The sequence below is a fragment of the Microtus oregoni genome, unplaced genomic scaffold (assembly GCF_018167655.1).
Source record: "Microtus oregoni isolate MIOR12 unplaced genomic scaffold, Mior012 000020F_ref0000438, whole genome shotgun sequence".
Taxonomy (NCBI): Eukaryota; Metazoa; Chordata; class Mammalia; order Rodentia; family Cricetidae; genus Microtus; species Microtus oregoni.
The window spans coordinates 21,462,306-21,739,217 of NW_024543079.1; the positions used below are offsets into that span (position 1 = coordinate 21,462,306).

Consider the following 276,912-nt stretch of genomic DNA (forward strand, 5'->3'; position numbering starts at 1 on the left):
TATCTCGCTTCCTTTCGCACTGATCAGTCTTGGGCTGCGCTCTAGTTTCCATTTCCTTGTTTCTCTCATTTTGATGCTACTGTACCAGGCAGAACTATGAAAAAGCATCATAGGATATTTTACAATTTAAAAAAAAACTGCTTTGCATAAGCAATTTTAAAAATGTTCAAGAATTATTTTTGATTATTCGTATGTGTGTATATGTCTGTGTGTGGGTTTGTGCATGAGGGCTAGAACCTGTGGAGGCCAGAGGCGTCAGATTCTCTGGAACTGGAGTTACAAACCTCCATAATTTGTTTGATGTGGGTGTCGGGAGTCGAACTCTGCTCTTTTGGAAGAGCAGTATGGATTCTTTGCTGCTGAGCCATTTCTCAGGCCGACAAGTCACTTTAAATAGTTGCAGAGGCTAGCAAGAATTTGCTGAACCTTGCCTCTACTCACTCAGTGTATCAACACTTACTAGTGTCGTGTTCTAGCATTTTTTGCGCACTTACAATGTGCTAAGGCAAGGAACTAAAGAATTGTCTTATTTAACAACCATTTGAGCCTTCTGTGCTGGCTGGCTGTGTCAGGCTGGTGACTCCAGTGGGGAAAGGATTCTCCAAACAAAAAAAAAAAAAACAGATTCAGGTCAGGCAGCAGACAAGAAAGGAAAAGCTGAAAGGGGCTGCTTTTGTGAGAGTGTATTTGTGTTTGCGTTTGCGTGAGGACGGTTACAGCCTGACCTTGAAACAAGGCTTGTTTGCGTGTTGCGGGAAGTGTAACAGCTCCACCCATCCTGTGGTCCTACTGTACCATTTTTGTAACACTTAACAGATAAAGTCAGGTTGCCAAAGGGTTAAATTGCTTGCTTGTTCGTACATTTCACTTCAAGTAAGGATCGTTTAATCCTCTGTTCTCAAACCAACATGATATTTTTATCCCTTGTTTTCTGGTGGCTTCAAATATTTTCTCTCAGCATATGAAAGAAGAAGTATGAAAGAGGAGGTATTTGTGTCCATTTGTTCAAGCTTGGAAGTCTCTCTTCCCCGAATCCCCTCTTGGCCTGACAAATCACACTCAATCCCAAAAGCTCACCTCAAGAGGCCTCTGTGTTTCTCTGCTACCTGTCAGGCAGTAAATCTTGCCCCTTCCTCAGTGATTCAATGACTTGATTTAAATGCTAGCGTGGAACTTAGGTAGTTAACCCATGTTTAATTTAAGGGTAGTAAAAAAATAAAAATCCTAGAATATTATATCTATGAAGAAATTTCTCATTTTAATTGGAAATAGCCCTGCTAGATAGTTTGGTTCCCCTGGGATGCGCTATGCTTTTGTAAGAACACAAATTTGCAGGCAAGCTGCTTGCTATATTGAACCCAGGAGAGGCCATCACAGACAGTTTTGTGTTTTGAAATGTAAAGAAAATTAAGGCTGTATAAAATGATAAGCATTGAAATTTCTTGGTCTGGCAATGAGGCTGGGACCTGTAATCATATCACTGAAGAGGTTGAAGAGGCAGGAGGCCAGCCTGAGTCAGACCCTATTGCAAAAAACCAAGGAAAGATAGGGAAACTTCTGCTAGTCTACAATAGGAGGAACAGGTGTAAGACCAGTTCCAGGGGTTTTTGAGACCCAGCTAAAATCCTTCCCTTCTTGTAATTTGGTTGATAAATGTAGTTTGTATGAGATTTCCCCCATAGTCTCAGGTATTTGAATGCTTGGTCTCCGGTTGGTGACAACTTTTGGAGAGGCTTTCGAGGTATGTGTTTGGAATCTCTGCTCAGGTCTCACTGTTCCCATTCCAGATCCTGCACCTCAGAAAGCCCGCCAAGGGTCAGCTCCTCCCCAGGAACTGCTCAAGACCACGCCTATAAGGTAGTTAAGACCTGTTGTGGGCCCTACCCTGTGATTCCTCTCTTGCCTTTCTGGGAGTCACCCATTAGTGCTCTGCTTTGCTTGGCTCTATTTATTAGATCTGGTCTTATTAATTCGGTCTAATGTGTCTTATTGCATAGACAGAAACCAAATAAACAGAAATTCAATACTTATCAGTATGACCTTTTTGACATAAGTGTGTTACTGGAAATGGACTTTGAGAGTTTCAAAAGTTAGGCACCATTCCCAGTTTTCTCTCTCTTCTTCGTACTTGCAACTGAAGGTGGGAGCTCTCTGCTTTTTGTGGCAGCTGCAACCATGCCTGCTGGCTGCCATGCTTCCCAACCTTGAAGGTGATGGACTCTTCTCCCTCTGGAACTGTAAGCACAAATAAACCCTTCTATTAAGCTGCCTCGGTCACAGTGTTTTATCACAGCAATAGAAAAGTAATTAATACAATATGTTTGTCTGTTGATTATATACATGAGCCTCCACTTCCAAAAAGCGCTTTTACATTAAGCTACTTTGTGCTAAGCCCCTGTCTATTGTAAAGCCGTGTCCTAACAAACCAGTTGCCAATTTAGGGAACTAAAAAACCCATTCTCTTACGTAGTGAAATAATCATTTTATTTACATAGAAGAGGTAGAAGAACTGAACATTTGGGGGCTGGAGCAATGCCCTCTAATTCAAGATAAACTTTATTGGCACAGCAGAGTGGCCATGTGAACAGTTCTCCCACAACACTGTATAGCCCAGGCAGACCTCAGACTTGAAATCCTCTTGTATTAGCCTCCAATTGCTAGGATTACATGCATGTTCTACTTCAACTGGCATCAAACTCCTGCTTTTATTAAGGAGGTCAAGCATAATGGCTTAAGACCTAATAGCCTCATTTAATTAGCTCATTAAAGGACCTGTCTTCAAATACATTCACATTTCGAGGTGCTAGAGGTTCTGACATTGGTAAATGTATTTTCTCCTCCTCCTCCTCTTCCTCCTTCTCCTCTTCCTCCTTTTTTATTTGTTGAGATAGAACTTATTTATAAAGCTCAGATTGTATTTGAACTTGAAATCCTGGGTGTTGGGATTGAAGGCCTCACCATGCAAGTCTTCATTTTCAATTTTTATTTTCTTTTACGGTTGATATTTCATTCTTCTTTTTCTTTTGTTCTTCCTTCCTTTCTTTCTATTTATTTATTTATTTATTTTTACTCTTGGAGACAGGATTTCTCTTTGTAGCCCTGGCTATCCTGGAACTCACTCTGTAGACCAGGCTGGCCTTGAACTCAAAGAGATACACCTGGCTCTGCCTCCTGAGGCTTTGGATTAAAGGTATGCATCATCGCACGCCTTTAATCCCAGCACTCGGGAGGCAGAGGCAGGCGGATCTCTGTGAGTTCGAGGCCAGCCTGGTCTACAAGAGCTAGTGCCAGGACAGGCTCCAAAGCTACAGAGAAACCCTGTCTCGAAAAACTAAAAAAAAAAAAAAAAAAAAAAAAAAAAAAAAAAAAAAAAGGTATGCATCATCATACCTGGCTCATATTTCATCTTTATGAACTATATATTTCAGGGAAAAAAATCTTTGTCTCCTTGGTCTTCTAGTAGGAAACAGTTCCAAATGCCACTGCCTTCTTTCTGGTAGCATTGGGAACTTATGAACAGTGACTCAGTTCACGTGCAAAATGAGATTTGTTAGGAAGCGTCATAACTTTGGGGTCAGAGACACTCAGGTTCTAGCCTTGGCATCTCATTTGTTTAGCCACGATAGGTGGCTGGAAACTTTCCACTGTAGCATCTGTCTTCCTTCCCCCCAACTTGCATCTCTTCCTCACTCCCACCTTGTTGGGTATAAAGTGCTAGTGCCCCCACCACTTTTTGCCAATTCAAATATTGCTCGTTCTTCCCTTTCTCCCAGCAAAGAAGCCCAGCCTGACTTCTGCACACCTCATCTTCCACATGAATTCAGCTCATCAGGATGTGGCACCCTGTTTTAAATTGTTTCCAATTTCATTCTTTTCATCACTCTCTTTCTCCTGCTGCCCCCAATCCCAGAGGCTTCTCTCTCTGTCTCCCTTCCCCTCACCTCCCCAATAAACATCCCATGTGAGTTCTGTTTAAGAAACTTTTCCTCTAATGTATGAGAATAAAGGTATGATTCGTTGCAAGGACAGATGATTCTGAAGTTTGCATTTGCCACCTGTGAGGCCAGGCTCCAGGGTGGGTCTTCTTATGGTGAAGTAAATCCCAACCAGACAAGAACAAGACCACTACTACAATTTTTGAGCCAAATTTAAAGCAAGCTTTATTAAATACTGGCCAGAATGATGGGCACTGACCAGATCCATACCCAGGATCCCCATAGTATGGCACCAAATTATATAAGTTAGAGATTTATAAAGGCAAAACCTACACGGCTATGTACATACAATAAACACTGGGGGAAAAACGAGTACAAAGAGGCCTAAAGGTTAAAGACATTGAAAAGTTGTATTTTAGAACATAAAGCTAGAAAAGGGAGCTACTAGCTTCTGTTTCTGGAACCCATCTAAAGCTTGTCTTTCAGATTTCTAGGGTTTTGACATATTCAGGCTCCATTTTAAATGTTCCTCACCACCTAAAATAATATGTAGTCATTATTGTTGGGTGAGTTACTTTGCCCATGGCTCACATTTCTCCTTAATTGTGCTAAGTACTTTAGGAATTACAGAGCTTTGCACCCCTCCCTGTCTGTTTCTTTAATTGTGTTTGCTCTCCTTTACTTACCAAACTGCACATTGTTTTCCTATCTTTCTACTCTCTCAGTATAAGCATAGATAGCAAAGTAAGTGGTAACTGAGTCACAGCCTGAATGCTTTGCTGACTTGGAATTTCCTCCACCCGATAACTTAATCCGTCACTTTTTGATTCAGGTTTGCTCAAGTTTTTAGGACACGGACAAAATGAAGTCAAGTTCTATAGTGGTATATTATTTGTGTTTTAATAAATAAAGCGTTCCTGAAGATCGGAGAGCAAAACAGCCATACTAGTCAGTCATACAGGCCAGGGAGTGGTACACACCTTTAATCCCAAGACTAGGGAGACAGAGATCTCTGTGAGTTCAAGGCCACCCTGGACTACACACAAGATTGGATCTGTCTGAAAGAGAAATAGAGCTCACACAAAGCACTAGGGAAGTGGAGACAGGAGTAATATGGCTGAGTGGAGAGAGGGATATAAAGGGGAAGAGACAGAAATTCAGTGGAGTGTGGAGTTTGTTCGTGAAGACAGGCTCTCGCCCTTTTGGTCTGAAGATTTGGTAGAGGTAAAAGGTCTCTCTAATGGTTGGTTGTTTTGCTTTTCTGATCTTCAGATTGAACCCTAATATCTGTCTCTGGGTTTTTATTATTCATGCTGCCATATTCCCACAAACTGGTTCCACAGGTCAAGTTTATCACTCAGGGCTCTACTTCTCAGTACAGTGCGCTGTATGCAGCCTCTTCCTCATTGCTGTGACAAAATCCTAATAACAACTTACAAGAGAAAGGATTTATTTTATTTATAGTTAGAGGCATCATAGTCCATCACAGTAGAGAAGGCGTTCTGTTGGGGTATCACTGCCATCTGGGCAGGGCAGGAAGTAGAGAGAGATGAATGCCCTCGCCCAATGGGCTTTCACCTCCCCTCCTCTTTATTCCAGCTGGGCCCTCAGCTTTTTGGCATGGTGCTGTCCACATGTAAGAGGAGTCTTCTCTCCTTAGCTAAACCACTCAGGAATCAGCCTCACAGGCCATCCAGGAGGTAAATCTTCTAGTCGATTTTAAACCTAGTCAGCGTGAGAGTGAAGATTAACCACTATAATCTCCAAGTGTACTTCGAAGACAAAAGTAAAAAGGATGTTGGTGAGCAAGCATTCAGAACATGTTTGTTTATGTACAATTCTAGCCTCATTGACCTTTACAATGCAGCTCAGAAACACAAGAACAGAAGTGTAATATAGAAATGTAGATAATTAAAAGACGCATTTTAAAGCTCCAGTAAGGATACGCTGATAGTATAATCAGAAATATTATTCAGTTCTAAGGCTCCACCGTTAAAGCTCACATTTTTTGGTTTTTCAAGACAGGATTTCTTTGTGTAGACATGGCTATCCTGGAACTGGATTTGTAGATCAGGTTGGCCTTGAACTCACAGAGATCTGCCTGCCTCTGGTTCCTGAGTGCTGGGATCAAAGGAGTATGCCACCATCATCCAGCTTCTGCTCACATCTTAAGTCAACTAAAACCATATCACATCCCCAGCCACAAAAAAACATAACAATGAGAAGTGTAGTCTAAAGTTTGTGAGAAAGATTCTTTTGTGGAATAACCAGGCATTTGTAACCAAGCAGACTGCATTTTTGTGGTCACCTTAAAGCGTTTTTGCCAGCCAATCTCTAAATGTTTCTGACAGTGAGATTACTGTTTGCAAAACACTTGCATTCCTTAGCTGCTTTGAGATCTGAGGCTATATATAGAAATAGGTACCTGCTATTACTGACACATTTAGTAAGTTTGGCTACATGTACTAGGTTTCAGGGAGAAAGATACGATAAAAACACAGACCTAAATCCATACTTGGTATTACATAGATTTCTATGACAAATCTTATGTTTGAGTCTAAACTATAACCTACGTGATTAGAGCCTGCTACAACATGATTTGCTGGTAAAGCAGGTGCAAGATGTCCTACATCCAGTACAATGAAAGGAGCCTACTCCATTTCCTTCTGTAATATGACATTTGAGGAAATTCTGGCAGATTTCCATTTAAGGCCACAGGTTGTATTGTCTCTTAAAGGAAGACAGGCTGTTGACAGAAGTCACACATTCCTAAGAGTGAACAGTGTAATTCCCTCTGTGGTACAAATGGAAGAGGCTCAATGGAAAAGACCCCAGTTAATGGATAATAAAGTGTAAAGCACTCTGAGAAGTGTCAAAGGTAACACCTCAACCCTACAAGCTGATAAGCCAGCCCTGACTTTTATTTAGTGACATGAGTGACAGTTATCTGCCTTTCACTAGAACATCTAATCCACTTGTCACGGTGTGACTTTAAATGGAGACCTGATTTCTGGTCAGAGTTGGCAGGCTTCGAATACAAATGTGACTGCCCTGGCTGAAATTTCTTATTGGAAGAAAAAGAGATTGTGGAGACTCACGGCACCAACACCAGTTTGTCTATAAAGATATTCCCTGAAGAGATTCTTGTTCCTGATTGAAATTATGTTTTGCCAATTAAACAATTGATTACTAAAGGGCTTACAAACCCCACTACTCCCTCCTTGGCCCCTGAGTAGAAGCAGAACTGTAGGTATCTTCTCCTTACTTCCAACTTGTTTACCCAGACCAGTTTTGGAAACTGAAAAATCAAGGTGACTGAAAGATATCTAGACCTGCCTAGCTCTAAAAGGAACAAATGGAAGATTGAGGGTCCAGTGTCACCATAAGGAGCTTATGTTCCACGTGAATACACATGAACACAATTAAAAGTAAATAACGTTAAGCAGTTTGTGAAGGGAGAGACCTTAAACATTTAGATAAACAGAGCTTAGTATATGAGTTCAAAAGAGAGAAAGAAGAAAGGCCTAACATGAGTGCTGATGAAGTGAGGCAAGACTCGGTAGAGGGAGTGGAACAAGAAACAGGCCTTCCTGGTGGGATAAATGAGACTTCCATTAAAATGATGTATCATTAACCCCAAGAAACAATGTTCTCTCTCCCAACTTCCCCTGCCTACTCCGCCCTTTCCTTTTCTCTCCTCTCCTCGGCTCCTTGTCCATGTTTTGTTGGTCACTTAATTCATTCTGTCCTACAATATAGGAACCTTGTTATGAGCTTGTCTAGCCTCATCCTAAGTCATAAACACCTCAACAAAGTCTTCTTTGTTTTGTTTTGAAATAGGGTCTTACTCTGGAACCCAAGCTGGCCTAAAATTCACAACCATCTTTCTACATCAGCCTTCCAAGTGTTAAGATTACACCTGAATAATTGTGTCATCTTGGAAAATTTCCTCTGTTTTCTCTTTTGTTGTTTTGTTTAAATGTTTTATTTTAATTGTGTGTGGGGGGTGTATGTACCCAAATACATACAAGGTGTCCAAGGAGGCTAGAGGCACTGAATCCTGCTGGAGCTGGATTCACAACTGCTTAAGAGGTTACTGGGACTAAACTTGGGTCCTCTGGAATACCAGGACATGTCTCAAGTGCTGAGTTATCTCTCTAGGCTGTTTAATTTTGTGGTTATGGTAGGTTCTCACTGTATATCTCTAGCTGGCCTGGAGCTTGCTATGTTCACCAGGCTGACCTCAAATTCACAGAACTCTGCCTGCCTCTGGTTTTTGAGCGCTGCAATTTTAAAGGTTGCACCACCATGCCTGAGTCCTGTTTCTTCTTTGCTATGTCCAGTTATGGTTCTTTTATTATTATAACATTGATTTACTGATTGCTTGCTTGATTGATTTTTTTGTGGGGACAGAATTTCTCTGTATAACTGCTATTCTAGAACTCACTCTGTAGACCAGGTCGGCATCAAACTCAAAGATTCGCCTGCCTCTGCTTCCTGAGTTCTGGGGTTAAAGGCGTGTGTCACTACCGCCTGGCCATGATTGATCCTTCCTTCCTTCCTTCCTTCCTTCCCCTTCTTTCCTTCCTTCCTTCCTTTCCTTCTTTCCTTCTTTCTTCCTTTCCTTCTTTCTTTCTTTCTTTCTTTCTTCCTTTCTTTTTAATTAACTTTAGGGTCTAGAGAGATGGTTTAGCAGTTAAGAGTACTAGCTGCTCCTCCAGAGGACATGGGATTTGCTCCCTGGGCTCCACATACAGGCTAACAGCTGTATCTCTAGCTTCAGGGAATCCAATGCCCCTTTTTGGCTTCTATGGGCATTGCATGTATGTAGTGCACAGGCAAACATGCAGGCAAAACACCCATATTCATAAATTAAAAACAAATAAATCTAAAAACAACAATAATAAAACCAACTTATGGAGGTCCAGTTACTTAGGTACAGTTACACACATTAAAATGTGCTTTAGCTGCTAGGCCTCGTGGACTCCAAAAGACAAGCATAGTCTTGGGGCGAGAAGAATTTTACCCATGAACTGCTGGGCCTTTCTAGGCCTGGCAGACTCTGGAAGACAAGCACAGCACAAGCACAAGACAAGCACAAGAATTTCACCCATGCTGGGCAGTGGTGGCGCACGCCTTTAATCTCAGCACTCAGGAGGCAGAGACAGGAGGATCTCTGTGAATTCAAGGTCAGCCTGGTCTACAGAGCAAGTTCCTGGACAGGCTCCAAAGCTACAGAGAAACCCTGTCTTGAAAAACCAAACCAAACTAAACAAAAACAAAGCAAAAAAGAATTTCACTTGGTGAGTGAGTTCAGGGTAGTGGAATGGGGGGGGGAGGGGAGAGAGAGAGAGAGAGAGAGAGAGAGAGAGAGAGGGAATTATTTGTGTGCTGGAAGAGAGGCAGATCTGAAGAGGGGAGGTGAGGGTAGTGAGGTGGTGAGGAATGGGCTGGGATAGATGTCCTGCTTGCCACCCAGGGTCATGGTGATGTCTAAATATTGTGGTTTATTTGGGGATTAAGTCCATTAAACCTAGGTTTGCTCTGGCAGGCAAAAACTGGCTTACTGGATCTGAGGGTAACGGAATAAATCAACTCACGTGTGTTACCGCTACCCACAAGTGCTATACAGATCTACTGGACTATCCACGGGAAGTGTAAGCATATACTCCACCTGGAGTGGCCTGTTTTTGCAGAGCTACGGGCACACTTGTCCTTTGGATAAGTCACTGTCAGTTCTGTAAAAATCTTGGGAAATCATGGCATTTCTCCCTTCTATAGTCTCCCAGCAGTGTATAAACCTGACTTTTCCTGTAGGGCCACCGGATACCTCCCCCACACCATGAAGTCACAGTGTGAAAAGGATTCAGCCAAAATCTACATAAAAATAGTCCCCTACAAACTTTTGATTCACAGTGGTCACTGATAAAAAAGGACCTCATACAGAAGGTAGTACTCTCTACCTGATCTAACTGATCTAAGTCTGCTCTAACTGATTGTGGGCTCCTTGCCAAGGGTCATGACTTGGTCCAAGACTCTGATGAAGCTGGGGAATTGTGTTGATGTTCATGGCTCCTGTTACCACCAAGGGCCCTGTGGATGCCCAGAGTCTGGGCCACTACCTGTGACCAAGTTGATGCCCAAGGGATGTGCCTTACTGATCCAGGATCCCTGTGCCCAGACTGCTGCCAGGGACCATATTTGGGTCTGCGGCCCACCCGCAGTCACAGTCTGTGTTGCTATCGAGGCTTCTGTTGCCACCAAAGGCAGTGAAGATAGGGCTGCAGAGAGCTGGGCCTGCCCCTCCCTGGCTGCAGCACTAGAGAGAACTGGCTCTGCCACTCACTAATTGCACAGCTCTGGAGAGAGAGCTCTGAACCTCCCCTGGGGCAGCATACTAGAGTTGCCCCTGTCAGCAGGCCTTGAATACACTAGAGTGTGAGAGCTAGCCCCGGTCTGTCACAAGGTGGCATAGGAGTGGGAAGATACCCTCTAGCTCCTTGCCATCTACTGCAGGCAGCAAAAGCTGGTCCCGCATGAGAGAGCTGCTCCTGCCCCTTACCAGCTGCAGCACTTGGGAGAGTGGGCCCTGCACCTAGTTCAGGCAGCATAATAGAGCAGACCCCATCGACAGTAAGGAATCTGGCCCCACCCTTCATCCGCCATATGATGGATTGGGGGCATGACCTTCCCCCTCCCTCACTCCTTGCAGCCTGTGGCAGGTGGGACAGCTGACTCTGAGGTCATGAGAGTGGCAGAATTGGCACTGCCATCCTCTGGCAGCAGCTCTTGGGAGATCCAGGCCGGGTACCTTACCTGGGCCACACAAGAGAACTCACCCTGTTGGTGGGGGGAGGGTGCTGGTGAGAGCAGGAGGACTGGCCCCGCCCCTCTTCATCTGCCATGCGGTGGTATGGGTGAGAGAAAAAAAGAGCAGATTTACCAGGAACATTACAAATTCCATTTGTTTATAGTTAGGAAGGGCAGGAAAGTCATTACACCTGCGGAGGTTGATAACTCTATCTGGCATATCAAATTTTTGCTTTTGTCTCCACAGGAGAAGAAAAGTTATGGATACCATCAAAACTGATAAAGATTCAATTTGAAAAAGAGAGATCTCTTAATTAGAAGACATGATAGTTCATCAAGCAGCTTAGCCATTTAATCTAAACTAACCTATAAAACTAGCAAATGCTTTTCATTTGATCAGATATAATTTGCCAAAAGGAAATCTCTCCAAAGTTAGGGTTGGGGCAGGATTTTGTTTTTGTCCTTTCAGGATAATAAAGGTATCCAGCTAAGGAATCTGAAGGTCACTAGACATCTGAAGAAAAAGGACAAATCATCCAGAAAAAGAGTAAATTGGTCTATTGATATATCACATTTTAACCAGGATAAAATTTCATAAATCTTCCCAAATGTTTGTTTCTCCTGTTCTCTACAGATATATAATGAAAATGGTCTATTTTTTATGGTCCCAGTCCAGTTAAAAATTAAAGCTGACTTTGGAATTAGAGTGTGGTTCTCTCCTTCTCTAAACCCAAGTATGCTTGTTAAAGTAAATCCCTATAAATCCAAAATCTCTATCTCATGTGAAAAGAGCCACTGATAAGAGACAGAAGAAAAAGCAAAATTAAGAGTCTATTTCATTGCCACTAATCTCATAATCCTTTGGTTTTATTTTGACTCTTTAACAGCTTTTCTTAAGGTATAAATATTATCTCAAAATTTATAAGATTTGCCGGGCGGTGGTGGCGCACGCCTTTAATCCCAGCACTCGGGAGGCAGAGGCAGGTGGATCTCTGGGAGTTCGAGGCCAGCCTGGTCTACAAGAGCTAGTTCCGGGACAGGCACCAAAGCTACAGAGAAACCCTGTCTCGAAAAACCAAAAAAAAAAAAAATTATAAGATTTATATATATACACACACACATATATTTTAAACTTTTTGTAGTGATATTAATGGTCATATAGAGTACTAAATAATTCTAGAAAAAGGCTTCATCTAGCTCCCTGTACATGATTTTGGGTTTGAGTTTCTAGCAGGTAGCTAGGAATTAAGTTTTTATACTCTGGATGTATATACATAACAAATATTGATCCTTTAACCTCTTTGAGGTCTGCTGCATATGACACTTAAAATGTTTAAGTTTTCTGCAGTGAACCAAGACCATGCCTAACAGCAACTTCTGAAGTCTCCAAAAGGAGAACGGGGCCCCACAACAGCAATTCCACCAGGGCTATGATAATGCCCCTAAGCTGACAAACATCACCTAAAGATCAGCTTTGTACTACAAACTGCTCGGAACAATTTCAAGGTGGCTAGCTGAGATGATCCAGCCTTACACACTACTGTAGCCAGGACTAGAGACAAGCCCTTATTTTCCCATTGCACAGAGACTAGACAACAAATGATACAACTACCTCTCCCAGGACTTAACAATTAACCCAAATTTTTATTTTCAGGATCCTCTAAAGTTGCTGTTGCCCCCAGACAGCAGGAAGTAAATTTAAGAACACAACACCCACATTCCCAAGAGGTGGGATGAGTGGTTTTGGTCTTCCATTGTGTTATGGATATTTGTAATTGTTTATGGGGGTGGGTTACAAGTAGTTATTGGTATTTGTCAGTAAAAAAACTGAACAAAGGAATTTAGATTTAGGGTTGTTGTTTTGAAAAGACAAATGTGGGATATAAATATGATAGTATTTAAAGGTAGATTATTGAGTCTACTCTGAAAAGAAAAAGAGAGGATGTAGAAATAAGATAAAAAGGTAGATTGTTGAATCTACATTTAAACCCAAAGAGCAACTACTAGTGTTAAATATTTAAATACTGATATGAATTTTTATATATTGATACAAATTTAAGGTTACTTTGTTAGAACATACTGTACACACGTTATTAATCTTGTTCAAGGTATTGTACCTATATAGCTCATTTAAAAATGTAATACAAATTTCTAGTCATTGAAAATTATTATTAACAAGTCTTTAGGATAATAAGGAAATGCAGGCTAGTAATTAGTTACCTATAATAATCAAATTTTTAGTCATATTGATATCTTTTGAAAGTCAAACATATTTTAGACAAGTCATCTTCAAACACTTCAGAGATGTGCAGAATATGGCACTTAAGATGTTTTAATAACATGGGTATTTTTTATGACAATGGGAAATGTCTGCTCCTGGTAGCATCAATTTACATTGGAGAAGATGATGGACATTAAAGACATGCCATACAGAGTTTCCTTTCTTTGTGGTAAAAGTAAGTCACTAGGCAAGAAAAGGCTCTTGCTTTGACTGCTAACAGTATGCTGTCCAAATTGGACAAGCAGGACACAAAGAAAGTGACTGCCAAACTTTGCCAAGATAAGATAGGACAGCCCTTCAGAATATCCTGCTTCACAGAAAAGTCAGTCAGATATGCTAGGTCTGTAGGCTGAAGATGGATGCCCCAACATTGCAGAGGAAACTTGGGTGACTGTCCAGGCAGTCAGCTATTTCTGTCATTTTTTTTGCACTTTTTTGGAAGTCTCTTGCTTGTACTTCCTGCTTACTCAGGCAAAATTATTTCCTTCTTGGGTGTCTGATGGAGTTGAAGACTTTATAGATATAGTTTTTCTTGTTACCAGATTCAGAAAAGAAATTCACTAAAAAGGTATATAAAGAATATATAAAGTTGAGAGACATTAAAAGATAATTTTGGCAATGCAAGTTATAATGGAAAGTGAATTAGGTACAATCCTTTGGACTCATCAAGATAGGTTAGATAATGAAGTATTTTCTCTGAATTTATCTAATGCAAATGGACTAGACATTGTTGATATATTTATTGCCTGTATATATCATATATAGTTATTGTACTTATTGTATATAGGTTTTTTATATTAGTGATAATCTTTTTTATTTTAGACAAAAAAGGGGGAAAGGTGGTGATATTTTCTTTGTTCTCTAACAAATGAAGCTTGTCTGGAGATCAGCGTGCAGAGTTAGTCACTAGTTAACCATAGAGGCCAGGCAGTAGTAGCTCATACCTTTAATCCCAGCACCTGAGAGGAGAAAACAGGAAGTAATATAGCTGGGCGGAGAGAGGAAGTGAAAAGGCAGGGTGGAGACAGGAGTTTGGCCTCTTTTCAGCTGAGAAGTTGGTGAGGTAAGAGGTGGCTGTGGTTTGCTCCTTTGTCTCTCTGATCTTTCAGCATTTACCCTGGTATCTGACTCCGGGTTTTTATTATTAACACCAATTAGAATTCACACTACAGTGGGCCACTTGCTAGCCCACAGCTGAGCCATACCTCAGTAACAGTGTTTCTACTAGCCCTACAGCCACCCATCTGGTCATGACACAATTACTAGCCACAGGGGTCAGTAGAGTTCATCAGGGCCAATGCTGGACAGCACAGTGGAGGTATGACTTACCATGTTCTTATGCCAGATTTCACAGGTATGATCTCCATACCAAACCTGTTCATTTTAGGATTTTACTTTCTAAGGGAGAAAGGTACAGAGTATTTCGTCTTTACAGATTCAGTGGATAAACACTCAGTGAGCATCTGCTCTATGCAAAGCTTTGGTGAGGGGGCACAAGGTTTACAAATATACAGCATCTCTGCCTGATGGGACTCATTGCAGAGCTGAAGACCTAGCAGGAAACTATTAGAGATCCTGAGGTGACTAAGTAGGTTGATGCAACTTTAGCTGAAGCATGAAGTAGAAAATTGGAAGTATGGCCTATGACAATTACAGAGCGAAAAAAGAAAGGCAATGCAACAGCAATCCTGTCATGTTATTCATCTGCTGCTTAAGTGACTGATTATAAATCATCCTTTCGGTGATGCTGAGCGTGCATGAAGTCTGGATCTATTACCAAGGCTATACCGTCATCACATATCAGATTTGGACCCATGAAGTCTCTTGGCTCAGTTTGTTATGTCTTTAAGATAATACTGAGGAGGAAGTGGAAAAGAAGGATGGGTGAGAAAAAAAATTATATTTTAAGAGTCAACAGTAGTCAGTTTTGCTTAGTAATATGATGATATCAACTAGAAGCCCAAAACTTATTAAGAATTTAAGGTCATTGGTCATTTCTGCTGTTTCTCAAAACCGATGTACACCATCCTGCAAATCTCTATACTTTTCGGAAATTAAATCCTCCACGGTGAACTAGTGTGTTTCTTTGTCCCAGTGTGGGTTCCTTAAATAGAGTCATTCAAGAAACTTGAATACGAGCTAAAGCACGGGACTGAGCACTTGTGTTATGCAAAAGCAAGCTATTATCTGGCTTGCGCCGCACAAAGCAGGAGCGCCTCGCACTCCAGAGTTTCGAGGAACACAATGGGAGAATGCCTGAAATTAATTAGTGTTCTCAGCATGCAACAAAGATAAGATCCAGAAGCTTTTCTTGCAGTGAGTGGCACGAACATGTTCATATCTTCCTATCGTGGGATCAGTTGTTGATGGAGGGCTGGCTTAGAAATCTTTACCTTTTACAGAGTGCGCATTGGTTAACGCGGGCCGGGGATCGCGACTGACAATGAATAATCAAGAATCCTTTATACACAGCTGATCTCACTGCCAAAGGCAAATCAAATCACCCCAAACTAAAAATAATAATAACCAATGCATAAATAAATCATATCCTTTCCGTTTAGTATAAAGTGTGAGCTTTACATTGATGGGGCAATTCAGTCTTACTTATTTCCTCCCCAGCAGCAGGGGCAGACTAGAATTCAACTTCCTGATGCTGCACGGGGGTGAGGGGTGGGCAGAGCCATATCTCAGGACCCAGATTGCATGGTCTGACTTTAAACCTGCTGCTGTGAATCCTCTAACAAGCTCCTCACCTTTGTCCATAGCACTATTACAAGGTTACGGGACTCTTAACAGGTGGGGCCTAGATGGAAGAAATCAGAACTCTGCCTTTGAAGAGGATGTGGGATGCTTGCCCCTTCCTTGTCCTCCCTATTGCTTCCTGGCCACCATAAGGTGACAGCCTTCTCCACTATGTGTTTCTACCACAATGTACAGCCACAGGCCCAAAGCAACAGGACCAAGGCCCTGTGTTGGAAATTCTGAAACCATGAGCCAAAATAAACCCCTCTTCTTCGTAAGCTAGTTATCCCAGGAGTTTGCTATAGTAATGGGAAACTGATGAACACATGGAGGCAGCCGAGGATGCAGTCAATAGCCAAAGCTGTGAGCAAGTCATCAGACAATTTCAGCCCCATGGCCTTTAAGATTTTCAGCTGAGGCCCCAGGCATCACAGCCTTCAGTCTTCATGGCACCCTTTAAGTTCCCAGTTCCCTGTTTCCCTGTCCACATGAGTCTGATATATATATTTGTTTTGAGTAACTAAGTTGGTAATTTATTTTTTTCAGCAGTTGATAACAGAAACAATGCTCATGTAATTGTGACTGGAAGTACGGAACATTTTCAGCATTCTAGAAAGTTCCTTTGGGCCCCTCTCAATCAATTCCCCTGCAAGCTCTTTCCTTTTCTTTTACTAGCACAGTTTAATTTTGCTGATTCCGGAGATGACAGATTCTTTGAACAAAATATATTTTATTAGACATCTCCAAAGAGTATGAAGGCAACTGTTCCGTGCAAAGTGCTCTGAGACAGAGACAACATCCAACAATCCATGACATGGAGCAGAGGCAACATCCAAAGCAGAGGCTTCTGATGGGGATGTGACCCATGAGGGCAAAATAGAAACCTAACATCAACCTTTGGCATCCAGAGTGTGCATGTATGTGTATACACACACCCCTTACACATACACATCCTAAACACACACACACACACCTTACACACATGCACATGCATATATACACACCCTACATACCCACACACATACATACACACCTACACATGTGAAAATGCACATGCCACAGACATACACATGCCAAGAAAGGAGAGGAGGAGGGCAAGAAAGGATTTACTGAAAAAAATCAATCAGAAACACTGGAAACGAGCAATGTGATAAATAAAACATTCAGTTGAAAGCTTCACTGGCAGAATGGACTAAGGGGAGGGAAGAGTGTCCAAGGTTGAAGACAGAGTGGAAGAACTGACACATTAGTTAAGGACACTAATACATTTTTCAAAAGTGTAAACAGGACATGCAAGATCTTTGAGATATCATGAAAAGACCAAATCCACAATTATGGCCATAGAAGGAGGAGAAGGCCCCCATACCAAAAGCACAGAAAACATAAACTGAACTGAAACATACAACTGAAGCAGAAAGTTTCCCAAACCTAGGGCTAGAGGGGTCCATCCAGACAAAAAAGGCACATAGAACACCAAGTAGATCGGACCGGAAAAGAAACCTTCAGATGATTGTGAAAATGCTAAGTATGCAAAACTAGCAAATGCATTAAAAGCTGCTGGGAAGGAGAACCAACTCATGATTGAAGGTGGAACAGGAAGACTCACCAGAAAATTCCTACAGTAGATAAACCCTTTCAGCAAAGTGGAAGGAGTCTCTGATGTGGGCTTCCCCTCTGTATGCTGTGAATACCCATTGGTTAATAAAGAAACTATTTTGGCCTACTGGCAGGGCATAACAAAACAAAGCAGGAGTTCCAAGCAGAGATAAAGAAGAAAGTAGGCAGGATTAGGGAGAAGCCACATAGCTGCCAGAAGCTGCATAGAACTTTGCCTAGACCACAACCTCATGGTGATGCACAGAATAATAGAAATGGGTTCATTTAAGATGTAAGAGTTAGCCAGGAATATGCCTAAGCTAATAGGCCAAGCAGTGTTTTAATTAATGCATTTCTGTGTGGTTATTTCATGTCTGGGCAGCCAGGAAATGAATGAGCAGCCTCCGCCTACATGTCTAGGAAGAAATTAGGGAAATGATCCCATTTGTGATTGTCACACACACAAAAGCTGCCTTAAAATAGCCTAAGTAGGGATGTGAAAGAGCTCTGCACTGAAACTTTGAAACAACTCAAGAGGGAAGCCAAAGAAAATACTCAAAGAAGATGCAAAGACTTCACATTGTGAAAATGGCTGTCTTACCAAAAGCAATCTGCAGACTCAGTGCAATCCACCTCAAAATTTGAATTCCACCCTTACAGAAACAGACAAAATAAATCTTTTTTAAAGATTTTTTTAATCACATGTATTTTTGGGGATGGAGTCATGTGCATGTGTACCTTTGGAGTCCATAAGAGGGTGTCAGATCCCCTGGAACTGGAGTTATAGACAACTGTGAGCTGTATGGATTAGGAACTGAACTTGGGTCCTCTGCAAGAGCAGTATACACTTTCCACCACTGAATCTTCTCTGGCTCCAAGTTTTTTTCAATACAGGGTTTCTCTATACAACCCTGGCTGTGCTGGAACTCACTCTGCAGATGATGTTGGCCTCAAACTCAGAGATCAATCTTCCTCTGCCTCCCTCGTGTTGGGATTAAAGGTGAGTACCACCACCACCTGGCTCCAAAATAATTTTAAAAGACACTTGGTATCACAATAAACCTCAGAGAGGAAAAGTAATCCTGAGGGGATTGGGGAAATCTGGAGGTTTCATCAAACATAATTTCAAGGTATATTACAGAGCCATGGCAACAAAACAACCAAACAAACTTGGTAATGGTGTGCACACCCACACCCACACACACCCCAAACAGACACATAAATTAACGGAACAGAATAGAAAACACAGATAAAACCTTGCGCAGCTATAGCAGTAGATTTTTTTTTAACTAAAAAGTACTCAGTGGAAAAAAGACCCTCTTTAACAAATGTGTTGGGAAAATTGGGTATCTATATGTTAAAAGACTGAGGCTAGATACCTATCTCTCACGCTACACAAAAATCAACTTCACAAGTATTAAAGATCTTAATGCAACATCTGAAACTCTGAAACTGCTAGAAGAAAAAGAAAGGAAAACACTTCAAGTTACAGGCAAAGGAAAGGACTTTCTGAATAAAATACTAATTGCTCAGGAAATATTGCTAGCACCTGACAAATGGGACTCAATGAAATTAAAAGGCTTTGCAGCAAGGGAAAGGGTTAATGGAGTGAAGAGGAAGTCTACTGACTGGGAGAAAATGGTTAGCAGATACACATATGACAGGGGATTCATATCTAGACTACACAAAACAAACTGAAACATCAAGAAAATAATCTAACTAAAAGATAGACTGTGTAGCTGAACACAGAATTCCTAAAAGAGGAGATACAAATGGCTAGCAAATAGTGTCCCCAGCCATCCGGGAAGTGCAAATGAAAACTGCACTTTTAGATTCTAATTCTCCCTAGTCAGACTGAAAAGTCAACTAAACAGTCAAGAAAACAGAGGACAATAAATGCTGGTATAGATGTGCGGGGAGGGAAGTCATGAATTTAGAAAAAAACCCTTAGAATGGAAGGATAAAGGACCATAACTCTTGGTTTAATAGCACCTCTCCTTAATCCAATGCTAGGAACCCCACTGGCTATTAAAAGGCACCCAAGGAGTTAGTGTTTCCCTTTTTCTTCCCAGAGAAACAGTTTTGCCAGAAACTGGAGAAAGGCTTTCATGGAAGAGAAGACAGAAGAACAGATTACTGCTCAATCTTCATGGCCTGTGGAAAGAACCATTGACTAAAACCCACAAGGACAGTATTGGCCGCATTGAACAGACTTGGGATCCTTGAAGAGCCTCTCAGCCTGGGAGGACTATAAAACCCAGATCTGGAGTGAACTGGAATGATGCTTCTACATTTTGAGGTGTTTTGTGTGATCTCAGGGTCTGTTTTGGCAGCTTTTCTAGCTCCCAGCTTGGACTGAGGGCAGGCCTGCTTTTCATCCTGCCCGGCTCCCACACCGCTAGCTTTACACCCAAAATAACAACACACAAATTGTATTCTTTTAAACACTGCTTGTCCCATTAGTTCTAGCCTCTTATCGGCTAATTCTCACATCTTGACTAACTCATTTCTAATAATCTGTGTAGCATCACGAGGTGGTGGCTTATCGGGAAAGATTCAGCATGTCTTACCTGGCGGCTGGCTCCATGGCGTCTGACCTACTTACTATGCTTCCTTTCTCCCAGCATTCTGTTCTGTCTATTCCACCTATCTAAATCCTGCCCTATCAAAAAGCCAAGAGTTTCTATATTAACCAATGAGAGTAACACATAGACAGATGACCCTCCTCCATCAGACTGTCATCAACACTTCAATTTCATAAAGAGACAGGCCACCCGCTTGCGGTATGAGAAACTTCTAATCACTTACTGGAAAACATGACTTGCTAGTTATGCACATCCCCTGGCTCACAGATACACAAGATGACTCAGCTCCCAGGTGGCTTCTTGCTGAACTGCTGAGATTCAGCCCAAAGGCTATGTCCTTATCTAAGCTTGATAATAACTATTCACAGGCAGTCTAGGCAGTCTGTTAAGTATCTTCAGATGCTGGATAATGTGCCTAGTTCTGGGATTCCAGTGTGCGTTCATGTGGTCCTGAACCAGTACATTTAACCATTACATGGCTCAGCCTCTCTGGGGATGCTCCTCTTTCAATGCCGAGCACAAGGGCTGGTATAGCAAACTATCAGTGGTCCAGCAAAATTCCTTCCTCTTTTTCAAGATGGAGACGGTTTCCCAACATATTTTAAGTGAGTTATTTCTACGTAACAGAATGTGAGAAGGAATTCTCCTTTCTTGGACTTCTACTTTGACTGCCTGTGGCTCCGGTTCGACCACACAAACCAGTATGGCACCCTGATGATGGTGGAAGAGCAAAACGGAAAGAAGAACGACTTCTGAGTTCTGGAGTCTATCTAAACCAACTGAACAGAGCCACCTGCTCACCCTGGCTAATCTGTGATTAAAGAACTCACTCCAGCATTCCCTGAGTCACTACATTTGACTGCCCATTTGTTCTAGCAGTTGAAAGATCAACTAAACAATTCATAGTCAGATGATGTATTCTTTTTTTCCCCCTGGTAAGACAGACAAGTCCATGAGGACAGAGACCAAACCAAATCCATCTTTCTGTTTCTGGCCTGGAGTAGAATCTGACACACAAGTCCTTCTTGATGAATACACTTATGAAATGAGTGGTTGAATAAATGCTTACTATACTATTACAGGAATGCCAACAAGACGTGTATGTGGATTAAGACTAGACGTAGGCATATCTAAAATGGAAGGATTGGTCCTCAGTCAGATTCCAGACCACATGTGGAACTGGCAGCATTCTTGTGGGACTGGAGGGAGGCATACTGTCAGATTTTGGTTGATTTTGTAAGGTAGTAGTGTGTAGACTTGCCAGTGCTAGCAAGGCCTGCCAGCAGAACCCCACGAGTGCCATTTAGTGACCACGGTGGTGATTAAATGCAGCATGCTGCACAGTGCCTCCCTAGCTCTGTTTCCAACATATTCTCCTGGTTGAGTAGCTTTGAATTTGGGAAGGCAAGAGATGGCAGAGGTACTGTCCGTCAGTATCATCTGCTGCCATCTTTGAGCTGCCAGGATGACAGCTGGGGAAGAGTAGGATCAAGTTGACTGGCAGGATGCTTTAATCTAATGAGTTTGTGCACAATAATAGTATAATAAATAAGGCTCTAGAGGAACTTGGTTATCACTTGCATTCCAAAAGTGAGATATGGCCTTACCCGAAGCTCACAGAGCCATCTGTCATCAAATATTAGTCTTTGTGTCAATGGCTGGCCTGGCCTGAGGAAATGGAAAACATCAGCGGAGGGAGGTACATGATGACACCGTGTCTTTCAAAAAGACTTAAAGGGAACTACCTCAAGGAGCCAGAGATTTTCAGATGATTTTGAAGTAAATATCTACAACTACTCCCTAAAGCAGTTGGACTTGAAATCTTAGCTGCTGAATGCCAATGAGCCTTTCCACTGGACAGGTTCTGCCTGTCAGTTAAGTTATTGAGTAATATCGTTCTTATCTGCCTGGATTTGGGGCTGGAATTATTGCAATCATTTTTAATGTGTTTTTTGCCAGCTTTATCCAACTGATCCAATAAAATCTAACTGTCACCAGAACACTTTGCTAAGGATGCAGCCATTGGCGACAGGGATATCGAAAGTGGACATAAGCTTGTGAATTAAATAAAAGCTGCTGGGATTTTCAATTGCTTGGTTTTTGTCCTTTTTTTTGTTGTTGTTTGGGGAAAGAGAAAGAAAGAGAATTAGAACCTAAATGAAATCTTGTCAACCAAAAACACAACTAAATGCTGAGCCTAGCAAATCCCACAGTAATGGAGAAAGTCAGAGAGGAAAGGGTGGTACACTGATCACTTTAAAAGAATTGGAAAGTAGAATAACAATTTATTAAAATGAAAAAAATTCAAGAATAACCAAGATCTAGTGGCAGCAAATACAGGTAACTGTCTGGGCTTAAAGTCTCCATCCAAGACTTACCTTCTTAGGATGTATGCCTTGACAAAGTGTGGGTAGTTATAGGAATGGGTTTCAAAGGACAAAAACTTGTGTCTACAAATGTCACCCAATGTGTGGGGTTTGAACCCATGACCTTGAGATTAAGAGTCTCTTGCTTTACTGACTGAGACAGTCATTCTGGTGAGACCTCATGGGTGTAGCTTCTCATGTTACTAGGTGATAACTGTTAAAGTCACTTTTAGGAAGGGAAGTAGGAAGAAAGAAGCACATGGAAGTGAAGCAGGAGATTGTAGATAATGTACAGAAGCTGTGAATTCATGGTTTAGATCACGTTTTCACAACATGTTTTTTGTATTTTTACTTACTAGGCATATAATAAAAGAAATTGCTAAGTCTGTTTAATAAATACTGTATGTGATAATCGCATAGGGAGTGACTCTATTAGTAGATGTGGCCTTGTTGGAGTAGGTGTGGCCTTGTTGGAGGAAATGTGCCACTGTGGGGGCAGGCTTTGAGGTTTCATATATGCTTAAGTTATAAATACTCTAGAAAGTAAAGTGTTCATCTATGGATTTGCTGCTCTTTGGATCCTATCCAAGTTAAAAGAAAAAAAAAAACAGCAACAACTCCATAGATGAACAGTTAGATTTTATATCAGTTTGATAAACAATACAAACAGACATGAGATTTTCTATCTATGTCCATGAACTTGGTTTTCTGATTTTAGCTTTGAATTTTCTTTTTTCTTATTTAAGTAAGTTCTCTTCCCTCTTCTCTTCCCATCTCCTCTCTTTTCCTGTCTACTTCCCTCCGCATCCACTCCTCCTCCATCTCCATTCAGAAAGGGACAGGCCTCCCATGGGCTTACACAAAGCATGGCACGTCAAGTTAAGGCAGGACCCAGATCCTCCTCTTAAATCAAGGTGGGGCCAGGTAATCCAGCACATGGGGAAGGTACAAAAGCCAGCTAAGCACCAGGGAAAGGTCCTGCTCACCCTGTTAGAAGCTTTACTAAGAGATGAAGCTACACAATTGTCACACACATGCAGAGGGTCTAGGTTGGTCCCATGCAGGATGCTGACTGTTGGTTCAGCATCCATGAGCTCCTGCAAGCTAAGGTCAGTTGTCTGTGAGTTCCCCCATCATGACTCCCCTGGCTGGTGTAATCCCTCCTCCCTTTTCTTCCACATGACTCTCAGCTCAGTGTAGTGTTTGTCTTTGGATCTCTGCCTCTGCTTCCATCAGTTACTGGGTATAGTATATCTTATGCTTTCAGTAGATGGCCAGTTCAGGTACCCTCTCAACCATTGCTAGGAGTCTTAGTTGGGGTCATTCTTGTGGGTTCCTAGGGGTTTCCCTGGCACCAAGTTTCTCTTGAATCCCCAAATGCCCCCCATCAAGACTTCTTTGTTATTACTCCCCACTATCCTGCCTCCAACCTACCTCCCACACCAAGCTCACCCAACCCATTCCCTGTAGTTCCCACCCCCCAATCCCTGCCCCCAGTTTACCCAGGAGATCTTTTCTATTTCCCCCTCCCAGGTAAATCCATGCATCCTTCTTTGGGCCCTCCTGATTATCTAGCCTCTCCAGGGCTGTGAATTGTAGGTTGGTTATCCTATCTTTTACTCCCAATAACCACTAATGAGTGAGTACATACCATGTTTGTCTTTCTGGGTCTAGGTTACCTCATTCAGAATGATTTTAGCTCCAAATTTTCTTAATTGCATCTACTCTTCAAGTGTACTGGGATTTTGACACCTGATTAATAAATCAGCTTTTTTTTTTTATTTCAGTTCCTTCTGGTGTTCAGCGTCACCTGCACCCATGTCAGCATTCAGCAACTTGGGAAACAAATTTTCAAGACTTGGATACAAAATCCTTGATGAATGATCTTCATCGGAGGCTCTGGGAGCAGCTGAGGTGGGCAGGACACCTCAGGCCAGGACTCTTCATAGTAATGTAGTGTGAAAAAAAATTAAAACTCGACTCATAAATCAAATTGTTATACGATCCAGCAATCCTACTTCTGGATATGACCACCCTCTAGAGTGAAAAAAAATCAGGAACATCAAAGAGATATTTGGGCATTTACAGGCATAACATCAGTCTTCACAAGCCAGAGTGCAGAAGGAACTTGGCTGTTCATCCACAGACAAATGGCCACATAAAATGTGGTCTACATAAGGGGCAGAAGCTCTTCAGTCTCAGAAAGGAAGGAGAGTCTGCTTCACCATGAATGAAATGTGACAACATTGTTCAGGGTGAAACGGGCCACAAAAAGGGACAGGTACTGGATAACTGTCAGATATCCAGTGTGTGTGTGTGTGTGTGTGTGTGTGTGTGTGTGTGTGTGTGGTGGGGGGGACTCAATGAGACAAAACATTAAAGTATGGTTGCCAAGAGGTGAACAGAGTTACAGCTTAACCCTGGCGTCGGTTCTGCAAGGTGAATGTGCTTAAACCCAACACCATACTTTGTAATGCTTAAAACGGTAAAGTTTAGGGATTTTATCAAAGTTTTTTCTTTTTGTCTTTTTGAAACAGGACCCAGGTTGGCCTCAAACTTACTATGTACCCAAAGACTCCTTTGAGTGCCTGATGATGACACTGCCCCTCCACCTTCCATGTGCTGGGATGACAGGCATGTATCACCATGCCTGATTAAAGTCATGTTGAGGATTAAATCAGGGCTTCTTGCCTGCCAGGCAAATACTCTACCAACCAAGCTACACCCTCAGCCTTTACCATAATTTTTTTTACCATAATTTTAAAAAGAGGAAAGGATGATTTCATTGTTGTGCTTGTATAGAAAGACAAACATGGGATACATAAATCAGTTAGTGAATTGATTCCCCAGATTCCTTCACAAGTAAGATCTGTCTCCTTTCAGTCATTTCTGATTCTGAGTGGCTGATGTCAATGTCCCACAGTGTTACCCACAGTGCATGAAGTCAGGTGTCCTTCCATTGTGTCATACATAATTTACTAATTGTATAAACCCTTCAGCGATGTGTTTCTAATTAATTAATTATTTTGGTGTGTATGATGTATACGTGTGTAGGGGCTGTGCAGTCCTGTGCACAGAAGCAGAGGCTATTAAAGGATGTCAGGTGTCTTACTCCTTCACTCTCTGCCTTATTCCCTTGAGACAGCATATCTTGGCTTGAACTTGGAGCTATGCCGAAGGCCAGCAAGTCTAGCAATCCTCCCGTCTCCACTCCGCATAGCCCCGGGGCTAAAAGTGCGTGTTAGCACACCTGACTCTATGTGTGTGCTGGGATCTAAGCTCAGGTCCTCCTGATTGTGTAGCAAGTGTGCTTACCGACTAACCCGGCTCCCACGCTCCAGCAACGAGGCTTACTAATTCCTCCAGCAATGAGCAATCATTATGTTCTTGTTGAAGGCATTAATGTCCCCATTTCTCCTATTTCAAACAACACTAACTAAATTGTTTCTTTTTCTTATCAAACTTTCTTTTTATTCATTCTTTGTGTCTTTTACATCATGCATCTGAATCCCATTCATCTCCCTGTCCCTTTGTATCCACCCTCTGCCCTTGAACAACCCAGCCCTCCCCACCAAAAATAAAATAAAATAAAGTTTAAGAGATAAAAGGGGGGGAAAAAAGGAAAAATCTCATCATGGAAGCTGTAGTGTGACATAGTGAGCCACGCTGTAAACCCTTTTATCCGTATAGCTTCACTTGCAAGTGTTCATTGCAATGAGTTTTGGTCCAGTTCAAAGCCTCTGGTTTCTGCTACTATCCATGCTGGACCCTCATTGGGACTCCTCTTTGATATCCTGTTGTTGCCCTGTGTCATGGAGGTCATGAAGCTTAGGGTCTTCAGGACCTGTCCCTTTATGTGCTCCAGCAGATCATACATGTGGTGGGCCATTTCATAATCCTGGTTTGGGCCTGGGTAGTTTCAGGGTTGGTCAGGGCCAGCTCTACTGTGTCACCCAGGTGAGGTGCAGAGTATGGCAGCTGGCAAAGGGGACAGTCAGCTCCCTCACCATCTGGAGCTGGTAGGGGCAAAGGGGGAGGGCATCTTTCCCTCACTCCCACACCACACGAGGGAGGCAGTACCAGCTATGCCCCTCTCATGCCTTCAGGGCTGGCTCACCTGTGCCCTTGTCTACAGGGTCAGCTCTACTATACTGCCAGGCAAGGCACAGGGTCCATTCTCCTGAGTGCTGCAGCTGGTGATGGATTGGGTCAGGCCCCTCACCCGTTGCAGGTGTTGATGGGAGGAGAGCATCTTTCCCTCACCCATGCCATCACAAGGCAGATAAGGACATGACCTGCTCTCCAATTCTTACGCCTTCAGGATCAGTTTGCCTAGGTCCATGTAAACAAGATCAGCTCTAGTTGCTGTCCAGGTGGGGTGTAGGATCCTCTTTCTTGAGTGCTTCAGCCTCGGCAGCAGAGGTCACCCAGATCAGTACAGCCCTGAAAGCAGCATGGGCCTTGGACACCAATATGGTTTCAGGTTTTCCACATTTCTTAGTAAGTATACTCTTGACAGTGTAGGAGTCCCCCTTTCCTGAACTCCTTCTTAGTACTTCCTATGATCTGTCCCCCAAACTTTACAGTCTGCTGGGTATGACTCAGCATCTTATTGTGTGTTTCTTTTGTAGTATACAGCATTATGAATTTGGTTTCCTTATTATGTCTACTGATTGTACTTTCTAGAAATTTCTCCTTCTGACTCTTTGAATTTTCCATGGAGTTGTATATTTCTCATTGATTTTGCAGATTTTGGCACACAGGTATCTTACAAATGTCAGTGTTTCAACAATGGATTGTGACCTCACACTGCAGCAACTTTGCCACCCAGATGTTTTAAAGTCCTATTTATTGACACTTTCCTTTCCCTTCAGGAGTTTGTGTCTTTCTGTTAATAAATTCTCTTTCTCCAAAGTCATGATAGTTGCCTTTTTTCTTTAAAAATTTCACGTTTTCTTTTCCACATTTAACAATACTTGCCAACTCCTCCCCACTTCCCTTGTTTTCTTTTTGCACCCAAGCTGTTTTCTCTTGGCTGCCCGTCATAGGGTTTCTGTGATAAAACACCATGGCCAGAAGAAAGTTGCCGAGGAAGGAGTTCATCTGGTTTACTCTTCCACATCACAGATCATCATCAAAGGAAGTCAGGACAAGAACTGAAGGCAGGGACGTGGAGGCAGGAGCTGAAGCAGAGACCATGAAGTAATGCTGCTTACTGGCTTACTTTCCATGGTAAGACTTGTTCCACGGTCTTTAAAAAAAAAAAAAAGTCAAATACTTAGAAAGTTGTCTCTCTAAAACATTCAAAGTCTCTTTAAAATGCCCAGGTATCTCTGAAAATCCAAATCCTCTTTAAAAGTTCAAAGTCTCTCAACTGTGGGCTCCTTTAAAATGAAAAATAACTTAGAAACTTTCTTATTCCAGGAGGGAATAACCGGGGCACAGCCACACTCAAGCAAAAGCAAATCCGAACAGTGTGAAGCTCAGTTCAGACGTCTGCGACACTCCCAGTCCTTTCCGAACAGTGTGAAGCTCAGTTCAGACGTCTGGGACACACCCAGTCCTTTCCGAACAGTGTGAAGCTCAGTTCAGACGTCTGGGACACACCCAGTCCTTTCCGAACAGTGTGAAGCTCAGTTCAGACGTCTGCGACACTCCCAGTCCTTTCCGAACAGTGTGAAGCTCAGTTCAGACGTCTGGGACACTCCCAGTCCTTTCCGAACAGTGTGAAGCTCAGTTCAGACGTCTGTGACACTCCCAGTCCTTTCCGAACAGTGTGAAGCTCAGTTCAGACGTCTGGGACACTCCCAGTCCTTTCCGAACAGTGTGAAGCTCAGTTCAGACGTCTGCGACACTCCCAGTCCTTTCCGAACAGTGTGAAGCTCAGTTCAGACGTCTGGGACACACCCAGTCCTTTCCGAACAGTGTGAAGCTCAGTTCAGACGTCTGGGACACACCCAGTCCTTTCCGAACAGTGTGAAGCTCAGTTCAGACGTCTGCGACACTCCCAGTCCTTTCCGAACAGTGTGAAGCTCAGTTCAGACGTCTGCGACACTCCCAGTCCTTTCCGAACAGTGTGAAGCTCAGTTCAGACGTCTGGGACACACCCAGTCCTTTCCGAACAGTGTGAAGCTCAGTTCAGACGTCTGGGACACACCCAGTCCTTTCCGAACAGTGTGAAGCTCAGTTCAGACGTCTGCGACACTCCCAGTCCTTTCCGAACAGTGTGAAGCTCAGTTCAGACGTCTGGGACACTCCCAGTCCTTTCCGAACAGTGTGAAGCTCAGTTCAGACGTCTGCTACACTCCCAGTCCTTTCCGAACAGTGTGAAGCTCAGTTCAGACGTCTGCGACACTCCCAGTCCTTTCCGAACAGTGTGAAGCTCAGTTCAGACGTCTGCGACACTCCCAGTCCTTTCCGAACAGTGTGAAGCTCAGTTCAGACGTCTGGGACACACCCAGTCCTTTCCGAACAGTGTGAAGCTCAGTTCAGACGTCTGGGACACACCCAGTCCTTTCCGAACAGTGTGAAGCTCAGTTCAGACGTCTGGGACACTCCCAGTCCTTTCCGAACAGTGTGAAGCTCAGTTCAGACGTCTGGGACACACCCAGTCCTTTCCGAACAGTGTGAAGCTCAGTTCAGACGTCTGGGACACTCCCAGTCCTTTCCGAACAGTGTGAAGCTCAGTTCAGACGTCTGGGACACACCCAGTCCTTGGTGCAGCGACGGCTGTGATGGTTCTGCTTCTCCAGCTTTGCCGTCTACAGCGCACACAGCTTATCTCATTAGTTCAAGCCAGCTCGACGCCACACCTGCTGCTGTGCTTACTACCTTGTCTCATCTCCAAAACGCTGGGGTTGCCTGCTCCATCTGGGCTGCACTGTCACCACCAGCCTCTTCTGGGTTCTCTGCAGGAACTCTGACCTTGCCACATGGTGCCCAAGGCTCAACCTCTCTCCATCCCGGGGCTTCTACTGCACCTTCACCAGTGGCCTCCCCTGACCCCGTGTCAAAGCTCAGCTGCTCTCCATGCCTGATTCATGCCTTTAAACCAGTACCACCTGGGAGTCTAATACACGACTTTGGCTGCCAGCACAAGGTGCAGCTTTGGCTCTCTCTGGACTACAGATTCTGTGTGTTGACCCTGAGGAAATACTTCCCAAAGACTGTGCCATCATCAACAATAATGGTCTCTTCTTAATCAAAGATGATTCTTCTGGCTGAGTTTAGCAGCATCCATTGCAAAGGTTTCACTTTTTTCTGGTCTCGTGTAAATCAGCAGATTATCCAACCCTTACTACCTAGAACTACATATTCTTAATGCAAAATACCACACAAATGGTCTTTGCTTGCCTCCAAAACATCGTAAGTCAGGCCACTACCATCTGCATCACTCTGAACATTCTTATCTTCCAAGCCCCCACATAATAACCCATTAAACCCTGAGTACTCAATGGCTTTTCTAGCTCCAAGTTCCAAAATACTTCCACAATCCTCCCCAAACCAAGGTCAGGCCTGTCACAGCAATATCCCACAGATCGGGTACCAATTTCTGTCTCAGAGTGATAAAACACCATGACCAAAAGGGAGAAAAGGGTTTAATTCATCTTACAGCTTCTAGTCCATCATCCAGGGGAGTCAGGGCAGGAATGTGGAGGCAGGGATGGAATCAGAAGTAATGGAGAAACGTTGCTTGGTTAAAAGATTGAGTTTGGCCCTATTCCCCTCCTCAATTTAACTTCTCAGTTGCTCTACCAATGACACAATATAAAGACCTTGCCATATGCTAGCATGTGAAGAACTCTATGAATTTCTGTTTTATACATTATTCCCTATGGCTTTCTCATAAATTTTTCTTTCCTTCTTTCCTTCCTTTCTTCGTTCCTTTCTCCCTCCCTCCTCCTTCTTTTTTGTTTTTCAAGACAGCATTTCTCCGTGTAGCTCTGGCTGTCCTGGAACTCACTCTGTAGACCAGACTGGCCTCGAACTCACAGAGATCTACCTGCCTCTGCCTCCCTGAGTGCTGGGATTAAAGGTGTATGCCACCATCACCCAGCTAAATTTTCTTATGCCATCCAGGACCATGGGAAAAGAGGCAGCATCCCATATGCCACCTCCGTGGGATCCTATCCATCCTATCCACAGTGGGATGTGCCCTTCCAAATCAATGTCAATAAAGAAAATGCCCCACAAACTTGCTTACAGGCAATCTGATGAAGGCGTTTTCTCAATTGAGATTCATTCCTCTTCCAAGATCACTCTAGCTTGTGACAGGTGACAAAAACCTAGCCAGTACACACAAAGACCACTTTTGTTTCTAAAATGAGAGGCTTGATGATTTGGTCCCCTTTTGACTCAAAAAACTTGAGAAGGTAACTTCTAGAAAGCTTTTCCAGCCCTAAAGCAGTCCAACTCTTTCCATTGTGTATGTTAGGCCACAATGTACTTTTTGCTTATTTGTTGGATTGTCTTAGGCCTTTTCTGATGTTATCACAGAATACCTGACGTGAGGTAACAAGTAGAACAGAAATTCTTAGTTCTGAAGGTGCCAACATTTGGCAAGGTCTTCATGCTTTATCAAATGCAGGGCAACTAAGCAGTGAGTCAGAGAGGGGAGAGGAGCCAAACTTAATCCTTTAACTGAGAACTCATTTCCAAGAAAATGTCATTCATTAATCTATGACATACCCTCTTACAGGTCCCACTTCTTAAATTTATTTCAGTGACATCAAATCTCAACACAAGTTTTAGAGAGAACATGTGAACTATTGCACTTTCCCATGATAGCAAAAAGAAGAAAAAACAATGTTGGAACATGAAACTAAAGTATTCTGAATAATAATATACTATATTAGTTAGGGTCTCTGGAGGAACAGAACTGATAGAACACACACACACACACACACACACACACACACACACACACGGGACTTATTAGCATGGCTTGCGGGCTGTGGTCCAACTAGTCCAACAAAGGCTGTCAACCAACTGAAGGTTCAAGAATCCAGTAGTTATTCAGTCCACGAGGCTGGATGACTCGGCCGGAATCCCAAAGAAGCAGATTCTAATGCCAGTGAAGGAGTGAACTTGTTAGTGAGAGCAAGCAGGAACAGAAAGAGCTTCCTTCTTCCATGTCCTTTAGAGGCTGCCTCAGGTGTGGTCCATTTTAACCATGTATCTTCCCACCTCAAAAGATTTGGATTAAAAGTGGGTCAACCCACTTCAAATTACTTAATTAAAAACCCACACAGGTGTTACCAGCTGCTTGAAGTTTTAGTTAATTCTAGATGTCGTCAAAAGGGCAACCAAGAACCACCACCAGATAATTTAATTTTAAAAATTATATGCACACTTATATGTATATATGTTCATATATATATATATATATATATATATATATATATATATATCCCCACCTAGCCAGGAATTCCCTATGTAGACCAGGGCAGCCTTGAACACATTCATATAAACAAATTATAAATCATGCAGTCTTCTGTGGCTTCCTTTCATTTAGCGTGGTATTTTTAAGGTTTACCCATGTAGCACACATCAGTTTCCACTCCTTTTTATTCCACTATGTGGATCGATCTCACTGTTAATCACTTACCAGGTGATGGGCATTTATTTCCACATTATACTTGCTATGAATAACATTTCTATGGACATTTAAAACACACTTTGGAGTAGATATAATTTCTCTTGGAGTGGAATGGACAGACGGCAGGGCAAGTCTGTGGTTAACCCTTTGAGGGCTTACCGTATTCTATCCAATCCTTCCAGCAGCCTGTGTGATTTCTTCACATCTGTATCCACACTTGGATTGTCTCTTTAGAGCCCAGCCCAGTGGTATCTCTTTGCGGTTTTGACTTGCATTGTCAAAGACTAAAAGCTTTTTATTGTGCTTACTGGCCATCTGTATCTTTGGAGAGATGTCTAGTCAAATGCTATGTCCATTTGAGACAGGGTCTGTCTTAGTTACTGTTCTACTGCTATGTCAAAACATCATGATCAAAGCAACTTATAAAAAAAAGCATTTAGTTTCGGGCTCATGGTTCCAGAGGACAGTAGAGTCTATGACCATCATGACTGGAAGCATGGACGCCAGCAAGCAGGCAGGCAGGCAGGCAGGGTGCTACAGGAGCTGAAAGCATGGACGCCAGCAGGCAGGCAGGCAGGCAGGCAGGGTGCTACAGGAGCTGAAAGCTTACATGTTGAGACAACAACCATGAAACAGAGAGATGTGCCGTTACACTGGCTCCCCACAGAACTCCCTGGGGCCAGGGATGAACGCCCCTGAGCCTCTCTCACTAGGCCAGTGCTGTACGACAGAACTACTCCCCAGCCCTTGTTCACATTTCTATCATGCAACCTCACTTGAATAGTTTCAGTTTTCCCCTTTAACAACTAGCAAACTTAGATGGATATTTTTATGTTGGGAATTACACATAAACACACAGCGACAGTTTGTTTAAAGACTTTATTTCCGGCAAGTAACAGCTTACGTGTCATAAAAATCATCGAAGTCATCAGACACGTTATGGTCTCTAGGACGAAGAGCAGCTTCGATGTCAGAGTTGCTGTCATCAGACTCCCCCCAGAAGGCTGGAAGAGAGCAAGACATGGCTCATTAGCACTTTGTGCTCAAATAGAGGGTTTTCAAAACAGCAAGGCAACCGCCCAGTTGAAGGACTGGCCTGCCAAAGGTCTAAAGTACTGTGTCACCTGTACAAATTTACATATTTCATGCTATGCTCTTCACATTGTTACCGAGAAATCCTTGAAGAATCCTTCTTTTATCTTTCATTAAGTCCAACGCTTTATTATAGGATAGACATCTTCTGTGCCACAATTAGTGAGAGATAGTGGGACTGGAAAGCAGGTGAAGAGAGTACATCCGGGTTAAATGCTAGTAGCTGGTAGGGACAGGGGGAACTGGGTATGGAGAAGCCAGTTAGGGCTACTGCAAAAGTCCTACCAGGCATGGGAAATACATACTCATGGGCCCTGCCTTGGGGGCAGGGAAAGAGAGGCAAAACACTCTGTAGGTAGAAGGCACCAATTCAGACAATCAATCCCAAATAAACTGTACTACCACTGCGGCCCATGGCACCTTCACGGTCCTTTCACTGAAGGCCTTGTTCATGGGCACATGTGTGCACCCTCCCTGGGCTCACAGGACATGTCACAGTCCTCACACAAGGACACAAGAAGACAAAGACATAACATAACTATTTTGGTTAAGATGAGAAATGACAATTGGTGTCCGTTTATTTCTTACCATTTGACTTTATAGTGGTCACGGGGTCCCTTTTGCTTTCATGCCTATAAAATAAGAAAGTGAACATTGACAGCTGTCTAATAGTTTCACAGGGAGCTGCTTGGGAAGAAGCGGTGGTGTTTATGGTAAGGAGAGAAATTTTATATTTCCTTCCCAGGCTCTAAAAGCATAAAAGTGTCAAGGATCGGGGTGGCCAGAGGCACTTGCTGGGGGGCCCTCCTGCTGAAGGGAGACACAGCAGTAGTCGGCAGAGGATGATTTCCGCTCAATAGTCCTCTGCAAACACTGTGTACAAAGTGTCAGCACTCTGGAGAAAACGCCAAGTGGAATACCTGAAGAGAATTTCAAGGAAGGTGAGATACCTCAGTCAAAGCAGCAACAACAGTTTAAGAAAGGCAGTCACAGCAGACACACTGAGAAACAGCAGCTGTTTAGCTTTCTAGATATCCACTGATAGACATACCTGCGGCTATGGCCTTTGGTACCTACTGGCCTCCTCTGGTGAATGCAGGAGGGCAGGATAGCGACTCTTTGGAGTGGGATTTCTCAGTGTGCCTTTCCAGGGCTGTATGCAACTTTATGAACTTAAAGAGCCCTTCTGGGAGCATCACTTATGCTCTGTATTGTACCTAAATTCTCCAAGTGTCATGCTGAGGGACATTAGGGAAGAAATACACTTTTTCTATACAAGGTATCACATTTCCCTCTCATGGCCAGGACCCTGTTCACCCTGATAGAAGAACTTTTCAAATTCATCCCCCACTTGGACAAGTCTTGACAACCTGCAGTTTACACATATGCCTTGTAATACATGCATCAGCAAAGCAGGCTCTACTAAGGGTCCATCCTCTATGCTCTACAGTACCTTACAGCACTCCTTTGCACTTGGTACCCACTGCTGACCAGGATCCAGCAGTAGAGCCCATGGTCATTCTTCATAAAGAAAACATCAGAAAGGAACCAACAGACAGTCAATAGTCATGGTAGCACCCAATGCTACCATGGGGGTAGGCATCAACAAAGTGAGCCTCAAAAGTCCTTGTATGTAAGTATGCACACACACAATGAACCCATGTGCATTGTGAAATGATTTACCTACTTCCATTACCTAGGAGCTAGGTAGCTGGGTTAGTGCAGGGAGGCAGAGGTAGATTATAAAAGCTCTGGGAAACTGGTAGTCTTCAGACAGCTGTGGTCTGGATAACGAGAGGCATAGGAAGAGGGTCAAGTCTATTGCTGGATGGAATTGAGAGGACAAACAGCTTGGTGACAGAGAGGGCTGAGAGTTGCAGGGTCTCCAGATGGCAAGGTGCTTCTAGCTGAGAAAGAGGACACTGCAGCTCGGACTAAGGAACTAGATGTGGCAGCTGAATATCTTGATGCAAGAATCAAACCATAAAGGCAGCCATGACCAGACCAGGTTGCTACAGCTTCAGTGACTACTATGGGTTCCAGAAACGTGTCCAGCATACATCTGGTAGCTCTACTTGTCCTCCTCCAAAACAATTTGTTGTCAAGCTCAGCAACCTTTAAGTGTGGTCTCCACTCCAACAGGATAGTCCTTTCTCCCACTGCAGAAAGTGGTAATCCCAACTTTCTGATTCTCCCAATGTCCCTTACCAAACATAGTTAATAACTATGCCCTGCCAACTTGACTTCCTGGTAATTCCCAAGGCCCTTACCAATTCCTTATGTACTTTCACCACACTGGCAAGCTAACCAGAAACTTCTGCCTGAATGTTTGCAATGGCTTCACTGATGACACCACATCTAATTTCTTCTCCTATTATCCAACTTCTACTTGGCAACAAGAGTGAGATGCTCGACACATAAATCTTATATTTTCTGATGAAAAACTCTTTAATGTCTTCCCCACTGTTTTTGGCATAAAGCCTAAATGCTGAATGGTACTTCCCAAGGTGGCTCCCAAACGATGCTGAGCTTCCTGACTGTATCCCCATTCCCTTTCCACTGCAGTCCTCATCAAACTGCTGTTTTCCACCCATTCACTCTGCTAACCCATAGCTACTCCTTACCCCATAGGCTGCTCGTGGATTAGCCGGTGCTTAGCAAATAGCAGGTGCTTAGGGTGGAATGAATAAATGACCTTTTTAAGCACTGGGTCCTACTGAAAGGCTCATGATCAATGTTCAATGACACAAAATGTGATCTACATGTTTATAATTAACACGTGACTCCAGTATCAGGTTGAGTTTCTTTGTCTTCTCAGCAAAAGGAAAAATATCCAGGGGAAAAAAGAGGAAAGAAAAGAAAAGAAAAAAAAAACTCATACAATGCTGCAAATGTGGCCTTGGCCAAGTGACTATCCTCCATGCCGAGTGACTATCCTCCATGCAAGTGAGAGTTTGTAATCACCCAGCTCATTAGAAGCAAGTGAACTGAGCCAGCAGCAAGGTCAGGTCCCACTGCGTGGAGGTGACTCACTGAGCACGCCAGGGACCCTCTTGCTTTGTGCAAGGTAGTTTAGGCATATCATCTCTCCATGAGGTCACTCGAACTTCCCTTTTCTGTTTGCTCTGGGTTAAGCTGCGTAGTTTTGAATCATTTAAACCACTGGGAGCAGGAAACAATATCAGTAAAATACGAATTAATTGTACAGTGGCTTTTAATTATTAGACTACTTACAAGAAACCTATTTAAGAACTACATATGCCACAGTTCATCGCTGAGAAAGGTAGAGGATGCTCTCAAGTATTCTCCATTCTACCCTGGTATCTTAGGAACAATATTTTTTTTTCTCTCGGTAGGAACCCACCTCTAAAAATCAATGTGATACTTTTTATTACGTACAATTCCTAGGGTCAACATTTCTTTCAAGGGTCTCACTAAGCATGTAAAGAAAGGCACAGGGAGTAGCTGGGCGGTGGTGGAGCACGCCTTTAATACCAGCACTCGGGAGGCAGAGGCAGGCGGATCTCTGTGAGTTCGAAGCCAGCCTGGTCTACAAGAGCTAGTTCCAGGACAGGAACCAAAAAAAAAAAAAAAAAAAACAACAACAACAACAAAAAAAACTACGGAGAAACCCTGTCTCGAAAAATCAAAACAAAACAAAACAAAAAAACAAAGAAAGAAAGGCACAGGGGAATGACTGTCTATGGAATCCTGGACAGAGTCAACTAGTTTAGTTATGGAGAGAAAAGTAGACGTGAACTCCCCCTTTCAGAGTAAGAAACTGGGTTTTACTTTCCAGGCCACACACTTGGGCCATCAGTCCATCAAAAGTGCTTATAAATGAATACGGTTGTACCTCAATGAAACTTCATGTAGAGAGAATGGCACTTGAATCTCATGTACTTTCACACGTCTTGAAATAGAACTTTACTTTGGGCCCTTTTAAATAACCAATTAGAAGTATAAAAACTAGCCGGGTGGTGGTGGTGCACACAAGCTACTTCCAGGACAGGCTCCAAAGCTACAGAGAAACCTGTCTCAAAAAACAAAACAAAACAAAGCAAAACAAACAAAAAAGAAGTATAAAGACTGTTGGACACAGTGGTTAATCCCAACACTTGGGAGGCAGAGGTAGGCAGATCTCTGTGAGTTCAAGACCAGCCTGGTCTTGGGAACTAGTCCAAAAGGAATAATGCAGACCACAGTTTTGCTGTTATTTAAAGATGCAATGCTGAGGATTCTGAGACATTCCTAGCATTATTGCAACGTACACGCAGACTGTCTCATTAAGGGAAGGTGTAAGTTGGCAACACGAAAGCAGGAAAGGAGGTAGAAGCAACATACTGTAAGGATTCACATGGGCAAGACCTCACCTAGCTCTTCATATTAGCTCCTGAATTTCATAAACACTCAAAACTGTAAGATGCTAAAAACGTAGAAGGCTGGAAAATTCCGAAGCTAAGAAGCATGCGCTCTAAAGATGACAGGGAGAAACCAGGGCAATAAAAGCCTAAGAGCACATAGCAACACAAAGACCAGGCCAGAGAGTACGTCCTGGGAAAATGGGATTCCTGCAGGATTCCTCCTAGATTACATATGACCTGGATCAGACATCATTGGTCAGCCCAGAAAGAAATGTTTGCACAGACAGCCTGTCTCCCCAAATAGTCTGTCCGCTTGAGGCAGACAGTTTCAGGAAACAGACTATGAACACACATAGCCCCCAACACTGCAATGTTCTCCTCATTTCCAAGCCCCTAACTTGTATAAAGGTTGCAGCCTCCCTGCTCCCAGACCCTTCAGTTCCCCTTGCTGTGTGTGCTAATAAACACAGTCTGTTGAAAGTCAGACTCTGGTCTCTTTCTTCCTTCTGCCTCTTTCTGATGCTTCAGAAATCTAACACCAGGGGCCGCAAAGACTGGGGTGTGGGAATAAGGCGGTGAGTTCAAGAGCCTATAGGCAAGTCTGTGGTGCGTCTTCTCGATTAGTGACTAACGTGGGAGGACAGAAGCTCATGGTTGCTTAAGAAAGCAGGGCAAGCCATGGAAAGCCACTCACTAAGCTGCATTCCTCCATGGTCTCTGCTTCAGTCCTGTTCCTGCTGTGAGATTCAGCCTTGATTTCCTCAAGACTGCGGGCAACCAGATAAACCCTTTCTTCCCTAAGTTGCTTTTGGTCACGGTAATTATCAAAGCAAACTAGGACTCTCACTAGATTGGAACTCTTGATACAGCCGGCCTACTAAAATGAATGACTACATTCTGTAGTTACCAGTGGCCACTTCCATGCAGACCTTCAATGAGAAGGAACACAGGAGACAAGGAGAAATATAAAATGTACAACGTGAGGAGAAGAAGAACACAAGGGAAGGTGATGCCGTCAAGGCCTGTACTCAAGGAGATGAAACATTTAAAGACAAGCCTATGCTAAAATGGAATAAAGAGAGTGGTAACCCCAGGGAAACCCCGATCTTGCTAAGCTTCCAACCTGTAAAAAGAAATGAAAGGAACACTAAGGCAGCAATGGGAAACGCCAACAACAGAAAGCTGGGGTAAAGGAAAACTGAAAGAGGGGACAAGTTCCAGCCCCAGCAAGCCAGACTTGGTAGTTTCGGCCTCGGGCCTCTGACTTACAATCAAGGACACAAGACAGGGGTTGTGGAATCTCCCTTCACAGTTAAGGAAAGCCACTGAGGCCAGGTGTGTATTAGGGGTGTCCTTGAGTGGAGGCCGAGAAAGGTCACTGTGTCAAGCTGTGAAGGTGAAGCCTGGAATGTGTTAGAGACCCCTAAGACGTAGATGCCAGATTTGTGGGATACCTGCCAACAAGAGCTACAGACTGGGTGTGGGACCAGCCCAAGAGAGAGGAATATGTCACAGTCAACAAGCTGAAAGGAGTTGGGGATCTGAAGACAGCTTTTACATGACACATAGAGATGCAGAATCTGGCCTTTGCCCTGCTGGTTTTTATTCTCCAGCATTTCCTCACTATGCTCCCTTGACTTCCCTTTGGGAATGTAATATACATTCTGTACCAATGTATGTTAGAATACGTGATCTGCTTTTTGATTTTGATTTATCGGAGTTATAGTAAAGAGACTGCCATGAGTCCCAGAAGAGACTTTGGGCTTTTAAACAGTGCTGAGACTGTAATACACTATTCTGTATTTAGAATGAATGCATTTTTTTTTTTTGCATTATATGGCTAAAAGCCTAAGGGCACCAGAGAGTAGAAGGTGGTGGCTTGAATAAGAATGGCTCCCACAGGCTCATAGATTTGAATGCTTAGTTACCCACCAGGGAGTGGAATTGTTTGAAAGGATTAGAAGGATGGGGGTGTGGCTCTGTTGGAGTTGGTGTGGCCTTGTTGGAAAAAAAATGTGTGCCCTGGGGGTGGACTTTGAGGTTTCAAAAGCCCATGCCAGGCCCAGGCTCCTCTCTTGTACTTGGCTTTCAGATAGGGAGGGAGCTCTCAGCTGCTTCTCCAGCACCATGCCTGCTTGACAACATATTCTCTGCCATGATCATAATGAACTAACCCTCTGAAACTGTAAGCAAGGCCCCAATTAAATGCTTTCTTTCATAACATTTGCCTTGGTCACTGGCCTCTTCACAGAAACAGAACAGTAACTAAGACAGTGGCTCCATTACAAACAGTGAGACTGATTGAAAAATACCAAACCAAACACAATCACTGAGGGGCTGGAGAGAAGAGTCATCGGTTAAAAGCACTTGCTCTTGCAGTGGGGTGGGCTCTTGGCATCTGCATGGCACTCACAAACATGTAAATTCCACTTCTAGAGGACCCGACACCCTCTTCTAACCTCTGAAGGCACCAGGCACATATATGGTGCATATACATATATGAAATATACAAAAAACATAATAAACACATCTAAAAAGAAAATCTGATTTAACAAAAGCCAAGCCCAAATGAAGTCACTGGTGAATTTTAACATACTTTCAAAGAAGAATTAATACCAATGCTTCTTAAACTATTCCATAAAACAGGAGGAAGCACTTCCAAACTCTAAGATGATACCAAAACCAATAAAGCTATAACAACAAAAGGAAATGATAGACCAGTCTCCTTGAATGCAGGCACAAAAATTTACAACAAAATTCTTGTGAACTAAAATCAATAAGACAGCAAAAGAAATGCAAAAACAAACATTTGCCCTAATAAAGCTCAATAAATATTATTTATAAAACATTAAATTTAACATATCAATAAATAGAATCAAAAGAACAAATCACAAGGTCATCTTGGTAGATACAGAAAAGGTTTTGGACAAAACTCCAATGTCCTTTCATGACAAAAGTACCACAGCCCAGGAACAGAAGGAATGCATCTCAACACAATAAAGGCTGTTTCAGGGCCTTGACATGCACAAGAGTCTACACATTCCCATCTAGGTCAAGATGAAGACCAGTCTTCTATCAGCAAACCGAAAGGCAGTCAGGAAGGAGCCCATGAAGACTTTCTTGAGCATGCTCACCTAGTTCCTGTTTCTCAAGACGGAATGCAGATGGCACTGGGACAGTCTGGGAAGAGGACCTCACTTGAAGTGAGCTAAGATTTCCCTTTGAAAATGTGTATACCTCTCCTATACATACCACTTGCAGATAACTGTATAGAATATTAACCTCTGCTCCCCACAGTATGCCCCCCACACATAGAATAAGAAGACATTAAAAAACTAACCTATGAGAAGATGTAAGATGTAGTATCTGTCTGTGAACTACAAAAATTTCTGTGGGCTTGAAATCCGTATTAAAAATTTTCAAATAGCATGTTTAATTGGATTTTTCTTCAAAATAAACATACTTCTGGAAAAATGTAGGGCAAAAAGCAATCCAGAAAGAAAGGAAAATAAGTACAAATGGCCAGATCAACAAATCTCCGCGAATACCAATTTTAAGTTTTAAAAGGCCACCGTCTGAGGCTGTTTAAATTTGACAAAGCCTGAGCGCCCCCTGATGGCTAGTTGGAGCTCCTACAGCATATGCTGTAATTTTAGCAGCCCTGGGGTCAACTTGTTTACTTTTTTCCTTCAAATAACCAAAGTGATTATTCTTAAGCAAAAGTGCTGTGTGCAAGAAAAACAAAGTGTATGGGTTTACGACAGCAAATGTGGACTGTTTAAGAAGCTTCTAATTTAGTAAAATTGAAGGTCAAAGCAAATTTCCTAAGCTCGAGATGAGGTGCGCACTTTTATAAGGGTACATAAAGAACTGCCAGGGAATTTTTGCTTTTAATTCAGTGGATAACTAGTGTCTAAGAGTCTTTAAACCATTCCAGGGAAAATAACACAAATGATCAGATGAGAAAGGAAAGCTGCAGCCACCATTTGAGCGTCAGGTGCAGGCTGGCGCCCTCCGCTGGCCGCTCCCATCGCTGCAGGGCTGGCAAGGAATGCCACCCACGGTGGCCCAGCTAAGGGGTGTGGGTGGCCGGGTGACTTTTTGTACCTTTCCCCCAGGCAATTGTGTTGCAAGTACACACTCTTTTTCTTTTGGCAAAAATCTTATCTTGATTCAACCCGAAGGCTGGAGTTACAAGGGAACCGGTAAGCCTAAATTACAAGGGAGCTGTGCTGATACAGTCTCCATTGAATAATGGATCCTGGAGAGTGAAGCCGCCTCCTGGGGAAGGTAAAGAGAGACAATGTTTGCAGAGGAGAGGAAGCTCCGGCATGCACCCCGGAACAAAAGGGAACAAGTGGTCTTTACTCGGAGAACAGCTTCCTATTAGGACTCACTCCTTCGGACATCATGCCTTTCATCCCCACTCAACCACAAAATGATTTTACTGAAGCAAATACAATGGTAGAAAAAGATTTACACTGAAAGAATCTTTAATAATAAACTGTTGCCGATCGGCCTACTTGCCCGTGATTTATAATACAATAAACATCGGATTCTATTACGGCTCATGCACTGAAGCCTCTGCTCTGAAGAACGGAATATGAAAGCACGGGGACCCCGCCATCATCACAATGAAATGAGCATGTATAAATGTGCTAAGAGTATCTCTTTGCATCTTTTATAGCTTGTGTGTATTAATCTGTAACGCTTATTAAGAAAGTCATTGCTATGCAAAGCAACACCCAATCCCTTTCTCTGGCTTTTCAACAGAGTGCACTGTTTAGCCAATAGGAGGGACCCTCTGGCCCTCATTCCGCATTCATCACAGGCAACATTTGCACAATGTATCTCTCAAAGGCGGCTGAAAAGAAGGCCTTAATACTCATGTAAACAACTGCAAACCAATTACTTAATGAATCAGGCCCACACATAATGAGGTGCAGACAAAGAGCTATAAATGCATTTTTGGGCCCAAGCCCCTGCTTTAAAGTAAAATCCCTCAGCTGTAGTTTGGGCTTAACTAGCACATCATAATTATTGTCTCTAGGACATCAGAGGAAGCCATTTTTTTTAAGGTCCAACAGAGTCCTTTTTTTTTTTTTTGAGGTTGCTCATCAGCTCACTGACAAAACAGAGCAAAGAAGAATTTTTAAAAGTGCTACAGCGCGCAGCACTGTTATGTTTATTCTCAAGTACTGGGTTTCGAGACCACTTGTAAAAGCAATAAAGCACAAGGAGTGACTGCAGTAAGTGGGATCCTTAAATGTAAAGCCTCTAAGAAATTTCAGCGAAGTCAGGCACAAACAGCAGAACCTGAGCTCTCCAAAGCCCAGGGTGGGGTATTAACAATAACAGCCCCAGCACAAGAACCAAACTGTGCCCAACAGCACACCAAGCTGTACACACTCACCGTCGAAGCCTTTCATGCTCGATTACTATCAAGTGTCTAGAACCAAGGGTTCCTGGAAAACCTTTTAGTGGGTTTATTTTTCTTAAAGGGGGAGGGGGTGATGAGATTACTATAACTTAGGAAATTAGCTTCATGCAGAAATATCATAACAAGAGGCTTCTTGCTTTAATTTGTAGGGAAATCAAGTTTAATTTTAGTCTTTGAAATGTGCCCAAGTGTGAAGGACCAGGTTGAGGAAATGTCCTACATAATCCTATTGCTTTCTAAGTGTGATTAAGAACTTTCCACAGAACTTGTTTTATGTCTTTAAAATATAATGGAAACAAATATTCCTAACACTCTTAAAAACTGAAAGGATAAATTTTTAAGCCAAATAGTAACATTAAGCCTGGGAACTACCTATAGAATTTATTGACCTTTTAAAATTCTCTTAAAAGACTGAGAACTTGAATTTACAGTGTAACCCTAACGGTATCGTATTCAACACTCTGCCAAACTCAGTTAACTCCTGTTTTCCCCAAAATGTGAACAAAAACCAGGATTAAAGGAAAAGTCCTGATAAATAAGGAAGCACCTTGGATACTCATCAAATTTCTAAAAGCAAGAATTTTAGAAAGTTAACCCATCCAAAGAGTCCAGATCCTAAGATACTGAAATGTTTTTGTAAAACACAAATGAACAGATTTTTTTCCATTTTCATTTCCCTTTAGTATGACATTTCTGGATCAAATCATTTTGTTATGTGGACATTACACACAGCAGTAGAAATGTAAAGGTCACGTTTTAACATTTTAGCAGGGTCAAGTAGTAAATTCAAAGGTAACGCAATCATCTAAAGGACACTTTTTTAATGAGCATGCTATTACAAAGGAAACTTGCTAGGCTGCTTGAAATAGTATTTAGCCAAAGGTAAAAGAGTAGGCACTGCATTAGGCAGGTGCTCAGATTCACATTAGAAAGGCTTCCTAAGAGACTGGAAGTCACTGCACGATTCATATTGGAGGCGGATGGCAAATTCAGCACACAACTCACTTATCAGAACTTATAAGGAGTGTTACATTCTAGCGAATGCAAAAGCATCAATTCTGCTCTTTAAAGGGAACAGGCCGTAACGCATTAGAAAAGGAATGAGTAATGTGGCCCAAAGACTTGTTAAGAGAAAAAGAAAGCACACACAAAAACTAACATACAGCAATTGCCTGTTGGTCTATCAGTTCCCCAGAAAGAAGAACATGCCACTTTATTTCTTTTAAGGCCTGATGTTTTCTCCCTGCCCTTTTCCTGACAACCTCCTTTGTGTGGTCTCTAAGCAGTCCTACTGCGAGCAGCTGTAGACGCTAATTTGTGGTTCACTGAGGTGTCAATTGAGTCTTAAACCAAGGAAACAACAGCTGCAAAACAATACTTGGCTCTGGTGCAAATATTTTCAGAGGTAGACTAAAGTTTCAACTGTTATTTTAGATAAACAAAAAACCCAAACCATAACCCTCCATCAAGTCATACAACAAAATAACAAGCAGCCAGCGCTGAATTCACTGCGTAGTGACATTTCTCATCTTGTTACTGCTATTCAGAAAGGCTTTCACGATTTTACCTTGACAAAGGACTTCCTTCACTAGATGAAAAACTAGCTTCCGACGCGATTTTGTGGGCTGTCTTTGTCTTGAATGTGCTGCTGCCAATATCCAAACCTGTGACAAGCACAAACAAGGAGAGTGAGAGCTAGCCACCAAACAGCCACGAAACAAGCGCAGATACAGCCCCATGATGATTTTGGAAAATCAAGAGGAAAATTCTGTTTAAATCACAGAAGGTTTTATGCAGGAAAAATACTCACAGATCACTGCAAAAAATAAGAATTTTCTTTGTAATAGAAAAAAAAGGTAAAATAAAATAAAAAACAAAACAAAACAAAAAACCCAAAACTACCCAAAGAGTTCTGCTTTTACTTCAATTTTTCATTCTATTTTGTGGTATGGGGGCTGAACCCAGGGCCTCCTCAAATGTGGTTGGCAATCATGTGACCTAGGGCTAAGTCCTCAGCAAGTTCTGCTTGAAATGGCCAACATAGGAACATGGGTTGAATAACTCCCTTGGTTAGGACTTAGGCAGGGATGGCTCACCAAGACAAGCACTGGGAACCAGGTCTCAGACACAAGTGAAACTCCTGGATGACAAGCATCCACACTGCCTACTCCGAAGCCCCTTTGCTAAAACCTGTTTCCCATCCCACAAAGAATAAATTTCTGCTAAAAGCCACCAAGGCCACTCTTTCAGCTTGTGCTGAGGACATGGATATACAACATACTTTCTTCCCTGGGGATGGAGACCGGAGTCCTCACTGTCCTCAGCCTTGGATATTTCTGCAGCAATCTGGTTTCGATGGGCAGTCACCCCAGATCCCAGACTGCGGAACGGCTTGCCTGCATGCCGTCTCTGTAGCAGAGTAGCTCTGCCAGCACCCGGTCCACGTTCAACTCAACAGGGCCTCTACTTTCATATAGGACAGGGCTTTGGGCTATGAAAAGTGGGGTCCAAAACTTAAATGGTTTTCCTCTATAACAGATCTGGAGACAGAGACCTAAACCATCTAACTCGGAAAGTAACTGAAACACCACTGCTCCTTCAGGAATGAGCGGTGAGGATGAGAGTCCTATCCACACCGCCTTTAACTGCTGGGAAGGTTCCCTTTGCCTCACAGATGGTCTCTGCAGCCCATAGGACCTGCGGACAGCAGAAGTGAGAAGACAGTGCACAGCCAGTGGAGAGTGGATGCAAAGCTCCATCATTCCGAGGGCAGTCAACAGCACGAGAAGCTCGTGCCCAATACTACCATCAGGCCACGGGGAATACAGTGTCACTGTGAGATGGCCCGAGGAAACTGACCTGCCTGTACTTAGCTGTACAACCTGTGATGTGTCATTTCATGCATGAAAAGTTTAACAGGCTATGATCAAAATACACTGTCTATGAACTGTTCAAATAGTATCATTTGAAACAAGTTATTAATATATTTAATAGTAGTATAATTTTTATAGACAGCCAAAAGATGACAATTTATGCCAAATAGCCATCTTTTGCACCTCCCAATTAGGTATCAAAATACATTTGCCAAATCATTGCAGCACCCCATTCCCAGTCATGTGGATTGCTAAGCAGTTATGCTTGGAGCAAGGCATGGCTCTCTTGGGACATTATTTATAAAATGAGGGGGCTGGACAAACACCTTCAAGACCAGTCTTGATTCAGATTGTATGACTCAAATGTGAACAGAAAGATGACAGGCATTAAAATCTTTCCAACGCAATAAGGATCTCCTTTAGGAAAGAGGTCCTGCTTTATACCCCAAGAGACTTTGATTTTTGTATTTTCAGAGTTAAATCATAGCCACCAAAAGCTCTGCCCAGGAGGGGTCTTTAACCTAAGGTGGTTCAATGAATCCTTAAAGCAACCAAAATAAATATACAACCACTAATATTACCTAGCCATGTATTCTCCAAACATACACAGTTCTGATGCATCATAAGCAACTGTCTTGAAAAGGTGTCTGAGGAAGAAATGCTCAACACAACCTGAAATCTGAATATAGTTCAAGAATTGTATGACATTAATAAATCACTGTACAACTCTGATCACAGAAACCTAAAGCCACTCTGAGCTGGGAAGATGGCTCAGTGGTTATGAGCACTGGTTGACCTGGGGTTTAATTCCCAGAACTCTCATGGTGGTCGGTCCACAGTCAACTGTAACCATGGTCCTAAAGAATCCAACACGCTCTTCTGATATGCATGGGCATCAGGGATGTATATGATACACATTCATACATGCAGGCAAAACACTCATGCACATAAAATAAAATATACATAAAATAAAATAAAAATAAGCTACTCATACACTTTCTCCTGTATTATGTATCTTTTATAAAGGATGCTAAATTGAGTAATACCTAAAAATAAGATATAAGATGAAAATCACTAAAATAATAAATGTAAAATGGGAAAATATAAGAAAATTAAAATACAAACGAAATCCTATGCTAAAGGAACTATATTTAAGCCTACGCTTTACCTTACTGGGGTTTACAGACCTTTCCTTAGGAGAACTTCCCTTCCCACAGAGTGAACGCGCAGCACAAAGCTGCTCATCTGATGATTCAGAGAGGAAGAGATGTGGGGAAGAGAAGACGGGGCATCTTCTGTGATAGCTGGTGAAAAGACACCACTGTGAGACACCAAGTAGAACTGCAGAGTCTGTAAGAGCTATTACCATGCTGGGCCAGCCCCATGTACCCAGAAGGCAGGGACTTTCCAAATGTTTATTTGCCAGGGATGACGAAGTTCTTGCTCACTCAGTCTTAGTAACACTCCTCACAAAGCAAACTCTAAAACCACACTTCTCTCAGCATAGGATAGTTGCTGTCCTGAGCCCAAAACAGGATTCAAGTGTTGAATTTGTCCTTACTTACTTGAAAATTGATTTTCAAATCTCTCTTCAGTTTGATTCAAATTATCCTGAAGGGTAGACTTCTTCAGTAACTGGTAGGCTTTTGTCTCTATAGATGAAGAAAATGAAGAAAAGCACAGAAATATTACCACTGTTCATAACTGTTACTTAAATTCCTCTTATGTGGCTAACACTGATGCATGGTCTCCCTATGGAGCCCAAGTGATGGCATAAAAGGTGTGTGCCACAAATAAAAATTGTGTTGAACCTAAATTTTAAGATTCGGGTTGAATTTTAAGAGTTTATTTGAGGCCGCGAATTGCACTCAGCTTTTTTGGTGGACTGTGGATAGATTCACTAGCACATGAATAGCTGCTCTCCATCCCAAGCCCTGCAGATGTATCCTGGGAAGGCAAGTAACTCCAGAGCACTCCAGGCCCTGGTTTTCAGGCTCTTATGCTAGAGAGAGTAGCTCTGAGAGAGAGAGGAGGGAGAATACAAAGATCTCAGGAGGGGCAGAGGCAATAGGATGGGTTCAGTAAAAAATCTGATCACAAGGGCTAAGGAGAAGGAGCCTGCCTGCAGAAAGCAAGGCCAGGTGCACAGAGGGATCAGCAAAGCTGCAGCCAAAGGTACAAGTGAGAAGGTAGGGAAAGCCCTCCTGAAAAGGCACGGACCTCAACATGATCCGGAGGGGTTGTGTCAGCTGTGCTATGTTAAGTGGTTGTGGATCAGCTTCGTCTTTGCAGGCAAGTGTACTTTTTGCAAGAGGTTCTCAAAGAATGCAGATCCCCGAAGCCAACTCACAGTGTAAAAAGGCCAAACAATGCATGTGAGTTTTTGGCAACATGGGCCCAGGCTCCTCTGTAAGGAAAAAAAAGAGCAAGGAATCGTGCAGTTGAAGTTGCAGTGGGCTGCTGCCTTGCAATGCAGTTACAAAGCCAAAGGAGAAGTGAATAAAGGAGACAAAGTAACATGCAGAAATAAAAGCTGGCCTACTATAAACAAAGGACTAAGGGATAAAGAATCGGCTGCAAGTATGGCATAAATCCGAAAATCTGAGGACTAGGTGGCTGTTGAGGGCTTGATGCACACTGTAGCTTGTGCCTGGGAACTCCAGGGAAACACTTATCTCATTTGTAACATCAACCACTCGGAAAATATGGAGTAATAAAAATTATTAGATGAAACCAACCTTTTAAAAGAAGTCAATTCTTTTCATACATAGAAACAAATGTATATACATCTTCAAGTTTTTGGTTCTGAATCCTGCAGTCAAGCACCATTATATATTCAATTCTATGTCAAACTTAAGCTTAAAAGTAGAAAATGTTGCAGTTTAAAACATACAATAAAGCAAGAGGTCTACATCCTGTGTAGTAGTATCCAGTCCCCGAGATATGAAAATCTATCCTGTTTTTTAATTCCAGGCTGACGACACAAGATAAATATATTTTTCCTCTACTTTGTTGCATCAGCTGGAACCCAATCATTCATCTCCCTGCAAAGTGCTGAGGCGATTTTTTTCTTTTTGGTATTCATTTTTGGTCTAGAAAATAGAAGCAGCTATAGAGAAAAAAAGGTGAAAACATGCTGAATAAAGGGGCTAGGAGAGAGATGATGCTGAGGAGAGGTGAAAGAAAAAGCCCCAACTTCTTATCTTTTATTCTCTTTTATATGCAAATGTACACCTGCTAAAATACTCCTAAATCTACAAATAAAAAGAAAATATCTGATGAACAAGTGCTTTTAACAGCCCATTACAAGATACCATGTGTCTCACCAGTCTCTAAGGGGCGTATGGAGGCAAGGATCTGCCCAGTGCTTGTGCAGAAATCCTTAATGAAAAAAAAAAAAAGAGCTGGCCTGGAAAGGAATAACAAAGGGAAATACAAACAATACTATCACCGCTGCAAGGGAACCAGACCTTGAACTCACAAAGAACTGGGGCATTTAACTCAGGGCATATAAGTACTGTTCCTATATGAAGTGGGTAGAAATTCTAAAATTAAAATTGAAAAACGCTTTCTGTATAAAGAATGTTAAGGTTCTATTTATTACTTTTCATGGATTTCTAGACATTAAAAATGTTTTTTCCATTTATATTAGATGCATTGCCGATGAAATCAAACTCAGTTGCTTTTGCAAAATAAAATAAAAAGCAAAAAATATATTTCTAAAATAAATTCAAAAGACATATATTATCATTTTAAGTCCGTAAATCAGCTATCTAGTAATCTGCTCAAATAAAAAAAAATTTAAATACGAGTGCTTTTACAATTATGAAAATACAAAAATTCTTGTATATTTAAGACTTCAGAGAAAAAGGCCAAAAGTCTACGAATGTGGGCAGCACTGGCCCAGGGGAATCCTCACATCTGGACTTCCGGTGCTAAACTCGTCCGCCTGGAGACCTAGATCAGCAAATCCACTGTGACGTCTATCTGCTTTCTCCACGAGTGCTGCTGATACACAAGGAACACTCCTAATTCACAGGGGGCCTGGGGCAGTGTCAGAAAATAGATTTACATTCTAGTTTTAATGTCTGTGAAGCAACTCAACAATTAAACCTGAAAATAAATGCCAGGTTTGTCACTGACCTTTCATGGCTGCTCCCAAGCTGAACTGAAATAGCTCTGAGGGTACTATATCCGCTTCTCTGTGTCCTTCAGTTCCACATCCACAGGTCCAAAAACCAAACATGGATTAAAAAGATTTTGGAAAAAAATATATTAGTATTGGGTATGTACGGACTTTTTTCTTGATTTCACGTCCTGAATGACGCACTATTATGTAGCATTTACATCATATTAAGTGCTAAAAGTATCTAGAGATGATTTAAAGTACATGGAAGGATATATGTAGACTATATGAAGACACCAAACAGCTTTATGTATACTGAACGACAACTGTACTTCCTACAAACTTAACCACCACACTGCTTGCTGCTTATCACTGTATAGTAACAGGAAGCAAATTTTCAGTTCTCAAACTCAGGGAACCTTTAACTTTTAAAAGATTGAGGGATTTCTGTGAAAAGCTGGGTTTTAACAGTATATTCCAGTGCTTTTCATTTTTCCTAGTGCCGGTGAGTGAACTCACGGGCTCATGAAAGTTAAGCAGGTGCTCTACCACTAAGCTGCACTCTAGGCCCTAAACAGTTCTGGAAAAATTACTTTTAGCAATTGATACTAAATAATTTATACATTGGAAGGGATCAGAAATATTGGCATTATCTTTGCTACTTACAGAATGGCCAGGAATAATTGGTATGAGGTGACCCAAATGCTAGAAATGTAAAATATGAAGAATGGCCTTCTTAAACCCTACAGTGGATTGAATATCGCACTGACTTCCCCAGCCCAAATTCAAATCCACTTAAACCTCAGAATGTGATCCTTTTGGTAACAGATTATTGCAGACACGTTAGCTAAGGAGAGCAAGATGACATCTCCCTGCATTTCCACTGGGCCCTAAGCCAATGGCTGGCATCTACTTGCTAAAAGGAATAGACACACAAACACAGAAAAGGAAATAAGAAAGCAGAGGCAAACACTGAAAGGAAACCACCACAAACCAGAACCACAGGGGCTGGGAAGAATTCTTCCCTGGTGCCCCACCCTGGTGGTACCTTGGTTTTTTGCATCTTGAACTGTTCTATTATCTCAGGTTTGTGGCATTGTTTTGTTGCTGAGGGAAGCTTTCGTTAGCACCAATGTTCCCCCTGTTGCAGCCTGCTGAGGACCTGGGACTACAGGTGAAGGTCACTGCGCCTGGTAAGGTTATGGCACCTGTCACAGCAGCTCGAGGAAAATGAGGCTGTATCTGAGTCCTGATTTCATGAAAATGTCTAAATTCTGACCTCTTCTCTTGATCTGAATTGCCTATGTAAAATATAGGTCTTTTGACAATCTACTGTAGAGTCTCTCCCACTGCTTAATTCTCAACCTGGAGACTGACTTGGATGTGTCATAAAATGCTTGCACCTGGGATCTACATTGAGTTCTGCTGTAGCACAGCGCAGGAAGCCCACATGGAATTTTACTGCATATTCACTGGGGGACTCTCTTCTCAATTACGAGTTCATGTCTTTAAACGCTGACACACTAATCAACAGCACTTCTCAGAAAGGTCTTTTTTTTTTTTCTTTCACATCTATGTTGAACACGTCTGTCCCCCCAGCTGCAAGCAGCAGGTAATAGGCTCAATGGCAGAGGCTCTGTCAGGCTGCCTTCTGCCTAGAGACAGAGGTGCTAACTATCATGGACAACACTACAGCAAACCATGCCCTGCTTTCACATTCATTGAAGTTCCGTGACCCAGGCACAGCAGATAACTTGTCTCTACTAATTCTTCTGAGTAAAGCACTTCTGAGACAAGGGAAGAAAAAAAGCATTCTTGGTGAACTTGCAGTCCTGGAGGTTATATGCCATTACACTTGGGTGGCCCAAACTTGTCACTGCATTCTTTTCTCCTGGGGTAAATCCAGTCACCAGTGACAACCTGGCCATTGTATGTGTCCAGCTCCTGTTCAGCCTGGTATAAAACAGAAGCTATAATGTTTGGAGGGCAGTGTCCAGAACTCCAAGCAGCACCCTGCACGTTGATCTGACCTGTAAAGCTTCTCCGCGGATGCTTCCATGTGACGCCGAGAGTATTTCAGCTGGCCAGAGAATATTGAGGAGGAATGGCACAGGGAAGCGACACTTTTAACACAGTTTGACCAACAGAATTGGTGTTAAAAGAATGAGGGGCTGAATGGACATTCTTAGAGGCTTAATCCTCTTGAGATGAAAGCTGACAGCCCTTTTCACATGCAGCTTAAGGAGATGAGTTTTGCCAGGATGGGCACGTGGGGTGGGAAAAGTGGCAGTGGAGTGAGTGATTGAAGAGATAGTGTTCTGGCCTGAATCAACAAGCATTTAAGGAAACTCCTTAATTTCCCATTTTTATTCATTTGTGTGACAAATTAAGGGCCCACTGTGTGGTACATACTATGTAAGGGGCTGGTTTTCATGATTTAATGTAAGTTGTATCATTTGCTTAAACTAAAGCTTGATACTGAAAGGGACATTAGTGTGAATACAAATTAAAATGCCATCACTGAGGATGTGAGTACTTCAGAGGGACATGTTCTCTCATAATCTTACTAAGCATCACTTTCCTCCTGGCTTGAGTATTTCCAGGGAAATTGACCAGAATATCCTGCATCCTTCATCTAGACGAAGATGGTCGAGCTGTGCTCAGGCCCGTCACACTTTAGAAAAGGAAAGTCTGGCCTTGGAAAATCTTTGCAAGTTGCTCACTTCTCTAGGTGTAGTCAAAGAGAAATTCTGCTCCCCAGAATTTCTTTGGTAAACCCATCTTTTGCTATGATGTACACTGAGTTCAAACTGACCCAGATGCCTGAAAGGAGCCGTCTTTCTGCTGTTATAACAAAAGAGACAAGATGGAGGAATGAAAACATCGAACCCTCAAGTTTGACTTGGATTCCACATCCACTGAGCTAACCCTTATGCTTCTGTTTGACGTCAGGATGAGCTACTCAAATTGAGTCCTGCAGGACTAGTGTGAATATTAGAAATGACTGAGGCTTCGAGGCCAGCCGGGTCTACAAGAGCTAGTTCCAGGACAGGCTCCAAAGCTACAGAGAAACCCTGTCTCGAAAAAACAAACAAACAAACAAAAAACCAAACCAAAACAACAACAACAAAATGACTGAGGCTTACTGAGGGCAGAGGCATTCTTTTCTGACCTTAATATCCCGAGATTCAGTCTAAGTAACAGGCTAATACATTAAACATGTAAATGGTATATTACTTATCATATAAAGAAAAAGATATGTTCATAGATGTGACATTCATATGTTTTATCTGGATTCTCTATTAAGGATACTAGACAAATCAAAAGGGGTAGAGTGTGTTAACAACAGACTAGTCTGTAGAAATACTTGGTCTTGTTGACTGGGGAATGAGTGCTATTATGAGGGACATTCTATTTAAATCTTGGTGAAGAAAACTTACTTTTTCTATGATGACTAACAGATCAGATGTCTTTAGAGGAATAATAAATTAAGAATGAACTTCTCTGTTAAGAAGACTTAACGTTTGGGATGGCATAAGTAAGAAGGGGAAATAAAGACATTAGAATGTTGGCATATTATAGTCGACTTTATTTGGGCCACCAACTCACAAATAACAACACAGAGACTTATTAATTATAAAAGCTTGGCCTTACCTTAGGCTTGTTTTTAACTACCTCTTATAACTTAAATTAACCCATTTCTGTTAATTTATGCACTGCCCATCCTGCTTCCTCTATGTCTCCTTGCATCTCCAGCTGGCAACTCCCCTGAGTGCCTAGATTCTTCCTCCTACTTCTTCTCTCTGCCGGGAAGTCCTACCTAGACCTCTGCCTAGCTTTTGGCTGTTTAGCTTCTTATTACACCAATCATAGCAATACACCGTCACACAGTGGACAAATATCCCACAACAATACATTAATTCCCTTAGTGTACAGGGAGAATCACAGTCTTGTATGAAGGAATGACAGGATCTATAACAAGAATTCCTTCTACAGGGCCTGCTGTGGTTCAGGTTCTCAGCCCATTTACGATATGAAAGCTAGAAAGCCTGTTACTGATCCGTACTTTAGCTATGTTCAGTAAATGATCGACTTTGCACAGAGCAGCTCCTTAAATACACAGAAAAAGAGAGGGAGCAGGTGTGTCCTTCTTATGTTAATGTCTCAGGACTCTTATTCTGAGAACAGTGTAATCTCAGAGTTCTCCACCCAGCCTGGAACCTGCCCTAGACTTCACCTTGCCCTCTTGCTTTCCTATTTCCTTCTAAAATGAATGCAAAGCGAATAGAAGAGCTTTTCCAGACACCAAAGTTACTACTATTACCTTCTGGTTAGCCTGAGGGACAGTTTTATAAGTAGTTTTCAATTCTAACACCCCAATATAATTTTATTTGAGTAGCCCCAAGTCTCATTAGAAAGCAATTTCATCCATTAGGAAGGTCCCACAAAATGGCGCACAGAAAAACAATTGAGGATAATTTTACTCTACTAAAAAAGCTGATATCCCAACTGAATCTCTATTTTAAGACAAGGTCCCAGGGGCAGGAGAGATGGCTCAGCAGTGAAGAGCATTGGCTGCTCTTCCGGAGGTCCTGAGTTCAATTCCCAGCACCCACATGGTGGCTCATAACCATCTACAATGGGATCTGATGCCATCTTCTGGCCTGCAGGTGTACACACAGAGCACTCATACGTAAAGTTAAATAAAATTAAAAAAGAAAAAGAAAAGGTCCCATGTATGTGTTCCATAGTTGTTTCACCAAAAAAAAAAAAAAGTTAATTTAATTTTCTTGGCCATTAAGGACTTCATCCAGCCTGGTCTACACAGCAAATTCTAGGATATCCAGGGCTACACAGAAAAACCCTGTTTCAAAAAACAAAACAAACAACAAAACAAAACAAAACAAAAAAAAAACAGCAACAAAAACCAGGATTTCATTTTCAACTACACAACACAGTTGTGAAATGGCAGCTCACAGATTCAGTTTCCTTCTGAGTCTTTATCATGGTATGCACATTATGTATGCTACAGAAAGCTAAAGATATCGTACGGTTGGCCTCAAACTATGTTATTCATTGAAATATTTTCTGCACAGAGTGCATTTTGGGTAATGTTGCATTGTTCATCAATACTTATGAGACAGTACATTAGGGAAGGCCTGCTGCATGGCCATCAAATACCTTGCAGTCCATTCATCTGTGAGCATCGAGTCACTAAGGGCTTCTAGGCACACAGAACCAGACACCCCCAGCCTGATCAGTAAGATCCCAGGAGCCAGTCTGCAATTCACCTGTAAGGGTTTCACTTGTGGAACTCACTGGAATTTCCAAAAGTATCCAGAAATTCTTCAGGATTCTTTTCCTGATGAGTTAAAAATATCTTTCTGGAGTCAAATCATTGGCTGTGCTCTCAAGTGGAGTTGTCCTGAAAGAGCTAACTCAGCAGTACTGCTGGGAAGTACTATCCCCGATGAGCCACAGCTACACCATATTCAGGCTGGTCTTGGACCTCAGTCACGTCATAACTCAGGGAGGTTGAGCAGTGACAGCCTGACTCACTGGAGCCAGCCAGCCACCATGCAGGCCCACCTAGGGACTTCTTTTTCTGAGGCATTGCATTCTCACCCCTATGATTATTTTGTTTGCTTGTTTTACTCTTTGAGCTTGTTTTGTAAGAATCCTTTTAACTAAGTGCTAGGAACTGATTTGTAAGTGTTAGGGGGTGTGATATCCTGCAAAAAAAACCTTATTGTTACTAACATTTGGACTATTACTGTGGACCACAGACAGCAGGTCTCGAGTGTCTAATATCCAGTATTGTTATACAGAGAAGCCCTGTCTCAAGCACGAACATCCTAAGAGGCTGCAGGGGGACGCTGAGAAGGACAAGCTTATGGGTGGAGAGGACAAAGCAGCAATGCTCTAGGAAAAATAACTTTACAAAGTTTTCCAGGACTTCAACACTATTATTTATCTATTTATTTATTTTGAGACAGGGCTTCTCTGTGTATCCCTGGCTGTCCTAGAACTCACTCCTTAGACCAGGCTGGCCTTCAGTATACAGAGCTGCCTGCCTCTGCCTCCCGAGTACTGGGATTAAAGGCGTGTACCACCACCACCTAGCCTGAAACTTGCTCTTTATACCAGACTGGCCTTGAACTGGAAGATCTGCTTGCCTCTGCCTCTGTCAGATACAGCTCTCCTGTGCTGTAATACAGTTAATACTTCAGTACACTAGGGCATGGTATTCTCTGTCAACTACTGACAGATGGAGGGTGGGCTGTTAAAGTTATAACTTATTTTAAATAAGTTTACAGATGGCCCTTTGTGATCACAGGTTTATAGTCCTAACTGAAATACATCCAGAGGTCATTAAATACTTCTGCAGTCAAAGGTATCAATAAATATATACCAAATAAAAAGATAACCAAAGGACTTCATGGACATCTACAGCTTATGAATCATCTATACTTTTAGTAACATCACCAACAAAAATAAACAAACAAAACCCAGAGGGAACCCTATTAGCATTTTCTCAAAATGACAAATAAAAGCACAATGAACATCAATTGGGAAAAAATATTTAAACTAAGGAAAATCTTTGTATTCGGGAGTAAAATGTTACACATACATAATAATTGCTCTGCTATAAACTCCATTTTCAAAACAAGAGTTTATAACTGAAACTTGAGTTTAAAAATTAATCATCATGCCGTGATCTATCTTACTATAGGAGCAAGCCATTCACTTTTGCTTGTAAATGAATACAAAACTACCTCATGCGCAGATGAATGCCTCAGTACCTCAGCAATGGTGTGTTTATTTGTATAAATATTTAAAGTCAGACCTTTGAATTCATAATGAAGCAACACAGCACTTTACAAAATAAGGATCTAGTGAATTTAGATGTATAACAAATAAGGTTCTGTTCAGAATACTAATTGCTGCTTGCTGATATTTTAAGCCTAAAATATGTAATGATACAATTCAGATTCCACCTATAAACACACCTAATACATGTGCAGAAGTCTTAATAGGTCTTGATAGACGAAGCATGATTATTGAGACTTTTGAATTGCCAGACAGGCTTTTGTACCTGAGGTATGAGCAAATTTCTACCTAGCACATTTTTTTAGAACATTAGTTTTAAGCAGTTTTCAGTCTGATTACTACAGGAAAGAAAAAACAAAATCAGAAACATCTACAGCTTGTCATCTAGTAACTGGGCACTCTGGCCATCGGATACCTCTCAAATGGCTACAGGGGCTGAAAAGCTGCATGATGGAGGATATTTACAGACTGAATGTTTAAAATCAAGATGAAGGGCTCAGTGGATAGGGGCTATGCTAACAAGCCTGCATGCAGTAGCTAGTATATTCTCTCTCCTCACGGAGTCCCTGGACCCACCAATGACTGACCCTGGAAGCTCTGATGATGCAAAGACTGCATTCTGGGCCTGAAACTGTTAGGCTCTGGCAACTTTACCTGTGGCTGGGGTTGCAGCTATGCTTTCTTCCTTGCTCTCATCTCCACAGACACTCGAAACTTCTAAAAGTAAAAACATAATAAAAATGTGTTTCAAATTTATGGAACAGATTTGTTCTTCAGTGCTAGCGGTGGAACTAGGGCCTCACACATGATAGGCAAACTCTCAGTACCACTGAGCTACACTCCCGGCCCCATAGGTGTTTTAAGATTTATTTTATGTACAAGAATGTTTCACCTTTGTGTATAAATGTATGTTGTGTCTCGTGCCTGCTGGAGGCCGGAAGAGAGCTGGAGTTAACAGACAGTTGTGAACTGTCTTATGGATGCTGGGAACCAAACCTGAGTTCTCCCAAAGAGCAGCCAGTGCTCTTAATCCCCCCTACAACCCCTGTATGTGGAGTATTAATAACCATTTTCTTTTTCACTGTCTCTTCATTTACAATTCTTGTCTATTTATTTGTCTAAAGGGCACATAAGTGATTGGATTAAGATTTTTTTTTTTTAACTTGTGAGCATTTTATTTCACTAGAAGCTTAACAGAACAACACTTAGGGATCCCACTCCTGCCTGACTGAGAACGTGCATATTAATTGGAAGGTACCATAGAACAAAGACAGACCATGCACTTAAAACCTGAGCTAGGCTTTAGCTAGTCGTCTTTTATAGTAATACCCCAGAAAGAGGATGCTGCATTGACTTGGAATGCCTTTTTGCTGTGGACACTGTTTAACAATGGTTACCTTGTTCCCTTGTAAGAACACTGTTGAGCCGCAGAGCGGGCTTTGCTTCCTTTATTCCATTACTGTCATTCAGAATAGAAGGCATGCTGCAAGATGATTCATTGCTGTGAATAGCTGACCTATGGTCACATTCTTCTGTAAGGACTTTTTTCAATAATGCTGTGGCCTACAGTGTTTCAAAGAAAGCACACACACACAAAATCAAAACAAACTGGAACCCCATTCTCTTTGCTCTCAAAGACTCAGATTTAAAATATAATTTTAGGTTAATCTTTACTTCGAATTTAGATTGTTTCCTGACATTAAAATGTCCTCGAGATCAAAATAGCAGAGAAGGGGAAAGGGGAGAAAGAGAACCTGCATGAAGTTAAGAAGTTGGGTGGGTAGGGAGGTGGAAAGAATCTTGGAAGAGTTCAGGAAAGGAAAAAACATGATCAAAATGTTTTAAATTAAAAGTAACATCTGCTTATTTTCCAGTACAATTTAATTCTATACAACAGTTTCATCACAACAATATGTTCTTGAAGACTGAACCTTGTGCACACAAACGTTCTCCTTAAGAAGTAGGCATGTGAGATGAGGTCACCTCTGTTTATCTGAGCTAGTCTGTTTTCCCTTTGGTATACGTAAGAGCAGACCCTCAGACCTCCTTTCTGTTTTCTAGACTTGTAAGAGAGAGTTGGTTTAGGACTGGAGATGTCTCAGCAGTTGAAAAGCACTTGCTGTTCTTGCAGGGGACTTGGGTTTGGTTCCCCGCACCCATATCAGACAGCCTGTAACTTCAGTTCCTGGGGATCTGATGCCCTATTTGGACCACTGCAGGTATGTGATGCTCATATAGACAAACACGCACACATACCTAAAACATGAATTAAAGGAAAGAAATGCACCAAGCAAACAGATAACCAACTTGTTTGAGTCTTAATCTTTAGCCAAGGATAAAAGTCTACACTTGCCTTTGAGTCTCCTGAGCAGCTGGGGAAATTCACCTGTGACCCTGCATATCTTTTTCAAAGTATACTAACTAGCCTATCTATATAAGGAAACTGATTTTTAATCATAGCCTACCTGAGAAGCAAGGTGAAGAAAACTGGCAATGAATGGATCTGAGCTAACTAAGTGTTTTAATTTCCAGGTAAGCGCTTTGCTCCTAAGACACAACTTTGCTAACAACAATAGTTCGGTATCTAGCAGACAACCTCCATCCCACTGTCCCACTGACAGAGTATACACTCTATTAGGAAGTGGTGATTTGCTCCATCCTGGTTATACTGCTGGTGACCTGTTGACTGATGATTATAGAAAATACGGGGCAGCATCCAATCTGTAAGAAATGGATCCAAGACACCACAAGCCAATAGGACAAAGGCCCTCAGGTTCTATGCAGTTCAGTGTCTGAGTAACAAGCAATTGTTCAGTGAACAAAAAAGAAATTACAATCTTTCATGATTAGCATGAAGAAGGAAAAGATGCTCCATGTGAGAGCCACTGAAGCGGAGCATGGGAGACCCAGCCCTGAGCATTCAGCTCAGCTAATCCTTCAAGACCACAGCCTTTGGCTCTAACGCTGCCGCTGCAGCAAAGCTCTTTCTTTCTGACTTCCTTAGGGTTTATCTCCTGGAGCCAGGGCTTAAGACAGAAACTAGAGAAACTGGTCTGGGGGTGTTGTGTTAAGCAGCTGTAATTGTTGGCCAAAGACCCAGCTATTAAGTTAGTCTCAGAGTAGGACCTTGTGCTGCAGTGCTAGTTATTAGGTTCTTTGCCTCTATTGGTATAAACTGTGCCTAGATTTTACTTTAGTTCTGACCAGTCTATGTAGAGGAACTACTCAGGACTTCTGCTTCAGTAGACTGGGGTATGGAAATAGAGCTCTGCCCCTAAAGCTAGGCCCAGAATGGCTCCCATCATCAGCTGTCATTCTGACAGCCCAGCAGCCTACGTACACCTCTTTACTATGGATGCTCCTTAGATCTGAAAGGAAGAAAGAAAGCCTCCTTGAACTGCATCCTCACACTGCCCAAGAGGCTTTCTGGACCCACCCTGGTCTATCTGCCTGTGTCCAGAAATCCTAAAGCATCATAAAGTATGAATAAAAAGAAACCTCACCTTTAGAAACTTTACAGTGAAATCCATAACTTGTTATGTTCTCAGGTTTAAAATAATCCATACATTCTAATAGAACTTAGAATGTGTATTTCTAAATTATAATATGATGGAGGAAGGTCATTGGCTAATAAAGGAACTGCCCTGGCCCATTTTATTGGTTAGAGGATAGGTGGGAGGAGAAAGCAGAACAGGACGCTGGGAGGAAGAGGAAGTGAGGTCAGAGACTCCACAGCTCTGCTCTGTTCTGCTTTCTCCTCCCACCTATCCTCTAACCAATAAAATGGGCCAGGGCAGTTCCTTTATTAGCCAATGACCTTCCTCCATCAATAATATGTGATATAATTGATAATAATTTTTAACCTCTTAAGAGTACTGTCTTAAACCTGTCAGTAGAGAAATTCCTAGGAATCCGCAAGGATGACCCCAGCTAAGACCCTAAGCAATAATGGAGAGAATGCTTGAACTGGCCTTGCCCTGTAATCAGATTGATGACTATCTTAAATGTCATCATAGAACCTTCTTCCAACAACTGATGGAAGCAGATGCAGAGAGCCACAGCAGAGCACTGGGCTGAGCTCCCAAAGTCCAGTCGAAGAGAAGGACGAGTGATAATGAGCAAAGAGGTCAAGATCATGATGGAGATACCCACTGAAACAATTCACCTGAGCTCGCCGATTCTGGCATAACAGTGGGGGGAACAAGCATAGGACCAAAGTAGGACCTCTGAATGTAGGTGACAGTTTTGTGTCTGGGGTAGACTAGGGGGCCCTGGCAGAGGAACCAGGATTTATCCCTATTGCATGTACTGGCTTTTTGGGACCCATTTTCTTTGGAGGAATACCTTGCTTAACCTTGATAAAGTGGGGGAGGTCCTTGGTCCTGCCTCAGAGTAATGCCCTAAACTTTGCTGAATTTCCATGGGAAGCCTTACTCTCTCTCTGAGGAATGGATGGTGGTGGGAGATTGGAGGGAAGGTGGAGAGAGTGCGAGGAGGAGAGGAAGTGGGAACTGGAATTGGTATGTAAAAATGAGAAAAGATGATTTTTAATTAATTAGTTAATTAATTAAAAAATACCGTCTTAGAGAGAAGCCTCAGCAGTATGGTGCATGGGCTTGTGGTGGGCTATGGTGACAGCAGTAGCCTCCAGAAATTATCTGACCACAGTCTCAGCTCCACTTGCACCTGGAGGACCGATCACCAAAGCCTCTGCCCTGATTACACCCCAAAAAAAGCCTTCAAGGGAGCCACAGTCCCCAACTACATCAATGGAAGAAAAGGAACCCCCCTGAAACACAATTAGAAGAGATGGGTAGACAACAGGGTAAGAATACACTCAACAACATAAAGAGCAATACAGCACCATCAGAAACTAATGGTTCTACAACAGCAAGTCCTGAACATCTCAATGCAGATGAAACAGAAGAAAATGACCTTAAAAAAATTCATGAAGAAGATTGAGGTCCTTAAAGAAGGGAGGAAAATTTCCCTTAAAGAAGTAGAAGAAAAGATAAACAAAAAATTGGAAGAAACCAACAAAGCCCTTAAGGAAAACCAAGAAAAAGCAATAAAACAGGTGAATGGTTTAAGAATTGAAAACTAAAATAGAAGCAATAAACACACACACACACACACACACACACACACACACACACACACAAACTGAAGGAAATCTGGAAATGACAAATCTGGGAAAATGATCAGGAACTATAGATGCAAGCTTAAACAACAGAATACAAGAAATAAAACACAGAAACTCAGGCATTGAAGAGACAACAGAAGAAATAGATTCACTGGTCAAAGAAAATGTTAAATCTAACTTTTAACACAAAATATTCAGGAAATCTGGGACACCATAAAAAAAACCAAATCTAAGAAAAATAGGAATTGAAAAAGGAGAAGTCCAGCTCAAATGCACAGAAAATATATTCAACAAAATCATAGAAGAAAACGTTCCTAACCTAAAGAAGGACATGCCTATGAAAATACAAAAAGCTGGGCCCTGTTTAGGTACTGAGGAGTTCCATCTGGACGGGTGAGTGTGTGCGATCCAGGGGCGGATTGACCCGGAAGAGACCACAAACCCCCCCTCCCCCAGCTCCTTCTGCAGGGCTGTCTTTCTTACATCCGACCCCCCCCCCCCAAGCCTGCGTTTTCTGCTAGGTCCTTTACTCAGGAACAGTTTTCTGCTCCTACACTAAGGCTACCCACCCAGAGAGGTGAGTGCCTGCCTACTGGGCAGGCCTCAAGGACCCCCCCCCCCCCCCCCCCCCCCCCCCCCCCCCCCCCCCCCCCCCCCCCCCCCCCCCCGCCAAAGGGAGCATGCGCACCTTCAGTTTTTGTGGCAGGGTGTCCTGTGTTCTACTCGTCCCCGCCCTGCCCCCCAAGTTCTCTCTTTTGTCCGCGGGTCATTGGACTACCAGGCGTCTATGTTTCGGTGCTGAGAAGTTCCATCTGGACTGGACGGTTCCTGCTTCTACACTGAAGAGTTACAACCAGAGAGTCAGTCACAGCAAAGACTGGACCAAGACACCAGGCCTCTCCTGGCTCCATTTGAAGGAAGAGATGGGAAGGCGCCAAGGCAAGAATTCCTCCAACAACCTGAAAGGCAACATGACATCACCAGAATCCAGAGATCCCGAAATAAGAAGAATTGTACACCCTACTCTAGAAGAATTAGAAGAAATCGACTCAAAAGTGAATTATATGAAAATAATATAAGACCTTAAACAGGAGGTGAAAAACTGCCACAAACAATTAGAGATCGCCGGGCGGTGGTGGCGCACGCCTTTAATCCCAGCACTCGGGAGGCAGAGGCAGGCGGATCTCTGTGAGTTCGAGACCAGCCTGGTCTACAAGAGCTAGTTCCAGGACAGGCTCCAAAACCACAGAGAAACCCTGTCTCGAAAAACCAAAAAAAAACAAAAACAAAAACAAAAAAAAAAAAAAACAATTAGAGATCACAAACAAAAAGGTAGAGGAAATGAATAAAGCGCTCAAAGATACCAAAGAAAACCAAGAGAAACAAGAAAAAGCAATCAAACAGGTAAGGGAAGTGGTTCAAGACATGAAGAATGAAATGGAAGTAATGAAGAAAACACAAACCGAGGGAAGGATGGAGATGGAAAATCTGGGTAAACGAACAGGAAATACAGAGACAAGTACTACCAACAGATTACAAGACATAGAAGAAAGAATTTCAGACACTGAAGATACCATAGAGAAAATAAACACACTGATCAAAGAAAACAGCAAAGCCAACAAATTCTTATCACAAAACATTCAGGAAATCTGGGACACAATAAAAAGACCAAACCTAAGAATAATTGGGATAGAAGAAGGAGAAGAAGTACAGCTCAATGGTCCAGAAAATATATTTAATAAAATTATAGAAGAAAACTTTCCCAACCTAAAGAAGGATATTCCTTTGAAGGTTCAAGAAGCATACAGAACACCGAATAGACTGGACCAAAAAAAAAAAATCTCCTCGCCATATAATAATCAAAACACAAAACATACAGAATAAAGAAAGAATATTAAGAGCTGCAAAGGAAAAAGGCCAAGTTACTTATAAAGGTAAACCTATCAGACTTACACCTGATTTCTCTATGGAAACAATGAAAGCCAGAAGGTCCTGGATAGATGTACTGCAGAAACTAAGAGACCATGGATGCAAGCCCAGACTACTATACCCAGCCAAGCTTTCATTCACTATAAATGGAGAAAACAAAATTTTCCAGGATAAAAACAAATTTAAACAATACGTAGCCACAAATCCAGCCTTACAGAAAGTAATAGAAGGAAAATCACAAACCAAGGAGTCCAACAATAACCACAATAACTCAAACATCTAGAGACCCTTCTCTAGCACAACTCAAAGAAAGGAAACACACAAACTCTACTACTAAAAAAGTGACCGGAATTAACAACCACTGGTCATTAATATCACTTAATGTCAATGGGCTCAACTCACCTATAAAAAGGCACAGGCTAAGAGATTGGATACGAAAACAGGATCCAACATTCTGCTGTTTACAAGAAACACACCCCAACCACAAAGACAGGCACCTACTCAGAGTAAAGGGATGGGAAAAGGTTTATCAAGCAAATGGACCTAAGAAACAAGCAGGTGTGGCCATACTAATTTCTAACAAAGTTGACTTCAAACTCAAATCAATCAGAAGAGATGGAGAGGGACATTTTATACTCATAACAGGAACAATTCATCAGGATGAAGTCTCAATCCTGAATATCTATGCCCCTAATATAAAAGCACCTACGTACGTAAAAGAAACATTACTAAAACTCAAGGCTGCCATCAAACCTCACACACTAATAGTAGGAGACTTCAACACTCCTCTCTCACCAATGGACTGGTCAATCAGACAGAAACCTAACAGAGAAATAAGAGAATTAATGGAGGTAATGAATCAAATGGACTTAACAGACATCTATAGAACATTCCACCCAAATAGGAAAGAATATATGTTCTTCTCTGCAGCTCATGGAACCTTCTCGAAAATTGACCACATACTGGGTAACAAAGCAAACTTCCACAGTTACTAAAAAATATTCGTAACCTCCTGTGTCTTATCAGATCACCATGGATTCAACAACAATGCTACCCCCAGAAAGCCTACAAACTCATGGAAACTGAACAGTCAACTACTGAACCACACCTGGATCAAGGAAGAAATAAAGAAAGAAATTAAAGTCTTCCTCGAATTCAATGAAAATAAAGAAACAACCTACTCAAACTTATGGGACACTATGAAAGCAGTCCTGAGAGGAAAGTTCATAGCACTAAGTGCCCACTTAAAGAAAATAGAAAAAGCACACATTGGAGACTTAACAGCCCACCTAAAAGCTCTAGAAAAAAAAGAAGCAGACTCACCTAGGAGGAATAGAAGACTGGAAATAATCAAACTGAGGGCTGAAATCAACAAAAAAGAAACACAGAAAACAATACAAAGAATCAATGAAACAAAAAGCTGGTTCCTGGGGAAAATCAACAAGATTGATAAACCCCTATCCAAATTAATCAAATGGCAGAGAGAGAATATGCAAATTAATAGGATCAGAAATGAAAAGGGGGACATAACCACAGACACAGAGGAAATTCAGAGAATCATTAGATCTTACTACAAAAGCCTGTATGCCACAAAACTGGAAAATGTAAAAGAAATGGACACTTTTTTAGATAAATACCATATACCAAAGTTAAACCAGGACCAGATGAACGACCTAAATAGACCTGTTAGCCGAAAAGAATTAGAAGCTGTTATCAAAAACCTCCCCTACCAAAAAAAGCCCAGGACCAGATGGTTTCAATGCGGGATTCTACCAGAACTTCCAAGAAGACCTAATACCTATACTCCTTAATGTATTTTACAATATAGAAACAGAAGAGTCATTGCCAAATTCCTTTTATGTAGCTACAGTCACTCTGATACCAAAACCGCACAAAGACTCAACCAAGAAAGAGAATTACAGGCCAATCTCACTCATGAATATCAACGCAAAAATCCTCAACAAAATACTGGCAAACCGTATCCAAGAACACATTAGGAAAATTATCCATTATGATCAAGTAGGCTTCATCCCAGAGATGCAGGGCTGGTTCAACATATGAAAATCTATCAATGTAATCCACCATATAAATAAACTGAAAGAAAAAACCTATGATCATTTCATTAGATGCTGAAAAAGCATTTGACAAAATCCAACATCCCTTTATGATAAAAGTTTTGGAGAGATTAGGGATACAAGGGTCATACCTAAATATAATAAAAGCAATATACAGCAAGCCGACAGCTAACATCAAATTAAATGGAGAGAAACTCAAAGCCATCCCACTAAACTCAGGAACATGACAAGGCTGTCCACTCTCGCCATACCTCTTCAATATAGTACTTGAAGTTCTAGCAATAGCAATAAGACAACATAATGGGATCAAGGGGATTCAAATTGGAAAGGAAGAAGTTAAACTTTCGTTATTTGCAGATGATATGATAGTATACATAAGCGACCCCCAAAACTCCACCAAAGAACTTTTACAGCTGATAAACACCTTTAGTAATGTGGCAGGATACAAGATCAACTCCAAAAAATCAGTCGCCCTCTTATACACAAAGGATATGGAAGCAGAGAGGGAAATCAGAGAAGCTTCACCTTTCACGATAACCACAAACAGCATAAAATATCTTGGGGTAACTCTAACCAAGGAAGTAAAAGATCTATTTGACAAGAACTTTAAGGCATTGAAGAAAGAAATTGAAGAGGATACCAGAAAATGGAAGGACCTCCCCTGCTCTTGGATTGGGAGGATCAACATAGTAAAAATGGCAATTCTACCAAAGGCAATTTATAGATTCAATGCAATCCCCATCAGGGTCCCATCAAAATTCTTCACAGATCTTGAGAGGACAATAATCAACTTTATATGGAAAAACAAAAAACCCAGGATAGCCAAAACAATCCTATACAATAAAGGATCTTCTGGAGGCATTACCATCCCTGACTTCAAACTCTATTACAGAGCTACAGTAATGAAAACAGTGTGGTACTGGCATAAAAACAGAGAAGTCGAACAATGGAATCGTATAGAAGACCCGGATTTTAACCCACAAACCTATGAACACCTCATTTTCGATAAAGGAGCTAAAAGTATACAATGGGAGAAAGAAAGAATCTTTAACAAATGGTGCTGGCACAACTGGATGTCAACCTGTAGAAGAATGAAAATAGACCCATATCTATCACCATGCACAAAACTCACGTCCAAATGGATTAAAGACCTCACTATCAGTCAGAACACACTGAACCTGATAGAAGAGAAAGTGGGAAGTACCCTACAACAGATGGGCACAGGCGATCACTTCCTAGGTATAACCCCAGCAGCACAGACATTAAGGGCAACATTGAATAAATGGGACCTACTAAAACTGAGAAGCTTCTGTAAAGCAAAGGACACTGTTACTAAGACAAAAAGGCAACCTACTGACTGGGAGAAGATCTTCACCAACCCTGCAACAGACAAAGGTCTGATCTCCAAAATATACAAAGAACTCAAGAAACTAGACTTTAAAATGCTCATTAACCCAGTTAAAAAATGGGGCACTGAACTGAACAGAGAATTCTCAACAGAAGAAGTTCAAATGGCTAAAAGACACTTAAGGTCATGCTCAACCTCCTTAGCAATCAGGGAAATGCAAATCAAAACTACTTTGAGATATCATCTTACACCTGTCAGAATGGCTAAAATCAAAAACACCAATGATAGCCTTTGCTGGAGAGGCTGTGGAGGAAGGGGTACACTCATCCATTGCTGGTGGGAATGCAATCTTGTGCAACCACTTTGGAAATCAGTGTTTCGGTTTCTCAGGAAATTCGGGATCAACCTACCCCTGGACCCAGCCATACCACTCTTGGGAATATACCCAAGAGATGCCCGATCATATGACAAAAGCATTTGTTCAACTATGTTCATAGCAGTATTATTTGTAATAGCCAGAACCTGGAAGCAACCTAGATGTCCTTCAATGGAAGAATGGATGAAGAAAGTGTGGAATATATACACAGTAGAGTACTACGCTGCAGTAAAAAACAATGACTTCTCGAATTTTGCATGCAAATGGATGGAAATAGAAACCACTATCCCGAGTGAGGTAACCCAGACCCAAAAAGATGAACATGGAATGTATTCACTCATAATTGGTTTCTAGCCATAAATAAGGGCCACGGAGTCTACAATTGGTGAACCTAAAGAAGCTAAATAAGAAGGTGAACCCAAGGAAAAACATATAGTTATCCTCTTGCCTATGAACCTTCATCTGGTCATGGATGGAGATAGAGACAGAGACCCACACTGGAGCATTGGACTGAGCTCCCAAGGTTCCAATGAGGAGCGGAAGGAGGGAGAAGATGAGCAAGGAAGTCAGGATCACAAGGGGTGCACCCACCCACTGAGACAGTGGGGCTGATCTATTGGGAGCTCACCAAGGCCAGCTGGACTATGACTGAAAAAGCATGGGATAAAACCGGACTCTCTGAACATGGCGAACAATGAGGGATGATGAGAAGCCAAGGACAATTGCACGGGGTTTTGATTCTACTTCATGTTCGGGCTTTGTGGGAGCCTAGCCAGTTTGGATGTTCACCTTCCTAGACATGGACGGTGGGGGGAGGACCTTGGACTTTCCACAGGGCAGGGAACCCTGACTGTTTGTTGGACTGGAGAGGGAGGGGGAGAGGAGTGGGGGGAGGGGGAGAAGAGTGGGAGGAAGGGGAGGGAAATGGGAGGCTGGGAGGAGGGGGAAAAAAAAAGAAAATACAAAAAGCTTACAGAACACCAAACAGACTGGACAAAAAAAAGTCCCCTTGTCACATAATAATCAAAACACTAAACATACAGAATAAAGAATATTAGGAACTGCAAAGGAAAAAGGCCAGGGAACATATAAAGGCAGACCTATCAGAATTACACCCGACTTCTCAATGGAAACAATGAAAGCCAGAAGGTCTTGGTCAGGTAAGAGACCAAAGATGCCAGCCCAGACTACTACATCCAAGCAAAGCTTTCAATCAACATAGATGGAGAAAGAAAGATATTCCATGACAAAACCATATTTAATCAGTACCTATCCACAAATCCAGCCCTACAGAAAGTACTAGAAGGAAAACTCGAACCCAAGGAGAGAAGCGCACACGCAATACCACCACCAACAAAAACAAACAGGTCATTAATATCCCTTAAGCTCAATGGATTCAAATCACCTATAAAAAGACACGGGCTAACAGGCTGGACTCAAAAACAAAATCCATCTTTCTGCTGCCTACAAGAAAGAACTCAAATAAGTATTTTATTTAGCCATTATTTTTAACTCTATGACCCTTCCAGAATAAGATCTGGTAATGCAGAGCAAAAACCTGAAAAAATATATGTATACATACACACACACATACATACATTTGACCTGATCTTACTAAACATAGGAGTTTGTTCTAAGAAATATGATATTTGAAAACTGTTGACATGAGGTATGACCTTTAGTATTTAAAGTGTTTACAAATAGAACTGGGAGGATAACTGAGCGGTAGACTACATGCTTAGCACACAAGAATCTGGTTTCAGTCCACAGTAATACATACACGCACGCATACACGCACGCACGCGCGCGCGCACACACACAAACACACACATTGCACTGTCAGTGTTTGAACCTTTTTTTCCTGCTTGCCACAAAATGAATTTTCTTTAATAACATCCCATATTTTTGTGTTTCATTTTGAATGACTTTAATAGTCCCTGTCCATTATATACAGTCCCCTGTCTCTATACACAGCCCCCTGTCCTTATACACAATCCCCTGTCCCTATACACAATCCCTGTCCCTATACACAATCCCCTGTCCCTATACACAATCCCTGTCCTTATACACAATCCCCTGTCCTTACACAATCCCTGTCCCTATACACAATCCCCTGTCCCTATACACAATCCCTGTCCTTATAAACAATCCCCTGTCCCTATACACAATCCCTGTCCCTATCCCAATCCCCTGTCCCTATACACAATCCCTGTCCCTATCCCAATCCCCTGTCCCTATACACAATCCCTGTCCCTATCCCAATCCCCTGTCCCTATACACAATCCCTGTCCCTATCCCAATCCCCTGTCCCTATACACAATCCCTGTTCCTATCCCAATCCCCTGTCACTATACACAATCCCCTGTCCCTATACACAATCCCTGTTCCTATCCCAATCCCCTGTCACTATACACAATCCCCTGTTCCTATCCCAATCCCCTGTCACTATACACAATTCTCTGTCCCTATACACAATCCCTGTCCACTATACACACGCCCTTGCCCACTTTACACAGTCCCCTGTCTTCTTTTAGTTGCCTGTTGAACATTTAAATTTATTCTTTTTCCCCCGCTAAGAAAGATTCATAAAATATCTATATAATTCAGGTTTTCTGTTCAACATTTCAGTTTTATTTTATTTTTCTGTTTGTTTCTTCAAAGAAATCACACCCAACTCTAAAGAATCTAAACATTTTATGGGCACCATGAATCCAGAAAGAAAGGAAGTGGAAAGCACCTGGGGAGTTAAGCTCTCTTCTATACGCAAGCAGTGCCAGAGGCGTAATGGCAGCGATGACAGTTCCCAGAATTAACTACCACTTCCTCAAAATCCTTCCTCTTGGTCACAGAGAAATAATTTTTAGAAGAGAAACACATACACCAGTACCAGTTACTTGTGAGTTAAAGCAAGGAAAAGAATTTTATTCACTCATCATTTAAAAGACGAAGAGATTAATCACAAGAGCCAGGAAATAAATATGTAGGAGATACCAGAAAACAATCCATCATTTAGGGGACATTTCTTCTGGTAAATAAAATATGTGAGGGGCAGGACCAGACCAATTCTGAGTGAGCTGCTCCTTTGTGTCACAGTCTGCCCGTGTTGAAACAGACATCACTTGGGAGAAAAGAAGTATTAAGCCACTTTGTATTTTAATGACATTCCCAACTCATTTCCCCCACATAAAGTCATTACAAATTTCTCTGAATTAAAAGCATGCAGCTCAATTATGTAATTGCCTATCAGGTTATGAGGGTGCTGACAGATCTTCCCTGGTCTCCAGGGGCAGTGAGTTTCTATGGCTTTGGTCATGTGTTTACTCAAGAGAAGGGATTGACTAGAGCTGACAGCACAGGGGCCCACAGGTAAACATCATTTACATGTGGCTATTTAATTAGCCTTTTCCCCAAGAGATCAAAGTAAATACTTCTGGGCTTCATTAGACTTTAAATTTCCAATGGAGTGTTCTTAAATTTTCAAAATCACTTACTTTTAAGATTTTCTCTAAAGAGAGATATTTAACCCACTGTATCTACTAAATATCTATCCTGTTTCAATACACAGAAATAACCCTAATACTCTGTTTAGCTAATCACGGGAGGATGATGAAGGCTCGGGATGTAAAGATAAACATGTGTTTAACATGAACAAGACTCTGGGCTCAATATCCAGCAGCACATACACTTGCAAGCACATGAACACACACGCACGCATGCACAAATCATCTTCAGAAATTACACATGCATTTTGTATTGAAGTTTACGGGCATGTTGTCATTTTGGTACTAATACTATTCTTTGGATTTGTGAGTTTCTTTGGCCACACCTACATGTTTGAGAAACTGCTTGTTTACTCCACTTTTTAAGTAAAAGCCATCTTAGCCCTGCCCAAAGGCCTGCAGTCGTGTTCCAAACTCCAGGAGATATGCAACCCTCTTCTGGCCTTCATAAGCACCTACATTTACTTCCACATACATGCAATTAAAAATAAAATAAGTCTTGAAAAAAAGACTGGTTCTACTGCCTCATATGTGCTGGTTTCTAACAGCTCTTCCCTGTCACCCCAAACATTTCCTTGGTCTCACTTAGTCAAAAAGCCAATTTCTAACGGGTCACATCTTACATGTCCCTGTACTTCCATCAAAAGCTTTCCCTCACTGCTCCTCCAGGTAGCTGGCCTCCCTTTCTGGTATCCAGTCATCAGCAAGAGAGGGCCATAAGTCACTTATTTCTTTCCTTCCAATGGACCTGTGCACAATAATGCCGCAAAAATGTATCTGTTGGCTTCGCCTTAATGACTTCACAATATTTTAAGTAGGACACACAGACAGAAAACCGGTATGTCACAGATGTTTCTAAACTCTGACGATGTTGTAGTGGATATATTTAAAATATCTCTGGGAATCAACAGTAAGTCAGAGTTAGATCCTTTCACAGATATGTAAAAGGTCTAAGATCAGAAAGTCAAAAATATTATCTGCCAATCATGAAACCTCACCACTGTTATCATTTTTTTCAAACATGTTTATTATTCAGAATATACTATTTCTCCAAACAAACAGCTTGCATAATCTTGGAACTTATTTAAATGAAAGTTACTACTAACCCTAGTCCTTGGTTGTAACTAAGAAAATAACCTCACCACGTACCTCTTCTTTAAGAGAATTATCATGTTCCTTCATACATTGTCCTTGTGTCTTCAGTAAGTGCCAATTTAGTATTTGTTCAGATCTGTAAGACAGAAATAGGAGACACACTATATATATAGAGAGAGAGACAGAGATCTGGAAATATATGTAGAAATGGGTAAATTAAAAAATTCCCATATTTTTAAAGGCCTTATAGCCAAGTTACTAACTAGAACAATGTTTATCAAGAAAAGTCTGAAACCTAACATATTTGAGACAATAAAACTGTATTCAAAGTCCCCTGTGACATGTGCTATGTGTGTCTGTCTTTGAGTGCATGTGCCTGTATGTGTGTATGTATCTTATGTCTGGTTGTGCTCACTTGCGTGGACACATGTGGAGGCCAGAGGTCATTGGGCGTCTTCTATTACTCTAAACGTTAATTTTTGAGACAGGGTCTCTTAATGAATCTGAAACTTGCTGTTCCAGATAGACAACTCTCGGTGAGTCCCCAGGATCCACATATCTCTTTATCTGACCGCATTAAGTTATCTTTCCCAGATCTTCACCAACCCCACATCAGACAGAGATCTGATCTCCAAAATATACAAAGAACTCAAGAAATTGGGTCAACAAAAGAACAAATAATCCAATAAAAAAAATGGAGTACAGACCTAAACAGAGAACTCTCAACAGAGGAATCTAAAATGGCTGAAAGACACTTAAGGAAATACTCAACATCCTTAGTCATCAGAGAGATGTAAATCAAAACAATTCCATCTTACACCCGCAAGAGTGGCCAAGATCAAAAACACTGATGACAACTTATGCTGGAGAGGTTGTTGGGTAAAGGGAACACTCCTACATTGCTGGTGGGAGTGCAAGTTGATACAGCCCCTTTGGATATCAGTATGATGATTTCTCAGAAAATTAGGAAACAACCTTCCTCAAGACCCAGCAATATCACTTTTGGGTATATACCCAAAGGACATGTGCTCAACTATATTCATAGCAGCATTATTTGTCAGAGCCAGAACCTGAAAACAACATAAATGCCCCTCAACCAAAGAATGGATAAGAAAAAATGTAGTACATTTACACAATGGAGTACTACACAGCAGAAAAAAATAATGACATCTTGAAATTTGCAAGCAAATCGATGGAGCTAGAAAACATCATGTTGAGTGAGGTAACCCAGACCCAGAAAGACAATTATCATATGTACTCACTCATAAGTGGTTTTTAAACACAAAGCAAAGAAAACCAGCCTACAAATCACAATCCCGGAGAACCTAGACAACAATGAGGACCCTAAGAGAGACATACATGGATCTAATCTACATGGGAATAGAAAAAGACAAGATCTCCTGAATAAACTGGGAGCATGGGGACCATGGGAGAAAGTTGTAGGGGTGGGGAGAGAAGGAAACAGAGAAAAATGTATAGCTCAATAAAATCAATATAAAAAAGTTATCTTTACCAAGTCCTTCTTTTTTTTAATATTTATTTATTTATTATGTATACAATATTCTATCTGTGTGTATATCTGCAGGCCAGAAGAGGGCACCAGACCTCATTACAGATGGTTGTGAGCCACCATGTGGTTGCCGGGAATTGAACTCAGGACCTTTGGACGAGCAGGCAATGCTCTTAACCACTGAGCCATCTCTCCAGCCCCCAAGTCCTTCTTTTTTAAAAATTTATTTTGTTATGATGTTTTTGCTAATAAGCATTCTCAAGTTTGACTGCATATAGAAACAGCCAGGAAGCTTTGCAAAATTTAGATATCTAATGCCACTCCTGCTGAATCTCACAAAATGGTCTATACTGTGACCTAGACTCACTGCATTATTCTAAAGCACAACCATGTACCCTGGAAGCATGAGATATGCCTGTAAGTGACATAAATCACATCTCTATCTCAATAACAGCTTTTTGTGCTATTCTTATTATACAATGAAAATAATTCAGGTACTATTACAGAAGAGTTAAGAAGGAAGTGTGAGCTGCACCAGCACCAGCTGTATTTGCTATACTAAAAGGTGGCTCCTCAAAGGGAGGCTCCCTTCCAGTCTGGTTGCAAGAAACTCATCAGCTGAACCAAAACATCAAGCAGCAACAGAAACTAAGATGTCCCCAACAGTCGCTGAGGGTTATTGAAGGATTCAGCCTGTCCTGAAGGGGCTCCCACAGCTGACACTGGAGACCATGTGGATGTCCGTGGTCCATGCTGTCATCAGAAACTATGTGTAAGTCCATGATCCATGTTCCTGTTGACTGTGAAAGGAAAGGAAGCTACTGCATGGTAGTGATGATTGCAGACTTACAGCTGAGAAGGAGATGCATATGGGCTTTTGTGACCAGCTCTACTCCCACACACCCTCCAAAAAAGTAACTGACTAAACAGAAAGCCATCAGACTCTTAAAAATTGTGATGAGGCTGCTGCAGGGTAGCTCCCCACAACTGATAGCTTCTGGTGGGGGTGCAGGTGGGGGAAAGGACTCAGTTTCTTTAAGGGGCTGGCCCTGGGCCATGCTCCAGTGGTATATAGGCAACACAAATTAGACTTTCTTCTTTCTTCCTTCCTTTCTCCCTTCTTTCTTTTCTTTCTTTCTTTCTTTCCTTCTTTCCTTTTTCCTTCCTTCCTTCCTTCCTTCCTTCCCTTTCCTTTTTCTTTCGTGTGTGTGTGTGTGTGTGTGTGTGTGTGTGTGTGTGTGTTCGGGGTGTTCCAAGGACTGGGAGGACTGAGAAGTGAGTGTGTTTGGGGTTCACGATGTGAAATTCTCAAATAATCAGTAAAAATGTTATAAAACTTTTAGAGAGAGAACTGTACAGAACAAAGTACTCGACAACGTTCACATGCTCTTAAATGGCATCTGTGTCTATGTGGGCACACACCTGAGTGCAGACACGGATTATTTTCAGCCATTTTGCTTTTCCTTTTCTGGTTATCTGTGTCAGAAGCTCGGTGGCACTGTATTTCCTCTGATCACCTTTGTGTCATTGGCCCCTAAACCACAGGGTGCATAGGCTGGGCAGTGGCTGTCATAACTGGAGGTGTCTTTCCATCTCTATGTACAGGAAAGGCTGTCAACAAGCTTTCTGCTGGCATTCCTTAGATCCTAGCACCTGTAAGCCTGTGTCACTGCTTGTCCCTTTTCTAGACACCTACTAGGTTTCACTGTAGTCTATGGCCTATGGTTTGGACCCGACTTCCACATGGAACACTGTGTGGTTCTGACTCAGGGTTTTCTTATCTGGTTGGGGTACTGTGCAAGCTAAGATGCAAAATAGTCTCCTAGTCTCCTCAGACCAGCTCTGGCTTCCCAGAGTGGGATTTTTTAATTTTTTCTCATTTTCTCTAACTCATTTTCATATTCTCCCCCTCTGCTTCCTTCCCTACCCTCTCTATAGCCCTCCCTTACTCTCCAGTATCCTGTTATGTACCCAGGTTGGCCTGAACTCACATCAAATTTCCCGTGTCAGTCTCCAGGTCCTGGGATTACAGGTTAGTGTTACCATGTCCAATTTATTTAAAATTTTTCATGATAAAATGTAGAAGAAAAAAAATCTAGGTTCAATTTAGAATCTTTGTTGTTAATTTGTTTTGTTCTGAGAGAGTCTCATCATTTCACCCTGACTAGCTTAGGATACACTCTGTAGACCAGGCTGGTCTCCAACTCACAGATATCCACCTGCTTCTACCTCCTGAGTGCTGGGATTACAGGTGTGCACGAACACACCTGGCCCGGAATCTTCTGTAACATGTCTTCCCTGACCAAACCCAAGTTTTCCTAAATTGGAATAAGATGGGGTGAATTCTTAGAACCATTTTAAAATTCCTAAGAATGATTCCAAGACTTCCCACTCATGCGACAGAAAGCACCTTTGGCAATGTGGTTCCTACCACAACTCAATGGTATCCTGTTTTTTACTCTATGAAATGAAGTAACCTTTATGTCTATTTCTTTCTAGATTTTCCTACTGAAAAATGCACTGATTTGTTATTGACAAATTTTAGGCCATTCATGAAGTAAATCTGTTTTAACAAGTAAGTCAACTGTTTCTAGCTGAAAGTAAGTTTAATTAGAGTGAGCTTCCCTTACAATTATGTCAATTAAACTGTGAAAGAATGCTTACTCCAAGGACTAAACCATATGATTTTCGGTAGAAGCAGAGCCCAAGGGTGAGGCGTTGGTTACTATAACTCCAGTCAGTAGCAGCTTCCCTGAGGCCAAGCTAGTTAAAATTCTTGTATTTACTTATTAATTATTTAATAAAGTGTTTATTTGCTACAAAAAGACAAAGCAAATTAATTAACCGGGTTGTGCAGGGCCAAATGGCAAGGCGAGAATGGTTAGAGCATCTGAGACTTGACTTCTGAAAAGCTAAACTGACCATCAAGCTTTCCCGCTGACTTGTTTCAGAACACCTGGGGCCAGGAGCTGTCCAGCCACAGCTGTCCTCGAATGTAGTCTTTCCCATGTCTCCATAGGAAAACAGAGTATGAAAATTTGCAAAGTGGTACAAAAAAATTGGAAAGAATTTTATTTACTTTATATTGTGAAAATGTATAACCTCAACACCATGGAGAACAAAGAAAGTGTGATGTCATATAATTTGCATACATCTCTAATTACAATCCAAACAAATATGTCAGCTTTTCCTTAACTACAACTGACTTATTATAGATTGACAATTTGATCACTGTTTTAAATGCAGACACAGTAATAACTATCCTGAGTTTTATTGTGAATCTAAGTAGATAAAAAAAGAAAATTTTGCATTCTTTACAAGTCACATAAAGCTCACTGCCTGAGCTGAAAAGAATAATTATATTTGAAAGTAGATAGAGAGAATTAATTGCACCTGGAAAAAATACAACGGATGATGGAAGTCTTACTACATTTTCATATATGACAAAACTACTTAAAATGTTTTGTTGCAAAAAAGCAAATTTAAATAATTCAATATCCAAATGATGTGAATCGTATCAATTCATAATTGTCTAAAATAAGAACTTGGTTCTTACTTAGTAACAGTAAGTTTTGCACATGAAGCTCTTTGGCATAACATAAATTAATCCTTGGCTTAACAGAAACCAATAATGATGAAAGTAGTGGTTTTATTAGTTTCTTTTTCTCCTTTTTAACTTGCTTGATTTTGTAGTAGGATTGCACATCTTTACATTATCCTCTGGAGTATGTTCTAGGGCAGGATTAGAAAGACATGTCTAAGGGCCATGTTTTGCTGAGCAAGGCCGCGCTGCACTCATACCAACTTCATCCATTCAATGGGCTTGAAGAATTTTGTAACCTGCTAAGCCCTTCTGCTGTCCCCCCTTATAATTCTATGAGACGTGAGTCATTAACTGTTAGACAGCAGAAGTAAACCATTCTCTCCAAATCTGCACTTCTGGAATGGCTCATCAAACTGGCCTGCGGACTGTTTGGACCCTGGGAAGATGGCAGAAGAGGTACTTCGTTCTGGGAGGTGCCCTGCTAGAACTCCTGGGTACTAAGGGTGCAGCAAGCTTGGTACAAGGAAGACAGAGGGGAGCATGGTGATTCAAATTCATCAGAAAGAGTTTGTGTTTTAAAATCTGACTGCTTGTCTCCCACAGGCCACAACACTTCACTTTTCCCCAAGGTTAGAGAGTGAATCAGTGCTAATCAGTGTTTTATAAGCAGCATCTCTGGTGACAACATATACAGCAACTCCAACCATAACAGAGCATAATGTTCATGGCAGGCATTTCTGACTTCATCTGGTTTTAAAAATAATCACAGTGAAGAAAAGTCTTGAAGACTCTTAATTTTATAATTTGTGTGGGTTAAAAGGATAACATCTTATGAGGACTGGTGTATCTATAACTGTAGCTTGAAGGTCATATGAAATGAAATCTTTTATAATGGAAATCGTAGTGTAATCAGTGTAGACCAATTTTATCACTGAGAGCAACAATTAATAAATGGAACCTCCTAAAACTGAGAAGCTTCTGTAGAGCTTTTTCAAAAGAAGTTCCCAGTCCTATTGGTGCTACTGGTCCTGAGACCACATTTCAAGAACCAGCTTTAGACTAAGGGGTCTCTATCTAGAGTGAACTTGGAAATCTGGGAACTCAACTAGTGCTTAGACCTGCTGAGGTCCTTCCTGTCGGTTGGTAGCTATAATAGATAAGTCCTGAGCTGCTCACCTGACTGTACATCAGTCAAAGGTTACACCTCCCTCCCCTGCTCACCAAAGTAAACATTTGTATATTTATGGTAAAACCTGTCTCAGAAACATTGCTACAAGAAGACGCTGAATGTAAGAAGTTCACTAATAATAAAAAACAAATCATTTATAGACAAATAGACGAGGATGTCTGCAAGCATGGGCAGTGCGCACCAGTTTCATCACGTGTCAGTCTTTTCAGTTTGAAGCCCTGGAACACGATGGATGCCTCACCACAGCAGCCATTTCATGCCAGACACCCCATGTCCTGTTCTGCATTGTTGCTGCCCAGCTTCAAGTCTGGGAAGGTGTGAAGGACAGCTGTTCTGTAAACTTCAAGGTCTTCCTTCAGAATGTCACTGTGATTACAGAGCCTATAAAATAAAACAGGTACTGCCCGAGATGTTTATTTAAGCACAGACTGCCTGTTTCTAGAGGCTCTGGTGGTTCACGGTGGTTTATTGAAATATATCTGTAATATAATCTGGACATAAAAATGCAGCAACTACACTGTCTCTCCACGAAGATGTAAAATGTGGCAACCTGAAAAACTTGTGTATTTGTAGCAGTTTTACTTCCAAAGTAACTTTTAACTCTTTGATGACTTTAATGATGCTCAAATACACAGCTGGGCAATGTCATTCCACAGCCTATATTACCAATGGGAATACTAATAATCCTAACAGCAGAAAAGGCTAATTTTATATTGTCAAATCATTACAAAGTTAGATCTCTACAGCCTATGAAATTTATTTAAATTGTCCCTGCTAAGGAACTGCAATTTTCTGGCTGAAGTGTGAGTTACATCTTCTACTCCTAATGCAGAAAATGACTATTATTTTCCATTCAGCTCCCACTGCAGCAATGTTTCTTTCATTCTAATAAGAACTGGAAGGCATGGAAGAGTTATGGTAGCTTCTTTACTCATTGGGGGAATTTAACAATTTGGCCATTGTTTTAGATTAGCTCTGTCACTGTACCAAGAAAGCTCCAATAGTGCTGAGTAGTTATTGCCTCAAAAAATGTGTATTGGTGGGAAGTACGATTCTGAACTAATATGAGAGAAAATATTAAAGCCAAAACAGTATTTTTGCTTAGAAGTAGCTAATTACATTGTGAGTTGGGACTATTCAGCACACATACACAGAAAAGAAAATGAGAATTATTTATACAACTACTTATTAAGCTTGTTGGTAATTAATGTACTTAGGCATGTTACTGAATTGATGTGGTGGCTGGATGCCTGATAGCTCAGAGATAAAGAAGATGTGGGCTGGGTGCTAGTGGGGGAGGAACAGGGCAGACACCGTCCACCCCTATTCTGAAGCAGGTCTTTACAGTATAGAAAATATAAATGAGCCGCTGGATTCACGCCCCCTCTTGACTGTCATCTGTGATATTAGTGCTCCAGCTACAGCCAAGTTCCAAGCTTTTAGCCTGGGTTTCTTGATTACTCTGTCAGGTCCTTCACCTCTGAGGTCTGTTGCCCTAACCCTTCCAGATCTCCCAGTCCAGTCTGACTCAGGAAAACTTCTTATTGCCCAGACAGAATCTGGACCCTGGCTCTTCTTGGAAGGCTTCATCAAGTAGCCACTTCATTCCAGAATACCTGCCCTATTCTTCTGGAAGAGAAGGGTCCCCCAGAAGTAACCAGTTTCAGAGCAGTAAGGGGAAGCAGAGTCAATGGTGAGTGTTACCAGGCAGATGAGCGGACTATCAGGAGGTAAGATAAAGATCCCTGGGGACAACTGGGAAGAAAACAATGTTGATTCAGGCTGTTCTGAACATATAAATTAAGGGATACTTTTTTAATCATAGAAAAGAAAAAGGTACTATGTTTTTTATTTCAGTACTACAAGTTGGGAATTACTTAGTAGTGAAAGTACTAAATTCCGATATGAAGGGGTATAAAAACAAAGCCCTTCTTCATCTCTACCTGGTGACTTCTTCATGTTTATGAGTGCTATCTTTTGGAAGACTTCAGTTTTGTATTTCAGTTGCTGTGAGCTATGCTTGGTCTGGTAGTTTTATTTTCCATGGGGAAGAGCAGGTTGAAATGGTCATAAAGGGTGTCGAACTCAACTACATAATGTTACTTGTTTAAAGTTTTAAATATTTTCTGTATTTTAAATAAGATAAAATAATCATAAAACATTGTATTTGTTCACATATACAATAAAATTTTAGAGAAGTGCAGCCTACGCCAGCCAGAACAGACAGGTGCCTAACCCACTGTCATCAGAGAGGCTTCGTTCAGCAACTGATGGGAGTGGATGCAGAGACCCATAGTCAAACATTAGGCAGAGCTCAGGGAACCCTGAGGGAAAAGGGAAGGATTGTAGGAGTCAGAGGGTTGAGGACACGAGAACATGGCCCACAGAATCAATTAAGCTGGGTTCACTGGGACTCACACAGACTGAAGTGATAATCATAGAGCCTGCATGAGTCTATACTAGGTTCTCTGAATATATGTTATGGCTGTATAGCTTGATGTTCTTGTGGGACTTTTTACAGAGGGAGATGGGGATGTAGCCTGCTTTTGGGACCCTTTTCCTCTCACTGTATTACCTTGTACAACCTTGATATGAGGGTTTATGGCAAGTCTTATTTATGTGTTTGGTTGGTATCTCTGGGAGGCCTGCTTTTTTCTGAAGGGAAATGGAGGAGGAGTGGATCTTGGGGGAGGGGGAACTGGGAGGAGAGGAGGAAGGGAAAACTGCTGTCAGGATATAAAGTATGTGAAAAGAATAAACTTTTAGAGAGGTGTCTCACAGCCAGTGTCCTACTGCTATGAAGGGACACCATAAAAAAGGCCACTCTTATAAAAAGAAAGCATTTAATTGGGAGGTTGGTTACAGTTTCAGAGGCCTAGTCTATTACCATGGCAGGCAGCTGGACAGCAGGCAGTGGTACTGGGAAAGTAGCTTGAGAGCCACATTCCAACCCCAAAGCATATTCTCTCTCTCTCTCTCTCTCTCTCTCTCTCTCTCTGTCTCTCTCTCTCTCTCTCACACACACACACACACACACACACACACACACACGGGGGGGGGGGGATGAGAGGGGGAAGGGAGAAGAGGAGAGAATAAAACCTCAAATCCCACCTCCAGTGAAACACCTCCTCTAATGAGCCCACAAGTACCATACCTTCTAATACTTCTCCCAGGTGACTAAACATTCAAATACATGAGCCTATGGGGGCCATTCTTAGTCATATCACTACAGGAAGGAAAGTCAACTTCCAAATGCACAACAACAAAAGTTATCATTCAAAGAGGCGATTGCAAGGGATGAGTGAGTTATTTAGGAACAACCTGCATCCACAGAGGTAAGGAAGGAAAAAGGCAACTGACCTTCCCATTTCAGGGTCTGGTGAAAATTTCCATCACAGTTTGGCCCTATCCTTCTTTCTGGTTCATGTTCTAGGGGCCCGGGTCTCCCTTCCTCCAATCCTGGTTTTGCTCCCTCTACCTGCCATAGCTATCACAACCACTGACAGGCGGTTCTGAGGAAAGGGGGCGCTCTGCTCTGGAGCTGGGGAGGACGGTTCCTATAGCAGTTTGAATGGGAAATGTCCCCTTCCGGTGCTGCTACCCTGGGATCTAGCTAAGGGACACAGGCCACTAAGGGTGGGCCTAAAGGTTAAAATCTGGCCTTCCTTTTGGTTCTTTCTCCTTCCATGACATGAGGCCTTCAGCCATATGTTCCTTCAGCTACAGACTCCGCCATGACGGACTAAAATTATGAACTAAAATAAGTGTTTCCTCCCTGAGGCTGTCTCTGAGAGAGGGACAGACCAGCGAGCAGCAGTGTTCTCCACAGAAGCACGGAAAGGGATGGAAAGCTAGCACGTTCTCTCTAAGAACTCTAGGCAGCCTTTCTCACTTTTTTGCACTAAATTTCATTCAGTCTCTCAGAGGCAAGAAGACCAAAAGCCTGCTGAGAAGCTTTGGTCTGTGTGTTTACATTGTCAGTTTTTGCTCTTAAATAAGTAAATAAATAAGTTTAAAATAAACTTGCTGGCTAAACCCAAACACTAGAAGTTCCTTTTTAAATAGAAATCAAAGATGCGTTCTTTTCTGGATATTCTGTTCTCAACTAGTGTATATGTACGAATACATAAAAGCAAGACGAGCAGACAGTCTTCCTTTATCATTACTTCACTCCTAAAACATAATCTTTTGCCTTGGTGTCACTGTCTCACAAACTCTCAAAGTTAACAACAACAACAAAAAAAAATTAAAACTAACTTAATTTTGGGTTTTCCCTGGAACCTCAAAAGGCTCTGGGCCTGACCAAGTCTCTTGGAATACTCAAACACTCTGCTTTTATCAAGGTTCAATGCAGCACGGCACTGTTTTTACTCCCGAATACTCTTAAGCTCTCCAACATCCTTTAACTTCATGTGTTCAGTTCTAGACCAGCCTAGAACTAGATTGTTTCTGCCTCAGTTTCCCTAGTGCTGGGATGGTAGGCAAGCAGCACCATGCCTCACAGCGCTCTTACTTAGAAACAACTCTGTATGCTCTCCTTCTGTTTCCTTTCCATGTTACATGGAAACTGTGGCGAGTGCCCAAGCCTTTTAAATCAGCGCTTCTCAATCAGTGGGTCTCGACCCCTATGGGGGTCAAAAGACCCTTTCACAGAGTCATCTTTAGACCACTGAAAAATACAGATGTTTACATTACAATTCATAATGGTAGCAAAATTACAGCCATGAAGTAGCAACAAAAATAATTGTATGGCTGGGGGTCACACAACACGAACTGTATTAAAGGGTTGCAGCATTAGCATGTTTGAGAACCACTGTTTTAAATTATATTTTCTATCCTGAACATTATACTATCAACAACCCATACAATTCTTTTTGATTTCAGTGGCCAGAACATGGTCTCCTATGGGCACAATTACATGTTTGGTGAATAAATGACCAATTGTTTTATGATGGAGAAATAGTGGCATTGGTGATGAGGTAGCCATTAAAATACCCCAAGTTTATTTCCATTCCCACCAAGTATCTTATCTGTTCCATTTATTGAATCCAGGTAAGTCATAACTCTTTCTTCCCCATTATTCTTATGACCTAGCTTCCTTTGTAGCCTTCTGTATTCAGAATCACTGCAGGTCAATGCAGAGCCACTGCGATGTTGGTGAGAAGACAATTTCACCTACTGCTTATAGGGCAACCTAATCTAGGAGCGCCTTTAAATACAGGGCAATAGAAACTAGGAGTGCCTTTAAACACCATGCCATCAAGTTCTGTCTCTTTTTTCTTACATTTCTGTCCCAAAGACATTTCATTACAACTCACAATATTTAAGATCATGAAAGTCCTTGGGTTTAAATACTTGTATTAATTTCATCCATATAGCAAACACACAAGGCACCCATCTGCTGTAACATGTAACTAATGAGCCAAAGCAAGTCTGAGTCACTAATCACTCTGTGTGGCACAGTATCCATCATCCAAAGCCTTTGGCACCTTCACTAGTCAGAGAACGGTCTAGTGACCTCCCACCCACAGGTAGACAAGTGCTACCTCCATAAGGATGCAAATTAAGATTTAAACAGTGGAACAATTGCCCAACGCTAATCCTTTTACAGAGGTGTAAATGGCCTTTGAGAACTGAATTCCAAGCTGCTGGCTTTTGTAAAGGAGTCTCACAGACACATTCTACCAGAGTGGTGTTCAGCTGCCAGCTCTGAGGCCTCCTCATAAAATACTTAAATAAAGCCAATGCAACTTGTTTGTTTTGATATCAAATTTCCTGGCCATAACAAGAATGCAAATAAAACCACAGTAAGAATTAGTGCCCTGGGAAAATAAACTGGTTGTGACTATCTCAAGTCTGACTGACACCTGATGCCGGGAACTGCTGTAGATGAAGCAACTGTGAAATTTGTAAACGGGGTTTTGTTTGCTACATAAAACGATTGTAGAAAGACAAACACACACATAGTTAAACAGTATTTTTCTTTGACGGGCTGTCTTACAAAACCTATGTTTTGGTGGCTACCTCGGTCCCCATTGTACAGCCCCCTGGGTGGTCCCTTCCAGGGGGCCACTTGAAGGGAGCACAATGCCCAGAAGGAGAGAAGGAGGGGCCAGCAACACAAAGGCCAACAGAGCAGGGCGGTCTGTGGCAGACTGAAGAGCAGGGGTCAGCAAACAGCGCTGCTTCCCTTTACCCAGGAAACAAGGGTTCCTTCTCTTTACCTGGAAGCACTGTGATTAAGCTGACAGCTGGAATTATGGGCTACCTTTTGTAGGGTGCCGTCCGACTGTGCTAAGGTCCCCTTCATTGTCACAGAAACTGCACAAGCAACACTCTTGCCTTTACCCGCCTTTGGCCTCCCAACAGACCTCATCATTCTGTTCCATTTCCATCCTTAGAACTAGGCCCCTCCTGTCACCACATTTTTTAAAAAAGTTTCTTAATGAGGAGCTGGAAGGCCTGGGAGAATTTATAATAGATGTTTCCCTCCACCCCTGAGCAGAGATAACCAGCCTGGACCTGTCACTGTTTCTAGTAGCCAAGAATCATTAGTGACAGCTGTAGATGTCTTTTAAGAAGCAGATAAGTGTTTGCAGTCCATTTTCTCTTTGGTAACTACGGATGCCATACTTAATATATAGGCTGATTGAAATCCTCCCAGTTGCAGATGGGTTGAAGATCATAAAAAACATGTATTCTTACTTTCCTGAATTTCTTTAAATCCTCACTGACCCATTGGAGAGGGGTTTAATTAAAAGGGTGTTAGTTGAGTTCTCCATCAGAATAGCACACATGGTCCTCCAAATGGATCTCCAGGGCATACAGAGGCTAAGCTTACCTTGCTTTACCATCTGATGAAAAACAGAGTATCCAGGGTAAATGTTTCATAATCATACAACTCCATACCTTTCCTAAATTTAACAGAATTGGACTCTGTATTTTGGAAAAGTCTTAAAACACTATAGGCAATATTTCTCTTAAGTAGTTATTAGATACTATTTTAAGTGGGTCCATAAGCTCCAGAACAGTTGCTCTCAACCTTCCTAAATGTTGCGACCCTTTAATACATTTCTCATGTTGTGGTTATCCCCAACTATAAAATTATTTTCACTGCTACTGAATAACTGTAATTTTCCTGCTATTATGAATTATAATATAAATATCTGTTTAATGATAATCTTAGATGACCCCTGTGAAAGAGTCATTCTACCCCCAAAAAATCATGACACACAGGTTGGGAACTGCTGCTCTAGAAGGTCCTTGAGGGAAAAAGACAACTGATATAGTCAGGGTAGAATCATTTTTGCTAGGACCTAAAAGTGGCAAAGAGCAAAACAACAACGGACTGCTGTGTTGTTACAGTTGTGTCTGGAAACACATACATACCTGTGTACATACGTATATAGAAGGATATATATTATATATATGTATATAAGGAGGTTTATGTGTGTGTATATGTATGTATGTATGCATGTATGTATAAGGAAGGAGACGGGACTCAGAGCAGACGTGAAGGTTATGGCCTCTGAATGAGAAAGGGAAATTGCAGGTAGGTTTGCTGAGGTCTCAGGCAGCATTCACAACTCAAAATTAAGATGGGCATACTGGTACATGTCCACAATCCTGGCATTTCAGAGGTTGAGGCAGGAGGACAGTGAGTTCAATGCCAGACTGGGTTATAAAGTGAGACTATCTCAAACAAAACAAAATGAAGAAACAAAAACAAAACCCACCAGTCTTGGAAATATGTCACTTTTCCAGGAATAAATGATTCTCCATGTAGGCCAATTAACTCTGAGAAATGAGAATGGGGTCCAGCACAGAGTTTTATCTTCCACTGGGGAAGTAGTGAAAAAGTCTGCTGGTGGCATGGGGAGAGAAGAGTTGCCCTTCTCCCCCACACCCATCAATGTCTGGGGCAGGTGGGAGAGCTGGTCCTGTGGTCACAGAGTGGGAGAGCTATCTCTGACCCACCAGCTGCAACACTTGGTCCTGCAGCTCACCAGGACAGCACAACAGAGCCAACCATGTTAGCACAGGTGTGGGCGAGCCAGCCCTGAAGTTGTAAGCATGGGAGAGTTGTCCCCCATCTCACAACTGGTGGACCGACCAACCCTACAGCTGCGCAGGCCTAGACCCAAGGATATGACTTGGTCTGCCCCAACATCCACCCTATCTATGTTCTGCTAGAGCATGTGTTTGGGAACTGACCTGTAGACCCAAAGTTGCAGGACCTCTACAACACAGGGCAACAACAGCAGGATATCCCGAAGGAGTCCTAGCAAGGGTCCAGCATCAATAGGTATTAGAAACCAGAGGCCTCTAAACCAAACCAATGACTCTTTGCAATTAACACTTGCAAGTAAAGATAAATGAACAAAGGGGTTCATGGCATGACTCACTGAGTCACACTGCAGTTTCTATGACAAAATTTTTAAGTTTTTCCATTTTTTTCTATTGTTTTCTCCCCCCCCCCCCTTACTCTTAAATTTTGTCTTATTTTGGGGGTGTGTAGGAGCAGAGAGTGAATGCGAAGGGACAAGGAAATGAATGAGATGAAAATATATGTAAAAAGACACAAAATAAATTAAAAAAAAAGGAAAGTGCGACGAGTCTCTCCCATAGCTCTGACTGGGTTCTAGGTCAGACAAGGACGTGAGAGGGAAATTACCTTCCAAAGTACTATATGCCTGGCCATTTCCATTTGCCTCCTACTGTTGAGTATGGCAGGAGCAGAGCAAGCCTGCTGAAAGTCTGTGCTGGGTCACAGCTGAACCCTTCTATGCGGCAGCACTGTATTAAACTGAAGGAGCTGAATCAATCTATGATGCAGATACTCATTCTCCTAAGAAGCTGCTGAAAGGAGCTGTCAACAAAAAGATGAGATAAGGAACAAGTGGGAAAAGCCCACCTCGTTATGAATAAACAAATGGATGAATTGTAAAAAGCAGCAGGCCAGAGGCTGTAAGAAGACAACAAAAGCTACTTGCTTTCCTAGGTTGAGTTCCTTTACCAGATGAACACACTTCTCTTGTCAGTGAGTTCAGGGAATATGAGCACAGCCCAAATGTTTTCATTTTTCAAAATGGCAGATAGCAATTTCAAGTGTGCTCTCAGCTGAAGATGGGATGGTGTTCCTGAAGCCACCTAGACCAGTATATGCCCAACACACCAATCAGGCCATCAAGGCTCCAGACTGGAAGGAGATTCGATTGTCTAGGAAAGCAATAGTTTTCAACCACTGAGGTGCAGAACACTTGAATTCACAGAAATTTTTGCAAAATACACTGAATACAAAAATTAGGGAAACATTTGCTAGCAGGCAATAAATGTATTATAATATGAAAATCAAACCACTGGCACATATGCCCACAATTTCTTTAAAAAAAAATCTATCAATGTTCACAAAACCATCTATTTCCACATGCTATTCCTTTTCATTTTTCCATTTATTTTGTTATCTTCTAGTAAGCAACTACAGCAGGTACCAAACTTTTAGTAAAAATATTTTTCAGGTGACTGAAGTGGGAAGCCTATCATAGACCAGGCAAGTACTCTTCCACCACTGTTGTGGGTCCCTATCCTCATGACCCCCAGGACATCACAATGCTGTTCTCACCTTGCAATCAGAGCAGTAGGGCTTACCCACAAGAGATTCTCACAAGATTGGGTCTATTATGATTCCCTTATAGAAGAGCAGAGAAGTCATTAAATACTCACCTGAGATTATAGCCACTCCCTCCCTCCTGCCCCAGATGCAAGAGGCCCATGGAGATGCTGGGGTATAAAGGACACAGGTTTACTGAAAGAGGGTACTTCACTTATGGAGCGTGTGACATTTTTACCCAGGTCTCTTTACAATGACACAGCTTTTCGGGGATCACTTATATTCTTGTAACTAAGCCCAATAAACTTATTGGTTCATGAAGCTGGACGTGGATGGAATAATTTCTTTAGTCTATGTTGGTGCCTTTCCTGGGGTTCACATCCCCTCAGGAAGTCATGGCAAGAACAACCAACCAATGATTCCACTTAAGGTGATTTTGACAAAAGCACCCAAATTACAAAGATTCATTTCCCTTAAAATTTAAGACTTTATTTAAGATTCACCACAAAGAAGGAAGCAAGTTCAAATCTAGCACTGTTCTTACCATATTCAATCATTCCGACTGTGACAGCCAGGCTGACTGATTTACCTTTGCGGAAGGAAAGGAAAACTCTAGACAGCCTATGAAAGTCAAGAACAGGAATTCTGAACTGCTCTTCATATTTCCCCGCAGGTGAGGGCAATGCTCAATCCCTACTAGGATTAAAGATAGTACGACTCAGTATAAAAGAGAGGACATAATAGGACCCACTCTTCACTCTGTTTCCCACCCATGTGGCCCATCTGCAAACCTCTGCCTCTCAGTGAAGGGAAGCGCTCCCATTCTGGTCATCGAGTTTGGATATTCTTTTTCAAATACCTTTTTAAAACTTTAATATTTTCCATGCTCATGATTCTTCTTTTAAAAAACAGATTGGATATTATAATCACAACATTTCTTCCTTCCCCTTTTCCATCCAAAGATTTCTACATACCTCTCCCTGCACTCTTTCAAATTTATGGTCTCATTTTTTATTGTTATTGCCTGTGTGCATGTGTGTGCGCAAGTGTGCATGTACGTGTATGTATGTATATATAAATATTCCTAAACGCACACTGCTTAGTTGGTATGTTACTTTTAAAGACGTCTCCCACCAATAGTTTCAAAGACTTTTCTTCAAAGGTGATAAATTAAAAAGAGAATAAAAGGGAAGGTGGACCATGAGGAACTGAAGAAGAATGACAAGGGAAAGGAGAAGTGAAGTGTGTAATGAAGAGGGACAAAGTGCTACAACTTGCCATTCAGCCACTAGGAACAGAACTCAGGCTCTAATAAGCTACTACTGCCCCTCCAAATTCTCTGACGTTCAGACAAGGTGGAAATAGGCCACATTTGTGGGCCTCCACAGACAGGTCATCTTCCAAACGCTTCAGAGATTTAAAGAATATGGCATTTAAGATGTTTTAATAACATAGGTTCTATTTTTTATGACAATGAGACATGTCTGCTCCTAGCAGCACCAGCCTACTTCAGAGATGATGTTGTCAAAGAATCTCCACATTTGAGCCTATTTTCACTTTGTCTTAAAGTCAGAGAGTTTGAGCTTGCTCAAAATTGTTGACAACAACCAGGGTTACACATCCTGACCTAGGGTATGGTTACTTGGTTCTTTTGACATTAAGATGGTCTATACAGTTGGATCCACTCCACCCTGAGCAATGGTCAGGATACTTAAGCATACTTCTGCTCCTTTTTATTAAAATAGGAGGTTTGGCCTTGGGAGTGGCTTTCAGTATACTTGGTCTGCTGTGGGCTCACTGCCTAAACAATAGAATGCTAACGACTTGATGTCTCAAAGTATCGAAGCAAATAACTGTTCTAGTTGTCCTTTGTACCATGTTAAAGCAGTCTTTTGTCCCCCCCCCCCACTGTATTGGGGTATAAAAGTGTATGAAAATTAAACGCAGGGGGATTTCAGTATTCACTAGAACTCCCTCCCGGTACTATCCTATGTTTTCTGCTTTATTATTTTCACTTGCATCTTCGTACTCTTTACTTATTTTCTGATCCCCATACTCCTACCCTGGTAAGTGGTATTTTTGCCAAAGCTAGTCTCTGACACCTGTCTATCTAAAGTATATCTCTGTTTTATCTTGGAAAAGATACCTAATATGACTACAAGTTCAATTGTAATAGGTGACTAATTACTAACTTGCATTTCCTTATTATCTTAAAGAGTTGGTGTAATGGTAAAAATAAAACAGCACCATTCCCCTGATTGGCAGCAGTGGGCAGCAGGCCATGAGGAGCAGCAGGTCCCAAGCAGGGAGCCGCATGGCGGGTGAGAGACCCTGACAGGTCAGCCGGTCCCATAAGGAGCTAGAGATGGATAGGCATGCCATGAGAAGCTGTGGTGGGTGAGAGACAGAGACAGATTGGCACACCATGCAGAGAAAGTGGGTATTTATTAAGTGGGTTTTGGAAGGAAAGGGAAGGGTAAGAGAGGGAGAGAGGAAGAGGGAGAGAAACAGAGAGAGAGAGAGAGAGAGAGAGAGAGAGAGAGAGAGAGGTGGGGGGAAGGAGAGGAGAAGCTACCTCTTTGGGAGAAAGATAGAAAGGAAGGAGCTCACAGGCTGGAAGCCAAAGGAAGATTCCCTTGCCTCAGCAGATGGGAGGAGGGAGTGGGTGGTGCTTGTCTCTTAAAGAGACAGGACAAACTATTACACTTGGTAATAACTTTCAAGGGTTAGAAATTTGTTCTGGTGTCTGTCTCTGGCAGGGCTACATGGCTTCTTTATGACTCCACCTCCTTTCTCCCAGCATTCTGTTTTCCCCACCTAGCTCTGTTTCCTATAGCTCTGCTATAAGCCTAAAGCAGTTCCTTTATTAACCAATGATATTCACAGTATACAGAGGGGAAGCCCACATCAGTTCCTCTCTAACCTTATAATGAAATGCTGACATTGGGTCTCTATCAAATTCCTTTGTGTGGATCTGAATAACTCAATAATCCGTTTTATTAAGTTTTTCTAAGGCCTTTATCTTGGCAGTCAAACCAAACAACTTTTTAAGAGATAAACCAAGAATTATCAAAATGATAACAAAAATTATCAAAATGATAATTAGCAGTACATCATTCCTACTTGATTATCCCTTCAATTAGTTATTCCATTTTTAAATCATGTATTACATAATCATGCAGAGCCCTAACTTTCTCTCTCATAGTTGTGTTTCCCATTGTTTAACGTGGGAAAAAAACACTCCCTTGTAACTAATTCCTCCCTTAAGAATTCCCAGTTTTCAAGCTGGGCAGTGATGGTGCATGCTTTTAGTCCCAGCACTCAGAAGCAGAGGCAGGTGGATCTCTGTGAGTTCGAGGCCAGCCTGGTCTACAAGAACTAAGTCCAGGACTGCCTCAATGACTACAATGAAACCCTGTCTCGGGCTAGAGAGATTGCCCAGTGGTTAAGAGCATTGCCTGCTCTTCCAAAGGCCCTGAGTTCAATTCCCAGCAACTACATGGTGGCTCACAACCATCTGTAATGAGGTTTGGTGCCCTCTTCTGGCCTGCAGGCATACACACAGAATAGTTTTCATGCAGAAATGTTCATCAGTTTATATTTCTTTCCTTCCCACCTCTACACATGCATGATCAATAATACCACAGGGGCAAGACCAATCCTAGTATATATACATCAGGGGCTCAAAACTTCCTGCTCAATTGATAAACTACCTTCTCACTTACAGGTTCATAACTGCTACATACAAAACTCAGTAGCTTTTATTGTACCTCCCGATTTTATAAGTTAGGAGCCGGGTAGAGCTTGGTTGAATGAACTTCTGCATCATATTACACAGTCACTTGTAGAAAGAAGATCTGTTAACCAAATCCCAGAAGGCTTCCCCAAAGGGTCTGGCACTTTGGTGGGGACAGCAGGCAGGGGAATGCTCAGCTGGTAATACAGAGCATCCACACATCATTCCTTTAACACAGTAGCCTCAGAAGGCAGATTTCAAATAGGATGGCTCCTGGCTCCAAGGCTGATTGTTCTGGCAAATAAGGTAGAAAGGTGCACAGCCTGTTATAACTTAGTTGCCTGCTCTAACACAGTTGCTATAAGCCATGTAGCAGTTATTCCATCACGCTCTATTTGTCTGAAGCAGGCATAGCCAACCCAGACTCAAAGAAACAATGAAGAATCTGTAGCTAGCTTTAACTGTCACACAATCCCGTAGATCACAGTACAGAGCTTTGGGCTTAGCAAATGATGGGAATTTTGGTTAGATCAAAGTGGGATCTTAAGTGAACTGGAGTTTCAAATATGATAGTGTAACTAGAGGAGAGAATAATTTAATTTTAATACATCATCACAGAAAGTATAATTTTAAATGGTCTATCTTCCTCTTCTCCTCACCTCTCTTTTCTCTTTTGTTATTGCTGTTATTTATTGAGACATGATTGCACTTAGTAGCCTAGGCAGCCCTCCATCTCCTTTTTATACTAGGCTGGCTCGGTCTTCCTGCTTCAGCCTCTCAAGTGCTGACAAGGTAGGGCTACCATATGCATCTCATCAATATAATTTCAAAAAAAAAAAAGTTAAGAGTCAAACTCAATATAGAAGGTCTGTGGGCTGAGTGTAACTTATCCTATCCCTGAGCTTCTTTCTATACATTTCTATGCTTAAATCCATGTTAAAATCTTTTTTAAAAAATATTTATTTATTATGTATTTAATATTCTGTCTGTGTGTATGCTGCAGGCCAGAAGAGGGCACCAAACCCCATTACAGATGGTTGTGAGCCACCATGTGGATGCTGGGAATTGAACTCAGGACCTTTGGAAGAGCAGGCAATGCTCTTAACCTCTGAGCCATCTCTCCAGCCCCCTATGTTAAAATCTTTGTGACAAACTCCAACTCAGCTTTAAAAAATGTCTGTGGTGAGCTTATTAACAGAAAAGGAGAAAATTTTAAAAAGAATTGGAGGAGAGGGTCAGTGAGATGGCCTGAGCTCAATCCTTGGATCACATGATCGAAGAGAGAACTGAGGCCTGAAAGTTGTCCTCTGACCTCTACAGGTATGCAGTGGCACTGGTACACACCTGCAGACGCATGCATGTGTGCGTGCGCGTGCATACACACACACACACACACACACACACAGAGAGAGAGAGAGAGAGAGAGAGAGAGAGAGAGAATATAAAATATCCCATGTTTTTAAAAAGAAAATAACTAAAGGGGTGTAGCTCAGCGGCAGTTTGCCTAAAATGCAATATGTCCAGGTTTTGATTCCTAGCATTATAGAAATAAGTAGAAAGAAAGAAAACAATCACTGACCAGATGAGATGTCAAGACAAAGGTCTTTTTTTTTTCTTTCTTCCTCAAGCACAGGAGTTTGGAATCAACATGGGCAAAATAGAGAAGATAGGGAGAAAAAGCATGAGAACTTGAAGATTATGTCAAAAGAAATCCAAAATTGGCATGTAAGGAGAAAGAAGGAAAAAGAGAACTGGCTATCCAAGTATTATGGAAATACCACCAAGGATACAGCATTCACACTGTGGAGATATCAGGAGAATAAACGAGTAAAGGAATAGAGAAAATATTTAAAGCAACAATGGCTTTGGCTTCCAAAATAACAAGTATATCCCAACCCAAAATCTGAAAGTCAGAGAATACCAAGATAAATACCCAAAATTTCTGCGCCTAGGAATGTGCACATTCTTAATGAAATCAGAATGCAGTTTTAACTGGTAGAATCTTAGAGATAAAGATTCTATGACAGCTTGAAACCTAAACCTACCTCTAACAGTAGCTGACTGACTCAGTGAGCAGTCAAGAAGTGTGCAAAGCAGACAGCAACAGCAGTTAGACGTAACTGAAACATGAGGACCACTATACCCACTACCACCATAATCCAGTCGTCTCAAACTCAGAGCACATTCTAAGAATATCACACACCTTGCCAAATTTAAAATAATTAATTAATATGATTAAGAAGTATGATTTTTAGAACAAGTATGGAATACCATAGACTTGGTAGGTAAAATAACTCAATTGTGTTTCTTATGGTTTTGGGGATGGAAGACCAAGATCAGGGTGACCAATTCAGTTTCAGAGAAGGCCTGCAGGTGGCCCACCTTCTATCTGTATCTTCAAGTGTGGAGGAAAATTCTGGTATTCTTTATAATTTATTACCTCAGGTCACTTTTGATACCTTCCTTCTCACAGGCCTTATCCCATAAACAATCACATTAGTAGTCAGAGTTTTGACACAGGAATTGGTGTAGGCAGATGGGCAGACAAGTACTTATTTAGTTCACTATACTAGACTAGCAGAGAATGGGGAACAAATATCAGGACACAAAATTCAGCAATGACAGTTCTTCATTACAGATATTACAAATATCAAATGGCGATTAAAAGAACAATATGAACAAGCATATGTCTACCCATATGATAATTAGATAAAATTGACAGATTACTTGAAGGACAGGATCTATCACATACAAGGAGAAATAGATCATTTACAGAGACCTACAGCTATTGCATAAGCTGAATCAGTGTTTAACCTTCATTGGTGAATTCTAGTGACAGTCAGAGAATGAGCGCTACACCAAGTCTCTGTAATCTCTTCTCTGCGAAACAAAACAAAACAAACAAACAAAAATAAGCCATAGGCCAAGAGAAGACACAGTAACCCTTTTCATAAAGAACTGGTTATCAACACCAAATGGTCATCCTGGAAAATATACATACAAGTAACATTATATAGACTAAGCAGGGTGTATTTAGGAGTGTGTATGTGTGCGTGTGCACATGCACACACACACGTAACAAAAAAAGAAGTTATGAATTTGAAAGAGAGCAAGGGGAGAGGCACATGGGAGATTCAGGAAAGGAAGAAGGGAATAATGTAATTACAGCCTCAAAAAGTAAAATAAATATTTAAGTATGGACAGATGCTTCTACTCACATAATCCTTGCAGAGATGCAAACTCACTTCCAATTCTTGTATCCACCTTCTACTGCTGCATAGCAAATCACAACTCTGGCACCTAACACAAATTTATCATCTCAGTTTCTATGGATCAGGATCTTGATACAGGTGAACGGGCCCTTTGCTCCAGTCTCACCAGCCTGGAATCTGCCAGACCCACAATCTCACCTAAGGTCCAATTCCATGAATTCCTTTTCTTGTCTCTGGAGAACTGAAATCTTCAGTCCCTGAAGGGTATAAAAACTATTCCTTGCCACAAGATGGCATTTTGCTTCTTAGACTTTTTTTTAAATTTATTTTATTTATTATACTGTCTGTCTACATGTTTGCCTGAATGCCAGAAGAGGGCACCAGATCTCATTACAGATGGTTGTAAGGCACCATGTGGTTGCTGGAAGTTGAACTCATGACCTCTGGAAGAGCAGTCAATGTTTTTAACCTCTGAGCCATCTCTCCAGCCCCGGCATTTTGCTTCTTATAGTCTATCTTATCTGCTCAGAATCCCTCTGACCTAAGTATGGTCCCAATCTCTTTTAAAGCCTCATCTGATTAGGTTAGGCCCACCTGGATAATCTTGATTAGCTCAAAGTCAATTAACTCAGGGCCTTCATAATATCTCCAGAATCCTTTATCTTCCATATAGTATAGAATAGTCAGCAAAATGAAATTGGATGTTCAGTAGGGGGCAGGAATCTTGGATCCAACTTAGAATCTTCCTACCATGTGGAAAATTAATCCTGAAGAGGTCAATGCTGTTACATTAATCCTTGCAAAGTAGGCCACTCCTCACATTGCCCGTCTCTTAAAATTATGTTCAATACTTCCACATGACACAAAAAATGAACTCCGAATGCATTATTCAAGGTCCTTCTCCACTGGAAACCTTAACTCCCAGAATCCCTCCTCAGTGAGTAAGGGCTGGGACTCATTCATACCTCAGTGTCCTTTGTATCAGCGTGCCTGCTTCCTTCAGACCTATTTTGCTCTTTCCCTCCTAACTTAAAGGCTATGAAGAAGCTGCACTGAGCCTCCAAGACCTTTCCTGACTCTTTGAACCCACGTTGAGTTTTTCTTCATCTGAATTTCTCCTGAAATACTAAAGTAGACTTATGATCATATGCTTCCCATCCTATGTGTGCTTCCCATCCTATGTGTGCTTCCCATCCTATGTGTGCATCCCATCCTATGTGTGCATCCCATCCTATGTGTGCATCCCATCCTATGTGTGCTTCCCATCCTATGTGTGCTTCCCATCCTATGTGTGCATCCCTTCGCAATACAACTTTGAGAGCCCCACAACTCTTTATCCAATGGAAAGGCAGCAAACATGATGCAAGAAGATATCTGCACAGCACTCCTACAGGGCTGAGGGCAACTCTGTGGCAGAGTATTTGTCTAGCATGAGGAGGCCAGGATTCTAGCCCAAAACCACAGAACAAAGCCAAGGCAAGCACTAGGGAAATAGAGCTTGCCTTCATGCTGTCTTGAGGCCCTGTCACCACTAGTGACAGGCCATACTGACCTTCCAAATGATGAGAGACATGAGGCCAAGTCACTCCTGTGGCCCCCAAGTGACAATGTCACATGGAAAATAACAAAAGTAGTGCTTCAAATCATGAGGCTGGATATCAACTTGTATTTCAATGTATTTATTCTTTAAAATAAGGAGATTCAAAAATCACCCTTTTTAGTAACAATTTATGGCTTTATTGTAGTATATAGTTTGTTTTTTAAAAAATTTATTTACTCTGTGTGCATGTGTGTGTTTATACACATAAGCATACAGAGTGGATGTAGCAGTAAGAGGATAACTTTGTGGACTTGATTCTCTCCTTCCATTTTTATGTGGATTTCAAGGATTGAACTTTGATTGTCAGACTTGTGCAGCAAGCACCTTTAAATGCTGAGCTATCTGTCCAGTCCTTGGCATGTTTTCTTATAAGAAGAATTTATTATACTTATGATAGAGAAATTGTATAAACTGGCTTTCAATATCTGAAAGCATTTATGGGAGTGGGTCTGGAAACTGACTCAAACACTTAGCAGAGAGAGAGAGAGAGAGAGAGAGAGAGAGAGAGAGAGAACAAGAGAGAATTTTGTGTTTGTTTGTTTATTATTTATTTGTGAGAAAAGGCTTCACTATGCAATTCCTAGTGGCCTCCATTTCACTATGTAGAACAGGACGGTCTCTAACTTAGAGATCCACCTGCTTCTATCTCCAGAGCGCTGGATTTACAGGTGTACAACACCATACCCAGCAAGATTTTATTTTTCTACTTATGTATATATGTGTGTCTGTGTGTGGGTTTGTACCTTCGGAGACCAGAAGAGGGTATTGGATGCTCTGGAGCTGGAGTTATGGGTGGTTGAGAGCTGCCCAAACCAGGGGCTAGAGACTGAACTCAGGTCCTCTGCAAGAGCAGTATGTGCTCTTAATTACTGAGCCATCTCTCCAAACTCTTGATTACCAAGTCAAGTATCATTAACAGGTAACTGTACAAATGATCTGTGGTATATCCATATACAGAAATACTATTCAACCATAAAAAGAAATGAATTTTGATAGATGATAGAATATGGATGAACCATGTGCTTAAACTGAAATTAGTTAGACATAAAAGGGGTATGCATTACTCCACTTTCAAGAATTATTTAGAGTATGAATTTTAACTATACATTAAATATAATTAGTGTCAATGAATTGTGTATTTTACAATGGTAAATTTCATACTATGTATTTATTATATGATTTAAAATTAATGGTGCAATATACTCAAATCCTAAACTGAATACTCTAAATAGGAGACTTGAATAGCATGTGAACTGTATCTCAATAAAGCTGTATATATATCAGCACACTAAGCTCAGTGGGAAAGGGTGCTTGCTTGCAGCCAAACCTGATGACCTGAGCTCATCCCCAGAACCTACACGACAGAAGGAGAGAACTGACTCTGAGTTGTCTTTTGGCCACCACATTTGCACCATGCACATATGCAAGCCCTCGCCAGGTGCACACTGAATAAACAAATAATTGTAATAAAAACAAACCCTCCTTCAACCTCATTTCTAGAGAGTGCTTTCATCGTAGAAAATCAACAAGCTCAAATTTAACAGCACAGACAGAAAATAACCATTGCTGACTAACTTCTTCATTTTGAGGAGGGGAGGTTATTAGTATGAATATTGAAAAATTACTAAATGCCCATATTTTCTAATGAGTAGTAGAAAATTCAAAAGTATTTAGATTTAGGGTTATAGGAAAAAGTCATTCATGCGGGAGATTTTACCTCAGAAAACCACCAAGTCTTAGGGAAATACAGTGGTCCTTAGCCTATAGAGGTACCACCTTGTTCGGCATATTGTCATAAAAATAAGCCTACTATCTTAGCTGGGTTTCTATTGCTGAGACCAAATACCATGACCAAGGAGCACGTTGAGAAGGAAAGGTCTTATTTGGCTTATATTTCTGCATTGCTGTTCATCACTGAAGGAAGTCAGGACAGGAACTCAAACAGGACAGGATCCCAGAGGCAGGAGCTGATGCAGAGGCCATGGAGGGGAGCTATTTACTGGCTTGCTCAACCTACCTTCTTATAGAACCCAGAACCATTATCCCAGGGATTGCACCACCCACCAGGGGATGGACCCTCCCCCAAGTATCACTAAATGAAAAAAAATGCCTTCCAGCTGGGTATCACTGAGACATTTCCTCTGGTGACTCTAGCTTGTGTCAAATTGATAGAACTAGCCAGCGCATCTATAAGCACAAAGCAGACCCATTCCATCCGTAGTCATAGTTTCTGATGTGCTTCTGGATGATGGATACCTGCAGCTCTTGGGTGAGTGAAGAATGACAACAGAAACCCCTGGGCTTCCCTCAGAGGCATCCAGTTTCTATGACAGTGATCAGCCACTCTTGTGCGCAGGCATGCACTCTGCACCTGTGCACCCGTGCAGACCACCCGCTTTGACAGTCACTGCCCCTCCCTGCTGGAATGAAAGGCTGTCAGCATTTTGGTGCAATTGAAGGGTTTGGAGGGGGTGGGTCAGGAGTTAGGTGTGCAAGTTCTGTATGTGTGCGTGTGTGTGTATACACACACACACGCACACTACCCAAAAGGTTTATGTGATACTATTGTGCTCCTGGTCTTAGTGTAATCATTTATAAAAGATAAGGCCTACCTTAAACTTTTACTTAGGCTTCTTCTCCTAAAAGGATCTGATGTTATTAGCATAATTTAATTGGTTGGTTTGTTTAATCAAAGAATTTGTTTTCAAGACCTTGTAAGTTTTTTTTCTCTCTTTTTCTTTTTTAATGGTTTTTCAAGACAGGGTTTCTCTGTGTAGCTTTGGAGCCTGTCCTGGAACTTTCTCTTTTTTTTAAAAATTTATTTATTTATTAAAGATTTCTGTCTCTTCCCCGCCACCGCCTCCCATTTCCCTCCCCCTCCCCCAATTAAGCCCCCCCCCCCAGCCCAAAGAGCAATCAGGGTTCCCTGACCTGTGGGAAGTCCAAGGAACCCCCACCTCTATCCAGGTCTAGTAAGTTGAGCATCCAAACTGCCTAGGCTCCCACAAAGCCAGTACGTGCAGTAGGATCAGAAACCCATTGCCATTGTTCTTGAGTTCTCAGTAGTCCTCATTGTCCGCTATGTTCAGAGAGTCCGGTTTTATCCCAGGCTTTTTCAGACCCAGGCCAGCTGGCCTTGGTGAGTTCCCAATAGAACATCCCCATGGTCTCAGTGTGTGGGTGCACCCCTTGCGGTCCTGAGTTCCTTGCTCGTGCTCTCTCTCCTTCTGCTCCTGATTTGGACCTTGAGATTTATGTCCGGTGCTCCAATGTGGGTCTCTGTCTCTGTCTCCTTTCATCGCCTGATGAAGGTTAATATTCAGGAGGATGCCTATATGTTTTTCTTTGGGTCCTTATTTAGCTTCTCTAGGATCACTAATTATAGGCTCAATGTCCTTTGTTTATGGCTAGAAACCAAATATGAGTGAGTACATCCCATGCTCCTCTTTTTGGGTCTGGCTTACCTCACTCAGGATAGTGTTTTCTATCTGGAACTCTCTTTGTAGATCAGGCTGGACTCGAACTCACAGTGATCTGTTTGCTTCTGCTTCCTGAGTGTTGGGATTAAAAGCATGCGCCAGCACCACCTGGCTCCCTAGTAAGTTTTCTATTCAGGGGGCATAGAAAAACTTCTATTTGGCCCAAAATTTCCAATCAATTGTAAAAACACATACCTTAACTTTTATGGAGGACATTAGTAAGTGCTCAAAATGTACCATGCTAATGCTCTACTGAGCACCAGGGGTTCCAATGTTCTCAAATTTACACCCAGAAAAGGAAGTCTGGCTTAGCAGCAAAGAAGTATTAGCTCTTTTAATGGCGTGAAGGAAACAAGTGACACCATGGAAAGCAACACAAGGATTAAGTGTGTACTCATTAGATACAAAGTTCTGAGTTCCCGAAGTAGAACTCCTAGTAAGTTTAAATATTTCTCTCTTCCGTGGGAGAAAAATATTAAAACCATTTTTTTTAAAGAATAATGGTAGGGGGCTGGAAAAAAAATGGGTAAGGGTTGCATTGAGTGACTTGTAAATTTACCAGGGATTGCCTGGGAAAATTATAAACTGCCAATCACCATAGTTCAATGACACTCAGACTTTCAAAAACTACCTTAAAATTTATAAAAAGGAAAGGAAGAAGAAAGCAAGTGAGAGTTTACTTATAAGTCAAGGCAGCTGACACAATCACTGCTGGGTGCTCAGTAACATTTTCCAAGTGGAAGAGACTCTAAACACCATGAACTAAACAGAATGTGAAAAAGAATGGCTTACTGTCTTGGTGAGTCTGGGGAGGACTCCCCTTTTGAATCAGGAGGGCTTTCAGTCTGCAAAATGTAACCAGTGAAGAGCGGATCTCTTTGCTGCTCGGTGTAGACTGATCGTGAGGCCTGCCTTCTATCTTCACCCTCCAGCTTGGCTCCTGAATTTAGCAGTGACTCCAGAGTGTCCAAAATCAGATCATCTTCACTTACAGAAACAGTGAGATCGCTGCTGCTGCATGAACTTCCCTCCTGCTCTTCCTGCAGTTTCAGAAAGGCCTTTTGTGACTTTGGGTCCTCATGAGCAAGATCATCTGCAAGAGGGAAAACGAATGCATTGCTGGTTGCAAAGTTCTGAGAATGCAAATAACACAGAACAGAATTTCATTCCTTAAGAAAATGTACAGAAGCCTCCTGGTGTGGTGATATATGTCTGTAATTTCAGCAGAGGCAAGAGGATCTCTATGAGTTCAGGGTCCACTTGGTCTAGACAGAGAATTCCAGGCCTATAAGAGCTACACAGTGAGATTGTTTCAAAAATAAAACAGAAACAAAACAAAAGCAACAAACATGTAGAAGCACAGGTCTAGGAGACAGCTCAGAGAAGTGCTTGCCTCAGAGGCATGAAGCCATGAGTTCACCCTGGATGCACATACAGATGCAGGCTGGAGCGGAGCGCTTATAATCTCAATGCTGGGGAGGCAGAGACAGGGCATTCTTGTGGTCCACTGGCTGGTCAGTCTAGACAAACTGGTGAAATCTAGGCCAATGAGCAGCCTTCAAAGGAAGTAGGTAGCCTTTCTAAAGTTGACAGCCAGGATAGTCCTTTGGCCTCCCTCCATATGCACACACATGTATATCCTCCACAAGATAAATATGCTCATATGCACATATACAAATGCATTAAAATACAGCAGCAAATCACAATTACAGTGTTGAAATCTTTCAAAATTGTGTTTCTTTTTTTAAAAATGTATAAACTTAGTGGTGCTAAGGCTCAAACAAACTCAGGGCCTCCTATATTGTAAGTACATATCTACCATTGAACTGAACATCCTCAACCCTCAAAAATATTTTAAGCATATGCCTTTAAAAATTCATATTTTGAACCATTTCTTTGAACATATTTAAGAAATCATTAGAATGGAACTCATTGACAAAGTCATTTCTTTGTTTTTAGACAAAGAGATAAAATTATAGATCATAACCCGAAAAGGGAGGCACTAAGAAAACTCAGCAAACAGTCTCTCATCTCACCTGAGAAACCATCCCAAGCAGAATGCTTCTCTCCAGCCCACTTATTTGCAGATGCACGGTGTTCTGAAACTGATAGCGTGGGGCCCAGCGGGCTAGCTCTTTCTTCCCCGACTTCAATATGTTCTTGTGTCAGTATTTCTCCATTTGATCCCTCTGATCTGCTAGAACTGTCACACTTTAAATCAGTGGTTCTGTTCTCTGGACTTAATCTTTCCTGTACCGAGGCATGGAGCTCAGCAGACTTCTTGCCTTCAGATAAATTACCCTTGCTGGGACGTGTGCTGCTCCCTATCTCCAAGCAATGAGTTTGTTCTTTCTCAGACAATACACAGCTTGTGACTGGCGTTTTCTCACCAATCTGAAGAGATGTCGTTCCATCTATTTTGTCAGACTTATTTAAGCACTGTGTGTCACTATTAGTTTGTACTACACAGCTGTCTGTCACACAGCTGCTCTGGGCTGTCTGTTGGTGTGAATGTGGGTCAGGAATTGAAAAGTTCTTTGTGGGTTGCTTAGATTTCTGCTCTGTACTGAAACTGTCCATGCTTGAGATGGCTGACATCTGGCGGCCCATAAAGATTGTTGCTGGTTGATACAATCCTCTTGACATGGCTGTCCCTGAGTTAACTCCTGCCTGTACTGCACCCTGCAAAAAGAGATGTGAGTTAAACACATTGCATATGAACAATGAAGCAGAAAGAAAAGGAGGTAAAGGAAGCATAACTATGGAATTCAACACCTACCACCAACAAAACACGTCTTCCCACTTAATGAGTTGGCAAACTCTACTACAGTCCAGATTATTATTGTAATAATAATGTCACTGTACAAAGTAACTATTGCCAAAAAACTATAGAACTCATTTCTAAAAATGAAATGCATGTATTTAATCCAGCTGAAGTACATGGCTCAAATAAAACAAAATTAGTACATTTTAGGTTATGTGTCTTTTACCCCAGTGACATTCCCTGGAAAGTGCTGAGTTATAAAAGCCCTCCACCCAGAGCTCATTTAGTATTGCTATAAAGGAACCTGACCAAAGACCAAAGAGGGGGGAAAAAAACAAGGAAATATATAGGGCAGACAATGAACAATGAACGGATTCAACTCTATTTCTACTGCTTTATATAAAATAAAAACTTCCCGAACATCTTTAAGGAACTTTTAAATAATTTAAATTTACTAGCATGTTTATAGGAAATCTGAGCCTGTCCTTTGAAGGGTAGAGAAAAGGAGAGAAGACAGAAAGAAGCAAAGCTGAGCAGAGAACCCTAACCAGCTTGTACAGGGGTGCTGGTGCCAAGCAGAACTAAAAGTAACAAGCGTGAAGCCTTCTAGAAGCTAAGTGCTTTTCTTCCCAGAGGACCAGAGCACGGCCACAGTCAAGAGTGCTCACTTCCCAGAGCCTTACACTGTGGATGGGGAAATGCAAAATGTATCTACACCCTTCCTCTGCAGAAGGAAATACCAACATCCAAATTGCAGGACAAGAAATGTCAGAAACAACAGAATCCAGGCCGTATTTCTCTTCAAACATTGTCTCTTCTAATCCTGGAATAACAGAACAAAAACCACAACCCACCCCCAACTCTGAGGTCAACAAATCAAGGACACCATAGAAAGGCAAGGAGATAGAGTACTAAGCAGTCTCTGCCCTGCAACAGCTGACAACCCAGCAAAGCTCTTCAGCTCTCTGGGAGTTAATCAGCCTTCTAGGCATGGATTTGGCTTTTAAAAAATGCTGGAGGTAGGTGGCCCCAAAGATTGCTCCAGAAATGGGGAGGGGCTAATGTATATATATGTACATGCTTGTGCATGTAGTATGCATGGAGGCCAGAAGTCAATGTCAGCTCTCTTCCTCTGCTTCTTATTTTTTGAGACAAGGTCTGTCTGAACCTGGAGCTGTCTGGCCAGCAAACCCCAGGAAGCTTCACTGTCTTTGCTTCATTAGTGTTGAGATTACACATGTGTATCACTGTGATGGCTTTTTTTACATTAGATGCCAGAGAGCTGAACTCATGCCCTGATGTTTGCCACCACCTCGTGTTACTACACAGATTATTAGAAATGGGTTAATCAAGATGTGAGAATTAGCCAGTAAGAGGCTATAGCTAATGGGCCAAGCAGTGTGTGAATGAATACAATTTGTGTGTTGTTATTTCGGGTGTTAAGCTAACCATGTGGGAACCGGGCGGGACAAAAAGTAGGCCTGCCCGCAGCTCCTTACTACAAATGGTGCCCAGACGTGGATAACTGCATACACAGAAAACCTGAGAAAGCTTGGGAAAGAATAGAGTAAAGCATGTTTCCTTGGTAGCAGCAATTTCTCGGGTCTGCTCTGCTTGCTAGAGGCAAGCAAGCACTCTCATCTAAGAGAGGCTTCCTGACTCAGCTTTAGCTGCAAAACCCTGCAGCTGTTTTAAGAGGTCCTGCCACGAAACATTTAAACAGTGTTGATGAAAAGCTGAACGCATGCTTTTCGGTTTTCAGCCGTAGCAGGAAAAAAGCTGTGCCGTTTTAAAATGCCGGTTTTCTGGGCCGTCCTGCCAGGGCAAACTCTCACTTTTTCAGGCAGGAAGTCTGACTAAGTGTGGTCTGTAAGCAGAATGCTGCAGCTTGCTTGCTGGCAAGGACCTTGAAACGCCATAGAGTTGTGGTGATAAACAAGGCTATAGTTGGTACCTCCATCATGAGGTCGGAAAGCTAAGGAATGGGCTGGATCCAGCCGTCAAAGCCACAGCTTTAATCCTCTCCATAAAGACTCATGTGGTCAGAAAAAGAGAGATATACAGCAAAGAGAGATTCAAAGTCGAAGAAAACCTCTAAATGGTTTACAGTGTGTTAAAAATATATGTAGGCTAAATGTTAAAGTTCTTAAAGTAAAAAAAAAGAGAGAGTAGTTTGGTGTGGTGGCACACACCTTTAATCCCAACACTTGGGAGGCAGAGGTAGATTGACCTCTGTTACTTCAAGGTGTGGCAGGACACACCTTTAATCCCAATGCCTGGGAGGCAGAGACAGACAGATCTCTTAGAGTTCAAAGACAGCTTGGTCTACAGAGTTATTCCAGGACAAAGATATTCAGAGAACCTGTCTCAAAAAATAAAAGTAAAAATAAACAAAATAGAGGTTAAAATAAAGCCGCACAATGACGGAAAATACACAGAGAATCTTGATACTGTATGCTATTATGCTCTCTTTGAATTGTTTGAATGCTGAGGAAGGAGCAACAGCTGCTAAAAGATATTTGTTTATAAACACTGCTGAACTAATCCAAGGTAGATATTTTGAAAATACCTTGACTTTAAAATTTGGATCTAATGCTTTGGAAAAGTTCTTCTTTTGTTTTCACAAAGGATGAGACCCTGTGGATTGCTTCTATCCCAATATGGTATGATAGACCACGCCCTCCTGAAAGGTTGCTGTGAACACCCTCAAAAAAATTACTTCACTCAACTGCTGACTCAGATGAATCTAGCACACAGGTTATACCATGAAAGACCTAAATAACAACATCCCCATTCAGCACGAAGCAGTTTGGAGAGAAAAAAACTGCGCCCATATTCCCAAATATTGTTTATAAATGTTCTTTTACATTTAAAGGGGGAAATGATATAGATATGAATAATTTACATTGGTATAAATTTTACTCTATTGATATAAATTTAAGGTCAATATTGTTATATGTATATGTATTTCTGATCTTGACTAAGGTATTGTGATTGTGTAGTTCATTTAAAAATGTAATGTATAATTAGGAAATATAGGTTGATAATGCATAATCATCAATAATAGTAAAGCTTGTAGTCATGTTAGATTTTCTAGATATATAGAGATATATTTCAGTTAGATAGACATTCTTCAGATCTTTCAAAGACTGCACAATATGGCATTTAATGTTTTAATGACTTAGGGCTTTTCATGACAATGAGACACGTCTGCTCCTGGCAGCACCAATCTACTTCAAGAGGAAGATGGGCATCGGAGAGGCTGTTTATGGAGTTGGTTAGCCATTTGGGCAAGAAACTGCTCTTGCCTGGACTGATGTATAAACTGGACACAAAGAATCCACAGAGAGAGGACTGCTGAACTTGCCTAAGGGTGAGATGGTCTTTCGGGGTTCCTGATTCATGAAAGAGTCTGCGAGACATTCTGCAGGACACAGCAGAAAGTGACTGAACTGTCTTTGAAATTTCCTGCTTCATGGAAGAGTCTTCTGGATACTGTGGGCCTGTAGGCCTAAGATGGATGCCCCAACGGTACAGAGGAACTTTGGCTGACTGTCCAGGCAGCGAGATGTCTCTGTCATTTCTAGAGTTTGGAAGTTGTTTATTTTTTGTTTAATTAGGCAATATTATATCCTTTTGGAGTCTTTGATGGAGTTGAAGGATAGACAGATAGTTATAGTTGTTTTCCTTTGTTATGATAAAAGATAAAAAAGATATAAATATTGTAAATGTAATTCTTACTTGATAACTGTTTTGTTATATGTAATTTTGCTATGTTAAAGTTAAAGCCTTCTTTTTTGTTTAAACAGAAAAAGGGGAATGATGTAGGAGGGTCTTGTGTTTTGTGTTGATTTCATTGGATAATAAAGAAACTGGCTTGGCCATTTTATAGGCCAGCCCTTAGGTGGGTGGAGTAGACAGAACAGAATGCTGGGAGGAAGAAGGCAGTGGGAGAGATGCAATGAAGCTCCAACCCAAGATGGATGTAGGCTAGAATCTTCCCGGTAAGCCATCTCCTCGTGGTGCTACACAGATTATTAGAAATGGGTTAATCAAGATGTCAGAGTTAGCCAATAAGAGGCTAGAACTAATGGGCCAGGCAGTGTTTAAAAGAATACAATTTGTGTGTTGTTATTTCGGGTATAAGCTAGCCGTGCGGGAGCTGGGCGGGATGAAAACCAGGCCTGCTTGCTCATCACTACACAGACTGGCTACTAACCCAGCAAACAGAGGACACAGCAGTTCTCATGATCTCTCTCTTTTTTGTTCTAAGCAAAAACCAAAGCCACAAAGCAAAGGGCCAGGTATAGATCTCAGATGGAAAAGTCATAGGGCAAAGACCAAATGAAGTGCATCTGAGTTACTCCCCCAGTAGTTCTCAGATCTCTCGGATTGACTAAAAGAAAGCAAACGATCCCTACTGAACAAAACTCAGAGAAGCAAATGCCAGGAACAAGTTAAGATGCTCATCAGACAAACAAGGGAAAGCAGCACATCATGGGATCTTACAGTCATGCTTCAGACCCACAGGAAGTGGACACAATGCCCTGTTAACAGAGGTTTGCTTCTGGCAAGGAGAAGCAACAGCTCATGACAGGAAGTAGTTCAGTGCTCTCTGATTCTGCCAGGTGTGACCAGAGTTCCCAGACTACTGAATTCTGAGTTCTCTGAAAAGTTGAGCATCCAAACTGCCTAGGCTCCCACAAAGCCAGAACATGCAGTAGGATCAAAAACCCACTGCGATTGTTCTTGAGTTCTCAGTATTCCTCATTGTCCGCTATGTTCAGCTAGTCCGGATTTATCCCATGCTTTTTCAGACCTAGGCCAGCTGGCCTTGGTGAGTTCCCGATAGAACATCCCCATTGTTGTGGGAGCCTAGGCAGTTTGGATGCTCACCTTACGAGACCTGGATAGAGGTGGGTGGTCCTTGGGCTTCCCACAGGTCAGGGAACCCTGATTGCTCTTTGAGCAGATGAGGGAGGGGGACTTGATCGGGGGAGGGGGAGGGAAATGGGAAGCGGTTGCGGGGAGGAGGCAGAAATCCTTAATAAATAAATAAATTAAAAAAAAAACAAAACTTTAAAAAAAACTGTAAAAAAAAGTTGAGCAATATACTTACGAATGAGAACATTAGGTTTTAGGGGCCTGTAGCTAGTCAGGAGTTATGATCAGATGGCCCTAACTACACATAAAAAAATGAAGTGGGACATCACTCACTAAAATCCCATACAGGCAACTCTAGAGGATCCATCAAGATTCAAGAAGTTCAGGGCTGGAGAGATGGCTCAGCGGTTAAGAGCATTGTCTGCTCTTCCAAAGGTCCTGAGTTCAATTCCCAGCAACCACATGGTGGCTCACAACCATCTGTAAAGAAGTCTGGTGCCCTCTTCTGGCCTGCAGATATGCACACAGACAGAATATTGTATACATAATAAATAAATATTTTTTTTTTAAAAAAAAGATTCACGAAGTTCCTAAGTCTTCAGTTTGGTTTCTTCACTGGCTAGTTGTCACTGCTTGTTTATCTGAAGTGATGTGTGGAAGTGCATGTATGCAAACTTACAGAAAAGTTGCAAGAATCACAGAAAAAAGTAGCTTAACACTCTTTAGCAAGATGGATCAAGTGTTTGCATTTTTCCCATTTCTTTGCCATTCTTCTCTGTTCTATACATGTGCCTGCAATACATTTACTTATATATGTAGACTAGTTCTGTATGTTTCCTAAGCTCAGGGCACTACATTCTTTGTCCCAGTGGTGAGCTTCATTACTATAATCAGAAAATTTAATGAGGATATAATTTTGTTCTCTATTCTGTAGTTCACAGTTTTTGTCAATTGCCCAAATAATGTCCCTTATAGCTAGTTACCTTTGTTCTAGGTTTAAGATTCAATTTAGGTTTGTGTTTCCTGAGTCTCCCTAATCTGCAGCAGACGGTTAGGCATTCTTTCTCATTCTTGACCTTGGCAGTTTTTAAGAACACAGGTTATCTGCCTGCACATGTTGTCTCTCAATGCATTTGACTGATGTTTCCTTAAGATTGCACTCATATTATTCATTTACGGTAGTATAATCACAAAAGAGTGTTTCTACTTTGTAAGGAGTATGAAGAATGAGAGAAAGAAGAGAGACAGAGACAGAGAGAAAGGTTGATTGATGCCTAATTTTCTTCTAGTAAACAAAGTAATTAGAAAATAAACCCAACAGAAAAAAAAAAGACCACCACACAAGTGTAGTAGCATTTCACTTGTATTTTAATAAATAAAACTTGTCTGAGGATCAGAAAAGTAATTATTGGCCAGCCTTTTAGACCAGGCAGCAATACAAACACCTTTAATCCCAGCAGATACACTAGTTTGCCAGGTGATAGTGGTACACACCTTTAATCCCAGAACTAAAGAGGATTATAAGACGGGAGAAGACAGCTCTTGGGTACAGTCTCATTCTGAGATTCCTGGAGGCAGGATTGTCATTTTCGAACTGAGGTGGAGCTAAGAGCCAATGGCTGGCTGCTTTACTTTTCGGATCTTCAAGCTGAACCCCAATTTCTCTCTCTGAGTTTTTATTAATCATATTTCACACAAATTCATGTATAGATCATTTATAACCAAGAAAAATTGGGAGCAACCTATATATACAAAGTCAGGACTTTGCTTGGCAGCTTTTTCATTTGTTATCACTAGATTCTAAGATACATATTTCTTTTCTTTTAAAAATAATCTTCAAAACAGGAAAAACTGTAAGTTCTGAGTCTTCTCAGAGCAGTTTCTGAGTCAGGGAGAACTCCCAGTTCTTCATTATTGTTGGTACTGCATCAGAATAAGGGCTTCAAAGGCTTATAAGAGGCAGACATACTGTCAAAAGAAGGCACATGTGTTCAGTATTTAAGAATCTGATAGAAAGACTAGCTTGTCTGTGCCCTTCTACTGCTGTGTAGCTGTGACCTGGCAGTAGATCCCTCCTCTCAGGTTTCTGCTTTGTTCTTCCTTTTCCTGCACCATCCACCTTCCACTTCTTAAAATTTCGGGGAACTAAGGAGAGTGAGAGCGAAGCAAATGAACACGGCTGAACACACTTACTGGTGATCAGAAGTCTCACTAACAGCTATTTTTACTGAGGGAGAGAAAGGAACCTGTGTACAGATATCAACAAGTTTAGAACTGACAGACATAGGAACTAGTTTCAAAGTAGATAAGTCTTGGTCCTTACTCTACTTTAAACAATGCTACATTCATATTTTAAAAACTGATAGGAACATTTTAATTTTTTTAAGTGATTTTTTTTCCCCTACAGCCAGGGGATGAGAAGCAGAAAGCTGAAGGAGAAAGGAAAAGGAGCTGTCAGAGCAAGCATTCAGTTATATGAAGAATGGCTTTGCTAGTGATGTATTATTTTACTGAGTATTAGCAGGGTTGAGATTTGCAGAGGACCCTAAAATGACAAAGAAAAAAAAAAGCAGCAATGTATGTTTTCCTCTGGCACTCCCCTTGTGCCATGTCATGGGTGAAAGAAACCATTTCCTATAAAATGTATGTGTCTTTGCTAAACCAGCTCCCGCTTCTCTTGTCCTCCTCATTCGCTGTTTCACCTTCCCCTCACTCCACTCCTGTATCTATGTGCATGAGTTTTCCACTTGTAAGAGCCTCTGCACCATAATATGCTTTCCCATCATCCCACCATAGACGGTGAACAAAGGAAGAGAACTGTCTAGCACAAAGTTCCCATCAAAGGTGTTTGGACTATGGGAAAAAGGTTCCTTCATGACTTGCCCTTTCCCACCATTTTTTTTAAGCAAATTATTTTATATGGTTACCTAAAAGTAGGTTGATAGACAATATATTAAGACTCTTGACCAAAATAAAGTTTAAAAGCAAAACTATGGTTTTTGTTTTGTTTATTTGTTTTTTAAGACTCCGCACAACGAGTCTGTCTTTTAGGATCTGGATCCAGACTCAAGCGCTCAACAGTGTGGGGTCCGGGAAAGACAGAGAATTTCATTGAGCACTTCTTTCTTAATTTGCAAAGTAGACATTAAACACACTGGATTTTGTAAGGCTGCTGTGGACTCACACAAATACACACCCACACAAATCCCTAGAATGAGAGTGATGGAGGAAGGTCATTGGCTAATAAAGGAACTGCCCTGGCCCATTTTATTGGTTAGGACATAGGTAGGTGGAGTAAACAGAACAGAACGCTGGGAGGAAGAGGAAGTGAGGTCAGACTCCACAGCTCTCCTCTCAGGAGCAGACGCCTCAGCAGAGACGCCATGCCCTGCTCCCTGGCAGACACACGCGATGAAGGTCCGACCCAGGATGGACATAGGCTAGAATCTTCCTGGTAAGCGCACCTTGGGGTGCCATACACAGATGATTAGAAATGGGCTAAATTAATATGTGAGAATTAGCCTAGAAGATAATGAGCCAAGCAGTGATTAAAAGAATACAGTGTCCGTGTAATTATTTCGGGGCATAAGCTAGCCGGGCAGGCGGCTGGGGTGTTGGGGACGCAGCCCCGCCGCTGCCCTTATTACTTCATGAGAGCAGAAATATAGCAAGACCAAAGCCAATGTTAGTTACTAGTAGACTGGTTTTCCATTAGATACTTAAAAGGCACACCTAAAGGAAGCAGGATGCCAACCGTGCAGGCTCCATCTGGACTGTTACTGCAGATAGGGCACATCTCTCTTAAAAGAGAAGAGCTCTCAGAGCTTTCTCCTCTGCTCTGAGCAGTCTATTAGCACCCTTTTGGTCTGAAAGCTGAGATAGAACATTTCCTACACAGCCCTGAAAAATGGGTCTGTGCATCTAGTCTGCAGAAGGCTTTGAACTTGCTTAAATAACTCAATCCTCTTGAGAAACTACTATAATCCAGTATAGTTTCTAATTGTTTTCTGAATTACCAGCATAGAAATTAAAAAGCTATAGGATCTGGGGATGTGGCACAGTGGTACAGAGCTTACATTTGTAAGGGCTTGTATTCAGTCCTCGGCACTGAAAAACCTATTAATGAAGACACCGAGCTGAAAATAGAATGTTTTACCTTTCATGGCTCAGAGTAGAATTGACGTCATTGTAGATGTGAACGTGAGAAGGGAAGGTCACCATACCCGCAAAGGCAACTGCTCAGAGCCTCATTCTGGGAAGAGTCTGTTTCCATTTGAGCAGTGACTCAAGGAAGCTACTGGTGAGAGCAGCACCATAAACTGGTAAGGTCAGAAACTGGCCTTTCTACATATCTGTTGACAGTAACCTTCTCTGCTTATTTCCCACGGCAGCTGGAAGAGGACAGGACCAAATTCCTGGGCCCTCATTATCCTGGTGTACACCTCGCATTTTCCGACCGCACCTGTTCCTCTTCATCTGTGACCTTCTGTTGACGGCCACAGAGCAGTCAGAAGTGGGGACAGACACACAGTTCAGTGGCTAAGCTGGAGGATAAATACCTCCCTTCCTTTCCCCTAGGGTAGGACACTTCTGGGATACATTTTGTCTAGTCTTCTGAGAGTGCCCAGTGGGCTGAGTGCCAGGTGCTCACAGCGATAACCCATTCAGTCACATACTCACTGGCTGCTTTCCCGTCTCTGAACTTCCCATCCTCCTTGACTGTGCTTCTGGGACTACCTCTTAAGTAAGTACCTGCATTAATCCTTGGCTTGGGATTTGTTTCCAAAGGATTCCCAAGTCATTTGCTCTTTCAATAGGGGCACTTGAGCTTTAGAATTCAGTTTCCTTCCTATGAGGGGTCTGTTCCTTAACCTCCTGGAGATGACCCTGGCCCTGCAGAGGCTGTCCTGGTTTTATGGATACTGCTCAGAGGCTGAGAACAGCTGTCGCCCCCGCTCCTTGAGCAAGGAAAAACCATCCTCCCCATCAAACACTGGGATGCTGCCTCTCCTACAGTGGGGCTGCTCCAAGCAGCAAGTAGGTCACCTCTGCTGACCTTCCTCAAGTCAATGGTTAAAGCTGTTTCAAAGCTTTTTCCTGACCAGCAGACTCACAGTGACTCTGGTGTCGCCTATGCAGGCTTTCTCCATTTAAACTCTTTCTACTGTACAATCAAGCTAACTGGAACAGATGTACCCATTACTGAAACATGAAGAACTCTAACAATCTGCTACATCCCTAAAACCACCTTTTTATGATCTAGCCTTACTGCTTTGATCTAGACTCTCTCCTCCATCAGTGATTTCTTCTGCAATGGTTACCCCGATTCTCATTTCTCCAGGTTCACCCTGGCCAGCTTCACTCCTGTGATATAATCCCAGTAAGCACAGATATGCACACAAGCACACATTATTCTAAGAAAAGCTCAGTTCTTGAGCACAGAGCCTTGTTATGGGTAACTGAATCTCACGATACATCTGTCCAAATTCATTTTATGGTGTGTCCCACAATCTCTTTAGATTTCAGCCTCACTGTGCAATGACCTTCTGGGCTTCCCTGCTCCTACTCCTTTACTGGTGGTGCTATGACTACCAACAGTGTCCACACTGTGCCAAAGACCATCCATCGTCCTACTCATCCTGTAGTGCCTGCCAAGCACCATTTCCTCCATTAACCACAGGCACCACAGAGGAAACAGCCTCATCTTTCTCCTGCAGCTCAAGTTCATCCCCGTAACTAACTTATTACACACTACCTTGTGTCTCAGAAAGAACAGTTTTGTGAGAATATCTCGAGAGCAAGAATTAAGACATTCTTGGAGAGGCCTACTGTGGTTTCTCAACAGAACAGTTACTCAGTGACTATACTATGCACTAGAAAGTTCCAGACACCAGTAACTGGGCATGGAGAGAAATTCCTATGACTATCTAAAGAAGAGGAGCTTGGATTTCAATAAAAGTACAACATAATTCATAAGATAAGGACTTGTTCAGAAATTAGCATTTAATGATTAACTAAGCCATGATTTTGCTGCAGTGTGTTTACCTTTTAACTGATTAGACATCAAGAGAAAATTAGAAAAGGCAAGATACAAGTTCCTCAAAATGTTGCCTAATTGATTTTTATTACAGTCAACAGTCAAAGCTTTTGAGGAAAGCTTTCAGTACAAAGAAAATGCCCTGTTCTAATTATCAAATGGAGACTCCATAACTATAGGCAAGGTAAGGAGTCAGTAGTGCAGACAGGGGGTTAAAACTCTCCATTTTACTTAAGTGTCATTGATACAGCCACACTAAGAATGTGTCTATCAGGAATAGCAAAGAAAGAACAAACTGGAATATGTCTATCAAGAACAGCAGAGAAAGAACGAACCGGTTTGTAGATTCAAAGTATGTCAATTATTTCCCGGCCAAACGTCCAACAGAAATGTCAGTCTGGTCTGGAAGTCTATCACATCACACCACATTGCCCCACATCTAATGGTGTAGAAATCACTTATCATTAAAGGCCTTTTAATATAGGTCAAGGTTGCTGGGGCTTGGTGTTTTGTATCTTACTGTTTAAAGAATACTCTAAATTCTAGCTTTTTAACTTTTTAATCTATGGAAAAAGAAAACTAAAACTTCTATAAACTCAGATTAATGCCTGCTAGTGCAAGGAAGAAAGGAAAACTAAAACCTTCCTCCTACCATAAAAACAAAATAGTGTGGCCTCTGTTTCTTTTCTGATAAGAGTCTTAAATACCAAACAGTTAACTGCATAATAACATTTACTGGCAGCCAGGCAACCTGCTTAGCAGATATATAAAGCAGGTAAAAGGAGAAAAAGTTAATTTCTTGGCTGAATGATTCCATCGGTAGCTATAGGGCAAACCTGAAAGTCTTTTAGTAAAGTAGCAGTTGATTCTTCTATCAATCTGTAGCACACATACTCTTCCAAGGAAAGCATTAAATATGAAAATCATATCCCGTTATCATCTGTTTCCAGCTTTCAGCCCAGTAAGCTTTTCTTAATGAATGCTGCAGCCTAAGGAACAAGCACACTGGTGGCTTCTCTGAATAATGGAGTGATGCTACCATTTTTGCTTATTACAATATCGACTGGCTGAGGGGGTTTCACACATAGTCACAAGTGACTACTCTTGCCAGCATGCTCCAAGTTATTACAAGATGTTTTTAGACATTTCATCTAAAAGAGCTTTACTGCTTTTAGTGAAGAAAACATCTATGGTCTTGAGCAGAATCATTTATATGGAGATAGGCAGAAGGATTAGAAGCCTGTATTACGGCAGATACATAGCAGAATTTATTTAAGTATTCCTTGCCAGTCTTTTTGTCTATTGCTTAGATATGCAATCTTTTCTTCCCACTTTGTCTGTGAAAAGGTTCAAATGTAAAAATTATACATACAAAGGAAAGAATCAAAGCACCATACTTAGTTTATTTTCATTTAAAATATTTCTCAATCCCATAAGAAGCAGCTACAAAACACTAATGATAAAAATACAGTTTTACCTTTTGCAACCTCTTCAGTTTTCTATAAAATCTTAAGTCCAAGTGACTACCCTTTTGGCAAATTTAATTAAATTAGACATTAAAACAGTGTCATAGAAGCAAAATTCTTTAGATAATCATGGTTCCATCAAAAAATCCTTATAGTAAGATAATTTTATTTAAAACTCTCAACATATGAACACTTTAAAAATTGTCTAAATTTTATGTCTAAAAACCATCAAATCCATCGCCTTACTGTGCTACCTTTTCTCTGGCTTCACCTTCCGTCCCCAGGCTGTCTTTCAGCAGGAGGTGCATCTTCTTCACCTCGGCCTCATGTTCAGTCTAAACATAAACAAAGTTTGACTTTATGGGAGATACTATCACCATTACGAGTAATAGCCACCTATAGCTTGCCATCTTTGCAACAAAAAAGGAACAATGGAGCAGAAAGAAGCTGACGTTGCTGAGAAATTCAGCTTATCTTAGAAAAAAGGCAATTTCACAAATAATATATCAAAAGTTGAACTCTATGAAATGCTACATAATTTTATAGTAAAACAAGGCTTAGTAGATTTTTAGTTTTCTACCTTTTTATGGAAAACCTTAATCCTCAATACACAGCAATAGCATATTTTCTTTAAACTATTATGAAAACCCAGTTACTTGATTCTAAAAGTTAGATGTTAGATATCTATTTTCAATGCCTAAAAAGGAAGACAGAAAGAAAGAAAGAGAAAGAAAAAACATAAGTCCTATGGGTTTGTTGTTTTATTACATATTTTATCTTATATCACTAGGATCCTCAGAGTCACAAACTTCAGTACATTCTTTACTAGGGTATCAACTTGAATCAGTTTTATTCTCTAAAAATAAGAGTATACTGTAGGCAGTCATCAGTACTATCAAAATCAAGTTTGCTTGGGCATCAGTAACTGCATCAAGAGGCCTGCACTGTTGCCTCACTATAACTATATATATGAAACTATATGAAAAAAGGAAATGATTCAGTTCCAAAATGTATTCCTCTAAAATGCACAGCATGAAAGTACTTTGATTCAGTATATTCTTACTCAAAGCCTTAAAAAGCCACTGACTGCAGTTCATCACAGATAAGTATCAGGATGTTTCTGAATTAAGCAATTATACACACAATTAGAAACATACCTCAGAGATAATGAATTAAAGGCTGTTTCCTTAGCTCCCATTCTGAACAAAAAATAGGTCTGAAATTTGTTTTGACAGACAAAAAAATGCATCAGCGACAATAACCCAAACTGAACAACTTTAACATTTTTAAAGATATTATACATGCCCACCTTTTTAATAATGCTATTTCTTCTAACAGGTGCTATTATTAACATGACAAGGGGTAATAAGGATCAAGGAACTATGTAGCTAAAGTTTATATAAGACCAGTGCAAATGATACAATAAGATGATAAAGTAAACAAAGATAGTGGAATAGGCAGCTATCAAAACGCAGTTCCCACGCTTCTGCTCTGCGTCTACACGTTTGAATTCTGACTGACTCGATTCCTAAGCCCAAACGCTTTCAAACCGCAAACTTGTCAGATACTAGGAGAAGTACCTTTAAAGGACGAGAGTCAGATTACAATAGACATAAAATAAAAACACATAAAACTGCTCCTGCTGTGACTATAATTTTTTTGTTATGATCAGTGAGTATTGGACCAGTCTGGTTATTAGGGATCATTTCAGAGCCACCTCCCAAACAGAGCGCTTTCTCACAGAAGTACAAGGGTTTTATTCAATTAATTATGTTGAAGCAAAGAGCAAATGATAACTGTATAAAGTTTCAAGGAAACAGTAGAAATGCATTCTCAAGAGCCTGACCTAGACTGTTCTCAACACACTGAAGTTTACTGAACAATAAGGTACTCTTTCTAAAGTATGGATCAAAAAATTGTTGAATAAATTTTGAAAGCAGAGTGATGCTACCATAAATTAATAACAAATACAAACTAAATCTTTGTACCCTTTAGAAGAATAACCACCTAGAATATTCTGTTCTTTTTCTTTGCCCTTTCTGGACATTTAGTAACTACCATATCTATCTTCTGAATGCTAGAAATTTTCCAGCTGCAGGACTATTAGCTCCCTAGTGCCACCTTCTCTCCAGTTGCAATTAAACAAAAGCAAAGGATTCTACTACTTTTATAAGTTTATTTAGGATGGATACACACCAACATATCCCAACACTCAGTGAGGAGGCAGAGGCAGGAAAATGGTGAATTCATGTGTACCTGAGCCACACAAGAAATGTCTTGAAAAGGTTTTTTTAAGTTTGGTTCTAAAATAGCATACAGATTAATTTTCCTAACTGTTCTTGAAAAAAAAAGAAAGAAAGACAAGAAAAAAAGAAAAAAAAAGTCTAGTTCGACAGAGGACATGTCCTTGTTTGCATCTTCATTCTCTTGTCTCATCCCTAATCTTCTCTCTGATCAGGCTCAGGGCTTGGAACAGATCCTTTCTCTCTAGTGTATACTCCAGTCTTCCCTTCCTTTCTGACACACAAACTTTTCGTGGTTAGATTTGTTGATTTAGGGGGCAGGGCAACTCATGTCCCAGTAGCATCACCTAATCCAGAATCCCCAGGACGACCCTCTTGTCATTTTCCCCAACCTAGAAAACCCGTTTTTATAAACTAACAGCACTGAGTTAACCTATGTGATAACACCTTCTGTCAGCAACAGTTCTGCTTCATGGCACTGGTGATGCTGTCCACCTAAATTTAAGAGAACCTCTCCACTCACTTCCTCATATGCAAAAGCAATTGATTCAGCTAAATTACTAGGCACCGTTAACAATAAACTGGGCCGTGGGAAGAGGAGACAAGCAGTCCTACAGGTCTCTGGGCTCTCCCCGCACTCACAACACATTTCCCCTCCTACTGCATTCCTCTGCTTTCTCACTGTCACTCCCTTTTCCCTCCCCCACACTGTCATTTGCCTGACAATGTCCCCACTACCCTTCTTCCCTACTACTTTCTTTCCCTCCCTGGTTTCTGAAATCGCACAGCTGATTCTCAGTTACAGACCAGGGAAAGAGCTTACACTAAACAGATATTTACGGTCAGCAGCCCCACTTCCACAGGTTATAACTGAAGATGGGCACAGTGACAAACTGTTTAATTTGATTCTCAGGTGAATCTTTGGTTTTCTCTCCCCCTATTTTTTCCAATACCTGTGTTTCCTCTTAGAGAGTGGAGTCTCACTAGAAGACACAAGAGAACGTGCATTTATTCAACTAGCACTTATAGTAACAAGGTATATATAAGATATAACTAAACCCATATTAGTTCTCACATAAGTGGCTACAATCCATTAAGACAACCAGACCCCAAATATGGAAGAACTGACTTTCAATCAGGTCTCAATGCTTACTGAGTGCTTATTGGAATCACAGTCTGGGTGGGACACAGAGCACTGACATCCTAAGACAGGAACCCACAGTGAAATAAGAACAACCAATACATAAACAGAATTATCATGAGGGAAGGACAGAGGCAATTACGACACAGACTTAAGACAGGGCAAAGTGACAAAGGCAGGTATGAGATAATGTGGGGCATTCAAGGAAATGCTGTTTGTTCAGCAGGTTAAAGGACTGTGGGTATATGTGATCATGAGAGAAAGGGTGCACATGTCCAGCAGATAAAGAAGTATCTTTATCTACAGTGAAGTAGAAAAACAGTGGGAAGATATAGGGATGGGAGAGGTAGAGGAAGGAAGACAGGGAGAGAGACTATGTGTATGTAAGTATGAGGGGTGCATCATAGGACTGAGGTGGGGATAGTGAGCAGGTACAGACCAACACCTGGGCTCTGACCTGAGATACCTGGGCTACCACCTCATAATTGAGTAAGGCTTGCCCTTCCTGAATTCTTACATTCTGGTGCCATGCCTAATACAGTGTGGTAGGCTGCACATATATTAGTAAATAAATACTCTATATGTGTCTTAAGGGACTTTTTTTGTGCTCCAAAGTTCCAGTACCCGAGTACCTGTGTCTAGGGCCTCTCAAAGCCCAGGGAGGTTTCTCTGTCTGTAGGAGTACATGACTAATTCTCCAGCCCCATGTTTACCCTTACCCATCCATTCTCAGCCCACACTGCTCCAGAGCCACTGCAGAAAATCATAAGCTGAGCCATGAGGTCAGTTCATTCTTTTTTAGCTTTCAAGCTATTCTAAAGGATTTTAGCATTATATATACAAAGAAGGAGAAACTGACCAAATGTAACTCGAGAAAAACCTCCATCTCTCAAAAACTGTTTCACGTTGTTCTCCTTCCTGGAATTCTACGAACTTTAAAGTTCATGTGTATTAACTATGCTCTATCCAGGACAAAGTCTGCAACATTTGGAGGTGTAGGTGATGTGTTCTGAACATCTTTAAGTAATTTACCCAAGGTCCTCAGCAAGGAGGTAAAGGAGGGATCAAAGTGGAAAAGCATTAAGAGGGAACAGATGACTCCATCATAACTAAGGCCACCACTAGACACTGGCATAAAAGACCAACATCTCCTAGGACAAACCTTTGCTTACAGCTAAACTAATGGTCACAAACTGGGTTTCTGGCATTAGTGCTGGGTTCTGCGGACATGTGCTCAGAGCACCATGTAGGCATGCACTAGAAGGGACTAAGGTGCCAGAATAAAAGGAAGCCTTGAACAGCAGTCACTATACCACAGAGCCAGGAACATGAAAGGCAACTTCCAGGGAGCACTCATCAGTGTAGCCCAGACCAAAAAAGACACAAAACAGGAAAAAAAAAAAAAAAAAAAAAAAACTCAAAGAGGGAATCGACTTCTAAAAGGAACCTTACTGGTGCTTAAATTCACACAATAACAAATAACCCTGTTCAGACAACTGAAAGTGGCTGCTACTGATCTGGGAAAGCTTTTCAAAACACATTGTAGAAAACAAGATGCTACCTTCAGTTTCTGAAGCTTCTCTGAATTTGTGGTCAAGTGTTCAACATAAGTCTGGACACACTCGAACTTCTTTAAATATCCTTGGTTTCGGAGATGAGCCCTCCTTTCAGATTCACAGACTTCCTTCAGGTATTTCTTTAGTTTTGCACATTTCAGCTTAGCTCTTAAGGAAAAAAAAGTAGATCTTTAATAATATAACTCAAATTTAACAAACTTAAGAATAATTTTCTTTAACAAAAGTGTCAATAAGACAATAAAAATCTAAGAAATTTTACTCAAAGCATTGATGCCCAGGGAATAGAATGCATATGAAAGTTCAGAGAAAGAAAATTATTATGGTATCACATTGGTCACGACACACTTCTCCTGAGAAATGCACAGTGCCATTGGACAACACAGGAAAGACTCGTTCTGTTGGGACAGGTCTCACCATACAGCCTAGGATGGGCTGGAACTTGAGGTCCTCTTCCTTGGCCTCCCCCGTGTGAATATTACAGGTGTGTGGCACAATGCCCAGCTATGTGAATCTTTTGTTTTGTTTTGTTTTTTGGAGACAGGGTTTCTCTTTGTAGCCCTGGCTATCCTGGAACTTACTCTATAAGGCTAGCCTCGCTGCCTGCCCTGCCTTCTGAGTTCCAGAATTAAAGGCAAGCACCACCACACCCAGCTCTGGATTTATTTCTTAATCTGGAATCTGGTTTCAAGAGCACTGTCTCTTTAGTCATATTCAAATGCAGACTTAGCCCAGTTTCTATATGATGGCAATTTTTAAATTAATCACTCATACAAAAGCAGAATCAAACTATAAACTATAGTCCATAAAATTAAGAGAATTTAAAATACAAAAACTGTCATTTAAATAATGTAAAAACGTATTAGACATTACAACATGTTAGTGAGATATTTCTAGCAAAATTAAACTCTGAGAAATCTTTTGGAGACTCTTATCCAAATTGTAAAACTAAAAGACATAGTAGACAGCTAAGTACACAAACTTCTCTTCTCATAGACCGATATGCTAATCTTCTTCCCACTTCACAATGAACTGAACCACAAATGAGCACCTTATGGGGAGCATTTGTATTATTGGTCCAGTAAGATATTTTATATTCTTTCATCTACATATATTTTATTTTATATTCTTTCATCTACCTTCCCAGTACAAATTTTTGAAGATCCTAGAAATTTCAAAAATTAATCAAGGGCTGGAGAGGTGGCTCAGAGGTTAAGAGCACTGGCTGCTCTTCCAGAGGTCCTGAGTTCAATTCCCAGCAACCACATGGTGGCTCACAACCATCTGTACTGACATCTGGTGCCCTCCTCTGGCATGTGGGCAGAGGCAGAATGTTGTATACATAATAAATAAATAAATCTTTAAAAAAAAAATTAATCAACAATGTATCTTAAGCCTCTAATTCTAGGTCAACAAGATTTCTGAAATCCCTGCCCCCCTCCCATTTGGGGAGCAGTGGTGGGGAGTGTTTATGTATGAATGTGTGTTCTTTGCAAGTCAGAGGACAACCTCGGGTGTCATTCCTCACCTTTTATCTCGTTTGAGACAGGGTCTCTTGTTCACCACCACATATAGCAGATTAGCTGGCTCACAAATTCCTAGGGAGCTTGGTCTCTGCCTACCATCTTGATATGGGATTTCAGACAGCACCACCAAGTCAGGCTTTATGTGGACTCTGAACTTCAGTCCTCAGGCTGCCCAGCCAGGACTTTCGCACTGAGCCCTCTCCCCAGACCAGAAGGTTATCATACTAACAACACATGCTTTAACTGTGATTGGCTGTCTTCATCTGTCCTTCTGAATAAAACAATCTACCACTGTTTTTCCTGCCTGTACCCGCATGTCTGACACAAATGACGGTAATGGAGGGTGACTCAACACACTCATATCTAGAGACTTAATAAAGCTGCTTAGCAGCCATGGCTTCTCCACTCAAACTCTAGTCCTCATTCTTGCTATTAGCCTTCAAAACTGGTCATGTAAGCCATCTAGCCACCCAAGCAAACCCACATCTATTCAGTAGTGCAAGTATGAAAACTGTCTAGCAGAAAAACATGCAGGTAATTACCACATGCTGAAGACCATGAGGAAAAGGAAGGGACTTTTCAGAGTAACCTGCCCTAGCTAAACCTGCAAGGAGGCCCTCACAGGGGCAGCAAGTTTTCAGGTAAGGCCTGAAAGATGGAAAAAAGCTAGAACATGATTTAACCACTACAGGAAATAAATATGTTTAAATAAGAACAAAAAAGACTATACTGCCTTATTTTAAAACATTTAAGCAAGCTGGGCAGTGGTGGCACATGCCTTTAATCACAGCACTCGGGAGGCAGAGACAGATGGATCTCTGTGAGTTCGAGGCCAGCCTGGTCTATAATAGCTAGTTCTAGGACAGGTTCCAAAGCTACAGAGCAACCCTGTCTCGATAAACAAAAAAAAAAAAAAAAAATTAAGTAAAATCATATTGCTAACACAAAAAACTAAATACTGAAAACAAAATGTTTATAATAGCTATATAAAATCATAGTATTTACTGCAAATTATTATGCATTGAAAATAAAATAATGACAAAAACATTCCAACTATAAGAACTATGATATAATAGTAGGGATTCTTTTTTCCTTTTTCTTTTCTTTTTTTTTTTGGAAACAGGGTATGTAGTCATAGATGGCTTGGAATTTACTATGTAGACCAGGCTGGCCTCAAACTCACAGAGACACAGAGATCTGCCCGCTTCTGCCTCTAGAGTGCCAATACTAAAAGTGTGTGCAAACACAAGTATAGGGATTAAATTTTGACTAACAGCTGCAAACGAGCTGGACACTCATCACTGTCACCTCTTACCTGAACTTATCAGACTTATTGTATTCATAAAGCTTGTCTTCCAGGTCGAATCTCTTCTTTTCACTGTAATACAACAACAACAACAGAATAAGTCACTGTATTGTATAAGCTGTTTTTACTGTATTCAGACCATGACAACCTTTAAAATCACGCCTTTGTGAGACTGTTCCATCAATCTATTTGAAAAAAGAGAAAATGTCTTGAGTGGCTGAAACAAAGACCTATCACCAAGGAAGCAGAAGAAACAAGGGGAACACCAACGTGAAGCAAAAACTCAAGAGTCTCAACATCAGTGGAGCTCTGTTGTGCATGCCTGTAAAGCCAGCACTTGAGAGGCTGTGGCAAGAGGATCAGGACATTGAAGTCAGCCTGGGCTATATAGTGAAAACCTAGCTGAAAAACAAAAATTGACAAGGATTCTCAAAGTAAGAGAAAATGTTTGAGGCCAGCTTGTCTCAGAAAGCAAACAAAGAAAAAAGAATGAACTCAGAATAAATGTTGAAAGGACATCGTATATTTATTTCCACATTAGAAATACGTGTTGACTTAAGGTCATGCTCAACTTCCTTAGCAATCAGGGAAATGCAAATCAAGACAACTTTAAGATACCATCTTACATCTGTCAGAATGGCTAAAATAAAAAACACCAATGATAGCCTTTGCTGGAGAGGTTGTGGAGAAAGAGGTACACTCATCCATTGCTGGTGGGAATGCAAACTTGTGCAACCACTTTGGAAAGCAGTATGGCGGTTTCTCAGGAAATTCGGGATCAACTTATCCCTGGACCCAGCAATACCACTCTTGGGAATATACCCAAGAGAGGCCTTATCATACAACAAAAGTATATGCTCTACGATGTTCATAGCAGCATTGTTTGTGATAGCCAGAACCTGGAAACAACCTAGATGCCCTTCAATGGAAGAATGGATGAAGAAAGTATGGAATATATACATATTAGAGTACTACTCAGCAATAAAAAACAAGGACTTCTTGAATTTTGCATGCAAATGGATGGAAATAGAAAACACTATTCTGAGTGAGGTAAGCCAGACCCAAAAAGAGGAACATGGGATGTACTCACTCATATTTGGTTTCTAGCCATAAACCAGGGACATTGAGCCTATAATTAGTGATCCTAGAGAAGCTAAATAAGGAGATCCCAAAGAAAAACATATAGGCATCCTCCTGAATATTAACCTTCAGCAAGTGATGAAAGGAGACAGAGACAGAGACCCACATTGGAGCACAGGACTGAAATCTCAAGGTCCAAATCAGGAGCAGGAGGAGAGAGAGCATGAGCAAGGAACTCAGGACCGCAAGGGGTGCACCCACACACTGAGACAATGGGGATGTTCTACTGGGAACTCACCAAGACCAGCTGGCCTGGGTCTGGAAAAGCCTGGGATAAAACCGGACTCTCTGAACATAGCGGACAATGAGGACTACTGAGAACTCAAGAACAATGGCAATGGGTTTCTGATCCTACTGCACGCACTGTCTTTGTGGGAGCCTAGGCAGTTTGGATGCTCAATTTACTAGACCTGGATGGAGGTGGGGGTTCCTTGGACTTCCCACAGGACAGGGAACCCTGATTGCTTTTCGGGTGGGGGGGGGGACTTAATTGGGGGAGGGGGAGGGGGAGGGAAATGGGAGGCGGTGGCGGGGAAGAGACAGAAATCTTTAATAAATAAATAAATTAAAAAAAAAGAAATACGTGTTGAGATCATGATTATTAAATCTTCAAGGGTTCTATAACCAATTCGGTGCTTAACTCAGGAAAAATGAATGACTAGATGGTACAGGGAATTTGCACTTAAATAGATCTTAGAATGCTATGCCTCCATGGTATTACAGCCACGAAAGACTAAAGTCTGGTCATGAGGAATCATCAAAAGGACCCAGAAAACTTAAATTGTCAGGACCATGACCAACAGGGACGGACCAAAAATTTCCCTCCAAGTAGACAGAAGAGATATGGCATACAAAATGCAAACCACATTTCCCAATGAAACTCTAGACCAGTAAAGACCAGAAGGAAAGAGGGACACTGCTGGGACAACTGGTGTCTGGCGTGAGTGTGTGGACTGGCACCGCAAGGCTGGCCGGTAGCTGTGAGAGCTCTACCGTGGCTGTCTAAAAGGGCATTCTTATTTTTTTTAAGTACATCGAAGATTTTAGTGATGATAAGCTATCACACTTGCAGTTTCAAATATTGCAGTGAAGAGCATTGATCTGAATAGCCATATGGAAAGAGAAAATGAAAATACAGTATCGGGACTTCAGGAGAATCTGGGTGAGGAAAATACTGGAGTTCTTTGTCCCGTGTTTGCAACTTTGCTGTAAGCCTGACTTGATTTTAAAATGAATCTGTGGTATCTAGTGAAGGGGGCCACCATTTCTCCAAAACTCCATCACCTCCCAAACTGCAAGTTCTTTTTAATAATGATGAAAGATCTTTGGTCTCAGTTCCCTCTTTGGGGGATGCAGACACCTGCCAATCACACTTCCTCTCTTCAAACACTCCACATCTTAGCAACCACAGTCAGATACATTGTGGCTCTCTATTCCATGCAAAATGGTGCTGATCTCGTCAGCTCCTGTCTTCTAACTCCTCCTCCATGCTGCTGCATCTCTAAATGGTGGTCCTTTGTGCGAGTTTTAAACATAAGGCTTAAACATTTAATATTTACCTCAGTGAAAGTCAAAGGGAAGGCTTATTGGTTGGATCACTATGTGAAGCCTACAAAGCAAATCTCTGTTTCAGACTCTGAAATGCCCAAACCTGAGATGCTTACACAGCCCACGCTTCAGTCACTTGTGCCTCTCATCTGGGCTTTCACAGCTGGCTGTTCTTACAAGGCTGGATATTCTGCATTTTAAGGCACTTGTTCTGTCTGTGCCTCAATACTACAATTTTCCATCACCCTCAGCTCTACTCAACTAATGCCTCAGTGTCAATTTCTGGACCATTATGATATGTTACCCTGAATCAATATCACCATTGAAAATAACTGGGGCTGGTTAATGGTCCTTTCAAAGGATGTTTTTATATACAATAATTGTTAAGCATCAGTCCCACTTATATGTTTCTACCACACTTGTGGGCACTATACACACTGCAACATGTCACTCCATTAGACTCTTTTAGATTCAATTATTGACTTTCACGACAATGCAGAGAAAGCACTACATACACACAGAAAACATTCAAGCTATATAATTACACCTATGTGTGAATACAGAGAAGATGACAGGGGTTCAAAACAGGGCAGTTTCAAAGGGAGAGCCCAGCTATCAGCTCAGCTAACCTTTCAATGGCTGCCTCTAAAAGGGGTGAGAAAGGCTGAGCTGTTTGTTGTTGCCGTTAATCTCCCGCTTCTCTAAAGTTTCCACATTGATAAAGCATTTCCGACTGCTATCCAAATAGCAGCATTCAAGAGGACCGCAGACTTTCAGGAGACAGCGCTCCCTATGCTGAGACTGGCTTTTAGCTTAAAATGTTATTACATTTATTTGTATGTATGTGTGTGCGTGTGTGTGTATGTGCATGCGTGCGCATGTGTGTGCTCACACACATCCATGTGTGGCAGTCAGAGGACAACTTTCATGAATCATTTCTCTCCTCCCACCCTGTAGTGGGATCAAACTCAGGGCATTGAGTTTGGCAGCAGGCACCTTCACCTGTGGATCTATTTCACCAGCACAGCTTTAATATTTTAAAAGCCTACTAACCTAGTTTTAAAAAAAAGAAAGAAAAAGAAGAGAAAGAAAGAAAATGAATTCTTATTCTACATATATTAATCTAGTTCCCTCATTCTGCTGAAGAACCAAAGTTCAAAAAGGCCAGTGACCCTTTGTCAGGGTCTCAGGACTTGCCATGGCTAGAACTCATGCTCCTGTGCTCTTACTGTAGTGTTCTCTCTAAAGTTATTTGCTTCTCTATCTTGTGTGCAGTATGCATTAATTAGAATTACTTACAGATTCTTAAAATGAAAAATGATCACACACAGGAACAGATTTATACTGACTTAAAAATAAGACAAATCTTCAAATGCAGGACCACGAACAGGCCATAAAATGTGATTCCAATTTCTTATATAACGTCAACAACCTTACCTTGCTTAATAATTAAAGCAAGAAGCACTAGGCATAAAGTGGATAACCACTACACAGTTATTGTGCCATAAGGACCATAAACAGCCAGGTGTTTCGAGCACAGGAGGCAAAAATAACTCACCACTGACTTAGCTCAAAAAGAATGTCATTTAAATCAGTCACATTTTAGGACCAGATCTTTAGCTATGAAACACAATAAGTTAAAGCCCAAGGTAACTAGACAACTCTTCAACTACAGCAACGAGCTAAAGGCACAGAAACAAAGTCTTGTTTTTTAATTATCTGGTATATGAGGACATTTAATATCATCTTCGATGACTAGAAAAGTTTCGTTATTTAATGGCAACACAAGGCCACTGAGTTCCACATAAGGCATTCATAACACCTGGACACTAGCTAACTAACTCTTGGATTCCACTCATAAACTCAAATATTTTACCAAACTCCTCTTTCACCAAATGTACTACACTGTAAGCCAAAGGGTCTGCTAGGTGTCATTTCCTCCCTCCCAGAATACTCAATGTAGGCCAAAGAAAAAAAGGAAAGATGTCACCTGTGTTCCCCAAGAAAGCAGTAAACAAGCTGAAGGTACAAACATTACGAAGTGTTTGGAAAAGAAAGGCTCTGCAGGGAATGATAGATATGATAGATAGATGGATTATATATATGTGTGTATATATATATATATACACACACATACACACACATACATACATACATACATATATAATACATAGATATTTTTTTTAACACGGGATCTCCCTGGATAACCTGGAACTCATTATGTAGTCTAGGCTGGCCTCGAACCTGTGATCCTTCTGTTTCTGCCTCTTTAGCATACACTACCATCAGCACACCCATAACTGATTAATTTTTTTAAAGTGGGAGATTACGAGATCCCTAGGTAGGTGAGCAGGAGTGCATCTGAAAGAAAGCAGGATGTAGAAAGAAGAAAAAACATGGAAAGGACAGCTAAGGCCTGTGGTAAATAGTTCACAAACAACTGACAAAAATTAAGTCTAGCATGAGATGCAGTTCCTTTGAAAAATCACTTACTTTACCTCACCTGCAATTATCGTTATCATCTTAGAATTGTTATAGCTCTCCTGTTCCATCTGAATGATTCTGTAACTTTAACACTCATTAAATGTTTTATTTATCGAGAGATCCAAAAATCTATTTCCTTTCTTGTCAACTAATGAGATTTCTAAGTCCAATTAATTTGGCAGCTAAATAAGCGTTCCGACAACTTATCTTTCATGTGGTTATTTATCGTCAATTGCTTTACAATTTTCTCTCTTTATGCATTCTTAGATCTAGCTCTTTCCAATGGTTCTCATCTTTCATGCCTTAATTAAAGGCAATACCAACCCTCGAAGCTGAGCTCGTTGAAAATTTCACCCCTTCACTAAAAATTTAGGCAGCCCCAGACACCTCCAAATGACTCCTGCATTTTAACAGGACGTGGGTTTTAAATATACACTTACACGCACACCACCCCACTCCAGCCTGCGCTCCTGGACCGGTCATCATTGATGCAGTGTCAGTGTCAAGCTAGGATGACAATTTGAAGAGAGAGTGAGGAGGAGGCGTGTAGAAGAAGACTAGAGAAATTCACACGACTTGATGGGGACTGGCAGGCAAAAGAACTCCCACTCTGACTTCTGGCCGCATCCCACAGGCTGAGGGACACGGCTTTAGTTGCCATGGGAGATTCTAGTCTCTCTCTCTCTCTGTGTGCCTAACTCAAACAAGGGGTCATTGGTGTTGAACTTTGTGCTCCGGACCCAATCCGGAGCTAGTGGAGGGTCGCAGGAGGGTTCCGGGCCTGGCGAACCTTTGGCGGGAATGGGAAGGAACGCCAGACAGGGTACCCGAAGATCTCAATGGCGTAGCTGACTCCCCGACCCGTCCCGCGACCGTACCTTTCCCGCAGCGCCTGCTGGAGCTGGCCCACCCTTTCGTAGTAGCTGGGGCTCGCCAAGGGCGCGGACGCGGCGGGGACCTGGCGCCCACCACCGCCACCGCGCCCTCGCGGCATCGCCACGGGGCAGCGCGAAGGCCTCCGTTGCCAAAGGAGACCGCCCCGACATGCAACGCGGGTAAACACGGAGCCAGGCCGCCTGAAGAGGGCGGGGCGGAGGCGGGGCGCCGAGGAGGCGGGGCAAGATGCCGTGCGAGGCGGGGCGGAGGCTGAGAGCCTGGCAAGGCGGCGAACCCTAGTGGTACCGGCTGCTTGGGGACCAGAACCCCAGAGAGTTGTGTCACCTCTCTACTACAACTGGGTTGCTCTTCCCTGCTCCTGCTATAGAATCCGTTCCGACTGTGTTCATTTTATCAGATGCAGTATCTTGTTTCCCACTCCTTTCCCTGCCTCTTTTCTTCTTAGAATTCGCAGGGAGATACTGTAACAAGGTTATTTTGCTACCAGCACTTAAAAAGCAAAGCAAAAAGCCAGAAGAAGAAAAAAAATTAAGGACTCCCAATACTCAACAGATGTATACAGTCCCGTGCTGTCCTAGGAACGTGATGGCTCCATTTGCCATTAACTTTTACAGGAGAGAAAGATTTGGTTTCTAACTAGTTACTTGTGAATCAATTTACTTCTACAGACAATTCTTCAAGGTGTGGAGCCAGACTGCCTCCAATAAATCCTCTCTCCCACTGTTCAGCTGTGGGGGAATCCAAGGCACCCCAGAGTGTATTAGGCAGGCCGTGACAGCAAGATTGATTTAACCTTGGATCATTTCAAATGAATTAGGGGTTCTAAGGACCCAGAACATAGGATCAGTTTTTATCATTGCCTCCATCAACATGGCAAAAGGCTTCTTGAAGAAAGACAACTCTATTCTAAAAAAACTCATTTAAAAAGGGAAAATAAAAATAAAAATGTATAAGCACATGTATGGAATCACTGTGTGGTTCCTTATTCTACACTTTTTTAGCTTTCTTTTCTCAAGCCAGCAGTTTTATATGCAAAGCGCCACTTTAACCAAAGCATCTTTAACAGTGAGTCAGGACACCATGGCCGTTGCACAGAATCTGAATGGGGGTGGGGCTGTGTATTAAAGTTGGCAGCAGTAAACTATTCCTAAATGTACAAAGACCAAAACTCAGTTGAAAATTAAGACATCATGTATCCCAGGTGTTTCTGGAAGTATTTGTCCGTGTTTCACACATTGGCATAACACGCTCACTGTGCACTGCGCATGTCTGTCACGCTGACTTCAAATCCTAAACTGGTCATTCGGACAAGCAAGGAAGTCCTCAAAGGTCAACAATATAAGGTTATGACTTTACTTAGCCTTTCTTCCATGTACTGTCTGCCTAAATGTTGAAAGGTACAAATTAAACTCGACTGGGCAATATATCCATAAAATTCCAGCACTCCGTGGATGAGGCAGGAGGATCTCTAAATCCAGACAGGCCTTACAGACTCTGCCTTTATTAAAAAAAAAATGTGGGCCAGGGAGGTACCTTAGCAAGCAAAAGATGCTTGTTTTGCAGGTATGACAACCTGAATTTGATTTGCTTCCCCAAAGTTGTCCTCTGACCTCCACTGGTACACTCTAGCACACATGCATGCACATTGACGCACAGACAATATTGACCTAATTAAGCTCTCATGTATCAGGATAAGAGACTATAAGTAAAAGAGGGTCTTCCTCCTGTCTTCACCGTTATACCTTTGTAAGAGTGTGGACATCCCAGGGTGGAATTCAGTTTTTTCTAACTAATTCTGACTCCTTTCCTAATCCAACCCTCTGCTGTGGGACAATGGTTTTGTACCATATAAAGATTTGTTACTTATATTTTTAATAAAATGCTGATTGGCCAGTAGCCAGGTAGGAAGTATAGGTGGGGTGACCAGGCAGAAAGTAGAGGTGGGGCAATGAGAACAGGAGAATTCTGGGAAGAGGAAAGCTCAGTCTGCAGTCGTCATCCAGACACAGAGGAAGCAAGATAAGAATGCCTCGTTGGGGGCAGGAGGGATGGCTCGGAGGTTAAGAGCACTGGCTGCTTTTCCAGAGGTCCTGAGTTCAATTCCCAGCAACCACATGGTGGCTCACAACCATCTGCCTCTCTGATGAAAGATACCAAGCCACGTGGCTAACACATACAGGAATAATGGGTTAATGTAAGATGTAAGAATTAGTTAATAAGAAGCTTGAACTAATAGGTCATCAAGTTTATAATTAATGTAGGCCTCTGTGTGTTTCTTTGGGACTGAAAGGCTGCTAAGCCAGGCAGGACAGAAATCTCTGTCAACACCCCCTAATTTCCCACCCCAGGTTCAGGGTTGCATGACCAGGACCCACCCCACAGACTAATGTCTAAATGGACCATTTCCAGCCCCTTGAAATGCAGGCATTTACCCTACAGTAAAAAAGCCCAAGATCAGGCCCCAAACTCCCACCAATCCCAGGCCAACCTGGAAAGCTCATTATTCCCCCCCCCCCACAAAGAAATCCTAAGTAAAATATGTCTCCTGCTCGATTCTTTGCTGTTTCTCTCCTGAGCAGAGGCAGCCATCCTTGTCGGTCTTTCCCCAAAAATTTCTTATATGATGTTTGTTGTGTGGTGTGGCTTTGTAGTATTCTTTGGCTCCTGACAGCCATGATACCTTTCCCTCAGAGATGTAACACTACATCTTTCATTTTTAAGATATTTTATTTATGGCTGCACATTCTTCTACGATAACAATTTAATAATTACATTCAGAAAATAGCAGTGTTGACCGAGCACCATTCAGTTGACAGTCTTCTGTCCTGCCCAGTTCCCGCAGTCATTAAGTCCCAGAGAAATCACACAGAGGTCTACATTAATCATAAACTGATTGGCCTAATTTCTCAGGCTTCTTATGAACTCTTATATTAGTCCATAATTCTTGTCTGTGTTAGCCACGTGGCTTGGTACCTTTTTTGGCGAGGCAGTCACATTTTGCTTCCTCTGCATCTGGGTCACTACTGCAGACTGACACTTCCCTCTTCCTAGAATTCTTGTTGCCCCACCTCTACTTTCTGCCTGGCTCCTGGCCAATTAGCGTTTTATTAAAAATAATAATGAGTGACAGGATAAAAGACCATTGTCCCACAGCAGCACAGAGTAAACAGGAGAGACAGTCATTTACCATTTACCATCCTGCCCCTGACCACCCACACGCACACCGGGGTTTTTTTTTCCAGACATGGTTTCAGAGAATTCATTCAGTAGACCAGGCTGGTCTCAAACTCAGAGATCAGTCTGCCTCTGTCTCCTGAGCGCTGGATACCACCACATCTGGCTGGCATCCCAATTTTTATCAGGTCAGTTTAGGAGAATCTAAAATTAAATACAGTTAAACAATAAATACTTAAAATAATTAAAATGCTCAGGCTATGGTTGACACATTAATGGCATATAATAATTCTATATGGAGGGCCTCCTTTATCAACAGTAACACATAGCAAATGGAAAGAATATTTCTAAAGTATTTATGTCAAAATTATACATTTGGAATAATGATAAGCATTTAACAAATTCAGAATTCTTCACTTTATTTTTATTTATTTTATTTTATTTTTTATTTTTCGACACAGGGTTTCTCTGTAGCTTTTGGTTCCTGTCCTGGAACTAGCTCTTGTAGACCAGGCTGGCCTCGAACTCCCAGAGATCCGCCTGCCTCTGCCTCCCGAGTGCTGGGATTAAAGGCGTGCACCACTACCGCCCGGCTCAGAATTCTTCACTTTAAATATTTAATTTGGAAGACACTCTCTTTTAATACTTTACTTCCTCTAGTAGCCTGCCTGGACTGAGTCACTGTCTAATGTTCCTGCAAGTCTAGGGTGAACTAGAGGGGAGAAGAGCTCTGACTTCAGCCCCTTATTTAATTTAATTAATTTTTTTTTATCAAAAGGGTCTTTTTATGTAACCCTGATGGCCTACAACACACTATGTAGATCTTACTGACCTGAAACTCATTACGATCCTCTTGCCTCTGTCTCCTGAGCACTAAAATTATAGGTTTATTCTACTACTTTCAACTTTGGTCTCCTCATTTTAAAGATGAAGAAAAAGTCTTGAAGCTGGTAATATGTGTGATTTTAATTCAAAATTTGTGTCCTCAGTAAGCCAACAGCACCGGGGGCCTGTGGGTTGAACCAGCATTCACATGGGTCTTTGGATAAGCTACATGAAACTATTGTATCTGTTAATTAAAGCAACTGAATGAAATGATGGCATGGCTTTTAGGGATGTGTTGAAATTAGAACTTTACCCTTTAAAAGATAAATATCATGTCGTTCCCCCCCCCCTTTGATTGAGCCCTTGAGTATGTGAAGTAAATGTTCTACCACTAAATTTCCACATGCTTACACACACACATACACGTACACGCATGTGCGCGCGTGTGCATGTGTGTATGTGTGTGTATGTGTTTGTTGGTTGGGGGAGAAATTCCACAGCCCGTTCCACTATTTTTCGCACACTGTTTTGTGTCTTGTGTTTTAGCTAATGTGTCTCGGATAAATAGACATCTGTCTATACATCTCCATCAAGACTTTTTGTTTTCTTATGTGCATATGTGTGCACCTAGGTGTACATGTGTGTGCCAGAGGCAGGTGCTTGAGGAGGCCAAAAGTGGGTGTTGGATACCCTAGAACTGAAGTTACAGATAACTGTGAGCCACCTGATGTGGGCACTAGGAGCTGAACCCATGTCCTCTACAAGAGCAACAAGTGTTCCTGACTACTGAGTCATATCTTCAGTCTGGCACCTCAAGATTCTAAATAACTGTGAGGCATTTTCTATTATGAGTACTACCTGAGACAATTCATCTAATCAGTCCTCCTTTGTTAAGTTTGTTTTTGCTTCATATACTATGACATTGACAGTGATGTTTAATGCAGTAAATTATATTTTTAAACAGAACTTTGGATCTGCCTACCCCTGCCTCCTGAGTGCTGAGATGAAAGGCATGAGTCACTACAGCCCAGCTCATTTTCTATGCTATAGCAAAATATGTAAGGCTGAGTACTTTATACATGAAAGAGGTTTATTAGCATGTATTTTGAAAGGCTGTAAGACCAAGGTCAAATGGCCTCTTGGTTTGGTCTCTGGCCAAGGCATACTATCAGAAGACAATGAAGATGAAGCTGTTATAACAGAGATCACATGGTGATATCAGAAGCCAGAGAGAGTGATGTGGGATGCCCTTCTGTATGCTGTGAATATGTCTTATTACCATTAGTTAATAAAGAAGCTGATTTGGCCAATAGTCAGGTAGAATATAGGTGGGAAGGAAATCCAAGCAGAAAGACAGGGGGAAAGAAGATGGAGTCAGAGAGATGCCAGCAGCCACCAGGGAAGCAAGATGTCAGGTAATAAGCCACAAGCCTCGTGGTAAAATATAGAATAATAGAAATGGGTTAGTTTAAGTTATAAGAGCTAGTTAATAATAAGCCTGACCTAATCGGCCAAACAGTTTGTAATTAGTATTAAGCCTCAGAGTGGTTATTCAGGAACTGGCAGGAGGGAGAGAGACCTTCTGTTACAAGACAGCATCAGGGTCTAGGCTACTCTGCACTACGTGCCATCTGAGAAACATGGTAGCACTTCAAGACCAAGACTATGATGAACATTTGGCTTCCAGCACAAGAACACTTGGGGAATACACTGACTTTGTATCTAAACTGCAGCATCTACATACCTGGATGGGTCTCATATAAAGGACTTAGGACATAAGACTAATAACCCCTAAAGTCTCATAAGCCAATTCCCACACCCAACCTTCCAACATATATCCTGCTGGCTTTGTTTCTCCAGTGAATCTCGGCTAAAACAGAAAGCTATGGGATTGCTAAGAGCATTTTGCTGGGAGACATTGAGATGATAAGATATAGGTAGTCTTAAAAAAGAACAGAAAAAGGTATGTATGAGGCCCTGGTTTCGATCCTGGAAACATTAGGAAGTAAACAAATAAAAATGTCAATGAATAAATTTTCTCATTTTCTTTCAAATCAGAAAGACCAACAACTACTAAATACCTGAGCTACCAGAAAGCTAAATAATAGCCAAAATACAGACTAAAGAGGAGTAATGAGAAAATGAAATGTTAGAGGCATTGCTTAACGAGATAGACTCTCTTTGTCTCATAACCCCTGTCTACCTACAAGTAAGTCCTTGAATCAGCTCCTCCGAGTTCTCCAGGACTGCCTCTATAGGAGTCCTTTGAAGCATCATATCCTTGTACACTCTGCCCCTTGAGGAGCTGGACTGTGGCTTTGAGTACCAGTCAGGGACAGGTCTGCAGCTCTGGATGTACGAGTGGCAGGTTGTAGGTGTTGACAACACACAGGAATTGATCTAACAAGGCCAAGATCCTCCTCAAACATCATTTGGTGGATTTCATAATTGTTTGCCACTTGCACGCACTTCTCATCAGGGTTCAACAAGTACTCCTACCTAGAAGGACTGGAGACAAAGAGACACTCTAGGCTTCTCTTATGATGGTGCACTCACGGGAAGGTTAAAACTAAAGAGTTTTTGCATAATAAACGCCGGTTAATTTGATAGCTACATGTTCATGTTTACAGGGTGAGATGGCACCGGTTGAGAATTTTGTACTTCTCATTGTGTTCAATTATCTAGGAGTCTTTGTAGAAACACAGGCTTCATTCATTCCTGGGGCACCTCGGTGGTGAAGCCACAGAGAGCATTCTCCCTACTCCAAGTACTTACACCGTGTCCTTGAGAAGTGGTTGAACAGAGGTTGAGAATTTTGAAGCAGGTGCGTCGTTGATGTGGTAAACTATTGCCTGCTCTTAAAAACTGGGTGCCTTGGGCAGAATGCTTGTCTTAGCTACGCCCCAAGTCTGTCACTTATAAAATGGTGGCAGTATCAGCGCCCTCCTCTCTCAGGGCTGTTGAGAAGATTAAATGCGGTAAACTGCGTGATGTTTTTTGAATTATGACCAGTATAGTTATTGCATCCACATAAGCTGGAATTGTTTCTTTAGAAGGCAAAGAAACAATCCGGTGGGAGGCAGAGTGGGGTCAAAGGGGTGGGCCTTGTTTACCTCATGGTCCTGTATCATGCAAAGGCTTAGGTTTTGATTTTTGCTTTTTTTTTTTTAAAGGAGGCTAGCTTCCTAGAGTTCCCACTCTTCATTATTGTTTCTGAGGCAATAAGCATGCAAATTCAGTTATGGAAAATAACATACGGTGAAAAAATTCCTCTTGTCCTTGCCAGCAATCCTCCAATTTCTTCTCCTACTTTCTTAATATGGCCTTCTTGAGTTATTCAAAACATGCATCTGTCTGTGTCTATAGGTAGATGTGATACTACTTTAAATATGTTTTTATGTAGAGTGTTTTGTTTTGAGAGTAGAAGAAGCACAAACTATAGTATGCCTGTGGAAGTCTGGTGACAACTTAGGGGTTCTTTCCTTCCACCACGTGGGGACCTGTGTAGGGTTAAGTCAGCCCCTTTAGGGGGCGGAGTTTGCCTCGGGCGAATGCTTGCCAATAAATGGGCGCGGAGAGGCGGCTCGGCCCTTTTTTTCCTCCCTACCTCCTGTACTACGCTGGAACTTTGGTTCTGTAAGTTTAACATTAAAGTGGTAAATATTCTTTGATATCTGCATTGCATTTATTTTGCGCGGATACAGACCTGGGTACCAAACCCAGGGCATTGGTCCTGATGGCAAGTAACCTTCCCTGCTGAGCCATCCATCTGGCCAGCTCCACTAACTATGAGGCCGTGTTTCTCTGTGTAACAACACTGCCTGTCCTGGAACTCTCTTTGTAGACCAGGCTGGCCTCTAAATCACAGAGATCTGCCTGGCTCTGCCTCCTGAGTGCTGGGATTAAAGACATGTGCCACCACAGCCCAGTTCCACTATTTTTTACCCACTCTTTTGTGTCTTGTGTTTTAGCTAAAGTGTCTTGGAGAGATAAATAGACATCTATCAATACATCTCCATCAAGACTTTTTGTTTTCTTATGTGCATATGTGTGCACCTAGGTGTACATGTGTGTGCCAGAGGCAGGTGCTTGAGGAGGCCAAAAGTGGGTGTTGGATACCCTAGAACTGAAGTTACAGATAACTGTGAGCCACCTGATGTGGGCACTAGGAGCTGAACCCATGTCCTCTACAAGAGCAACAAGTGTTCCTGACTACTGAGTCATATCTTCAGTCTGGCACCTCAAGATTCTAAATAGCTGTGAGGCATTTCCTATTATGAGTACTACCTGAGATAATTCATCTAATCAGTCCTCCTTTGTTAAGTTTGTTTTTGCTTCATATACTATGACATTGACAGTGATGTTTAATGCAGTAAATTATATTTTTTTATTCTTCAAATCTCTTTTATTGTTTCATATATAACAAAAGTAATATTTCAAAACTATTTTTTCTTTTTTTATTAAATATTTCTGCCTCCTCCCCGCCTCCCTTTTCCCTCCCCCTCCCCTCAGTAAATTATATTTTTAAACAGAATTTTGGAATGTCACCAGGGTAGACATCTTTACAAAAATGCCACCGCCCTGCCCACGATTGTACTACTCAAGAGGTCATTTGTCCGTTATGCACATGTGCTTTGCTGTGACAATGTAATCGTTATGGTGGAAGTGAAGATATTCTAAAAAAAGACATTTGTGTCTTTTCCTTTAGGAATCATATTCTTAAGTTGTTGGTCCCCAAGAAGTTGGAATTTCCCCATAAATCTCATGCTGGGAGAAAGAAAAAGTTTGAAGCCTGGTGCCAACAGGAGGGCAGCCAAGACAGGAGTATTAATTGCTTTGAGTATGAGGCTAGTCTGGGCTATATAATGACTTCAAGGCCAGTCTAAAATACATAGCAGAGAGAAATAGAGTCTCCAACGAAAAGTTTGGTATCAAGAGATAGGGCCTTTGGAAATTCCTAGGTTATGGGGGCAGATCTCTTGGGAACAGGATTAAGGCCCTTCTAAAAGAGCCCTTGTGCAATTTTCCCCATTTGTCTTTTCTCCTTGAGAAGAAATAACAATAAGACATTGTCCATGAAGCAGAGATCTGTCTCAAGAAACCAAATTTGCCGGCCTCTCCGCCTCCAGAACTCTGAGCAGCAAGTTCCTGGTGTTGATAATGTACCCAAACTGTCCTATTTTGTTGTCGCAGCCTGTGCAGGCTAAAGCAGCTTTCTAGCATTTCCATTTTTCATGGACTCGCAGAGCCGTCCCATTCCAGGAACACTGTCAAGGACAGAGATGCAGGATGACCTGGGTCACACAGAAACTATAAATGAAATCTCCGGGTGAACCAAGAGAAAATGGGCGAGGGCAGCATTGCTGTTTAGGAGCAGCATGTTCACTGGCTCAGAATTTAGCCTTTGTGTCCTTAATGACACACTTCATGATAGGTCAGCAAATAAGGACTTTTGAGTACTTGGCCTAAAGAGTGCCTAGCACAAAGTAAGTTTCCGTGGAGAGCTTAGAATATGAGCCTAAGAACACTGATGCGGACATGGTACTCACTACTGTTCACTCACTGGTTGTATTCTTAGCATACAGGACCTCGCAATTAGAGCTCCAAGCATTACATGGTCTGTATTTACTAACACTCAGAGTTTATATGCTTGTCAAAGTCTCATAGAAGACAGAGAAATCAAGGATAACCCATTGCAATCTACATTACATTGCCAGGGCCAGCAAGATGGTTCAGTGGGTAAAAGGGCTTGCCAGGCAAGCCTCAAGACCTGAGTTTCATCCCAGGAACTTACTATGGAGAGATCAACTCCTGAAAGGTGTCCTCTGACCTCTGCATGAGTGTTGTGATGTTTATGCTTGTACATGCGCGCGCGCGCGCACACACACACACACACACACACACACACAAATAGTAAATAAAATTTTAAACATTAAACTACAGCTTTATGGGGAACATGAAAACCAAGCAATATCCTTCTGGTTTCTCCTAACTTGCTGAGGAGATGGGAAGATGAAAGAGCAGTACACAAGAACAATTGTATTTATATATAACAAGAAGTAATCGGGGGTTGAAATGTTTTAAATACCACTGTGCTAGTCAAATTCTCATCTCCCTAAAAGATACCTGAGAGGGTTTAAAAGGAAGACAGGTGATTTTGAATCACAGTTGTAGAGCATCTGCCTCACGGAAGGAGAGGAGATATGCTGGGTAGGATTGTTCCTTTGCCTTTTATGTCATCTTGGTACCCAGCCTATTGGATGGTACCACCCATATTCAGGGTGGGTCTTTCTCCCTTAGCCAGTCCCCTCTGGAACTGCTCTTGCAGCAGTCCAGTAGTAAGCTTTACTAACCTTTCAGGTGCTTCTTGGTCCAATTACCTTGACAGTCAGAACTGGTTGTCATTCCACGTACAATATGCTCTGGTTTGAAAATCTCCCGAATTCATACTGCAGTTTAGCTCCCCAGTGTAACAGTGCTGAGAGACTGCACATCTGTTAGGAGATGATTGGCATTAGTAAACTAACTTGACAGTGGGTTGTCATAACGGGAGGCCACTCTGTGTTGTCTTCTTCTTAACAGGCCTGCTTGTCCTCTGCTTTGCCACCACAAGCAGAAGCCCTCACCAGACACAGCCATTCATTCTTGGATTTCCAGCCTCCAGAAATAGGACCCAAATAAAATTATTTTCTTTATAAACTATGCAATCTCTGATATTCTCTTACAACACTAGATGGAGTAGACATGAGAGCATTTAAAAATATGAGTTATCTCAGGATAAACCTGGTGTAAAATGGGGGGAAAATCTTCTATGCTGAACACTGTGATTATTGCTGAGAGGCGTTAAAGAATTTGTAAGTAAATTGAGAAAAATGCTGACCAGGGCATGCAACATGGCTGAGGGAGCAGATGTGCTCAGATTAAACTTGGTACTCAATGGAATCCCAATAAAATTCCCAGCAGTTTTTGTTTCTTTTGAGATACTGACGGAACGATTATAAAATTCATATAAAGCTGGGTGGTGGTCCCACATGCCTTTAATCCCAGCACTCGGGGAGGCAGAGGCAGGCGGATCTCTGTGAGTTCGAGGCCAGCCTGGTCTACAGAGTGAGTTCCAGGACAGCTAGGGCTATCTTATCTCAAAAAACAAGAACAAAAATTCATATAGAAATGCAGAGCCCTAGAAAAGAAACAAACAAATACAAAGGCCGGCTGGGCAGTGGTGGCACACGCCTTTAATCCCAGCACTCGGGAGGCAGAGGCAGGAAGATCTCTGTGAGTTCGAGGCCAGCCTGGTCTACAAGAGCTAGTTCCAGGACAGGAACCAAAAGCTACGGAGAAACCCTGTCTCGAAAATCAAAAAAACAAAAACAACAACAACAACAACAACAAAAAAACAAATACAAAGAAAACTTTAAAAAAGAAGAAATCCAGAGAACTAATGTTGTTTTTAAGATTTCTTATGGGAGCTAGTGAGACAGATCAACAGTTAAAAGCACTTCCTGCATTTGTGGAAACCCCAAATTCTGTTCCCAAGACCCATATGGAAGCTGACAATCATCATACCTCTAGTTGTGAGGGATCCACAACCCTCTTCTGGCCTCAGCAGGCCCGTGATACACATACATTCATTCAGGCAAAACACACATACACAGAAAATAGAAATAAGTATTTTTAAAAACACTTATAATGGGGTTTCAATACTGTATTGCTCTAACCAACAAGAAACCACTCAGGTGTCCTCCACACCCAAGATTTGGGTTGAGGAACTTGGTAGATACACTCAAAAGCTAGATAGTGGAGGACTTTTGGTCACAAGCCAGAAATGCTAACCTGAGCCTAGATCTTGGTCCAGCTTTGCGGTGTTTGCACTCCTGTGACTTTAAGAGATGTTAAAGATCTGCTGAATTCTGACCAAAAATCAGCAATAACACTCTGTGCAGTGCTCTTCCTCAGACTGAAGTATGTGGGGGTAAACTAAAAAAAGGAAGCAGAGCGAAGTGGCTCATGCCTGTAATCCCAAGGCATGGGAGGTCTTAAGGCTCTTCTTGGCTACAGAATGAGTCTGAGGCCAGCCCAAGCTACGTGGGCTCCTGTTTTATAAAATAATTAATAATAAATATAAGGAAAAGGAGATGAGACAAAATAATTTTATACTCTAGAAGTAACAATACAAAAAGAGAGAAATTTAGGTGTCTTAGGTTTTTATTGCTATGAAGAGACACCATGACCATGGCAACTCTTAAGAAGAAAACATTTAGCTGAGGGGTTCACAGTTTCAGAGGTTCAGTCCATAATGACCATGATGGGGAGCATGGCAGCATTGCAGGCAGATGTGGTGCTGGAGCTGAGAGTGCTACATCTTGCAGACAGGAAGTTGACTGACTGTCACACTGAGAGAAGCTTGAGAAAAAGAGACCTCAAAGCTGCCCCCACAGTGACACACTTCCTCCAACAAGGCCAATCCTTATAATAGTGTCACTCCCGTTGGAGGCCATAATCTTTCAAACCTGTACATCAGGTCACCAGCTATTAAAAAGCACACAGAACATGTTCAGTCTCTAGGAAATGCTAGAGCAGAAAGTCAACATTCTTTATAATCCAATTTCTTCTCCAAGACCATCCTTCCTCCTTTCCACTTCTACCCTCTTCTCCCCTTCTCTCTTCTTCTATCTCTCTCATGCTTCTTTCTTTCCTCCTTCCCTTCCTCCCTTCTACCCAGCCTGGTCTACAAAGCAAGTTTCAGAACAGCCAGGGCTGTTACACAGAGAAACCCTGTTGTGAAAAAACAAAACAAAACAACAACAACAACAAAGAAGAATGATTTGTGTGGGGGTGCACATATATATTTAAATGGGTTGATGCCTGTGAATGTAAAGTTTGAGAAATCAGAAACATACAGGCCATTAGAAACTCAGGAAGGAGCTGGCTTGGGGCAGAACTGTTCCAGAAAACCTGCTTTTGTTTTCAAGGTGTCTAACTGGTTTGTGGTCATCCATATTAGTGATGCTACGTTCTCAAAGAGGCTCAGAAAACAAAAGTGGGTGATGGAGAGCTTTATGAAACAAAGCTAATTCGAAATTTACAACTGGCTTTCTTAAACCAGAGCCCTGGGCTAGGAACATTGAGTTCCTGCTTTGGCTGTGAGCTATGAACAAGCACTGTGAGTCCCTGTGCTAAGCGTGTTTCCACACCCACCCTCACACCTCTAGCATTCCAGGAACAGTTGGTAATGTGTACAAAAACAGCAATATAAGCTGTCATGGTGGCAATGACTTTTAATTCCAGGACTAGAGTGGCAGAAGGATCATTAATTCTGACCAGTTTGTCTCAAAAAAGTAAAAAGTGGAACAAACAAACATAACAACAAACCAAAACCAAAACCAAAAAATGACAACACAAACAAATAAGTAGAATTATTTTCCCCACATTTAGGCTTCTAGTTGACTAAACATTGTGTTTTCATTGTTTTGAAAGCTTTTTATGTGGTATGATTCCTCAGTTCACATTTCAGAAGAGGATACTATCAAGCTCACTAATTCAGGTTGTGTTCAGAGTCTCCAGGTTTGGAACAAAGTCTTCAGAGACAGGCATTTGTCCACTTTAACTCCTAGGATACAAAGTGATCTCTTAGTCCCCGACAACACATGTCCCTGTCATTGCAGAACAGATGTAGGCATCACTGCCTGGATAAAGATAGTCATGATATTTTTTTCCTCCATGGGCTTATGAAAAAAATCATACAATATTATGTTTCTTCTCCTCTGCACTAGCTTCTGTAGGATTTATGAATTTCACCTAGCAGCGCATGTGTGTGTGTGTGTGTGTGTGTGTGTGTGTGTGTGTTGAGTTTTGATACCTATCTCTTTGTGTGTTAGTGAGCAGGGCAGAAAAACGCAGACAACAGACTAACAGAAGAGAAAATATCTCATGAATAGACACATTTAATATTATTGATGATATTCTGTGATAAAATAGAACCATAGGATCAGGATTTATATATTTATTTGCTTACTAAATTGGCCTCATACCCTGGTAGGAGAATTAAATGTAATTTAGCTTCTAAGGATTTTGAGCATATCCTTGTTTGGCATTTGTTTTATTTTATATTTTTATTTATTGATTTGTTTTAGTTATTTTTTTTTTTGGTTTGTTTGTTTGAGAAAAGGTCTTCTGTAGGTCATGTTGACCTCAATCTAGCTTTTCAGCTAAGAATGACCTTGAACTCCTGATTCTTTTGTCTCTTCCTGGATTACAGGCAAGCACCACAACATCCAGCCTATTTTATATTTTTGAAGAGAAAATAAATCGGCTGGATCTAAGATTTCCTCAGAAAACTGTAGCTAATAACTGAGCTTCACCGTAGCCTCTTCCTAGAAAGATTGGTGCCTCCTGGCCCTCCAGGCTCAGTTTAGTCTGAGCAGAGGAGACCGGCTGGGTGCGAGAGTTAGATTTCTTCTGAGTGTGGATTTCAGAATAGACAGTTTAAAATGCATATGTTGGCTGACAGGTGGGTATCCCTGTCACCCCTTCCCAAAGTGGGGATGACTTCCTTTCAGTATATTGTTGTCTAAGCCTAAATGCTGGGGACTGGCCACACTGCTCTGCACCAAGACCACTTTTAATAGGCCCTTGTTTCTTGTGTGTATAATTAAATCATAATGTAACATTGATTGGTTTGTTCATTTTTAAAAGATCTGTTTAATAAAAATAGGAAAGGGGGAATCAAGAAAGTAAGATGACTTTATGTTTTTAAAGTGAAACCTCCAAATACGCATTCAACTGAAAACATTTAATTTTTTTTCTTTATTCGCAATTTGTAGTGTTCAGAAAAAGAATAAGACAGCCTCATTGCTCTGAAGTTAAGGAAGCCATCCTTGGAAACGTCTTCTCTGACCTGGCTCCATCGTGAGTGAAGAAACGGGGATTCAGTCAAATTCAGCCTTCTGAAAAACTGCAAGTCAGGACACTGTTGATTAAAATCGACTGTCGTTTGCGTAAATCACCCAGATTAAAATCTAAATTTCAAAAAAATGGGCCGCGAAGGATGTGGTTGGACTTCCGACAACTCTGCTGAACTCTAAAGCTGGGACTGCACCCTTCCCAATCTTTTTCTAGGCAAGAGGTCCCAACAATCCGCCTGGGGCTTGCGAGTTTCTTAAGAGTGACTGGAGAGCCCCCCCATCCCCCAAAACCAGACTGTACCCTCAGCCGGGTGAACCATTCAGGGCTGTCAAAACACAAGGCGCCGTGCTCAATCCCAATAACTAGAGTGATGATTAATGAGCAGCTTGATCATTTAATATCTCATGTGATTAAATTATAAGGCGTGGGGGAGGGGAGCTCCGCACACTCCCGACAGCGGTGGGGGACATGGATCAGCCAGCGGGTACCGGCAGCACGCGCGAGCCCTGCACTCCTGCTTCGAACGTCGCCTGCCTTGGCTCCGCCACCGCCACCAGCGCCGTGGGTCGGCGCTTCTCAAGGTCAGTGGGTCTGGGGAGGGGAGGGAAGGAGGAACTCAGGTGGTGGTGGTTGGGGGGGGGGAAGGGGTCGCTTGCCTAGGGGAGGGGAGATGTGGACACTCTGCAGGGTAGGTCAAAGCCGCCCACTCTCCCCGCAGCAAAGCAGCTTTAATTGCTGGAAAAGAGCCTCAGGCAGGGGACTGTCAGACCTTAAATCTCCTTCCCTCTACTGGAGTCTGGGGTGTTTTGTTCCTGGAAAGGAGGGACCGGTGGTCTGGAGCTTTGGATCTCCACCTGTCCCTGGACCCCACGCACCTAGACCTGGAGTGGCTTTTCCTGTACATAGGCCTGGTGACCGTCGAGTGGGAACACTCTTTTTGAGCCCACAGACCCTGGCGGGGGCTCATGCCGAGCGGGGTTCACGCCAGTCCAGTGTTCAACCGGAAGGTGTGCGCAGTCGCCCCAACGTACCGAGATGCAGGGACGCTCAGAGACTCCACAAAACTGCTGAGGGCTTCTAATTGTCTGGGGGAAGGGGAGTCGGAAAAACGGGTTCCTTTGGTTTTTTAAAAGAGGTTCAGCTGAGATTCCGGTGTGACTACCACTTACCTCCGAAGAGTGAGCGCAGGGCCGCGCTAAGTAAAAGGGCTGTCACTTGGCAGGGGCTGCAGCAACACAGTTCCGCCTCGAGCGAGGCAAGTGGCTAGTGGCCTTTGCAGTTCAGCCGAGCTCAGGGTCCGCGCTGGGGACAGCAGCCTCAGAGGGGTCTTGAGAGGCAGCCGGTGGTTCACCGGGGGAGCCACCTCTTATTTCATGATCATATTTTAGGTTTTACCTTTTAGCCAGGGATGGGCAGGCCCTCCTGGAGCAGACCCTAAGAAGCTGCACCCCAGAGATTTGTTAAGAGCCGATGCAGAAGGGTAAAAATTATAGCGCCATGTCCAGAGCTGCAGAAGGCCTCTAGCCAGGCTGAATTTTCAGCTCAGAAATGGTATCCAGTGGGGAAGGAACTGCTGGTGGAAACCAAGGCTTTCATTCAGCTCTGGAGAAGGGTGAGAGGACCGGAAGAGTGGTGGCCTCAGCTCTCTCCTTCAGGGGAAAGATTGGAAGCTTTCTAGAGCAGTTCCTTGGATATGGAAAAATCATCCCCCCCTCCCCCAGTTCCACCTAATTTCTTTGAGCATTTGAAAATAGCATTAAGGAGGGGGAGAAAAACCACTCATAACTAAACACGCCTGTAAATAGAAGTCACAATACAGAAAATGTTTACATGCATGCATGTATATGTATGTTTCTCTTATTGTGTATGCAAATGTTTATACAAGGTATTATATATACCTAAAGAAAATGAAAAGAAACCTACCCATCTAGACTAGAAAAAAGCCCTCAAAGAAGAAAGAAAGAAAGAAAGAAAGAAAGAAAGAAAGAAGCCCTCTACACTGATGTTAAGAGGCTTGGCCTGATCCAAGTTAACAGATGCAGACTATGACTGAGATTTCAGGATATTCTGTCTTAGGGAAGAAAAATCCTGAAATGGGGGGAGGGGTTAAAGGGGAAGCCTGAAAGCCGCTTTGGTCCTTGGTCTTAAGTGGCTTCAAACCTGGTCGCCTCTTCCTTTCCAAGGCCTCTTCTTCTTCTACCCCGGGCCCAGGCTCTAAAGAGGCCACTCCCCTCAAGGTGCATTGGTAGTAATCGGAATAATCGAGGAGGGTTTATGGTCAAAGCTGTTGCCTCAGTAGATGGCAGGACCAGAATATTGCCTTTGTTTGTCTCTGGGGTCCTGACACGCCCTCAGGCCAACAAGTAGTCTCCTGCCGGACAGTTTAGTTCCAGTCCCTCAACCTCGTCCTTCAATTTGTTTCTTGTCGGTGCTTTATTCAGTTAGCCCTATATATCAGGTTCTCTGGGAAATGGCGGCTTGGATCTACAGAGAGTCATTTTTAAAGTCGGGTGCCAACCTTTCTACAAGACATACACACTATTGCGTAACTAACTCGAGCCTGGTGGAAGCAAGACCTTTCCCAGGAACTACTGTGGGCTCCGGGGGACCCGACAGGGAGAAGCCTAGCGCCCTAGACAGAATGAGCCTCTGAAAGAACTACTCCGTGTTTTCAATGTTAACTAGGAGCAGGGAGGTGGAAGCATGGGCAAACTGGGTTTTATTTCCCAGGTTATCTGCTGACTCAACGATGCCAAGAGGCTAAGGATTCTGAAAGTTTCTAAAGGAGAGTTAGTTTTATTCCCCGAGTCCCAAGATCACTTCAGTTTGATGGTGGCAGAGATCTGCAGAACAGCCGTCCAAATTGGTGGTGCCACCGGCGGCGGCATTGTTCTGCAGGACTTGCGGGTAAGCGCTCTGCGGAGGGACCTTTTCTTCTACCGGAGCGCGAGTTGGCGTGCATTGATTTCACCCCTCACTCTCCGCCCTGCTGCTGCCCAACATCATTTAGGCCAAGATCTGGTATAATGGGAAACACCATCAGCAGACAATTACCCTTTCAGAGGATTCACTTTTCCTCGCAGACACTGTTATTTGAGAAATAGGATCATTTGATTTCATATTGCACTAAATAACACCCAGCCGGTTCAAATTGCCATCTTCTTAAAAACCACCCATTGGAATAAATTGCAAAGGCCTCTTTGGTTTTTCAGGCCAATGCTGTGGGTACCGGGCAGAACTTAACAAAAATAACTCTAAAGCCAACCCTGAGCAGTCGACACACCGCGCTTCCCTCCACCCCCCACGCCCAACTTTGAGATGGCTCAACCACTTGACTTTGGAATTAAAATGCACAGTTTCAGTCACCCAGGAAGCGCTTCGAACCACAAAGTGCATTAGTGTTCATAGGAGGAAGATAGTGTGGTGCAGCAGACAGCGAGTTCTCTGTATCATGCAAGATTGCCTTAGCGTGCTTGAGGACTGTTGCAAGTTTGGGCTTTACTACCCCTGCCTGCGCCTTTCTGGTTCCCGGGTGTCTCACTCCCAGAGCCAAGTGCCACCACTGCGGACACCGCGGGTACAACCATATGCCCTCTAGCCCTGCTCCTTCTACCCTTGCAGCTAGAGTCAATTGGGTATCTACGACTCCAAGGGCCTGCCTAGATGGCAGGGGGGGGGGGGAGACTGCATTGGGGCATCAGCGCGGCCCTGTCGAGTGGGAGAGAGGAGAGGACCAAAAAGCCAGCAGAGAACATTAGATTAGTTAGTTGCGCACACACCACCACAGTCATTTTAGGAACTATTAAGCCCTCTGAAGTTGATCAGTTTGCTATGGTTTAATTGACACTGTTCAACTAAGTGACAATTGTTCTGCTTATGGGGATGATCCATCCACAAACCACACGCTTAAAAAAAAATGAATCCTTAGCTCCTTCATGCCAAGGGACAGAGTGTGTTTAAGACACACAGAGTTTTGGCAAATCTGACCTTTGGAGCCTTTTTTTTTTTGTTAGATTTGTGCTTAAATACTTCGGGAAGGTGGGTTAGATTCTTCCTCTCCTAGATAAAATAAAGACAGGATCCTGGAGCTCTCCCTGACCTTAGCAGCAAGAAGGGACCTTTTGTGGGCCAGTAGAAAAGGCCCTCAGTGACCTACTGGAGAGCCTTTCCCTTCTGGTGGGATTGGGAGGAGCCAAGGAGAAGCGAGTTGTGGGCCCTTAGGAGTTGTTCAGAAATACCAAGTTTCTCCCAGTTGGGAGGGCGCTCAGGGCAGGGTCAGCGGTGACTGGGAAAACGTGGGCTGTCTACCTAAAATGCATAAGATACTGTGTTCTCATTCTGCACTTGGCACTGCCCTGAGAACCTTTAGCCTCGCCTCTCCGAAGCATTCCGTCAGATTACTTTTCTTCCTCATCAATAATAGCCTACCCAGCAGGCCCAATGTACCCACATAAAAATCTGGGCAATGAGCCTTGGGCGGGCCCACTTTCCCATACGGCCTTGCATATCCGGATCCAAGGCAGGCTGGGACTGACCACTAGATCCCAGGGAGAGTTTTGGCGCCTGCCCCATACCATTCTTAACATTAAGATGGTCGTGCAGTACCTGGCGCCTCATTTCGTCCACCCACTCCATAGCCTCCGGGCAGGTCACCCTCAACTGGAGCAACCCTTTTCAACACCCCACCTTTTCCGGGTGTACTACATAACCCAAGAACCATTTTCCCCCCAAGTGCTAAGGCCACAAGGGCAGCTTTCCTAAGAGAGGTTGGAAAAAAGCGGTTAAATTCCGAGGTTCAAGAAAAGCTGTCTTAGGGCGATCGAAAGTTCAATGCCTGTGTAAACCGAACCTCAGAGCTTCTGACGGAACAGCCGAGCACCACAGCAACTCTGATAAGCAGACCTCCGCTGGCAAGAGGCTGCTGGTCAGCCGGCCGCGCCCCGGGGAGGATGTCCACGCATGCCTTTGACACTCTCCTCCCGGGTCAGAGTCCGGAGTGTGTGAATGAGGGTCGACCTGCGATACCAGCTGGGGGAGTCGTGCCCGCCCCGTCCAGGCCGGAGTGCCTAGGTGAGGGCAGTGGGACAGCTGTCGCGGCTCCAGTTGCTTTGGGGAGTGGCTAAGTAGGTCAGCCCCTTTGCCCACTATTACCGCCCCCCACGGTCGCTCGCGTGTCAGTGCCGGTCCCCCGCGCCACCCTCACTCGCGCGCTGTCCCTCCAGGTCGCAGCGTTTACCAGCGCGTTTTGTCCGCAGTTGGATTCCAGGCTGAGGGGCTGTAACCGTGCTCTTCTCCGACGAACGCTAATCAAGTAATTTCCCCATCCCAGTCCCATCAAATTGCTCTTTAGCTGTTGAACCACGGAGTTTTGCTCGTCTTTTCACATGCTAATCACGCCCATTCAACGGCTCTCCGTGGGGCTGTTTGTCGCGGGATAAATCTTCTTGTTTGCCCGCTGCATGATTAATTGATATTGTTGTCTGGCTTTTGTGGGGACCGCTAGGAGCTGAAAGGCGACGCGTCGTGGCTGCGCCGGGGGCCGCTGGCGACGTCTTCGGGCTGCGGAGGTCCCCGCAAGGTCGGGCCAGGGCTGATGACATTATGCGCCCGATTTGGTTTTCCTTATTAGAACTATGATGAAAGACTTGGAGACCCGAGTCTTTACAGCCCACCACCCGGGCGCTTGAAACCACACAGCGTTTAAGCCACAAGCGCAGACAAAGCCCTGGCATTTGCTCAATTCAGGAAAACGAGTTGGGTGTCCACGCAGGAGACAATTACATCTTATTTCGGCCCACCCGGGATTTCGGTGGAGTTGAATGTGGCAGTGCCGCGCAGAGGTTGGGTTCTCAAACAAAGAATTTTTTAAAAAAGTGTTTTTGGTTGAGGGCGCTAATAGAAAACAAAGGATCAGTTAAGGAAGCCAGAGCCGTTGAAGGGCAGCGGTAGCGCAAACGCGGCGCAAAGGCGCCTAGGCGGATTCTTGTGCTTGTGGATTTGCAGAAGAGCGCTGTTCTGCGACTGCCTTGCCAGCCACCACCAGGATCCGCCTGGACAAGAGCTCTAAGGCCCCAGTCAGTCTGCAAATTCACATTTTATTTGAGGGCACCGATTCCTACTCGGTGCTGTATTTTTCCGCCTCTGGCAGATGTGCAACCAAACCTCCAAATTCCTCTGCCCCCTGAACCCTTCCTTTGTGCCCTGGGGTTTTATCCTCCACAGACATCCCTAAAACTTGGAGATTCAATTAAACAATTCCACTTACGCAGAGCTCCTACGGTCTGCTCATTGCAAATATTTCCTTTTTCGAGTTCTTCAAAGAAAAAAAAAAGCAAAGTAAAGAAAAGAAACTGTCGCCTTCGCTTTCACTGCGTGCGGGGTAATTGATAGGCGCCATCAGAGGTCAGAATTTGCATAAGAATTAAGAGCAGTAAATTAATTTAATATTCCGTGCACATCCCCAATTATTCCTGGAGACCTTTGTCTCCGCGGCTGCCAGAGAGGGGATTCAGCTGCTCTTCAACCAAACAACATCTGTGCGGTTAATAATTTGATAAACAGCTCATACAAATAGTTTCTGAATTATCTGGCTGCCCAATGACTATTCAGTTTGGAAACGTTTTGGCAGGGTCTCCCGGAGTCCTCTGAGGGGCTCAGGCTCCTGCCCTGACAAATGTCCCATCTTTTAAACATCAGCAGAAGACAATGTGTAGAATAAGTCATTATCATTGAGTAATAATCCTACCCCTTAAAATAAAAAAAAAAAAAGGACACAGCCTGGGTGTTCTGGGTTAGGGCAGGTCATCTATTAGAGATTCCACCTGTGATAAATAAACAGGCTGGGGGTTGGGTAGAGTGAAGGCATACTATGTGCAGGTAAAATGGGGTATTGGGAGAGTGAAGACATACTGTGTGTAGGAAAGATGGGATGCTGGGGAGAGCAAAAAGAGGTTGCAGGATGCTTCCCTTACCTCCTTTACAATTGAGTGGCTGGACTTGTAGGTAAATTAATTCTCAAGGATCTTTGGGGGGTGACGGACTAGAAAACCAAGGTATGACAGAGGAGCAGATGGAGATTAATTTTCTACTATGTTGCTTCTGATATCTTTCATTTTTTTCCCCTCTACATATGAGTGTTATTTATTTAAAAAAATGCATACAAAAGTCACAGGGACTGGAAAGAAGGTAAGTTATGTTGGCTCATGTAGGCCTTGACGGATTTGTCCCAATGCTCCTCTTTGGGCACCACCACTTCTAACCCACCATGATTCACCCACCAGTATCCTGAAAACAGCTTCTCCCAAAGCCCAGGTACAGACAAGACAGATGGACAGGGCCCCCACAAAACTTTGAGTTAGCCCAGCTAGTGAAACAGCCATAATAAGATGATGCTGTCCTATGTCAAACCCAACCTGAATTTAGACACTAACCCCTCACTGTTACTGTCTGTAATACAGAAGATGTCATGGCTGTCATTATGTTCTATTATCTTCCTGCCACCCTTAGCAAAGCCTCTTCCTGATAGAAAGTCTAGAAAGGAACCATTTGATCTTGAATGAGACTCAGACTGCTCTAATTCCTGCAACCTGGGTATTGTGGCTGTTTACAGTGAATCTGTATTCACCCTGGGATTGTTCTGCAGTGACTTCAATATAACAGGGTGTTTCGCGAGAGTCTTTATCTCTGTCTATACATTTCCGCATGTTTGATGTACACACCTCCTACATTCCGCATCCTACTTTTCATTCCCCACACTGCTGGCAATCTAAGTACTTGAAGTCACTGAAACTACCTAGAAGTTCTGAGGAGTGTGGAGGCAGCAATATGATAGACCTTTATGCTTCTACTCTAATGAGCCCCTGGAAGCATCGAGCTTTAAAGACAGGCAAATCCTTCAGGCTATAGGTCTAAATATATGACTTTACACTGAAGGCAATGCTTGCCTGGGCTCAATTGAAGAATTGCTTTTCCAGAAAACAAGTCATTGTGTCACCCAAATAGGACAATAGTATTTCTACTGGGCACATTTATTTCTATTTTTAACATTTTCTTCTTGCATTTCATTAGGTTTCTCTACGGAACTGTAGATACTGTGGGGCCTGGCAGGCTTTTATATGCATACAAATCATCTCTGTTATTTATGATTGGGGTATCTGTCTATATTGTTTTATTAATTTCTGACTTTGATTCAGACTACTCTAGTCACCCAGAGTAATTTGAAAACATTTCTTTTCTTAAATGGAACATTATCAATTCTTTGGGGAGCCATTCTATTTTAAACACCAACATATTCAACTGCTTAATCTCTAGCTCTGATGTTACTCATTTTTATGCCCACAACTTACCCCCTTTGGGTTTTTTTTTATACTCCATATTTATCTTCCTTACATGTGTTTGACTGTGGGTTTTTTTTTTTAGAGCACTGTGGGCAGAAAAATGGTTAGTAAATAAGAAGGTAGATAACTGATTATATTTTTGACTCTGTGAGTAAAAAACACAAAACAAGGAAAGTAGAGATTCTTTTCCTACTAATGAAACCCTGTTCAGAAAAGCATTCTGGACACCATCGAAGTTAATGAGTTTGGAAGGCTTGTCCTCATAAATGCTTGGCTCTTTGGTGATGAAATGCATATTGCCAACAGTCTACTAATTTAGATATATCTTTGGAGGGAGGTTTGGACATAACCGGAACTTGGTCCTGTATGTTTGTAGGTAACCAACTTTCTGCGTCGAGTTCAAATCAGAGGTAACTCTTCCTCCTCATGTCCACGAGCACTTACAAATATTGGGGCTGTTGTAATGAGTGATATTTGGTAACTTAAAGAAAACTCTGGGGGTCCACAAGATGGGTCAGCAGATAAGGGCACTGGCCACAAAGTGTGACCATCTGAGTTCCAATTCCCAAGTCACATGTAATAGAAAGAGAAAACTGACCCCCACAAATCATTCTCTGACTTCCATACAGAAGTGTGGAATGGCACACATGTTCTCTTTATCTCTTTCTCTAAATGAGCGAATGAGTATAGTTAGTTTAAAATAAAAAAAGATTTTATTTATTTTTTTTTCTGGTAAAAAAAATACAAGAGCACAAATCCACTTTTATTTATTTACTTTTCATTGGTTTAAATCCGGGATGGGTACAGCATCACACGGATTCTGTGTCCAATGGCTTTTGCAGGAAGGTTGCTTCGGAATTTGGCACGGACCATGCCACTGTTTCCATGGGCCCGAGTTACTTTCTCCCAGATCACTCTGGTTTTGTTTGGTTTGCCTCCAGGTGTCACTGTGTTGTTTTTTGCTTTATACACATAAGCGCATCTCTTGCCCAAGTAGAATTCAGTTTCATCTCGGGCATAAACGCCTTCAATTTTAAGGAGAGCTGTGTGCTCTCTCTGGTTCTGGACACCTTGCTTATAGCCAGCAAAAGTGGCCTTGCACCACAGCCTTCCAGACAGACTGTCCTTTAGAAGTCCTGTTCCCAGCAGGCCTCCACAGGCACCAAGATGGCCAAAAGCATAAAAAAAGATTTTAAAAGCACAAACTTTGGTAATGTTACTTACTGAAGTTGGAAAAGGAAATACAATCCCATGTCTTGGGGAAAGTTTAAAGGCCAAGAGGCAGAATGATGATTCAGTGCGCTCTTTATTTAGATAAAGGATTTCCCCCAGTGCTGGGAAGCAAACCCAGGCTCTTTAAGATACATTTGACTGGGATGTTTTTTCTTTCTTTTTGAAAACTACAATTAGTAAATAATCAGGAAATTCTTCCTATAAACAAATTCCTCTAACTTATTTGCTTCTGTTGATGTGAATAAATACATTTTTTTACATATGTAGTCAGCTTAACACTCAGAACTTAAGAAACTTTGAATTTGAAAACATCGACATACAGAAAAGCTATGAACAGGATCACCTAAATAAAGTGGTCTGTTTTCATTGTCTTCTATTTTCATAATTAAATAAACTGCATTAGTTTCTCCACCTGAGATACTGGTTCAAAAGGATGCATCTCTGTGAGCTTTGGATGTTTGGAAACCACAGAAGTAAGCCCGGGTTCTCCAGAGATGATGATCCAAAGTTTCTGGTCACCAAGAGTATCTGCTACATCCCTGGTTTTTCCCCATTCTCTCCTGGCCAGGGTTGTAGTTAGGCAGGTCCAGCTTCACTCTTCAGGGCTCCCTTCACATTGCTGTGACTACAACTTTGTAGAGTTGTTAGCGCAGGTTCTGCATAGGTAATAGCACTCCTTGGTAAAGAGGTGCCAGTGAAAGAATCTGTGGCCAAGAGCCAAGGTCACCATGGTTCTGCTTAAAAGGAAGAGTCACGGGTAATGGGGTTTATGAGTTTCCTTTGCTGCTTGAGTTGCTCTGAAAGTCTGATCCAGTAAACCCAACCCACGAAGGAGTTCAGGAGCATGCTCTGCTTTGCTGACTCTGTTATGAGGAACGAGGGATCCACATAATACCAGATTCAGCAACATGGCATTTGAGACTTTCTATAGCGGACCTGGTATCAGAGTGAGACTACAAAGGAAAAGTTGTGGGCAGGAAAGCTCATGGTTCTACTTGTCCACTCAGTAACTGCAGACTTTGCCTGATTTCCTATGTCACAGACTACGGTCTGCCACTTTTCACCATTTATTTTCTTTCTGTAGCATATACATGGCGGTCCAGCTGAACTGCGCTGCTTAGCCTTCTTTGCAGCTATATGTGGCCCAGGAGACCATGTTCTCCCCGATGGGACACAAGCAGATTGGCATGCATACCCCTTAGCTCACTTATGCCTCTCTCTTTCTTCTTACTATCTTAGAATGACATAACTCTGGGACCCCATGACATCTTCCAGGCTAGAGTCATCTCTTTTACTCTGGAATATTATATGAGGAGAAAAGAATTTCTATTTTGATTTAAAACTTTCATCGTTTTGTTCATTTTTTATGGAATGTATTTAGAACAATCTTCTTCCTAGCTTTGTTTTTTTTTTTTTTAAACTATGGAGTGAGCATATGTTAGTTCTGATTTCTTCAAAAGCAAGCACTGTTGTAGAAGGTGATCCCAGAAAACACCATTAGTTGAAGGATGGGAAGAAAGGCAACTTTCTGGTGTCAGGGAAGAGGAGTTCCACTAAAGTGTGTTATAAAGCAAATTATTGTTATGGGCAACTAGAATTTAATTCTTTGGAAGAACTAGAGAGACTGTGAGCCCTTATGAGTTGGAGTATTTATGCTCCAACCACTCTCTGTCACTAACTGAAGGCTATTCTATGTGAGCATGATTTCCCCAACAAGGTTAGCTTCAGAAGGGACAAAACAAGGTACACACTAATAAATAATACACACTAATAATAAAAGGGAAGAACTCAAGAACAATGGCAATGGGTTTCTGATCCTACTGCACGCACTGGCTTTGTGGGAGCCTAGGCAGTTTGGATGCTCAACTTACTAGACCTGGATGGAGGTGGGGGTTCCTTGGACTTCCCACAGGACAGGGAACCCTGAATGCTTTTTGGGCTGAGGAGGGGGGGGGGGGACTTAATTGGAGGAGGGGGAGGGAAATGGGAGGCGGTGGCGGGGAAGAGACAGAAACTTTTAATAAATAAATAAATTAAAAAAATAAATAAATAAAAAAAGGGAAGAGAGAACAGACAAGATACTGAGCAGCACCTACCACAGAGGATTTTGGATAGACTGTCTTAAGATCTTCCGGTATTAAAGTTATTTAGGTTCAACATTAATGTGTATTCTTCTAGCTGCTAGTCTAAAATGCCCTCTCCAGCTGGATTGGTTTGCAAACTTGAGTTTCTCATGATAAGTTTGTTCTTTACTTCTGCTTTTTTTCCCATTGGAAATCAGTTACCTACTCTTGAATTCCATTTATTAATGATGAATCACCTGTCTACTACTTTTTAACCAACTACTCTGTGATGCCATGGCTTAAAGCAAAACTTTCTGTGGGTCAGAAATCCAGGCAGAACTTGCTGGGCATTTTTATTCATGGAGGTTCAGAGTTTGTGTAGAAATCCCAAGATGACCTCTCACCGCCCCCCCCAACCATCCTATGGCCTAACAGAGACATCTCACCTGTGTAGCAACCGAACTGTATGAGAAAGGTAGTGAAAAATGCAGGTCTTTTAAAGGCCCAGACAGTCCAAGGTCCAGAAAATGTTACTCCAGTCTTATTCTACAGGTCAAAACACTCAAAAAGTTGGTCTAGCTTCCAGAGAAATTGGCTCCTCTCCCTGATGGGAGGAGCTTCATGAGATGGGAGGAAGTTAGGTGCTGTCCATCTTGCTCACACACACCCCTTTCTACTTATCCCAATCCCCAGGATTCATTTCTATCCTACATCATATAGGAAGAATAATGTGTCTTCTATTTCATGTCCTCACCCAAACTGTTAAGGTATTTATTAACCCTACTTCTTGAGTCTTCCTTAATTATTTATTTGTAAACAGAGACTGCACCTTGGTTTCCTGGCTATCAGGAAACCCACATCCCACATCATCTCCTCTTTATAATAGAAATGGGTTAATTTAAGATGTAAGAGCTAACTAGGAATATGCCCAAGCTATTGGCCAAGTAGTATTGTAATTAGTAAAGTTTCTGTGTGATTATTTGGGTCTGGGTGGCTGGGAACTAAAGAGCAGTCTCCATTTACATTTATTGTCTTGTGAAATTTTTTGTCACAACTTATCACTAATCTTCCTGGACAGAAAATGGAGGCTAGCATTCCACGGACATTTTGAACAGTTAGGACCACATAGTGAATTCTTAGCTCGTATTTGTATACATACAAAAAACACAGAATGAGAGCCAGCAGAGAGAGTGACCAGCATCCATATGCTCTTGTATTAACATCAAGAGCACTAAAAGTCACTCATTTCAAGTATCTTCTTCTAGAGTGTTCAACTATATTCTAAAAAAATATTTTTAAAAATCCTCCTAGCATAAATGAGACCTAGATGATACATATAAATCTACATGCAGAAATGCTTGTGAATGGAATGGGTTACCTGGAAGGCTCAAGCTTCTTCCCAGAAACTAGTAACCCCACTGTGATGTTCTAGCTCCTGGTCAAACATTAGCCTTTTAAAAAAATAATTAAAAAACTGTTAGAGATAAAATTGGGTCATGGAGGGTGTAAACTTAAATATCTGTGTCTTATTTGTAAATTAACAGATGAGAACAATGTTTTTCTTTCTCTTACAGAAGAAAGTAGAGCAGGATCAATGTTCTGGAAGATCAGAGGTTACTGGAGCTGAGGAATAAAGAACTGAGAATGAAATATTTCCATGGATGAATCATCTCGCTTCACTTCAGTCCGGCTGCTGGTCCGAGAGATGTAACGAATTATTTATTATCCCGGGCAGTAGAAAGTAGCGTCTATGCCCATGGAAAGCGGAGAAACACAGAAATATGAACCTAGGGAAGATTTCAGAACAAATGAAAAAGTTTGTGTGTCTTGGCAGTCAGCTGATGGAAATCTCTCAAGTTTCTGGATTCTAGTCTCCTACGCTATGATTCAACTCTTAGTCATTAGGTTTCCAAAGACAGAGTAAGTAGAAAAATGGGCCATCATGCCCCTAGGATATACACAGGGTTTCTTCAGCCCCTTCTTTCCTTCCTTCCTTCTTTCCTTTCTTGCTTTTTTTTCTTCGTTTTTCCCTGCCTTCCTTTCTTCCTTTCCTCCTCCTCTTTTTGGTACAGTCACCAAAGGAAGATCTGCAGACAACTTGGATGACCAAAAGAGCCAAAGATTGACAAGACTTCCTCAGTTGATTCTAACTGACTAGGGCTAGGAATATTTATATAGCTTCTTGACCATGGTCTTCCTGCTCATTCCACCCTACTTCCTAACTAAATGGCTTGAACAATCATTTTATATTGAAAATTTACTATATCAACCAAAGAGGCATTGCTTCAGCGAATCCCCTGGCTAAGGGTGCCAGCTGAGTCAAAGATGCTCCTTCTGACACACTCACTGTCACTGCTAGTGCCATGTTGTGCACTGGTAGCTGGAGCGCAGAAAATGCGCTGTTTGGGGTTCCTGGAAGTTTGTAGTGGATTCTCTGTTCTAAGGAGGTAGAATAGAATAGGGTCTACCAAAAAACACACCTAGGTTTAAATTGCTCTGTCTCTTGCTATGTGATCTTGAGTACATTGGAAAACCTCTATTAGATGCATGAAAACATTTCCTCATCTGCAAAGTGAGGGTAGATACACTTGACTCACACGATCATTGAGAGTAATACCTAAGCTGGTTGTGGTGGTGCACGCCGGTAGGATTTGCTGAAGGAGGCAGAGGCAGAGGCAGGAGGAACACGAGAGTAATACCTAAGTAGATAATACTGTTTCTAGGTACCAAATTGTACTTAATAAATGGCTTGTAAAACAAGGGTCTTTTTGTCATTCTCTGATCATTTCAGTACATCACTGTGTTTGCAGTCTGTGTGTATACAGGTCCCACCAGTAGATTATAAGTAGGTACCTGAGACTCCTAAAGATAGAAGAGAAAACCAGAGTAAGGAGCCTTAGCGGCCACCCAGTTAATTGAGGAGAACCTTTTGGTGCCAATTTGAGGGAATTCATAAAGCAGACAAAGCACTCAAACCGTATCAGAGAGAAATTCTGTTTTACGAGAGAAATAACATGAGAGAGAGCTGGTATAAAATTTGGAGTTGTCCCTTTTTCCTAGAGCATTCGCTACCCAAATTACATCCGGCTGAGCCCTCTTCCTGCCGCCTCATTTCCTTCTAAGACTATAAAAGAATCCTTTCCCTCTCTTTCCAGTCACCATTTTCGTCGTTCTCTGAGTCCTAGCTGCACTGACATTTGCGTCTCTCTGGGAACCTCTGTAAGCACTCCCTCTTGTCCCATCATTATCCCTTGGCCAAACTTCTCCCTGTGCAATCATCCCTCCAAAAATAAATGGTGAGTAATCCTTCCTAAGACCTCCTCTTCCAAAGGCTATTTGTTGGCTGGTGACACTGCAGCATTTGCAGTGTGCTTAAATGCCAGTGGAGCAAACATCTCGCCACTGACTCCAATTTACCTGAAGCACTCTGATGAGGGCGCCTTTGTTTGTCCTTTTCAGCCAGTCATTTGTCAGAAAGCCAGGATGGAGAGATTTCAGAAAGGACAAAAGGAGCGCCATCTCAAAAACAAAAACAAAAAAAAAAAAAAAACAACAACAAAAAAAAAACCCAACTCCTCCTCTCAAAAAATTGGAGAGGGGAAAAAAGTGCCTGGAGAAAATTAATTTTAAAAAGATAAATAACACACTTATCTGGAGAACTGCAAGAAGTGAAGGCACTCAGAGATGTAACCTTTTGGAGGGCAGCTCTATTCTTGAGTGCCATTTTGATCATTATTGCATGAGTCCACTTCCAAGGATGCATGCTTCCAAGAGAAGTAGAGACAAATGTCTTGGAATTTGTTTTTCTGTGTGCTGCTGTGAGAAACTCAGAGCTGGTCTGGATAGCAACCAGGAATGTAAGGGCAACAGCCCCTTATATACTATTGACTGGAGGTGGTGCCAGCGTGTGGCAGTCGTTAAATCTCTAACTAGTATTCATACACATGAAGGAAAGTTGTTGCTTCCCAACATGATTACGAAGTTCTGTCCTTAGCCACTAGTGCAGGAAAGGGAATCAAGTGTGCCTTCTGAAGGCACTCAGGAGCTAGGACTTTATTTCTACTTTTGGGGGGTAAAGGGTTTGCACAATCTCTTCACTGAGTTTTTAATCGAGTAGCTATTCCACTCTTCCTTTTATGGAGCCATAGAAGTGTCTGTAATGAAAGATTAAAATGGTCCTGTGCAGTGGTTTGCAGTGGCTCTGCCCAAATAAAATATGACAGCTCTCTCGTAGGGCCTATATGCAAGCAGAGGCAGCTTGGGAGCAGGCTGCCTTAGACTCTCTGCCATGCATACTGATTGAAGGTTGTATGGGTTTCCTGAATGCTATAAAAAGGGGGCGGGTAGAGGTGGGTGTAGGAGAGGAGAAGAGAAAGAGAAAGAAGGAGAGAGAGAAAGAGAGAGAGAGAATTTTTTTCATCAAATTACTGCTGTCCCATGTACACCAAGAAATTGAACAAAGCTGTTTATATTTCCTGTAGCAGAGGTAACACACACACACACACACACACACACACACACACACACACACACAGGCTAATGGCTACTTTCCCAGAGTGGTAGAAAGAAGTAGTAAATGGGACTGTGTTGATGCCAGGAGAAGACCCGGGCAAAGATCAAGATACCCAGCAACATATCGGATAACACATAATTGGCGGGTCACAGCCAAATGAGTGTAGTCACGCATCTCCGGGCAGGCCTTTGCTGGTGATAAAGACACTTGTAAACAATTCAGTCCCAGAACATGGCAATAATATGTTGATCCAGCGTGTAATGAGGTGTTCCTGGAATCAATAAGCAGTCATGGAGAGCAGGGAGCAAGGGCAGCGGCTGGCTTTTTGATGACCTTTTCTCACCACCAAGGACCCCATCTCCCCTGAAGAGGACTTTTCTCATTTTGCAGCAAGCTCCGAGTGTCAGAACTTCCATTCGCAGCCAGCAAATGAACAGCCAGGCCCTGCATGCTAATGAAGTCCAGGCTATTTTGCACCTTTTCATCCGCACATTATGCTCTTGACTCTGGAGAAGGTGGGAATTAGGCCGGACCCCGGTGTCAGGCTGCCTGATGGCTCGGCTCCGGAAAACTGGTAATTGAAGCTGGTGACTGATGCGAGGGAGGCCTGAATTTGGAAATAAACAGTTTCAAGCACTGCATGTCATTTCTAGAGAGACTGCTGAGAGAATGGAAATGAGCTCCTTTTCTTGAATCTAATGCAGTTTCTCAGCAGGAAAAACAACGTCTTTTAGACAACAATGCCAGTCATTAAGATTTAAACGTTCTGGCGATAATAGACGTACTGGCCTTGGCGTTCACAAACAGCACTTATGTAAATGTCTTTCAACACCCAGATCTACAAGTAATCCACGCCCAAGAAGATAACTGTGTGGGAAAGCGGAAGCAAAAGCAACTAGGAGTCTATAAATATCTTTCATAAGGAGAGAGAAGGAACAAACAAACAAAAACCTTTGGCCAGCACGTCAACCGTCAACCGTTGCTTGTCAGCGTTGAGCTTGTCAGCACCGGCGAAAGCGGCAGCCCTCGTTGAAACAATGGAAGGGCAGAATAGCACCAGAACCTACACTTTACCTGATTGCTTTCTCAACACCGTGCTTTATTTCAAACGACATCCCAACCTCTTCATGTGGAAAGTCACCCATGCTCTCTAACTATCCACGGCATCCGTGCTACAGATGCTCCAAACTTAGGGGAGCAAAAGTTTGAGTCTAGATTCCTTTGCTTGCAGTTTTTAGAAGGAAGTTCTCTCAACAGTGATTTCTCTTAATATCACCAGACTGTCACAAAACCTGGGACAGAACACGGCAAATCATCGTGAGGTCTATCTTGTTCTGCAGCTGAGATGTACTGGATATTGCTGCATGCAAAACAGAAAGGCTTGTAACCTAAACACAGGCTTGTGGGTTTTAAGAGGCCTTAAAAATCATCTTTACTAGACATGCCGCCAGCCCAGTTCTTCCTGTGCAGGTAAAACACCTTCAGGGATGAAATTACGAGCCCCGAGAAGAGGAGAGTGGGGACCCTGTGATTCATGGTGGCAGGCTGTCAGGGAGCCATGAATATCCATTCCTTTGCTCTTTTCTCACTTTCCTTCCCTACCAGAAGTGAGGTTTTGATAGTTCAGGCCTTTTCCAGTTTAATAGTGACATACAGGATTCTCACATGCAGGCTCTGCTGTCTTAGAGACATCAAGGAGATGAGTACAACTTGAGCCTGCTTGGATGTCATTGTCACTTCAGTTTAAAGGTAGCAAACCTATCTCACAAAGGATCAACACTGAATTATTTCAACATTTCAAAAATATAGATAAGTAATGCATTTCTAATAGCATACTTGTGGGCTACCAGATGGATCAATGAATATTCAGCAGTTCTTTGCATAAAATGTATAGACCTGAAGAAGAAAGAGGTGAAGTATTAAGCAGGCATGCATGTACATGTGTGTATAAGCACACAGATGCACACACACACACACACACACACACACACACCACACTCACAGTCACCTGTCCTTCCTTATGACAAGGGTGCTCCATTCTGACTTTACTCCCTTGCCTCAGAGGATCTCCCAAGTCATAATGGTGGAAAAGAGGGAGAAAATTGGGGTCACCAAAATCTGATAATAATAACTACAGGCTCTCTGAGCATGATGGGAACACATAGACTAGGAATTCAATATTCACATAATGATTCCTTCCATGTTCAGAGCAGCACTGGTTCTTTTTTGAAAAGCTTGTGGGTACTTCATCACTGGCTTCTCGTTATAAGCTTATGGCACAGAGACTGATTTATTAGCATTATGGAAAGGGGAGACAGAAAAAAATCATGTGATTTCTTTCTTTAAAGATCAACAGCAAATACAATGGCCAAACCAGGATCAGAACTCTCTGTTTCAAAGCCCCTGTCATACGGTTCTTTTCTATAAACTCACACTTCCCCGAGTAGATATCAGTTTACACAGTTGTGCAGTGTTAGGTCATTTCTATGGTCATTGTTCACAAGCCTTTCGTCTTCTGTTGCTGTTAAGGGACTGAAATTAAGTTTACTTGGAGTCAAGATTTGAGACTCCCAACTATCCTAAAAAAGAACAGCCAGTTTGAGGCCAAACTGTTTTACATGGTGAGTTCCAGGCCAAGACCCTGTCTCATAAAACAAAACAAAAACAAAGACAAGAGCCAGGGCAAGAGTCTTTACTGGCCATTGGTGGAGACTTCTACAACCTCCCATCTCTTTTGAGTGAAGGCTTGTGTGCCTTTTCTGAGAAGTCTCTTTCAATTCACCCCAGAATGAAAAGCAATGGCATGCCAAAGAAGCCATTCCATCTTAGACCAGCTTGATGAACCGATGCATTCTGGTGTGCGTGTGTGTGTGTGTGTGTGTGTGTGTGTGTCTATGTGTGTGTGTGGGGGGGATCATTTTGGGAGAAACGGTGACTCAAGTAACTGCCCTACCAAAAAAACTACATCTTAGCATGAGTGATGACTCATGAAAACCGCATCTCTGGAGTCTTGCATCTCCAGGCATCCTCCACCTTCTGTCTACTTTAATATCAAATGCAGCTGGGGCAGGATTACCTACAGCTGATGGGAGGGTGGGGCGGGGGAAGGCAAGAGGCAGTGGTTGGAGTCTCAAGTGAGGGTTTGTTAACCAAGGGATGTTAACAGTCCTCATGTGTGAGGGGCTCCTGTGGGTAAAATCACGGCTGTTCTGATTTCCGATTTTCTGATTTTCTGCCTGGAAGACAGAGTGCCACACCAGGAATCCTGCCTAGGAAAGGGTTACTCCACACATTTGAAGGGTTAATTGCACAGTCTTGTATTTGCCCAAAGTCCTGGCTCCATCACCATATCAACAATAGCAGAAGAGCCAAGGACCCTGACTCTGCTCATGTAATGAGAATGCACGAAGTCAGTCGCCTAGGGTGGAAAAGAACACTTGCTATGATGTCTGTGTCCCAGGTACCGTTTGTATTTTTAGTCCACCTGGCTTCCATCATTGTAGTCCAATCTCAGTTCTGCCTCGAGGTAGCCTCCGGGGTTGTACAATGGCTGCTGAAGCCTTGGTCTCATCTGAAGGAAGAAAAAAAGGAAGGATATAACCGCAAAAGAGCTGGGGGAACCATCACTGCTTGCAGTAGCTTTGAACATCTCTAGCCTTCACCTTGTGCCTACAACATATTTCCATCTACAGAGAAGCTGGGAAGTGTGGAGTTGGGGCTGGATATGTTGTTGCTGCTAGAGTGACGATTGTTTTGCTAGGAAGAGAACAGATGCTGTGAAATTAATTCTTAAGAAGACCCAGCTTCCACCAACATTCGATGTGCAAATTTAAGCAATTATTTAACTTTTAGTTCTCAGTTTATAATGATAGTGGCTCTTTCCTCCCTACTACGCTGGGGATGGGTTAAGTTATAGTTTGGATCTGAAATGCCCCTCTATGTTTATGTGTTAAAGCTAGAAGTGGAGAGATGGCTCAGTAGTTAAGAGCTCTTACTGTGGACTGAGGTTCAGCCCCTAGCATTCTTAATAGGTGCTTCACAACTGCCTGTAAAACCAATTCCAAGAGATCTCGTGCCCTCTTCTGGCCTCCTCGGGCACCTGCATGCACCTGCTGCTCATAAACTCTTTCAAGCACACATGTAAATAAAAAATATTTAGAGTTTGCTTCTGAGTCCATGATGCTTTTGGACATTATGGGATCTTTAATAGGTGGGACCCATGGAAGGTCTTAGGTCAATAAGGGTGTTCCACGGAAGGAGCCTGTGGTATGCCTATTTCTGCCTCAGTCTCCCTGTCTTTACTTCTGTCTACCATGAGGTAAGCAACTGGTTCTACCATTTAATCCTCACTATGACATGCTGCCTTGCCCCAGAACCAAGCTATAGGTCCTGATCATGGACTAAAATGGCCAAAACCGTGAGTTCAAGGCAGCCTTTTCTCTTTTATCCCAAGTATTTATTATAATAATGGCAAACTGACTGACACAGGTTGTGAAGATAAAGTTGTTCACAAAATGTGTTCATTGCCGGTCCTGGCATGCAAATGTTAATATATGGCAACCCAGGAAATGAGATATGAAGATAATCTCTGCTTATTAGAGACTGGGAAGATGCAAATAAAACACCAGCAGGAGGATAGATACTACATCTCTCTTCTAACACAGCAGTTAAGTGAACAACAATATATGGCTGGCAAGGCCGCATGGAACTGGGCAGTCTCAAAAACCATCAGTGGGATAGCAGACAAGGATCTTAGGGGGAAATTAGCAACAATCCTTCTCAGAACTCACCTTAGGTAAAATACCTCTGAAAAGACCTGTCTGGTAGGGGTTGGCATTGAATAACAGGGGTGGTAGTGGAGGAACTGGACACAACCAAAAGGAATGTCCTGCTAAACTGGTTCATCTCTGCCATGGCTCTCTACATAGCAGATTAGAAAAAGGAAGATACGTTGGCATGGAAGACAAGAAAAGGGAGGGCAGATATGGCAAGAATCTGCTCAATCAAAACAAGCTGCAGAATGGCATGTAGGGTAATGCATGTTTGTATATGTCTCTACTGTGCGCGCGCACACACACACACACACACACAAATAGAGGTTTGTCTAGACAGACAGACAGATGTATACTTGTACTTTTCTACCTAGTGTTCTGAAAATGTATGCACCGACCAAATCACAGTCCACTCTGAGCCTGGGAGAAGGGGAATGTCCAAGGACTTTTGTTTTTAGGTTTGTCTGTAATGAAGTACTCTCTTCTTGTACTATTGTTGGGAGGTAGTTAGTTGTCCCTTCTGCCTATCTTGTGAACAGAGACATTGACATTGTTAAACATTTGATTCTTTTAAAAATTAAAGAAAATATTTAAAAATAAACTGATGAAGCAAACACACATATTAATGAGTCACCAGGTGATATTTTGATACATGCACATATTGTAGAATGGTTAAATTAGGTTAAGTATACTCTCTCTCCAATATTTATCCTTTCTGTATGTCAAAAACACTTAAAATCCTTTAGGATGTTATTCTATAGTCAGTCTTCTATGTAGTAGCCAATAGAGCTCTTTACTCCTGTCTAACTGGAACTTACTTTCATTAGTCAGCATCTCTCCATTCCTCTCCTTTCTCTGTGCTCCCCAGCCTCTGTTAACAACCATTCTATCCAGCTATCTTTTCAAAGGCATTTATATAGTCAATAGCCTTCTATCATTGTGTCCTTGAGAACAGCTAGATAGTAAACCATTTCAACAGAGGTTATTGTTTATCCCATGATATAAAAATGCCTACTGTGGGAAAGAGAAGCCATGGGAAGCTCATCCATGGAGAGAAAACTCAATTAGGGATTCTAGTTGACGTTGTCAACTTCTCCAGTTGGTTTCTGCTCGGTACTGTGCGCACATAATTTCATAATGTCATCTCTTTCTATTGCTATTTGTTCTTTTACTTGGAAACCTCACCAAGGGAACTCTGTCTAAAGGAAATTCCAGTTGACTGATTCTGTTGGGCTTCCTCATTTGATTTCTGCTAGACATTTTGAGCACCTGAACTGATGATGTTTTGCTATCTGCTCTATCTATCTATCTATCTATCTATCTATCTATCTATCATCTATATAAATCAATCAATCTATTATCTATTGATCTATCTATCATCTATCTACCTCTAGTTCTTTTCTTTATCCTTTTACTTAGGCTTGTTATTTATAAAACAAACCCACTTATTCGAATCAAAAGGATGGCTATCATAGATCATTCTCTTGGCTGAACAGAACACCTTGAAAGGTAGCAGAGCAGCCCACTCTAAAGAGAAGCAGATTTTTTTTTCATGTCCAGCATTAAAACTGGTAATATGTTCTTCTAGTGAAACATTTGAACAAAGTTTGCTATGGTCGCTTTGAAAGATTGGGTTTCCTAAGCTAGCATTTTTCGGGTCTGATGCAAACATTCTGTGTATATATTACCCATTACGACTAACCTCTGTATCACCCCTGTGGTACTTTGTGACCAGGTTGATCAGATTTACATTTGGAAACTTGGAAATTCATGGTTTCTATGAGTAACAAAGTTGATACCTCTGACAAGTCTTATGTCTTCTACCAGGAACCATGAAATTAAGGCAAGGTAAAACCACAGATTCTGACATTTACTTTATGAAAGAATATAATACAAATACTTAAAAGAATGTAAATTTTAAGTATACCATTGAATCTTCAGAAAATGGATTGAGCAAGTCAGTGAGTGTTGTTGAAATATTATTCCTTTATGCTGTGTGAAGATGTGTCACTGTGATTGTTTAATAAAACGCTAAACGGCCAATGGCTAGGCAGGAGGTTTAGGTGGGACTTCTGGACAGAGAGAGCTCCCGGAAAAAGAAAGGCAGAGTTGCCAGCCAGATGTAGAATAACGAGGATGGGCATAATGGAGATGCGGTAACAACCATGTGGAAGAATGTACATTTTAAAAAAATGGGTTAATTTAAGTTATAAGAGCTAGTTAGAAATGAGCCTAAGCTACGGCTGAGTTTTCATGATTAATAAATCTCCGTGTTATTTCTTATGAGCTGTTGGCTCAAAAAGAAAAGACCATCTATAAGTAAGAAGTATTCTCTTGTGGTCTATTCTTCAGTTTCCACATCTAGGTTCCTGCCTTGAGTTTCTGCCTTGGCTTCATTCGATAATGGACTGTAACCTGTCAGCTCAAATAACTCCTTTCCTTCTCACACTGCTTTTGGTCATCGCGTTTCACCACAATGGCAGAAGCAAACTGGGGTAGACTGGCACCAGAGAGTAGGATCTTGCTGTGATAGACCTGACCATGCTGGTTCGGAGAAGATTGTAGCAGCATTTAGCTCTTTGTGCTGGGAAAGCTATTGAGCAGCGGGAATTTGAGAGATAAGAATGTTGATGGAAGCAGGAGGATCTCTGAGTTTGAGGATAGCCTGTCCTACACAGTGAGTCCAGGATAGTCAGAGCTATACAGAGAAACCCTGTGTGTATGTGTCGGGGAGGGGGGTGAGGTGGGGAAGAATGTTGATGGAAATACAAATGATGGAGAGGCCTGGCTTGTGAACCTTCAGAGGGAAGCAAAGACCCTATTAGGGCTCTTCGTGTGACAGTTTGCCTTACCAATCTGTGGAACAAGTGACACCTACTTGCGCTTCACTGTGGCATTTGATGTTGACTATCTGGGGCTAAAAACAAAGTCAGCTGTGATGATTAATTAGAGATCAGCATCACTGAGACAAAATATTCTGGGAAGTGGGCCACGTCCAGCATACTTTGGTCTAGAACCTGACTGGGACAATGAAGGAATAAAGAAAGGACAGGCCGACACACATACGTACAGAGAAGCCGGCATCAGGTGGCCTTTGCTCATGCTGGTGGAGCGCCAACAACTGAGCATGCTCTGGAACTTCACTCCACTTACTATGCACAATCGCAGGAGGGAGGCTTGGCTAGCCTCCACAGGCGGTGTCCATGGGAGTTTCAGGTCACAGTCATCTAAGAGCAGGAAGCATGACTGTGACCTGAGACTCCCTTTGTGAACACTCTTGGACCAGAAGAGAGAAAGGCTTTGCCAACTTCCTGAGTCTCACCTGGTGTGTTGGCCAGCTTTATGACAAAAGCCATCATTATCTAAAAGGAAGGAACTTCATTTGAGAAAATGCTTCCTTTTGCATTAGTTCCTGTCTCCAGGTTCTTGCTCTGTTTGAGCTCCTGACTTTACTGCTTTTGAGGATGGATTGTGTGGTGGTTTGGAAAAGAATGGCTCCCATAGACTCATATTTGAATGCTCAGGGAGTGGCTTTAGGAGGTGTGATCTTGTTGGAGGAAATGTGTCACTGGGGGTGGACTTTGAGATTTCAAATGCTTGTGTCAGGCTCAGTGTCTCTCTCTCTTCCTGCTACCTGTGATCTGGATGTAAAACTCCCAGCTCCTCCAGCACCATGTCTGCCTGTCCACCACCATGCTTCCCACCATGACTATAATAGACTAAATCCCTGAACCTGTAAACCAGCCCCAATTAAATATTTTCCTTTATAAGAGATGCTGTGGTCCTGGTCTCTGTTCACAGTGATAGAAACCCTAAGAAAACTGTTACATGGGACTGTGAGTGAAATAAACCTTTTCCTCCCCAAGTTGCTTTTAGTCATGATGTTTCATCACAGTAATGATAACCCTAACTAAGACACCTGGAGAAAGGCTTTGCCAGTTACCATAGGTTTGAGGCACTAGTCATTGGCGTGGTTGTGTCCATCTCAAAGTACACATTCACTCAGGACTCTATCCATCCTTTGCACATTTACTAAGGGTTTTCTCCATTCCCCATAGTGAAGTCTATCTTTAGGGTCAGTACACAGAAGCTGGGACTGGGCTAGTCAAGGGACACAAAGCTTCATATCAAGTTGGCAGCAGAGCTTGTCAAATATTGTACAAGAGTCTCCCGCGTGATACTGGTTTTGAAGGCAGGGAGGGTTCGTGGAAAGCACTTGAGTGTTGGCACTGTCTGAAAAACAGTGCTCAAACACAGCCATGTGTTTTTTATTTTACCCATCAGGCAAAGTGACTGGGCATTTTCTTAATTGCTAATTAAGGTAGGAGGGCCGAGCTCACTGCTGATAGTTGTATCCCTAGGCAGGTGGGTCTGGGTTGTATAGTTAAAGCAGCTGGACAAGCTAGTTTTATTCCATTGGTAAGGACATGATAGCTCCCACCTTTTAATACTTGGTGAAAAAGTTTGAGCATGAATTTTGTAGGAATAATATATTTAGTTTTTTTTCTGCTGCTGTAACCAAAAGTCCCTAACAAAAGCAAGCCAGTAAGTTCCTCCAGGGTCTCTGCAACATTTCCTGCCTCCTGGTTCCAACCTTGGCTTTTCTTGATATGGAATATAACCTATAAGATAAAATAAACCTTTTCCTCCCCAATTTGCTTTTGTGATGGTTTTATCATAGTAACAGAAAGCAAACCAGGACAATATTATTGGATATTTTTTATTATTGAAGCTTTGACTATGGACACAAGTAAACACAATTGTATAATGATCCCCTGTGCACGCAGGGTCCAGTGTCAAGTGCTGACTTCTGATATTAACTTATAATCACAACTTAGCCACTAAAGAAGGAGTGTCAGTCTTGACAGAGACCCAGGCAACACACCACAGCATCTCCAGCTGAGAGACAGTATGCTGAGTGACAGCTCTGTGGTTTGAATGTTTGTGTCTGTGGTTGTTTAAATGAGAATTGCATCCCCTCCATGTGCTCATGAACACTTGGTACCCAGCTGATGGTGCTGTTTAGGAAAGTTATGGAAACTGTATGAGGTGGGGCCTTGCTGGAGGAAGTCCATCACTGGAAACAGTTTTTGGGTGTGTATAGCGTGGGGTCACTTCCTGTTCTCTCCCTGTCTCTGCTTCTTGTATATAGATGAAAATGTGGGTAGCTAGCTTCCAGTTGCTGCTGCCATGTTTTCCTTGACTGTAGCTGTGCCTTTCCCACCATGACAGACTTTGCCCTTCTGGAACTGAAAGCCAAAAGGAACTCTTTCTTCCTTAAATTGTTCTTGTCTCTCCCCCCCCCCCTTTTTTCTAATCACAACAAGAGAAAAGTTATTTGATACAGTGTCTCTTCCAAATTCCTGCTGAAGCTTTATCTCCAAATGATAGTGTTAAGAGGTGGGGCTCTTGGGAGGGAGTGATGAGTGCATGCAAGCTCTGTCCTCATGAATGGAAGTGATGTCCACATAAAGTGACCACACAGACCTCTATGATCTATCTCCCACTCTCCATGCTATTTATTCGAAGCATCCTGCTTTCCTCTTTGGATTATTTTGGCATCTTTATTGGAAGCTGACTAGACACTTGTAAGTCTACACTTGACACTGGTCTGTTACATTGGTCTATGTGTGTGTTTTTGAAGCAACACCACAGTGTCTTCACTAGCATAATTTCACAGGAAGTCTTAAATTCCAGTAGAGACATTAGTTATCCTAAGTTGCTCTTTTCTTAATCTCATGATTGTTTTTGCTAACTTGCATTCTTTACATTTCCATATACATTAAAAGTCAGACTGTTGGTTTCCAATAAAGCTTTCTGGGACATGGGTTAGAAATATGTTGAGTAAATGGATCGATATGGGGAGAACTGAATTTTCATCTTTATAAAATTGAGTCTTCTAAGCACTGAAAATTGTATCTCTCTTTTATTCAGGTTTTCAAAGTGATATTACAGTACTATAAACATGCTGCAACTCTGTTACACTCATCTCTGGGTACTGGATGTTTCTGATGCTATTGCAAATGACATTTCAAAATTCCTTTTTCTAGGGAAGGGGCAATATAGTGGATAAAGGTCTTGCCTTGCAAATATGAAAATTAGAGTTTGGATTTCTAGCAGTTATGTAGTACTAGGAAGGCCGGCCGCCTGCTGATCATCCCTCAGGATGAAGAGAAAGAGGATCCCCAGAACAAGCTAAGAAGATAGTTTTAGCTAAATCAGCAAGCTCTGAGTTCAAGTGAGAGGCCCCAAGTCAAATATATAAGGTGACCAGAGAGCAAAGAAGACACCTGATGCCATCTCCTGTCTTACATACACACAAGCACATATATTTGCATGCATACCCGTACACACATGTGCCTACATACATGTAACTATGCATGCATATATTTATACCACATGCATATATGCACACAAACCTTTTTCCATTTATTTGTTTATGGTACACAAAAATAAAATTATTTTTGTATATGGAACTTTATTCTATTTGTTCTAGTACCAGTAAATTTGGATTTTCCACAATACAGTACATCATTGTGAGTAGAGGCAAATGTGTCTTTTTGGGTATTGATGCTCTTGTTTATTTGGTTTATCTCTTTTATTCTGTTATTTGTTTCTCTTCAGTGCTTGTTGTTTCTTGAATGCTTTTTTTTTCTTGGTTTTCAGGGCTCCTATCTGTGGATCTTGTATTTCTTAGTGTATTTCGTCTCTAGCGTTTCACGGCTGTCTGGAACAACACCTTTATTTTTCACTTAGGTCACAGGCTAGCAGCCATTCATCCAAATGCAAATGCTGTTCAGAATGGGAAGCAGGCTGCATGAGAGAAGATGGAGATTTGGGATTTGGATCCACTAGCTTGAGATGCCCATTTTCTGAACTGTTCCGCTCATCGGCATAGAGGTAACACCAGGTTTGTTCACCATCGACATGCGTGTAAGGTCGGACATGTGGCTAATGGAGGCATTCCCCACAAGGGTGAAGAAAACAAGGAGACAGAACTCTAGGCAACACTATAGAGAAGGGCCCACTGGACTTGCTAACCAGGGAACCCATTAGAGAGCTGACTAAATGGCATTTGGAAAGATGAGGTTTGCAAGGGGAAAAGGAGGGGGTTGGGCGGTGGGGTGGGGATTGTGAGGCAGGTGACAGTGGGTGAACAGCATGGGAAACATAGATGCAGAGTGTGGACGACTCTTTGCATAATTAGAAGTCATGCCGAAAATGCCTTGGAAGAGCAAGTCTTGAACAGCGTGGAAGGGTTTCCAAGGGAAGCAAAACTCTTCAACAACTTGAGCTACTTTTGATTGTCGATTGTCTCCAAACTCCACTTAAAATGACTGTTCTCTGGGTTTCTTTTCTTTCTACATTTTTCTACTAAACTTGATAGAGGAGGACTCAGCTCTTCGTCTTCTCTTCCTCTGTAGGCCCTTTGTGTTTTTTCTTCTGGGAACCATTACCAACTTTTCATCCATTCTTTTCCGCTAAACATATGTTGCGGTGACCACACATTTAGAAAATTTCTGATGTGTCTCTTTTCTGATTGTAATTTTTTTTTTCTTTTTGAATCTGGATACAGTTTTCACCATTGATTCCATCTGAACCACTTCAATTAAAGACAGAAAAGTAAAATCCACATGAGAATTCTTGTGTGTGTGGAATGAAGCCTCATCAAATATTAAACCACACACACACACACACACACACACACACACACATACACACTGAACACCTGAGTCTCCCTTTTATCCCAATAACAAGGGCGAGAAACGCTTTGAAATCCTCCCTGAATTCCATGTAAATGACCAAGGCAGTTAGGTAGCAAGTGATCTTCAAAGCAGGCGGCATCTTTCCAATGAATGTCTGCGCTGATTTCATTATTCCTCAAGGCTCACTGATGTCAGAAAGAACAAAGAGATAAGGAAAAAAGTATCTCTTTGATTGCACCCCTTGGTGTGTATTTCAGAATGAGGATGTGATATTGGACTATTTTTCTGGTCATTTAGGGACTTGCCGACATTCTCTATTAGCACTGGTGAAGAATGGGAAGTTTCACATGTGTTGGTGGGTGGGGTAAGGACAAGCTGAATTACGGGGTCAGATGTCTTCATGTTCTATCTGGTGTTTTTTATTGACATTGGGGATTAAGCTGCGTAAGAGCAGGTTAAAGATTCGGGGTGCAGCTCAGGGGCAGGACAAGTGCTCAGCACTCACAAGCCCCCAGATTTAACCTTCAGAAGCACAAATCAAAACCCAGAAACAAGCAGATAAGAACCACACTAAAGAATCAGGAGGAACCAATAGTTATTTTTACCTAATATCAATTGCTGTTTGAACTTCAAACCTTTAATCCTTGGCGCTGTAATGTTCAATGCTTTCATCTTTAATGCGATTTTTCAGTTTTTAATTTTAATTTGTAATAGAAAAAAATGCATCCTCAAAATAGTCCTGTGAAACTCTTGAATTTGATTTCTACAATTCCTCAGAGTCCTCATTGTAGCAGCAAAGATCAAATCTCAAAGATGTTCTAGAACCAAAGACTCCACAGAACCTTCTTGGCTTCATCACACTGTAGAAAAAGAAACCAGAAAGGGTGTCCAGTGTGTATTAAATAAAGGGTATCAGCTACCTTACTCAGGGATTTTCTAGTAACTGGGGAAGGAGGTAAGTTTGAGGGGATGGTGGTAGGACAAAGTAAGCTAGTGTTTTTTTTTTGTTTGTTTGTTTTGTTTTTTTGCGGAAGCAGAATACCAGGATAACATTATTACCTTTTTCATTATGGAGAAAATTTTTCTGACTCTTAAATTCTGGTATTTAGAAAATGATTAGTAAGAAAACTTCATAGGAAAATTAATTATATATTAACACCTAAGGAGAAATGGGTTTGTTATTTTAATTTAGCTACAGAGGGCCCAAAAGAACACAGAACCTTAATTGCTTTGGCAAGAGGAAGCTATAATTTAGTTTGTGTGCTGACCCAACTCTGGTGAATACTAGTAGCATAAGTGTCCTTGAATCTGTCCAGTGGACAGAGAGGAACAGACCTGGAGATGGGAGCAGACATGTAGAGAGAAACAGACGTGTAGATAAAAGCAGACATATATAGAGAAGTGGACATGTAGCTCACTATTTTTGTCACACTGTCAACCCCCGAAAGAAACAGATCAAATCAATTTTAAAAGAATAGTTCAGTTACCACAATAGATTTAAAACAGTTTTTATTTCCATATATAATGTGAAAATGTTGAGATGTTTAGCTTTGTGTTTTTTTTTTTCCTTCTTGTTCTATCTCTGAATTCTAACGTGCATTTGACATTGGGAACCCAGCTTAAGTTAGACATTGCAATTACAGTGGTTGAAATGACATTTAACCTTACCCAAACAGCAACTAAGCTGTAGAATATTTTACACACTTTTAGTTTTGAATATCAAATTAATTAAAATGGAAAGTAATAATAAATATCAATTCTTCACTCAGAGTAACCACACGTTTGGCTGTTGCACGTGGCTGCTGGCTGCTATCAGTTTTCTCCAATTTGCCATTTCCAGCATGGCCCTAATCAAGCCTCTCTCCAATCTTTCAGCAAGAACTTGTGTTGGACTACTTCCAGCTATGAGCTGAATTACATCCTTGCCAAATTCATGCAGAAGCCCAACCTTCATCAGTTCACAATGGGGCTGTTTGGGAGAAGGGTATTTAAAGATGGGATTAAGGCAAAACTGAGGCATATGAATGGTCTTCAGAGAGGGGATTTGCACACACAGACTCCAGAGGTGCTCCTACATGAAGAAAAGCCAGAGGGACAAGAAGGATGGCCAAGTGAGGCTCCAGGAGAGAACGCCAACCACTGACTTCTCTTGCATAAGCCACCTAGTCTGTGGAATTGTGCTGTCACAATGCTAGCAAAGCAAAAAAGGAACCTAACAGGTGGAGGGTAAACAAAGGTCATATAGAAGCACCCTACCCTTTCAGAAGTATTCCTTTCATTAGTCACTGGATTCGGATCTTGGTACATCTGTAGATTCCTAAAACTTGGCTTTCAGAACACATTTTAAGAAAACAGGTTTCCAGACTTCCTTTTTGGGGTTTGTTTCTGTAAATGGCCTTGCATTCATTTTTTATCAGCCTGCTGGCTGGGATGTAGCGTGGGTTTTCCATTCAGAAGCTGGTGGATGAATGAGATGCACCCCAAAAATCACAAACACCCAGTTTTGAGGTTCAGAGTGAAGGGTCTGCACCCATCAGGTAGCGTCTCTTGCCTTTTGTCCATCACAGCCACTCAGCCTCTTCATGATCGCCAAAGTTTGTTAATAACATTTGCACCTATGCTAATACAATCAGAAAATTATGCAGCCCGTCTACTTCCTCCCAGAGAGAATGGGGTGATCAGCCATTAGTGATTCACACTGATGAGCCTCTACTAATTGCACAGAATGTAATTAGTGATGATATAATATTTGAGCTCTTGCAACTGTCATTAATGTCCACAATTCACCAGAGATGGGCCCTGCTGAATGGAGTATGATTGCTGCATGCTGAATCTAGTTAATCTGAGGTATGGTAATCAACACCGGGCACACTTTAGGCAGTGGTTAAAAGCACTGGTGACCTCAGGAGAGAGAGAGAGAAATCTCACCCCTGCCACCTAGCAAAGTCTGAACTGCATACAATAGATTTCTTTCAAAAAGAGGAATTCAATAATGAAATGGCCTGGCAAACTCAAGGGCATAGTTATTCCATGGCTTTAGCCCCTTTTAGATTGCTTTTGTAACAGATACAGTGATCGAAATGTTGTATTGGTGCTGATATTAATTATGACACATTAGATTACTGACTCAGGATGTGTGAGATGTTAAAAGTTATGGTGGTTTTATCAGGTGGCTGAGAACTGGATTAAGACAGTTCTTGAGGAGCAGGAGAGGTCCTCAGCACTTTAGAGCCTATACTACTCTTCCAGAAGACCCGAGTTCAGTCATCAGCACCTTTATCAGGCAACACAAGAGCCTACAACTCCAGCTCCAAGAGATCCCACACCTCTGGCCTCCATGGGTACAGGCATTCACGTGTGTATGACCCAACACAGACCCCTCATATCATAGTTAAGAATAAAATAAATCTTAGCAAAGAGAAATAGTTCTAGGGTGTGGCTCACTGGTAGAGAGCAAACAAGCTTCCCATGTATGAGGGCCTGAGTCTGATACTCAGCAAGGAGAGAAAGCAAGAAGAAACAGGAACCATTCTTCCTGAAAGGAAAGCCGGCAAGAAGGCAGATAGGGTGAGGGGGTGAGGGGGTGAGGGACTTTCTACCAAACCTAACATGCAATCCACAGGGTAGAAGGAGAGCAAAATGACCACATGTTGTTCTCTGACTTCCACGTGGACGTTATGTCATGGGTGTAACATGTGCACGTGCATGTGTGTGCACACACACATAGAGCCAGATGAATATATAGAGTTTAAATGCCCCTCAAAGGGGCCGTGTGTTGAAGACTTGTTCTCTAGTGTGGCATTAGTGGGAGACAGTGGAACATTGAAGAGGTAGGGTCATGGTGTCTCTTCACAGCAATAAAATCCTAACTAAGACAGATATAAAGTGATTTCCTATATATAGGTGTGGTGCTTCATACCTAAAATCTTGGGATTCAGGAGTCAGAGGCAGGAGGATTGCTATATATTTGAGTTTAACCAGGGTCATAACAAATTCCAAGTTAGCTACACCACACAGTGAGACCCTGTCTCCACAAAAGTCAAAAACAAGTGTTGAGGCTATAGCCTAGTAGTAGATTACCTTCTTAGCTCAGTGCCCAGTATAGAGAGAACAAACTACAAATGAGCAAAACAAACAAAACCAAAACGATTTCCTCAAAGCTAAAGTAGTAACAAGTCCAATGCATAATTAAAAGCCTCACAGCATGTGAGGAACACAGGAAAATGCAGGATGACAGAACCCCCAGGTGACCTTGGTAGACCCATCTCTTCTGTCCCAGACTTGCAATTCTGGGACTGAATGTATCTCAGATGTGTCAACTGGAGACAAGGAGAAATGTGTGCCATAGCCTCTTTCATCCAAGAATGTGATGTCTCAACATGCCTGTGCTTAGTGGCACTGGGGACTGTTTTCAGAGGCCTCGGTTATAGTGCGATGTGGAGCCTGTTCATGAGTCTGTCCATGCAAGGCTGCTTGCCTGGGCCTTGCGGAATTGGTTTGCTGTGGATCCTGAGAGTGTCTATTCATCCTTGTTGTCTATCTGCTGTACTAAATCTGCTTTCTGTATTAAATCTGCTTTGCCTGACTTATGGGAATGTTCTGCGTCAACGGGCTTATGCAATTGACAGAAAACCTTTGCAGAGAACTTTTCTAATCTAATAATGTGTATGTATCTATGTCCCACAGAAAGCCTCGCAGTTAATGGTGAGTTCCTGAGAGCTTCCCTTCTGTAATTGGGAATGGAAGAAGGGTGCCTGCTGGCACACATTTCTTCAATAGCATAAGGTAGTTCTGGCCAGCACAAACTGGAAAGAAAAAAGGAGCTTATGTGTGTTGGAAAGGAAGACAAAAAAAATTTAATAAAATAGCTGACACAACTGATACCAAGAAAAGAAGAAATAGTTTATAGATAATTAGGGTTAATAAATGGGCTTAGTAAGACCAAAGAATTGGTAACCAGTTGGCAAAATCAGCCTTATTCCCAAGACAATACCAAAGATCAGATGTGAGCTTTTAAAGAATTGTACTATGTCTAATATCATTTAAGATAAAATATTTAGTAATAAATACGGATATGTGAGAGTCCCACACAAAGGACCATGGAAACTGGGAGAATTCCTAATGTTATAAAGATGCCAATTCTTTGTAGTCATCCAAAGATTCAATGTAAAAGCAGAAACAGCATGAGAGAGAGAGAGAGAGAGAGAGAGAGAGAGAGAGAGAGGAAATGTACAAGTTGACCCTAAAAGTCCTATGGAAATACAAAGAATCAAGAGTGGTCATGGAAGTGTCAGAAACAAAGCTAACCTAATTGCTGCTCTGTTATAAAACCACATGGAAAAGATGCAAGATGGACAAGCAGAGCAACAGAGCCCAAGGCCCAGAAGCAGACTCACACACACTTATGCTTTTGACTTTGGTGAAGAGTGTCATTGGAACTCAATAGGGAAAAGGTAATATTTTCTATAAATAAATCTGAGTTAACTAATAACCCAAAGGAGAAAAAAAATCATTGGCTCCTCCTCGCATCACACATAAAGATAAAGTTCATCTGGATCATACATCTCAAAATGAAGAAATAATTTCTCAGTGGATAAAGACACTTGCTGCCAATCCCGATGACCTGAGTCTGATCCGCAGGATCCGCAGGGTGGAAAGAGAGAACTGACTCCCCAAAGTCATCTTCTGACCTCTGCATAAGTGCCAGTGCATAGACATCCCCTTCACAAACACTCACATGTGCATGCACACACAAAATAAATACAAAATGTAACAGAAGTAGCATGACAGAGTATCTTAGTATCCTGCAGAAGGATAACATTTCTAAGATGATGATAATCACCAGTCATGGGCAGGAGAGCTGACTCTGCTATTAAAAGCACTTCAGTTCTTAGCACCTGCAAGCAGCTCGCACCTGCTTGTAACTCTTCCAGCCTCTGCAGGCACTAGGCATATACATTATACTTGCATACATCAGGCAAAGCATTCATTCATGTATAGAGAGTGAAAACAAATCTTTGCAAAGTCACCACTACTGTTACTGTCTACTAGTTAGATGTCTGTAGTAGTAAGGGCGGCGGGGCTGCGTCCCCAACACCCCAGCCACCTGCTCGGCTAGCTTATGCCCGAAATAACAACATAAACTATATTCATTTAAACACTGCTTGGCCCATTCTCTTCTAGGCTAATTCTCACATATTAATTTAGCCCATTTCTAATCATCTGTGTATGGCACCCCAAGGTGCGCTTACCAGGAAGATTCTAGCCTATGTCCATCCTGGGTCGGAGCTTCATCCCGGGAGCGGGGCATGGTGTCTCTCTCAGGCGTCTGCCCCTGAGAGGAGAGCTGTGGAGTCTGACCTCACTTCCTCTTCCTCCCAGCGTTCTGTTCTGTTTACTCCTCCCACCTATCTTCTAACCAATAAAATGGGCCAAGGCAGTTCCTTTATTAGCCAATGACCATCCTCCATCAGATGTCAGCTTGACACAAGCTGGAGTTATCTGAGAGGAGGAATCTCAATTGAGAAGATGCCTCCATAAGACCTGGCTGTAGGGCGTTTTCTTAATTAGTGATCAATGGGAGAAAGCCCAGCCCATTGTGGGTGGCTCTGTCATTGGGTTGGTGGCCCTGGGTTTTTATAATAAAGTAGACTGAGCAAACCAGAAGAAGCAAGCCAGTACATGTACCTCTCTATGGTCTCTGCGCCAGCTTCTGCCTCCAAGTTTCTGTCCTGTTTGAGCTTCTGTCCTGACTTCCTTCAGTGATGAATAGTGATCTGGAAGTGTAAGCCAAATAAACCTTTTCCTCCTAACTTGCTTTTTGTTCATGGTCTTTTGTCACCGTAATCAAAACCCGGGCTATGACAGCTGGTTGTAAAAAAAAAAGAGTCAAGTCACAGATGAGGAGAAATACATGCAATGTACACATATGTTATTATTTGTGCTTGTATAATACATGTATGTACCAGACCCAAAGGCTGATATATTGTACATGTAAAAAATTCCTATAAACCAGTATAAAAAGTGAGTCACGAGAGAAAGGCTTTTAAGTACATTGCATCAATTGCTGCTCAACTTAGCAGGGAATTGCAAATTAAAATGTTATAGAATTGCCATGACATGTTGTAAATCGCCCATCTTGATCCAGCCTCTCAAAGGCCATTGGCTGAAGGAGGTTCCCATCAAAGGAGAGAGAGAGAGAGAGAGAGAGAGAGAGAGAGAGAGAGAGAGAGGAGAGTTAGAATTGTAAGATCTACCAAGGATATAGAGTAACTGGGAAGTCTCCTATACTAAAGGTAGGGTTTTAAACTGGTGCAACCACTTTTGAAATTTGTGTTAAAATTTCCTGTAGAAGGTCATATATACATCATATGGTCTAAGAATTCTATTTGAAGATATCCAGTTAAGTTTGCCTGTGTGCTCAAGAGGCTTGTAGAAGAATGCTAATTGAAACATGATTAAAATTAAAATATTCCAAGCTTAAAATACTCTCAGATTTATCAGCCATTGTGTTAGTCCACTTTTTTTTTTTTCGAGACAGGGTTTCTCTGTGGCTTTGGTGCCCATCCCGGAACTAGCTCTTGTAGACCAGGCTGGCCTCGAACTCCCAGAGATCCGCCTGCCTCTGCCTCCCGAGTGCTGGGATTAAAGGCGTGCGCCACCACCGCCCGGCACCACTTTTTTATCATTGTAACAAATATCTGAGCTCAACAACTGAGGGGAGAAAGGATTCATCTTGCTCTTGATTTCAGAGGTCTCAGACTGTGGTCACTTGGCTTTGCTGCTGCCTCTGGGACCATGTGTGGGGAGGCAGAACATCATGGTGAGCAACATCTAGTGGAACAAAGTGGCTTACCTCATTATGTACAGGAAGTGGAGGCAGGGAGGAGCAGGGATAAGATACCACCTGGAAAGGTACTTCTCCAGGAACCTACTTTTTCCAACCTGGTCTCACTACTTAATAGGCGATTCACCTGTGAACTCATCACTCCATAGGTGGGTTTAGCATCTTCATGATACCACCTCTCAATAGTGTCCCTATCTGGGGACCAAGTCTTCAAATGAGTCATTTCAGGTCCTTCGTATCTAATCATAGCAACAATAGAGTGAATAAATAAATTTTGATATAATGTTAATATTGGAAAATAGCAATAAAAATGAAGAAACCATACATGTATTTGTGTATATGTATGGATGGATCTCATGAACCAATACAGAGAAAAAAGATGGGCACAAAATAATATATACCGCACATTTCCATTTATATTAGAGTTCAGAGCAGGCAAAAAATGTACAGTGATAAAATGCAGTCTAGTGATTACCTTTGTAGGGGGCAAAATTTGGGAAAGGCATGTGGGAAAATTCCTTTTTTTTTCTTGATACTGTATCATGTAAACACATGTACAGATCAAGGCTTTTAAAAATAAAATACACTTGCCAAAATATACTCAGATGAAGAACTAATATAGTATCAACAATTTTATTCCTGTTGATGCGGGGAGCACATGTGCCATTGTATGTGTGTGCGGGTCAAAGGATAAGTTCCTAGAGTCTGATCTCAACTTCCACATGACATAGCTTCCAGGGATTGAACTCAGGTCTCTAGGCTTGTATGGTAATCATCTTTACCTTGGGGCAAGTTGTCACCACTACAAATCAATTAGTCAAATTAGCAATTAAGCTAATTAAGCAAATTTAGCAGTTTAAGACATCAAAAGAAAGCCCCAATAACATCAAATAAAACCCTATAAAGCAATATATAGATATATATTTATATGGAAAATTTTAAACATCAAAATGTGATATCAGGGATAAAATCCTTAATAGAAAGTTTACAAAATAAAGTTGAGGCAGTATCCTAGAATCTAGCCAGGACAAGGAAATGAGAAACTATAGCAAAAAAAAGTTTAAAGGATCAATTCAGAGTCAACATTTAAACACCGTAGTTCTAGAAATAAAGAAAAGACAATGGAAATGAGAAACAAAACAACATTACAACTGAAGGAGTAACCAGAGGGGAGGTTCCTGCCAGTTATGAGCCCTGTAGGATTTCATCACAGAGCAAGCGATGAACTAGCCTGCCTCCATTTTAGGCTTAAAAGCCAATTTACAGTCAGGTGGTGTTGGCACACACCTTTAATCCCAGCATTTGGGAGGCAGAGGCAGGTGAATCTCTGTAAGTTCAAGACCAGCCAGGTCTAAAGGGAGAGTTCCAGGACAGCTAAGGCTACACAAAGAAACCTTGTCTCAGGAAAAAAAAAAAAAAAAAGAAAAAGAAAGCCATCTTACAAGAAAGGCAAACTAGATCCATTCCTGTTTATGATTAAATTTCTGCTTCTCAAAGACTAAGCTAGGTTCCCCTGTAATCTTAACTACAAATGGTTCTGCTCTGCCTGCTCCAGAAAATGGCAACCATATCTTTGTTTCAAAAAATTATTATTTCCACCTTGCAACCATACCTTTGTTTCAGGAGGTTGTTATGATCATCTTGCAACCTTACCTGTGTTTCAAAAGGTTATTATGATCACCTATTGTTATGGCCACCTATTATTAAGACCACCTTGTTATGTTCTGCTTCTGTAACCCAACCTATTTGCCTGACAAATCCTTCATTTGGAAATCCCCTATTCCTGACCTATAAAAACCCTTATCTTCCTCACGTCCAATGCTGACCTCTTGAACCCCACCTTACGGGGAGGCAGCCCATGTACAGGAATGAAAAGCTTGCTTTAATTAATTGCTTGCTTTAACTAATTTGGCCATGATGATCTGAGTTAGTGGTCTTTCTCCTCACATCTTTGGATTATTCCAATATTGTGTTAACAATATTGGAGAAGGTCTGAGAGCCGCAAGCAGTTTTTAGAGGGGGCCGGGAGTCAAAAGCACAGACAACCAGACGACTAGAATTAGAAAAGCAATGGGTTAATACTCTTGGACTTTCAAAAGAAAAATGGTTTCGAATTAAAATTATTCTTGACAGTGGAGATATCAATCAGTAAAGATGTATCTTTAAGGAAAAAAATTTTAGATTTTTGTACTGTGTGTGCGTGTGTTATTGTGCCACAGTCCATGAGTTGTGGTCAGAGGCTTGATCGCTTTGATTTTTCTTTGTTAAAATCTCACAAATTAGGCTGGGCGGTGGTGGCGCACGGCTTTAATCCCAGCACTCGGGAGGCAGAGGCAGGCATATCTCTGGGAGTTCGAGGCCAGCCTGGTCTACAAGAGCTAGTTCCGGGACGGGCACCAAAGCTACAGAGAAACCCTGTCTCGAAAAACCAAAAAATAAAATAAAATAAAATAAAATAAAATCTCACAAATTGAACTCTTATTTTTTTTCTTACTCACTGGATTGCCACCACTTTTATTTGGGCCTACAGTAATATGTGTGTATTTGTGCAGTGGTAAAAGACAATCAACATTGACTGACCATTGTCTAGTGCCAAACACTAAGCTATGTGAGTTTCTTGTGCGTGTGGAAACAGCTTATGCCATGCCCAGGCTGTATTTCTCTTGTGCTAAGCCTTTTGTGTACAGTGTGCACAGTGGCCAGATAAGTGAGGGGTCCTTACTCACCTCACTTTCTTTTTCTTTTGAGGGAGGTTCTCACTCTTTGGTGGCCTCTAACTCATGGTCCTCTTGCCTCTGCCTCTGGAGTACTGACATGCACCACTATCCCAGTTTTCTTACCCCTGACATGTGGAAAGAGCTTGATTTACCCAAAGACCGATATGAGAGGAGTGATATCTTTCAAAATCTAGACATACATAAACCTGCCAATTTTTCCTTCAAATTCAGTCCTGGCATCTTTCCTTTAGACCTTTCTGATTTTTAGCTTTTAAAATACTTTTGCTTTTTTAACTTATGTTTTTAAGAAATTCATATATAGCCGGGTGGTGGGTGGTGGGGCATGTCTTTAAAATCCCAGTAACTCTGTGAGTTCAAGGCCAGTCTGGTCTACAGAGCTAGTTTCAGGACAGCCAGGGCTTCACAAAGAAACCCTGTTTTGAAAACCAAACAAACACAAGAGATTCATGCTCAATGCGCAGCATCTCACCAACCACCTGTTTCCAGGATTAGTGACAGGGCAGAAGCCCTGCGCCACTGCCTCTAGCAAAGATCTGTCTTTTGTGTCCGGCGCCGTGTCCGGCAGCAGTCACGTGGATCTCTGCTGGATGACGGAGAACCAGAGCGAATGACTAGAATCTTGCTCTTCGATGGACAGTGAACATGGAAGTCTGTCTAAAAAGGTATAATAACTTTTTGAAAACGGTGTCTCATATAAACAGCCTTTAAAACTTAACTTTTCTGCCCTTGGAAGGTGACAATATCCTTTATAGCTGACCAGTTTCACTTAACAACTTGCAAGAGATTTCCCTCCACAGCGTTGAAGTATTCTAAGTAAGTGATTAAAATACCGGCTGAAGCCGCAGACCTCGGTCTAATCCACAACGCCACTGAGTTTTCCACCTTTGAGGCTGCATGCCGCGATTCCAGCACGGTTGGATCATTTTTCTACCACACCGAGTGAGTGTCACTGAGACGCAAGAAGTCTTCTGGCTAGTAAAGGGCTTCTTTCAAAATGAGCTGTGACCCCGAGGGCTTCTCTGTGGTACAGACGCGCTCTTGTCTCTTCAATTCTCCCTGTCTTCTGGGAGAAACCCTGCACACAAGCATTCAGTGGACTCATAGAGGGTTCCTTAGCCTCCCTCCCGCCTCAGCACCTGTTGGTTTGGAATTACCAGGGACCCCTGGGGAGCTTTTCTCCTCTGCTGGCTTAGGCTGATACAGTTGTTCCTCTGTATCCACCAGATCAAAAAAAAAAAAAAAAAATCTAAAAGATGTCTGTCTGTATTGAACACATACAGATTTCATTCTTGTCATTATGCCTTAACAATACAGCACATCAGCTGTTTGAATGGCATTCCTACTGTATTGGGCATTATATGTAACCTCCAGATGATTTAGCCTATGCTAGAGGATATTCCTAGGTTCTGTGCAAATACCGCACCATTTTATTTAGAGGATTAAGTATGTATGGGTTTGGGTATCCAAGGAGGTCCTGGAGCTGATCCTCAGACAGATACTAGGAGACGCCATCATATAGACACCATAGCTAAATCTAAACTGAAAAACTGACAGCCACAGACAAAATCTGTTGGAAGTAACATCTTCAAGGATGGAGGAATGTCTGCCTAGGAGGGAAAGAATGTGTTCAAATCTGTCTGCCTGGATTAAGGGTCTCCTGGCCTGTGAGGTCTGCCAGTAAGATTCCTTCCTTTGTCTCAGCATGCCCCCAGCTGGCAGATGGAGCTTACAATTTGTTTTCAAATATCTTGGCCCGGCTACAGGATCTGGTGTTTAAAAGGAAAAGAGGTACATGAAGATTTCCCCAGCCTGCAGCACTCTGGGCAAATAATAATCATCTGGGGGCGATCTTTGGGCTGTTGCAACACGTGAGGATTAACTATTCAAATAAAATTCCTTCTGTTTGAGAACAAGCAATTCATTCAATCCCAGTCAATCTGCTCCAGGCTGAGGTCTTTTGCATTTTTTTTTTTGCATCAGTGTTTTCCCAGTCTTTCCATCCATCCCCCTCCCTCCCAGGGGACAGAGGAGGGGACAGAAATCACAGTCAGGTTCTCACTGGTGCCTCTGCTGTACTAGTCAGTGGATCTGTCACGGGTGGGGAAACTCTTCATCTGGAGCTTGAAGAATATGACAGATGTCTCCAGGACTCCGCCTATGCTCCCTTAACTTACTCCAGAAGCAGCCTTCAGACAGTTTCCTTGCCAAGCCAACTTGCTTCTCTCTGTTTGAGGTTATTATCAGTGCTCAAATGGGGCAGAGCAGTCACACTATGGAATTAAAACCCTAGAAATGGGCGTCAATCCATGATGGATAATAATGAGAAAATATCCTAGGATCCTTGCTTCCCAGAAAGACAATTCCTTACAAGCTCTCAGAGGACCACGAGGGGCCTAGTTCCAGGGGCCTATGGCAGTAACCCATTGGCCAATGCAAGCTGGTTCCCCTGGGACTGTTTTTCACCACTTACAGTCTTCCTGCATCAGCTCCGAAGTTGGTCACCTAAACTCAAACCCTCATCTCAGGCTTTACTCCGAGGAAACACCTATTCAGTCAGGCAGCCTGTGCCATGGTAGGAGCTGGCAAAGGCAGGCTAGGGAGGGGTGGGTAGGATGGAGCTCTGTTGGTAGACTGCTTGCCTAGCATTGTAGCAGCATTTCATTTGTATCTTAATAAATAAAGCTTGCCTGAGGATCAGAAGAGTAAAGCAGCCACACAGGCCAGCCTTACAGACCAGACAGCAATGACACACACCCTTAATCCCAGTAGACACACTAGTTTGCCATAGAAACCAGGCAGTAGTGGTGCATGCCCTTATTCCCAGAACTAGACAGGATTGTAAAATGGGAGGAGACAGCTCTCAGTCTCTTATTCTCATTCTGAGATTCCTGGAGACAGGATCGCCATTTTGGACTGAGGTAGAGGTAAGAGCCAGTGGCTGACTGTTTTGCTTTTCTGACCTTCAGGTTGAACCCCAATTCTCGTCTCTGAGTTTTTATTGATCGTGCTTCATTGCGTGGATAGAGACCTGGGCTCACTCTGCAGTACCACATGAACCAAGTGTGATGCTTGCCCTTAATCCTGACCCCCAAGAGGTGGAAACAGGAAGGAAGATCAGAGACTCAAGGTCATTCTTGGCTACAAAGTGAATTCAACAGTAGTCTTAGATACAAAAGTCTCTAAAACAAACAAACCTAGCCAGTCTTCTGTGGCATCTACCCCAATGCTTGGGGTTGTCTACAACTTCTTTCCACGTTTAAAATTAGTTCTTGTCCTTGGTGACAGCCAGGATGATCCCAGCAGGACAATTTCTGACAGGTCTCCCAGGCGAAGCTGCCCACCTGGGAGAGTGAGCGGTGGAAACCCAACTCCAGTCCCACCTGGTTCTGGCTATACCCACCAAATTCTGATCATGAGCCTGGGTCATCAGAAGATGAGCTCTTTGCTGACTGGTCCATCTAGCACAAATCATAGCTAATCATTGCATCATAGAGACAAGATTCTCATTTGCCCAAAGATTATTTAGGTCTAACAGCCTTGGCAAATGGAAGATCACTGATTACACCATCACCTTCTAATGAAAGGTGATGCTGACTTCTTGAGGTGAGCTCCTCAGGCAGCTTCAACCCCTTTCCCTGGACTCTGCATTTCAGAGATCACGTTGTACTAACTGGTTTCTTACTACTATAATGAAATGTCGAGGATTGGCTACTTTATAAAGAATAGAGGCTCAGGGTTTGGAAAGTGCAGTAAAGTCTAGGGGTTTCTGGCGATGTCTTGTTGACAGAGTCCTGAGGCAGCACAAAGCATCACGTGGCAAGAGACAGAGAGTGCCTGTGTGGATATGCACCTCTGCTGGCACACCCAAACAACGTTATTTCATGCAGGAAGGAGGGCTGCTTGTTTGTCCTGGCCGCCCGGCTGCTCAGCCCAGAAATAACCACACGAAAACTGTATCCATTAAATCACTGCTTGGCCCATCAACTCTGGCTTCTTATTGGCTAACTCTTACATCTTAATTTAACCCATTTCTATTAGTCTGTGTATTGTCATGTGGTTGTGGCTTACCGGCTAAAGTTTCGGCATGTCTTACTTTGGCAGTGGCTCCATGGAATCTCTCTGACTCTGCCCTTCTTTCTCCCAGCATTCAGTCCAGTCCTCCCTGCCTACCTAAGTTCTGCCCTATCAACAGGCCAAGGCAGTTTCCTTATTCATTAATGGTAATCATAGCACACAGAGGGGACGCCCACATCACCTCCCCTTTTATGTATAATAAAGGAAGGTTTTAACTTTAACAGTAAAATTACATATAACAAAACAGGTATCAAGTAAGAATTACAGTTATAATATTTATATCTACTTTATTTTTTACCATAACTAAGAAAAACTATAACTATAAATTCTTAAACTCTATCAAAGACTCCAAAAGGATATGATATTACTTAAGTTAACAGGAAGTGCATTGTAAGCAACTTCCAAAATTCTAGAATTGACAGAGACATCTCACTGCCTGGACAGTCACTCAAAGTTCTTCTGTATTGTTGGGGCATCCATCTTCAGCCTACAGGCCCATAGTATCCAGCAGACTTTTCCATGAAGCAGAAAATTTCAAAGACAGTTCCACCTATACTGGAAGTTTGTCCGTCACATTTTTTTGTATCCTGCAGAATGTCTTGCAGACTTTTTCATGAAGCAGGAACCCTGAAGGATCATCTCACCTTTAGGCAAGCTCAGCAGTCATTTCTCTGTGGGTCCTGCATGTTCAGTTAAGCAGTCCAGGCAATAGCAGTTTCTTGCCCAAATGGCTAATCACCTTCATAACGAGCCTCTTCGAAGCCCATCTTCCTCTTGAAGTAATTGGTGCTGCCAGGAGCAGACGTGTCTCATTGTCATGAAAAGTACTAACTTCTTAAAACATTTTAAATGCCATATTCTGAAGGTCTCTGAAAGATTTGAAGAAGACCTAACTAACTGAAATATATCTCTACATATCTAGAAAAGCTAACGTGACTACAATCTCGACTATTATTTAGATGACTATCTATTAACCTATATTTCTTAATTATATATTACATTTTAAAATGAACTACACAAACACAATATCTTAATCAAGGGCAGAAATATACATATACAATGTAACAAAATTTAGCTTAAATTTGTATCAAGAAACCAAGATCCATACCAATGTAAATTATTCATATCTATATCATATCCCCCTTTAAATGTAAACAAACAATTATTAACAATATTTGGGAATATAGGCCTAGTTCTGTCCATACTACTTCTTGCTGTTTGGAAGCACTGTTAATCAAATCTTTCATGGTGTATCCTGTGTGCTAGGTTCATCTCAGTCAGCAGTTAGGCAAAATATTTTCTTTGTGGGGGTGTTCAGAGCAACCTTTCGGGGGTCTTGTTCCATGAGACCATATTGGTCTGGAAGCAATCCATAGGTTCTCATCTTCTGTAGAAACAAGAGAAGAACTTTTCCAAGGCAACATATTTTTAGACTCAAATATACCTACAGGATGCAACATTATTTGGCAATTAACATAATGAAATACTGGTGCTGATCAACACACACAAGCACTCTCAGGAGCTTCCCTACCTCTGCCGCTCATCTGTGGACAGCATCATTTCCATCCCAGGCCTGGTGGGCCATAGAACTGCACTCACACTACACACAGCTTCCAAGTGAGTCTATGAGGGCCACTCTGAGCCCCATGTGTTCATCTGCAAAATGAAGAAGTCAAACAAGATGGCTTATTATCCACTTGATATAGTTTTTTTAAAGCTATGTATTGAAATAAATAAAAACAAAACGGGAAAGCATAATAAAAAGAATAAAAGATTTTTCTTTCCAGGAGTGGATGCCATCAACATGCTGGTAAATATCCTTCCTTCCTTCCTTCCTTCCTTCCTTCCTTCCTGCCTACCTGTCTTTCTTTCTTTCCTTCCTTCCTTCCTTTCTTTCTTCCTTCCTTCTTCATTTTTTTAATTTATTTATTATATATATAATGTTCTGTCTACATGTACGCCTGCCCACCAGAAGAGGGCACCAGATCTCATTATAGATGGTTGTGAGCCACCATGTGGTTAGCTGGGAATTGAACTCAGGACCATCTGGAAGAGTTGTTAGTGCTCTTAACCTGTGAGTCATCTCTCCAGCCCCAGTTAGTAAATATTCTTTCTGATACCTCTATGCCATTCCCATAATACTTTGGCTCATTTTACTTCACCTGTTGCCACAGCTGCCAAATGTGCAGGTGTAACCTCAAATTACTACGTATCTCTTGCTCTCTGTTCTGGCACATCCCTGTTGTTGCAGGTTGGAACATCAGTGGCCAGTCAGTGCTGGTATTCACTGAATGTTCACCTAATGTCTCTGGCTGAAACTTTACTGTCAATGTTGTATCAAGAGGTGGGGTTGTTGGGAGATAACTGAGTCGTGATGATGGTACCCTAGACAATGGGATTATTAAGCTTCTTTCATTTTTGTGAAGAATCCTTCAACAGTACAGCTAATGCTACACAAAGCAATGGTCCTTGTCTAGAGTCAAGCGCTAGCTAGGTCCTTTGAGAAACCCCCGAAGTGTGAATTGCAACACATAACTTATCTCCCTTGGGGGCATTTGTGAGTCTTACAGCACATGTGATGCTGTGCTCATGGATGAGCTCATAGAAACTAGAACCCATGAACAGGCTCACAGCCTCCTGGGTAGGGTAGTGCTTCTGCTGGCTGAGGACAATTCTCCAGAGAAGCTGACAGCTGGGAGTTGTTGGCATCATCACTCCCAGCAGCTGGGAGACAGGACGTGGCCTCATTCGAGGGATCTGCACCACAGCTCATGCATAGAACTTTCGTGACCTTTCTGAGAATCTTAATGCGTCCTCTTTATAAGATACATGGATTATCAATTTTCAGCTTACACCTTTGCTGCTTTTTTAGTCTTTCTCATCCTATTTCCAAATACTTAGATGAAGATAGGTTAGAATAAATTTCAATTAAGTGACAGCAAAATGGGCACTTAAGACATAATGCATCATTAAGTATTTCATAGTAACTAACAGCCCTTAATGAGCCATGGCCTTTCAGAGAGCCATCAAAACGAATTCCCAAAGTCATCTGTGGTTCCTAGGGACTTTCTTTTGTGAAGATGTAACCTCAAATTACTACTTATTACTTGCTCTGTGTTCTGGGACATCCCTGGTGCTGCAGAATGGAGCATCTATGGCTGGCTAGATAAGATTGAAGAAATTTGTTTCACGTCCCAGTTCCTGGAGATTGCTGTGCCTGCATCCCTTCCAGCCAAGAAGCCACCCAAGCCTTAATGTCTTCTTCACGCCTTAGGCTCCATCTGCCAGTCTCTATTAGTTATCAGTACAATTGCTCCAGGGACCCTTCAGGAAGCTCAGAGGGATCCAACTCAGTTCCTTGAGCTCTTCTGGAACCCCTGGAGAACAGTGATGGAAGTCTTTTCTTTGCTTTTCTGCTTCTGAGGATCGCTAAGGTGACTGCTGCTTTTTTGCGAGTAGCTTGCCTCTCCTCCTCAGTTTCTCTCCCGTGCGGTTCATCAGAACTGGCTTTCACTGGAGTGACTTTGAAGAAGACTGTTCTTGGTGCATCCACCTGAGCAGAAACAGCCATTGAGAGAAGTGATTGTTAACCTTTTGACCCACTTCTCTTTGCCTTTGGTGACAGAGTACAATATGCTACTATAACTCCAACCTCATTGGTTGCTATGAAGCTTCAGGGAGTTGAGCTATGAGGACATCTGGAACAGTGCCTGGCTTGTGGGAAGGCTTCAGGAATGCCCATGAGGTCATTGCTCCTCAACTTTCATGGTTAAAATGGACTTAAAAACTAGGTTTAAGGTGGCAGAGTGCTTGCCTAGCGTATGTGAAGGCCTGAGCTCCACTTCTAACACTTAAAAAGAGTAGAGAAGAAATCTCTAGAGAGTTGGCTCAGTGGTTAAGAGCACTTGTTGCTCTTGCAGAAAACCCAGGTTCAATTCCCAGCACCTACATGGTAGCTCACACCCATTTGTAACTTCCCAGAGGATCTGCTGCCCTCTTCTGATCTCTTCAGGCACAGACACCCATGTGGTGCACATACATACATGCCAAAACACTCATACACATAAAATAATAAATACATCTTTAAAAAATGAATGAGGAAAAAGGAAGGAAAAGAGCTATCTGTATTCCAACATTTATATTAAATGTATTTGTCCTGACAGGGCAGCCCCAGAGAACTCTGGGAAAGTGTATCACAGAGTTAGGAACCTGGAGGCAGGCAGGATGCAGCCTAGTCTAACCAAGCAGTGTGGGCTTCAGAGATGTATAGAACTGCTTTGGAATTGGAGCTAACTCTCCTGAAGCCCAGTCTAACTGACAATGTGGGAAAGCAACACGCCTACCACAAGGTTGTTAGTTTAAGTGAAGTAGAGCCTAGGGCATAGTGAGTTCTAGAACCAGACCACACAGTATGAAGGCTCAGTTTCTACCACCTGTTCCTTGTATAACTGAAAGGTTAATCTCTCTGTGGCCTCAGTTCTCTTTAGCTATCAGATCGAACAATAGCAACATTTATTTTTTATTAGAGTGAGTGTGATCACATCTATGTCTGTTTGTTTTTCTGGTACTGGGGATTGAACCTAGGGCTCAGGCATGCTAGAACTGCTGAGCTACAATCTCAGTAATTTAACATCTGTGATTTACACATGGAAAGCATTTAAAACATGGATGCTTTTTATGATAGAATTATATTATTAACGTAATTAACTATTAATTATTAACATAATTAACATAATGTTAAAAATAATAGCTACTATGATGGTTGATCACAATTACCAACTCTACTGGCTTTAGAGTCTCTGGGGGTGTTTCCAGAAAGGTCTGAATGGCACTGCCCCATAGGCTAGGGTCTTATACTAAATGCCAAGGAAGAATGGACCCAATACCTGCATGCGTCTCTCTTTGTTTCCCGTGGACACAGCGTGACCAGCTGCCCCAGCTTCCACCATCATGCCTTCCGCACGATGACAAACTGTACCCCTCCTTCTTAAGTTGCCTTTGTCATCCCGGTGAGATAAGAAACTAATGCAGCAACTATCAGTTAGAATGATAAAAACACAAGTCATAAAAATGACAAGAAATAATTTTAGGTGAGTTTAATGTAGTGTAATAGAAAATATTAGTTCTTTTATATTTTACTTCAAATCTGAAATAATGCAAGCCCATGAAGTAAAGTAAGTTGGAACAGTGTCATTTCAAGGTTGACAGACCGAGTGAATCGTGTGCTGTCACCATATGGCCAGTAATCAGAAGTCCTTACCTCCTTCCGCGAGATTAATGTTGAATTATGGAGGCTTTGCATTCTGATGTTTCTTTAGGAACAACACCCTTTGCATACACTACCACCAGCTTGCGTATAAAAAGCCCTCGAGCACCGTCTGACATAGAGTGGGCAGCTTCATGAATGGCAATTATCACGAAGACACGGGCTTCAGTAATGTACCAGGCAGTGTGCCAGGCAAGTAACTTCAGCTCCCATCAGCTTAGCTGAGTCCCTTTCCACCATGGAGGAGAAAGGCAGACCGGAATGGCTCTGACGTTAGCACGCAGAGCAGAAATCTCTTCTATACGAGGCTCCTACTGGAGTCACCAGGCATCATCTCCACCTTGCCATATGTACAGCTTGCCCCTTTGACCACAGTCTGAGAGCTGTGACATTCCTGTGCCTTTTCTTTATCACACCATTATATTGTCTAGCAGAGCACCATGGAACTGTGGTCTAGACAGTAGATTTGGGTCCCTTGGGGGTAGACCTTAAAGGCTATGGCTGCTTCTAGTGCTGGCCTGCGCGCTCTGCTTCTTGGTCAGCCAACAAGCGAGGCGTCTCTGCTGCACACTTCCATTACTGTGAATTCCCATCATGCCCTTCTCTGTCACGGTGGACTGAAAACACAAGTCAAAATACATCTCTCCTCTATTGCTGCCACTGTAGGTATTTTGTCACAGTGATGAGAAAAGTAGCCAATATACTGTGAAATGGGCAAGAATTGGGTTATAGATCTAGAAACTTTCGTTTTTATTAATAAAGGGCCTGTCCAGTGCTGCTGGTCTGTTCTTCACTGGTCATGCAGACTGAGATGGACAAGACGCAGGAAGAGAGCAAACCATGACTATTTGTAAGAAGCTGACAGCTAGTCAATGATGAATACCAAAGGAATGGGGGAAAATATTAATGATATGAACTCAGAATACTTACAGCACCCACATTACGGAAAAGAATGTACATAGAAATAATGCATATGTAAGGTTTTAGGATGCAGTACTCTGGTTATATATTGCTGTGCAACACAATGCCCATACTTACTGGCCTACTCTCTAGCTACCATTTTATTACTACTCAATGGTTTACGCGGGTTGAGAATCCAGGAAGGTACTTTTCACGGAGCTTACACATAAATGGCTGGCTAGCACATCTGTATATGGTGGGGTGTACCAGGCTTTTTCTTTTAGGCCGCCAACCAGCTCCCAAATCATCACATGGAGACTTATTATTAGTTTTGAATGCTCAACTTAGCTTAGGCTTGTTTCTGGTTAGCTCTTTTAACTTAATCTGTTTCTCTTTACCTTTTGCTTCAGAGCTTTTTACCTTTCATTCCTTTTGTATATCTTACTTTCCTACTGTCTCCATATCTGGCTGGTGACGGCTTGATTTCTGACTCTCTGTCCCTGAGGGTGTTCCTCTCCTTTTTCTTCATGCTCTTCTTTTTTCTCTTTCTCTGGCCTGGAGTTTTCCTCCTATTTATTCTCTCTGCATGCCAGGCCCACCTATCCTTTCTCTGTCTAGCTATTGGCCATTCAGCTCTTTATTAGACCAGTCAGGTGCTTTAGGCAGGCAGGTGAAACAGGTGCAATACATCTTTATATAATTAAACACACATCCTTACATCATTACAATGTTGCATAAACAAATGTAACACACCTTTATACAGTTAAAGTAATATTCTGCAGCATAAACAAATGAAACACATCTTTGCCTAGTTAAAATAATATCCCACAACAGTGAAAAATCTTTTTCTCTTCCCATGTGCTCTGTCTACACAGGATTGTTTGTGCTTTCTTATGGCCTGGTGTCCTCTGGGCTTCCATCATGGCAGCTAAAAGTCTATAACATCAGGTATTCCAGTCCCCAAGGAAAAAGCTGAATTACTTTTTATGACCGTGTCTTGGAAGTCACTTCTGCTGAATGCTGTTGATTATGAGCGAATCACAAGGCAGTTCAAATTTAAAGGCAAGTGAATTAGGCGTCACTTGTTGACGGAAGAACGGCAGGGTTTAGAAGATGACAGTGAAGTGACCACCTTCAGAAAATACAGCCTGTGCTCTCTCTCTGTCTTTGTGTGTGTGTACATGCATGCTTGCATCAGTGAATTCTGTTATCTTCCAATACTTGTGAAAGCAGCCACAGAAAAGTGACTGAGCATGGGTCAGTACAAATAACCCGACTAATAAGATGTACAGAAACAGTGTCTGGACTCAGAGGAGGAAAGATGGTGTTCTATTTTCAGAGCCTACATGGTGGAAGGAGAGAACTGATTTCCATATGTTTTGGACCTGTACCTGGGCTCCTTGGCACACTGGCGCGCGCGCGCACACACACACACACACACACACACACACACACACACACTTGTGTGCAAAATCTATCAGGTTAGTAGCTGTCTGAGGTTCTCTGACCTCAGCCACTGCTAGTGGGCCTGTTGTATTTTCCAGCCAGCAAGGGTGAATGCTTGTGCATTCTTAGATGAGAGAGTGTTAGCTAATGACTATCAGCAGCTCCGGAAATGAAGGGAATCAGTGATACAATAAAAACTCTAATTGCTTGGCAGCGGTGTTTAGGCCTCATTAGGTAGAGCTTCAAGAGAAATAAACTCCTGCATCAATAGATAACAAGGCATGAAATAGGTTATTTCCGTTCTGAAATGTATGAAAGCATCCCGGGGTCTGATCTAGTTGCTTAGTAGATTATTTCCTGTCATCTCCCTTAATTGAATTTTATCCCTTGCTCTTAAAACGCTTCCCTTCAAAATAAGGCTACAAAGTTCAGAGAAGTCATATTTGAAATCACGGTCACAGAAGGCAAAAATCATCCTTATCAAAAAATATGTTTCAGGAAGAAACGAAAAACAACAACAACAACAAAAACCCCAAACCGACAACTCTTAAACTTTTAGAAGACCACCTTTCCCCCAGGTGTGTGGGTTAACTGACACCCAAATGGCATCTAGAACTCATCCCTCTGCTACAGAACCCGACTTCAGATTTTGAATGTAAAAACTGTGCGTGGCTGCATTTCGATTCTTCCTAGAGAATTCTGCCCAAAATTTTGTTTTTAAAAGTTTTTCTCTTAATTGGGATGGAAAAAAAAATTCAGGTCTGACTTCAATATGAATTTGTTCTTAATATGCTTTTGGTTTGTTTTTCAGACTTAGCTTTTAATTCTTTGTAAGCCTTTCTACCTTTCTAGATCATCATGTGTGTCATGAGAATATCTCTCTCTCTGACACACACACACACACACACATACACACACACACACCACTGTACTACATAGTTAGATAGAGATGGGTCAAATAGATCATAATGGCTCACATCTGGATTTTCAAGGTGTAAATTTTGTTATCTGTTTATCATGGTTACTATCCACTTTTAAACCCTCACTTTCTTAAGATAAAGAATACAACTATGTAATCATCTCCCTACCTGCTTGGAATATGTTCCCTAGCTTCCCTCAGAACCTTTTTGTACCAGGCCCTGAGAAGCTGAGAACTGCACTTGGCAGAAGCAAGTGCAAATTAACACTTTGGACAATCAATCTCCAGAATGGACTTTGACAAAAAAGGGGGGGCATTTTAACGCAAAAACCTTTGAAAGCTACTGTTTTTCTTTCTTTCATGCTCCATCTCATGCTTGTTCCCAAGGCAAGTGATGACATGCTACAATGGCCATTACAGTGACTTAGCTATTACCCAGACCAGCAATTACGATGGTACTTTGCAGTCCTGGAACCAAGCGCAGGGAACAGAGCTACCCACTCTTAGAGTGGAGGTTCACAGTTAACCTAATCTAGATAACTCCTCACAGCCATGCCCAGAAGACTGTCTCCTAGGTGACTCTAGATCTGGTTAAGTTGATAATCCATAGATAGCCATTACACCTTAATTAAACAGAGTATGGGTTTGAGCGTTATTAAGACTGTATAGAGGACAGGAGAGCAGACATTCCTGAATCCTGCCTGGACTACAGTTATTTCTAAGGTTCTAAATTATGAACTAAAACTCAATAACTGTTCTTGGGTCATTTGCATTCTCAAGTGTCTAGTGGGGGGATTTCAGGCATCATTGACAAGGAGGGTCAGGAAGGAAATGGGGTCTCAAAGAAGCCACACTCTGTCCTGGGTGTGTTACTCTGGTCTGAATCAATAAAGGTCCATTTAGTGACTTGCAAAGCCGTGGCTGAGCAATCCCCTGAAGTAGTGGGCCTGGAAGTGCCTTGGAGGGTGGACAGATTAGCTCTCCTTACGTTGGCATCAGCAGGCGGGAGCTGAATCCAAGGTCGATATCTGGGATTCTCCTGCAGGAAGCAGGTGTCTGGAGAGCATAGATTTTCTGCTATGTACACTCGACTTTCCCCTTGTTATTGGCCTACATCAGGCCAATTTCAAGCCCGTCAAAACACATGATTGGAGAAGTCAGCCTTGAACTAAACCCTGTATATGGCACTTCTGGAAGTCAGGGCTGGTGCTATGTGCACTCTCTCATCCCACCATCCTTCATCATCTTGGTTTCATTTTTCTTATCTTTTTTCTTTCATTTGCAATGATAACACACCCTCACATGCAGCAGGATAGTGAGGTTGCTGCACTATAGAGACAGGCGTCAGACATGCAGCAGGATAGTGAGGAGGCTGCACTACAGAGACAGGCTTGGACATGCAGCAGGATAGCGAGGATGCTGCACTACAGAGACAGGCTTGGACATGCAGCAGGATAGCGAGGATTCTGCACTACAGAGAGAGGCTTGGACATGCAGCAGGATAGTGAGGAGGCTGCACTATAGAGACAGGCATTGGGCATGCAGCAGGATAGTGAGGAGGCTGCACTATAGAGACAGGCTTGGACATGCAGCAGGATAGTGAGGAGGCTGCACTATAGAGACAGGTGTCAGACATGCAGCAGGATAGCGAGGATGCTGCACTATAGAGACAGGCGTCAGACATGCAGCAGGATAGTGACGAGTCTGCATTATAGAGTCAGGCATTGGTTTTACTCAGCACTCTTCTGGAAAGTCAAGGACGATGTGGCTGAACACCCTCTGGACTGGGGACCCACTAGATAGGGAATATTTACAATGTGTTGTTATCTATAAAATCAGGCTACCTTGGGTAGTCAAAGGGTGACCAGATATCTGACCAATTTCTGTTGTGGGCATGTCTTAGTGTCACACTGCTGTGAAGAGACACCATGACCACTGCAACTCTTGAATAGGAAACCACTACAGTAAAATAGGGTGGGGCCGGAAATGATAAGGAGAGGAGCACATAAATCAGCTTTCCCCAGTAAGTCTTGCTGGAGGAGTGCTTGAGGGAGAATATGGAATTTAATAGTAAATACAAAATGGTGATTTATTCCTGTTGCTTTTGGAACTGTGTAGCCTCTATAATTCAGAAAATGGAAACACAAACTTTTTTTTAAAAAAATAACCAACTTTTTAATTAATATTTAAAATACATTTTTGATCTATGCTCAGTTGAACCTGCAGGGTTGGGGGTTGGCTGTGTTAATCATGTACTAAATGCTCACACATTTCAGGTTTCACATGGCAGTAGTCTCTTAAACCTCTTGAAATTTTTATTTATTTATTTGCTTGAGGAGTATATATGCATGCATGCGTGCGTGTGTGCGTGTGTATGTGTGTGTTTGCTGTGTTTGGGTGCATGCATGCTGTCCTGGAACTGGCCAAGCAGGCTAGACGGGCTGGCCAGGAAGCCCGAGGGATCTGCCTGTCTCTGCTTCCTCAGCAGCAGGATTATGAAGTCACACCTGACTTTTTTTTTTTTTTTGACATGGATTCTGAATGCCAAATTGGGATCCTCGTGATTAGAAGGCAAGCTCTCTTACCAGTTTAGCCACCTCCCCAGCTCTTGTCACCACTGTTCTCAAGTCCTTGCTTATTAATTCTAGCTCTGCACTCATCACTGGGTCTGTTTTTCCTGACTCATCTTGCTTCTTGCTGGGGATCACGTTTCCTAATTCTTCGTGGCTTAAACACTTTTGATTGTGTGCTCTTGAGTTCTCAAGTTCACCACATGCTGCCTGTCGTGGCAGGTGGTGAGTTTCCTTGCATATTCCCGGAGCTTTCAGCGGTATCTCTCAGAACGCCAGCATCTCCCCATCTGTATTTGCTACTCTTTTCATCCACGTGACAAGTCACCTGACAGGAGAAACTTAACAAAGGAAAGGATTGTTCTGGCTCATGGTTCAAGAAGGATGGCAGGGCGTGGATAGTAGCAGGACCAAGAGGTCCTGGTCACATTGTACTTGCAGCCAGCAAGCAAGAAGCAGGCAGGAAGTGGGACCAGGCTACAAATCTGAGGACTCACCCCCAGCGACCCACTTCTTTACAGTTAGGCTCCACCTTGGAAGGTTCTACAACAGCACCACTAGCTGGGGATTAGGTTTCACACTCAGCCTATGGGGACAGTTCATGTTCAAACCACAACACCGATCCTATACAAACCACTTAATCTCCACTTAGCTCACAGTCCCCAGGGATTCTGCCCTCAGACCTCATAGAGTCATGCTTTGCGCCGATACAGAGTTGCATTTGGGCAACACGTTAAGGTGAACTTTGTACAGACGGGCAGAGCTCTTTCTCTGATACCTTGATGATCGTTGGCATCTGCTCCTAGTATTGGCGCCAACCAGGTCCAAACTCCAGTCTTTGGCTCCTCGCCTAAATGAGACCATGGTGTCTTCTATCTCTACCTCTCCACACTGCAATTTTGAAAGTTCTTTTTTCAGGTAGACAGGCAGGACACAGGGTCCTTGTGTATTTCCTTCCCTTCAGAGCCACAGTCTGGAGCCGCATTCCTACTTGTAGAAACAAGCCTGTCCAGTTTCCTAATGGTCCACAGAGGTGGTGCTCAGGGGGCACTTCTCCTCCATCATGGTGGGAAGCAGGCATCATCTTGCTGTTGTACCAATACTCTGAGATTTAGGAAAAGTCAGCTGTGTCTTCTATTCTCTCCTCACTTGTTCAGAGTCTGATGTTACAGACTGGAGGAGTCTTGGGAAGAAGGCGTCTGTGCTGTGGATGGATCAGAACATAAGCAGTGCGATGGTGTGTGAGCCCTGTGCTCAAATCTCTTCACTTGGCCTGGGGTAGGATGACTCTCTCTTCTCCACACCTTCTCCTTTTTCTTATTTGCATTAAAGTTATTTGGCTTCATGACCCTGCAAACATAGCAAGCTCTCCTCTCTCTGACTTCTTTTCCTCCAGCCCATCATGACCCACAAGCTGCTGCACAAGGGTGCACTGACAATTGCCTTCAAGATCCTGAAGCTGAACAATAGGGACCACCAGGGAGAGGTGCCAGTTTGGCCCTCAAAGCTGACCCCAAAGGCTTTAACATCAGGATCATGCCATATGTCCTCGTTAATCCAACATTTGGGTCACAGGGTGAAGGAGAGTATAGAGACTGGCTAATGCCGTGGCTTAACTCCCCTTGCAAGTTATAATCTGGAATTAACGAAAGAGGACATTTTGTTATTGAGCAGCAACAGTGGACTTGGTAGAAGGCAGAGCAGCTCTCAGAAAATACTTTTAATTTGCATATAGAATTCACGAGAGCACAATGGGTTAACTTTCATATCTCCCAGCCTTCCCCCAATGACAATTAAACTAGAAAGCATCAAGGTGGGTGAAGGAAGGCAGATTCCTTATGAGACTCTAGATGGTGATGTTCAACTTTGCAGCTTACTCTTGAACTCAAATTATACCTATACCCCGCTCCAAGTTGCATATATTGTCTTGTTTCAATAGTGAAATTTAAATCTAACATTCCTAATGCTCATAAAATAGTCCCCCTGGGCAGCTGGCTCTTAACAGCTGCCAAAAAAGAGTCTGTCTCTGTAGGCAGAGACTGCTTGTTCGTTACCAGCCACCCAGACCCAAAATAACCACACAGAAACTGTAGTAATTAAAACACTGCTTGGCCAATCACTTAGGCATATTTCTAGTTAGCTCTTATATCTTAAATTAACCCGTCATGAAGTCGTGGCTTACCAGGAAGTTTCTGGTGGGCTCCCGAGGGGCATCTTTCTCTTTTGGCAGCTACATGGCGTCTCATTGACTCTGCCTACTCTCTCTCTACATCTATTTGCTTGGAATTCCCACCTTGCCCTATTCTGTGCTGCAATAGGCCCAAAGCAGTTAATTTATTAGCCAGTGGCATTCACAGTATACAAAGGGGGAATCCCACATTATGTCTCTGCTAATTAGAAAGATAATCAGGTCTTGAAAAAAAACAAATAATTGAGTGAGGGTTTTCAAATCTAGCAATTTTAATTATGTAATCACTCTCCCAATGTTCACTGCTCCATTTCAAGTTCATTCACCATTGGGTAAAGGGTGTACATTCCAGAGAGACTTTTTTCCTCTGTGCTTAAGTTGACAGCCAAAACTGGACAAAGAGGAGTTGGTAGGTTTTACCCAATCACAATCACAATGTTTTGAATATTGAAGACTGGCACATGAGAGGCTCTTGGGAAACATGGGGTGGCCAAGCCTCTTCTCTCACCAGAAACATCTTGAGTAGACACCACTGTGTTTTTCCTGGAATTACAGGACAAGCTTTGAACTACTCATTAAACATGTAATAAAACAGAGTTTTTATTGAATTATACCAAGCAGCTTTTTCCCTTCCTTCCTTTTTCTTTCTTTTTTCTCTTTCTTCTTCCTTTCTTGCTTTCTTTTTTCCTTTCTCTCTTCTTTCCTTCCTACTGAATTATACCAACCAGCTTTCTTTTTACTTCTTTTTTCCTTCCTTCCTTCCTCCCTTCCTCCCTGCCTCCCTCCCTTCCTTCCTCCCTTTCTTCCTCCCTTCATTTCCTTCCTTCTTTGTTTTTTTTTTTTTTGAGACAGGGTTTCTCTTTGTAGCCTTAGCTGTCCTGGAACTCATTCTGTAGAGGCTGGCCTCGAACTTAGGGATCTGCCTTCTCTGCCTCCTGAGTGCTGGGATTTAAGGCATGAGCCACCATCGCCCATAAATACCAAGCAACCTTCTATCAAGAGTATGATGACTCCTCTTTGACTGACTAGGCTTTTGCTTTGTGGAGTGGCAATCTGGATATTACTGGGGGTGGATGCTGGCTGGTCAGGATTTCATTTTGCTCTGTTTTCTGTTTTGTTGAGTGTCAATGTGGCACAATAAATCTACCTCACAGTAGTTACCTCTTTGATATAAATTCCCCAAATATAGCAAGATAATTTCTGCCTAGAACTTTGGGGTGGGTCAGGTAGGGATAATGTCTCTGTTCCCCACATTGGTAAAAATATGTACCGGTAGCTTGGGCAGGGGTTAAACAGTAAAGGGAGAAGTATCCAAAGGACAACAGAGACCCTGGGACCCTGAGTTCTTGGGAAGTTAATGAACATGGAGAAAAGTTAACTTGACTCACCAAAAAATTGCCCAATTAAGAGGCAAATGATATCACAATGTCACTTTGATATAGTATTATTATTATTTTGATTATGCAGGAGAGATTTTATGCACATGTGGGGTGCCACAGATGCCAGAAAAGATCACTGGATTCCCTGGAGTTACAGGTGGCTGGGAGCTGCTGGACTTGTGTGTGAGAACTGACTGCACTGGGTTCTCAGCAAGAACTTTCTTAGCATGTGCTTCCTTAACCACTGAGCCATCTCTCTAGCCCATGGTAGCACATCGAAGTATCACCTCTGCGTGTGTTAACTTAGTTCTTTTGTGTCTGAGGTGTCAAATAGGAATCATGAGATCCATCTAAGTCTCTAAAAGTGTCAGTAGCCAACATCAAATATTGACTGAAAGAATGATTGGTATATATGGTGTGGGGGATGGGAGTGGGAATGGGTGCAGGGCTTGTATAGCTCACTCAGTTGTTGGAGTGCTTCCCTGCCCTTGCACAAAACAATGAGAAGTGTCATTTCTAACTGAGGTGTGGATCTGGCTTGTTACATGGCTGGTGTAACTAGCGGACAACCAGCAGCCTGAAGATAGCCACACAGGCTATTAAGATTCAGGGGCATCTCTAACATATATACCAGTTGGCAACTACATTTTTTGATTGCTTGGCAATATGTGCTTTAATAACAAAAGATAATTTTTAAGAAAGTGGACTTATTGTGACTCTGTGCCTAGCTCCTGATGCTGTTATTGTCTGGGTGGTTTTTCTGGTCCAGGCTGGCTTCAGTGACCTCTAATAGACCCTTGCTATTATACACCCATGAGGTGTGTGATGACCAGATAGAAGATGATGGCATTGTCCACAAGTATGGTAGTCAGGCGGGCTGTCTGTTTTCTCTCAAGCATCTCATGGTCCAGCAGGATATCTGGAGTTTGTTTATTTGCTGGCACAGCAGGGAGTCAGTGAGGACTGCTTTTCCAGTCCCTGCTTGTGCCACCTCTGAGATGCCCATTGGACAAAGGAGGCGCACAGACACAGATGTCTGGAGATACCATAGAAGAGCAGGAATGGGGGCAGGGAGAAGTTAGGAGCATTTGCATTTCCCTCAGTCATATTTTGTGGGTGCTTGCATCTTGTGTGCAGTTTCTCACACATATTACTCCATCTTCAAAGCAACAGAGAAAGGGGAATGCCTATGTTTTTCTGCATGAAAGCTAGTTCTTTGATGCTTTAAAGTATGCATGATATTAAAAAGTTGTAAAACCATAAAACAAGTTGCCAGAATTTGAGATATGAATGAAGATGAATGTATACGTTAAAAGGGAGACTAAAAAAATGGTTTTGGACATGCCAGCTTTTCCAGATGACTGTTTATATATTTCTATAATGCATCAACTGAGTGAGTGATTCTACTGCCTTTTTAGATATCTCTCCACATGGTGTGTACCTGTGTGTGCATGCATCTGTGTGTGTGTGTGTGTGCGCATGCACGCACATTAAAAATAAAGTCCTGGCCACGCGGTGGTAGCACACGCCTTTAATCTCAGTAGTTGAGAGGCAGAGACAGGCAGATTCTCTGTGAGTTCAAGGTCAGCCTGGTCTATACAGCTAGTTCCAGAACAGCGTGGGCTATTACACAGAGAAACCCTGTCTTGCAAACCCCCCCCCCAAAAAAAAAGAAAAGAAAAGAAAAAAAAAAGACTCAAGCCCTACTGCATGGGGTTTTGTTTTGACACCCTCCCATTGAGCGCTGGTGACCCCTGCTCAGTATCTCTCTTATTTCCAATGTTGTCACATTTCAGCTGACATTTGAATTCAGCTTTGAATTAACTGGCTTTGTGATTATAATAGTTTCAAAATTCAACTTTGAATTAACTGGCTTTGTGATTATAATAGTTTCAAATCTTTTTCTATTTAAAAAATATGAGTAACGTTTGGATTATGGCCACACCAGCACCCCTAGAGCCTTCCGTTTCTCTCAGGAGGGAAGGTAGCTTCCCAGGCATTTCCCTCCTCCATACCTTGACTGAAGGTATGTGAGGAGAATTTGCCTTAGCTCCTACAAAGCCCTGGATTCCATCCCCTGCACACACACTCCTACACACATAAAAAGCGGCATCTGGCATGTCTTGGCAAATGTATGGCAGTAATGTTCAATAATGGAGAAACCCCAAGACATTTCCGGTGATGCCAAAATCAGGCCCAGAGTAGTAACGATCAACCCCAACTCCCTGACTGAGCAAATACTTTTCTCAATTGAAAATCTTCAGGGCTTAGCAATGTTCTAGTGCCTCCTCCATGCTGGGTGTTTCTGCTTACATGTCAAATGTGTCTGAAATGCATTTCTTAAAGTGAGACTTCGCCCCAGTAGCAACCTTCACAATCTATCTCTTTCATTTCTTCATGGTGAACAGATTCACTGACTGGCTGTAGAGCCCTTATCCAGAAACCAATGGCATGCTGAAGGTACGGGCACTCAGCCTTGGAATTCAGCCTGCATCAGAATCCATACCACCTGCCAGGTCAACCTCTGCTGAGTGGCATGATCAACTGGTGACAAGGCGACTTGATCTGGAGTCACAGCAGGATTCTGCCTGGCTCTGGAAAGGTGACATAGGGCAGAAATCCTGCCTGTACTGCTGAAGGACTAACGAGAAGCAGGGAAAGGTCTTGAAGCCAAGGCGGACCAGGCAAAGGCGGACCCTACAGCCAGCAACTACCCTAGCAGAAAGAAGGCAGTGAGCAGTGAGCTCGAAACTGCAGCCCGTGACAGACAGCTCCTTATTTGTAAGTAGTTAATGTTTCTTAGCAAGCACTTCTAAAGGAAATTGGTATGTAATGACGGCACTCACTGGAAAACAGGCCGATTAGAAAATGCACTAACTTATCTAGTATTCATTTGGAAAGTAAATGGATGCGCGGCAAGGTGAGAGTTCACTACAATTCAAATATTTTCCCTTAACAGGCTGTAGCACTCCTGCCTTAATTCAAGCAGAAACACAAGTATGAATAATCAAACTAGATGACGCTCATCAAGAACCTTTGTGCCTTGCACCATTTCAAATGGTCATTGAAGCTTAATGGCAAAAAATTTACATTCTTCCTTTAATTTGTATTCTGTTCCTTCCTTCTGAGTGATGTGATTGCGGCTTGCTGTTGCCCGCTGTATTATTTTGATGCAAATACTGTGTTGTGTGTGTGCCTGCGTCCAATTTCCTGGCTTTTGCTGGCAAGAGAAGGGACTGCAAAAATAGCTGAAAATCAGGGTTATTTAAAGAATTTATAACGACTGCTCCTAATAACTGAAACAATACAGTTGACGAGCCCCCTGCTTGGAGACACTTTGATGGCTGTAAGTTAATAGAACCCCACAAAGGAAGAGAAAATCAACAGGAAAACCACTGTTTACTCGTCTCCTTTTCTCTTGAATGTTAGGTTTTATTCTGACGGGAAATTACAAAAGAAATGAGAGAGAGAGAGAGAGAGAGAGAGAGGGAGAGAGAGAGAGAGAGAGTTAGTTGAGATTCAACTGAAACTCCCTTTCCTGTGACATACTCACCCGGGAAAGAATGCTTTATTGAGATACAGGGGGTTGCCGCCAAAGACTGCAAACATTGAGCCCCAAGGGTGATCCTTGAATGTAATGTATGCACAAACTAATTTATGATACTGTGACTAATTTCCATTTCTTGTGCTTAGAGTTGCCTAGCTAATTACAGAGATGTTTTCTTAACTTTAGTAATTACGTTCTATGCTTTCGACAGGCAACGGAGCAAATGAGCAAGGCCAGATTGCGCGGTACTTGGAGACAAGCGCATCCAGGCATCCAGGCGAGAGGAGGATGTGTGCTGTGCTTGCAGGGCCAGCATCCTTGATCAGAAGCCTCGCCAGCTTTGACCAGCACCCGCAGGCTGCAGCGGAAGCATCTGGAGACATATTTGATGGAACACCCCATAATTAGACCGGCTGGCTTAATTAGGAGAAGTTTGTGGGTAGAGGGTTGCTGAGGGGCTGTGTTGGGATCTGAAGGTTTACTGTCTCCTCCCAGGAGGCCTGGGACACAAAGCTCTACCCGCTGAGTATGCACATATTGGTGTCTGAAGATCCAAGACAGCTCTGTGGCATCTGTGAACCCAAGGCAGGGGACCAGGGGACTGCCCCCTGCAACAGAAACTACAGCAGTCCCAACCATTCCCCCATGCCTTAGATATAACAAGACAAACAGGAGGAACACGCAGATATTTAGATGTGATCACTGTGTGCAAGTTACTCTGGAAGGTGTGTTCTGAAACTGCCTTCTGGAGGCTGGTGGCAGGAGGGTATGGACCATGATATTCATCTTATTCTTGGGAATCCCTCCTGCGGCAGAAAAATACATCATACTAAGGGCTCCTTAGGAACCGAGGCCTTAGTTGCTCAGCTCAGTCAAAGCTTTCCAGCCATCTTAGAAACACCAGGCACTGCCCATGAAATCAGCTCCCAGCAAGGCAGATGAGAGCAGGGCTAGTGGTATAGTGCACGCTTGGGCGTCTGTGCATAATTCTGAAGCAAATACAGACTAAGACATTGAAAGCCTCAGGATTCTAGATGCTGTGGCTTGAACATGCACTGGACGATGAGGGGGAATGGGATGACCCCTTCTGTGGCAGGGAAATGCAGCAGCTGAGGAGGGGGGGGGAGAGAGAGAGAGAGAGAGAGAGAGAGAGAGAGAGAGCGCACAGCTACCAGGGCACCCCTCACTCCATGGTCACCCACTCTGTTCACATTCCTAGAAGTGGCTTTTTTCCCACTTACACAGGGAAAGAGAAAGGAAGACAGAAGAGGGTATCTGTTGTGAGTTCGTGCATGGATGCATGTGGGGGGGGGGCTTGTTTTCCCCTCAGGGCAGCAATTTTTTGCTCTCTGGGATATGAATTCTATTTATTGCTAGTATGCTATTAGTAAACAGGAACAGACGCCAATACTCTGTCCCCACTCTACCAAATTAAAATGATTTCCCTGCTTTACAGAGATGAGGTGATTTGTACATCAGGCCATTCAGGATATGAAAAATAGATGTGTTCCTTAAATATCCCACTAGATAGAAACATTTGATGAAACACAGTTCAAGCCACTCATGGCTATCAATTTTAAACTAAGCCAGCCAGGTAGCCTGCATGAAAACAGGCCATGTGGAGGACCTAGCTGTTGAATTTTTAATGTGCTGTTGAAAACCATTAATGGGCTTTATTGTGAAATCCTAAAAATGGGTTTCAAATGTATTTGAACAGAATTCTTAACAAAATGATGAAATCTAACATTTGACTACTTACATCTCAGTCCATGTTCTCTTTTAAATTTGAAATTTAAATTCATTTTATTTTTTATTGTATATGTGCCTATGCCGTGTGTGTATGTGACTGCCAATGTGTTTATGCCAGGCTATGAGTGTGGCGGTCAGAAGACAGCTTCTGGGAGTCAGCTCAGGGTCTGAACTCAGGTTATGAGGTCTGTGCTGCAATCGTCTTCACTCGCTGAGCCAACTAGTCAGCTGCTAAATCCTTTTTAAAGTCTCATTTGCTGAGTTAAATAATCAACGTTTCAGAGTGGAAAAGAAGAGTGGGGGGATGCTAAAATACTGACAGCACTTCTGGACTTTTGCAGGGCTAAAAAAATCTCTTATGATAGAAAAGAAGCTTCAGGTGAGCTTGGCTTCTGCAATGTTTTGCCTCCCAGTCACACATGACAGATGCAGGATGTTTTACTCCGGGGTGTGGATAATTCAGAGAACTGGCCTCACTGGAAGCAAGCCATCTTTTCATCCATTCAAGGGAGGCTGATGTGCTTGTTTGTGTGGTGTGGAAGCAAGAAATGCATTAAAAATGTAATTATTTTGACACATTCCTTTAAAAAGGTTATTATTTATACTTAATGCAAAGTGTTTTAGACGGCCATTGTGAAAGAGAAGCCACTGTCCTTGGTCCTTAAACTGCGAGCACCTTGGAGACGCAGCGCCAGACGCAATCAGCAGACACCAGGAGTTTGAAGCCAGGCTGTGGGGAGGGCTCATTTATGAGCTGGGAAAAGTAGGGATCTTTTCTTCCAGCTCCTCCCAGAATTCTCCCTGCACTGCATTTTATTCCATCTTATAAGCCAAGGCTCATTTTCCCTCATGGAAACAGTGCTTCCCCCTTCAGTAACTTATTCATTCTGCAACACCTTAGAGAGAAAGGCCACAGACACCTTTCCTCAGAAACAAATTCTGGATGTGGGCCCGACGCTGGGATCGTCACTCTGCTTACAGACCAAGGAGAGCTGTGATGGGTGCCCAAGAACCATGGGTAAAGTTTCTCATTCAGGGGAGAAGTTTATCTGTTTCTGTCCCATTCCATTTTGTCTTGGTTTGATGCTAAGAGATGGAACTCCTTAACACCTGCCCCCCCCCCATCTCTTCTCTTTCTACCCACCCCATAGTCATAGAGAGGGCTCAGATGGTCTGCTGCAAAATGCCATTTGAGGCACTGATGAATAATTTACATGCACAGCAGGTGGGAGTGAGTTAGTACATAAGGGTCCTTTGAAGAGGAGGGAAAAAAATATTGCCGCCTTTCTCAGAGAACACTGACCTTGGCAGCAGTGCGCGAGGAAGCCTTTCCAGAGGAAAGGTAACGCTTGACAAGTGTCAGAGAATCTCATGGCACACAGCGCAGGCCTTGCAGGCTGGAGCTGGTTTTCAAACACACATGTGTTCATTCACTACCCAAAAGGTGAAGGGTTCCTACTCTATCCAGTTAACAGCTGTAGCCAGAGCCTACGAGGAAAGGATTTGAGCGAATTCTAGCTCCACTGGGTTTTCTCATCCTAATAGCTGCCTTTCCTTACTGGGCCCACTCTTATCTCCAGGGTTTCTAATAAAGTTATTTGAAATTGAAGACAAGCTTAAAATTCCACCAACCCTAAAGAAGCCCACCGATTTCCCTACAGAACAACAATTAAATCTGGAACAAAAGTGCTTGTAGGTGTGTGTGTGTGTATCTGGATGAAGCAAGGCTGTCACCATTTTAGTACAAATGGAAATTTCTTCTTTTCAGGATGTAGGCGTAAGAACTGGCTTTTGAAAACAGTAAAATTTGTGTTTCTAAAAGGAAAAAAAAAAAAAGGAGAGAAAGAACCAAAGACGCACTCGGCTTTTTATTTAAGACCAAGCATGTTGTTCCCCAAGTCTGTCTTAATTTTGGATGGTGACATCATGCATGCATTTTAAATTATTAGGCAGATAATGACTTCCTTAAAATAATTTCCATGTTCAGCTACAATAAAATAGATTTCTTTCAAAGATCCCTTAGTAAAATGTGCTCAGTGTTACTTTCTGTATCATGCAGGTCAATTTAATTCAGCATGGCTCTCGCTACCCAGCTAAACAATTGCTTTTCAGTCTCTGGAGAGCATGGTGAATGCAGCCAAGAATACCCATCCAGAGGCGGCCTTGGACACTTGTTCATAAAAACTTGACATCTGAAGTCCCACTCTTTATTAATCTCTTGTCAAAGAGTTAGTCAAGGTTTCTGGGGGAAAAATGTCAATGTCATATAAATCATTATTAATTATTCAATAATGAATGAGATTAAAATGGAAGAATGAACCATTTCAAAAATGGGCAGGCAAGCATCCGATTCACCAGTGGCCCCTCCCACAAGGGCTTCACCTCACCATCTGCAGCCTGCATTTCTCTGTAGCTGCAGACTGGAACAACTACCAATGCTCTTGACAGAAGACATAATAGCAGCATAGATGGTCTATGTTTGGAGGTCAGTCAGGTGCTTTGGTTTTACGTCTGTTCCCGGAGGTCCTTCAGCTGGAAGTTTGGTCCTCATATAAGTGTATTAAACAGTTGTAGTGGTAGTGGTGGGTTGTGGTTCTTTTTTTATTCTGTCCCCAAAGGGGTTAATATAGTTCTCTCAGGACCCTGATTAATTCTTGAAACTAGTTTCTTGTAAAGTGAGACCCCTCAAATATGTTCACGTTTTGTACCAAGTTACCTTTGTTTTGATGTAGTGGGGGTGGGGGCAGAGACAGACAGGATACACTTAAACAGATAGGATTACCTGGTTTTTTGACTCTCATTTTCCAAAATTGTAAGATAAATAAACCTCTTTTCTTTATTAGGTACACAGACTCAGACGTTTTGTTAGACATCTTGCAAGGTGTCTATGTTCATGATTCTCCGGAAGTAGAGACTCACACAAGGTTTCCAGCACAAATAGTTTATTTGCAGATGATTGGAGAAAACACAGGCAGAGAAGGACAGAAGTGAGGCAGGTGAGAGAAATAATCAGGTTTGTACTAAGGATCAGCTTACAGTATGGCCAGCTGGGCCTTAGTGCCACTGAGGACTTATGGGCAATGGTTGGCACACATGGGAGAGTTGTGTTCAGCATTCAGTAGCTGGACTGTGTAACTGCCAGCTCTCGTTTGTCAAAAGTTGAGGGGGCAAGCCTCTTTCCTACCAGAGAAAGCTCCTTGGGAAGTTTCCAGCCTCCAGAGGAATTGAGAGCCCAGAGGAAACAGGAAGGGGAGCAATAGTGTCTCCAACACAGCCGACTCAGATTAAACTAAAACATTCAACACCAAGACACTGTTTAAGTTCAGGCTCCAGCCCTGCATCTGTTGTCTGTGGGTTAGGAGTGACCTCCAGGAGGTCACCCCCCCCCCCAGGCCTGTGCCATGTGAAGGTTAAAAGAACTCTCAGAGATGCCCTATTGCTTCCACAGAGCTCTGCATGTAACCTCACATACCCCAACCCCTTCAAAATAACAATGAATTATTCTAAATTAAAGCCAGGAATGAAACTGGACCCTCTGAATGTGGTTGACAACTGGGGCAGACTGAGGGGCCAATGATAATGGCACTGGGATCTGTCTCTACTGCATGTACTGGCTTTTTGGGATCCTATTTTCTTTGGATGCATACCTTCCTAAGCCTGAATGTAGCGGGAGGGCCTTGGTCTTCCCACAGTGCAGGGCGCCTTGCCTTCTCTTAGCACTGGAGGGGGTGGGGTGTAGTGGGGGAGCGAGAGGGAAGTGGGAAGAGGGGAGGAAGTGGGAATTTTGATTGGTATTATTTACAAAGTAATAAAAAAAGAGGAAAAAAATAAAGCCAGGAATGAAATAGTGTAGAGGACACAATTTTAAACCAGGAGCAAGGTTTGTATCTATATCAGCACTTATGGGGAGAGTTAAGAGGATCAAGACTCACCTGGAACTCACCTAAGTTCCAGGCCAGGCTGTGCTATCAAGCAAGATTCTGTTGCAACCCACACCAAAAAGAAAAGCAAAACACAATAATTTGAAGTTCTTATTAGCCTCTCATATCCTTAATGTATTGTTCTAAGGACTTCCAACTGGGGTACTGCCTTGGTAAAGGCCCCACCATTCATGCTGTCTGTTGTCCTGGGTCCCCTGATCATTTCTTTCTTTATATTACGGTGAGTTGGATGAGAGAGGCCACCAGATCCTAGGCAATCAATTAGAAAAGTCTGGCTAAAATAATTTTATGGCTTGATTTGAAAACATAGCTGGGGCAATTGTACCTCTTTCAAGGGTCTGAGTCGTAGAGCAGAGGCAAAGGGTCTGTGAACAGGGGGCAGAGAGGGCAGGAGCTTATAAGGCAGAGATTCACTAATAGCTACAAAGAGCACAAAGGACTCAAGAGTAACAAGTCAGGGCTAGAGGAATAATTGGCTCACCACTCAATTGCCCAGTGTATCTAACTGACCCAGATGCTGAGATCCAGGATGTAAGAATGTCTAGCATATAGTAGTTCCTCAGGGGATATTTGTTGAGTTGATAAATGAATCGGTCAGGAAGTTCAAGTGATGGAAGAGCCATGCATGTCACAGCACAGGAGAGCAAAGGAAGGAGAAGTCAGAAGCAGAATTCGAGCATGGAAGCCCTATAGTAAACATGCCAACGACATGCCCATTATATATATGATCATAGATTAATAGGTGAGGTGTTTTCCGAATCATCAGATAAGAAAGCAGATGCATGGAGAGATTAAATTCCTTTCCCAGGAAGACATTATTAACACCAGGAAGAGCCTGGATCCAAACCAGTCCAGCTGTCTGTGACAAAATACTCAATTAAAAATAACTTAAGAGAGGCAGCAACCTCTACAGCGGCAGGTACAAGGGAGCGACTGCTGAAGGAGCAACCCTGAGCCAGAGACCTCTGCGGGAGCAGGCCCAAGCCAGGGACATCTGAGGGAACAGGCCTGAGCAGTAACCTCAGCTGAAGCAGGCTCAAGACAGAGACTTCTGTGGGACCGGGTATGAGTCATGGACCTCTGAGGGATAGGCCCAAGCTAGAGACCTCTGTGGAACTGGGCCCAAACCAGGAACTTCCATAGGAGCAGGCTCAAGCCAGGGACATCTGTGGAAACAGACTTAAGTCAGTGATTTCAGCTGGAGCAGGCCTGAGGCAACAACCTCCACAGGAGCAGATACAAGGAGCTACCACTGAGGGAGCAGGAACTTCTGGAGGCATCACAATCCCTGACTTCAAACTCTACTACAGAGCTACAGCACTGAAAACAGCCTGGTATTGGCATAAAAACAGACAGGAGGACCAATGGAACTGAATCGAAGACCCAGATATCAATCCACACACTCTAAACACTTGATTTTTGACAAAGAAGCAAAAAATATAAAATAGAAAAAAGAAAGCATATTCAACAGATGGTGCTGGCATAACTGAATACCAATTTGTAGAAGAATGAAAATAGACCCATAATCTATCACTATGCACAAAACACAAGTCCAAATGGATCAAAAACCTCAACATAAAGCCAGCCACACTGAACCTCATAGAAGAGAAAGTGGGAAATACACTTGCATGCATTATTATAGGGGACCACTTCCTAAATATAACCCCAGCAGCACAGACACTGGGAGAAACAATTAAATGGGACCTCCTGAAACTGAGAAGCTTCTGTAAAGCAAAGGACATGGTCAACAAGAAAAAATAGCAGCCTACAGAATGGGAAAAGATCTTCACCAACCCCACATCGGACAGAGAAATGATCTCCAAAATATACAAAGAACTCAAGAAATTGGTCATCAAAAGAACAAAAATCCAATAAAAAATGGGGTACAGACCTAAACAGAGAACTCTCAACAGAGGAATCTAAAATGGCTGAAAGACACTTAAGGAAATGTTCAACATCCTTAACCATCAGAGAAATGCAAATTAAAACAACTCTGAGATTCCATCTTACACCTGTAAGAAAGGCCAAGATCAAAAACACTGACGACAACTTATGCTGAAGAAGATGTGGGATAAAAAGAACACTTCTGCATTGCTGGAGGGAATGCAAACTGGTACATCCACTTTGGATTTCAGTATGGTGATTTCTCAGAAAATTAGGAAACAACCTACCTCAGGACCCAGCAATACCACTTTTGGGTATATATGCAAAGGATGCTCAATTGTACCACAAGGATGTGTGTTCCACTATGTTCATAGCAGCATTGTTTGTCATAGCCAGAACCTGGAAACGACCTAAATGCCCCTCAACCAAAAAAGGGATAAGGAAAATGTGTTACATTTACACAATGTTGTATTACACAGCAGAAAAAAATAATGACATCTTGAAATTTGCAGGCAAATTTATAAAACATCATATTGAGTGAGGTAACCCAGACCCAGAAAGACAAATATTATATGTACTCACTCATAAGTGGCTTTTAGACATAAATCAAAAAAAGAGCCTACAATTCACAATCCCAAAGAACCTAGACAACAATGAGGACCCTAAGAGAGACATACATGGATCTAATCTACATGGGAATATAAAAAGACAAGGTCTCCTGAGTAAATTGGGAGCATGGGGACCATGGGAGAGGGTAGGAGGGGACGGGAGAGGAAGGGAAGGGAGTGGAAAGAAATATATAGCTCAATAAAAACAATTAAAAACATAAAAATAACTTAAGAAATGAAAAGTTTACTTTGGCTCACAGTTTGAGGGGATATAGTCCAGCATGATGTGGAAGGTCTGACAGGGAGCTTGAGTTGATGATACTGTCTTCGCAATCAGGAAGAACCAGAGAGAGATAAATGCTGATGTTCAACTTGTTTTCCGCATTTCCTCCTTTTGCTTATGGGTTGGTGTCTCTCATATGCAGGGTAGACCTTCTCCCCTCAGTTATATCCTTTGGAAACTCCCTCAAAGACACGTGTCTGCAGGTTGCTCTAAATGCTTCAGGGGGCAACAATGATTGGTAAGTGTTGTGGAATATTACTTTAGCTATGTAAAGGTGTGTTTCTTTGTTTATGCTGCATTTGTTTAATTGTGTAAAGACATGTTGCTGTTTCACCATGCCTACCCAAGGCATCTGATTGGTCTAATAAAAAGCTGAATGGCCAATAGCTAGGCAGTACAGGGATAGGCACTGCTGGTAAGCATAGAGAAAAAGTAGGAGGAATCTAGGCTTGGAAGGAGAGGAGGGAGAAAGAAAGGGAGACACCCAGAGCCAGCCAGGCAGCCACCAGCCAACCAGCCATGGAATAAGACAACCAGAATGAAAAAAAGGCAAAAAGCCCTGAGACAAAATGTACATGAAGAGAAAGAGGTTAGCATAAGTTATAAGAGCTAGTGGGACAAGCATATGCCAAGGCTGAGCATTCATAACTAATATTAAGTCTTCATGTCTTTATTTGGGAGCTGGTTCATGCCCCCAAAAGAAAAAACCTGCTACAGACAAGTACTTAGGGCAGTATCTAATGATTCAGCATCATTGCTTTTCAGACTTGCTATAAAAAAGTCCTATTTTTTTTTTTTACTGCTGAGTAGTACTCACATTCTTCTCTTGAGGGGGATCTAGGCAGCTTCCAGGTTCTGAATATCATGCAAATGGATGGAACTAGAAAAAAAATCCTGTGTGAAATAAGCCAGAGACCCCAAAAGACAAAAATAGTATGTACTCACTGATAAGTGGATATTAGACTTAAAGCAAAAGATAATCAGCCTATAGTCCATGACCCCAGAGAAGCTGGGGAACAAGGAGAACCCTAAGAGAGACATACATGGATGCCCTGCATAAGGGGAAATCTTCTGAGAAAATTGGAATGTAGGGTGGGGCAGAGAGAAGGGAAGGCAGAAGGGTGGGGAGGGGAGAAAGGGAGAAAGGAGGAGAATATGAGGGAATGGGGGAAGGACAGAGAGGGAGAATAAAATTAGAAATATCTTCTTTGTGAAAGCTATTATGGAGCTAGCATGAAACCTGGCACCAGGAAAGTTTCTAGGAATCCATAAAAATGACCCCAGCTAAGACCCTAAGCAATAGTGGAGAAGGTGCCTGAACTGACCTTCCCTGTAATAAGATTGATGACTACCTTAATTGTCATCATAGAATCTTTATCTAGCAACTGATGGGAGCAGATGCAGAGATCCACAGCTAAGCACTGGGCTGAGCTACCGGAGACCAGTTCAAGAGAGGGAAGAGTGATAATATGAGCAAAGGGGTAAAGACCATGATGAGGAGACCCACGGAAACAGCTGGCCTGAGCTAGTGGGAGCTGACTGACTCTGAACTGACAGCTGGGGAACCTGCATAGGACTAAACCAGGCTCTCTGAATGTGGGTGACAGATATGTGGTTGGGGCAGTCTTTCTGGCCACTGACAGTGGGACCAGGATTTATCCCTAGTGCTTGAACTGGCTTTTTGCAGCCCATTGTTTAGGAGAGATACCTTGCTCAACCTGAATATAGAGGGAAGGACCTGATACTGCTTCAAAGTGATGGCTCAGACTTTGTTGACTCCCCATGGGAGGACTGGATGGGGGATGAGGTGGCGGGAAGGAGGGTAGAGTGGGAGAAGGGGAGGGAGTGGGAGTGGGATAGGTTTGTAAAATGAGAAAAGATCATTTAAAAAAATAATTAATTAATTTAATAAAAAATGCTTAAAAACAACCCAGAGATTTTAGCTGGCAGAAGTGACATTTTATTTAACCTAGCCAACTCTAGAGTTCCTGCATCACATTGGGAAACAGAGACAGAATGAAAAAGCAAAATTTGCAGATGGCCTCGACTTCTGTGACCCTCTGGGAAAGAATGGAGAAGGACAAGAGTGATGGTAATGGAGAGTGCGGGTATATCCAAAGTCGCTGAACCACACTCGGTGCTACAGCGTGTTAAAATGAGAAAGTAGGTTATGTATATTTTAATCACAATAAAATAATGAAGAAATATACCTTGTTACTAGTTTCAATTTCATTCTGGCCTGAATCAAGATTTTTTTTTTTTAAAAAATCTTTTTAGACCTCCTCTCCATCTGATCTCAGCATTGCTCCTGTGTGGAGGGTGCTAATGAGCTGGGAGAGGGAATAGGGGGAGCAGCTGGAGGGTAGGGGCAGGGTAAGGGATTCCATCATCAGGTTTGCTTAATGAGTGCACTGGCACCAGGGGTCTACTGGAGGTGAGCACGTTCTCTTTGCAGTCTTTTGATCAGCTTGGATTGTAATCAGCTAAGACACACTGTGTTTTCCCGTTATGCAGACCCAAAGGTTACATCTAGAATACACTCGGAAGTAACATGTGGCAAACTCTAATAAATGAACCCTGATTTTGAAAAGTAAGGCACACTCTGCCCACTTCTCAAAAGGGATCCCAGCCAGTACAAAGTCCTGACTGAAGAGTCAGGAAAGAGATTCCTGGACCTGACTATTCATCCTCAACCCACCTGCAGTCTCCTGGGGACATTAGCTGGGAGTGCCAATGGGCTTGCTGTGTCTCTGTGGATGGGGTATCTTGAAATGCCAGGGCCAGAGCCTCCAGGAGGCATACCCCATCCATAAGAAACATGGGGCTGCAGGTACCACTGGGAGATGCTTTCTGGGTAACACACACGAGACACACGTGTGAGAACAAGAGTCTGGATTCCTAGGACTCACACAAAGGCTTCGTGAATCTGGTGACTAGCTTGTGATGCCAGGGTATGTGAAGTATAGGCACAGGAACTCTCTCCAACAAGCTGCCTAGCCAGACTGGCTGAAGCAGCTGGCTCTCGAAAGACCTTGCCTCAACATATAAGGTAGAGAGAGATCAAGGAAGATACCTGATGTCAGCCTTGGGTCTACACACACAGACACAGATGCAGATGTTTACACATGTAAACATGCACACACAGATATACACTCATCTACATATGAACACCCATACACACAAGTATACATATCGTATGCACACATGCATATTTTAGGGAGGGAGGGAGGAAGAGAGAGCTTCCAAGAAGGTATGGTAGTACGCACCTTTGATTCTGAAATCGGGAGGCAGAGGCATGTAGATCTATGTGAACTCAATGTCAGCATGGTTTATATAGCAAGTTTCAGGCCAGCCAGATCTACACAGTGAGACCCTGCCTAAAAGTAAGAATAAGCCTCCTTGTAGCACTAGAGATGGCTTATAGTCACTTAGTCCTCAGTTGCCCTCAGAGGTAACCTCTTCAGACAACTACTTTATGCCAACTTTCATATTCCCTGCCCTCTTCAATGCACCTCACAAACATTGCTTATATCCAAATCCTCATTTTAGTATGATTTAGGTGGGGTTGGTGGGGCCCCAAATTACAACAATTTCCAACTGGCCTCCTGCATGTTTTTAGATTCCTCATGAGTGAGGTCAAGAAAACAGTAAGCCCCACTTCTTACTGGAGTGGAGCATAAGTCTTTTGTGATTCGGATGGTTCCTCCTTCTGTGAATTACTTTGGCATCACAGGGCCAGCTGGCTCCTCCTGGCACTTAGAATCTGGGAAGCCCTCCCTGTTAAGTGACAAGTCATTCAAGGGTTTGGCCCCATCTTGGGCCCAACAAATGTTCTTCAAGGAATGAAAGAGTTTATCCGGGCTCTGAAGAAAAACAAAACTGGCTTCCCTGGCCAGAATGAAAAGGTATAAATCACACGGAGGGATAAACAGAGACCATGTGTATTCAGAGCCATCAGCAGAACCCAAAGGTAAAGTTAGGCTGGTTTTAGTAACTTAAAAACACATTTAAAACTCTTCCACTGTGAGCTGTGGTCTACATCCTCCTCCTTTGAGTTTGGAGACAACTGTGTGACTGTGCACTGGTTAGGAGGTGGTGATGGGGAGACCCTTCCAGCCCTAGGGCAAGGCTGGAAAAAGCCCTTTTTCTTCTTTGGATGCCTTCAACTACCAAAAGAGGCCACTAGTTAGACACATGATTGATGGAGGAAGGTCATTGGTTAAATAAAAAGAAACTGCTTGGCCCTCACTGGTTAGAAGATAGGTGGGAGGAGTAAACAGAACAGAACACTGGGAGGAAGAGGAAGTGAGCTCAGACTCCACAGCTCTCCTCTCGGGAGCAGACGCCTCAGCAGAGACGCCATGCTCCCAGCTCCCAGGCAGACGCACGCGATGAAGCTCTGACCCAGGATGGACATAGGCTAGAATCTTCCCGGTAAGCGCACCTAGGGGCGCTACACAGATGATTAGAAATGGGCTAAATTAATATGTGAGAATTAGCCTAGAAGAGGCTAGATAGAAATGGGCCAAGCAGTGATTAAATGAATACAGTTTGTGTGTTGTTATTTCGGGCATAAGCTAGCCAGGCAGCCGGGGTGCTGGGGACACAGCCCCGCCGCCCTTATTACTACAAATGGCACCCAACGTGGGGCTAAACCCACTTAAACCTGAGAAGGCTTATAAATAAGGGAGAGAGAGTTTAACACAGATTTTTGCTGTTTGTTGGTGGCGTGCTGTAGAGAGATTTCCTGATTCGGCAACAGTAGCAGAAAAAACGCTGTGTCATTTTAAAGCGCGACTTCCTGGGGCTGTGCCGCCATTGCGATCTCTGTCTGGCTCCTGCGGGAGACAGAGCTTTTGAATAGAGCATTTGGAGTAAAGTGCTACGATTTGTTTGATGGCAACTAGACTTGCTGTGTTCTGGGGTCTGCTCTGCTTGTTAGAGGCAAGCAAGCGCTCTCATCTAAGAGAGGCTTCCTGACTCAGCTTTAGCTGCAAAGCTTGCAGCTCTTTTAAGAAGTCCTGCCATGAAACACTTAAATGGTGTTGACGAAAAGCTGAACACATGCTTTTCGGTTTTCAGCCGTAGCAGGAAAAAAGCTGTGCTGTTTAAAAATGCCAGCTTTCTGGGCTGTCCTGCCAGGACAAACTCTGACTCTTTTACGCAGGCGGTTCGTGCGGTTTGCAAGCACAGGCTGCTGAAGCTCGCTTGCTGGCAGGGACCTTGAAATGCCATAGAGTTGTGGCAGTAAACATGGCTACAGCCAGTACCTCAGCCATGAGGCTGGAAAGCTAAGGAATGGGCTACATCTAGCCAGAAAAGCTACGCCTTTAATCCTACTGATATTGCTTGGTAAATTAAAGACTCATGTGGTCAGAAAAAGAGAGGTATACAGTAAAGAGAGATTGAAAGACAAAGAAAATTTTTAAATGGTTTACAGTGTGTTAAAAATATATGCAGACTAAAAGTTGAAGTTCTTAAAGTAAAAAACAAAAAAAAGGAAGAGAGTTGTGTGTGGTAGTACACACCTTTAATCCCAACACTTGGAAGGCAGAGGGAGATTGACCTCTGAGACTTCAAGGTGTGGTAGCACACGCCTTTAATCCCAGTGCCTAGAAGGCAGAGACAAACAGATCTCTGTGAGTTCAAGGTGTAGTAGTGTACACCTTTAATTCCGAATGCCTGGGAGGCAGAGACAGGCGGATCTCTGAGAGTTCAAGGACAGCCTGGTCTACAGTTACTTCAGGTCAAAGATACAGAGAACCTGTCTCAAAAAGCAAAGAGTTAAAAGTAAAAATAAACAAAATAGAGGTTAAAACAAAGCTGCACAAAGATGGAAAATACACAGAGAATTTTGATACTGTATGCTATTATGCTCTCTTTAAATTATTTAAATGCTGAGGAAGGAGCAAAAGATGCTAAAAGATATTTATTTATAAATGCTGCTGAACTAATCCAACATAGATATTTTGATGCCTTGACTTTGAAATTTGAATCTAAGGACATGATACTTTGGAAAAGGGTTTCTTATTTTGTTTTCACAGAGGATGAGACCCTGTTCATTTCTTCTATTTCGATTTGGTATGATGGACCATGCCCTCCTGAAGGGTTGTTGTGAACATCTTCAGAAAATTGCTTCGCTCAACTGCCAACTGAGATGAAACTAGCACACAGGTTATACCATGAAAGACCTAATTAACGACGCCCCCATTCAGCAGGAAGCAGTTTGGAGAGAAATAACTGCGCCCATATTCCCAAAAAATGTTTATAAATGTTCTTTTACATTTAAAGGGGGATATGATATAGGTATGAATAATTTGCATTAGTATAGATTTTGCTTTATTGATAGAGATTTACGGTCAATTTTGTTATATGTATATGTATTTCTGATATTGATTAAGGTATTGTGATTGTGTAGTTCATTATTAAAATGTAATGTATAATTAGGAAATATAGGTTGTTGATGGATAATCATAAATAATAGTCAAGTTTGTAGTCATGTTAGTTAATATTTTCTAGATGTGCGTAGATATATTTTAGATAGGCATTCTTCATATTTTTCAAAGATTATAGAATATGGTATTTTAAATGTTTTAATAACTGAGGACTTTTCATGACAATGAGACACTCTGCTCCTGGCAGCACCAATCTACTTCAAGAGGAAGATGGGCATCGAAGAGGCACCTTATGAAGTTTGATAGACATTTGGGCAAGAAACTGCTCTTGCCTGGACTATTGTATAAACTGGACACAGAGAACCCGCAGAGAGAGGACTACTGAACTTGCCTAAGGTGAGATGATCTTTCGGGGTTCCTGATTGATGAAAGAGTCTGCAAGACATTCTGCAGGACACAACAGATAGTGACTGAACTGACTTTGAATTTTCCTGCTTTATGGAAATGTCTGCTGGATACCAGGGGCCTGAAGACTGAAGATGGATGCCCCAACGGTACAGAGGAACTTTGGGTGACTGTCCAGGCAGCGAGATGTCTCTGTCATTTCTAGAGTATGAAAGTTGCTTTTTTCTTGTTTGCTTAGGTAGTATTGTGTCTTTCTGGAGTCTTTGATGGAGTTAAGAATAGTTAGTTTAAAAAAAAAAGAATAGTTAGTTATAGTTATAGTTTTCCTTAATTATGATAAAGATTATTGTAACTTTTACTTGATAACTGTTTTGTTATATGTAATTTTGCTATGTTAAAGTTAAAGCTTTTTTTTTTTGTTTAAACCAAAAAAGGGGAAATGATGGAGGAAGGTCATTGGTTAAATAAAAAGAAACTGCTTGGCCCTCACTGGTTAGAATATAGGTGGGAGGAGTAAACAGAACAGAACCCTGGGAGGAAGAGGAAGTGAGCTCAGACTCCACAGCTCTCCTCTTGGGAGCAGACGCCTCAGCAGAGATGCCATGCTCCCAGCTCCCAGGCAGACGCACGCGATGAAGCTCTGACCCAGGATGGACATAGGCTAGAATCTTCCCGGTAAGCGCACCTAGGGGCGCTACACAGATGATTAGAAATGGGCTAAATTAATATGTGAGAATTAGCCTAGAAGAGGCTAGATAGAAATGGGCCAAGCAGTGATTAAATGAATACAGTTTGTGTGTTGTTATTTCGGGCATAAGCTAGCCAGGCAGCCGGGGTGCTGGGGACGCAGCCCCGCCACCCTTATTACTGCACATGATGACAAATGCCCTGCTTACTCATATCTGTTGAGTTCTCTCAGCTCAGGTGGCAGGAATTTGAGTAAAGACACCTTCAAATGAACCAAGCCATAGCTGCCAACTGACAGCAGTCACGTGACAAATCCAGCTGACCACCACATTTGTAAGCAAAGTAAAATCCCTCATCCTCCGTTCTCTTTCTCTCCTCCCCATCCTTCTCCTCCCCTTGTTTTCTTTCTTCTTTGAAGATACTGAAGAGCAAACGCAGGACTTTACCCATGATAGGTAAGCATTCTTCCACCGAGCTAGACCTTCAGCTTTAAATGCTTGTTAATTAATTAATTTTAAGTCACCTTTTTAGGATGATTGCCACAGCAACAGATTGATTTGGTGGCAAATGACTGAACGTCCAACTTGAATTAACACTTGTTCTTACTGTAGACACAAAGTCTGGGGATAGGTTGTTTTTAGTCTCATTGGTTCAGCTGCTCTGCAGTGTCAAGGACTCAAGTCAGCATGTTAGAGAACATTTTGGCTTGTCTTCACACCAGCAAGATGGCAGCTTCAGATCCGAGCAACACATTCTCATACAAAACTCAAAGGTGGCAAAAGGGCCACTTCCCTCTACAACTTCGAAACACTTATTTTACAGGCTGTCCCCTTAAATCTCCATGGACATGACTTATTTCGCAGGATAGGTGGGCAGTGAATATCTTTAGGCTCTGACACTATGAGAAAAGAGTGTGGGCCTGGCTGGTGAATAAACCACACAGTGTGGTATTTAAACACTAAGAGGGAGCCCAAATCACAAACCAATGGGACGTGCACTTATTTATCTACTAAAGCGTTTGTCACTATATCTGCTCTTAAGTGCCAGGTATCCTGAGCATCTAGAAAAGGTCAGAGAGCCAGATACCATGTGCTAATGACATGCTAGTAAGGCCCCGGCCTTCTGAACTTTCCATGGGAGCCACTAAGGTCACGAGAATTCTTTCTCTAAGAGCTCTCTGTTGGCTGCACTCACCTTACCAGAAACGTGAAGAAGGCGATCAAACCTCTACCTCCGAATGGGCCTCTGTTTGCTTCATGGCAACATCCTTGATTATCTGCCGTATTCTTGCTGTTAGGATTTGAGCTTCTCCTATGAGGCATAAGGTAAAACTCGCGAGTGTTCATCAACTTATCAACAGGCTGGGGGTGATCTTGCTTGCCCTTGCAGATGCCTGTGATGTCTATTCTATTTCTCACCCATCACTTGTAAGCTTCTCCCAAGGGAGAGAATGTATGGAAATTATACTCAGCGAGTCATGCTGGTTGGTTACAGCAGTCTGCAATTGACAGACACTTGGAATCTCGCTTCCATGCTAGCATCTCTTGACAGTCTGGTGCATACTCCTTAAAGCTGCACACTGTTCTAGAAGCGGCATTAGCCCCACATGCTCGAGAGCACTCTCCTTGGCATATGTTTACATACCTAGACTGAGATAGACCTCTCAACAGGGAGACAAACATTCACTTGGAATGAACATTTGTGCAAGAGCAGGCTCCTAACTTTGTGTGTGTGTGTGTTTGTGTGTGTGTGTGTGTGTGTGTGTGTGTGTAAGCATAGGCATGACAATGATTGACATTCTTTAGGCCTACCACAGCTGAGCTCTGTAAAAGTCTCTATTGTGTGCTCAGAGGCTGCAGAGCTGTTAGTCAGGCCTACTGGTAAACCTCCTTCCCCTTCAGAATCTGTTCTGTACTATTCCCCTCCACCTTCCATTTCTGTCTTTCACAGGAAGTACTTCAGCACATTCCATCTTCACTATGATTGTTTCTTCTGTTTTAAAGGTTTCAGTGAAATCTGGAAATTTAAATTCCCATATATTGCCTTTTTTAAAAAAAATCTCATTTCTCCCAAAGATGCATAATACATTTTTTAGTGTCTTCTTTAGACCAAAGGTCTTTGAACTTAACCATATTTGGAGCTTTGTTCCTCTTGGTATCATTTAGGTCAAGACTGTGACTATTTCTGAACACCTGCATAGTTCTAAAAATTGATAGGAACTAAGGGAGAGTTGAGGATGGAGCAACCCTGATTTCTAGAGGCATAAGGCCCTGTTATGAGAAAGTTCACTTGCAACATATCTACACAGATAGTGCTATCCATTTGAGACAGACCAGTGTATAGATTCTGAGGAATTTGAGAATAAAAAGAAGATAAGCCACCATCATGTTCAACCACCACAGTCAAGCATCAAATGTCTGTAATGTATATGCCATGGAACTTTGGGTATCTGGTGCAGGCTCTCTGGGCTGTTTTCCACTCACATAGGGACTCAAACTGACAGAGGAGCTGACCCATCTGGGTCAGACGGTTTGCAAGCTGCAGGAACAGATAAGAGAGAAGACCTGAGCTGACCATTTTCCTCGCAATTCACTTTTCACTGACAGGTATGTTTCAAGGGTCCATGTGGCTTCTGTTCGCATTTTCCAGACTAATGTGGTTTGATGCACCAAGAGCCCCTGAAAGGTTGCTGTGAAGACCCCTGAAAAAATTACTTCACCCAACAAAAAGCAGGAAGCAGTTTGGAGAGAACTATGCCCATATTCCCAAATATTGTCTCTAAATGTTTCTTTAAATTTAAAGGAGGATATGCTATAGAGATTTGCATTGATATGGATCTTGGTTTATTGATACAAATTTAATATCAATTTTGTTATATATATTTCTGCTCTTGATAAAGGTATTGCATTTAAAAATGTAATCTATAATTAAGAAATATAGGTTAATAGATAATCATCTATAGTAATCAAGTTAGGTTTTCTAGATATATAGAAATATATTTCAGTTAGATAGATATTCTTCAGATCTTTAAAAGACTAATAGAATATGGTATTTAAAATGTTTAAGAATATAAGATTTTTCATGACAATGAGACACATCTGCTCCTAGCAGTACCAATTACTTCAAGAGGAAGATGGGCATTGAAGAGGCTCCTTATAGAGTTTGTTAGCCATTTGGGCAAGAAACTGTTCTTGCCTGGACTACTTGATGGTATGCTGTGGGAACTGGACACATAGGACCCACAGAGAAATGACTGCTGAACTTGTCTAAAGGTAAAACGATCCTTCCGGGTTTCCTGCTTCATGAAAGAATCTACCAGACATTCTGCAGGGCACAGAAGAAAGTGACTGACAAACTGTCAATATAGGTGGAACTGTCTTTGAAATTTCCTGCTTTGTGGAGAAGTCTGCTGGATACTATGGGTCTGTAGGCTGAAGATGAATGCTTCAGTGTTACAGAAGAACTTTGGGTGACTGTCCAGGCAGTGAGATGTCTCTGTCAATTCTAGAGTTTTGGAAGTTGCTTACTGTGTAATTCCTGTTTCTTTAGGTAATATTATATCCTTCTGGAGTCTTTGATGGAGTTGAAGAATAGATAGTTATAATTATAGTTTTCCTTAGTTATGATAAAAGATAAAGTAGATATAAATATTGAAACTATAATTTTGTTTTGTTATATGTAATTTTGCTATGTTAAAGTTAAAACCTTCCTTTTTATTTAAACAGAAAAAGGCAAATGGTGTGGGAGATCCTCCTGTATATGTGTTGCTTTTATTGGTTAATGAATAAAGAAATGGCTTTGGACCTATAACAAGGCAGAACTTAGTCAGGCTGGGAAAACTAAACTGAATGCTTGCTGAAAGAAGACAGTCAGAGAGAAGCCATGTAAGAGTCAGAGAGAAGCCATGTAGCTTTGCTGGAGACAGATGCTGGAACTTGCCTCATAGCAATACACAGATTAATGGAGATGGGTTAATTTAAGATATGACCTAGCCAGAAATATGCTTAAGCTGTTGGCCAAACAGCATTCCAAATAATATAGTTTCTGTTTGATTATTTTGGGACTGAGCAGCCTCTTACAACAAAACCTCTCATTAACTTTTATTCAAGGAAACAGAATCATAGTCACCACCTGTCATAGTTAGAGTTTCTGTTGCTGTAAAGAGACATCATGACCCCAGCATCTCTTATAAAGGAAAGGCCATACATCCTAATAGGGCCGCTCTCTATGGGCCAAATATTCAACACACGAGTCTATGTGGGCCATTTCTATTCATCATTCTGGGAGTCACTGTTCTTTGTGCCCAGTGTGCACCAGGTACCATTCTACTTCATGTGTATTATCCAATGTGTCCATGGAAAGGCCCCTTTCTCAGCTCTACTACACAGATGAGGAAATGGAAGTTTAGAGAGGTTAAAGAATATTTCCAAGTGTGCACAGGGACCAGGGGGTAGAGAAAGCCCCATTTCCTCAAGCCTAATTTTGAATTGCATGGATTCTTTACTATTGGTATATTAAAAACAAAAACGTTGTCCTGGTTCCATGTTTAACAGAATCCATGAGTTCCAAATGTTATTAAAATGAGTACGGCACTGAATTTACTGTAACTGTAAGCACACGGTGAACACTAACTTAATGAACACCATATCTAGACAGATAAGATGGATCAAATGGATTGCCATAAGGAACAGATAGAGAAAGTAGAGAGTTAGTTTGAAGACTATTTAATCAACCAGGGGACATCTCCATCTTGCTTTGGAAGCAAGCCAAGCAATTTACATTACAGAGCTTGGTCCAACTACGTATGCCTTTGCCTGCTGAATTATGGCTGCTTTCTGCCCACCTCTTTTTCATGTTAACAGGGAACTTGGGAGCTGCCCTCTGGAAGGATCAGAGGCAGCGAGTTGTAAGTTCTGTGGGCTGCTATCCCTCTGGGATGTTATTACCAGAGATAAAAAAATGTTTTCCTTGAACTTTATTGTTCAAATAGGGAAACTGTGTATAAACAGTAGCTGCAAAGGGGGTTCCTTTTCATCCTTGCGGCTTGTACCAGAAAAGCTTTATGTAATTCTGAAGCCGCGCAGGAAGGGTTTTGAAGTGTTTGTAGGAGTTTGGGAAGTAGCTCTGAGGCTCCTTATTTTTCACTCCCATGGATGCTGTCACAGCTCCTGAAGAGTGTAGCAAAGCACCGAGCATGCACCCAGTGGATTCTATCTCTTCCGTGAATTTCACACTCACAGTCTTGGTGTTTTGCTCACGGACAAACAATCTGTGGGGAACTATACTGGCAAGATCCTAAGGATGCTAGTGGTTTTTGGTCTGGTTTTCAGACCCAGCTCTTCAGAACATAACAGTCTTACTTGCCTCTGGATGCGTATGAGTGGAATTCTCCATATACATCCTCATGCATTTGACTCCTTTTCTTTGTACCACGTTTGTGAGATTCACCCGCGTAGTCATAGTTCATTCATTCTGACAGTAGACAGCATTCCGCCATTGAGCCATTCCCGTCCTCTTTGCCCGTTCTGCTTGTGATGGGCCCTGGGTGATCTTCAGCTCATAAAGGCTGTCTGTATGAACCAGTCATGTTTTTGGTTAAACACAAAGCTACATCTATTTTGGAACAAAATTGTCAGCCTCTAGTATTCTGGCTCTGAGAGAGGTGGCTGGTGTTCCACAGTGACTTTAGAAGCCAATGTGTATGGCAGGTATTAAGTTTCTAAGGTGTATATGTTTTGGGATTCTCTGGTAATATTACTTTCCAAGGAGAAGGTTAAGGGTAGGCCTGGGGTAAGAGTGATTTGACAAGGTTGATATCCCCTGGGAAAATTGCACTGGCCTGCTGTGGCCCCAGTAAATGATGTTACAGTATCAGTCACAGTAACGTTTAGAAGCTTCAGCCATTTTTCCCCTTTTTAAAACAAGCTGGGTGTGGGGCTGTACTGCTGTGATTGTAGCCAGGGAAGGCTGAGGAAGGAGTTCCATTGTAGGCTACAGAGTGAGTTCAGCAGAGCGCTGGCTTCATGTGAATGGAGCCCTGGGTGACATCCCAAGCAATGGATAAACTGGGTGCTGTTCAATCCCTTGTACCACAGGTACTAGACATACACTGTATGTAATGATGTACTAAATTCTGCTTTATTTGTCTCATATATCTGTGTATGTACATGCATATATGAGGGGGGAGGAGGAGAGAGACACATGAAAGCAGGGAAGACTATTCTACAGAAGAAAGGAAGAAAACTGGGAAGATGTGGAAAGAAGAAGCAGAGGAGGGTAGTGGGTGGAAATATGAGCAATATATATATATATGTATATATGAAAATGTAATAAAACTCATTATTTTATTCAAAATAAATAAAAAAAAAGAAGCTTCAGCCATCTCTGCCCTCTTGCACACATGGATATTCTGGGAAATTCTACAGGAGGCAAATGTGTGGAGACCTGATGAGATTAGCCAATGGCAAAGCTTTTGCAAGAATGATCCCTCCTCTTCCCCTTGCTGCTCCTCCCTCCTGCAAGGCCACCAGGGAAGGTTCAGTGTAAAGCTGACTTCCATGTCTCTTTCGTAATAATACAACATTTCCCCTGCCTGCCCAACAACCAGAGACCGCTCTCCTGGCGTGCGTGGTGCCTGGGTTTGCTTGCCAAGACAGAGCCCGGCGAAGCTTCCACATAATCATTTCCAAACATTAAAATGGCCCCATTGTCATTACAGCAGGGAGATTGAATTCGCCTCATCAAAGCGGAGTGTGACAGGTGACTCAATAGGACAGTGCCAAGCGCAGAGGCAAGAAGATTAGCAGGGCACTGATATCATTATTTCCGCCTATCACAGATTCGGCAGGGAGGCAATTGTAATTTCTGGGCTTATTAGTCTACATTCGGAGGGAAAAACCGAGTGATAAAACTCACGGTGACAGCTAGGCATTTGTGCAGCAAGTGCTGTCACCGTGACACTTAGAAAATACCAATGTGACTACGTCCTCATAATCCTCACTAATAGAGGTTAAAGCCGGGCACAAAGGCACCCTTATCAGTGATCGGCCCACTAATAACATTTGCATTTTTAAGTTAAATATGGGAAGGAAAAGAGTAAGTAGTCCTTTGCAGTTGAAACAATTCATTTCACAGTGGAATTAGAAAACAGAGCCAAAATTTTCCAGGCTCCTTATCTCTTTGATCGCTTGCAAGAATCCTCCAAGGAAAGAGATGAGAGCAGTGTGAAGAACAATGTTACGGGCGGTATCTATTGCCTGTGAAACTGTCGATAGGAGAACATCACTAAACTCCTGAAATTAGATTTCGGCCCCCCTCCAGCTAACACACAATGCCGCTCAAGGACTTAAAACTAACCAGTGCAGTGGAAAATATCTTTGCATGCTTAACATATTCCTTGTTAATGGCCCCTGTTTTGCCCGTCAAAGGTACATTAAATCACATAGTCCCAAATCTAAAGATCCAGGGCGGGTCAGACAGCACAGCGATGGGTGACAGACACAGAGTGCCACTGACTCTGAAGAGTCCTCCCGGCCCACCTGATTCACAGGCTCCCCCATAACGAGTATGTTTTCAATGGACGTTTTCCCCCATGGCACCGGCAACAACAATTCAAGAACCCTGAGATTCTTTTTGTAGAAAATATCAGAGTATTTTTCCATAGCCAGGCCTTGAAAAAAAAATCACCTAGCTTGGAGAATGCATTAGAATCCCAATTTTATTTTGCTGGACACATTACAGGTGGCAAGCCGTTACTTCCCCCCATTTAAGTAAGAGACCAATTAAGAAGACTGTGTAATTCAGTTCTTGAGTGAGTGCCACTGAATTCAATTTGCTTCAAGTCAATGAATATAATGCATAGTTATTGACGGAAAGGTCAGGGGCTGTATAGAAAGCATACACACAGGATGGGACATTGGTAATTAGTACACATTTTGAATGTGCTGGTGTGCTAGCATACAGTGGAGACAATCTTAACAGGATTAGATGCTAATAAACTTTTAAGTCTGTGTCCCTGCCTTTATATGTAATTTATATGTATATATATATATATATATACATATGTATATGCACACACATATATATTCACAAATAATCCATTTCCAGCACTAGAGAGTAAATGTAATGATTAGTTAGGAAAGCCATATACATCAATTAGAAACCTTAGCATGCTCTCGATCAGAGTCATGTCCTAGTAAGGGTTCTATGATTCTGAATTTAGAAGCTGGGTGCACTGCCCTGGTATCATAGGGGCCATCTACATGGGCTACCCTTCTGAATTTAGGAATTCACATTTTCAAATGCATCAAAGGAGTCCAGCTAGGGATAACAGGGCTCATGTATGGTGTGTGTGCGTATGTTTGTGTTTGTGTGTTTTGCTTTGTATGTCTGTGTCCCATTTCTATTTGATATAGGAAGAAGACTTCCAAACTTCACAGATACTCTTTAAAGGTCTATGAATCTGAGGCAAAGGCAAGCACAGTAGTGACCCTGCGCTCTCTCTCTCTCTCTCTCTCTCTCTCTCTCTCTCTCTCTCACACACACACACACACACACACACACACATGCTGTGCACAACCCCCCCCCCCCCCGTGTCTGCGCTCTGTGCGCTGGAACCCAGTTTACGAGCTTCGGGCAAGGGAGCTGGAGGTTAAAATACACAAACACACACAGACAGAGAGACAGCGACATCCCAAGAATGCCCCCTTTATTGTGTTCAGGGGCAGATTATATAGAGATAGCCATGCCCCAGCCAAACCCACCAGAAACCACTCTCCTGCCATCAGGAACTCCTGAAGGTCTCGTGCTCAGAGCAGCTGTAGGCACACAGATCAGGGGAAAACAAGTTGTTTACAAGAAATCCAGAATCTGGGGTCCCACTGCTCCCAACACACACACACACACACACACACACACACACACACACACACTGCACGTGCCTCATTGCCACAATGCGACAGCACACCTGTTCCATCCAGCTGACAGCAGCTTGATGTAAACTGGGCTACATGCTCCTACGCCTGGACGCACTGAGCCTCTTGTCTGTCTCACTTCCTCAGCCCCTCCTGATGGCACTCCTAAGACACCGTGCACTGCACGATGCACAGTCTTTCTGGGTGCTTCACAGAGTTCCTAGAGTGTTCCTGGGGTACTGGAACAAATGAGTAAGCAGGACTCAGCTAATGGCAGAGGAAAAGACATGATTGGCCCCAGTGTGTATGTGTGTTCCGGTGCGTGTGCCAACCCCACATGGCATGTGTGTGTGCCTGTGATCCAACTGCAGCTGTTTTTTGTATTTATGCTAACCCCACCAGATGTGTGAGTGCGTATGTGTGCTAACTCTACTGTGTGTGCACACATGGCAACCCTTGCTGTGCTCTAGTCCAAAGTCTCTTGCTCGAACTCCAGAATTCCACTATCAGCCCACTCCGGATTGAATATTCTTTCCCTTACCCAGCAGCCTCACCTCTCTACTGTTGTCCTGTCACTTCACTGTGTTTTGCATACTTATGACCCTGTATAGATATGAATAATTGGCATTAGTATAGATTTTGCTTTATTGATAGAGATTTAAGGTCAATTTTGTTATATATGTAAGTGTTTCTGATTTTGATTAAGGTATTGTGATTGTGTAGTTCATTTAAATATGTACTGTATAATTAAGAAATATAGGTTGTTAATGGATAATCATTGATAATAGTAAAGCTTGTAGTCATGTTAGTTAGATTTTCTAGATATATAGAGATATATTTTAGATAGATATTCTTCATGTCTTTCAAAGATTACAGAATAGGACATTTAATGTTTTAATAACTTAGGACTTTTCATGACAATGAGACACTCTGCTCCTGGCAGCACCAATCTACTTCAAGAGGAAGATGGGCATCGAAGAGGCACCTTATGAAGTTTGATAGCCATTTGGGCAAGAAACTGCTCTTTCCTGGACTATTGCATAAACTGGACACAGAGAACCCGCAGAGAGAGGACTACTGAACTTGCCTAAGGTGAGATGATCTTTCGGGGTTCCTGATTCATGAAAGAGTCTGCGAGACATTCTGCAGGACACAACAGATAGTGACTGAACTGACTTTGAATTTTCCTGCTTTATGGAAATGTCTGCTGGATACCATGGGCCTGAAGGCTGAAGATGGATGCCCCAACGGTACAGAGGAACTTTGGGTAACTGTCCAGGCAGCAAGATGTCTCTGTCATTTCTAGAGTTTTAAAAGTTGCTTTTTTCTTGTTTGCTTAGGTAGTATTGTATCTTTCTGGAGTCTTTGATGGAGTTAAGAATAGTTAGTTATAGTTTTCCTTAGTTATGATAAAGATTATTGTAACTTTTACTTGATAACTGTTTTGTTATATGTAATTTTGCTATGTTAAAGTTAAAGTCTTTTTTTTTTGTTTAAACTGAAAAAGGGGAAATGATGGAGGAAGGTCATTGGCTAATAAAGGAACTGCCTTGGCCCATTTTATTGGTTAGAGGATAGGTGGGAGGAGTAAACAGAACAGAATGCTGGGAGGAAGAGGAAGTGAGCTCAGTCTCGACAGCTCTTCTCTCGGGAGCAGACACCTGAGAGAGACGCCATGCCCCGCTCCTGGGCAGACACACGCCATGAAGCTCCGACCCAGGATGGACTAGGCTAGAATCTTCCCGGTAAGCGCACCTTGGGGTGCTACACACAGATGATTAGAAATGGGCTAAATTAATATGTGAGAATTAGCCTAGAAGAGAATGGGCCAAGCAGTGATTAAATGAATACAGTTTGTGTGTTGTTATTTCGGGCATAAGCTAGCCGTGCGGGCGGCTGGGGTGCTGGGGACGCAGCCCCGCTGCCCTTATTACTACATGACCCCCACATTCCCTTGCTGAAGCCAAATCTCCAGCGCAATGATATCTGGAGGTGAGGTCTTTGGAAGGTGATGAGCGTTCTCATGAAAAGATGGTACCTTGGTGTAAAGGGACCTGGAGTTCTCCCTATCCTTTCTGTCATGTAAAGCTTTCCTATGAATCAGGACACAGTAGTACTCACCAGAACCTAAGTATGTCTGCACCCTAGCTGTGAGTGCCTGGCCTCTAGAACAAAGAAATGAAGTCCTGTGGTTTTTATGCCACTCAGTCCTTGCTCTTTTGTCACAGTAGCCTGAGATGACTCACTAGAATTATGGCCTCAGAATCTCTTCTGGGAGAATACAGTTAAGTCAGGGGTCAGGATGCACAGGCCATAGCATGGCCGGGAGAACCAGAAAATCTCAAGAACTTCGCCAGAATCATAACAGTGTGTCACGTATTCCTGTGTTTTATTTGAGACAGGGACTTGCTGTGTAGCTCTGACAGGCCTGTCGGAAACTTGTGCCTCCTGGCACACTGCCTGACTTCCAAGCACACCTATTACAAGTTATGATAATAAAGGAAGTGCGGTGATAAACAATAGACAGGTTTTCCAGCAGGATAGCAGGGAGAACCCAAGAAAGACACACATGCATGTCCTACGGATTCTTTTTTTTTTTTGATGTAGAACTTTAAATGATTTATTAATAACCTCAGAAAATTTCAGTATATTATCCCATGCATAAAACAGAATTAAACTATTAAAATTAGATGAGTGTTTGTCAAAACATTCATGAAAATTATGTATTCATCCTTCAAAACATACACATCTAGGGGTAGGTAAGAACTTTTTACACAGGACACCAATACTGCAAGAACTAGCCCCAACTATCAATAGATGAGACTATAGGAAAGAAAGAAGGTCTATTACAGCAAAGGACCAGGCAGTCTACGGCATGGGAGAAAATCTTCACCAGCTACAGTCGAGACAAAGGGTCAATATCCAGAATTCTCAAAGACCAAGGAAATAAAACTGCAAAAAAATGAATGGGCAAATGAACTGAGTAGGAGATAGCTCTCAAAATTAAAAAAAAAATAAGAAAAGAAAAGAAAGAGAAAAGAAAATTAAATGTCCAATAATTCTTTTGGTTTGTGTTTAATATCCAAACCCATCTGCTGTGGGACAATGGTCTTTACAAACCTAAACAGAGAACTCTCAACAGAGGAATCTAAAATGACTGAAAGACACTTAAGGAAATGCTCAACATCTTTAGTCATCAGAGAAATGCAAATCAAAACAACTCTGAGATTCCATCGTACACCTGTAAGAATGGCAAAGATCAAAAACACTGATGACAACATATGCTGGAGAGGTTGTGGGGTAAAGGGAACACTTCTGCATTGTTGGTGGGAATGCAAGCTGGTACAGCCCCTTGGGATGTCAGCATGGTAATTTCTCAGAAAATTAGGAAGCAATCTTCCTAAACACCCAGTAATAATCACTTTTGGGTATATATCCAAAGGAAGCTCAATCGTGCCACAAGGACATGTGCTCAATTATGTTCATAGCAGCTTTGTTTGTCATAGCCAGAACCTGGAAACAACCTAAAAGCCCCTTGATTGAAGACTGGATAAGGAAAATGTGATACATTTACACAATGGAGTACTACACAGCAGAAAAATAACAACATCTTGAATTTTGCAGGCAAATGGAGCTAGAAAACATCATTTTGAGTGAGGTAACCCAGACCCAGAAAGACAATTATCACATGTACTTACTCATAAGTGGTTTTTAACCATAAAGCAAGGAAAACCAGCCCACAAAACACAATCCCAGAGAAGCTAGACAACAATGAGGACCCTCAGAGAGACATACATGGATTTAATCTACATGGGAAGAAGAAAAAGACAAGATCTCCTGAGTAAATTGGGAGCATAGGGACCTTGGAAGGGGGCTGAAGGGCCGGGGGAGAGGCATGGTGGGGATCAGAGAAAAATGTAGAGCTCAATAAAAATCAGTTAAAAAAATAGTCCCACAGATTCTTAACCAAAGCCCAAGAATTTACAGTGGGAAAAGTTTGGTCTCTTCAATAAATGGTGTTGGAAAAACAAGGCATCTGCATGCAAAAGAATAAAATAGAACTCTTGTGTTACATACAGTACTCAACTTGAGGAAGATTAAAGATTAAACATAAGGACAGAAACTTCAGGGCTACGAGGGAAACTATAAGAAAACAACTATTGAAAATTTGGCCACAAATTTTGACTTGACTCCCAAAAGAAACAAGAAATGCAGAAATAGATAAGAAAGGATCTTCATCAAACCAAAAGGTATATTCATAGCAAAGGAAACAAATAACAGTGTGTGAAGAAAATATCTAGATTGGAAGAAAAATATATAGATGATAAAAACATTAATGCTCAACATCCGCAGGAGACAATCAACAGTGATAAGGAAAAACATTAAGGACCGTGAATATGGACGCTTCTCAAATAACACATTCAAATGATCAACAGAAGTGGAAAAATATTCCACATGTCATCATCAGGGAAATGCAAGACTAACAAAAACCCCCAAACAGATATTGGGATTCAAGTTGAAGATCAGAAAAGCAAAGCAGCCAAGCTGCTAAAGAGTTCCAAGGTTCAGAAAAACAATGGGGCAATCCTGTCTCAGAGTGACTGCAGACTGCAGGGCTCTCCATCAAATGTCAGACTGCAAAGAGCTCTTGTCTCCTGCCACCTTACATACCTCTCTCCGCCCAGCCTTATCACTCCTGTCTCCACCCCCCTAGAGCTAGGATTAAAGGGGTGTGATTCCTGAGTGCTGGGAACATCTTTGTGTGAGTTCTATTTCTCTTTTTAGAAAAATTCAATCTTGTGTAGCCCAGGTTGAGCTTGAGTCCTGAGATTAAAGGTGTGTGCCACAACTCCCTGGCCTCTAGTGGTTTAGTTCTGCATTCTGATATTCAGGCAAGCTTTATTTATTATGAATGAAATGAATGAAACTTATGCCCTGGCAATGCTGAAGTATGCACGGGCAGCCTGTATATGGTAGTTCTGTTGAACTTGTCCATGTTGGGTTTCATGATCTTGGTTGATGAGGAACATTCTATGCCTCTCTCCTTCCCATCTCAGGCCCAGGCAGCCAGCCAACGTGTAAGAGGCCTGCGGACAGGCCACTCCACCACCGATGCCATCCATTGGATTCTGTTACCTACAAGATCCACTCTGCTGCCCAAACCCACCGAACCCATCCACCCACTCCTCACCCCTGGCCAACCATCCCCCACAGCATCAGCAGCCCCTAGAGGCACAAGCACCACCTGCCAATTGGAGGAGGAGCAGCCTCCCTGGGAAGAGTCCTTTATGTGTATGTTTTAGGTACAAGGGTGTATTTCTTCTTGTCTGTGACTCATACTTTCATTTTCTTAGTGCCCTTTGTAGAGATGAAGCTTTCTTACTGAATAATCTTTGATATTGTATCTAAATGGTCATCACCAAGTCCAAGATCATCCAGCCTTTCTTCTATGCCATCTTCCAGGAAGTTTGTATTTTGCATTTAGGTCTGCAATCCATTTTGAATGATTTGTGTGTGTGTGTGTGTGTGTGTGTGTGTGTGTGTGTGTGAATGATGCGAATTTAATGACTAGGTTTTAAAATTTTAAATAGTTTTTTTGACATGTGCGTATCTGGTTGTACCACCGCAAACTAGAGTCACCAGCGAAGAGGAACCTCAATTGAAGAATTGCTTCAGTGGTACTGGCCTGTGGGCATGTCTGTGGGCATTGTCTTGGCTGATGGTTGATATGGGATGGTTCCGTTCACTGTGGGTGGTGCCACTCCTGGGCTGGTGGTCCTGAACTATAGAAGAAGGCAGGTTAAGCAAGCCATTGGGAACAAGCCACTAAGCAGCACCCCTCCAGGTTCCTTCCCTGATGTCCCCCACTGGTGAAGCATAACCTAGGGGTTGTAAGATGAAATAAATGCATTTATCCCCAAGTCGGTTTTGGTCATAGAATTTATCAGAGCCATGGAAAGCAAGCTAGGGCAATCCTGTTCTATTTGCCCTTTTCTTTCTCTAGTAATGTCCCATTTTGATTCCCAGAACTTTCTGGAAAGTGTTTAAGTCCAGTAGTGTCACTTCTCAGGAATCTTCTTCCTTGTGTTGATTCTTAGGGTTTTTGGCTTTTCCTTATAAACTTTAGTTCACTGATATCCACAAAGCTATGTTAGGTTTTTTTTTTAATTTAATTAATTTATTTATTTATTATGTATACAGTGCTCTGCCCACATGTATTTCTGCAGGCCAGAAGAGGGCACCAAATCTCATTACAGATAGTGTGAGCCACCATGTGGATGCTGGGAATTGAACTCAGGACCTTTGGAAGAGCAGGCAGAGCTCTTAACCACTGAGCCATCTCCACAGCCCCATATGTTAGGTTTTTATTGTAATTGCATTGAGCATACTGACAGAAAACTGCATTTTATACCTATCCACAAATTGTGATCAAAATATCTTTTATTAAATAAATATCCAGTGTCATCAAATTTTAGTGTGTTTCACTAGCTTTAGGGTGACCATGCAGTTTTAGTATTCAAACGGAAAATGTAAAGTTGGAGTGGGGATAGGGTGAGAGAAGACAAAGATGCTCATTCTGATAATATGGGGGCAGGGACCGGGCAGCTGGAGCTGACTTACGTGTAAGGTTATCCTTTTGACTGGGGCCATTTTATTCTATCTGCCTTGTATTCTTGGAAATTTAAGTGCAAACTTATTTTCCTATTGCAAACAACATAGTAAAGATAGTGACTACTCAGAAGTAGTCCCACACATTTTTCCAGAGATTTCCTCAGGATCAGTTACCACGTGTATAATTACTTGGTCAAAATTCATGAATAGTTGTTACAAAATTCATGAATAATTGTTATAAGAGCAAGTTAGCAAATTCAAAAAACTTTAGAACCAATTGATTCACATACACACACACGCACATACACATGGTCACTGAAGAGATGTTTTGTATTTTAAATCTTATAAAATACCTCTTATGATAGCCTACAACTTATGTCATAGCTATCAGAATGTTTATAATAAAATTTAATTTCCATGTTGTTGCTCAAAAGCAAGTTGGTATTTTTGTTTTTCCTGTTTTAAGATAAACATGGAACTTGGTTACATTACAAGTGCAGTCAGAAGGGACACAGAAATATAAGAAAATATAAGAAAAATAAGTCACTAAAGGTCACTTTTAAAAAGCTAGCTACCTTTAAAATTTTTCTTTAAAAATCTGTATTTAAAACTAAATAAAATTACTTTTTAAGATGTCTTAAAACAAGAACTTAAAAGTTTGGATTTCTTTTTAAAAATTACTGTGGCTCATTTTTGTGTCAGTTTGAAAGGTATGCATATTTTATAGAAGGTTTATAATTTGACACAAACCATCATTTCTTGTAGAAAGTCCTCATCTGTGCCTCTCCTCCACCATCCCTGCAGAGGAAGCTGGAAAATGTAGCAATTTTGTGGGCAGCCACTTCTTAGGAGTAGCAGCAAAATCTTTAAAGAAAAAAAGCATGATTTCAACCAACATTCTCTACCTTGTCTACACCTACAACATGCACAAGCCATGACGGTGGGTCTGGATGGAGATGAGGGAAAGATGGAAATCTTCAAAATACAGTGTATGAAATCCTCAAAGAATCAATAAAAATATTTTTTAAAAAGTCAACTGACAATGAATGTTGGTGAGGATGTATGGTCAAAGGAAGCCTTACATGCTGTCCATGGGAATATAAATTGTGAATCAAAACGGAGATTCATCAAAAAACAAAACAACAACAACAACAACAAACACAGAACTATCACAGCATCAATCTGTACCACTCCACTGTGGTAAGAACCGGAAATACTCCCTCAGGCTCATGTGCCCGAACACTTGGTCTCCAGCTGTCGGCGCTGTTTTGAAAGGTTGTAGAAACTTTAGGAAAAGAAATCTTTTTTTTTTTTTTGAGTTTTGACATTTTATTTTTTTATTTAAATTTATTTATTTATTAAGGATTTCTGCCTCGTCCCCACAACCGCTTCCCATTTCCCTCCCCCTCCCCCGATCAAGTCCCCCTCCCTTATCTGCTCGAAGAGCAATCAGGGTTCCCTGACCTGTGGGAAGCCCAAGGACTGCCCACCTCTATCCAGATCTCGTAAGGTGAGCATCCAGGAAAAGAAATCTTGCTGGAGGAAGTAGGTCACCGTGGGCCGGACTTGAGACCTTAAGAATCTGGCTCTGCTTCCTGCTCCTACTTCTTGACTTTGGACTGTGACCAGCTGCCATTAGCGCCAGCCGTGCCTTCTCTCCAGTGATGGAGGGCATCCTTTTTAAACTGCGGGCCAAACTAAACTCTCCCTTAAGTGTTTCAGGTATTTGATAAATACACGCTACTGGGTATATCCCCAAAGGAATCTGCGTCAGTGCACCACGGAGGTACCTGCGCATCCATGTTTACTGTAATACTATTTACCATAATCGCGATATGGAACCAGTCTAGATGATCATCGACAGATGACATATAAAGAAAACATGATATACACGCAGCAGATTATTATGTAATCACAAAAAAGAAGAAAGTCCTGCTGTTGGCAGGAAAATAATGGAATTGGCATCATGGTGGCAGAAGTCATAGATGTAGAGAAACTGGGCTAATATGGTAGCTTCAGGCTGCTTCTGACAGTTACTGGTTGTTGCCTCATAGGCCCAGGTTCCCATGAAGTGACAGCAGCCCTAGCATTGTGGCTACTCCTTGTGGAGCCACCATAGGCCAGAAGGCCAGACACCTCACTACCCTGCCCTCCCCACTCCCCCTCCCCCCAGCCCCAGAAGCATCAGACCAGGCCAAAGGTTGATGAGAATTTTCTCAGAAACAGTTAAAGGACAGCTATTTCTACTGCTTACAGTCTCTAAGTGGGGAAACTGGGAAGTTTCTGAGGCAGAGCCAAATGACTTTTTACATCAGCGTTGGAGTTTTGTTCATAATTCAAGGCGACTTCTTATCAACTGAAGGAAACAGGCACAGATCTTCTTAAAGTAAAATGAAATTCATGGACTGAGGACCACAGCTCCCTGAGCTGCCAACAGTGCTGTTTGTAGAACTTGAATTCTTCAGGCTGTCTTCCAAATCCTAGCACTGTGTCCTGCTTCTATTGTTCATTTTGGTCCTCCACTTCCTGCCATACACAGCACTGCATAGAAAGCCTTGGTGTTCAAAGGCTGCTTAAGTCATTTCTTGCTGTGCTAGGCACCCAAAGAAGCAAATGACGGGAGGCCACGCAAGTGCAAACAAAATCTTGTGGACTTGCTTCAGGCCACTGAAGATGGGTAAATTAAATACCACCTCACCTCAATGGCTTAACTGAGAGATATAGCAAATCTGCAAAGGTACGAGCGGATGCAGGAGCCAGGTGACCATGTCAACTCGCCCTTGGTTCATGTGGCTTTAACAGTGGTTGGTGCACACTAAGCATGCTCCGGTGCCCTGTTTGTCTTGGTAAGATTCTCTGGCATCTTGGAAGCTATCCCCAGGTATCTGGAAGCCATGTCTTAGAGGTAGCCCTCAAACAGTAGATGGTAGGGAAAACTCCTCAACTTCTGGTCTTTCTTTACTTTTCTTCTCTTTTCTTTTCTTTGTTTTCTTCCTTCCTTCTTTCCTTTTTTCCTTCCTTCCTTCCCTCCTCCCTTTCTTTTGCTTTTGACTGCAGCCAACTGCATTTTATTAAATTTTTTTGAGAATTTCATACACGAATACTATATTTCCACTTCTTCCAACTTCTCCCATGTCCCATGTCCCCCCTCAATCATTCTGAATTTTGTGCTCTCTTCTTGAATTAGTGTTACATATAAACGCACACACATATACACATACATGCATATGTAAATACATCCTGCAGAGTCCATTTAGTGTTCTCACATGTGTGCATGTTTAAGGTTAACTGTTTTGAATTCCATAACTTCTCAGGAGGCTCATTCTTAGAGAAGACTGATTCTCCCTCTCTCTCCGCAGCTATTAACTGCTCATGGGTACTTCATCTATGGGTGGGCCTTTATGCTATTTCCCACATCCATGCTGGCATATCAACCATTGTTATTACTGTGCTGGTCTTGTTTAAGTGACCACATTTTGGAGATTTCACAGCTACAACTTCCCTGTTATATGTATGTGACACTACCCCATAGCAAACGTCTTGGCCTTCCGTCTCTTACAGTCTTTCTGTCCCAGCATCCACAGTATTTTCTGAGCCTAGGTGTAGGGCTTGCAATGGTTGGTGAGGTCATAGCTGAGGTATAGGACTTGTATTGGTTGCTGAGATCATAGCTGAGGTATAGGACTTGCATTGGTTGCTGAGGTCATAGCTGAGGTGTAGGACTTGCATTGTTGCTGAGATCATAGCTGAGGTATAGGACTTGCATTGGTTGCTGAGGTCATAGACCCTAGAGGAGAGCCTACTGCTGCTACTTTCCTAATCCAGTCTGATTTCCAACAACTTCTGGCATTTTGAAAAGAAGTAGTGAAGTGTGCATTAAATGTGATTTTTCTCAGCTACTCACAATGTTAGCAAGATTAATAACGTAAACAGTTGCTCTTCCATTTTGGTGAATTCCACACATCTGCACTGAACATATACAGACATTTATCACAAGAGAATTCCCTAAATTACCCACACAGCGTTTATTATATTAGGTATCTGAAGTCCTCTAGAGAGGAGCTAAAGTGTATCAGAGGATGAGCATGGGTTCTGTGCAAATGTAACACCATTTTATAGATGGAACCTGAACTCTGTTAGATCCAGTGGAGATCCTGGGATCCATGCCTCATGAATACTGAAAAGAAGACTCCATTTTACTTAATTTTGACATTTTGTAACACTCTCTTCACTTTTTTTTCCTATAATTTACCCCCAAACTACCAACACCGAGGTCTTTAACCCAGACTTGGTTTTTCTGTTATTTCCAAGTCAAGTGTATACATCCAGTTCCTTGTTTTTCTTATTATGTCATTTCAGACTTGGTTTCTGATTCTTAAAAATAAAATTTAGTTGCTCCTAGGTATTTTAAGTTACACTCAGTTGTGTGTTGCTCTTTCCCTCTGTATCACCACATAAAACTGTTCCACACCCATTCTTTTCTTTGGCCAAGACTGTTGAGTGAACCCTAGTGGTGCATCCCATTGATAACCTGACAGAAACAGGTAACCATTTGCTGTAAACCTGCTTTGTGTTGGCCCTTAGACAAACCCAAAATACATTGGTTTAGAATACTCCTGAAAGGTCAGCTTCTACGGCTCTACTTCCCAAATGATGTTTAATCTTACCCAGTTAATAAAGTAGTAGACAGCGTTCAGTTCAGACACATGTAGACCCAAAGTATGTATTCTTTCAGTGGTTCTAGACATTTTTAGCTTCCAAATTTCCTTCTATGAGCTTTTCTTATCTTATATTTTGCTTTCTGCCAGCTGCATAACCTTGGCTTTTTTAAGAGTATCTATGCACCAGGGCAAAGGTCATGCCTAGGTCTTTAGATAGTTACTGATGTAGACTTGAGTTGACAGTGATGCTACAGAACCAAAAGTTGCCTTGAGGACTCTTATTAGAGTAATATTTAGGTATATACCAGGTATTAATTAGGATTCCAGCCAAAATCCACCTCACAGTGCGTCCAATATGTTCTCACCCCCAACTGATAAGTTATTATTTTACCACACACATATGCACCATCAGGATGATGATTCTCAGCAGCTGGCAGAATTCTCATCTGGATTCCCTGTTGTGAGGATTAAGAGGGATGATGGTAGAGCCAAGTGGAAGGCCTGAAACTGTTCTTACTCTGTTCTGGCCATGGTAATAAAGCAGAAGAACACATCCCAGGAGAGCCTGGGTCACTTTCAAAGACTTAATGCTATCATATACTCATTCAATTCATTTGTAGGACACTGCAAAAAAAAAAAAAGGTAACATAAGCCACCTCAGACTTAGTCAGATGGCATATCATAGTTGCAAGCTGAATGCTGCTCCTTATTGGGATAGATGAATATCACCTCTGGAAGCTCATATGTGACCCTTGTACCTATGAACATGCTGTCTTTAATCAGCACAGAAAAGGGCTGCAAAAGCAGTTACTTCTACGTACAAAGGGCAGCAGCACACACTTCCCCTGAGATATGTGGGCTTTTCTGCTTTCTGCCACAGTTTAAATCAGAGGAGCTTCTACTGCTAGGATCTGGTGAACAGAAAACCACAAGAGTTCTTAATATCCTAATTAAAAACATTTTACAAGAAGGCACACTATAGTCCTCATGAAGATCTCTAGAGGACATTTCTATCAATGGAATCTTTAGAAGTTCAAAGATCTATAAGCATGTGTCAGAGATATCTTTTCCAAGGTGAAACTCATTCTCTTGTATCTCACACCTCCTTCCCTCCCTTCCTTCTTCTTTCATTCCCTCCCTCCTTCCCTCCCTCCCTCCCTCCTTCCCTCCCTTCCTTCTTTCTTCATTTCCTCCCTCCCTCCCTCCCTTCCTTCCTTCTTTCTTTCCTGTTTGGGTGGAAAGTTCCATTCCAAGGACCCTCCTCTGGGAGTTGATTCAGCCCAGGCTCCACCTCTGAGAAAGCCTACCAAACAGTGACCCCTCCCCAGAGATGCTCAAGACCACTCTCACAGGCTATTAAAACTGCTCCCCTCCCCTAAGAAGAAACATGTGGTTTTCCAGTCTTCCTTTTTCCTCTCCGTCGTTTCCTGGGCTTCCTTCTCAGTCTCCTCTCTGAGGGCCTGGAAGGCCACCCAGGAGCGCTGGCATCCATTAAACCTGGGCTTTTTCTAATTCGGTTTGGTTTGGTCTGATTTGGATTATTGCGTTGGCGGAGAGGTTTATTGGGCCACAGAAACTTTTCACTTCCTTCTTCCATTCAGTTTTTTGAGATGGGATTTCTCTGTATAGCCCTAGCTGTCCTGGAACTCACTTAGTAGACCAGGATGGCCTCAAACTTACAGAGATCTGCCAGCCTCTGGCTCCTGAGTGCTGAAACTAAAGGCATGAAACCACCATGCCTGATGTCCATCATCTGTTTTTAAACTTTTTTTTGTTTGTTTTTTGTTTTTTTGAGACAGGGTTTCTCTATGTAATAACCTAGTTGTCCTAGAATTAGGTCTTGTAGAGAAGGTCAGCCTTTGTAGTAATAGGGGCGGCGGGGCTTCGTCCACAGCACCCCAGCCGCCTGCTCGGCTAGCTTATGCCCGAAATAATTACATGGACACTGTATTCTTTTAAACACTGCTTGGCCTTTTAGCTCTAGCACTTACAGGCTAATTCTCACATCCCAATCAACCCATCTCTAATAATCTGTGAGCATCCGCCTTACCGGGAAGATTCTAGCCTATGTCCATCCTGGGTCGGAGTGTCTGCCCGGGAGCGGGGCATGGCGTCTCTTCTGAGGCATCTACTCAGAGCTGTGGAATCTCTGAGCTCACTTCCTCTTCCTCCCAGCATTCTGTTCTGTTTACTCCTCCCACCTATCCTCTAACCAATAAAATGGGCCAGGGCAGTTCCTTTATTAGCCAATGACCTTCCTCCATCATTTTCCCCTTTTTTGGTTTAAACAAAAAAAAAAAGGCTTTAACATAGCAAAATTACATATAACAAAACAGTTATCAAGTAAAAGTTACAATAATCTTTATCATAACTAAGGAAAACTATAACTAACTATTCTTAACTCCATCAAAGACTCCAGAAAGATACAATACTATCTAAGCAAACAAGAGAAAAGCAACTTTTAAAACTCTAGAAATGACAGAGACATCTTGCTGCCTGGACAGTCACCCAAGGTTCCTCTGTACCGTTGGGGCATCCATCTTCAGCCTTCAGGCCCATGGTATCCAGCAGACATTTCCATAAAGCAGGAAAATTCAAAGTCAGTTCAGTCACTATCTGTTGCGTCCTGCAGAATGTCTCGCAGACACCTTCATGAATCAGGAACCCCAAAAGATCATCTCACCTTAGGCAAGTTCAGTAGTCCTCTCTCTGCGGGTTCTCTGTGTCCAGTTTATGCAATAGTCCAGGCAAGAGCAGTTTCTTGCCCAAATGGCTATCAAACTCCATAAGGTGCTTCTTCGATGCCCATCTTCCTCTTGAAGTACATTGGTGCTGCCAGGAGCAGAGTGTCTCATTGTCATGAAAAGTCCTCATTTATTAAAACATTAAATGTCCTATTCTGTAATCTTTGAAAGACATGAAGAATGTCTATCTAAAATATATCTCTATATATCTAGAAAATCTAACTAACATGACTACAAGCTTTACTATTATCGATGATTATCCATTAACAACCTATATTTCTTAATTATACAGTACATATTTAAGTGAACTACACAATCACAATACCTTAATCAAAATCAGAAACACTTATACATATAACAAAATTGACCTTAAATCTCTATCAATAAAGTATAGATTTTATACTAATGTAAATTATTCATATCTATATCATATCCCCCTTTAAATGTTAAAGAACATTTATAAACCATATTTGGGAATATGGGCGCAGTTTTTTCTCTCCAAACTGCTTCCTGCTGAATGGGGGCATCGTTAATTAGGTCTTTCATGGTATAACCTGTGTGCTAGTTTCATCTCAGTTGGCAGTTGAGCGAAGCAATTTTTTGAAGGCGTGCACAGGAACCATTCAGGAGGACGTGGTCCATCATACCAAATCAGAATAGAAGAAATGAACAGTGTCTCATCCTCTGTGAAAACAAAATAAGAAACTCCTTTCCAAAGTATCATGTCCTTAGATCCAAATTCAAAATATCTATGTTGGATTAGTTCAGAAGCATTTATAAACAAATATCTTTTAGTAGCTTTTGCTTTTTCCTCAGCATTCAAACAATTCAAAGAGAGCACAATAGCACACAGTATCAAAATTCTCTGTGTATTTTCCATCTTTGTACAGCTTTGTTTTAACCTCTATTTCATTTATTTTTACTTTTAACTTTTTGAGACAGGTTCTCTGTATCTTTGACCTGAAGTAACTCTGTAGACCAGGCTGTCTTTGAACTCTCAGAGATCCGCCTGTCTCTGCCTCCCAGGCATTCGGGATTAAAGGTGTACACTATTACACCTTGAACTCACAGAGATCTGTTTGTCTCTGCCTTCTAGGCACTGGGATTAAAGGTGTGTGCTACCACACACAACAACTCTCTTCCTTTTTTTGTTTTTTACTTTAAGAACTTCAACTTTTAGTCTGCATATATTTTTAACACATTTAAAACCATTTAGAAATTTTCTTTGTCTTTGAATCTCTCTTTACTGTATATCTCTCTTTTTCTGACCACAAGAGTCTTTCATTTACCAAGCAATATCAGTAGGATTAAAGGCATGGCTTTGCCGGCTGGATCCAGCCCATTCCTTAGCTTTCCAGCCTCATGGCTGAGGTACTGGCTGTAGCCAGCAAGCGAGCTTCAGCAGCCTGTGCTTGCAAACCGCAGGAACTGCCTGCGTAAAAGAGTCAGAGTTTGTCCTGGCAGGACAGCCCAGAAAGCCGGCATTTTTAAATGGCGCAGCTTTTTTCCTGCTATGGCTGAAAACCGAAAACATGTGTTCAGCTTTTCGTCAACACCTTTTAAGTGTTTCATGGCAGGACCTCTTAATGAGCTGCAGGCTTTGCAGCTAAAGCTGAGTCAGAAAGCCTCTCTTAGATGAGGTGCTTGCTTGCCTCTAGCAAGCAGAGTAGAGCCGAGAAATTGCTGCTACCAAGAAACCAGGCACAATGCTTTCATTTTGTTTTAGAATTACTTCCCAAGCTGTCTCAGGCTTTATGTGGAAGCAGCAGCCCCACGTTGGGCGCCAATGTAGTAATAGGGGCGGCGGGGCTTTGTCCACAGCACCCCAGCCGCCTGCTCAGCTAGCTTATGCCCCGAAATAATTACACGGACACTGTATTCTTTTAAACACTGCTTGGCCTTTTAGCTCTAGCACTTACAGGCTAATTTTCACATCCCAATCAACCCATCTCTAATAATCTGTGAGCATCCATCTTACCGGGAAGATTCTAGCCTATGTCCATCCTGGGTCAGAGTGTCTGCCCGGGAGCGGGGCATGGCGTCTCTTCTGAGGCATCTACTCCCAAGAGGAGAGCTGTGGAATCTCTGAGCTCACTTCGTCTTCCTCCCAGCGTTCTGTTCTGTTTACTCCTCCCACCTATCCTCTAACCAATAAAATGGGCCAGGACAGTTCCTTTATTAGCCAATGACCTTCCTCCATCAAGCCTTGAACTCACAAGAGAAGCACCTACCTCTGCTTCCTGAGTGCTGGGATTAAAGGAATGTGCCACCACTGCCTGGCTCCTGTTTCTAGTTTTTAGTGGTGATAGATGACCCAGTCATGGGACATTGAGTAGCTATACAGCTTCAAATGCCCACATGAATGAATATCCCTAGATTTAGCATACACAGCGGGTAGACAGGCAAAGCACAATTCTAGTATATTTTGCAAAGATCTATAAGGATTGGGCCTGGGTAGATCCAGAAAAAACACAGTCAAATAAGTAGATGGTCCAGTTCTGTGGGTCAGGTATTTCTCCTGTACTCATGTGCTAGGAACTTAGCATCAAAAGTTGCATGGTAATGCTCTTTGAGAGTAACCTTTGGTATTAAGATTAGATAAGGTCTTGAAGGTAGGATCCCCTCTGAGGCATTAGGGACTTTCTAGTAAGTGGGCAAAGACTTAAACTAGATGCTTCCATCATCTTACAAGATGGCTCTAGCTCCTGCCACTATTCGGTGTTTGTCTTGTCATCTGAAGAGTCCTGTGCACTACCCCTCAGGCTTTTAGATGGCTGGTTATAAATAGAGACTGCTCATTTGCTTCCTGGCCACTCAGACCCAAATAATCACACAGAAACTATATTAGTTAAAACACAGCTTGGCCAATGACTCAGGTGTATTTCTAGCTAACTCTTGCATCTTGAATTAACCCCTTTCTATTAACCTGTGTATCACCATGAGGCTGTGGCTTACTGAGTAAGGTTCTGTTCTAGCATCTTTCTCCAACAGCAGCTACATGGCTTCTCTTTGACTCCGCCTACTCTTTCTCTACAGCTCTGTTCAGATTTCCCACCTGGTTTTACTCTGCTAAGCTATTGGCCCAAACAGCATTATTCATCAACCAATAAAAGCAACACATATACAGAAGGACATTCCATATCATCTCTCCTTTTCTGGCTAATTAAAAAGGAAAGTTTTAATTTTAGCACAGTAAAATTATATATATAAAACATTTATCAAGCAAGAATTATAGTTACAATATTTAGTCCATTTACATTTGGCAAATTAAGGAAAAGTACTCTAATCTAACCTATCTTTGTGAGTCTAAAGTTTTATATCTAATTTATCTTTTTATCATAACTAAGGAAAACTACAACTACCTGTCTTCAACTATTCAAAGACCCCAGAAGCATATAGTATTACCCAAGTAAATAGGAAGTGCATTGTAAGTATCTTCCAAACTTTAAATTGACAGAGACATCTCACTGCCTGGACAGTCACCCAAAGTTCTTCTGTAACATTGGGACATCTATCTTCAGCCTATAGGCCCATAGGAACTTAGCATCAAAAGTTGCATGGAAAGTTCAGCAGTCACTATTCTGTGGTACAATACACCATCAAGCAGTCCAGTCACGAACAGTTTCTTGCCCAAATGGCTAACCTTGTCACATTGAAGGCAAATTCAATAGTGAACTTCTTCAGTGCCTATCAACCTCTCTGAAGTAACTGGTGCTGCCAGAAGCAGACATGTCTCACTGTTGAGAAATGTCTAAGTTCTTAAAACATTTTAAATATTATATTCTGTAGGTATTTGAAGTGTTGAAGATTATCTGTCTAACTGAAATATATCTTTGTATATCTAGAAAACCTGACATAATTAAAAATTTGATTATTATAGATGACTATCTATTAATCTCTATTTCTTAACTATACATTACATGTTTAAATGAGCTACATAAACACAGTACCTTAAACAAGAGCAGAAATACATACACTGTAACAAAATTGACCTTAAATTTGTATCAGTAGACCAAGATCCATAACAATGCAAAGTATTCAATCTCTATATCTCATATCTTTCCCCCCATTTTTTAGAAAGAGATTGAATGTGACCATGTAACTATTTATAACCAACCCCTTTAAATGAAAATAAACATTTATAAAAATCATTTTGAAAATTTAATTGCTGTTCTCTCCAAACTTCTTCCCTGTTGCTTGTTGGGTGAAGTATTTTTAGGGGTTCATGACACCTTTTGGTGGGAGTCTTGTTCCATCAAACCACATTAGCCTGGAAGGAATCCACTTTTATCTTCTGTGAAAATAAAAGCAGAACCTCTTTTCCAAAGCAACATATCCTTAGACCAAAATTTTGAAGTCAAGATACCTTTATGTTGGTTTAACTTAGCAGGCCCCAGAATCAAATGTCTCTCTTGCCATCAAGAAATTCAAAGAAAACACAATAATATTCATAATCCAGACTCTGTGTATATTTCATCTTTATGTGGCTTATTTTCCATTACTCTTTTAGTCTATGACTATCTGTACTCTTTTATATTACTTTCACTGTCTCTTTAAAGACTTTGTTTTAATTTTTTATCTGAATCTGTCTTTATTTTGTATCTGTAATCATTTTCTGGCCAGGGGCACTTTTTTTCCCCTAAATGCTAAGCAGGCCTGGCTAGGACCAACTCTGTGGCTCTGTCTGTTTGTTCAATCCAGTCCAACATGACAAAGGTATGTTCACTTTCTCTGCAAGCCATGCAAACCACCCCAGATCCGGGGACATAGTAGGTCTATATTGCCCTTAAGCAATTTGTAACATGCAACTCACAGACCCCATTTAAGTGCAGGACCTCCCAAAAAAGCCAGAGTTCATTCTTCCAGCATGAATCAGAAAGCTGGATCTTAAAGAAGCCATGCAATTTTTTGCCACTAACACTGAATCAGGAAGACTTCTCTTAAAGGAGCCATGCCTCTGCTTGCTACCAGCAAACAGAGTCTATATGAAAAAATATAGTTACAAAGAAGCTGTGTTTAACTCTGTTTTATTTTGTGTCTAAAATTCCTTCTCAAGCTCTCTCAGTTTTTATGTGGATGTGTTGCTCCACGTTAGCACACCATTCTGTAGGCAGAAATTACTCATTCATTTCCAGATGCTTAGACCTGAATAATCATGCAGAAACTATATTAATTACAACACTGCTTGGACAATGACTCAGGCATATTTCTAGCTAGCTCTTACATCTTGAATCAACCAATTTCTATTCATCTGTGTATCACCATGAGGCTGTGACTTATCGGGTAAGGTTCTGTTCTGGTGTCTTTCTCCTTCAGCAGCTACATGGCATCTTTTTGACTCTGCCTCCTCTCTCTATATATATCTCTGTTTGGATTTCCTGCCTGGCTTTACTCTGCTAAGCCGTTGGCCCAGTTATTTAGATGTGATCAAGTTCAGTGTCTTTTGGTGGGGAGATTATAATTAAGTGTCCTGATGGGCCTGAAGGAGACAGCATCAGAGATGAAGAAGATGATGAGGCTGAAGGAAGGGCAGCCATAATCCAGGGGATGCACATGATCTCCAGCATCCAGAAGAGACAAGGGACAAACTCCCCCTGGAGTTCCTAGAGGAAATCAGTACCTTAGGTCCCACTTAGAACCTCTGTCCTGCAGAATTGAGAAAACACATCTTCACTATTGTAAGTCACTGCATTTGTGGCAGCTGGTTAGAGCAGCAATGGGGCATTTCACTTGTGTCAAACATTGCTGAGCATCCTGTCCGCATGCAGCTGGAACGGTGATCAATGCCGAGGTTAACGACCCTCTAAGAAGCTGTTATCATAATTCAAAAATATGTTTGGCATCATGATATTACATTATTAGTTGAGGAATGAGACCGGTAGAATTACTAGAAAATCATTGATACGTGAGTATTACAGAATTCAAAGAAATAGTTTTTTTTAAAAAGGAATTTGTCTCGGCTTTCTTAACTCCGCTATTCATAGGGAAGACGGATTTAATTTACTGAGAGATAGTATCAGGGTTTCATAACATAGTTTTGTTAACGTCCCCCCACAGGTACAGTGATCCTGTGATACGGAGCTGTACAAAGGCTCTCTGAAATGCTATCAGATCCTGCTGGAAAAGCAAAGAACCCGTTAACTTGGGCAACAGGCCGGAGTTAGGAAGAATTCTGGGCAGAGATGATGACTCTCTGCAGCCAATACAGCAGGTGCTATGTCGAGTGATTAGATACAATTGCTGTCTCCTCAGAAAGATGCAGGAGCCATGGCTCATCTCAGGCAACCAGAGGGGAGGCAGCCTTTCAGCTGAGCAAGGGCAAGGGAGTCTGTCGGTAGTCATTGTACCCAGTTCAGATAAGTTGCTGAGGCGTGACTGCTCAGAAGTGATCATCACTGACTCAAGTGTCACTGGTCTGAGAGGTCTAGAGGAGGCTTGGATAATCGGAATTTCTGCCCCGTCTTTAGTGAAAAGATACGGTGAAGACCGAGCCTCGTAGTGTTATTGAAAACGTTTGGTCCATGGAGCCGTGAGCTACATGCTTGCACACCGTTTCTGCCATGCTAGTGAACTTGAGAAGGTGGGACAGTTACAGAAGAGGGGAGAAGGTTTTAGAGAACAAAACGTTCTAGGAACTCTTGGGGGCACTAAAGGCAAGTGAGGTACTCAAGGTAGGTACAGCATTTGAGAGGTCATTGGCTCTTTAGGCCTGGCCTGGGACTCGGTTCAGTAGACTATACTTAGGAGCCAGTTGGACTGCCAGAGGTTAGAGGCCTAAGTCCACAGCCTCTGGTGAGTTAGGGTAAATTATCCTCTGGGCCTGGAACCATCCCAGGAGGGACTGGAAGGAATCCACCACCAGATAGTCAGTCTTGTAGGTAAGAAATGTTCCATCAGTGTTAGGGAGAGGCACACCTTTAATGCCAGCATTCCAGAGGCAGAGACCAGTGGGTCTCTAGAAGTTCCAGGCCAGAATGGACTGACTACATACTGAGTTCCAGGAAGCCAGGAAGCCAGGAAGCCGGAGCTACGTAGTGAGACTCTGTGGGAAAGAGAAAGAAAGAAAGAAAGAAAGAAAGAAAGAAAGAAAGAAAGAAAGAGGGAGGGAGGGAGAGAGAGAGAGAGAGGAAGAAAGAAAGAAAGAAAGAAAGAAAGAAGAAAGTTGCTTTATAACCACTGGTTACCACTGTCCTGGAGGCAGTGCCAGAGTATGTTTAAATGAAGGCAACAGAAACAAGGAGGAAGTTTCTACCCACAGGGCCTCACAGCTTTCTGAGGTTCTTGGGAAAAGAAATGAGGAAGCGGAGGGCATGGTCTCCCTTTCCCCAGTGTTTCAAACCCAGTCCCAAATGGCTTCTTGCTAGTGGGTGGGGACTGGCTGCCTTCTTCCTCCTCCTTCAGGGGGTCTCCCGGCCTCTCCCACCCTTTCTTCTTAACATGCCTTTCTTTGCTAGCCAGTGTTCTCGGCCTCTGGATGTTATCGCCCAGGCTGTAGCTGCTCTGGGGCATGCACAATGGCAAAACCAATCAAGAGTCTACAGATAAACCGGGACTGCCAACTTCGCACATTCAACAAGTCCTCTCCGTGGACAATTAGGGCCAGAAGATAAATATTGACACATTAGACTATTTCCTCGTTTGTTTTCTGATGACTGTTTAGGCAATCTGATGGGGCAAAATTCCACTTTTCTGATAACTGATTCTTGGGCTAATAGAAACAAATAAATAAAGGCCTCTGTCCACAATGGGCTGGGCAGGCCCATTGTGCAGAACCGCTAATCGGATTAAATGGACTCCCCCGCTCTGTTTGCAGCCACCCAAAGTCTCCTGAACATTCTCTGCATCTGAAGGTGCAAGCAAACCCTGTCTCTTGGCAAACAAAGTGTAGGGCCGGGGAAAGCACTGCTGAACCCTCGCAATGAAGCAGACAAGCTGAGAAGGTCGCTTTGGCCAGAGAGCTGCCGAAAACAATGCATGTGCTTCCGAATATATTTTCCCCTAATTTCCATTAAAAAAAATTGATAACGAAAGAGAACGGTAGGCTTGTAAACAAATCCCTACATGCATGAGAAGCCCACAAGTCCTGCAGAAGTCATTCTTCTCCAGCATCCTGGGGGGCAATGCATCTTTCTGATTCTGCCAATTTATCTAGGAAATATTACAATTTAATCTGTGTTAATAAAAGACCAACAGTGTAACAACGCCTGGGGTTTTATGTGTCTGGCTGGCTTCTATTAGCATTTAAATCTGCGTCCATTACATCAGTCTCTTAAAAATAAACACAAACATTTATGCGAGAGACAATTCGAGTTAGCCTTAGTCAGTCTTAAATAATGTCACTCAACTCGGCGTTTGGACCGAAGCCTGTGAATCATGAGGTGTATTTTTGCCTACAGTCTGATAATTTTCAAAGCTATTGGCAACCTGGGAATTTTCCTTCCTTATCACCAGGGCTCAGCTAACTTCACTAAGACTAATCAGGCTGGGAATCATTCATTCAAGGATTGCATGATCATGTTTTTCTTTAGCTGTGACAGCTGCCTCGGCCACATTAGCAATGCAGATTAGCCAGCCTAATAGGTTAATGCAGAACACGCAAAAATTAGGTTTAATCCCCAGTGAAATAATCTAACATTTTCACATTTCTTGATGTTGGGATAGAGACATTGCTTGTGACTCAATTAGGTGTAATGTAGATCAAAGCAAATTTACCTTCTGGCTGAACCTTCCCAGAGTTTAGACAGAAGAATACAGCGAGGGCCCTTTGCTAATTGGTGAATAGCTGCCGGGAAAAATTGCATTAGGAACATGTAGGCTGTGAGCAGAACTCTTTGGGCCTACCTATGACAGACAATTGATGTATTTTGCAGATCTCTGCATCTACGGCTGTGCCATCCTGGTGAAGTTGCAGCTCAAAATAAGAGGTAAATGCTTTGTGTACCAACCCATTCATCCTTTGAGTGAAACCTTGTTAAACAGAACCCCACCCCCCCCCCCCCCTCTCTCCACCTTCTTCATGTCCTGCTCAGGAGTATCCCAATTGTGTTCGGAACGGGCCTGCATTGTGCAGAGAACAGAAAGAGAACAAGAGGGTGTCTAATGTTTTCATTGTAGCGGACAGCATATCAAACACACATCTCCTTCAATCATAAAAAGAAGGCAAAAAAAAAATTACATGCCCTCGGTTGCCAAATTATTTTTTTGCCTTGACATCTTAATTCTTAATCCTTGTGTGTGGTCAAATCAGTCTACTATAGGCAACCAATCAAGCAATTATTTCTAAATTATATTTGCCCAACTCACATTGATTGGCCATTCTTTTCTTATTGGGTTAGCTCATTAATTCCGAGCAGCTTGCTTATTATGCCTTCCACATCATTTTCCTTCCCAGCCTATCTGCTCCAGCCAGCCTGCTGATGTTTCAAGATGCCATGGGGAGGGGGGGCGACCAGCGATCTACGCATTGTCTCCTCTAGCAATTACAATTCACATTGCTGATTAACTTTGATGTGAAAACTAATGAGATAAGACAAGTTATCAAGGCAGGCCTGGTCGTCATTCCATTTATACAGCGTTTGCCACCGGTGAATGACAAAACCTAATGAAGACGTCTCTGACAGCAGGCTGAGCCGAGGCAGGTTTCAGTACTGTCAGCCGGAGCTCTGCCCCCTTCTCCTGGTCTATCTGAGACGCGCTGGAATTAGCTTAATAATGAAAACACTTCATCTAAATGGACACATGTTTACATTAAAATAACTACGTGATAAATAGATGGGGAAGATTTTATGCCTTCTTGAGTCTAAACAACAAAGTAAAAATGCGCCGCTAGGATTCACTAAATCATTAGGAAAATTCAATTTAAGCTATTCCCCTTGTCTGGGAGAGCTTCCCAGTTAATGGGTAACAAATGTTGGGTTTGGGAGGGCGGGGAAGGGACTGAGTTTGGGAAAAACTGGAATGATTTACTTTGCTAAGATGGAAATAGATAAACAGAAGCACAATATGGGTGAAGCTAATGAACACCGTCCCCCTGGCGCTAACTTAGTGGCGAGGCGACCCACGGTGAAGACAATCCAGGCTGTGCATTTTCATGAGTTCTCAGCATTTCTGGGCCTCAAAACGGGCAAGCCACTAGCTCTCGATTTCCTGCACAGAGCTCTGAAGCCCTCCACGCCTGCCGCTGATTGTGCAGCAGAGGCAAAGCTTTGCTCCGGACACGTTTGTATGCATTTCCCCCCAACAAATTAACAAGGAGAGGCCTAGCACAATGGAAATGAAGATTTTCTCCCGATACAGTTTTCGGGGCTAAGCATTAAATCTTACAAAGAAAGAGAGTCATCCTTAAATTGATTAAACACAAGGATCATACTTGAGCTTTGCTCAAATTCTCAAGTATTGCTGTGGCTAAAAGAATGTGGAGGCATTTTTTTTTTTTTTTTGCCTCCAAAGCATGTAGGTTAGATTGGATACAAAAGGAAATCAAATGCCAATTGTTTTTAAAGATATCAGCTTTTTCAATGAGTCATGTTGTTTTTTTCTGATTAAAATTGTTTTTAAAAATGTAAGAGAAAGACAAAAATGTTCATTTTCCTAAAAAAAGCATTTTTTCCTCTTAATGTGTGCAATTGTATTCTGTTTTTCATTACATAACATCATGGCATAACATTCTATCCAAATATCATGGGAGAATTGAAATAAAACAATGAAAATAGATGTTAGTTTTTCTTCTTTTTTTTTTTTTTAAAAAAAAATAGGTGGCAGGTTTTTTTTTTGTTTTCTTTAACTAAATATGATTTAAATACAGTTTAAGCTATTTTAAGGTAACCAAGGGTGCATTTAGTATTTTAGTATTACATAAACAATATCTGCTTCTGCAACAGAGGACCTTCTCTCCCCTTTCCTACTGTACCCATCCCCAAGCATGACAAACAGGCACCACAGTAACAAGAAAACAAACCCAGAATCAAAACAGACCTATGTTTATCGCGATGCTATGTTAAAGAACTCTGGTGCATCTGATGAAAGTTAACAGAAAGTAGCGATTTAAAGACGAAGAGATAAATGAGTACTTCCGTAAGGGATTAAGTCTGAAGGCTCAGAACCTACGGTGAATCTTAGGTAGCAGAAGATGCTATAAAAGTACTTGCTTTAGAGCCAAAAGCACAAGTGGGAAGTTGACCCCCACGATGGCTTGATGATGAGGTGCCCGGTTTATAAAATTCCCCTGTAATAAAGAGTCTACAACACCCACTAAACACAGAAGCAATTGTACTAGAAAACGGGTTTCCAATTTTGACTCAAGTGACAAAATTAAACCCATCTGAAGAAGGGCTGCCGGGTTCTTCTTTGGAACCCGCCTCCTTCCCCTCCCCCGATACACTGGTTTCTTTTAGCCCATTTCTCTCTTGAATTCTCTCCTGGTTGTGTTTACCACTCAATTCTAATGTTAATTAGAGACATACACATCCGTATTAGTGACCCACATTTTCATTAGCACAGCCCACCCTGGCAAATGAAAAACCCAGGAGTGTGTCTGCCTGTGAGCCAACAATGCAGAGATGGCTATATTATTGAACACACATATCTTGCATTCTTTCTTCCTTGGTGTTAATTTTCCCTTTCTGTGTACTCTTATTATGTTCTCTCGAACACGGGTGGCAGGTTCCTTTTTAGTCTATTTCTTTAATCTATTTTAATAAATAATTACAGGCAGGCTACAGAATTTATTCATTCCAGAGAGCTACCTTCTTCGCATTTTTTTTTTTCCAGAAGCGCAGCTCAAGGAGACATGGTGATAACCAGGGAGGCCTGGAATCCCTTCTACACAATGTCATTATGAGCCCCCATTTAAAATGAAAAATGTACATTATACTTAAAAGCAATACAAGGTTAGCGCCTCTTCCCAGGGAATGCTTAACAACAAACGGCACTGGCTCCATACTCGGGGAAGGAGATAGAAGAAAATGAAAGGAAGGAAAAATCCATACAAAATATTTTAAAGATACACAAGACCCTCGTCAGAAGAACAATAAGTCCTATACCCTTTGTTTTCTTTATAATAGGGAATAATTTTCATCCACTGGACTGTTTGAAAATTTCATTCCTAAGTCAATTAATATGCTTTTTTTAGTGCAATACTTACGGGCTCTTTGTTGATATTAAAAACAACAAGATCTTATCCTATTTTCCAGTTTTTTCCACATTGCCCAGGATGAAGAATAATTTCTAATATTTTGATTTAGATGTTCATAGAATAGAATCCCTTCATCTGCCTCCCTGACCCTCATCCTACAAACAGGTGTGAGTAGAGTGAGGTTGTAAGTGGACATCGTTATCTTTCCCCCAATCCCCCATAGATGTACACTAGGGTACATTTCACCAATGAATGCTTTGCTTCTCCAGGGTTAAGTTTTAGACTCATCTTATTCATGCACCAGGATAGTGAAACAGGGAACTAACTTCACAGCTTAGCTGCATGGTAGATTTGTAATATTTATCTTCAGGGAACTGGGAATACATTTCTTTATTAAGTGCTTGCTTGCTAGCTTGGGCTGTGTTGTCAAACAGTTCCCCCAGTATAAGCACTAAAATTCACTCACTGGGTTCCTGTCACATAAATAATTTTGATAATAAGGGGGAAAAGCTTGCTTTCAATATATATATATATATATATATATATATATATATATATATATGTATGTATTTCAGTCTTGAGTAATGTTTTATTTAACATGGTTACAGCACACCTTTTGATTTGGAGCTTAAAGTAAATAATATTTGTACATCTGAAACATACTCAAGACAAATGAAAAGCCTCTACATGCTTTTGTGTGAGATGCTGAAGGGCTCTACAAACTTAAAAGGACAACCTCAATTAAGCTCATCTTCATCTGGAAAAAGTAGCAGCCGAAAGCTGAATATATTAGATAATACGCACTCGCCAAACAGCATTCTCACAGCTATTTAAAAAAATTAAAGAGAAAAGGGAGAAAAAAAAGAGAGAAAAATAGTCGTGATAACCAGCCCAGAGCTAGCCGGAGTGTCGCTGGCTGCTAATATTGTTTGAAACTGTTCAACTAACTCTGAATAGATATCCATATTCGACAAAGACGTAATTAATGGCAACGTTTCCTTCAGTCTCAAGACATCATAACAAGCTGCAAAGTACAAAAAGATTTTTATGGGAACTAATTTAAGGACAAAGGGTTGACCTCTCGCTTTTCATTAAAAAACAGGAGGGAGGAAGAAGAATGACAGCGCTCAGTCTCCTTCATTTCAAGCAGCCAATTTCAAAATGCAAATCACAATCTGCAGATGCCGGAGGCTGATAGAGATATTTTAAAATATCATTTGTTCAATTTAAGGACATCAGACATTTGAATTTTAAATAAAAATCAAAACCAATTTTGGGATTCATTTTTAGTCAGGGAGTGAATGTATTCATGGTGCATCGAAGGTCTTTAGGTTAGCTATGTTTTCAAGTGTCTAAAACTATTCTTGTAAACCATTAATTTTATATATTATTCCCAAAACCTTTTAATGGAGAAGCTCCATTAAGACACACATTATTCCTCATTATCGGAGCAAGTGAGAAGTGGTGCATTCAGAGTACAGAGCTGAGAAGGATAAAAGCAATCATCCAAATCAGACACCTGATTCATAGATGACTCAAACTCCGCGCGTGCGGGACCCTACAGTTTGCTTGCAGTCAGCGCTAAAATAGAGCCTCAGAGCTCTGCCTTCCCAGGACCTGACCGGGCGAGCAGATCACTAAGCACAGCACTCTGGCTAGAATTCTGACCTTTCCTAACTCCAATCTGGCTTCTTTTTTTTTCCTCATGTGCCCTTTCCTATCTGACCACACATTTTACTTTTGTCTGTTCCTGTCCCGTTTTAAAAATCATAGAATATAAGCTTCAAGAAAGCAAGAATCTTGGACCAGTGAGATGGTTCAATGGGGATATGAGCTTGCCTGAGAAGCCTGGTGATCAATCCTTAGAACCCAGGTAAGGGTGGAAGGAGAGAACATACTACACAAAGTTGCCTTCTACATATATGCCATGGCATGTACACTCACACACGTGAGTATGCACACACACATTCACACACATACACATAAGAGCACACACATTAATAATGTTTTTAATTAAAAAAGAAAGTATGGCTCTTTGGTTATTTTGTGCATTGTCAAACCATTTTGCTAATCTTGCATGGCCCAAAATGGTAGCCACAAGTCACATGTGCCTATTAAAATTGAATTTAAAACCAATTAATATTAAACAAATAAAAACTTAGGTTTTTAGTCACAGGAGTCACATTTCAAATTCTTAGGAGCCATGTGACCTGATGGCTGCCGTATTGGACATTGTGGATATAGAACATTCATACCATCACAGAAAATTCTATTGGACAGAATTGGCCCAACAGTGCTGGGCATATATTACACACTCAATAACAGTATACATTTAATACATTTTTGCTGAAATTAAATTGGAAGGCCTGGAAATAGCTGTTTCCAGGAGAAGTGATCTCTAAACCTCTCTGTGTCATCTGCTTAGACCGAGCAAGGGAAGCATGGTTTGGCAGAGGTCTCCCAGCATGGTGCCATGTAGCCTTGCACACATTTCATCAGAGAACATAGCTCTGAGCCTTATGGCTTTGCTTTGAAAGAAAAGATCACGTAGTGGAGTTGATGGGGTAGGTAAGGGAGAGAGAGCACCACCCCCAGTTTAGTTGGGATATGAAGGCTCTGAGGGATTAGCACCCTGTAATGAGAGGATGATGCATGTCGAGATATCCGTGGTAGAGTTCATGCCTTCACACTGAGTCCAGAGTTTGCCTAACAAGTGCAGTTTTTGGCACACACCCACAGACATCTTGGGCAGAAAATAAATCTTTCATTGAATCAAATTAAATAAATTAAAAATAATCAAGATGGGGAGGTGGAGGATGGGTCAGAGGTTAAGAGTACTTGCCGCTCTTCTGGAGAACCTGAGTTCAGTTTCCAGCGTCCTTGTTGGTCAGTTAACAAATGCCTGTAACTCCAGCTCCAGGAAATCTGATGCCCTCTTTTGGATTTCCTGAGCATAGGTATATACACATGCACACACACACACACACACACACACACACACACACACACTAAAATAAATCTCCTATCCATTAAATATTACCCTACAGGCTCACTGTTTGAATGCTTGGTCCCCAGCAGAGGAACTTCTTTTGTTAGGTCTTTAGGAGAGGGGGCTAGCTGGAAGAAGGAAGTCACTAGAGAAGACTTTGAGAGCTGTTACCATGCCCCTGTGACACTTGGTGCTTCCTGGTCTGCTGTGATGTGAACAGCCACTGCCACACGCTGCCACCACCATGACCTGAGCTGCTCCTGCATGCTTTCCAGGATGGACTGAAACATTCTGAAGCTGTGAGCCTAGCTCAAACTTTCCTCCCTTAGGGTTCTGTCAGGCTGTTTGTTACAGCATTGCAAAAGCCACTAACACATCTGTCATGCAGATGATGCTTTCCCGAACTGGTATCTGAGGAGGGAAGTGCTGAGAAGCAAGGAAGCGATGATGTACTACTATTTAGAATCTAGATGGTGGATCTAGACCAGTTCCTGGGCACTTGGACCGGATTTGAGGACACTGTAAGCCACCTTGTGCTCCTCCTCCCTACCCCCAGCAAGAATCTGCTGGGTTAAAACTTTACTTTCTCCCTTCAGTCACTTTGCCTTTCTTCCCCTTGGTAGATAAGCCAGTTTTATAGCATAGTCAGCTCTGCTGGTGCTAAGTATAAAGAAAAACTCACCTGTACATTTGGGGCCACGATGTGGATGAAAGTGAATATTCATCCATTGGGAACTTTGAAAGGGCCTATGGGCAATACTGAACACAGTAGGAGGCAGAGAGCACAGAGAAGGGAAGCCAAAGCGGCAACATGTGTGTCTTCTAGATCTCTAACTGCGCAGTTCTGCTGTTGTAGCTGGGATAGCATGGGTTGTTATTATGGTGGGTGATCACGCGTGGAGACGATGACACTTGCAGAAGGAGGAGAGGGCTCGACGTATATGAACTTAGACATGATGTACTCCACAAGAGCTAGGCTCAGACTGCCCATGTAGCATTATGGCATCGCTAAATCAAGATTATTCTGTGTTTGTCTAAGCACTCCATGAGGGAAATGGCTATAAAAACAGAAGTCAAAAATGGAGTGGAAGCCCATTTAGAAATATAGCTCTGAGCTCTGGATGGTCTTAGCCTATACTCTCGGTGACTAAACTGCATACAGATGGAACCATCACAAATGTTACCGAGCAAAGCCCCACTATCATATAAAATAAAGACTCTAATAGCAAAAAAAAAAAAAAAAGGAAAAAAGTTGCAGGAACTTGAGATAGATGAGTCTGAGAACTGACCTCAGCCCCTGGAGATGTTTGTTAATCTTTGGGGTTATTTCCAAAGCAAAAAATAGAGACACTCAAATATTCTCAAGGGTTCATAAAAGGCAAAAAATACATGCATACATCACACATGTACCATGGACATATGTGACACCTGGTCACAACTGACCATTAGCCAATTTCTAGGCTAATTCTTTGTGTGAGTGACAGATCAAGAGACACAGAATTTGGTAATGCTGCTTAGAGTAGCTTTCTTTCCTTTTCTTCCAGGAAATAGAAACATTACAAAGCAGTCATGTTTCACCTTTTGACTAAATATAAATACTCTGAGAGTCACAAAACAGAGATCAAAACATTCCTGTAACCAAATATAATTTGCTTTACAAGCAAGAACTAAGGGTATTCTCATCTGCTACGGAGAACAAATGAGAAACTATGCTTGCTCCCTCCTTTCTTCCTTGTCTTCCTCTTTCCTCCTTTCCCTCCCTCCCTCCTTTCTTTTTGGAGACAGGTCCTCACGATAGAATCCTAGCTGGCCTGGAGTTCACTGTGTAGACCAGCCTAGCCTCAAACTCACAGAGATCCACCTGCACCTGCCTCTGCCTGCCCAGTGCCTGTGCCTCCAATCCCAGCACAAGAAATAGTACATTGTAAATCAAGGCAATCTCAGAAAAATTGAAAAGATTAGACCCCATACGGTATTGTCCATTTAGGGATCTATGAAAAGTCAACTTTATTTGTAGCAAACTTGTGACTTCATACATAGAACAATTAACAGAACTTCTACCGAGAAAAATGATGAATGCACAGTGTAACTGATACACACTGTAATTACCTCCTGTTGAAATAAAATAAACCTTAAAAAATAAAAATGACAATGTAGCACAAAGCAGATGCTGGGATCACAAATCTGAACCACCGTGCCTGGCTCAGTGGCAGGCTTACATTGTGTTTCTGCCCTTTTCTGCTTGGATCGCTATAGAGACTTTCTATACAGCATTCCATCTTCTCAATGGGTCTCTTACTCTTCCTATACTTTGTGTGTCCTGGGTTATTAATAGGAATCATAAAGGAATAGAGAGAAACTTGATGTTGCCTTGACTTTTATTTATCAACATGCTAAATTATAATTTACCCCCAGTTCTGTGTAATCTCTATACGTCTTTTCCTTTCATGAGTACTACCCCTTAGAGATCTGTGCCTTATTTCTGTTTATTGTTTGTTGTTTTTCTTCCTCCCAAGAAATACAGTAACAGTGGAGACAGAGCTCTTTGTGTGGTGCATGGATGTTTTCCAAATGTATAGAACAGTAGCTGGCATATCCTGGATACTTGATCAGTACCTGTTGAATGAGTAAATGAACACACTCTTTGAAAACCCCCCATTATGGCTTATGAAAAAAAAGCCTTCCCTGGTTTTCTTTCCCCATTTCTTAGCCTCACTCTGCACTGCCTTTCCCTCCCTGGGTATTCTCTTGGAGCAGGAAAGCTCCCAGTTTTTGTTCCTGAATCTTTCTGTCACATAGCATGAGCATTGCCTCCCCTCTTCCTGCCTTCCTATTCCTAATAGGCCAATATTAATACATCTGGTTTCTGGCTTAGAAGTATGTGATTCCTCTCCTGGGGCTAGAAAAAGCGCCTGGCTATCAAGTAAAAGACTTCAGCTATTACTACCACACACCATTACTGCATCAGATTGGCTGTAAGCCAATGACACACTAGCTGCCATGTGGACCAAACTCACGGTCTCACCTCTTGATTCCCCAGAGTGCAACATTCTCCTCTAGGATTTCCATTGACTCCATCATAATCATTTCTCTAGCCCGCCCCATCTCCACTTTCCTTTTATGCCTCTGTTTCACCCTTTCTCCTTCCCCCTCCTTTGTATGTGCTCTCCAAAAGCCTGCAAGAATTCAGCTTCGTTGGGGACAACTCCCATGACACGACTCTCTTCTCCTCTGCTATTTAGAGCCTTTCTTGGGTTCTCAGAAGGCCAGGCCCTGGTTAAAATTATATCACAGGCCAAGTCAGTCTTTGACCATCCCTTCCTAAGTTCCGCAAGGAAATGTCACTTTCTATGCTCTTCTGCTACTACCAGAATTACTGGAGATGTCCACCCTTAGCAACTTTAGGGACTTCCCCTTACTGAAGGCTTTATGGGTTTGAAGGTGGTGACTGCTTGTTTGTTTTCTGGCCACCCAGACCTGAATAATCATACAAAAACCATATTAATTACAACGCTGTTTGTCCAATAGCTGAGACATATTCCTGGCTAACTCTTAGATTTTAAATTAACACATTTTTACTAATCTGTGTATCACCATGAGGCTGTAGCCTATTGGTAAGGTTTTGGCATCTCTTTCCTTCAGCAGGTACATGCCATCTCCCTGACTCTGCCTACTCTCTCTCTCTATATTTTTTAAATAAATAAATAAATAAGGGGATATGATATAGAGATGAATGCTTTGCATTGGTATGGCTCTTGATTTATTGACATAAATTTAAGGTCAATTTTGTTTTTATGTATATTTATACTCTTGTTTAAGGTATTGTATTTGTGCAGCTCATTTAAAAATGTAATGTATAGTTAAAATTATAGATTAATAGTCATTTTTTAATAGTCAAACTTGTAGTCATGTTAGTTAGATTTTTCTAGATATAAAGAGATATATTTCAGTTAGATAATCTTCATCACTTCAAAGACCTACAGAATATGACATTTAAAAAGTTTCAAGAACTTAGACTTTTCTTGACAGTGAGACATGTCTGCTTCTGGCAGCACCAAATACTTCAGAGGGGTTGATGGGCATTGAAGAAACTCTTCATGGAATTTTCCTTCAATGTGACAAGGCTAACCATCTAGGCAAGAAACTGTTCTTGCCTGGACTGCTTGATGGTATGCTATATAAACTGGACAAGCAGGACACACAGAAAAATGACTGCTAAAATTTCCAAAAGAAGATGAGTTAATCCTTCAGGGTTCCTGCTTCATGAAAGAATCTGCCAGACATACTGCAGGACACAGAAAAAAGTGACTGAAAAACTGCTGACATAGGTGAAACAGTCTTTCAAATTTCCTGCTCCACAGAAAAGTCTGTCAAATACTATGTGCCTATAGGCTGAATATGGATGCCCTAATGTAACCAAAAAAAAAAAAAAACTTTGGTTGCATGTCCAGGCAACAAGATGTCTCTGTCATTTCTAGAACTTTGGAAGTTGCTTACAACACACTTCCTGTTTCTTTAGGTAATATTATATCCTTCTAGGGTCTTTGTTAAAAAATCGTTATAATTATAGTTTCCCTTAGGTATGATAAAAGATAAATTAGATATAAAACTCTAGAATCACAAAGATAGGATAGATGATAAAGTATTTTCCTTAATTTGCCAAATGTAAATGGACTAAATATTGTAACTATAATTCATACTTAATAACTGTTGGTATATGTAATTTTACTATGTTAAAGTTAAAACCTTCCTTTTTATTTAGACAGAAAAGGGGGAGATGATGTGGGATTTCTCTCTGTATTCTGTGAATGTGCATTATTATCATTAATTTATAAAGAAGCTGCTTTGGCCTATGGCAGGGCAGAATATAGCCAGACTGGAAGAGATATATGGAGAGGGTAGGCAGAGTCAGGAAGACGCCATGTAGTTGGTGAAGGAGAGAGAGACACCAGAAATTTACCAGCAGGCCACAGCCTCATGGCGCTACACAGATTAATAGAAATGCGTTAATTTAAGATATAAGAGTTAGCCAGAAATATGCCTAAGTTATTGGTCAAACAGTGTTGTAATTAATATAGCTTCTGTGTGATTATTCGGGTCTGGGCAGCTGGGAAAAGAACAAGCAATCCCTGCTTATACATGTTAAACAAGGCTGCCCTGAAAGTGCAGTGATGACCATATCCAGAAAAGTCTTACAATGGCATTTTAGGCCAAAGAAAGAGAGGCTTTTATGGAGTCTACATCCTGTGTCTCATCATTGTTCCTCATATGGTCCAGCCCTACAGTTCATCTGTGATTTAGATGTGCAGACTTCCTTCATTCACCTCATTCTTATCAAAAGTTTGAATTTGCAACTACCCAGATGCTGCTGATATACACTCCCAGTGTTTGCAGGTAGCAAATTCTCAAGGGCTCTTTCTGACCAATACAAAGAACTGTCACATAGACTTCTTTTAGAACAATAAAATTACCATGTTAAACATCTATGTGCATACACACACACACACACACACACACACACACACACACACACACTTTTTTCTGCCCACAAGAAGACATACTCTGTGAAGGCCCTTTAAGAATGAAATTCTGCTGGGTGTGGGGGTGCACACCTTTATCCCAGCACTGGGGAGACATGGCAGGCAGATCTCTGTGAGTTTGAAGTCAGCCTGGTTTACAGAGTGAGTTCCAGTGCAACCAGAGCTGTTCAGAGAAACCCTGTCTTGAAGCAGAAAAAAAGAATGAAATCTCACCAAGAACTGAATCAAATATTTTCTTGTGGGATTCATTTTAGCAACACAAATTGATTTTCCCAGAAGTTTTAAAAGTCTCCTCAATTGGGTTCTTAATCAGTCTGCCTGCCCTGATCATCCGGTATGAAGGCAAGTTCTCCTCTTGATGCCAACCAAGCCAGTCCTGACAGAGAGTCATAACAGTCTGAGAGGAGGCCATGCATGCTTGCCAGTTCCCCTGCCTCCATCACAGGTTGATGGCCCCCGCAGATGTCTTGGGGCAAAATAAATGAGTTACAGATGTGGAGAAAAGAACTGAACACATTCATGCAGAAGTGAAGGGGACATTGTGCGTCTTATGATGAAGTCTCTTGGAAGGTACAATGAACAACAAATTCATTCTTAATATGTCACGGGAAATCTCATGTGGGATGTACTGCTCAGCAAATAATTTCCTATTTTCCAAGCTGAGAAACCTAAACCTAATTTCTCACTGAGCATTCTTCCAGTAAAGCATCTGATTTCCACTCACTCGTCTGATTTCACAGTTCAATGTCCCTACTTAAATTTAGAACAAAGTAAAGGTTCACAGGAGTGATTCCGTACCCATTTCATAAAGCAAAGATTACTTCTTCAGGTCTACTGTCTTCACTGGGGGAAGGTATGTCACCTTCTTGGGAATATATCCAAATTCATAACCTTGTTCCAAATGGTCCCTGGGTGTCACAAAGAGATAATGAAGTTTCTGTTGTGTGGAAAAAGAGGGAGGACTTTTTCTTTCCCTTTCAAGTTACTACCATCTATAATTGCACAGTGGCATATGTGTGGATATGATGGTGGTGATATATGTCCCTGTGTATAAAGTGGAAGTTACTGTGAGTCAAGATAGACCAATGTTAAAGCTAGACTCCACTCCCACCCACCTCAGTCCCTCCCAGCTCCTCATCTCAATCGCCAAAGAACTCTCAGCCCACTGTGTATTCCATAGCCTTGAACTCCCTGTATATTTCAGACTGGAACTTTGGTTTCACGCTTACTTTTTAGGTAGGCTAGATCATGGGTGTCCAATGACATTTAAGGAAATCTGGAGGTCATAGAACGGTGCCATATGGAAGGCACCATGGCTTGTCACCAAACACTTGTCTTGTGATATGTTTTCTCTCTTGACAATGACGTGTCACCAGAACCTCTGACACGTGCCCCTAGGATAGGACTACATCTCAAGGCAGATATTTTATGCATCTAAAAACTGAGACGCTAAGTCTTAACCAGGATTACCTCAGCACTACAAGCTCCATCCACCATGTGCCTGTGGTCAGCATGGGATTAGCTTGTTTTCCAAAAGGGCAAGGACAGAAGTGTAAAAAGACCAAGAGAAAAGCTGGCATGAACACGCAAGGCCCCGCTTCACTGTCCTTACATGCAATGGCCTTGGTCATCACCTGCTTGGTTGTCAGTGTCCTCTTTCCATGGGAACAGACACTCATGGCAAGGACTTCACTCTGTTCACAGTTGTGTTTCTTCTGTCTAATGCAGTTCCTGGTTTGTTGTAAACTCTTCACTCCTTTGAAAAAATAAAGAATTGGGGGCCATTGTGATTCTTTACTTGCAGACATCAGGAAAATCCAGGTGACTTTTGACAGTGATCAGTAAAAACTCATTAGTTGTCATACATGTGATTGAATAATTTGGAAACACTGGCCATAGTTTGGGACCAGCATGGTGCAGTCACTCATATCTGTTTAATAGGACTCAGAGGAAATTAATGTCTTCTCGGAGAGGAAATAAGCAAAAGATAAAGTGGCAGAACCCTAGAAGATGTATGTTGGGTTATTAATATTTTAGCACTCATACAAATGAATGTTCTTCAAACCAATTAGGCCCTTTAAAGAAAACAGCCTCTAACTATGTTCTTCAAATTAATTCCAATCACATCTTCAAGTCCATTTACAGCCAAGCTCAGCGTCCTCCCCTTCCGTCAGCTGTTGACTTTCTAAGTGCCCCAGGCAGCTGCGTGTCTGTCTGAGATTCCCTGCGATGCCTTGCCAAACCCAGGTTTCTTAAGACTGCTGACTTCTATGGGGCGCCCTGACAAAGCTTCCACTCTATGGTGGCTTCGAAGCCCAGGCGCCCAGCCAGCCTTCCTCGGCAGTTCAGGGAGTCGGGGAGACCTCTTTAAAACCATGTCACGCTCGTGTGACAACTGCTCCTCTGTGCTTATTTGAACTATCCCTCCCAATTAGCAGTAATAAGTGACTCCTAAAGGAAGAGCAAACACTGCGCCTTCATTAGTCGGCACCAACTCTCCCCGCCCCTCCCGGGTCTGCACTCGCTCGCCTGCGCCAATCCGCCCCCGCAAATCCCCAGAGTCTCCCTCCAATAGTGTTTGGAGAAAGCGAAACACGTCTTACTCCCAGTGAACAAGGACCGCCAAAAGGCAAATTAATGACAACCCATTTGAAGAGTTTGCTTGAAATTATTGTATTCTGCCTATCCGCTGAAAAATTGATTGCTCCCGGGGTAGAGGGAAAAGTCCGAATCAATAGAGTAAAGCAAAATGGTCAAAAGGCATGCACCAAGCCCATTTATTTTATCTATTTACCCTTCCTGGCTGCTCCCCTTCCCAGCTCCCCTCCCTTCCATCCCTCTACCCCTTCTCCAACCACACACATTTTTTAAAGAAATGAGATGTAATTTACAGGGCGGGAGGTGTTTGGCCTTTTCAGATAAAGCACTAATGGCAGCCTAGGGACTGCTGCACAGTTATACATCTCCCAGATGAACTGGGGCCTGCGAACACCTCCAGTCCCCAGTTCAGGAGAACAACGTCTGATCTGGGGTGGGCTATTCCCTCATGGCCTGCAGCCTAGCCAGGCAGACAGATATGCAAATGAGGCATTTGGCTCAGGAGTCAGGCACATCGAGTTCAGCTCACCCCAGTTTCCTAGCTACTGTGAACCTGGCAGCAGCAGCATCTCCTAGGAGACTAGGAAGCGAGGCACGGCTTCTCTACACCTGTTCAAATGACTTGCTCTCTGGTCTTAGAGTGAGACCAGCATTTCTGGGTCTCACCACACTCAATGGAAAAAAACAGGGACAACAGTAACGAATTTGAACTGGGTATAATGGTGTGTGCCCGTATAATGGTGAATGCCCCTTGTCCGAGGTATTGAGAAAACAGGAGCTTCCTGGAACCCAGGAATCTGAGGACAACTGGATAATAGAATAAGGTCATCTCAAGAACGAAAATAAAAATCAACTAAAACCCCTTACCAATTGTTCCGAAGAAGGTAGAGTTACTTTTATGTTCTGACAGTGTTGGGCACTCGAAGAAGCTGCGAGGTTGGTGAGAGAAAGAACCTAGGACTTTCAGTTGGCTCGCTGTTCACATGAACATCATGGAAACCCGGGTTTCCAAGTAGTTCCGGTTTTTGATCACTTCCGGTTCTTAGCAGCATTCCTCAGCTTTGCTTTGGCGGCAGTGCTAGCTAGTCCCATGAACACAATCTGCTGCTGTCATAGCACTATGAGATCTTACCTCATCTAACTGGGAAATACCAGTCCATCTTCTGTGGGGACCTGAACTTCAACTCCTCCAGCGCCCTTCCTCCATGCCTTTGATTGAGTCTCAATAGTTCCAGACTCTTCTTTAACAGCAAGCAAACAAACAAAAACACTAACTTTTTTTTTTTTTATTGATTGTTTGGGAATTTCACATCATGAGCCTCAAACCAAGCTCTCACATTTTATCTCCCAGCTTCCGGAAAGTGTTATCTGTGTTCTGCAGAGTTCACGTGCATCCATGGTATTTGACTCTTTTAGCTATGAAGTGAACAATTGTTTAAAGTATATAAACAAAACAGATTCAAGTTCTGTCTTCCACCAACTGCTGAAGCTCTTTGGAATGGCCAGGACAAGATAAAGACATCAGCAAATGGAAGAGAGTCAAATTGGTAGACTGGAAGGAGTTTTAGGAGGGCAGTCAACAAAAAGTCATGGTTATTGGAAGAAAGGGGGAAAAAATGAAGAATTGAGGACTTGAACTTTTTAAAAGAGAAACTTGTAGAAGTACCACACACTCAGGTGGGCAAGGTTAACATTTTCTGACGCCCTTAGCCACAAGCAATTATCTCTCTTCTCTTGCACGTAGCTTCCAATTTGTTCAATTAGGCTAAAGCTTCAGTGTTGGTTTTCTATGGAAGGGACCCCAGTAGCAGATGGAAACAAACACATGGTCAATGCTGGGACGTAAGTGAAGGTGACCCCAAAAGTGGGGGCTTCCTTCTAGACCCTGGATTAGGCACAAGCCACACCCAAACACCCATTTTTACAGAGAGGTCCTTTAATAAGTGGGGGAAGAAAAGTTCAAGTGGCTGCTTTCGGACTCAGGGAGAACACAGCAGCAAGTGACCTTGCAGGTGTAATTTTTAAGAAAAGAAGGAGGGGAGGTCTGTGTTAGAATGGGATAGGATGTGGTGGTAAAGGAGATGGGCTACATGAGAGAAGGGGGAAGGGGAAGGGACATTTTCCCAGAGGGACAAAGGATTGCCTCTGGATAGAGGAAACAAACTTGGCATGTAGGAAAATGGCATGTAGTTGTACAAAAGTGAAGGAGGGAAATTTCTACATTAGGATGATGTGTTCAATTTTAATTTCTTTCTTTCTTTACTTGTTTTACATATCAACCATAGTTCTCCCCCCCCCATTCCATCTCCATTCAGATAGGATAAGGTCTTCCTTGGGAGTCAACAAAGCCCGGCACACTAAATTGAGGCAGGACCAAGCTTCTCCCCCTCTGCATCAAGGTTGAACAAAGCATCCCACCATAGGGAACAGGCTCCAAAGAGCCAACTCATACATGTATCAGGGACAAGTCTTGATCCTACCACTAGGGGCCCCACAAAAGATCAAGCCATACACTGTCACTCAGATGCAGAGAACCCAGGTCTGTCCCGTGACTACACCCTAACTGATGGTCCAAAGTCCATGCACTCCCACAAGCTCAGATCAGCTCTATCTGTGGGTCTTTCCATCATGATTTGACCATCCCCCTCCTTGCTCATGTAATCCCTCCTCCTCTCTTCAACTGGCTCAGCCCAGGGCCTGGCTGTGGATCTCTGCATTTGACTCCATCAGGCACTGGATGAAGGTTCTCCAGTGACAGGGTAGTCACCAATCTGATTTCAGATGAAGGCTAGTTCAGGCACCCTCTCCACTATTGCTAGGAGTCTTAGCTGGGGTCATCCCTATGGGTTCCAGGGAGTTTCCCTGGCACCAGGTTTCTCCCTAACTCCAAAATGGCTTTCCCTATCAAGATATTTCTTTCATTACTCTCCCCTTTGGTCCTGCCTCCAACTCCACCATTCTGATCTCTCATGTTCTCATCCCCCATCTCCTCCCCTCTACTCTTCTGACCCCAGATTACCCAGTATTCCTCATTATTTCCTCTTCTCAGGGAGATCGATGCATCCCTCTTTGGGTCCTCCTTGTTAACTAGCTTTTATGGGGTTGTGAATTGAAGCATGGTTATCCTTTGCTTTATATCTAATATCCACTTATTATTGAGTACATGCTGTGTCTGTCTGGGTCTGGGTTACCATTTGCCTGGAAATTTCTTTTTCCTTTTTCTTTCTTTCTTTTTCTGAGTAATACTCGATTGTGCAGCTATACCACATTTTGTTTATCCATTCTATGTTGGAGGGTAATCTAGGTTGTTTCCAGGTTCTGGCTATTACAATGCTGCAAAGAACAGAGTTGAGCAAATGTCCTTGTGGTATGGTTGAAATACTTTGGGTAAATACCCAACAGTGGTAGCTGGTCGATTGATTCCCAATTTTCTGAGAAACTGCCATGCTGATTTCCAAAGTGGCTGTATAATTTTGTACTTCTATCAGCAGTGGAGGAGTGTTCCCCTTACTCTACATTCTCTCCAGCATAAGATGCCCTTAGTATTTTTCATCTTAGTAATTCTGACAGGTGTAAGATGGTATCTCAGAGTTATTTTGATTTTCATTTTCCTGATAGCAAAGGATTTTGAAAATTTCTTTTTTTTTAATTTTTTTTTATTGAGAAAAGGAAAAAAAACAAGTTTCCGCCTCCTCCCAGCCTCTCATTTCCCTCCCCCCTCCCACCCTTCTCCCCCTCCTCCCACCCTTCTCCTCCTCCCCCCACTCCTCTCCCCCTCCCACTCCAGTCCAAAGAGCAGTCAGGGTTCCCTGCCCTGTGGTAAGTCCTAGGTCCTCCCCACTCCGTCCATATTTAGGAAGGTGAACATCCAAACTGGCTAGGCTCCCACAAAGCCAGCACATTAAGTAGGATCAAAACCCCGTGCCATTGTCCTTGGCTTCTCATCAGCCCTCATTGTTCGCCATGTTCAGAGAGTCCGGTTTTATCCCATGCTTTTTCGGTCACTGTCCAGCTGGCCTTGGTGAGCTCCCAATAGATCAGCTCCACTGTCTCAGTGGGTGGGTGCACCCCTCGTGGTCCCGACTTCTTTGCTCATGTTCTCCCTCCTTCTGCTCCTCATTGGGACCTTGGGAGCTCAGTACGATGCTCCAGTGTGGGTCTCTGACTCTATCTCCATCCATCACCAGATGAAGGTTCTATGATGATATGCAAGATATTCGTCAGTATTGCTATAGGATAGGGTCATTTCAGGTTCCCTATCCTCAGCTGCCCAAGGAACTAACTAGGGACATCGCCTTGGGCTCCTGGGAGCCACTCTAGGTTCAAGTCTCTTGCCAACCCTAAGGTGGCTCCCTTAACTAAGAATTGTGCTTCCGTGCTCCCCTATCCAACTTTCCTTTATCCCAATCCTCCTTTTTCCCCAAGTTTCCCCCATCCTCCCCTTTTCCCTTTTCTCTCCCCATCTCCCCTTACCCCCATCCCACCCCACCCCCAAGATCCCAATTTTCTCCCTAGCAATTTTGTCTACTTCCCATAGCCAAGAGGATAACTATATGTTTTTCCTTTGGTTCACCTTCTTACTTAGCTACTTTAGGTTCACCAATTGTAGACTCCGTGACCTTTATTTATGGCTGGAAACCAATTATGAGTGAGTACATCCCATGTTTATCTTTTAGGGTCTGGGTTACCTCACTCAGGATAGTGGTTTCTATTTCCATCCATTTGCATGCAAAATTCGAGAAGTCATTGTTTTTTACCGCAACGTAGTACTCTAATGTGTATATATTCCACACTTTCTTCATCCATTCTTCCATTGAAGGGCATCTAGGTTGTTTCCAGGTTCTGGCTATTACAAATAATACTGCTATGAACATAGTTGAACAGATGCTCTTGTCATATGATAGGGCATCTCTTGGGTATATTCCCAGGAGTGGTATTGCTGGGTCCAGGGGTAGGTTGATCCCGAATTTCCTGAGAAACCGAAACACTGATTTCCAAAGTGGTTGCACAAGATTGCATTCCCACCAGCAATGGATGAGTGTACCCCTTCCTCCACAGCCTCTCCAGCAAAGGCTATCATTGGAGTTTTTTATTTTAGCCATTCTGACAGGTGTAAGATGATATCTCAAAGTTGTTTTGATTTGCATTTCCCTGATTGCTAAGGAGGTTGAGCATGACCTTAAGTGTCTTTTGGCCATTTGAACTTCTTCTGTTGAGAATTCTCTTCAGTTCAGTTCCCCATTTTTCAATTGAGTTAATTAGCATTTTAAAGTCTAGTTTCTTGAGTTCTCTATATATTTTGGAGATCAGACCTTTGTCTGTTGCAGGGTTGGTGAAGATCTTCTCCCAGTCAGTAGGTTGCCTTTTTGTCTTGGTGACAGTGTCCTTTGCTTTACAGAAGCTTCTCAGTTTTAGTAGGTCCCATTTATTCAATGTTGCCCTTAATGTCTGTGCTGTTGGGGTTACACATAGGAAGCGATCTCCTGTGCCCATCTCCTGTAGGGTACTTCCCACTTTCTCTTCTATCAGGTTCAATGTGTTCTGACTGATAGTGAGGTCTTTAATCCATTTGGACTTGAGTTTTGTGCATGGTGATAGATATGGGTCTATTTTCATTCTTCTACAGGTTTCTGTAGAAGACATCCAGTTATGCCAGCACCATTTGTTGAAGATGCTTTCTTTCTTCCATTGTATACTTTTGGCTCCTTTATGAAAAATGAGGTGTTCATAGGTTTGTGGGTTAAAATTCGGGTCTTCTATACGATTCCATTGGTCGACTTCTCTGTTTTTATGCCAGTACCACACTGTTTTCATCACTGTTGCTCTGTAATAGAGTTTGAAGTCAGGGATGGTAATGCCTCCAGAAGATCCTTTATTGTATAGGATTGTTTTGGCTATCCTGAGTTTTTTGTTTTTCCATATAAAGTTGATTATTGTCCTCTCCAGATCTGTGAAGAATTTTGATGGGATCTTGATGGGGATTGCATTGAATCTATAAATTGCCTTTGGTAGAATTGCCATTTTTACTATGTTGATCCTCCCAATCCAAGAGCAAGGGAGGTCCTTCCATTTTCTGGTATCCTCCTCAATTTCTTCCTTCAATGCCTTAAAGTTCTTGTCAAATAGATCTTTCACTTCCTTGGTTAGAGTTACCCCAAGATATTTTATGCTGTTTGTGGCTATCGTGAAAGGTGAAGCTTCTCTGATTTCCCTCTCTGCTTCCATATCCTTTGTGTATAAGAGGGCGACTGATTTTTTGGAGTTGATCTTGTATCCTGCCACATAACTAAAGGTGTTTATCAGCTGTAAAAGTTCTTTGGTGGAGTTTTGGGGGTCGCTTATATACACTACCATATCATCTGCAAATAACGAAAGTTTAACTTCTTCCTTTCCAATTCGAATCCCTTTGATCCCATTATGTTGTCTTAATTGCTATTGCTAGAACTTCAAGCACTATATTGAAGAGGTATGGCGAGAGTGGACAGCCTTTTCGTGTTCCTGAGTTTAGTGGAATGGCTTTGAGTTTCTCTCCGTTTAATTTGATGTTAGCTGTCGGCTTGCTGTATTTAGCTTTTATTATATTTAGGGATACCCTTGTATCCCTAATCTCTCCAATACTTTTATCATAAAGGGATGCTGGATTTTGTCAAATGCTTTTTCAGCATCTAATGAAATGATCATATGGTTTTTTTCTTTCAGTTTATTTATATGATGGATTACATTGATAGATTTTCGTATGTTGAACCAGCCCTGCATCTCTGGGATGAAGCCTACTTGATCATAATGAATAATTTTTCTAATGTGTTCTTGGATTCGGTTTGCCAGTATTTTGTTGAGGATTTTTGCGCCAATGTTCATGAGTGAGATTGGCCTATAATTCTCTTTCTTGGTTGAGTCTTTGTGTGGTTTTGGTATCAGAGTAATTGTAGCTTCATAAAAGGAATTTGGCAATGCCTCTTCTGTTTCTATATTGTGAAATACATTAAGGAGTATAGGTATTAGTTCTTCTTGGAAGTTCTGGTAGAATTCCGCATTGAAACCATCTGGTCCTGGGCTTTTTTTGGTAGGGAGGTTTTTGATAACAGCTTCTAATTCTTCGCGACTGACAGGTCTATTTAGATTGTTCACCTGGTCCTGGTTTAACTTTGGTATATGGTATTTATCTAAAAAAGTGTCCATTTCCTTTACTTTTTCCAGTTTTGTGGCATATAGGTTTTTGTAGTAAGATCTAATGATTCTCTGAATTTCCTCTGTGTCTGTGGTTATGTCCCCCTTTTCATTTCTGATCTTATTAATTTGCAAATTCTCTCTCTGCTGTTTGATTAGTTTGGATAGGGATTTGTCAATCTTGTTGATTTTCTCCAGGAATCAGCTTTTTGTTTCATTGATTCTTTGGATTGTTTTCTGTGTTTCTATTTTGTTGATTTCAGCCCTCAGTTTGATTATTTCCATAAGTATGTGGATTTATACCAGGGTATTTGATTTGATTCCATTATCCACGAGTCTATTTTTATACCAATACCAAACTTTTTATTTATTTATTATTAATTAATTTGTTTTTATTTATTATTATTATTACTGTAGCTGTATAGTTGAGCACAGGACATGTGCTCAACTATGTTCATAGCAGCATTGTTTGTCATAGCTAGAATCTGGAAACAACCTAAATGACCCTCAACCGAAGAATAGATAAGGAAAATGAGATTCATTTACACAATGGAATACTACACTGCAGAAAAAAATAATGACATCTTGAATTTTGCAGGAAAATGGATGTCAAAGTCCTGGATAAATCCAGACCCCTCTAGCAGGAAAAATAGAGCCAAAAATCTAGCAGGAAGAGGAGAACCAAAAATCTAGATTAGCCAGTTCAGTGACTCTGTTTCAGGAACTAGCTGAAGATAAAGTTAGATTATAATCTTGAGAATAATCTTGAGAAACAGGGACTTACCCCCTTGTGATTATCACTGGTATTTTCAGAATTTTTCAGTGATCACTGGTATTTTCGGAATTTTCCAATGACGCCCTCCCTACCCCCTTTGGATTACTGGATTGTGGTTTCTTCCCTTAAATACCCCTTCTCCCAGCTACTCGGGATCAAACTCTCAACGCCTGAGTGGGAAATGAGTTTCGGCCCCAGAGCACTGGCTCCTGTTCTGTCAATAAACCTCGTGTGATTGCAGTGAGGATAGTCTCTCGTGAGTTCCTGGGGGGTTGTGTTATCCTGAGACTTGAGTGAGAGTCTCCCCACTCTAGAGGTCTTTCAGATGGAGCTAGAAAACATCATTTTGAGTGAGGTAACCCAGACACAGAAAGACAATTATCACATGTACTCACTCATAAGTGGTTTTTAAACATAAAACAAAGAAAACCAGCCCACAAATCACAATCCCAGAAAACTTAGACAACAATGAGGACCCTAAGAGAGACATACATAGATCTAATCTACATGGGAAGTAGAAAAAGACAAGATCTTCTGAGTAAATTGGAAGCATGTGGACCTTGGGGGAAGAGTTGAAGGGGAGGGAAGAGGCAGGGAGGGGAGGAGAGAAAAATATATAGCTCAATAAAAATCAATATAAAACATTAAAAATAACAACAACAACAACAAAAACCCGAAGGGCAAATAGAACAGTTACTTGCTTCAGTACTTTGAGATATCAAGTTATTAGCATTCTGTTGTTTAGGCAGTGAACCCACCCTAGATCAATTATCCTGAAGGCAGCCACACTCCCAAGATCAAACTTCCTATTTCAAAAGAAGGAGCGGAAGTATGCCTGAATATTCTGACCATTGGTCATGGTAGAGTGGATCCATCTGTTGGGCCAATTTAGTGCCAAAAGAACCAAGTAACCACACCCTAGGTCAGGATATGTAACTCTGGCTGTTGTCAATCATTTTGAGCAACCTCCAACTCTCTGGCCTTCAGACAAGGCCAGAAATAGGCTCACATTTTTGGGCCTCCACAGTTATGTCCATGTTTTCAATTCTGATTTTGTTAATTTGCATATTCTCTGTCTGCATTTTGGTTAATGGATAAGAGTTTGTCTATCTTGTTGATTTTCTCAAAGAATCAACTCTTTGTATTTCATTGATTCTTTGTTTTGTTCTCTTTGCTGCATTTTTATTGATTTCAGCCCTCAGTTTGATTATTTCCTGACATCTACTTCTCCTTGGTCAGTTTGCTTCTTTTTGTTATAAAGCTTTCAGACATGCTGCTAAGTCGCTTGTGTAAGATTTCTCCAAATCTTTATGTGGGCACTTAGTGCTATGAACTTTCCTCTTAGCACTTCTTTCATTGTGTTCCATAGGTTTAGGTATGTTTTGCTTTTGATTTTATTGAATTCTAGGAAGTCTTTCATTTCTTTCTTTATTT

General features: G+C 42.1%; 2 protein-coding genes across 3 annotated transcripts; both read right to left on the reverse strand.

Annotated features, from left to right (window-relative positions):
• Positions 1-32,777: 32,777 nt before the first annotated feature.
• Positions 32,778-129,157, reverse strand: Kiz (kizuna centrosomal protein). Of its 2 annotated transcripts, XM_041670497.1 has the most exons (14): positions 128,977-129,157; positions 122,936-122,998; positions 120,082-120,244; positions 115,391-115,471; positions 102,022-102,667; positions 100,778-101,078; positions 72,160-72,241; positions 58,037-58,202; positions 57,294-57,356; positions 49,826-49,891; positions 47,248-47,334; positions 44,377-44,473; positions 33,594-33,637; positions 32,778-32,917 (listed from the first exon to the last, which is right to left on the reverse strand). In XM_041670497.1, the coding sequence occupies exons 1-14, from the start codon at positions 129,090-129,092 to the stop codon at positions 32,814-32,816; spliced, it is 2,079 nt and encodes a 692-aa protein (XP_041526431.1). In that variant the 5' UTR covers positions 129,093-129,157; the 3' UTR covers positions 32,778-32,813. The 2 variants fall into 2 exon arrangements, with proteins under 2 accessions (XP_041526431.1, XP_041526432.1); XM_041670498.1 differs by lacking the exon at positions 115,391-115,471.
• A 23,820-nt stretch (positions 129,158-152,977) lies between these two features.
• LOC121460398 (60S ribosomal protein L35a-like) lies at positions 152,978-168,172 on the reverse strand. The gene is made up of 4 exons (XM_041670756.1): positions 168,139-168,172; positions 160,522-160,651; positions 157,879-157,970; positions 152,978-153,371 (listed from the first exon to the last, which is right to left on the reverse strand). Exons 1-4 carry the CDS (start codon positions 168,170-168,172, stop codon positions 153,022-153,024), a joined length of 606 nt encoding a protein of 201 aa, XP_041526690.1. The 3' UTR covers positions 152,978-153,021.
• Between the last annotated feature and the right edge of the window lie 108,740 nt (positions 168,173-276,912).

Coding starts and splice junctions, on each gene's coding strand:
- Kiz (XM_041670497.1), bottom strand. CDS start 129,092: ATGCCGCGAGGGCGCGGTGGCGGTGGTGGGCGCCAGGTCCCCGCCGCG. Junction 44,474..47,247: donor ATTTGAAAATCAATTTTCAA/GTAAGTAAGGAC, acceptor TGCTTGTCACAG/GTTTGGATATTGGCAGCAGC. Junction 32,918..33,593: donor GACCACTATAAAGTCAAATG/GTAAGAAATAAA, acceptor GCTCTCTTCCAG/CCTTCTGGGGGGAGTCTGAT.
- LOC121460398 (XM_041670756.1), bottom strand. CDS start 168,172: ATGGCTTTTGTCATAAAGCTGGCCAACACACCAG. Junction 157,971..160,521: donor CATAATGTGCGGATGAAAAG/GTGCAAAATAGC, acceptor CTACCTCCTTAG/AACAGAGAATCCACTACAAA. Junction 153,372..157,878: donor ACATGGCACTAGCAGTGACA/GTGAGTGTGTCA, acceptor TGCTGGGAACAG/GACTTCTAAAGGACAGTCTG.